Source organism: Haliotis asinina, chromosome 2, assembly GCF_037392515.1.
Source record: "Haliotis asinina isolate JCU_RB_2024 chromosome 2, JCU_Hal_asi_v2, whole genome shotgun sequence".
Taxonomy (NCBI): Eukaryota; Metazoa; Mollusca; class Gastropoda; order Lepetellida; family Haliotidae; genus Haliotis; species Haliotis asinina.
The window spans coordinates 96,534,058-96,807,874 of NC_090281.1; the positions used below are offsets into that span (position 1 = coordinate 96,534,058).

Sequence of the window (273,817 nt, forward strand, 5' to 3'; positions counted from 1 at the left end):
TTTCTTGAATACGAATGCAATTTTCACCTTATAACAACACTTTGTGACATTTTTCTGCATGTGTTAAACTCTATTGCATTAGTGACTGTGAGTTCTCCAATACGGTTACAGAGGTTAACGTCTGTGTGCACGTGCATCACGTGTTGGTAAATGCATCATGTGAAATTTCACTGTCATTGGATGTTGCGTTCGGGTGCAACATTCAATTTCTTAGTTCCCTTGTTTTTTGTCGATAGTTTATTCCTACAAAAATGTCTGTTTTGAACTGGTTTGAAGTGGTGGTTTGTAATATATTCTTCCAATATTTTTGGATGACTAGTGATGTCACTGTTATTATGTCAGGTATAGGTTACAGTGATCTACATTTAATAAGGAGCATGTGCAATTTGATTTATGACATTGATGTTTGGATACCACATCACGCAGTCCGTAATCTAGGACGCACTGATACTCTCTGCGACCGGTCAAAGACGATATACATTGTTTGTTTGGGATTCTTTTTTCTGCTTAACGCCGTACTCAACAATATTCAACAATATCGTGGTGACTTGTAAATAACCGAGTCTGGATCAGACAATCCAGTGGTCAACGTCATGAGCACAGATCTCAGATCATGAGAATTGGATAGGGTGACATATGATGCCAGATTAGTGTGTTACAAACCTTTTGTGCTTCATAGTAAGGTTGTGCTTCATAAACTGCATGCTCATGTATGGTGAGCAGTTTGATTGTATGTACGCCTGTTTGTTTGTTCAAACAAACTTGCTCTAACAATTGACTTTTTTATGTAAATATGCCATGACACAAATTCGCTTCACTTCCAGTCAGGTGAACTAAATGACAAGCATATTTTCGAAATATTCTTTGCTTTGACCTTGAATTTACCTAATCGGTGTCATCCTCATATCTCCAGGGTTAAAGTTCTGATAAGTCTCCACTATACCCTGGATGCATCAATGGCGCAGCCTGTTGATATTATTACCTCCCATTGTAGTGCTTGACCTGCACAACCATTTGTAGTGCTTGACCTGCACAACCATTTGTAGTGCTTGACCTGCACAACCATTTGTAGTGCTTGACTTGCACAGCAATTTGTAGTGCTTGAAATGCACAACCATTTGTAGCGCTAGACATGCACAAACATTTGTAGTGCCTGACATGCACAGCCAGTTGTATTGCTTGACCTGCACAACCATTTGTAGTGCTTGAACTGCACAACCATGTGTAGTGCTTGACCTCCACAACCAGTTGTTGGGCTTGACCTACACAGCCAGTTGAGGTACTGTGGGGCCAATGTCAACTGCTAGTTGAGGTGCTGTGGGGCCGATGTCACCTGCCAGTTGAGGCTTGGTGGATCTTGAACTGGTATATTAAAGATAACCATAAAGAACACAAATATACAGACATTTGAATTTTTAATACATCCAAACAAATAGTACAAAACATATTTTCAATATGCATGCTACTGTCAGCATAGTGCTTCCACGATGGCTTCCTCCACCAATTACTGACAGGATCTCAGCCTTTCCTTTCCCACAAGCATTACCTTTCCTTTTGGTAACAACGTGATATATTTCCCAAGGCACAACCACACTGAGCCATAGAGCTACTTTACTAGTGGCAAATGTTGTTGAGACTGTTTTATAATTTCTAAGATTTTGTTAGGACATTACTCTGCCTCTGTGTCAATACTTAAAAGAAGTGATATAAGCCTGTCATGGTGCTGACAGACTGAGGAGAGAGTGAATGAGTTTAGTTTTATGTCTATTTCCAGCAATATCATGGTGGGGGACACAAGAAAGGCCTTCATACATTGTACCCATGTGGGGAATGGAACCTGGGTGTTTGGTGCGACTAGCAAACTCTTTAACCACAAGGCTACCCCACCACCCCTACAGGCCGAGAACCAAAATGATGACTGCAGTTGCACATTTACTTGCACCACATGTTACAGATGAACATTTCCCAATGAATGGACATTTATGTTTCTATTACTTGGTTACAGATAAACTGAAAAATCAGATGTGTGGAAAATCATGTTCATACTTCTTGTCTTAAATCAATTGTCATATCTCGGCCACACATAATGAGGTGAGAAGCATGTGATATATGTTAGTTAGTTAGAAATATGTCACTACTCCATTTATATTCTGGTAAAATAAAAAATAGAAAAATAAACAAAAAAATCACATTATATGTTTTAATCCAATCCTACCAACTCAATTTTAAAATCTAAAATAGAGAAAAGTTAAAACTGAACTCTTTTGTTTTATTTCCAGTCTTATTTCCACATCAATGTATATTTTCCATGAACCGAGTGATACAAAAGAAGACCTAACATCGGATGCACACTTCATTATCTCTTTCCTCGTTTGGCTCCCTGAGGTGGTTTCTGAAGCTGGAAGGGCTTGTTGGTCCCTGCAGAGAGGGTGGATTGTCCAGGAGTGGCTCCCAGGATGGGGGTCACCCCTGCCGTCTGTGGGGTGGATGTACCGAGGGAGAAGGTGCTGTTGGTCACTGGAGCTGTGGGCATGCTGAAGATCGAGGAGTTGAGGCCTCCTGTAAAACAAGGGCATGAGTGGTGAATATTGATATTTGGAACAGCATTCATGCATGTGCAATATGACTGTTAGTAAATAATAGACTCTGGACCAAACAATCAATTAATAGATATCAACAGCATCAATCTACACAACTGGGACACAATGACATGCATCAGCGAAACTGTTCAAACCACGTCTGATAAGCCTTGGCTGATCCCCCAGATCCATCTTTGAAACAACTACCCAAACATTCTGTTGGAGAAAGGCTAATCAGAAAACATATCAGGGTACAGACAATATTAATACAGCACCTCTCAGCAATATTCTGCATCAAATGCCATGTTGGCAAAGCTCACTTATCTTATGCTATCACTGACCTGCTAATCCAAGCAATGACACTGGCTCATGTAGAAGAAAACATTGCATGTTTTCATTCATATATTATTGATATTTGACTACTAGACACACTCAGAAAACAATCTGAACCCTTACAGTCATCCCTATTTAACCTAATCGGACTCACTTGCCTTATTTGGCAATTGCTTCTATTCAATTACTGATGCACTAGGTCTCATGATGGGTGAGACATTTTTATGTTTGAATTTGGGAACTGAATTTGGATCAATTTTCTTTCAAACATGAATAATTTAAAAAGTAACATGAAAAGAGCTGCTGATTCCAGCTCCAGGTCTCCTTTCACGAAGCATTTTTCACTGAGGTTAACTAACTCCCATTACCTAAGTGATTTACGATCATCTTAAAGCTTCATGAAAGGAGGCCCTGGACCAGTTTATCCTGGGATAGTCAAAGAACAGAACTTTGTATTATTATTATAGGTTTCAATACCATTGTCGACAAATGTGTTTGGCTTGTGTGACATGCATGTGTACCATAACAAGAGAAATCTCCAATAATGTTCAAAAACTAGTTCATGAGATGCAGTAATACAACAAAGCTAGCATAATCATAGCGATTCTGAGTTGCAGACATGGTAAATGTTACTCTCCATGTTCAGTTTTCTTGAGTGAATCACCAGGTTTTGTGTGAAACAGAAAAGGTCAAATCTAAACCTACTGGTTTCTAGCTAGAAGAACCCTTCACATGTATTTAGTTGTTGGTACAGCAGCATTCTCAGTTTAATCATGACCATGATGACTGTGTCCCCAGTGATCCCTGCACCCTCTTTTTGATCTCCACCACCTCCATTTTGATGCCACCGTAACACACATACAGACACACGATTATTTGCTGAATTGTACAAAATCAACATGAGCACTTGACATGATCATAGTAAGTAGAAGACAAAATGTTCAGTGATGCATGTATTACACATGATACCAGGTCTGACTACCAGCAATTCATGCACAACACAGGCTAGAGAATCATACAAGGTGAGGGCAGGGGCAGCAATCGTGGAGGAGAGACATTGTTCTGGAAGGTACCCTGCTTTAGCAGTATTATGTCAAACAGGGACAAGGGAGTTTGTCACACAGGTTTGAAGGCAAGGCGTCTAGCACAACAAAGATGATGCTAGCCACAACCATGTGTCTTGCCCACCAGAAAATCTGACACAAGGAGGCAGTTCACTGTACAAACAGGTTCAAGGGAGTTAGTCTGGCATAACAGAGAGTCTGACACAAGGATGCAGCTCACCATACAAGTAGGCGTGAGAGAGTTAGTCTGGTACAACAGAGAGTCTGACACAAGGATGCAGCTCACCATACAAGTAGGCGTGAGAGAGTTAGTCTGGCACAACAGAGAGTCTGACACAAGGATGCAGCTCACCATACAAGTAGGCATGAGAGAGTTAGTCTGGCACAACAGAGAGTCTGACACAAGGATGCAGCTCACCATACAGATAGGTTTAAGGAAGTTAGTTTGGCACAACAGTGAGGACGCTTACCACACTAACCTAGAGGCTTGATTGTGGCTGGTGTAGCCACGGCAGAAGAAGACAGCAGAGAGGAGAGTCCGCTCAACTGTGGAGCCGACCCTGACAGGCCTATACGCAGAAGAAGGAAATAGCTAGCTACATAACAGGCCATAGGTAAACAAGTTTCAGGAAGAGATTCTATTTGAACCATCCACCACAAACACAGTGAATTCACCACTTCATAGAAAAAGGAGATATTTTTCAACTATACCCATCTCAGATCAGTCAATATTTCTTGAAAACTGACTGACTGCATTCCGAAAAACTTCCTTAAGATTCAAATTTGGTGATGATCTTTTAAAAGGTCAAAGGCTGCTGTTGTCTCTGCTAAAGGCACTTACTGATCTTGTTAGATAAATTGAAATTCTTGTACATGACAAGAGGATTCGAACAGAATTTCAAAATCAATATTTAAGGTTTTTACAAGGCTTTTCTGGGAAAATTAAGGCAAATAAGACAAGCAATTATATAAGTAAATCTAATGAAAATTATAAGAAATACAACTTCTGAGCACTGATAGTCTGTTTGACTAGAAAGTGTTCCCATGAGATGCTGAACATATCAGTTTAGAAAGGTAGTTTCAAAGCAAGAGGCAAGATGTTCATGAATAACCCATACTCAAACACAGCTCACAGCTAATGCTAGTCAGGTTTCAAAAATTGCACATAATTTTTATGTGACTTCTGCTTGCCCAGTTTACCAGCCTATGGTGTCTGGGGACTAGAGACTTGCTCGGAACACTGGCCTACAGAGTTGAATGGGTTAGCAGACACAATCTTCACTTCAAGCTTTAACCATGTTAACTGGAAATTTTTTCAAGGCTTTTAAGTCTTTTTCCAGGTTATTAAAGGCAAAAAAATATTTTCCAGGCTTTCTCAGGCTAAGTGCCCTAATTCCAGGCTTTTCAAGATTGTATGAACCCTGGACAAGGAAAAAAATAGAATCAAATACTCTGTTTAATAATTCAAGGGACCTTCAAGTGTAATGATGTAAGATTTGAGTGTCGATAAGTGATACCAAGTCAGATTTGATACGGTCTGCACAGTGGTGGACTGTTGAAGAGTTATCTATGAGACATATGTCCATGGTGTACGGACCCAACACAATTTCTTGTAAATACCATGTTCCATTCATCAAATGGTAATACTAATAGTAAAAACTCTAATCAAAATTAGTTTTACAAATCTTAATCAGTGAACATTGATTCAAACACTCTTTGCATAAATGCCACACTATACTCTATACATGCAATTAACAGAACAATCTTTTATCAACAAAATATGCCTTTAATTAACATGTACAGGACATACACAAAACTTACAAAATATAAACATACATACAATATTATCATGCATAAATCTGATTTAAATTAAATTTATCTAAATGTTCCTGTACTTCAAGATGTGTTTGGAATGCTTTGAAGATCATTCGTACAAACATGGCCATACGTCTGACGGGCAACTGACAGGAAAAGTTTGAGTTAAATTCGATATACAGCTTACAAAATAGAAGGAAAATATATATGAAGAATACAGGGATTAAAGGGTACACTTCAGATATTCAATATCGTCAACAGCTACCCCCCTCCTCACCAAAATACACCAAAATAGCTAACATTAAGCTATAATGTAAACCAAACCAAATTTTCAACAAATACAAAGCTTTATTGCTAAACATGCCTTCACCACTCACCACTGCTGACGTACATGACCACTCACCTACATGTGATGACATATATGACCACCCACCCATGTGTGATGACACATTTGACTGCCCACCCACGTGTTGATACATATGACCACCCACCCACATGTGATGACATATATGACCACCCACCCATGTGTGACGACACATTTGACCGCCCACCCACATGGTGATACATGACCACCCACATGTGTTGATACATATGACCACCCACCCACGTGTGATGACATATATGACCACCCGCTCACATGCGTTGACACACATGACCTACCCACATGTGTTGAAATACTTGACCACATACCCAACAGTGATGACATACTTGACCATCCACCCAGAACTATGGACATATGTGACCACCAACACACCATCCAGTGCTGACATACACAACCACCCCCCTCCCATCCCCAGAGTTGACACATTGTGTCCATCCACCCACAATTGCTGATGTTTAAAACCATCCACTCAGCCACCCACCAACCAGAGTTGACATACACAATCACTCATCATCTTTGATATACGTGACCACCCACCGCCGGTTTTAACGTACACAACCATCCACAATTGATGACATACACAGCCACCCATCTAGCAATGATGACAAAGTAATCCCCTACCCACCAATGATGACACACATCACTACCCACCAGAAGTCCAAAAACCAGTTTTGAAGATCTCCAGATATCATTCTGGCATTATCCACCATCCTGTGGTAGGGAAAGAATTTAATTAAATGAACATTTTCATCCCTGCATACAGAAGGTCGTACCCACCATCACCAGAGAGAGAAAGCACAGCATTTGTTACAGTAGTGAGAGAGTATACTGGAGCATACATTGGCCAACATACCTGTTGTAGAATTGAGACCTGTGCCTCCAAAAAGCCCTCCTGAAGCTCCCATTGTTGACGTTCCAAGTCCACTAGCAGTGCCACCTAGTGTACCAGTACTCAGTCCAACTACAGGGGGGGCACCTGTTGACAAAAAGGATAACATAGTAACAGCTGAAGTTTGAGTACATGATAAAGATAAGCATACTTAGCATTCTGCAGTAAAGTAGTAAAGCACATAAAAACTAAGCTAAGTTTATCTATTATGTTAGTGAATCAACTTTATCACTGCATATTCCAGATGGTCTAGTTTGCATTAAATCATTAATGTCAAAATGGCAACAGAGTAGAGAAAGGGTTCCAAAAAATCTACGGAAATTGGCTGACCTGCTGGCTGCTGTGATCTATTAAGGACAGAGGCCATGGCAGCTGCAGCAGCGTTGGTCATCCCTGTGAACGGTGTGGGTCCAGCTGGGTCCAGGGTACGGGCAGGGGGAACAGTAACGGCAGCCTTCTGTTGTTTCTCAAAAATGTTCTTGGTGTCTCCATGGAAGATCTTTCTATAGTTCAAGTAGTGCTCCTTTTGTGTCTGAAGAAACAAGCATCAGGAGATGAACTGAGATGCCAAGACCAAATACATGAGAAAAATGTTTGCACTGCATGCAAAGCAGATATGACAGTTCCCTTGAAGTCTGTAAAGGTCTGTAACCTTGACCTTGTATCAGGTCACCAAAAGATCAGTGTTCTAAAAGCCCCAGCCTAAGTATATGTGCAAAGTTTCTCTGATCTGTGAGTGAAGTTACTTTATTTGGTTGTTTATAACATTGATCCTCAAAGTAACCGGAAACAACCATAGATTGTCAAGGATGAATCCTAACCTTAACAGCTTCATTGACTTGATGAAGTTGAGCAGCGAGTGCGATGAAGGTTTCGTGCAGCTTCTTCATCAGAGCTATCAATTCTGCAGCAAAACAAAAACACACAACACATTATGACTGGAGTGACAAGGTGGATATCACTGAAGGAAGACATTCTAACAAATCTAATGACCATATTGTTATTAGTTAATCCTGGATGAAACGTAAAATATGACTGATGAAAATATGAAAATTACTGCTGGCAAAAACACATCGATAACATGCAGTTCAGGAAAACCAGAACTCAATAACACAAAGAATCTACATCAAGACATATCACATTAATCAACAAAGGATAACCACTCCATATTCTCTGATAAACCCCCGACAGCTGGCGAGATATTTTATCTAAGTCTTGACGTGACAGACAGCACCAGACGTAGCAACAACAGGTCTATAGAAATATAGAATATTGCCAAAATTATTAAAATCTAAATATTTTAGATATTTAAATACTTACCTTACCATAGGTCTTGTGCATATTACCTCAAGCTTCGCTAGTAGAGATCAGACAGACGTTGATTCGCCATTCCCTGAATGGCTACCTCGTATAATCTACGGATGTAGTCACGGAAGTGATGTGATCTCCCTACTCGCGGGAACGCGAGCCATCCCAAAATTCACTTTTACTGGCAGCAGGAAAGAAAGGTTCGAAGAGTCCAAAGTGGGGAGGAGCATCCAGCGTTGGGAGGGAGTCACCGCCCTATGGTAAGGTAAGTATTTAAATATCTAAAATATTTAGATTTTAATAAATTTTTAACTTACCTTACCATAGGTCTTATGCATATGGCTTCGACAGAGAGGACGGTGGTGTGGACTTCGGCGGACCTTCAACTCTTCAGCAGACCAAGCACATGCACAGGAGACCCGGGAGACCAATGCCAACATCACAGGGCAAACCTGGAAACAGGACAAAGGATAACCCAGGGGAACTCCAAAGAGAAACCGACGCACCCAGAGGGTGAGGTTAATCTTAAGACCAAAGGTAAGAACAACAAAATTACCTAATGGGCGGAAGGCCGGGTGAGTTGCTGTGCAACCACCAATGGGCCAAAAGACTGAAGCCCCTCCATGTCCTCGACAGCCAAGTCCCTCAGGTAGTGTGAGGCAAAAACAGTGGACGACTTCCAAAAACAACCCTCCATAATCTGTGGCACCGTACAGTTCCTGTGGAGGGCCATAGTGGACGCCAGAGCTCTAATTTCATGGGGGTTGTTCGCCGTCGGATGGGGGAGTTTCTTGGCATCGTACGCCGCCAGGATAGTCGCATGAAGCCACAGAGCAATAGTGTTTCTATTAACTTTCCCCTTGCACGATGAAGAAAAAGGGATAAACAGTCTTTTTCGGGAATGTGTCTTCAAGGCAGACCTCTGGATGTAATATCTAAGGGCCCTGACTGGACACAGGAACTCCTCCTCCGTATCATGTCGTCCGAGGATGGTCGATAAAGGCGGGATGGAGAACCATCTATCCGGTTGACCGGGAAGCTGATTCTTGCCAATGAAGTCCCACAGCAACCCCAAGTGGACTCGGCCATGCCTAGCTTGTTCAAAACGCACTTGTGTGACATCCAGGGCATGAATCTCACTAACTCTAGCTGCCGTAGCTAGGGCAAGTAAGAAGACCGTCTTCCTGGACAACAGCTCGAAAGAAGCATCCTCTAGGGGCTCATATGGGGGGCCTCTCAAGTGTTGCAAAACAACATTCAGATCCCAAGCTGGAGGGCGGAACTTGACCTTCTGGTCCTCCAACTTGAACGCCTTCAGCAGGGCAACCAGTTCTGGAACTTTAGAAATCTGACGATCCGTCTTGACCGCCAAGACGGAGTTCAACGCTGACAAGTAGGTACCCAACATACTCCCTTTGAGATGCTTGGAATTACGTAGAAACATCAAAAAATTCGCCACGAACTGTGGGGAAGCTGTCATGGGATCCTGTGATCTCTGAGCACAAAAGCTTTCAAATGAGCGCCACTTGTCATCATAGAGGGATCTGGTGGATGTCCGATGAGCTCGGGATATGGCATTCGCCACACGCGAGGAATAGCCTTTCGCCCTTAATGCCTTCTGTAAATGGTCCAGCCGTGCAGATGGAATCTCAGCGGATCTGGATGGAGTTGTTGGCTGTGCGGATGACGAAGGAGGTGTGGCCAATCTGGAAGCTGAACTGGATCTCGGTTGACGAGGCGTCGCAGATCGGGGAACCACGGTCTGGCTGGCCACCAGGGCGCGACCAAAAGCAGTCTCAGGTTCTGTGTCTGCTTGATCTTGCGAATCACTTCTGGGAGAAGAACGGGTGGTGGAAAAGCGTACGCGTCTAGACCCTCCCACGACAGAGATAGAGCGTCGACTGCCCAAGCCTGTGGAGCCGGTACGGGAGATACGTAAGTTGGTAGCTGATGGTTGAAGCTGGTGGCGAAGAGGTCCACCAGGGGTCTCCCGTGACGAAGGCAAATCTGACGAAACATGTCTGGATGAAGCATCCATTCCGTCGGTGAAGGTCTGCCTGGACACGACAACGCGTCTGCCAGAATGTTCTTGCAGCCGGGTATGTGCCGAACCCTGATTGTGATCCCGTTGCTATCTAGCAGATCTGCTAACACGAACATCTGTTCTAGGAGTTGCTTGGACCTGGTCGTGCCCTGATTCCGGACAACCCAGACGACTGTGGAGTTGTCCAACGCCACCAGGAGCTTGGTGTTGGACAAAATCGGTAGCCAGTGGCGAACTGCTAGAATGACGGCTTGCAATTCCAGGTTGTTGATGTGCCACAACCTTTCGGCGTCAGACCACACCCCTGAGGTCGTTCGGCCCGCCAGATGGGCGCCCCACCCTAGCAGGGACGCATCCACGAACAACTCGTGGTCGTGACTGGAGTCTTCCAAACAGATGCCGGCGCAGACATTCGATTCTACCATCCACCACCAGAGATACTGACTGCCACTCTCTGAGGGTCATGGGTTGAGAGAGACCTCGATCCGCAAACGCCAGAATCTTCAGCCACCAATCTGGAGGGACCCTGACAAGATTGTCCTTCGTTAAAAATAATCCCCCGATGAAGGTCAGTTCTTGAGTTGGTTCCAGATGTGACTTGTTGGTGTTGACCATCCAACCCAGTTGATGCAGCAGGCGGGTGGAGAAGTCCAACTGTTTGCGTAGCAGTAGAGGACTGCCGTGGTTGAGAAGGCAGTCGTCTATGTATGGATCGAAGTCCACTCCCCTTAGATGTAGAAACCTGGTAACTGGAAGCGTGATGCATGTGAAAAGCCACGGGGCCGTAGAAATACCAAACGGAAGCACCCTCTACTGGTAATGTATTCCGTTGAAGACGAACCTCAGGTACTTCCTGTGACGCGGATGTATGGGAACATGTAGGTACGCGTCCTGTAGGTCCAGACTGGTTAGCCAAGCCCCAGGAGACAATTTGGCTCGAATCTGCTCTAGGGACGTCATCCGGAAATGAGGAGGGTCGGCCAGATACTGTCTGTTGAAGACCGCCATGTTGTGAATCATGCGCATCTTGTCGGAATCTTTCTTTGGCACCAGGAAGATGTGTGAGTAGAACCCCAGGGAGCGGTGGGGATCCAGCACTGTCTCTATGGCTCTCGTGGATAACAGGATGTCGATATTGGACTCTAGGAGAGCTAGTTGGTGTTGAGGATATATCCGCGACTGGGGAGTAGATGTCAGCGGTGGAGTCTCGACCAATGGCAGTTTGTAGCCGGACTTCAGAATCTTGCTTACAAACGGATCCTCTAGGAATGACCAGTTGGGCCAGAAGATCCCTAGTCTCCCACCTACTGGAGTCGGATGGACAGGTACGACTGTAGGTGGGAGGTCCCAGTTGTAGACATCCATGGCTTCAGCGACCAGAGTAGGGGCGCTTGCCTCTGCCTCGCCCTGGCGTCGAGGGGGTGTCCCGGCTGCGCTCCTGGGGCTTCCGCTGAGCGTCATTACCCTTGGTGCGGCCACGTCCCCTCCCAAAGGAGGAGCGGATGGATTCCCTCCTGGGAATATAGCGCTTCTTTCCACTTCCTCTGGCTCTGCCACGAAAGGCAGAACCAAGCGCCTCAAAGGTAGACAGCGCGACTACAGTGTTCGTTAATCCCGCGTGCTACTTGTAAACATCTGGAATCTTGTCGGCGAACAGAAACTTGGAAGTGAAGGGAGCCCGAAGTAAGTGGCGCTTAAATTCCTCCTGCCAATTACATGCATCCAGGAAGCCGGAGTGGCGAACCGAAGTAGTCATAGCCAACGCCGCACGTAAGTGAAGAACTTTGCCCTGCCACTGGAAGATCGTCGTGAGATGATCCACCCTGGAGGCGTTGTCCTCTGATAGGTCTGCTGCAGCCGCTGAAGTAGCCGAGGCTAACGCCGAAATAGGTTTAAGCATGCGCTTGAGTTCCGTGTCAATAGCTGCTTATTTGGAGTCCTGCACTTTATAAGCTGAGAGTGAAGAACTTGACAAGCGCTTGAGTGAGTCGTCCTGAGCTGCACCATTATCTGTGAAGTCTAGGCTGTGGATCTTGTAATCAGACTTCCTTGACTTAGACGCCTTGATTGTAGGATTCAGAGACAGCTTGGCAAAATCCTCGTCCAGGAGAGACACTGCATCCGCCACCATAGGATGAGGTGGAATGAGTAGTTCCGGGGACAAACGGATGGACGCCGGATTGTTAGGATCGACTGACGGAGAAGGACGTCAGGTAGCCTGTCAGCAATCCACTCAAACACTGCCGATAGTGGTAGATAGGTGCCATCATCCTCGCCTACACCTGCCTCTTCTTCATAGTCAGGGCAGAAGTGTTGCTCCTCCAAATCTTCCCAAGAGACTGAAGTCGATTCCCGCCACTGGGTGGAAGAGGTAGATGGCGTCCGAGTAGAAGAATCCTTCAGTGAAACTCGCGGGGCCTCTGGTGAACGTGAACGCCGGGTTCTGGAAGAGCGCCGAGGAGATCTGGATCGCGAACGGAAGCGCCGTCTACTCCTGTTGGAATAAGAATCCTCCATGGATCGATAGGAGAGCGTGAGCATGAGCGCGAGCGCCGGCGCCGACTACGGTGGGGAGAACGGGAGCGCCGACTTCTCGGAGATCTGGACCGCGATCTGCGTCTCGAGCGCTCCGCTTCTAAGCGCCGAGCGTGCTCCTCGTCTAGCTGACGTTGTAGCACCTCTTCTCTAGATAGCGTGTGAGAAATCCTGGGGATCCGGTAAGGCGCTGGGGGAGGCACAGGAGCCGGCGTCTGAACAAGCGCTGGCGTAGGTATAGGTGCTGGTATTGGAACCAGTGAAGGTGTCCCCATCAAGGCTGTGGACGCTGACGTGGGCATAGGCGCTGGCGTAGGCGTCGGTGCTGGCATAGGCGTAGGCGTTGACGTTGAAACAAGTTCGGGAATCAAGGTAGGCGCTGACATTGGCGCTGGCACAGCAGCTGAGGTCTGCGCTGGCTCTCTAGTAGAAGTGCTGGGCGTCAGGAGAGACCGTAAAAGCCTCTGAACTTCTGGGTGCGCCAAGGCGTCCGGACGTGATAAGTCGACAAAGGCGTCCAAGCGAATTGGCTCCGGAGACGATCGAACCGGCGTCGTAGATGAGCGCTCCAAACCAGACGTCGGCATTGGTGCTGTAAAGGTAGGCAGCTCCGGGTCATCCTGTAAGGAACCTAATGAAGAAGCTGGGGAAGACATTCTCCTCTTCCGCTGAGTAAACCTCTTCCTACGGACAGCTAAAAAGGTCTTGAAATCCGCCACTGAAAGACTTGTACAATGCTGACAGCGGCTGTCAAGGGAACAGGTCTGTGATGCACAATCCGGACACCAGGGGTGGGGATCCTTGGCTGACTTCTGCCCCTTGCAGATAGTCATACACAGTTAACTGCAACAGATAAAAACATACCCGAAGCGTGAAATAAACAATAACGCTAGAGGTTGAAACGAAAAACACCCCTACAGAAAAAATGCAGCAAGAGCGCACCCCCAACCTAAAGTGGGTACGCCTGTAAGCTCGCGACAGCGACGGCTAGCAACCAACATGGCTACCTGCGAAACATGCCACGTGGGACAAAAAACACATGAAAAAAGGCAAAAACCGGGAGGAAATACCATACAAAATAGCAGAACAGATGGAGGAAGTATCCCTGACGGAATAAAGAACCTCCAAGCCCGCCATGACACCTCACAAACGACGCAGGAAAACCCACATCGAAGTGAGAAAAAAGGAAACATTTACAACACGAGGTAGCAAGGTAAGTGAAGTAAAATTCAATTTAACTAACCACACACCTAGGGAAACAACACACACCTACCTGTTGAACGACAACTTTATTCAACACAATAGAAAACTACGAGCGAAACAAACACGTCTGATCAGACGAACGCTAGAAGTAAAAGTGAATTTTGGGATGGCTCGCGTTCCCGCGAGTAGGGAGATCACGTCACCTCCGTGACTACATCCGTAGATTATACGAGGTAGCCATTCAGGGAATGGCGAATCAACGTCTGTCTGATCTCTACTAGCGAAGCTTGAGGTAATATGCATAAGACCTATGGTAAGGTAAGTTAAAAAATTCTAAATATTTTGGACATTTAACTGCTTTTCCTACTTCATGATAATGTGCATATTACCTTTGCTCATCCAATACAAAAACATGTCAGTCTCGTCCAGCAAGCAGAGGCACTGCCATCTGACACTTTACAGGTTTCATGGCAGTATACAAGGGCACTTATTGATCACGTTTTGCTATCTTTGTATCTGATAAGCAAAGTAATATAAACATTACCAGAGGTAAGGTGAGTTGAAAATGTAACTGAACAGGTTCAGTATAGAGAGTGTGAGTGTACCAGCTGGAGAGTGTCTGGTGGGCTGGTGTAGGGCTGCCAGATGGTTCTCCAATGTCTCGATCTGCTGGCGGTATGTGATCATTCTTCCTTCAAATTCTTCCACCAGCTGCTGGAAGTAGCTGTAACACGGGAAAGATGATGAATCTTATAGTTATACTGTAGTTCCATGTGACCCAGGGCTCTTTTCGCAAAGCACTAAGGTGATCATAAGTCACTTAAGTAACTTTAGTACAATGTTAAAGAATGCGACTAAAGTTAAAGTTAACCTAAGTAAAGTTTGCTTCATGAAAGGATCCTCAATAACTCTCTAAATAAGGCTCTGGCATCATAAAATTATGTAATCACAATCCATCACAGGGGATCTGTTGTGTTTTTCTGCAATTCCACAACTTGCTTACATGGCAGGTGCTCCTGTACAACACGCTTACATGGCAGGTGCTCCTGTACAACATGCTTACATGGCAGGTGCTCCTGTACAACACACTTACATGGTTGGTGCTGTGTTCTCATACTGTAGTCCTGGAGGTATGTCCTTGGTCCTCTGGGCCATTTCAGCATTCTTCAGCTCCTGGGTAACAAAGAGTGAGTGAGTGAGTGAGTTTAGTTTTACGCCGCACTCAGCAATATTACAGCTATATGGCGGTGGTCTGTAAATAATCGAGTCTGGACCAGACAATCCAGTGATCAACAATATGAGCATCGATCTGCGCAATTGGGAACCGATGACATGTGTCAACCAAGTCAGCGAGCCTGACCACCCGATCCCGTTAGTCGCCTCTTACGACAAGCTGAGTCACCTTTTATGGCAAGCACTGGGTTACAAAGAGGGCTGATTAGATATGTAATACAGTTTACTCTATCCCTTGTCAAGTTTTGCCATGAAACACTGTATTTGAAGCAACTGTAAACCAAAATACTTGCTGCTAGTTAGTTGCAATCTCAGACACTGTCCCAAGAAATGACAGCCCATGTCAACAGGTACAGTTACCAGTTATCAGTTTCATTAAGGAGCAGACCAGAATCTATTCCATCATATGTCACTAACAAAACACTGTTGGTTCTTTTGCTGAGAAGCATGTTGGAACTAGAAACATTTCTCAGATGGGAAATTGGCCAGGTACCAAGACTACAAGAACACTACATCAAGAACTGAACAAGGTTCTTGGGGTAACAAGTCTACTTCACTATCCATCTTATTCAGAGTGTCTCTTACATGAGCCATTTCTTTCTTGAGTTTGTCCACAGCACAGGCATTTCTCTGCAGCCCATTTGAGACGACAGAGAGCAACTGCTTGAGTGCTGCAACATCCTCCTGTACCTTCAGCATGGGCTTGGTGGACATACGTGCAATGTCCTCCCGGACTGTCTTCTCATCTTTCACATACTTCCTGAATCACAAGCACACTCACAATAGTTGGGTGGATTGCAGACAAAAATTGGCAAAATGGTTCACTTTGTGATACAAATACAACGTGTACCAAAATTGGCATTATTGCTCACCACTGGCTCCCTATTAAGAAAATAATGTTGGCCAATCAAAAATCCAAGATGGCTGCCATTTTTCATGATGGCTGCCACTGGTTATACAAACATATTATCATTTTTGGCAGATGTTTTTCAACCAGATGTGTAATTCCACTTTAGTTTACTTGCAGAAAAATGTTTCAATGAAAAATAACAGACAAATAATACATTACATGGGTAGATTTATATGAATATGGGAAGATTAAATTTCATATTTTGTTATTTTTTGTCGTAACTCAAGTCTACATTAAATGTTGGTGCTGCCTGAAGTTTTAGATGTTAAAAGACCAAAACTGGTAAGTTTACTCAACAAAGATGCATACTGAAGAAAACCGATTGGCCAATTCAAGATGACTGCTACTGATCACACAGACGTTTTGGTTTTCTCTAGATTTTCTTTACAGATTTTCATCACTACGATATTGATCAATAAATGTGTTTTAAAGAGACATCCTTTAAGGCAATGGGTGAAAATACTGCAGTAATAAAATGATTATATAACATGAAAATATTGCAGCAATATAATACATGTATAAATAACACAATGAATCTACGATCAGGATACATAATACAATATCGCTGTTTGTTTACCTCTTGTCTGTATTCCTGTAAACAATACTTACACATTTTTCTTACAAGAAATATTGTGGCACAGAACATTTGGCAGTTAACAGATTCACAAAGAATGTTTAATTAAATATTTACTACTCAAAAAAAGAAACACATGGCCAGAATTTTTCCACATAATGTTTTGAGAATGAGTCATAAGTGAGTGTCTAATTAACATTCTGTGAATTGGACTGCATGGTATTACCGGTATACTGGTCTATAGTAATATGATTTTCAAACAGTATGCATTGCAATGTGCTTTCTGAGAAGAGTTATATTGGAAAAAGACATAATTTTCTAATTAAAATTGATATTTTATACTAATCCTGACTCATGCTTAATATGGTTTTCTCCTTCTTCTATCCGAACATAGTGGAACACTATGAAGACGACATACTCAACACGAGTAGCCTTCCTTTAGCAAGTGCACTGCGCACAAATTGGTCACATGACTGGCCATGCTTGCCATCCTCTCCGAATCAAACAGCCCAACACCTGGATTTACAATGAGATCCAGAGTGTGATGAGAGGGGAGGATGGGAGGGCTGACCTCAGGAGTCAGAATAAGTAAAAATATCAATTTTAATTAGAATATTACATATTTTTCCTTATCCTGACTCATGTTTACTATGCTTGACGGAATCCGATGCTTATTATGCTTGACAGAATCCGATGGAATCGGTGGTGGGCCATGCCACTTCCTGGATTCTCTGGTTGTCTTCATTTTATGTCCTGTAACACCCCATGGGAACGTGAAAAATGGCACTGTAGACATGTATACTTTCAACTTTCATTCTGTATTTTGTCAATGAAGTGTCTTGTGACAACTTCGTGTGGTTTTAGATGTACTAGTGTCCTACTAGTTATCAAATAGCAAGTTCATCGTTTGACGCATCCGTAGTATTTCTACTCTACATGACTTGGCTATGCCTTCTATTATAATCCTTTGCATGCCTAAGAACAGCAAATATATAACTACTGAACAGTTGAATAGTTAAATTTGGACAAAGGATACAATGTGACTCTTTGTGAGCTGAAAGAGCAATCATCAGTCCAAGAAGGACAATATAAGGTGGGTCAACCACATAAACTGATATTAGCAACGCACACAAGTTTTCATCAAATGTTATGTTAAAAAGGTAAACAAATTAAGCACAATTTGGTAATAATTTTCTCAAAAACAGCTGTAATTTAGTTGATTATAAGGCCAAAACTAGTAAAGGATATGTGCCGTATTGGGACCCAAGTGCCCTCACATCTGCCTTCTAGGGCGAATAAGGAGAGAGTGAAGAGCATGGCATGTCATGTGACTGGTCTGCGTGCGAAATGCATGGGTTCAAAGGAGGTTATTGGTTGGGTGATCACTGATTTCACATACACTTTAAAGAAGGGTTTCAAGTATTCCACTATGTTCGGATAGGAGACAAGCACAATAAGCATGAGTCAGGATAAGGAAAATTAAACATATTTGCTACATAGCATAATCAATACCTTAATTAACACACTGAGACACAAATACACTGAAAATCACGCAGAGATTCTGCTTTCAGGAACCGAAACAAATATAGTGTAATATAAATGGAATCCTGGAATTTTGAGTGGCCAACTATATTTTTTCAGTAAGTATACCAAAGGGAACATATGTGCAAATTTTGTTTTGCTTGTATCACAAAGTGAATGATTTTTCCATTATCTGCCCTACTACAAAGCACTGTGACATGTGACCAACGAGTTGATTCCTACACACAATTCCTGAAACAGACACTGATAATGTTCGTTGATATATCTTGAGCATTGATCACATGACCATATGATCCCGTCAGTCAAACCTTTTGACAAATGGGCTTCATACATTGTACCCATTTGGGGCATCAAAGGAGGGTCGTCACCATGTCAAGCAAACACTTAAACCACTGCCCTACCCACCTGCCCCTGAACATCATGAAGTGCACTGTAATGAACATAGAAAGATCACTGTACTTACTGGAATGCAGTGACAGTTTCCACGAGCATTGCTGGCATTTGGGTCTCCTTCACTGCCTTGCCATCGCTGAAATAATAACATGGACGTGTTGTCAAGTGAGATGGATAGGCACAGCACTGTTGAATGATGTAGATCACTGCTCATTCATTTTATTTTTTATAGTTGCACTGAACAGGAATTAGATGACTGTAGGAAAATGGACCGAATAGAAGGCTGCAAGTCCAAGTCTAGACAGGTTGGAATCTACTCTGAAGAAAAAATCATCAGTAACGGCAGTATGTGCTTGTGTGTGAGTGTGTCCATGTCAAAAGGAGACATCTGTTGGATGAGCAATAATCCACACCGCTGACACAGTATGACCTACTATTGGCACACTAACAGTAGACCCACCACCGGCACACTATGACCCACTGCTGGCACACTATGACCCACCACTGGCACACTATGACCCACCGGTGGTACAATATGACCCACCACTGGCACACCATGACCCACCACTGGCAGACCATGACTCACACCTGGCACACTATGACCCACCGCTGGTACAATATGGTCCACCGCTGGCACACCATGACCCACCACTGGCACACTATGACCCACTGCAGGTACAATATGGCCCACCGCTGGCACACTATGACCCATAGCTGGCACACTATGGACCACCACTGGCACACTATGACCCACAGCTGGCACACTATGACCTACAACTGGTACGATATGGCCCACAACTGGCACACTATGACCCACTGCTGGCACAATATGGTCCACAACAGGCATGCCACGACCAACCACTAACACACATCAACAAGTCATTCACACTCACCATCTGCTGATTGTGCTTACCTGGTTTTCCCTGCTGTGCCACCCGTTCCTAAAACACATCATGAAACCATAGTAACACACAGCAACAAAGTTGATAAGATGATAGAATCTTATAGACATAGAAAAACAATAAGTAGAATAACCTTCGCAACAAATTGTCTGATATTGGAGAAAACATACACTTTGTTACTATCAACATAGTGACATGGCAATACTATAAACCATAAAATAAACTAATATTGGATATTTGGCATGTGAAGGCAACATTTTCATTCTTTGATAGAATTATGAGTAGCCAAACTGTAACTCAGTTGACAAACACGGGGGTTAGGGCATCTTGCATATACTAGCATGAAACAGTATCTAAAATCATGTTCACTATGTTCATAGCATTCTGTTGTATCAATAAATGATATATGAATACACTACTTACCATGACTGATGTGCCAATAGTTCGGTATCCATTACACCATCCGTGATTGCTACAAATTAAACCAATGGTATAGACACTACTGCAGCCTTCTACTTACCTCCAGATGCTGTTGATGTCTTGGGATCAACACCGCCAAGGCCAACTGTTGCTGTTGTTGTAGTTGTTGCAGAGAAGATGCTAGTGGGAGCTGCAGTGGCAGCTGCAGCAGTAGGCCCGAACAAGCTAAGACCAGAGCTGGCTGCTGTGGTTGTGGTCAGTCCCCCTTCAAACAGAGCATGGTTTTCAGTGTACTACATGCTGCAGAGACACTCCAATCCATGGGAGAGATGAGATGATGAGATACAGAACAGGTTAGTTGTAGGTGTGTTTGGTGATGAACACGGTATTCTTCAATACTCAAGCTGTGTGGCAGCAGCATGTAAATAATCAAATCTGGATCTGACTCTCTAGTGATTGACATCATATAAGGGGATCCTTACTTTTAGAAAATGTTACATGCATTCCATTCATCGCTAGTTACGTTTTATATCAAGCATGGGTTGCTGAAATTCTTACCCAGATCTTCACATCCGCAAGGTGACATCCTTGAATACTGCCCCAAACACTATTTTCACCGACTGTTTACTCACCGTTGTCATGGTTATAGCATGCACTGTGTGCATCAACCGGAAGTGATCACACGCTGAATAGCATTTGAAATCGTTCGCGTATGAACCTTTTCGAGATAATAAGTTCAAAAGGTATGTGTGAATGTCCACTTTCGCGATTTGGTAAGCTGTGTTCCCATTGGTCAATCTCAAGAGTTACCTGACGCGACCTCCCATAAGGTTTTGTTAGACTCAGTAGTGGAGTGTAAAAAAAGTACTGAGGCTAAGTTTACTTAGACTGCAGTTTCCTGTGTACAGGAATAGTATACAACAGTGTATTGCATATTCCATATGTGGTGACAACCGTGTGGTGCAGGTTAGAATACTGGCCTGGAGTAAGCAATGATTGTTGTAAGTCATGGGATCGGGTAGTCAGACCCGCTGACTTGGTTGACACTGGTCATCAGTTCCCAGTTATGCAGATTGATGCTAATGCTGTTGATTACTGGATTGTCTGGTCCAGACTTGATTATTTACAGATAGCTGTGATACAGCTGGAACATAGCTGGAACTCACTACCATGTGGTGACGACATCTAACACTTATACAGACTTTCTTCGCTGCAACAATAAAGCCAGTGTTGTAGAAATATAGAATCAAGAAGTCAGCCAGTAGATGTTTCGATTCAGGTCAAACTCACCACCACCAAACTTTTGACTTGTATTAAACGGAGCAGCATAAACAGCAAGGGTCACAGGTGGCTTTCCTTAACCAGAAACATGGGTTTATACTGTGCTTTTTGGAAACATTTACGTAACAGAAACACAGGTTTATACTGTGCCTTTCGGAATCATTTACGTAACAGACTCATGGGTTTATACTGTGCATTTTGGGATCACTTACATAACAGAAACACGGATTTATGTTGTGCCTTTTGGAATCATTTACGTAACAGAAACATGAGTTTACACTGAGCCTTTTGGAATCATTTACGTAACAGAAACATGAGTTTACACTGAGCCTTTCGGAAACATTTACGTAACAGAAACATGAGTTTACACTGAGCCTTTCGGAAACATTTACGTAACAGAAGCACGGGTTCACATTAGGCCTTTTGGACTCAATAATATAACAGAAACAGGTTTACAAAGTGTCTTTTGGAATACATGTATTTTGCTTAACCAGAATCAGGGTTTTATATTGTGCCTTTTGAAATGTTTTACTTTTCCAGAATCAGGGGTTTAAACGGCTCCTTTTGTAATCTTTCCTTAACCAGGGACACACCTCTATACAATAACTTCTCTACACTTTCCACTATGAGTTTGATAAATCATACTACCAGTGTAAGCTACAGTACTTCAGTTTGATACATGGCATTAATTACTGTGTCAAGAGTATGTAGACCAGTGTTTCAACCATCTCCATTTCAAGTCTGTGAGATATGTTTACAGAGATAACGACTACATCAAGCGAGAAATCTGCATACCTAGAGTTGGTGCCACACCGGTCGGCTTGCCGAAATTGAAGCCACCAGCTGAAGCTGCCCCAACACCAGTGCCTAGACCTAGGCCAGTAGTTGGAGCTGTTGCTGTAGATGTTGCTGTAGATGTTGTTGTTGCCCCAAGGCCAAAGCTGAATCCACCTGCAGCACTTGTGCCTGCTGAAATAATGGAGGAACATATGTTCACTCATTGTTGAATTTATTCAACCACATGCACTGATAAAACAACAAAAAAATGCACACTCTTCACTGAAACTGTTGAACCACATGTGCCCTCTGACAAAACAATACAACACATGTTCTCTGGTGACACAACTGCATCCACTCAGATGAAATAATTCAATCACAAGCACTGCAACAATTTCAAACATGCATGCACTTCACTGAAACACATGCTTTCTGATGACAAAGCACAATTACATGTTCACCCACTAAAGAGTGACACATACCACAAGCTGTCAGACTTGGCAAGTGGGAGGTAAGACATGTCATTGACAAGAATAATGATAGGCCTACCTGCTCCTAAAGCAGGAACAGTTGCTGTTGTTGTTGTTGTTGCCCCAGGAACAGTAAGGGAAAAGCCTCCGGATGCCCCTAGTGATGGGGCAGAGGTGGTAGCAGTTGCACCACCAAGTGTTCCTGGGAAACCCAGAGTCCCACCAAGTGAGAACCCACCTCCAGTGGCCTGAGTGGTAGTTCCGAGTGTGACTCCTGTTGCTGTGGTACGGGCAGCAGTGGCCCCGAAGCCAAAACCAGATGCTGTAGGTTGTCCAAATGATATTCCAGTTGCCGCTGCAAGTATATCAAATAGCATCAGACATACATTTTCAAATGGTGTACATTATATGGTATTATGTATCATTCCAAATATCAAACATTACAGACATTTTAATCAAGCCTTTTTCATTAAGTCTGGAGCACTAAAAAGGCATGAATTACTTACCGGTAGTTGTTGTTGCAGGATTGGCACCAAAGTTAAATCTGAAAAACAGCAAATCTCATAATTATTGTTTAACATACCTCTTCTTGTAGAGGTTTTCCTATTGGGAGACAAGGCCTCAATGATAACCAGAACACCACAGATACAGAGGCTTGCAAGAGACATGCAGTCTAAGGAGTGAGGATATGTCAAACTATTTATTCAGTCTAAAACACATGATATAGCATAATCAAAGTAAGTCTACTTTCTGTAATTTAATTGCCAATTTCTATTTCAATTTGCTAAGCTTAGTTTTGTCAAATGATTAGATGTTCATTCATAAGTCTTTGATACATGCCTTTTTCCCAACATTTGCTATCAGTGACAAAACTGAGGTTCAGCATCCTGTAAAAGGTCACATAGGCAACTGAGATGTGGGATGTGACATATATGGACGCATAAGTTATTTCATTATTGGTTGTTCTTGGTCACTTCGTAGTTTATTTCAATGCAAAATTATATTTCAATTATCTGTTATTCCAAATTTTGTCAGAAAATGTTAATTGTCCCTGTCCTTGCTCACAATGACCCTCTGAAGGCAGAGACTGAGAGAGGTTCTCAATGTGACTTATTACTCTGTATGTTCTTAATGGAGGACTAAGTACAGAGAGTACATGTTTTTTCACTGTGTCAGAAGGCTCAGCAATTGTGATGCAGTTGAGGCTCATTTAAAACATTATTTGAAGAATATGTATAGTATAAACGAAGACAAAAAATATGAGGGGGCAGAGATCTTTCCAGTTAAGACACAACTGAAGTTTTTGAAATGATTATTTTGAGTAAAGTTCTCACTGCCAAACTGTTGAAACAATACCTCTGCCTATTGGAAAACTGGTTCACATCACCAGTTTGAAAAATTAACCCCAAACATTTAAAGGGGCACTGATGTGGAGCGAAAAATGTTTCTCATCAACGGTCTAATTACGAAATCAAACTGCAAATTGGTCAGCGCCCGCTCCCTCGACTGTGACGGACAAAGGGACTGGGCTCCTGTCCATATTAGCAGAATATCTTCGCCTTAACAATCAGGAGGCCGGATGCCCATCATATGCCATTATTTAAAAATATCCACGGTATTCCTTGTCTGATCGTACCAAAATATCCCAGCAGTGTATTTTTTTCGGATGCTTGGATGGTATATACAGTGACTGATCTAATTTGATCCTATTTAATCATGTTATGTGAACATGTGATGCCTACAGGCACGTAGCAAGCCATTTCAGTCCGAAAGATTGCAAAGCTTTATATATTTACAGATTTGAGTGTTGGTTCAGCTGTGATGGCAAATATCACACGTAAATTTGGGTAGCTTTGGCAGCTACCCTGGTTTATTATTTATGATAATAAAAACACAGGGTTGATTTATTTGAATTCGTAAACTAAAAACGATGACTTTGCCTTTGGTAGAGAAATCTGAAAATCTTCTTACGTAAAAACCTCCAACTTAGTACACCTATTTACCAAAGTACACAGCAAATGCCTATATGTATTTCTTATATAACGAAGTTCCGTTGGTATCCTAAAAGGAGTTTTGGCCCTAAGTGTTTTCAGGCTGCATGCCACACAGAAATCACATCTTCATCCTTGCTGTAACTCGCGTTTGATGGCGTAAACCTACACGTGTTATTTGTCATCATTCTCTGGATGGTCAGTTAATGAATTTTTAACAGGTATAATTAGTAGTCACACCACCCAGGTTACTCAACAAAGGTTCCCATTTGGCATTTCTCCTGTCTGGAGTAAATACTCAACATTATAAATTAAGGTCTGTAGTGGCAAATGTATTGTATGTTATGTAATATGTGCATGTAAGTGATGCAAGAGGGTTTATCAGCTGAGTTACAAAAACAAACATCGATCAAAGGATTAACCGATAACACACTGATTGATTAATTACTTTTATCTTCTACAGCGGATTTGTCAAAAGACTGTACTGACTACATCCTGTCGTAAAGTGCGAGTGTAAAAACAACATCCTCCCTTCAAAGAATTAACCACCCTTGCGTTGATTGATTGATTGCTCATTATTGGTTAACTAAATTACTTAGAATGGCGGAATTCATACAATTAGTTGCCAGGTGTGCTATCTTGGGTGACCAATGACAGGTTTATCAGGTTTTCACCAATGTGAAAGACGTGAAACGATGTGTTACTTTTTCGCAAATTAGACTGTTGTAAGACACGACACAGAGCAGGGTTATTTACCAGCTGCAGATGAATGGAATATCGTTCCTTTATGTGGATATTGATGGATGCATTCCTGAACAAGGTAGTAACCTGACATTGTTGCTATGAAATTAGTCTGTTTTACATTCATTTGTTGCATTTTGTTTGAATTTATTTGTTGTAGCATTCAGCAGAATCTATATGACAGAAAACACACACTAGATCGCGTATGTGTGTGAAATAAGATCCACATTGGCAATCTATACAATGTATAAATGTTGCTGTCATGTTAGAAATTTACTATGAGTATAAGCAGACCGTTAATTTTCAAAATCATACAAATATGACAATAAACTAATTAGGGTTATGAGACAAAATACAGAGACGAACATTGGCTTCGTTATTTTTCAGTCCTAATAGTTTTTTTTTACCATTTCTACCATTGCCAGATGATTAACCTTCAGAGTGTTTCATTTGTTTTCATAATACATTTGTAATGAAGTAAAAATGACTTCACCTAAGTTGATCTGTCTATAATTAAACTATCAATTGTGCTAGAAGTCATGAACCAGTCACGAATCCTGGGATATCATCCGGGTACTCACAGGAGAAAAACAATAACAAAAGTTTACACCAGTCCACGGATATTGCTCCGCATCAGTGCCCGTTTAAGAACTTCTGAAAGATTTCCGCCCGTAACACCCATGTTTTATATGAATGGCTTCTTTGTACTTATACCTACATGTGAGCCCTAGTTTCGTTATCAAAATATTAAAAAATAAATATTTGCAAGCCATCAAACATCTCAGTCGATCGGTCGCATGAGCGGCACCATTTTGAATCACGTGACGCGAAGGGATTCCCTTCCCTAAAATAGTAACACCTGTTCCAGACCTCAGTACTTGTTTATAACAAATTTTCATACATTTTTAGATAATTAAAAGGATTTTGTGGAGACTTTCTTTCTCAGTCAAGACTGATTGACCACCCAGCCCTTTCAACAACTGTTTTGAAAGGAATTGCTTTGGAGTTTTCAATGCTTTCTACAATATTCATTATATTGGATCATTGCTGCCACCTTGACAGTGCACTGGTGTTTCTGTACTACTCCTAAAAACTACAAACATAGTTTACTAATAAGACATATTGAATGTAGGAACTAAATAATTAATGAACTATCGAGATAATTATCTCTAAATTCCATTTATGCTTAAAAAAATAACATTAACAAAAAACGTTAACATTCCTCAGTTCACATTTTCTACTGCCTTGAATATCACTTTTAATATTTCCATGTTGTGAGTAGTATAGGGAATGATAGTCCGAAAACACTTTTCAAAAACCCCTCTAAAAAGCCTCATTTAGTAAATGAGGCTTTGGTGGGACTATTAGCTCTTGCTATTATTGCCCCTACTACAAAGCCACGCCATCACGTTTACCGTGACTTGGCAGGCGGTAACACTGTGCCGTACGGCACGATCAATAATTCTTCTCTTACAAACCCCCTACCCGGCCCATCCCTCAAGTAGTACATATCCACTTTATCTATGTTGTAAGTTTTGACTGACCATATAGGATCGGTGGCTCGCTTACGGTTATGTTATGTTTATATCAATGAAACAGTTTAATGTGAACCGCCTACGATCTCTTTGGTGTTCATAATAAAGGCTTGCTGGGCTTTTTGTATTCCCTGTGCTATGTACTTTTTTTTCTCATCCTCGCTGATAGCAGACTTACGAGACTTGGACCGAATATCTTGTTTCATTCCGTTATATTTTTTGAGTTCAGATAGGATTGAACGAAACTCCTCTTCTGAGATCTTACTGTCAGAGAGTGCCGTGGAAATTCGCTCACTCACTGTGTTCAGCTTTGCTTCGGCTAGAACCCTGATCTCGTCGTGTTTCAATGCCTTACGATTAAGTCTGCGTGATACTAACTTAAGAGCCAACCCTACCAACCCTGTCACCCCAGCCGTTATTTCAATACCTAGCACTATAGGTGCAGCCACGATGGTGGTTAACAATCCAACGCCTGCCGCCCCTAGTCCCATACTGGTTGCCATAAGGGTAGTGTCAGCCCCATCCACGATATTGAAAGCTCTATTATATTTTTTACATAGTGCTTTCCGCGTGTCACGGTCTTGTTCTAGTTGACGTTTTACATCACATAACTGCCTCAAGCGGAACCCATCTACGGTTTCCAACGTCTTCGCTACTTCCTCTACGACTGGGTACAGACCCATCCTATAATATATATTTTGAAAGATATTTTAATTGGGTTTCAGTTAATACTCTATTAATGTATTTGAAGTCTACAAGATCTAGATTACCCAGGGTAATAGGTGAGAGGTAAATAAAATTTCCTGTTGTAATAGAAACCCCACGGAGGCTTATTAAGTGGTTTATAGTACCCCCGTGGGTATCCCACTGTATAACAATACGGCAATATTGGTCTAGGTGTTCGTCCAACCATTGTATTGACACCCCGGGTAAAATTTGGTGTACTAGTGGGGTGTTTTTATAAAAGAAGACTTCTATGATGAGTGTGCAAGGGGATGATATGCTAGGAAGATATTCGCTAAATGTTAATTTAGTGGGTGGATAAGCACCTAACCCTTTTTTTTTGTCACCAACATGTGGTAAGTGTACTAATTCCCTCTCCGGAATGAAATCCCCGACCCAGATGCCGTTGTTCCTAATCTTAGAGATTAATTTATCTTCATCTTCATCTCCTTCTATTGTGATATAAGGTGAGGTGAGTGTTAAGTTGATCAACCATTTAGGCTCTTTAAAATCTGATAACGGCACCCGTCTGTACACGTTGTCTTTGAAGTGTAGGATGTATAATTCATCTTCCTCACCAGGCTGATCGAATCCCTCCGTATCTCCCAGGTCATTAAGCGTAGTGTTGGGATGATGACTAGTCATTATTATACTATTATGATATAATTTCCAACTGGTTTTCTGATAATAATTCAGGGGTTAACTTAATACCCATGAAGTGTATGTTGTCAGGCAGGAAGATATTGATTAGTGATATCTTGTTTTCTACGATCACGTTGACCCCCTGCAGACTGGTCTTGGAGTCGACACCCACCCGCACGTAAACGTTGCAAACTTGAAACTGGTGTCGTTTCACCCACCCGAGTTTGATCCCCTTCACGATCTCGACATCATTCCCCGATGGTTCCCCTAGGTAGACTTTGATGAACAGTGTTGAGTTTGCCGGTAGACTCTCTAGTATCTTAACCACGCCTTCGAATTCAGACACCAACTGCAATTTCACGTTTTGCATGGCCGGTTTACTCGATAGCATGTGGGCTGCTATAGTGTTGACTGGGCTGACGACTATGCTACGTCTCTGAGTTGGGACGTAAGCCACGAGCAGGGTTCCATTGTTCACGACTTTGTTTAGGTGGTTGTCTTTGTTATCCGTGAACACGTAAGGGGAGACGAGTCTAATATTGAGAAACCATTTGTTATCGGGTAACAACACCCACTTGTCATCTTCGGTGAAGACGAGCATATATGGCTTGTTTTTGACGACGGTAGTGCTCTCAACATCGTCTAAATCGAACAGTTTACCTCCGAATGATGGGTATATCCTCCAGTTGTCATCACCGGTGTTGACGAGGGCGTACTTAGTGTTGGCTGTTGCTCCTGTGGTATCTATCATATCACTTAGGGCTCCACCGGAGGGGATTTCAACGCGTTTGTAAATGTTGTTTTTCAGTTGCAAGGCATACGATTTACCATCTACTCCGGGAGCGTCGAAACCGCGTGTGTCTCCGAGGTCGGAGATCCCGATATTGACGCATTTTTTCACTCCGGGCCCTTGTGCGCTGGTCATGTTACGTGAAGCGTTAAGCTGAGGTATCCTATATTTACAGGATTATGATTTATATCTAACACCGATATTGTCAGCTCAGGTATGTTGCCCTGGGTTAATCTCTTATACTGCCGTGGTGAAAACGACTCGGTTCTACCGTCGTTGAATTTCTCAGTTTTAACCGGCACTGCTCTCAGTATAGTGGAAGGGTGGCCTCCTTGAATGTTATACGTTGTGCTCACCTGACCGAGATGAATGTATAGCTCTCGGTACGGTACTAGTTCGGGTAACTTCGTGCCTGTGACGGTTGTTGTTGGTTTTATCTCGTCAGGAGACATACCGAGTATCCTCGCTAATGGTCGGCCGAGCCTCAAGGAGGTTCTTCCGTTGTTGATTAACACCACTGTACCGTTTGAGTCGTTCATCTTGAGTTCGGCTCCCAGGGGTTTGAAGACCTCGTCGTTTAGAGAGCACACGCTGTAGTAACCGTCAGTTATCTGGCTGCGAGTTCCACTGACGAACAGCTTATTGTTGCTGATATTAATGTTAGTCCATTGTGGTAGGTAGGTGATATCGCAGAGTGCGACTTCGAGTTGACCTGACGTGTTATCGATCGCGTGCGTCAGCTGAACGGCCTCACCGCTCGTTATTCCTGGAAGTGTTATGTACATATTATAATATATGAATTATAAATTATAATATGGATTTAGCACACTTGAAAATCGTGGTGAATGCAGATGGTACGGGGTTTAAAACAACCTTTATTGATATCTTTGAAAAGTATGTCGTGTCCGTTAATAACGCGCAGGCGGTGGTAAACTGGAATCAAAACCCAATGCAGTTTTGGCAGAACCAACTAAACTTTGCTGTGTGGTGTGCGACGACAGGGTCGGGTGTGACACCAGACTATGGTATAGACGAACTGAGTAAGGCGGTTGTTTTGTTTCATATTTATTATCAAACGAGACGAATATTGAAGGAAATAAGTGCTCCTCTTCCCCAAGATAAAGCGTGGAGTATGACGAATAACCCCTATGATAGACGCGCTTATGAACGTATTTGTGGGGAGTTTGAGATTCCAACGAATAAAGACTTTCGCCTTCCTGGTGTGAACCATGGTCTCGGTATAGTTCTCGTGTACTTCTACAGGTCCGGAAAATATTATGCCGGTTCTAAAGATGGTTCATACAACCCAAACCGGCATACATTTACAGGCCCCACAACGAATGAAAAGATCCATGTCAGCTGTATAAAACAAACCAGTCCTGATGCAGCCACAGCCTGGACTAAAATGATCTCAAAAACATCGAAAGGATTCACTCGTGCTGGTACAATACGCTTGAACGACTCGATTCGAACGTACGTGTGGGCGGTGTTGGGTGCGCAGTCGATGACGCGTTCTAACATCCTCGGTAAGGGAACTGCTTACGACGCTCAGACACAATTCGTTTCCAACGTTGAGGATGCTATCAATTCTCCAGTTGATCTCCCGAGGGCCATCGACCGTTACCAAAACGTGTTAGAATACGCCAGATCGAAAGTCAATTACGTGTTCGGCGTGGGGTTGTACATGGCTCCGAGTGATATGCAACTGAGAATAAAAAAAGTGGTGGGTTATAACAACAAAATAGTCATAGCCACGGCGGACCAAAAGTTGGGTATCAACCCCGATATTAACACCCCACATATCCCACACATCCAACCACGTGAAAAGGGTATAGTGGCGCCACCACCGGAGCCTAAAGTTCATGTGGGGGTACCCCCGGGGGGTGTGGGGGTTTCCACCACCTATCAGCAGCATATTGATAATAAAACAGCCTTAGTGGTTGGTGGGGTAACTTTGGGACTTATTTGGTTAAAGATTTCTTAGCCGCTACGTACACCAGACCCGCCACGGCGACGATGGCTGCCCACAGGTTTTGACTGAGCCACATAGCAGTTTTAGACAGAGCGCTCAACAACCACGAGACGATGCTACCCAGGATGCCGGGAAGGGCTTCGGCGGCTTTACCAGCCAGTTTAGCTAGGCCTTCTCCGAGTTTTTTGATCCAGTCTTTAACACCACCACCACCGCCTGGAGTTCCACCGCCGGCACTTGGGGGTGTGGGGGCACCCCCCACCAGTGACACCACCAGGGTTGATATGATTAAACCCAATGCAGTCAGAATGCTGGCGATGGTGATCCCTTGCTCCCGGAACAATATCCGAATCCTGTTGGCTAAAGTTGTATCTTCATTCAGTATTCTATCGATTGTTTCCCGAATGCGACTGATCTGGGATCGAAGATGTTCACGATTCGAGGAAGCGGCTTCCAATCGTGTACGTCTCTCGTCTTCTAAATCGCGTAGTCGTTCATTGATACGACTCTTCATATCATCGTCGTCAGTTTCGGTGAGTTTGGTTTTTTCCCTAGCGATGTGCTCGTCGATTTCGTTCAGTTTCCCCATGTTGTTCACGAGTTCTCCACGCACGCGTTTCACGGCTTCGTCTAAGCCGCGCAGTTCCCTTACCGGAAAATCAAATCCCGGTAACGGTTTGTCCCAGTAGGTGCTCAACAGTTTTTCTATGCTGTCCGAGGCTTCTGTAGCACGCTCTGGCGTCATTTCATCTATAGTGGTGAGGTGGGATCTGGTAGCTTGCAGATCTTCTTTAACGGCCTTAGGTATTGCACCACCGTAATCAGGCATGTTTAGATGTTCATGGATAAATTCAACACCACCATTGCGGCTGGCTAGAGTTGACAAGGCCAGTGGTTTTTTATTGATCTTGTTAAAGAGGTCAACCTTTGGGGCAGACTTAAGACGTAGAACACCCTTTTTATCAATAAAAAAATTCTTATGGTATATACCCTGTGGTTCAACGTAGTTTTTATCACTTTTTAATCCTTCGTAATAATCATTTACCGTTGTTTCTAAAAGTTGTTGGCTCAATGGTGAACTAGTAAATGAGGTCTCCTGCACATCGGATGCCTGGGCACTAGCGCCCGGCATCTCATCCATAGGTATGTCTTCATCCATTAGTATTTAAATATATTTTATTTATATATAACAATGTACGGTAGAAAATTAGATCCTTTCAGAAAATTGAGAGAGCCATTAGGGGCCAGAGCCGTGCGACAGTCGGTGACCATCACCAACAATCCCAGCAAGATAGACCAGAACCAAACTCTGCTGGTTAGATTTCCAAACCTTGGTGAGAATGACCTCATTGTACCAGGCACTGTTCGACTGGCGTTCAATATCACGTTGACCTCCGACAACGACAAACGCGAGCTAGTGCGGAACGTGGGTCGAGCTATCATCAAGAAAACTACCGTCAAGATCAGCGGTAACGAGGTACTGAGCATCGACGACAGCGACGTGTTTCACTGCTACAAGGATCTCTGGAAAAGCGAGAGAGAACGAGTCAATGATGTGTACCAGGGCATCAGCAAATCAACCCGGGCGCGCATAGGATATGTCTTCACGACAGACCAGCAAGACAAGCTATCGGACGGTGAAAAGGCCATCGCTCTAGCATACGGGAATCGATTCTGCGTGCCGCTCGACTTCGAGTTGCTCACGGGACACGCGCCGTTTTACCAGGCCGCGCTGGGTGATAGGCTAGAATACGAGCTCACGTTTAACGACTATAGCAAAGTAGTGCGTACGCCGAACGGTGATGAGGCCAGTTATGCCATAGACAACATCTCTCTGGAGTTCGACATGGTCACTAGCCCGGAGCTGGCCAGGCAGGTTCGAAGCCAGTACTCTGGGAAGATGGCTATCCTGTACGATCGCGTACTGAGGCATAGATCAGTCGTGCGAGACAAGAGCGACACTGTGTGGAATATCAACCTGAATGTGCCGGCGAGATCGATGACCATCACCAACAATCCCAGCAAGATAGACCAGAACCAAACTCTGCTGGTTAGATTTCCAAACCTTGGTGAGAATGACCTCATTGTACCAGGCACTGTTCGACTGGCGTTCAATATCACGTTGACCTCCGACAACGACAAACGCGAGCTAGTGCGGAACGTGGGTCGAGCTATCATCAAGAAAACTACCGTCAAGATCAGCGGTAACGAGGTACTGAGCATCGACGACAGCGACGTGTTTCACTGCTACAAGGATCTCTGGAAAAGCGAGAGAGAACGAGTCAATGATGTGTACCAGGGCATCAGCAAATCAACCCGGGCGCGCATAGGATATGTCTTCACGACAGACCAGCAAGACAAGCTATCGGACGGTGAAAAGGCCATCGCTCTAGCATACGGGAATCGATTCTGCGTGCCGCTCGACTTCGAGTTGCTCACGGGACACGCGCCGTTTTACCAGGCCGCGCTGGGTGATAGGCTAGAATACGAGCTCACGTTTAACGACTATAGCAAAGTAGTGCGTACGCCGAACGGTGATGAGGCCAGTTATGCCATAGACAACATCTCTCTGGAGTTCGACATGGTCACTAGCCCGGAGCTGGCCAGGCAGGTTCGAAGCCAGTACTCTGGGAAGATGGCTATCCTGTACGATCGCGTACTGAGGCATAGATCAGTCGTGCGAGACAAGAGCGACACTGTGTGGAATATCAACCTGAATGTGCCGGCGAGATCGATGAAAGGTATCTTGGTCGTCCCCGTGGAGGATTACGATCCATTCCGGAGGGACAGCGAGAAGTTTTTCAACCCCGAGATTGAAAAGGTGGAAGTTACCATCGAGGGCGTGCCCAACCAGCTGTTCAGTCATGGTATGAGACCACACCAGCAGTGGGATGAGATAAAAAAGCTACCAGTGGGGGATTACATAACAAAGGACCTGGACCTCGGCTCCGTGCAGATCGGTGAATACCTGACCACCAAGTACGCCCTATGGTTGGACATGCGATCCACGGATGATGATAAACTGCACGGTAGCGGGCGTCGTATAGATAACGGCAGCGAAGGGATAACCATCCAGATTAATAAGAAGGCTCAAACCGCTGGTAAGTTGAAATTATATCTGTACGTTATTATGGACGCGCAACTTAATATAGACAATGGGAGATTTGTGCAAGCCATCTACTAGTGGGGGAGACCCCCACACCCCCCAGGGGTACCCCCCACTACCCACTGACCCACACTGCGCTATCATATGCGGGCAGACTGGTTGTGGGAAGACAGTTTTCGTGTTGGATATGTTGGAGGGTTACTACAAGGATGTGTTCGATAACATCGTTATCATGTGCCCTACTCTGAGCATGAATAAAACGTACGCGCGACCTTGGGTGATGACGGACCCGGACGTACACAAAATCGACCCTGGAACACGCCTGCAGGACTGGTTGAAAGCTCTTCACGAGAAATTTAAAGGGGAACCGACGCTGTTTATACTGGACGACTGCAGCGCTAATCGCGAGATAACAAAAAAGAGAGACATGCTATCGTACCTGGCCTTCTCCGGCCGGCATGCAAATCACAGCGTCTGGGTGCTAACGCAGAAGTTCAACTCGGTGTTGAAAGACCTCAGGGAGCAGACGCGATGGGTGGCCTTATTTCACTGCAAGGATAGGGATTCGTTCGAGGAGTGTTTGAGAGAGAACGATGTGATGAGTAAATTAGAACGGGAACGGGTGAAGAAACAGCTCGCTGAAACTAAACACGCTAAGCTCGTGCTAAAGACCGACCAACCCGTGGCTTATATAGTATGCTAAGCAAAGCTAAGCAAAGCTAAGCAAAGCTAAGCTAAAGCTAAGCAAAGCTAAGCATATAGCTATGATATTCGAAGTATTTGTCGTGTGCAACTTAACCTTCATTTCTCTGTGTTTTGTCTGTATCGGGTATTATATAGTTAAAACTAAATCTTACTTGTTATATTATAAGATGGAGTGTGAGGAATTGCTCGAACAATTGTCTGTGGAGGGTTCCCCCACGCCGCCCGGAGGCCCCACTGATGACAAGCGAGAGAAACTGGTGGCGTTGGCTGTTGGAGGCAAAGCCAAACATTACTTTGGAGACTACACTCCAGATAAAATTAACAAAATGTCAGCCGAAGAAATCGATAAGCTGTACGCTAGATACGAGTCCCGGCTCGGAGCAGAAATGACAAAGACAATAGGATCGGCTATGACCCAGATGTACACCGGTATTGTGTCACATTTCCTTCCCATTCCACCAGAGCGCCGACTTTACCTGTGGGAAGACCTAGATAAAGACCCTTTTATCGAACACGCCGTGAGCTCTATCAGCTGCGGGTTGTACCACAAATATGGTATGTTGTTGGCTCCAGTGACGGCGGCGATTATCACGGCAAAACATTGCCAATTTGAGAGAAAGAATAATAATAATAGTATAGATGGATGCTGCACAGGAAACCCCAGTGGAGGTACCCCCAACAGTGATGGAGGAGACCCCACCCCCAACAGTGGAGACCACTTCAACAGTAACCAGACAGAAGAATCCTAAGAGAGTAGCTGCCGGTAAAAAACGGTGGTGTAACCAACATAAAGTGACCAATCCAACCCGACTGTTGTTGGCTGTAGGTGTAACTGCTGCCGTGGTTATAACATGGTTATACACCTCCCACAGTGAGCCACCACCCAACAGTGAGGTAACCCCCAACAGTGGGGGTATGGGGGTATCCCCCATGGTAGACCCGCATATCATGTTATAATTTAAAATATTTTATATCATATACATAATGTCTGAGGGGAAAACGTTCGTCAACGACGCATACCACGCCACAGTGGTAGCCAGTCTAGCAGTAGGGTACGCTCGGTTGACTAAAATGGTGCTTAAACAACCAACTATCAAGCTAGATTTCAACCTGCAGGATATGGGTATGCTCATAATGAACCTTGGTATGGCGATGGCCACAAAAGACATCCTAGTAAAACAAGGAATAATACCTGATAATATAATGAAATAAATATAGGGATGGCCACGATAGCTATGATGGTCGGTGGGGCGTTAGTGAATGCCCTGGCATTTTCCGGGAGTAATTTCCTCTTCTCGAAACTACGAGATGATCACGCGGCTGAAATACAGGAAGAAAGGAAGCGACACGATCTCGCTACTGAGAAATTACAAAGAGCACAGGCCGAGTACGCTAAAAAACGCCTCCAGAGGCTCGATTTCATTAACGAACAACTCCAGCGTGAAAACCATGCCGTTCAAACATTCAAAGATGTCGATGAAGGAATGAAAGAATACTATCTACTAACTGGTAAACGATTGGAAGCGCTCAATAAACCCACACTCGCTCAGTACTACACACCATCCAAGGGACAAATGAATCGTGAACTGGGCTTCATAGTGTTGGGTATAGCAGCTACTGCGTTGGTTGCAAAGCAATTAAACTAAAATACCTATATAAGTAAACATGAGACCCGCTCCATACCGATGCGAATATATACTTATGGGGAAGACCGAGGCCTGTGGTAGGAAATGCAGGAATCAGGGGTTCTGTTGTTTCCATATGGGAAGTCCTAACTACACGTGTTCTGTGTGTGGTATCGGGGTTAAAGGGCACTACTGTTTATGTAAAGCTCACGGAGCGAACGTAGTCAGACATCAACTCATATACGAGAATAAAAAAGGCTACATAAAAGAACGTAGGCGACTGCTCAAGATAGACTCCAATTAGAGATTATACACACCTACGTATAGCTATGTCTGTGGAAAACATATTCAAATATGAACTGGCCTTATGGGGCAGCTTCAGATTTAAGATAATAGTGGACGTGGTATGGATTAAAGAGGGTGTTAAGTATACTCGCCCCTTCGAATGGGAGCGGGATATCGCGTCTCAATACCATATAGAACGTTTTTCGAGTATAAGTGAATACAAGGAATACTATACCCAAGGCGAGTACTGGATTGAAACATCCACACTATATATTTTACCAGGTACGTGGGACGATTTGACAGAATGTCTAGAATTGTACCCGGCCACCAGAAAATATTTTTTAAGAGTTACTGCCGACCAATTAGACATTGATTCTCTTAGGTGTAAACACTATGGCTACTGTGCGCGAGCTCAAGCGGGCCGCAAAGCAGAGAGGTGTTATCGGGTATTCTAGAATGCGGAAGCCAGCATTGTTGAGATTACTAGGTTTAGAAGTCCCTCCTACGGTAAAACAGTTAAAAGCTCAAGCGAAACAGCTTGGATACACGGGTTATTCAAAACTGGGGAAAGCCGGGTTAACCACATTGTTATCACATACCCCTGTAGCAAAACCTCCCACTGTAAAACAACTGAAAGCCGAGGCACACGATTTGGGTTTAGGTGGGTATTCTCGTATGAGAAAACCACAGCTTGTAGAATTATTACGACAGAATAGAGCTATTGACCTACAGTTCGTGCGCACTGAGCACGCCGTAGGCAATTATTTGAGAGGTTGGCGCATGCACATTGATAGAAACATAGACATTACAGATATTAAGCCTCTGATAGCTGATAAGGTCAACCAGGAACTAAATAATCTAGGAAGTATCAAGTTTCAGATCACAGTGAAAATGTCGCTCGATAAGCAGGTTGGGAGTACCACTGAGTATGTTCAGCCTTACTTCCGAGGTAAACAAGAGGTCGTCACACATGCAGAGACCATTGACGCATCAATCGATAATAGTTTTCAGCAGATACGAGAATACCTAGAACGCTACACGCACATGGGGTCCGGGTGGGCTGTAGATAAAATCGATAACGTCTATCTAGATATAGCTAAATACGTGCCGTTCAGAGGTGGGTCATACCTAGCCTTGCCTCCCTACTATAAGAACAAACAAGCCATAGTAAACGTTAAGAATAGAGGAAACGATTGCTTGAGGTTATCTATCAGGTCAGCCTTATTTCCAGCTGCCACTAATCCGAACAGGCCTTCTAATTATCCACAGGACGATGGGCTCAACTGGGATGGTATAGATGAACCCACCCCAATATCCCAGATCACTAAAGTAGAAAAACAGAATAATCTGGCTATAAATGTCTTTGGACACGAAGGTAACACAACAATAATACACAGGGTCAGCCCGGTGAAGGATTGTCAAGTTATTAATTTATTCATGATTCAAAAAGGTGAAAAGTATCACTACACGTGGATAAAACATCTCAGCCGGTTGTTGCACGACCAGTCGAAACACGTTGGGGAAAAACACTTTTGTGTACGATGCCTACACTGTTTCAGTCGGGCTGATTTATTAGAATCCCACCTGGAGGATTGCAAAGGTGTTGGGCAGACGGCCATACGAGTCGACATGCCTAAGGAAGGTGAAAATATCCTAAAATTCGACAATCACAAGAACCAAATGTCTGTGCCTTATATAATATACGCCGACTTCGAAGCCTTAGTGGTTGGGGGATCATCCACTAGTGGGAGTTTCACACACAAAACACAAGAGCATAAAGCCTGTTCGTTTGGATACATTGTCGTCCGTTGTGACGGGGAAACGAAAGCTCCGGTAGTGTATAGGGGTCCTGACGCGGCTGAAAGGTTTCTAAAGTGCTTGCAGGAGGAAGAAAAAATTATTAGGAATGCATTGTATAAAATCGCTCCAATGCGTATGACCAGAGCCGACAAGCTAGCTCACGCCAGTAGCACTAACTGTCACGTGTGCGACTCGCCACTTAACGGTGATTCGGTGAGAGATCACTGCCACATAACTGGTAAGTATAGAGGCGCCGCTCACAACGCGTGCAACCTCAAGCTTAAAATCAATCCTAAGACAATAAACATCCCCGTTGTCTTTCACAACTTGAGAGGATACGACTCTCACTTGATCATGCAGGCCATCGCGAAAATCGATGGTAATATATCGTGCATCCCAAACAACATGGAGAGATACATCTCCTTCAGCTTAAACGGACTTAGGTTCATTGACTCGTTTCAATTCCTCCTGTCGTCACTCGACAGTCTGGTCAAGGCCAACAATACCTTCCCTATCACAGATCGATACACAGACGCCGAGACTAGACACCTGCTCATGAGGAAGGGTGTGTACCCATATGAGTACATGGATAGTTGGGCTAAGTTCACAGAGACCAGACTACCTCCTATCGACTGCTTTTATAGCAAGCTGAATGAAGCGTCCGTCTCACGAGACGATTACTCGCACGCGACTAACGTATGGAATAAACTGGGTTGTAAGAACCTGGGTGATTATCACGACCTGTACTTGAGGACAGATGTACTACTGTTAGCCGACGTGTTCGAGACGTTTCGGCGGACATGTTTCAAGCAGTATAAACTCGACCCCGCATGGTATTACACCAGCCCAGGTCTGTCGTGGGACGCCTTGCTTAAAAAGACAGGAGTTAATTTAGAATTGCTCACAGATTACGACATGCACCTATTCATTGAGAAAGGCTTGCGAGGTGGGATTTCCATGGCATCCAAACGATACGCGAAAGCAAATAATCAATACGTGAAAGGTTACGATCCTAACAAATCAACCAATCACATTCTCTACCTCGACGCAAATAACCTGTACGGCTGGGCCATGAGCCAGTATCTACCTACAGGAGGATTCGAATGGGTACCAAACGTTGATGTTATGAGCATTGCACCAGATTCGAACAAAGGGTATATCCTCGAAGTTGACTTAGAGTATCCCAAGGCATTACACGCATCGCACAACAGCTATCCCCTTGCACCCGAACGTATGAGGGTTAACCCAGACTGGATGTCTGAGTACCAACATAACTTGTCAGGTGGTCGTGTGACAGACGTTGAAAAACTCGTGCCTAACTTAATGAATAAGACCAAGTACATCGTTCACTATCGCAACCTACAGCTGTACCTGTCGTTGGGTATGAGGCTGACCAAAATACACAGGGTGCTCATGTTCGACCAGAGCCCATGGATGGAGCCCTACATCAGAATGAACACAGACCTACGAAAAAAAGCCACCAGTGATTTTGAAAAAAATCTCTACAAGCTCATGAACAACTCGGTGTTTGGTAAGACTATGGAAAACCTGAGGAAACGCGTAACCGTGAAACTGGTTAGATCTAGTGAGGAAGACAAGCTCAGGAAATTGATAGCCAGTCCGGCATTCAACCGTAATAAAATATTCACAGACGACCTAGTTGCCATACACATGAAGAAAAGCCACATAAAATTCAACCGACCTGTTTACGTTGGGATGAGTATCCTCGATTTATCCAAACACCTGATGTACGACTTTTACTACAACGAGCTCAAGAAACAGTACGGCGACAGGTGCGAAGTGCTGTACACTGACACGGATTCCCTGCTGATGGAGATTCGAACCGAGGACGTGTACGAGGACATGAAAAAACACATCGATTTATACGACACCAGCGACTATCCTAAGACCCATACTATACACAGCACGGTAAATAAAAAGGTCCTAGGTAAGATGAAGGACGAGTGTGCTGGCACGCCAATAGCTGAGTACATAGGTTTGAGGCCTAAGATGTACTCCATATTGAAAGCCGACAATAGTGAGATCCGAAAAGCTAAAGGGGTTAAGAAGTATGTGGTGAAACAACACATCAAACACGCCAGATTCAAGGAGGCCCTGTTCAAGACCCGTACCTTTAGGCATAAGATGAACACGCTTAGAAGTGATGGACATAAGATATACGGACTGACTATAAACAAGACGTCCCTATCGCCTATGGACACGAAACGTTGGATAGCTATTGATGGTATAAACACATACGCGTATGGACATGAAAAAATTTGAGGCTATTTATTACAGCCCGCGTGGATATTGGAAAGGAGCTAGCGCAGTAGATAAGCTATCTAAAATGGCACGAGTATCACCAGAGAAAGCCAAAGCGTGGCTTGAAAAACAAGCCCTGTGGCAGATCTATTTGCCGGCGCCACGCTACGTACCTAGAAGGAGTTTCGGAATTAACATACCTAATAGCATTCACCAGGCAGACCTACTGTTCCTACCTCATGATAAGAGGTACAAGTATGCCTTAACCTTAGTGGATGTAGCCAGTCGTTACAAGGAAGCCGAACCCTTGACCACGAAAGATTCGGTCAAAGTAGCCAAAGGATTAGAACGCATATACAAACGCAGCCCGCTGACTTGGCCAACAGAGCTGCAAGTTGATCCCGGACAGGAGTTCATGGGTGCCGTTTCACAACTGCTAGCCAAACACGATACAAAGGTCAGACGTGGCACGGCCGGAGCCCATCGCAGCCAAGCTATAGTTGAGAGATTTAATAGGACTTTGGCTGAGCGCTTGTTCGGCCATCAATATGCTAGGGAGATGACAACCACTGGAAAACGATCGACCGAATGGGTAGCGAGGTTACCCGAGGTGGTGTCGGCAATCAACCATGAAGTAACCCGGCTCACTGGTAAGAAACCGGCAGACGCTATCAAACTAAAATCAGTGTTAGCAGAGTCGTCTGCTCCATTACATGGAAAGGAGAAACAGATACCGGATAGGGCCCTAGTGAGGTATCTGTACCAGCCTGGGGAACACGAGGGTGATAGCCGTAAGCGAGCCACCGATCCTATATGGTCAGTCAAAACTTACAACATAGATAAAGTGGATATGAAAGCCGACGAACCTAACTTGTACTACTTGAGGGATGGGCCGGGTAGGGGGTTTGTAAGAGAAGAATTATTGATCGTGCCGTACGGCACAGTGTTACCGCCTGCCAAGTCACGGTAAACGTGATGGCGTGGCTTTGTAGTAGGGGCAATAATAGCAAGAGCTAATAGTCCCACCAAAGCCTCATTTACTAAATGAGGCTTTTTAGAGGGGTTTTTGAAAAGTGTTTTCGGACTATCATTCCCTATACTACTTTGTGTTAGGTTTCAAGCATCCTGCTTCAATCCTTGCTGCACATCTCTTCTTTTCCATATTAGCAAACAAGTAGCAAAGCAGTGTTTGTTATGTTTCAGTTATAAACAAATACCAAAATATGGGAATACATCTAAGAAGCTATTTTTAAATGGGCAAGGATCATTCAAATTACAGCACAAAGGCAAATATCATATTTAAACTCTTGTTCATATATCATTAATGAAAAAGGTTTTTATTTTTAAGTCACTTATATACTTCAATGAAGTAACAGTTGAAGAAACTCCATTTGCTATCTGACAGTACCCCTTCCTTTTGACAGCAAAAATAGCAGTATTTAATGAAGTATTAGTTCAGAAAAGAATGCTTTTCAAGATTCAAATATTATTGACTGATATTGAGAACTTTAACAATGATAAGTATATGAAATTGTACATAGCTCTAAAACCGGTTGTTACTTTTCAGCATAAATAGGAATAAATATGGATCAGAGTAAAGTGGTGCTTTTGCTATTTGCAGATTTTTTGCATTTTTATCTTTCTTGGTTCTTATGGAAACGATTGGCCTAATTGAAAAAAGAGCAGGGTCTGTCAGTGTGAACTGGAAACTAAAGTATCCACACAATCCTTTTAATTTTTTAAGAATGTATGAAAATTTGTTGTAAACAAACAGCGAGGTGTAAAACACGTGTGTTACTATTTTAGGGAGGGAATCCCTTCGCGTCACGTGATTCAAAATGGCGCCGCTCATATGCGAATGATCGACTGAGATGTTTGATGGCTTGCAAATATTTATTTTTTAATATTTTGATAACGAAACTAGGGCTCACATGTAGGTATAAGTTCAAAGACGCCATTCACATAAGTTTTTCGTGCGCAATAGTCGTAATGAGTGCGCGAAAGTGCGACAAAGGATTTCCACCATTGCGGCCTATGGAGGTGCGCCATAGCGTTCATGTAGTGAACGCTATGTATCTTAGCTAGATTATTATAATCATATTAAATAGGTACATTTTAAGGGAATTGCGGATAGACCTTCTACCCGTATGTAAGGCAATTCGCATTTAATCGACAAGATGTCAAATGCGCCATGGTGTTTTTAGACAGTGTACTACTTAGAAATAACGACTGAACAGGCGAAAAACATACGGTACCATATAGAGCACGTCCTCGTTGTGATCGAAAACTGAACGATTTATGATGTTGAAATAAAATCACATACAAACTGATATGTTTTTGAAACACGTATCAAAGTTTGGTTATCCAGTATGTGTTAAGTAACCGCATTCGCTTAAAGTCAAACATTTTATCTTTAATTACCCTCCTGTAGCCGCACCAGTTTGACCACCACCAAACGTGAATCCAGTCGCCATTTTGGCGCTTTAAAGGGTGAAGGACGTTCACGACAGCTGACCGATAATGAATTAATCAATGCAATATATTTTTGTTTTGATAGTAAATAATATCGCAATTCTAGTAAACATATTCAGAAATTCTACTAGTTTTAAAAAAGAATACGAAAAAAATAGCACTTGGGAGGTGTCATGGCGCTGTCTGCTACAGAGGAATAAGGAAGCAAGACATCGCCTGCCGTGATGGACTGTATAAGAACTCCAAAGGTACGATCATAAATGTAATGACAATATATTGAAAGGCGTCGGACCTTATTTTACCATTGTTTTAATTCATTTGAGACCTATTAAAGGCAATCTCAGAGGCGAGATGCGTCAGGTGATATCTTGTTTTGGTTGGATGGGCTGATCAACTAATCTATGCTGCCAATGACGGAATCCAAATATAAGGCTGTTCTTTTCGTATTTTATGATAATGATGTCCTAATGCCGTAGCAGTCCCGGCTACGTTGGTAGTGGTGATGCCACCGGAAATGAAGGTAAGGACGTAATAGAATGGGGTGACATGCCTTCCTCATCAATTTGGAACACGTTCTAAATTCCTGGCAATTCCAGCACCACCCACAACAGTCGGCTGTAGACGTTTTGTCGTCTGCAACCTCGATTTTCATCCAGGAGTCCGATAAAGTCCAGATGTCGGTTTTAATGAGGGTAAATGTGTGATTATATACTTAAACTATTGGTGTTATTGATATTTGAAACCCTACAAATAATCATGACAGTAAGTTCAAAAACAAATTATTATCTCTGTCAAATGCAACATATTTTATTCAGTTGTCTGCGGAACATAGCAGATAAGAATCACTTCCTCTTTTCTTTCAAGTGAAAATAATCAAAAGAATTTTACTAGTTAAAATAAATCAAGGTGTGTTGAAACTGCATGCATGTCTTGGAACTCCGTAATTACCACAACAATGCCACTTGTGTTATGTTATTGTGTTGTCGAAATTGTTATCTGATGTAAGCTGCATGTTATCAAGGTACAAAATAACATGTATAGTCATTTGTAGATATATTTGTGTGTGAAAGTAATATTAAACACAGTTAATTCAATAATTTTATCTTATGAAAGTATGTATTGATATGTAATAACATTTATTGACATCTGTTGTTGCCGTGAGAATAATTAGTGTTATGATATATATCCTCTGCCTTTTATCTGCTAGACCGTGACACCACAGAAATGATTCCTTTTCCCTTTGCTGTTGACACTTATGACAACAGATTTACCAATAGATGAAATTGCTGTACCTTTATTGACAAGATCTTGCCTTTAGAATATTTTAGTGGTTAGAAACTAATACCAAGCAATGCATAAATGAAGATATTCACTGTCAGGTCATGTCAGTATAGATCACATTGGGTCTAATGTTTTGTTCAAGATTATTGCACATTCAGAGCAAGTTATGCTAGTTTCATATAGTGCTTGCACATTGTGATACCACACTGAGCATCCACACTGTCCTGTGTTTTCTCTGAAGATATTATTAGGAAAAAGCTCAAATCCTTAAGACAGAACAAATCTCCAAGACTAGACAGGACCCCTTAGTGCTGAAAGAAACAGCATCAGTAATCTGCAAGTCACTACAGATACAGTTCACCAAGTCAATGGAGGAATGCAAGTTCTGCACGGCTAGAAAGATGCATACGTAAGTACTAACACACCTGTTCAAGAAGGGTCACAGAGACAAACCAGGCAACTACTGCTCTGTAAGTTTGACTAGTATTGTACATAAAATGATGGAGTCTATTGTTCAAGGAAGCTATTATGGAGCTGGACTGGACAGATCTGTTAGACGAAGGAAAAAATGTGGATGCAATTCATTTGGACTTTGCAATGGCATTCAGTGCTGTTCCCAAAGCAAGACTAATTAGGAAAATGGAAGGATACCTGGAAACCTGTTGAAATGGACAGCTTCTTTCCTGGACACAAGACATAAGTGTCATAAAGTAAACAGAAAAACCTCATCTTGGAATGCAGACTCCAGCGGAGCCCCCTCAGGGAAGCGTTCTCGGCCCAGTTTTCTTCATTATTTACATCAACAACCCTCCAGACAAAACTATTGACATGCCACATGTTTGCAGACGATACCAAAATTTAAAATGTGTCATTACCATAGGGAAGTACAATGTTTCAAGAGGACTTAGAAAGTCAGCTAGTCATCTGATTAGCACCTGGGCTTTAACACAGGCAAATGCAAATCACTTCACATGGGGAAAAGAAATTGCAAGCATGTATACTCCATGCGACATTGATCTAGAGGCCACAGAACTGGAGAAGGATCTCGGTGTTAACATGGACCCTGAACTGAAAATCTCAAAGCACAAGTAAACAAGGCAAACAGAATTCTAGAACTGATAAGGAGATTCTACGATTACCTTGAAGAGTCTTCACTACAAACACTGTATACATCACTTGTGCGTGCGCCTCTTAAATATCCATTTTCAGCATGGTTCTAATAAAGAGTGTATAAAGAAGAGCGTTGAGAATGCTGCCACATCTGAGAGACCTAACCTATGAGGAAAGACTGGCAAAACACAGAAGGCTAAGAGGTGACATGATGGAAATGTACAGATTCACCCATGGAAGGTACTCTGGATATGACAGCCTATTCCAATGCGAGTGAGTTTAGTTTTACGCCACACTCAGCAATATTCCAACCATACGGTGGTGGTCTGTAAATAACTGAGTCTGGACCAGACAACCCAGTGATCAACAGCATGAGCATTGATCTGCACAATTGGGAACGAATGACTTGTGTCAACCAAGTCAGCAAGCCTAACCACTCAATCCCGTCAGTCACCTCTTACGACAAGCATAGTTGCCTGTTATGGCAAGCATGGGTTGCTGACAGACACATTATGATGAATCTAAGCTGATCATTCCTTGCTTTCACTTTTATCTCATCTGTCCCTAGTTCTAGGCAGTCTAAGTAAACTTATTCTCAGTATTAATCGTTACACTCCACTACTGAGTCTAACAAACCCCAGTTAGTCGGGTTAGGTAATCTTTGAGATTGACGAATCAGAACACAGCTTTCTAAATCGCAAAAGTGGACATTCGCTCATACCTTTTGAACTTTTACCTTGAAAGGTTTGTACCCGAATGATTCCGAATACTATTTGAAATATGATTGCTTGCAGGTGATGCATATTGAGCGTGCTACGACATTGTTAATAAACAGTCACTGAAAATAGTGATTTTGTCAGTATTCATGGATGTTAGCTTATTGGGAAAATGGTAGCCATGTCATCGGAAAGCCGTAGGGGTATACAATGCAGGTCAAATATCTGTGTTTTATGCAGATTTTTGTTTGTTAGGTCATTAGTGTCAGTGACTGAGGAATTTTGTAAGTTCCGCCAAACTCAAAACAGTAGCCGTTGTCTATTGGGTTAAGTATGTTCAGCCATCTTGTGTTTGATTGGACAGTCATAAGTCACTCAGAGGTTACCTGACGTGACCTCCTGCTTGGGATTTTTGGATGTACTAGAGGAATGTAACGAATAATACTGAGACTAAGTTTACTTAGAATGTAGTTCTAGGAAGTATAACAAGTGCCATCTTTGAACTCGAGTTCTAACCACAAATCTTGTGGAAGTGGAGTTGATTTGTACTATTGTAGGGACTCTGTAATATTGAAAGCATTGGACCACATGCTGAAAATTTCAACTTATGCATCACTTATATTTTTATTCTGATCTTTTCTCTTTCAGGTTAAAAAAAATGATAGAGTTATCCTCCTGCTAATGATCAGCTGTCGCTATTTGGTAGGGTTGTGCATGAAACTGTACAAATGGTGACCTTTGGTACAAATTTCACAAAGATGTTTCAAACAGTATGAACAATACTAAGTTTTTGTTTATTCCCTGTTTTAAACATGTGTTAACCTACAGCCTGCTTTTGACTACTTCAGTGAGTTTATCAAATAACTGCAAAGAGGAGGTAGACCTAAATGGCTTTTCACACACAATTATTTTAAAAAGATCTGGAAATACATTTACTTTGATTATATTACTCTCATTTCTTTAGAATGCTGTTGCAAATATTAAAGAAAATGGAATTTTTAACAAACTTATCCATTGAGAACTTTTAATAACAAAAAAAGTTACTCAACATATTATGTCAGCACAGCAGAAAATATATTTTGGCTAAGATCAGCTGTTGCAGGCAAGGTACAGGACAGGGAGCAACCCACTTGTACAAGTTAGCAGTATCTGTCCTCTAATTATTTGTCAATGTTTTACTGCTTAATGGAGTTTATGGGCACTTACAAACATATTCTGTTATTTTGAGGGATTTGTTAAAAATATAACAGAACAGCTAACAATAAGATGGTACAATATACAACACACATTTTAAGACTGAATTTTCACAGAGAGTTGAACCCAAAATTTGAATTGCATGAATTTCCAGTACATTGACTCATAAAACCCCTATGTAGCCAAGAATTTTCACAGAACTATTACAAATACATATATGTTATGTGAAAAAAGTGTGCAAAAAAGTTTAATCTGCTTGTGTATTGGGAATTTGGAGAGGGATCCTGAAAAAGGCCTGAACATTTAGCGTTACAATTCTGACATACCTTGGAGCTCAGCCATTTAATTTTGTTATCAGCTGGTAAGTAGTGTCGTGAAGTCTAAGAAACTAATAATTCTTTTTGAGTTAGTTAGTGTGTCTCATCGCTGACCTAACAACCAGGATGTGATATGCATGTGTTTTTCCTGATAGTAGGATTCTGCTGCTATTGTTCACATTGCAGCCACCACATTGTGAGAATGTATAGTGTGGCCAGGATGAGTTATTAAAATTACCCATAGTTCTATTTAAATACTTCTTTGTGATTCAAACAAATGTTTCCATTTCATTTGAGAAATATCTTTGCATATAGACAGATAGTTTCACTCTATTTGAAGAAAATGTTTATTAACTGATTGGTGTAGAACGTACAGTTCTTCAGAATTTGCATTCAGAACCAATTTTATGAGCATAATGAGAATGATTGATTTTTTAATTCAGGATTTCAGTCTTCTTTTACAGGAATGAAATGTAAATATGATATAATATGTTTATGAAAGGAAAATCAAGGTTAGTTCCTTGAAACAATTCATATAAATAATTGTATGTAGCCTAAAGTATAGACTTTGCTTTGGGTCTGCTAAAGAAGGCCCATGAAAATGTCACGTTATTCAACTGGACAAGCAAGTAGCATGTTTCTCAGAATATAATGTTACACATTGCTGATGAATTATATAAAGATACTACATACAGGATTTTTAATCAATGGTATTCACGACAACTAGGGATGCCCGGTATCGAATTATTATCCCCCCGGCATGTAATGCTGGGGGATATAGTCGACACTTCGTCTGACCGTCCCCCATCCGTCCGTCCGTCCATCCATAATCATTTTGTTTCCAGAGCATAACTCAGAAACCGTTCAATATTTTTAGACCAAACTTGATAGATATAGTAATCTCAGCCTATGGTTGTGCCTTTTGCTATTTACAGATTTTTGGCATTTGTATTTTTATTGTTTTTCCATGGAACATTTTGGTGTTATGGTGGGGTGGGCTTCGTTTCCAGAGCAGAACTCAAAAACCGTTCAATATTTTTCTGCAAAACTTCGTAGATATGTCAATCAGAACCTAAAGTGGTGCCTTTTGCTATGTACAGGTTTTTGTGATTTATTATTTTCTTGGTTTCCCTGGAAACGTTTCGGACATAGTCTGAAAAGTGAGAAGTGTGTTTCGTTTCCAGAGCAGAACTAAAAAACCCTTCAATATTTTTCTGCAAAACTTGGTAGATATATCAGTCAGAACCTGAAGTGGAGCCTTTTGCTATGTGCAGGATCTTGTGATGTATTATTTTCTCGTTTTCCATGGAAACATGTCGGACATAGTCTCAAAATGGAGAGATGGGCCTCGTTTCCGGAGTAGAACTATTCAATATTTTTCTGTTATGTTTCTGGAGCAGAACTCAAAAACTTCTTAATATCTGTTAGTAAAACTTGGCAGATATGTGTTGCAGACCCCAAAGTGGTGCCTTTTGGTTTTTAAAGGTTTTTGTGATGTATTATGTTCTTGGTTTCCATGGAAACGTTTCGGACCTATTCTCAAAATGGAGGGGTGGGCTTTGTTCCCAGAGCACAACTCAAACACCATTTCATATCTTTGCAGATCTTGGCAAATATATGAGACAGATCTTGAAATTGTGACTTTGCTGATTACAGATATATGGCATTCATAATTTTCATGAATTCCATGGAAACAATTCAAACTTAATCTTAAAAAAACAATGAGTATCTCTCAGATTATTTGTCCTTTCAAACATGAGGGGGCTGAGGGGATATGTCATCTTCTGATGACTCTTGTTTTTCTAACTATACACTGTTAACAAAAGATCTTTTAAGTAAAACAACATTGGGTCAGATGTGTGTGTGTGACCCACTGAAATTTGACAGGACCCACAGATTAAAAATTAAACACATATTTCTTATTTGACATTTCTTGTATTTGGCATTGAAATTATTAACAAACATAAAATTCATAAACAGCAAACAAGTCTGACATGTCACATATGTCAACTTAGGCAAAGTGATTGGAAAATATACAGTGAGACACTGGGGCCGGCAGGTTGTAGATTTCCATCTGACTGTCTGTGAATCTGTTGGATTTGTCAAAGGGTCGGACGCTATTTGTGAACACTGATAATACACATGATACAAGTAACAACCAACCTGTCATAAGTCATGTAATACATTACTGATGGATACTAAGCTAACCTTCCTTGTATCACTTTTCACCTCAACAGAATTCCACATTTTAGAAATATTGCAGGATTGGTTCTGTGCTGCAATATTAACTTCGTTTTCTGGTTCCGATAAGCTCAAACCACAAATCAAGATTTCCCTTGAAGCATGTACCTGTTACATGCCTGTATGTCATTAATACAGTGAAGACATTGCCAACATGCCCCTGAGCCTGATAAATCATCACAGTATTAAGGTTTCTGGAGACCTATTTTTGGATCTCCCATGTCAAATCAGATTTACGATATCCGTACATCTGTGCTTATAAATAGATAAATAGTGTGTGCTGGCATATGTGTTTCAGGTGTTGAATATTGGAAGTAGACAGGAAATCAACTTTGCAAGGTTTACCCTGAGCATTATGAAGTCTGACAATTTCTAAGTGTGATTTTAGATTTATGACATATAGTTTTGTTTCTTTAGCTTATAGTGGACCTTCAACAAGCCGCTTTATTTAAAAAATGTCAATGTGTGAGAGGCTACATGGTATCATATTTGCTAAAATGTAAAACTGTGCTGTGGTTTTAATGCTACTTTTTAATTTAAACATTGTGATCAACATTGTCAGGTATGATGTTTTCACACAATTACCAGGAAATATTAACTATTCACCTTTGCTCCCATGTGCAATATTTGTGGTTCAGTAAACAAACATCAATGCTATGACTTGGTGATTTAATGGTCAAATGTGGGAGGACATGTCATCAGTAATAACATTTTTATTTGTTAACCGATTGAAAACCAGGGAAATGCTTTGAAGCAGATGGGTAAATAAATAATACCTGTATATGAGTTGATAAAGTTATATTTTTACATTACTTTGGTATATGTGGCGACTGGTCTCAATATTTTCTACTTGTTACGAATTTGCAAATTTGCAACTATGGGACAAGGATGGAATGTTGCATTAATGACATGCCTTTTATATCTAAAGTTGCAGCTGACCTGTGAAAGTCACGGGGTAGAATAGGCCTTCAGCAACCCATGCTTGCCATAAAAGGTGACTATGCTTGTCGTAAGGGGATCAGGTGGTCAGGCTCGCAGACTTGGTTGACACATGTCATCAGTTCCCAACTGCACAGATCGATGCTCATGTTGTTGGTCACTGGATTGTCTGGTCCAGACTCGATTATTTACAGACCACGGCCATATAGCTGGAATATTGCTGAGTGCGGCGTAAAACTAAACTCACTATCTCACTCACTAAAGTTGCCAGAACATAAATTATGCACAACAGTGTAAGCATGGCAATTTACTAAAATATTAGTAACTATTTGTTGCTGATCATTGGTTTGATGAGATCCTTCATGGCATTGATTAAAGCTGTTAGAAATAGCAAGTAAGTGAGTGAGTGAGTGTGACTTCACACCACCTTTTGCAATATTACAGCTATGTGTCATCGCTATTGGCTCCAGAAATGGTTTTCACACTTTGTACTGATCTGGGAATAAAACCCGAGACATTTGGGTGAGCTTTAGACTAAGATTTAGTGTCTGAATATATATGATTTTGATAGTAACAAACAAACCCATTTTAACTGAAAAGGAGCCCAAGGTAGACCAGAGATTCAGAGACAAAGAACACCTACATCAAGGCTGCACATGCTGGGGTCATTTCCAATTAGAAGTCACATCATACAACCATCAAATAACGGTAAAAGTGACAAGCATATTTATTGGCCCTTGTGTTTAAACGTTGTCCTTTTGCCAGACAGACTCGGTGAGCCCATCTGCCCTTAGAATCTAAAACTGAATAATAATGAAGAGTGTTTACATGTTTTTTGAGTTCCCACAACACAATTGCTATAAAAGACTGAGGATAAGCATGACCATTAGCAGATTGTTACTGGAAACAATAGGTACATTTGTAGGAGGCAAGGCAAGACTGGAGAACACTACCAGGAAATAATTGTACCACTCATTACGGAGATCAATAAATGGTCCCTGACATACTCCTGAAGTGTCTCTAGCCTTCAGCTGTGCTCTCAGTATGTTCTATGTCTTTGTAGTGTGTGCATGGCATGCATATTTATCATGTTTATGTGTCTGGTAAGATACTGCTGCTGTCGAGCCATCTCTTGGTTGGATTATTGATTATTCTCAGTCAGACTGTTCCTAAAACTGTGTTCCAGCTTGAATTTCAGACGAAACCTTTCTCAAATTACTTTAGTCTGAAGTGGAGGAATATTGTCACTCTTACAGTCAGCCACACTGCAGCTGCAGGTAACGCCAGGATAGCAGCATGAACAATGATCCAACATTTCTGTGCGATGTTTTCCAGTCATGGGTATTTGTCGTTTGTTTGTTATTTATGTACTTCACACACTCGTCAGTATTTCGTCTACATGGTGGTACTCTGTAAATAGTCCAGTCTGTACCAGACAATCCAGAGACTGACATCATGAGCATTATCTACACAGTTTTGTCACAATGACCTCAATCAAGCAAATCAGTGAGCTACACCACCTGATCTTGTTGCTTCTTATAGTAAGCATTGGTGACAGAGTACGTTTTCATCATCAGTTTTGTCTTTGACGAATCATTTTTACACATTATCTGCAGATGGAATGAATACTGCCTGAAACCATGGTAATACAGTTAACGTTGCATCAAATAGTGAAGGGGGATTGAATTTATTCAAATTTACCAGTTTAATGGCTGTAAAACTGACCCACCTGCTGTTGTCTCCATGACAGGGTACTTGTTTATGTTGTTATAATGTATGTGCTGAAAAGCATTGGTGAGAGATTGTTGTTGATGTGAAATCACAGGTGTTACCGGCCTGAGGGGTTTTGTTTACCATTGACAAAGGACAGTATGTTCATTTACTATCCTCATTTTTTTTGTACTAATAAAAATGTTTTGCTTAGTACCTGTGGATTTTTGCCATGGCAAAGTTGGTAAAAATTCTTCTTGGACAAAATTGGGAATTTAATTAGCAAGACAGAATCCGGGAATGATTAGAAAACTGTCAGAAACTGAACATATCACACTTGAAAATATTTTGATGACTGACCATCCATCTACCTGTTATTAGTGTTTAAGATACAGCCCACCTCCCTGTCCTTGACAGTCTGTTTTTGTGGTCAGGGAATTACTTGAAAAAATAAATTTAACATGGGCTGAATGAAGAGTTTTTAGAATTTTGGGGGGACTGGCTGTGTTTGTTCATGACTGGTCACTTTTTTTGACAGCTAGTCCTTGGGCAGGCCACATTTCAAAACTATTTCATACACTGCTCTTATGTTACCAGTGCCTGTTACTGGTGGCTAAGGCTTTGAGATTTCTGAAATTCAGCTTCTGCTAACTCATTTTGATGGCATAGCTCAGTCTCACCTTGTTGTTAATGTCTCCCCCAAATCTTATGATGGTAGGGCCTCAGTGTCATACATATGCTAATTACTGTTTCATGAAAGCTCATACAAAACGTTTAGTCTCAAGTGTGAAAATTTATATGATTCTTGACATAGAAATGGAAGCGCTGAAGTTAAATTGAACCAGTTAGATAAACTGATAAATACTCCAGGATATACCTGGCATTTATACCTCGTATGATCAATCTATGTGACGGGGAAACACAGTCTCTCATCCTGTCAACTGAAACTTATTTAGATTTGGCTACCTGCTTGTACTAATGTATTACTTATTCCAAACAATAGAAATGAAACTGGAACATCAAGCATGGTGAAAATATGGGCAAACATATCGTGAAATACTAACAGTTCAGGTGAAAGGGGGGACAACTCTTGCAAGTTTAAGAACTGGTATTGCTGCTCAACAATGAAATTAGTGAGGATTTACTTTCATGTGGGCAGATGGATGGTTCGTATCCATATATTTGTACAGGGGGCTGAGTTAGTATGTCTGACTTGCCTGACACCTGAAGTAAAGTGTTGGGCATGGTGAAAAAATGCAATTTAGTTGTCAATGACCATGTATGAAATTTTTTTCCATAAGAGTATGGGTGTCTCTTCTGATTCAAACCTACACTTCTTTCATTAGCTGGTGCTTCATTTCATAGTTATATTTTCAGTCTAGAATTTCATGTTTATTTAAATATTCAGTTATTTCATAATTATCAGATAAAACAGAAATAGAAATTTAAACTCACATTCCTAAAATGGAGAGACAGATGCTTCTTTGCATCAGTATTAATGTGCAAAGTTAACTGTTTTACATGAAGTTGCATGTTTGAAATATAAGTTCTCAAACCTACAGGAAACATAACTTTAACACTTTCACACAATGTAATCACAATAAATATGTCATCAAGGTAAATATTTCTTTAAGCATTAGCGCATTTTCTCTGTCTGTTCCACACACACATTGCAGAAGGAAGCACCTGTAAAATATCTCAACATGCAACTGCTTTTCACAATTTTCAGTAATTACACTGAAAACAAGTCAGTCAGTCAGTCACTCAAAGCTTCAGGGGTTTCCAAATAACTACTTGAAACAAATACCTTGTTTGAGCTGAGTTTTAATGCTCAGACACAGATATGAATACCTTGCCACGCTGTTTTGTTGAGTATCACATGTATCAGTTCTGATGACAGTGATAGCAGCATGACCACACTCAGTGTATCAGTGAAGGATCTGATGTCATGCCAGGAGGATAAGTTTTGGTGCATGCAGTGAACTTTTGAACTGCATAGACTATTTTACATTACAAAATCACATAAAAAATAATTGTATTACCAAATGTTGCGAGGTAAAATGATAGTTACAGTATGTTTGCAACTAATAATACCGTTAGTCATGACTTTTGAATGTATATAAATGATGATTGTTGAGAAATGAATACTAAACAATATGAGATTGTAATATAGCAAGACTAATGCAAGGCCTTGTTATCCTCAGTATGTAGTTTCCACCTGTTCTGCTAATCCATCCAGTGCTAGATGTGAATTCTGCAGCAAATCTTGGAAACTGGACAATCTGTCTCCATCTTACTTGGCATACTGACAGGTCTGGAGGTGAACTTGTACCTTTTGATAGTTTATGATATTTTATGCAATGTTTTTTCAGGTTTCTGGAACAGCAAGTGCTATGCATTATTTCACAACTAGTATTTACCAACCATGTCCTCTTCTGCATGTCATAATAGGAATTTGATAAAACTGAAAGTTGAGATGATGTTTTCGGACTAATGTGTTTTTCAGCTTAGAATACTGGCTTGATTTCTTGATTTTACTAGTGGCTACCTGGGAAAAAAATGTCCATTAGGCCACATTGTTACGAAGTGCACTAAGTGGGTCATGACTGTAGGTGTTGATGATTAAGAGGTGTCCTTGGGTGTTGCTGTGTTCCTGCTGTAAAGGGCTACACTGCAGTATACTACACTATAGTATCCTGTAGTGTAAAGACAGACCTCCTTGACTGTCAGGCTGTAGTGGGCTACAGTCTGCTATGCTGTCAAGACTGATTCTCCTTGACTGTCATGCTGTAGTTGGTTACAGTCTGCTATGGTGTAAAGACAGACCTCCTTGACTGTCAGGCTGTAGTGGGCTACAGTATGCTGTGCTATGGAGACCGATCCTCCTTGGCTGTCATGCTATAGACTGGGCTACAGTCTGCAATGGTGTCAAGACTGATTATCCTTGTGTCAAGACTGATCTCCTTGACTGTCAGGCTGTAGTGGGCTACAGACTGCTATTGTGTCAAGACTGATCTCATTGACTGTCATGCTGTAGACAGGGCTACAGTATGCTGTGCTATGGAGACCGATCCTCCTTGGCTGTCATGCTGTAGACTGGGCTACAGTCTGCAATGGTGTCGGTCTGCAATGGTGTCAAGACTGATTCTCCTTGACTGTCATGCTGTAGTTGGTTACAGTCTGCTATGGTGTAAAGATCGATTCTTCTTGACTGTCATCCCGGGGTAGAATAGGCCTTCAGCATCCCATGCCTGCCATAAAAGGTGACTATACTTGTCGTAAGAGGCGACTAACAGGATCAGGTGGTCAGGCTTGCTGACTTGGCCGGCACATGTCATCGGTTCCCAATTGCGCAGGTCGATGCTTATGTTGTTGATCACAGGATTGTCTGGTCCAAACTCGATTATTTATAGACCGCCGCCATATAGCTTTAATATTGGTGAATGCGGCATAAAACTCACTCACTCTTGACTGTCATGCTGTAGACTGGGCTACAGTGTGCAGTAGTGTCAAGACTGATTTTCCTTGACTGTCATGCTGTTGACTGGGGTACAGTCTGCTATGGTGTCAAGACTGATTCTCCTTGACTGTCATGCTGTAGTTGGTTACAGTCTGCTATGGTGTAAAGACTGATTCTCCTTGACTTTCATGCTGTAGACTGGGCTACAGTGTGCAGTGGTGTCAAGTCTTGACTGCCATGCTCAATATCAAACTGCAGTTGGTGATCACTGGTCCTTCCAATGGTCTTCTTGGTCTTTTAAAGGCTAAACAGCATCAGCATTACTTATGGGATTGCCTTGAGAAAGTAATGCGTGCTGAAACAGTTATGTGATGTAAAGCATGCTAACACTTTGAGAAAACAGTAAGATAGAGCTCTGGAGTTTTCTCAAGTCTTGGCCAATTAAGGTAGGCCATTCAGTAGTTTGGATAGGGGTTTGGGAATTGTATTGGAGACAGAATATGTTTTCAAGCAATGCATAAAGACAAGCCAGGGATTTCAAAGTTCAGGATTGCCTCTGAAGCTTTCTCAACATTTGAACTACCAGGGTTGGCAAGCAAATCACAAAACTGAATTTTTACCTTCACCAGACACAAGCAAGATTTCTTTTTTATCCCGTAACCATGGTAATATTGTTCTTAAATTCAATTCCAGCAGAAGCCTGTTGTCTTAGACAGCAGCATAATGGCTATGTAGGTGACACAGAAAATAGTACCTACATGTTGATGTACAGAAGATGGAAGGAAGCACAGAAAACAGTCTACTCTTTGATGATGATTCAATATCACATTGAAGATATGACTGCATTTGCCATAATATCAGCACAGGGTGTTTTGATATTGACAAAGTGGGGCTTTTACTGAAACGATATGAGTAGAAAATGTGTTTTTTATGTGGACTTCATCAGCTAATTTTATTAGTCAGTAAAGCTGCAACAAATCCACTATGGGACAAATATATATGCCATGAATATTACATAGTGAATATGAATATATGTAACCAATACAACAAGTCTGCAGTTGATCATGGATTATATTCAAGGAAGCTAACAATATATATATATATAAGTTTTGACTATGTTGACAGTATCACGGCAATGACCAATGATATATGCCATTTAGTTTATTTGGCTTTGATAAGTAACAGTCAGATTCATGTACACCCAGTCCTTCATGAGTATGAGATTACAATGATGACTGAATTCAGTTTGATGTACCAAATCTGTGAGTGAATTGTAACTGTCACTTCACAAAACTGAATTTTTCTGAACCTCAGTCCTTGGACTTACGTTTAAGTTGCAAGCTGCTTAGTACCAAATTTGTAGGCGCTGCTTATGAAGATTAAATACAGAAGGTATATATTTTGTATATACAACGGTAGTGGTGGGTTGGGGCAAAAAGAACTAACATGATGTGCCTTGTAGACCTTGTTATTAGGGCAGATTTTATTGGCTGAATAGACTTCATGGAGGGAACACATTGTGTCATCCATTCTTCGCATGGACAAACGATTGTGAGTTTCAGCTGCCTCTGTTTATAGCACATGATACAGTTATTTGTCTTGTTGATAACACTATGCTATACCTGTCTGATGTTGTCATGGTATTTGATATACTCCTAACTTTAGTAAGTGATAAAGCTTTACACCAAGCTTTTGATCACTACTCATACTGTCAGCTTTCCAAAATTATTAGCACAACCTGACCAAAGCTTGAACCCATCCCAACTACCAAGAATTCTTCAGTCTTACTGTTCCTCTAGATGTTTGTTAGACTTAATGTTGATGTTCATTTCCAAAGAAAACATTTCTTTGAAAGCGCTTCCCTATCTAAATTGGCAGTTTGAAAGATTTTACTCAAAAGACAATGCGAAATGCAGCTGTTTACTAACTGTATACACTGTCAAGCTTCAGAAGATCATCATGATCAGAGTGTTGACATGGGCAGACCTGTAATACATGGAATTGACCCATTCCGTGAATATATATTGACTGACGGAAGACATTGCATGTTCCATTACCAAGCAAATCAGCCATTGTGAACATAGCCAGTCAAGAGCCATGTAAATCTGGTTCTGTGTACACCATGACAGTTTACATGACCTAGGACTAGAACAATGGCTGGTTTCTGCTGGTAACTCAGCACTAAGTGATGACCATGCTTGGTTGATAAATAGCTTCTCTGTTCTTTGTCAGCTGATGAATGTCACCCCAATCACATAACTATTGAAAGCCATCCAGGACTTGTCTTGGAAGACAATATCGCAACTGAGAATAGGTTTAGAGCAAATTTGGTGTGGAGATAGTCCATTATGAAAGGGAGCTCAAGTCTTGTAACCAGTATTGTCAAGTTGAAAGGACTTATAATATCAACTATGCCTATTTCTTATGTAAACATTGTCAGGTCAGGGGAAGAGAATCTCTAACTAGCTACTAAACACCATTAGTCACCAGATCTTACTTAAAGGTCATTAGGTGACTGAAATATTGAGGTCATTAACCCACTATTTCACTATATCCTTATATCACTGGCTTAACATCCTCTTTATGTGATGAATAACGTAACATCTCAATTCATACACTGAGAGTTCTGTATTTTTTGTACTTTCTTTAAAATATTGGCCTTTTTAATTGTCATTGTTAATATTATATACGTTTGTGCCATTTTATTTATCATATACCGCTGGATCATGTGTATCGTCAAAGCAATCTTCGAGGTTGGCCAGTATGCAAAAACTTGTCCTTTTGATAGTTCTTTTCTTTTTCCCAGTTTTTTTACTTTGAAGGTTGACATATCCACTGTATAAACAAATAGCATGCAAAGCCTTGTACCTCTTCTTTACAAACTATGCAAATAATGAAACCTACGTTTGATAGCATCAGGAACTGCTGAAGATGTGACATCAGCTGCAGATGTTAGCAACTCTCTGACAGTGATAGCAATGATATGTACATAATGAACAAATGCCACTCCATTATTGATAGTACTCATTCTACATCTCGTGGAGGCAATAATCAGTGACAGCCATTGTTCTCAACAAGACGAGTCATCATGGGATTCAACAAATAATATATCTTCACACATGCATGCTGAGACAGACATGTGAATACCTTTGTAATAGATTGTCATCTATGAACCATGTCCTGGTAGATAACTGACTACCACTTGAACATTCAAGACACAAGTGCACTGTCTCAAAATTCTGCTTTGGTCACCATGACTTTCTTTCCTAAAGAAGGGGTCAGAATTATCTTTCAAGAATTATCTTTACATAGCTATGGATTGTAGTATAATCAGTCATCCAAAACCTGCAATAGTTCAAATTCATTTATATGCTGCTTGTACATATTTTCCTTGCTGTTCCCATGTGGAGTTTTGTCAAACTGCTTCTACTGCTTTGAGACTACTGGAGTCCAAGGCATGCAAGATAAACTGTTATTAATGAAAAGGTTCTCCTGCTGTAACTACATGGAACATACATGCCTTCAAAGAGATGCATATCTACCCTACTGCCTTGAGCTTCTCAAATGTATTTCGATCTATGTGGTTTACTTGTAGAGAATTACTTCAGAGAACATGCATTATTCACTCACCCATCTCCAAGCATTGATTGAAATTTACAGACGATACGACGAACTCCAAGGCATTTGGCTTAATCGTGGAATTTGCTGTCTCCAACAGGTGCAGCCATTTCATACTCACTAGTATGAAATACACATCTGTCAATTAAAAGTCAACGAGCAAGTTGCCAATAACAAATCAATATCCACCCCCTGAGGCGGTACCGACATAAGTGACATCATTGCTGTAGCCTTGCAACACACGAGTCTTTTAAACCAAACTGTTGTGCGGAGTGTGGTGTCCTTCGAATATCCTGGATAACACTGAAATTGATCTATGTTGCACATTTAGTTGGTTGGTCTGTGCAATCTAACGATGCTGTCAGTGGGCAAAGGGATAACGATTCGTGGCTTTCTGTGGGGAGATTAACACAAGACTAAGGATCAATACCTCCCGAGACAAAGCTGTCGGTGTTGGAAGGAGGGTCAGTTGTTTGTGTCTCCAGCCGATGGTAGTCCACTGCACCCTGGAGAGACTGGCCTGAATATATGGGTCTTCCTTGCCCCCAAGCTGCAGCCACTGGTGGCTAACACAAGCAGAATATTTAACATCGAAACTGAGTGAAAGACACTTCTCTTTGAGTTGTGGAGGTTTTAGTCAGTTCCTCAGCAATCACAGATGAGGAGGAAGATGGGAAACGTGTTGGATGTACAGTCTTTACCTGATGATGCTCTGGTCAAAAAGGTACTGCTCTTACTTATCTTTCTTACAATTGACTGTGAGGTGAAGGTAACATGGCTGGTTGTTCAGGGTGGTGGTGACAAAGGGTGGTTGATGTTGGTAATGAAAATGATTTTAGATGTTTACTATTCTCATGTTTCTTTATGAGATTATTGAAATATTTGTAGTATATTGTTGGTATCAATTTCCAGAAACCCTTGTTCTCAGAGAGCATTGTCTGGGGACTGGACTTGGATGTAGAGCCTAATGGATTATGTATAATGGTACTTGGTGCTGCATGCTCAAGGAGAATAAGTAGGATTGAATATTTACATGAATCAGGGCCCTTGCCAGAACACCACTGTTAAAACGTCTTAAAAGGGGGATGTATTAACTAAAACTCTTCCAAAATCCCAAGAACTCAAATTCCTTTTTTCATTCTAACACTCAAGATATATTTAATAGGAATTTTGCAATGTCAATACTTGACAAAATGTATTGCAGCAAACTTGATATTGAAATTCGTCAATACCACAATGCCTTGTTGCAGTTCTACTTGTATATTCATTAGGCTGTCTATGAGGTCACCTGATCTTTCAATATAGGAAGCAGTCCAAAGAACTTCACTTGGATGCATGCTGGATGACAATCTTGTTTTGTTTTTTAAATAACTTGTGAAGTTGATCAGGGACTTTATGCCAGGGACTACCTTCTTGGTCTAGTGCATATTTTTAAAGGTCATGGGTTGAATCCGAAGATATCAAGATAACTATAAATAGAACTTTTTACCTGAGTCTGATGGAGATAAGATAAGGTCATGTAGGCTTGAGTGTATACATATCCATGTTACACTGTGTGTATAACAGGGGAAATTCGTTGGTTGTGCTTTTGCAAGTACACACACGTGAGCGTGCACACAAACACACACACACACTCGCACACACGCACAGACAGGCAGAGAGAGAGACAGACAGGCACACACACACGCACACATGCACACACACACACATGTACACATCACAGAATTCTGTGTCCTGACTTAAACTCTGATTATTTTACAAGCTCAAAACCTGCCTACACATTTTTTGTTCTGGTAGCTCATTTGTTTCTATTTGTTCAGTAATTACTGGCTGAAAAAGAGAAGACACAAAGCAATAGTCAGCATTGAAATATTTCTTCACAGCACACGTCCGTTTGAACAATCTGAAACTTGGACAGTGCCTGTTTTCAGAGGAGACTAACGGAACTGAGTGCTGCATAGATTTTAACAGATTTGTCAAAACATTAAGGTGTAAGTCTCACACCGTGTTAAATATTTAAATGTCAAATGTTGGTATTAATAGGGACTCCACATATGAATCTAGATCCTTGTGCTGAGATTATTAGATGACCTAGCCTAACTAACATGCCATGATGGTCTCTGACAATGTTGTAATGTATTTTGACCATGCACTAAATATGTAGGAAGTTTTGCTTAGCTTCTTTAGTGATGAAAACATCAGAGCCAGTGGAGTAGCCTAGTGGTTAAGGCATTTGCTTGTCACATAGAAAACCCAGGTTCAATTGTCCACTTCAGTACAATGAGTGAAACCCATGTCTGATGTCCCGTCATGATATTACTTGACTTTTGGCAAACCTTACTGTTGCACTCACCAGGGCATTGAGGTAGCCTAGTGGTTAAAGTGTTCATTTGTGACACTGAAGACCTTGGGCTTGATTCCACACATGGGTTCAATGTGTAAATCCCATTTCTGGTATCCCCTGTCATGATATTTATTGAATATTGAATACAAGATTATGTTTGATGGTGAGACCAACAGTAATCTCTGGATGCAGCAGAGTACATTAGGCCTGAAACAACTCATTGTTGACAGCAACCATTACAAGTAGCTAATTTAGGGGATTAGCTTTAGCTGTTTTATCATTGATTTTCTGTATACCCAAATACTCCATGTGTAAAGTCCATTGTTGGATGGTCAAAGTATCAGTATTAGTACATCCAGTGAGACCTTTCTAGGTGACCCATTTGGTTCGGCAATCACATGGCTCTAATGAATAGCGAGGTTGGACTGGTGACGCTCTCAAGGGAAACAATGCACTGGGATTCGTGTTTCCATTTAGCCAGCGATTTTTTGTATGTAATATTTCATTTTGCTTAATGCTTGCAATTCATTTACTTCATTGCTTTGGGTGGGAAAGTTTCAGGATATATCTGTTTCACTGAATTAAATTTTACATATCAGTTAAAGAAAAGCACAGCTGTTCAGTGTTTCAATCAAGAGACGATAAGTGGCAGCACATTGGAGTGTTATTATATTGTAACAATTACAGGAACTAACTGCCCCCATCATTAGCAATGGTGCTGAAACCATTTGTGTCATCTTGCCTAGTTTGCAACAAAAAGTTGTCATCAGTGATCTGAAGTCCTCACTTGATGTTTAAAAATCAATAGACTGACATATGACTCATGATGATTCTCAACAGTATATCTTCGTCCTGTCAGTTTTGATGAAGCATTAAGCCTCAAGAGAGGTATTGCAAAGGTTCTGGCATGAAACTGGTGAGCCTTAGGGACAAGATTGGTCAGAGAAAGACTTTCGATCAAAAAGTCTTTACTAATGACCATGTTTCCTTCATTTGCCACAGGATATGAAGCTTATGTCCTTCTTGAGGAGGTTAGCAGTGTATGGGGAATCTCAGCGCTGAGTTTCTCAACACTCTTTGTGTGTCAATCTTACTGGTATTAAAATGGTTAATAGACCATCTCTTTCTCAACCACCTCTGAATTTTTGAGAGAGAAACTCCTGCCATTTGTTCATTGACAGGGATGATAATGATGCTCAAAGGTTGTTGTTAACATGAGAACTAGTTTAGATCATCCTCAGGTTTGGATATTTAATAGTGTGTTGCTGGCTGGCTGGAGAGAATTGCAGGAAGTGGAACTCAAATTTAACCAGTAACTGCTCCTATGATAATTAAAGACAAGTTTGCAAGCTCAATATCTGTAGTAAATGTACTACATAGTTAAAAGGTGTGGTAAATAAACAACAGTGATATGAAGCAGCAAGTTATTCTTTAACTTTTTTTCTCACCACATGCCACACAGATCATAACAACTTGAACAAAACACTTCCGATCCAGTTTACTGAAGCCTGTTCTCTAGCTTGATGTTCCACTCATCTCTCTTTCATGAGCAAAGCCTTGTGTTTCAAAGACATGGACAGTGGCCTGCAGGGGTTTGTTCAAAACACTCATATTCCTCCCCAGACTGGCAGCAATTATTTTACAGATCAAAATAGGGAACAAACAACAAAAACAGAAATCATGTGACTAAAGCATACAAGAGGGACCCAGTTCCATGGCCATGAGAAATTGCTCCTTCAGGGTGACGGAAAGTTCAAAACAAAACCAAATGACATGAAGGGGCAAAATTTTTAAGTTTTGTTTTAGTTTAATTTAGATTAAGTTTGTATTGATGCAGTGTTGAACTCCTCTGAAAATATGTGATCGCCTTCATGATGTAGGTTAGAGTATCTGCTGGAGAGCAGAAGGTTGTGTGTGTGATCCTGGCCACGTCATACTAAAAAAGGTGTTAAAATATTGACAGTTGATCGCCATTAATGGATACAACAAGAACTGGTCAGCTAGGTGTCAGAATAATGTGTCTAAGTGGAGTATTCATGCTTAACTGCTGCATGTTATCTCATTGAGGTAGCACTATGAAATCAGCTCAAGTCTGAGCTAGTTCAAGAAGCCACACATACACACGCATGCACATCATCATAGGAGCAAAATAGTCTCAAGTACAACATTCAACCCATTTTCACCTCACCTCCAAAAATAGGTTAAAGAAGTCACTGTCAAGTACTCTAATTTTGCTCACAATAACATGAATCAGCAAACAACTCTTTTTGGTCACCAATAAAGTTAAAATGATAGAGACAGGGGAAAGAAACTGATCGTGCCTGTTAAATGTGCCTGGATAGAAAACTGAAAATAGTAATCATCTGAACAAGCAAAGAATAATCAAACGCAAACAGTTTTACAAGAAACTGCGTGAAGGTCGGTATTAATCATGTTAGATTAAATTAGGTTACAATGTGGTAACTGAGATGAACAAAAACAGATTTTTCTGACATATGGGATTTCCAGTATTTAGGCCAAAATTTGGCCCATGGGCTTAAATATTGGTTTGTTTGATTTAATTCCTGGGTGTTCAGAGTGATGTCACTTACTAAATTCTCAGTAAGCCCAAAATACTCCCTGTAGAGACTAGTCACTGTCTTAGATATCAGTCAGTTCTCGCATTTAAATGCAGGACGTCAGTGTGAAAATTTGTGGAAGATATCAGTTCATATAAATAACATGTCAAAGTGCAATAAAATACCATCAAGCGTTCATGCTGACATGTGATATTTCATGATCACATATGAAATTAGCAATATAGCAAACAAGTATCCTCCTATAGACACAGCAGGACTTGACGACGTACCTTGTATCCATGGCAATAGCAGATAACCTTGAAATATTCATCAAATGCACAGCATTTGTTCTCTAGCACTGGGACTGTATATAAACAACTGGTTTCCATGACAACTGGAATGATACTTATTATGAAAGATCTGAAGTGGCATTTGAGACCCAGGTATCGGATGGATATCTCTTTTGCCACCACACAGGTGATTATTTAACAACAGGAGGGCCAGGCATGAATGCAATGGCCATCAGCACTGTAGTACATAACATCAGTCAAGAGACAGAAGACAAAGCCTGGTATCATTATATTTGGTCTATAAGACCAGTTAATACACAGTGATAACTGTAAGAATACATATGTGTACAGCAGAGACGTGCAGAATGAAAAGGGATAGGGTTTTCATTTGTGCCCAGGATACCTAGAAGTAACAACATGAGTGTGGATAGTTTTACACCTCCTTTTAGCAGTATTCCATCGATATCACGTAGTTGGACATCAGAAATGTGCTTCACACATTTTACCCATGTGGGGAATCAAATCTGGGTCTTTGGCATGTCAAGCAAACGCTTTAACCACTAGACTATACCACCACTGCCAGAAGTAAGAAAGACTGAGGCCCAGTCAAAGAATGTCAGTGGAAGATGTCAGGGGATGATGGGGAATAAAGGGGATTGTTGTTGCTTCAGGAACTAGAGTAGGAACAGTTGGTGCATGTTGCTGCCAGTGCACATGAGCAGGCAAATTAGATTTCATGAAGGATATTGTCGCAAGGGTCCAAGAAGGGCACCTGTTTTGGTTTGATGAGAACAAGATGTCAGTAGGTCAGATGTTGTGCGTACATGTTAAGTAGTTGCCCTGAGTGCGCGGAGTGCAGTGCTTTTTTATGAAGGTCACTTAGTTTAGTGAAAGGAGTTGGTGCAGATTGCATCATTGATCACTGGGGATGATATTTTCACTTCAGTTTGAGTGTGCAGTATTGATTATTTTTGTGTGTTTGATAATTTCTAAAGAAAAAATATAAATAAATGCTCTGGCACAGGACTAGGTGAAAACAGCTATTAATATCGCCTGCTAGGGATTTTTTGCAGTCACCAGAGATACAAGACACTATTCTTAATCTAGTTACAGTCAACCTAACTGCTCGTATTTTGCCCATCCCCTCAGAAATGATAGGGGGACTGCTGTTAAGCAGTGAAATGTTGTGACCAAAACTTCCATGCAGGAGATAGATGCGTTAAACTATTGAGATACTGCAGTTGTTTGCTCTATGTTTGTACTGAGTTGATAGGAGGTTTTAAATACAGATGGTATTGCAGTATTCTTGGATAATTGAAAAAATGCAAAAGTCACCCCTAATGCAACAGTTCTTTGTATTCAGTAACTTTCAGTGATCAGTTCTTACCGTGTTTTGTCATCATGTTACCTGTAATTGCCAACTGAATCGGTTTCTTCAGAATATGTAATGACTACATCTGGCATCGTTTATTGGAATTCTTTCAAAGAACTGAGGAAGTAAGTCATGTTTAAGCCACATTTTTGTACTTGTATGAAGGCATGTCAGCTAAGTCTCAGATGAAAGACAAAGACAGGTCAGAGATCTTATCACTTTGTTACTTCAAAGAGGACTGATGGTACTAACTATTGAAAGTAACTGAAGTAGACTTAACATGCTTGTAGCAGACATGTTGACTGGCAGTTCCTAGACTACAGACTGTTAAAACATCCTTTCATAATCACATGTGTGAAACAGAGCAGTTTACTCTATACATTTAGTACAAGAGACTTGTACCTGTTGAAAAACACTGTCAAACATGACGGCATGGTTGATTCAGTAGGTCTTTGACATATCCAAATTGTTACAATAAATATGCACAAATGCACGATACGATAACAAAAATAAATAGAAAACATAGCAGATACTCACCACAGCAGTGGTATACAGTCTTGATCATTTGCAGATGTATTTATTTGAAAAATGAATTTTATTGTTTATTGACCTGTTTAGACGAGAGTAGCAGTGTTGTGGTGCATACAAGAACCAAAACACAAGATTACTGATAGGCCCTTAAATTCCATTCAGTGCTCTAAGTGTACTGTAGTCTAAGTTTTTCTGTAATCCATTTTTGAAAAAAAAAAAATAAGGAGTATGTACTTCACCTGATGTTGAAAAATTATCTGGAGCTCTGTAGTACCTGTCTGGTTAGAGTTTGAAGTCAGCAGACCGAGAATACTTCAGAATATGCTGCCTACTGTGTTCTAAAGATTGTTTTTCAGTGAACTAATCTTATGTTGCATGTAGTTCTGTGTGCTAAATGTTTTGTAAATATTGCTATTGGTAGCGAGGGTTTGTAAACTGGTCCAAAGAAATAGTTCAGTCTGCAATTAGCTCATTGAAATCGTAAATTGCTCTGTTTGCGCTCTCCAACATCCAGTGTTTTCAAGGTCATAACTCTGATGTTCTATGAACCGAATGTGCTCAAGGGGTGAAGACTTTACTGCCTTGGCCCTGGAACAGTCTTTCTTAAAGCTCCTTTATAAGTTATTCAGTGGTCATGAGGGGGGCATGGGTTGATGTACAAACATCGAAGGTATATCAACCCAAGGTTCCCAAAAGGGAACAAGGAACTTCATACTTATCTTACCAAACACCTTGATGTTATTTTTGAATTCTTTGAAGCAGGGGTGCAAATCATTTTGTAGTCATTGCAAGATTTGGGTGACAAGAAAAACAGATTTAAAGTTATCTCCCTTCCATCGATTTGCAATCGTAAAACATTGGTAGTATCCGAACATCATATGTGAGTCAATGTTTGTCAAGATAAAGAATCAGCACCACGAAGTACCGAATGAATTGCCATTGGCAGCAGGGTACATTGAAACGTTACTCTCTTGTGAGAGGGGTACACTGAAAATAGTACAACTACAAGAGCACTCAGCCAAACAGAAAACAACATTATGTGTGTGGTAAGATAAAATCCCTTGAATGCATTACCTCTGTAACACTCTAGCCAATTTGCTCTTTGAAACGGGTGGAATGGTGAGTTAAGGAGTTCGGAGGTTGATTCCAGACTCGTCAAAGTAATAAGATATGTTAATCTTTGAGTCATCTGTCAACTGACAGATGACATACCTTAGATTAATTGCATTTAAAAGAAAGACAAAGTCATCAATATCCCCCACAATGGCAAAAAACTCTTCATGAATATGTCTACAAGTTATGATTATGTCAAATCTGTTGGTGTGTATATAGCAAAGTGGAAGGAGATACTGAAAGGTTTTTAAGTGCTGTTCCAGAAAGGAGCAGTACCTTCAGTTGAAGCCAGACTTGTGGCCATGGAAACACAAAAAGAATTTTAATCAGAATTCCAAATCTACCAAAAGGCACAAGTTCGCCACTAGATATGTGTATGTATTGAATTTGGTGAAGAAACAGTGAACTGTTTCAAAAGTTCTGCTCCGGAAAAGAGCACTACCATCAATTTCAATCAAAGTCAAATTTGTTGCCATGGAAATGCAAAACATGCTTAATTCAGAATTTCAAATCTACCAAAAGGCACCAGGAAACCACCAGGCCTATCTATGTGCCAAGTCTAGTGAAGAAATATTAAATGATTTTGAAGATTTGCTCTGGAAAAGACAAATGTGCACAGACAAATGCATGCATGGAGTCCATTTTCATATCCCCCAGAAAAAGGACGATGAAAAGGGATAGATGAGGAATGAAAATGGTGTTAGGTGATTTGGTTCTGAAAGGTTTAGAAATATTCAAACTGAAATAGTTTGTGTACAAGGAGTGTAAAATGTACCAAGATATTCCTATGATTTTCACTTAAGTGGAGCTTGTCATGCTGATGTCAAATTCACATCAGTTTAGGTGGACATTCAAAAGGTGTCAGTTGTAGGTACGTGTTACAGGCCTGCCATACATACAATGAACAAATCATCAAGACTGAACTCATATACACCAAAACAGAACAAAAATCACCAAAGTAGGAAAATAAACTTCCCAAAATGCAATGATAGCGTCTAAAACTGAAACTTGAAATGGAAACAAAATTGTGTATTAGCTACAACAGAGCCCGGGAACAGTCGCTGAGTGTACAACTCGGCAGTCACAGCATCCAAAAATGGCAGTGACAGCATCAAAAAATGGCATAAATGTCATCAAAGATGGCAGTAAAGGGAAACGAACAGGCTTTGTTCAGTTATGTTTTTCGTCACCAAGAGTCGAATTCTTGAAAATTTTATGTTGGGATGAAGTGCATCAACACCCTATTGTATTATGTTCAAACCTCTATGTTCATACTTCTCAGTGTAAGGCTTGTGATTCTGCACAGATTGGTCCCTCGTTCAACCAAATAGGGTTTGTTCTGAAAATTTCAAGGTTTGAGTGTATGCAGTGTAAAGAGACATGATAACTCAAAATGTGGAGGGGAACACAGCAGGAGATTAGTCAACGCCTCGTCTGTCTGTCCATCCGTTGATATTCATTTTTTTTCCTGAGCATAACTAAAAAAAAGAAGTGTTCAATATTTTGTAGCAGAAAGTGGTAGATATTTCAGACATAACCTGAAGTGGTGCCTTTTGCTATTTACAGACTTTTGTCATTAATATTTTTCTTTGTTTCCATGGAAACGATTTGAACATAGTCTAAAAAGGGATGGGAAGACCTTCGTTTCCAGAGCACAACAAAAAAATTCAGTATCTTTCTTTAAGACTTGGTAGATATATTGTAGAATTGTTGTATACTTGGTAAAACAAATAAGGGAACTGACAGTGCTCCTTTAATTAGTGTCAGATTTTTGCCCACAGTGTAATACAACACTAAGAAAGAATAAAGGAACATACATGTTTTCATGTGTTTAGTATAAGTCATTAGTGAAGAAAGAAGACAGTCAGTTGTGTGTGAGCAGTTCTCCCATTTCTTGACAAAATAAACAAGAATCGCAGGTCATTTATGCAGTAGTTCAAACAAGACATTGCCTTTAGACATGGATATCGTATTCCTTGTGTCATACAAGTACTATATATTCCTTGTGTCATAACAAGTACTATATATTCCTTGTGTCATACAAGTACTATATACTCACTTTTGCTTTGAAGCAGACCTCTCAAGATGTATCAGGCATTCCATATTGTTTGCTTGAGGGCTAAGTGGAAGAGTGATCAGCTTCCACCAGTGGTGGCTTGTATCTGTTATGAAAGGAAGCTCAATAAACACTGTAAAGCTGATTAAAATCATCCAATGCCAGACCAATAAGAAAATGAATAGTTTTGAATTCATCCATTGCTTTGAATCCCATTCCTGGATGTGTTGGGAAAGAAATCCTTCTAAAATGTCATACCTGCGAGAAAAATATCATAAATTATCTAACTCACAAAACTGGAACAAATCTAGCATTCCTTGAAAAAATGTCAAATGAAATAAATGTAATTATCCTTTACTGTCATTCTGTTAATCACCCTGTATTGCTTTATAAACCTATGGGTTTAAAGATTTCTATAATTAAGTAATTTGCAAGGGATTTCCAAGCATTTGTTTTGCTAACCAAACAAATATTATTTAGCTTTATGTCTCCATTCCAGCTGTGGAGTTATCCAGTGGTTTGGCACTTATCTTTTCATGAATGCATTGCAGTCAGTGTTAATTATTGAGTGAAATTGTGTGAAACGTAAGCTTGTCCTACTCCTAGCAACCTTGTAGGAGAAGTAGCACATTTGCACTGCCAGGTTTTGTTTATGTCCAGACATTAGCTTCAGTAGGAGTCTGATTAGAGCGTAAATACCAAAGACAATAAGACATTTGACAATACTTTTATCACAGATGTGGCATGAGCTGATGATTGACGAGCGTAGGCAGACCACTGCTTTACCTAAATCTTAATAAGATTTCCCTAGGAATCGATCTTTGTTTGATAACCCCAGTTCAGATCCATGCCGTGTCCGTGTTCCGAGGTTGACATGTAATTACCAACTTGACGGGCATTTAGCGTAATGGAGTGACGCCAAATATGGCCACTCTGAGAAGATTAATAAAGGCAGTGAAGCACGAGTGCTCCACATCGTCCAGTTTAGTTCATCACGGAATGATTGCACATTCCCATGAAAAAGTGATGCTAATGATTGTGGCACCAAGATGGTTTCAGGTCCCTCCTTCAAGTCTCTGTTCTAAGCCCCAACTTCATGCCAAGGCGGACGGTTTTCCATGCACATCCAGTGCGTACTGCTCTTTGATGCACGATGCATACATGCAGTTTTTTACATGCCTTTTACAACCATTTATGCTGGGTTACTATTGTCATTGTCTGAAATTAAGGATGAAATTAAGTCATGGGTTCTTGTTAAGATCTTCTTGTGGATCATTGTTAGATGTTTTTAGATTGAAACTGTAGAGACGAAATGTGAAAGGCTGAATTGTGCTTGTAATCTCAAAGCAAGGATGATGTCTGTGGGCATTTGAATTAAAGTAGTGTGTTCGTGAGCCATTAGAGGATTGGATGGCCACAGCCTCCATCATCTAATGATAGACTGCCCACAGTGGACAGACCACTGGGTTGTTCTGTACAGTCTTGATGGAAATTGAATATTGCTGCATGTGTTGTCAATGTCTTTCACTCTCAGGGTTTCTGGGTTCAGTTTCAGGTTTTCAGTTCATCTTGTAAGGACATCGATTGATTGCTATTTAAGACTTTTTTTTAATTTTGTCCATGGCATGGAAGTCTTATCAAAGTTTGCAATTTGTCACATGCCATTGACTGTCTCTGCTTAAATTTTGTGTATGTCAGTCATGTGCAAGTAGCAGAAGAAAGCATTTTACCCAGTGCTTTATACATGATGGACGTGTGTTGTTACAAGAAAACATATCCAGAATTGTGGAGTCATTCTGTATCCATCATTCTGTTTGTGAATTATTGGTCACTAAATGTGATGTCATTTTCACATATTTGACATTAGTAGTAGGATCGTAAATGCTGATTAATAATATCCACAGTGCTTTGTACTTATCCTGTTTGGCGTCAGGTTTGAATGATCATGTTTAGCATAATATCCAGAGGGACTATTTCTGTAAAGCACCTTCCTGCACTATTATGTATTGTGTTACCAGGTTGCATCATAAAACCGCAGTGAAGGTGTTGGGAATCAATCATACAACATTGGCAAACGTATTGGTATTCCACAAGGCAATCTAAATAACCATGTTTCATTACTATGCAGACTAAATATAGACTTCCTTCACCTGCTGCAAGTGTCGTCAATGAACAGAGTATGTTGGCCTGATTGGAGTGTCAGTCCTTTAGCTTTAGCCTCATGATCAACAAGCAATGAATGATATGAAAAGGTGAGAACTTGGACCAGAGGTGGTCCACAGATGAGGGATTTAATCAGACTGTTCTGTGGAACTATCAGTAGCATGCTCTGTATCATATAATTAGGCCTCTTGTTCTTACAGTGGCAACCGAAGATTTGCGCATGAGTTTCAACACAAGCAGTAGCAACCACTGAGTTTTACTAAGCATTGCATGTCGGACATAATGATATGTTAGCCAAGCATATGTCAGACATAATGATATGAAAGCCAAGCATATGTCAGACATAATGATATGAAAGCCAAGCATATGTCGGACATAATGGTATGTTAAGCAAGCATATGTCGGACATTATGGTATGTTAGCCATGCATATGTCAGACATAATGATATGATAGCCAAGCATATGTCAGACATAATGATATGTTAAGCAAGCATATGTCGGACATTATGGTATGTTAGCCAAGCATATGTCAGACATAATATGATAGCCAAGCATATGTCAGACATAATGATATGTTAAGCAAGCATATGTCGGACATTATGGTATGTTAGCCAAGCATATGTCAGACATAATGGTATGTTAAGCAAGCATATGTCAGACATAATGATATGTTAGCCAAGCATATGTCAGACATAATGATATGTTAGCCAAGCATATGTCAGACATAATGGTATGTTAAGCAAGCATATGTCGGACATTATGGTATGTTAGCTATGCATATGTCAGACATAATGATATGATAGCCAAGCATATGTCAGACATAATGATATGTTAAGCAAGCATATGTCGGACATTATGGTATGTTAGCCAAGCATATGTCAGACATAATATGATAGCCAAGCATATGTCAGACATAATGATATGTTAAGCAAGCATATGTCGGACATTATGGTATGTTAGCCAAGCATATGTCAGACATAATGATATGATAGCCAAGCATATGTCAGACATATTGATATGTTAGCCAAGCATATGTCAGACATATTGATATGTTAGCCAAGCATATGTCAGACATAATGGTATGTTAAGCAAGCATATGTCAGACATAATGATATGTTAGCCAAGCATATGTCAGACATAATGATATGTTAAGCAAGCATATGTCAGACATAATGATATGATAGCCAAGCATATGTCAGAAATAATGATATGTTAAGCAAGCATATGTCGGACATTATGGTATGTTACCAACAAATGTCAGTTACATCCAGTAAGGTTTCATCAGCAGTTTAAGCTATCACATGGTCTCTAATTTTCAGTCTGACTTGCCTAGAGTTTCAGTTAATAAGCTCTGGGATAACCTGGGGCTTTGGGGATCAAAATATCATTGGCATGTCAGAAAGAGGTCTTTTGTTTAGTTTTTGGTTTTGGCACCACTTCAGACAGACAGGTATCAGTTGCTCGTGTCATTGTGGATCCTCATCCTGGACACACAGTCTAGATCCTTGTTGGACTGATAGAAATGTTTTGGATCCTTTCACTTAACTGACTGAATCATTTCCTTGACTGACTGGTTCATTGCTTATACTGTCAACCACATATTTTTCACACAGGTTTATTTGGGCTCAGGCCTCTGTAACATAACTAAAATTATGCTGACAGTGGTGTTAATGATAAAATGCCTGCACCCACTCCCTCACTCATTACGAATCAGTCACTTGCTCCATCCCTGGGATTATTTATCCTTTATTTCATGTCCCTGCTGTACATGTCATGTAATGAAATGGCAATATGTTTGTGTATTGTAATTTAAAGGTCCAAGACCACTGTACCAGAAATGTGATTCACCAGTTTAAATAATGACTAGAAAACGATCGGCAGAGTGCACTGGCCACTCTACAAACAGTGGAAACATGAATTCACTGTGGACCACTTCATCCATCGGGAAAGGAGTTCTTATGGATTATACATGTACATGTAATCAAAATAATGACTTGTAGTTCCAACTTAGTTACAATGGTGAAAACATTGAGTACAATTTGTCATCATGGTCAAATGATGAAAGATTTGTTCCCTACCAACGAACTATTGTCCATCTTGTTTCTGTGGTGGAAATCAATGACCATATGAAGACTGACAGTGGCCCTGATATGAGTCAGCAGGTCAGTGATGGATGACCATCACTCGTCAGTCCTGGTTCAATAAGTAGATCTTTATTTTGGCTGCACATCAGTCCAATCAGCTTCTGTTCATGTCGTTGACACAAACAGCTTGTACGAGTTTATCAAAGTGGGATGATATATTCGTCCTGTTCAATGGGGAGGTTTGTGTTGTGATAGCCTGATCAAGTGTTGTTTGCACTGGGCTGTATTGATGAGGAGCAAAGCTGGGGAGAAATTAGTCAAGTGAGGGATACATGTCCTAATGGCAAGGGATGTTTGCCAGGGCTCCGTGTTCAGTGTAATTGCTTTGTGTCGACACACCTGACATTTCGTTCCTCATGTTCAGTTCATAGAATAAGTGGTATATCAATATTGTCAATACTGACTCTCACTTTGATTACAAATTCTAGGTGTTCAATACTGACTCTCACTTTGATTACAAATTCTAGATGTTCAATACTGACTCTCACTTTGATTACAAATTCTAGATGTTCAATACTGACTCTCACTTTGATTACAAATTCTAGATGTTCAATACTGACTCTCACTTTGATTACAAATTCTAGATGTTCATATACTGAAGGTTCATACAACAGCTGGCACTGCAGGTTCGTTCAACAGCTGGCACTGCAGGTTCAAACAACAGATACTGCAGATTCATACAACAGCTGACACTGTAGGTTCAAACAACATACACTACAGATTCATACAACAGCTGACGCTGCAGGTTCAAACAACAGCTGACACTGCAGGTTCATACAACAGACACTGCAGGTTCAAACAACAGACACTGCAGATTCATTACATAACAGCTTGCACTGCAAGTTTATACAATTGCCTACATTGCATGTTCATCTAGATCAGTTGGGAGAGCAAAGGTGTTTCAAGAATATTTCTTCAAATCATGAGGCATGCATTTGCCAGGTTAGATATAATTGGGCATACATGTGACTACTGGGAAAAGGCCAAATTGCAGCCCCAGGGTGGTGGAGGTTAAAGCGATGGTTATATTGATTGAAACTATTCAGATGTTAGTGCCAGGAATCTTGAGGTGTGGTTTTGTAGAATTATGCATGAAGGATAGAAATGACCTCAGAGCCCACAGACGCACATTTTCACTATTCTGTATAATTCTGGATCTTTTGCAGAGAGATGAGCAAAGTTCATCATCAGTGATAAGAAATACCAAGATTCTATTCAGTTGAGTAAAATGAGAAAATGAAAAAGTAAAAAGATATGAATCATCATGGATCAGCCCACAATAAATTCTAAATGAAATCTGAGAGAGCAGAAGTTGAATCCTCATTTTATTCAGCAGCTTCCGTGACAAGGCTTGTGTGTAGTTCCTGAGAATAGCAGACAATCATAAGAACTCCCTCCTTTAATAACTGCTGTCAAAAAGTGAAATGGAAGGAAAAGTATCCTTTTTTGACATTGTGTTACACTTGGAGAAATAAAGATGCCATGAATCGTGGTTTATGAAATGATGCCGTGAGAGGGGTTGATGTAGGAACTGCAGGGATTACAGTCTCTGATTAAGGTCCACTTACAGGCTAGAACTTCCTGACCCGAACCATGATGGATCTACATTCATAGATTTCTTTCCTCATTGTTCTTACACATAACCTCATATTGTGCCAACAATGCTTGAGCGTTTTATCTTGCTGGTGGTCAAGGCTTCCTCCTGCTGGTGTGATATACCTACAACAGCAGAAATACATCATCATCATTTCTAAAGTGCTTTCCAGATCATTGGTTGGTCTATGAATACACAATGCCATTTTGAAAGTGGTCAAATGTAACAAATACTTGGGATTACACTTACACTTGACTCTTGAGATTGTGGGCTTGAATCAGTTAGTTCTTTAATTTTTGGAGGATGTGGAAACCTGATGGTGTCAGATCTGATGAATATGCTACTTGAAGAAGATGAATGAGATCCAAACCACAGTCATGTATTCAAACTGTGATGACAGCATACTTCTGCTGTAGAACATTGTCCCTGTCGAAAAACACACTTTAGTAAGTTTCCACATCATTTTGCCTTGATATCCTCTCACAGTCATTCATGCAGATAAGAATATTATTGTCATTGTTGGTTTAACTGTAGGGGGGGGGGGGGGGGTTGTAGATCAGTAGCACACATTTGAAATCACACAAAATGGTTGTATCACATCTCCAGCTGATGGTGCCTTCTTCTTAGGTGTTGACATGGACATTGCGATGCTTTGGGTGTTGTTTGGTTTGGCAGTGGTGAACCAACAACTGGGTTTATTTTTTTTCTATTAATTCAGCAGGGTCTGATCACATAAATTCTCACAGAGTTGATGAACTGGAGATCCTCTGCTCGTAATTCAGAAACTTGGAACCCAGTGTACTGAAACCTTTGTCATGCCTAGTTTATTTGTCAGACAGGTCTCTACTTTCTCATGAGCAGTGGATGATATGTTTCATCTGAGGAAATGTTGATCATTTGGTTTTTGTCATCTATTTTATGAATGTCAGGCTAATGAATTTAGTTGAAGGTCTACATGGTCTTGGATCAGCCTCAAGGCTCTCTCCTCAGGAACTCTGTTGCCCAAATCTTGAGCATGAAGATGCATCCCATGAAAGATGATGTGAGCAGTGTGCATGTCACAACTGATGTATCTTCAGCTTGATTGAGAATGGAGTTATAGAGTGGATTGTTTAATTTTGATGTGGATCTCTGCAAGAGTAATCGAAAAAGATCATTGTTTGGCATCGACCTCTTGAGAGAAGTAGGGAATGCATTTGCTGTGGAATATGATGACACTGTCCTCAGGATTCCAAGATTCTTTAGTTTGAATACGTCCAAGTGAAGTATGTATTCATGTGTTCAACTTCACCACCATGATGGAAAGGAAATCTTTAAGTATTTTTTTGTACACTAATCAATGGGAAGGAAGCAATAGACCTAACACTGTGGCTGGCAATGTTTGGCAGTACACCTGAAATATTGATGTGTGTTGCATGACAAGCACCTGCCCATTGTAATAACACTCATCAGGTGAGGTCAGCAATGCCACAATCTATAGATAATTGGGCAAAATTAGAAATATGTTGTCGAGTAATTGATGTGCAGCTTCATACATGGTTAACTCACATTGTTTTGCTAACAGGGTTATTTATGTGATGTTTTCGTGGAATAACGGTAGTTTGGATTAGTATGGGTTTCAGGGTTATATCAAGATTATTGATATGTCTTATTGTGAAAGATTACCTGTTCTGACGAAAAGTGCCTTTACTTTGAAGTGCCCATGTGCTCTTCTACTTAGAAAGGGGTGTGGATGACTGTATAAAAGTCATCGTTTTGTAAGGGTGGTGTGTTACAAAACACTGCAGAACACAGCATGAAGTTTATGTACCTCTTCTGTGAATAGAATGTTAACCAATCATTTGTTATGGATTCGACTGTCACTAAAGACATCATCACACTGGGGATGTCATGGTCTCAACTATCAGAAGGTGATGTTCCAATCAAGGTATCATCACACTAAGTTTGTCATGGTTTTAAGTAAAGAGTGAGATGTTCCTGTAAAAACATCACAGATGAAGAGTGCCATCAACTGCCCGTGTTAACCTACAACTAATTACAGCTGATTTTCCCTGGTGTTTTTAAGTCTCAGTTAACCTAACATGACTTGTCCAGGCCAGCCAGCCTGACCTGTAGTCACGATAACCTACGCTTGTCTGCTCCTGCATTTGAGCTTAATAACACCTGTCAGGTCCTGTTTGGTTGTAATTTAGGAGTCAGCTAGTATGTCTTGTTCTGGCCACATCCTGGCCCATCCAGCAGGAACACTGCTGACAAGGACAGCACTGCACAGCACATGTCTTTGTGTCGTCAACAGTAGGTGGACAATAGTTAGTGGTCCTGTCTGTACTCTTCACTGGTCTAAAATAAAATCCGCAGATTTCCTTAACTGTCAACACTATTATGTTTGGATGCAGGAAAAAGTCAGTGGTCACTGGGATCTCTGCAAACTTACCATTTAGTGGTCCTGATTAATTTTTAGTAGCAAGGGACAAAGGACCAGCATAAATTTTACACACTGGTACTCAAGCCTACAATAAAAACGGTGAACAAATCATCAAAACTGAACTTATATACTCCAAAACAGAACAAAAATCACCAAAAACTGCTACAATATCCTCTAACACCAAAACAAACCCTCTATAATGGAAAACTGATCGTTTTAAATGGAAACAAAACTTGTGTATCAGCTAAAACAGCGCCCAAAAAGGTCGCCAAGCGCACAAAATGACAGTCACAGCATCCAAAGACGGCAGCTACAGCATCTTAAAACGGCATAAATATCATCAAAGATGGGGGCGTGGGGTGATGAACAGGTGTTTAGTCAAAAATGTTTTTCGTCACCATGAGTGTAATCTTGAAAATTTCAAATCGGGATGTAGCGTATCAACCCCATGTTGTATTAAGCTTCAAATAAGTGTTCATACTTCCCACTTTATTACTTGCGATTCTGCACAATTTGGTCCCTTGTTCGGCCAAAAAGGTTTTGTACTTTGTTGTCGACAATGTTGTGCTACTGTTATTCTTCTTGTTTTTCTTATAAAGTATTCATAGAGTCACATTCAACGTTCATATATTTTGATGATTTAAAACGTTATAAAAACATATCTGAGAGTCATTTTGACTTTCACAATAAAGTGAACGAATGCAAACTCATTCCACTGATTAGGGCATTTACACCTTGAGACTTACAAGAACTACGATGAACGAATGTTCATACCACAATATAAACGTTATTTTATCTTCTTTTTGGGGGGTAAATGATGTTAAAGTAGTTGGATGTATAGAATGTTTTGAAGAACATGGAAGTGATCACATTGCAGAATGATAAGTTCTTCCTGACACACACCTCACAGTTGAAATTCTAAGCTAGTTTGTTTCATTCTCTGATGAGAACGCAATGCTGTCCGAGTTTTAACTTCTTTTCACACTGAATACACTCAGACAAACCCTATTTGGTCGAACAAGGTCCCCAGTTGTGCAGAATCACAATCCTAAATCTGAGAAGTCTGAGCATAAGTTTGAAGCTTAATACAACATGTGTTGATGCGCTACATCCCGATATGAAAGATTACAGTCATGGTGACGAAAAACATTATTGACTAAAGCCTGCCGTCTTTGATGATAATTATGCCATTTCAGGATGCTATGGCTGCCGTTTTTGGATGCTGTGACTGCCGTTTGTGCACTTGCCAACTGTTCTCGGGTGCTGTTACACGAGTTTAAATGTTTCCATATCAAACGATTAGTTTTCTGTTACAGAGGGTTTGTTTTGGTGTTAGAGGATATTGTTGCAGTTTGGAAGTTTATTTTCCTATTCTGGTGAGTTTGGTTCTGTTTTGGTGTATATGACTTCAGTTTTGATGATTTGTTCACTGTTTTGGTGTATATGACTTCAGTTTTGATGATTTGTTCACTGTTTGTATGGTAGGCTTGATATTGGGTGGTGAAGTAGATTAGTTTTCTGTTACAGAGGGTTTGTTTTGGTGTTAGAGGATATCGTTGCAGTTTTGGACGTTTATTTTCCTATTCTGGTGAGTTTGGTTCTGTTTTGATGTATATGACTTCAGTTTTGATGATTTGTTCACTGTTTGTATGGTAGGCTTGATATTGGGTGGTGAAGTAGATTAGTTTTCTGTTACAGAGGGTTTGTTTTGGTGTTAGAGGATATTGTTGCAGTTTTGGACGTTTATTTTCCTATTCTGGTGAGTTTGGTTCTGTTTTGATGTATATGACTTCAGTTTTGATGATTTGTTCACTGTTTGTATGGTAGGCTTGATATTGGGTGGTGAAGTAGATTAGTTTTCTGTTACAGAGGGTTTGTTTTGGTGTTGGAGGATATCGTTGCAGTTTTGGACGTTTATTTTCCTATTCTGGTGAGTTTGGTTCTGTTTTGATGTATATGACTTCAGTTTTGATGATTTGTTCACTGTTTGTATGGTAGGCTTGATATTGGGTGGTGAGGTAGACAAGTGGTTAAAGTTGGTTGATAATCAAGGTTATTTCAGTCTATACTTTGTGTTGAGCGTTTGTAAGGATCATGACAAAGAGCATGCTGCGAGGCACCCAGGATCTCCTTAGTCTCAAGTAAGGCTGTTACAGTTTATTCACATATTCCATAAAGAAAAACATATCCCTTCATGGATTCAATACCTTATTTACAGGTCTGGAATGTTCATGAAATTTAAAAAAAAAAGAATGATTTTACTTTCATTTTGGTGTTCTTAAGCAAAGCAAAATGTGATATATCTGAGGCAGATGATAGTCAAAACTCATTGGTCTACATGAAAGCTAAATTATACTGTCAGCATAGTCAAAACATGTCATATGTTTTGTTACTGTGTCACTGAACATGATGAGTAATACATATGAACAGCTGGCTTGTTTTTGTATTCATGGTGCAGTATTTGTATTGTTACCCAGTATTTGTAATAGGTATCATAATCACCTCAAAGTGAGTTTGCTGCAGCATCCAATGCTGAGGTCCTGTGTAATCTACTGCGTAACAGTAGGTACTTGTTGGAAGTGCTTGGATGTTCTGCTTGAAGTGCTTGGATGGTCTACTGGAAGTGCTTGGATGGTGTGTCGGAAGTGCTTGGATGGTGGAAGTCCATGAATGAAATTCATGGAGTTATGGAAAGGGTGTGTTGATTTACACAAACATGTAAAAGTAGTCACCTGAGAACATTGATCTTTTAGTTATAGTGGCGACAATCCTGTAGTGTAAGGTGTCATATAAGCGCTGCTTTTCTAGCCTATCTCTTTTCCAGTGGTTACACAGACGTCTGCTAGGCTGCTTGAGGTTTGTTGATACAAGATTCCTAATGTGTTGATTGAAGGACCCAAATATGTTGATACAAGAACCCAAATATGTTTACATAAAGAACCAAAAAATACTGATAGAACGACCCAGTTATGAGGATATAACGAACCAAGTATTTGGTGATAGGTAAGCTCAGTAAAATGTCACACCTATATAGGCAACACTATGATATTCCTCAATTTTTTTCCTATTTCACCTTTCCTAGAAATGTGTATATGGAGATGTTCTGTTTTTAAGTCACCTACTGGTGTCGCATGTTGCAAGACTTGGACTGTCAGCCCAAACATAGAAGTTGAGGGAGGGAGTGTTTCAGTCTGGTCGGGAAATAAGGTGATCTTTCCCTGGATATGTGGATTGGTTCAGGTTTATTAGCCAGATCTATACTAATCTATGGCCACTGCCTTGGGAACGAGCAATCAATTATTTCCAATTTTGTGTCTGAGGACATAGTGTTTGTTAAATGGCTGGTTTAGGGAAGAATGGGAAGGGGATGTAATGTGGTGCCAAATTAAGTGCAATAAATGTAGGGTAAAATTAATGTAAAAACAGCATTGTGGATCTAAGTCTTATGTACACTCATTGCTGGCAGAGGAACAATAGCATTTGCCTGCCTGACTTCAACTGATGTATACACAATGCCAGTGGATATTATCAGTGACAGTTTAGGTGGGTCTTTCAGACACTCTCTCGGGGCTTACTGGCCTGATCAGGTCACAAGTATTCATGTTTGTTGTTCAAGTGATTACTGGAGAGATAGGTAATGATCATTCCATTCTCAAATGCATGAACAAGACTAATCTGTTGTCCCCACTGTCATGATCAGATATGCCAGAGACAGTTTGGCTAAAGTAGGTGCTAATTCGGGGATGCATCATTGTGAGTGCCACCAAATGATCCATAGGGGGCTTCAGATTTACACTGCATGGCACAGGTGGTCGTTTCTTCCCTCTTTTATTCTTTATGCAAATGTTTGTAACTCTTCCCACTCTGACCAGACTACATGGATCATTTCAAGCATATTTTACACCCTAATGTGTTCCACACTGTGTGTGAAGTGTATGGACAGACAAGGAGGCACTCATGCAGTTGTTCAAGCACCTGCTGCTTCTCCTTGGTAACAAACAAGGTCAGATCAGAAGAGAATGTGTTGCTTTCTACTTCAAGTAAAAAGCTGTCATATCTATAATGTCAGATATACTGTTATGTTTACTGTTGTATTCCTTATTCTGACAAAACTCTTTTTTTCCCAGCATGACAAGTTCATGTTGTAGTTCAGAAAACTCAATTGATGATGTAGTTGTCCCAGGGATGAAGCTACTGGACTACCTATTCAGTTGCTTTCTCTTCTGCATTGTGATGTACTCCTGTATCATTTGATGTACTCCTGTATCATATGATGGTACCCAGCACATGACAAACAGCATAGTATGGTGTGACTGAGTATCCTTCCCAAAGTGTGAGACACTGACATTCTCCTGTGACATACTAGTATATATGTGTGCTTCTGTTTCAGGTGGAGAATGTCAAGCTCATGGATCGCTTCAATGCAAGGAAGCCTGTGGTTGGCACCCTCTACCTAACTACAACACATCTCATCTTTGTTGACAATGCTGGCAAGCGAGAAACATGGGTAGGTCTCATACACCTTTTACTGGTTTATACTTTGTCCAGACCAGTGTGAATCAAGTTTTTTTTTGTCTTGCTGACATGTTTAACCTCCACCCTATCAGAAGTCTTATTAAAATACAAGTTTAGGATACAAGCCATCAGTATAGGATGATGTATTTCTTTGATGTCCAACCTTTGCTGTAGGCACATCTGATGATCTGGCAGGTATCCTTTTTGAAGGTTTAGTTAATTAAACATTTTTTCTAAAATAAAATTCTTGATAATAGTCTTCATTATTACCAAATAGGTATGTCACACAAAATTTGTTATGAATTACCGACTTCTGAATGCCCCTCAAGAAGCTCATTGTTCCTTATGTAAAGCAGCAGTGTATCATCTCATAATATTTTCATCTGTTGTTATCTCTTAGTAATAGTAACAGGTCATCTTCTCCAAACACCAAGTGATTGCTTGTGGCGCTTAATCAGAATCTGATTCTTGTTACCCTGGATAAAAGGTTGTAGTCACATGACTTTATCCAACTGGGCACCCATCATCTGCTCGGTGTACAGAGACCATTTTGAACAAACTCACTTGCCTAAGGTGAGACCACATGTATCACATGAGCTTCATTGTGGCGCAGGACTAACGTCCTGGAAACTTTCAGGAATCAAGCTGCCAAACACAGTCACCCATCCAAGGACTGTTCAAGCTCGACACTACTTCTCAGTCCATAGTAATGTACTAGCCCATTAATGTAGGCTGGAAACCTTTCAAGCAGACTGGCAATTTATCGGAATGATAAAAACACTGATACTAGAGTCAGATCACCCTACATGATCAGAAGTTTTAGACTTTGCATTGTATAAATTACATGGCTCATATATGCAGATGCCATTTTATAGAGCTTCTGACTGCATCTTGTTTTCAGTTTCAGATAATTTGGTTCCTATAAAATAAATCTATTACATCATAATGGATTGTATTTATTGATGTGTTGATGGATAATTTCAAAAGTTTTTATGCTAAATTTATGTCTGTGCAAACATTATAAATGAAAGTTGGAATGTAACACTCTTCAAATAGCTGAGAGTTATGAACACAGCCTGAGTTTTGACAGCTTCTATCTGACTTCCCTGTGTTGCAGTCTCAAGATTAAACTTAATTTCCTCTTAGGTATTAATCATGTTGTGCTCTCTGTCTTGAAAATGATTGAAAGTAAAGAAATGCCTCATCGCAGAGCAAGACTTATTACATGAAGTTCTCGAGTGGAAGCAGTCTCTTGATCAAAGCCTTGTCAGAAGCCCTGGTTTGATTCGGACATGGTGTGTCAGCTAGGAACACTTTGACTATCATGTTGGTCCCTAAATGAAATATGTCTTGATTCAGTCATGATGGAAATTCAGAGCTTAAAGATGAAATCAATGACATTGATTCAGTCTGGTTGAATTATTCAGGAAATCAATACTGAATCTTCTTCAAAGGAGTGTGTGTTGTCCAATTTTCTGTGGGACAATCTTGATTATTTTTTTACCCAATAGGTTATCATTCAAAGTCTCTCACATTTTCGTAGTTCCTTGACTGTTGACAATGCCATGGCTGAATAGTCAACACTAAATGACTGTAAATGGTTTCCCATCCAGATCACCCTCGGTAATGATGTTTATGAATTGTGAATGTGGCTGACGCTTGAAGAGTGTCATCTCTCTCTGCGAGTTACTGTCCAGTGTGCCATGATGGAACAGCCTTAATTAAGACCTAATGATGTAGTTAGTACTTTCATGGAGTTGAATGAGATCATTGATCATTTTCTCTGATGCTCTTAGAATTAGGAATGGATGTTAAAGATAGGAAATGAAATCAGAGGGAAGTTCATTTTTCCTGTTTTGGAAATAGTCACTAAGAATACACACAGTATAAAGCCACACTGAATAGTTTGAAGAATGTAATCTGTAACAGTGAAACATGTGGTATAGTTAGGGAATTGAAGATGCTGCCTTCTAGATTTCATCAACATAGACCCACTTGTCTGTTCAATGAATATATTTGTTCACTGCATTTCTAAAACCATCATCAAACTTCATCTGAAAAGTTGATGAGCTGAGAGACACATGCAAGTTTTCTAGAGTTTTTGGAGGAATTTTCTCATGGTCGGCACAATGCATTCTCAGTTCTATGGAAGGTCATCATCTGTGCTGGGATTGAAGCTGACTTTACACTTGTGTTATGGAGCTTCACCCTCAAGTCAGCAATTACCAAAGAACATTCATGCCCTGCTTTGAATAAAGCTAAGGACTTGGCTCGATTCCAGGTCGGGCTTAAGCTATTATTCCTCTATACCTGACAGAACATCTTCAAACTTTGGTAGAGTCTCAGAGAATTAAACTGTCATCAACATAAGCACAAAATATGCTGCCAAAATTCTTTCATGGTTTGTAATCATACGTAATAACAAGCATTTGTCTAGGATTCTATGATAAGGACCTTCAATATTTTCTTCAAACTTCTTTCTATTTTTCGTAGTTTTGAATTATTTTAACTTAATAAACATCAAGGCACCAAACCCTTTCTTTGTAGGCCTTGTTACCAGTGATATACAGGTTGCCAATATAGATGAAGCTATGGTAATGAACATTTTGTAAGGTGGGAGTTTCAGCTAATAATTGCTGCTGTAAGCTTGGGTATGGTATTGGCCTAGGTCTAGATACATCCTGGTAGTCACAGGTCCTTTTGGACACCACATACAAACACAGTGTCAGTCCTTGTGGAAAGAAAGATGAAATGATAAAATCACTCTGTATACTTTAAGATATGACCTCCAGCCAAGCTTGCACTGTTTTGTCAAAGGAAGAGTTCCCAGGTGAACAATCAAATCGCTCGGTTATCTGACATCTGACTCAAAAGGACCAAACAATGTATGGTTCCATCGTGGACATAAGTGTAATGCTGATATATAATGTGAAATAATCCTTCAGATGCCAGTTGTCTGTCTTTCAAATGACATACTCATGAACTGAAGACATAAGTTGTATTCTGTTTCCTAACCTGACCAGTTCATGACTCACTAGTGGTACTTACGTGTGACAATCATGGTGGCAGCCTGCAGACTTGGAAGTGATACCAAATTGGTAGAAGAATGTCATTGGAAAGCCTTGTGGATAAGGTCAATCGGGTAAGCTGGTTAATGTCATGACAAGCCTCTTGCGTAAGATTGCCATGAGAGACTAGCAGAGCTCTGGATATTTTGTGTAGAGAAGGAGTAAATTCCATCTCTGCTTGGTGACAGGGCTTTGTCAGTCAAGCAGAATTTGTGGGCTGAAGTCTGGTGTACATGCACAGTGACGGCACTGAGCTTCAACATTTCAGAATAATGATTTCAAAATGACTCTTACAGGGGAGTGGCTGTGAAGAGTTTGACATATTTAAACAGCACTTACCATGATATTATACAGATTTTAAGTGTGGTGGTTGCTACCTGCAGGTCATGACAAGCTGGACTCATGTGGTGTCCTTTTTTCTTGAATTAGTAGCACGCAGTGAAATCAATATTGGTAGATAACTACGGCTGACATTTTACTGGCATTACTATATAGAGAATATTTTATAAGTGCCTATGTTATACTATGTTTTATGACATGAGTGCCTAAATATTGGTGTTTCCTGAACGAGAGAGGGGGGATATACCGATATTTAGACATTGAGTCACTGTCATAAACATAGTTAGATATGGGCACAAATATGATATTCTGATTATTACCAAAGTCCATGACATCCCAAACCAGGTTATGTGGAGATAATATATGTTTTAGTCATCACATCAATTGTAAGAGTGAATTTGATAAGAAGTCATAATTATGGCACAAGGAAATGTTCACATTTGTTTCAACTTATTTTACCGAACTCTCTCAATATTAACTCAGCAGCATTAGCTGACTGGAATGGTATAATTTTGCTGGAACATTCTCCTTTATCATGACCACATTTAAATAAAACTGTAGGACATTTCTGATGCCAAGCAGTCACTGCCGATGGAAATGAAGAGACCTGAAACTCAATATCTCTGTCTGGAAACTTGACTTATCTTAACATCAGGAACATGACCCGTCTGGAACCCTCAATTGATAACTTTGGAACGAGATCAGTGACTTTTCTAGAATAACATGCAATTTCTATCCATTGTTATATACCCAAATTGCTTTCTTGATCAGGGAATACATTCATGCTTTGTTCCCATGAGTTGGAATAATGAAGAGTGTAACAGAACAGTTATGCAATAGCTGCTGCATGGTCATTTTGCTCATGTCACAAGTATGGAATATAGCATTTAAAGTCACATTAAATGTCAGGTACCAGTAGCTACTTAATGCCAGCCTGCCTGGTTGGGAAATAAGACTTATATCATCCAACCATTTGGAAACACAGATAGCCATTAAAGTTGTAGGACTTATAGTACCAGGAAAAGTTGTTCCAAACAGGTAGCCAAGGTTGTACATCCCAGTGTGCTTACATCAGTACTTCAAGTAGTTCATGCCCAGAATTTGAAATTTAGAATCATGGTCATTTGTTCTTGAAGGGAATTGCATGTGATGCTAATTGTTTGAAACTGTGTTTGTGTAAAAACCAAGAAGTTTTCGTGTTGGTAATATGTTGCATTGATTTGTTCACATACACAGAGATAATGTTAAAAGAGTCTGGACTTGAACAACTGCTGGCTGCGTGATACTGCTACAACATTTCTATCTTTGCTCCAAATCAATTTCTTCCTAACCCCCAGAATTGTCTGTGTCTGATCTCCTCATGGCCTTGCAGCCAACATCAATCATCTTTCCTCCCCTGTGAAGAACATCTACTGTAACCTTAATGACTTACAATGTCTCTACACCACCTAAAGGATTCATCTAGGATTTTTCTACTAGGACAAAAATTTATATATATGGCCATATAAAAGAGACGTTAGTAATTGAAGTAATGTTGATTGTTTTTTTAAGACAGAGTTCATATAGTTCTTGTTATGCTAAGTGGCAACAAAGTAGTCAAAATCCTGACACTGAGCGGAACAGTCATTGCCACTTTGGATGTGTGCTGTGTGCAGTCGTGTAAGATATTTCTTGTTATTGGTCCTCATGGATTGTTCCTGCAGCAGGCTTGTGACTGTTATTTGTGCATCCAGTACTCACAAATATGTAGAATGAAAGCACATATATGAAATGAAAGTATGAAATATGTATATCATACTGGTGGATACGCAGTAATAACCACCATACATAATTCTCACTACATATATCACTACATGATATTAGTGTTTTAGAGGAAGCGCATATTTCTTGTGAGGACTCTTCAAGTTAGTGGAAGAGGATTCTGTGGACCCCTCGTTTAGTAGAGAAGGTGAAAACATGATACTGCTTCAGTATTTGAATGTAGATATCTAAATCTTGTACATTTTACACTCATTACAAGGACACAATTTCTATTGTGCATGTGTCTTGATCCACATCAACCACACTTGCTCATGGCTTTAAGTGACAGTGCTAACTGTATTATTGTGCAGACTATGATGAAACAAGGAGTGGGAATGAATACACAGTGCCATTAATACAGTGGTCAGATGAGACATGTTATATTTGGGTTTTGAATCCTGGAGGGACTCAACCCAACAAAAGTACTAGAATATGCACTTTACTATGAAAGTGTAATAGCAAATTTTAAAAGGGAAAGGTGTTATTATAGCTCAAATATAACAGTTTGACTAAAAAATATATAGGGAAATATTGTGGTTGACATTCCAAAATATTTTAGGGGAGCAAGAAGTCTCAACTATCATCCCCAAATACTGAAGGAACAACATTTAGTTGCAAACCACAACCAACTGACGAAAAGACATTGTTATTTATAGAAATCAGTCATGTCAGAAACTTATCCCCTAAAGGTCATATTATCCTTGAGGATTTTGGTGCTTTCTCAAAAAAATAGAAAACAAACATTAGCTGATTAACTCCAGAACCCCAAATCAATTACTTCTCTATTGATGTCCTGCTGGATATCTCACCCAAAAACCTCTATGAGGGAACCACACAGGTGTCAGTCAGCCTGATCAAAAGGTGGAATTCAATCCACACAGAATCTGCTAAGAAAAAACAAACTTAATTGTGCTCTCATTTTCCTTCTCTGAATGCCTAGTAATAGAACTAATACAGGATGTCATGGTGCTCACCTGTTTGATCTTTATTTTGATCGTCCTGTAGTAAAGCCCTCTAAGCCAAGGTGAGGTTGGTGAAGAAGTGGAATCTGGCTCTATAGTGGGAATAATTCTTCCGTTTTCCGTGTAAGTGCTGGAGTATTTCTCTATGTGTCACAAGAAAAGGTCAGCATCAGTGGGAATGTGTCAAATTTACCTTTATTGTGGACTTACTTAGCTCTGTGTGTGATCATCACGATCCTGAAGACCAAATCCTTTAGCACCATTGACATCTACAGCCGGACACACAGCCCTTAGGTAATGCTCAGTGGGGGCTGATGGAAATGTGATTTATTCCTGAATTAGGATTTTCATCCGATCTGGGTGCAGCTGTAGCACAATATCTCGGTTCATGGCCTGAGAAGTGTTCATAAAACCTGGTAAGTAGACTGGTCGGAGCTTAAATCTACATAATCTGTTTTATTGGACAGGACAGGGGAGAGGAGACACAAAATTTGTTCAATATTGGAGTGACAGATTCAGTTTGGGACCCTATTTGTACGTCCATTACAGGAAGTGTGACACACAGGCTCGGCACTCATTGTCACAAACAATCCATAGGGTTTTCATGCAGTTTTGTTGTCTTCTTTCCCGGTCACACTTACTGTATTTTGTACTGAACCCTGGATTGTCTCCATGTCTTCTGAATGAAGATGTCATTTACTAAAACATCCAGAATGTTATTTCTAGGTTTATAATCCTCACAGTGCCCATTTTGTAATTGGTATGGAAATCTTAGTGTGTCTTGGCGTGATGTGCTTCAGTATTGGTGATAATCCTCCATTCACTCTCTGTAAGTGAACTGATACATTCACCATCAGGATATTGGTTTGAGCTTAAGTTTGGTGTCTCAAAAGCTTGTATTACCCAATGATGTTTGGTGATATATATAACTCTGGGACCACCACTGTGGTGAAGTGGTTAGAACATCTGCCTGGAGAGCGGAAGTTTGCGCTTTGATCCCTGACTGTGTCATACCAAAACACTTTTAAATAAGGTACTTGTTGGTCCCTGCCTGGTGCTTGGCATATATGGGTATTACAAGGACTGGTGGACTCAGTGTCAGTATAATGTGTCTACGTGGGGTATTCATGGTTAACTACGGCATGGTATCTCAGTGAGCTGGCACTACGAAACCAGCTTGCACACCAAGCATATCTCCAAGCCTGACCCGCTGATCTATTGAATCATCTCTTAAAACCAGTTGGGTAACGAGGGACAATTCTAACAGAATCGGGAGGGGGTGTTGTTTATCACTGTTACTTTGAGATGTGGACGGAGATTTCTGTTCCATGAATAAAGGACATCGCAGCTACATCTCTAATAGCAGCATGTGAACTTTTTCTCTTGTGCATTCTGTGACAAGTTTTCCTCTAACTAATCATGTAGGAGAGGCTAGTGCGTGCATGAAGCAATCAAATTAGTCAGCATTTCCAGGTGGATGCTTATGAACAGGATGGCTTTTTTATTAATGTTTCACAGATTTCCTAAATCTAAAACGCTGAGGTAGCATTTGGATTTGGGGATGGATGTGAGGTGGTCTGACAGCCATCAGTTCTTGAAGCAGCCCTGACATGACATTACCACTATCCCAACAGAAATTCTGATTGAAATGGAAGCCAATTCTGAAGAATGTTTCCCAGAATGTAGACTTCATATTTGCATTTCCACTTTGCTTCCTAAGGTTTCCATTTCTTGAAATGGATCAATATTGTGCAATTCTGCAACTATGAAATGGCAGCGTTCATCGATTTAGGTTGTGGATAAGCAATGAAGGTTGGAAGAATCCAGCCCAAGGAAATTCATTCTGAAACATGTTCCACTTGGTAAACATTAAAATGATTCAGGTGTAGACAATGGTTGATTGTGTATGTTGATATAAGCACTGTAAGCTTCAATAGATGTATTGTTGCCAGAAAAGAGATCATGCTTACGTAAACATGAGTTTTCACCTCTTTGGCAGAAGCTGGAACTCTCATAATGGCGTTTTGTTTTTTGTTCTGGTTACAGGTATGTGTCAGTGTATTGATCTATGAGATGGTTAATCACTTGAAACAGTGCGAGTGTTTTTAAACAATGACTGGATGCAAATGACTAGATAAACGATGAGCTTGTTTCAGATAGCATATTTTGACTATGATGTTAGCAACATTGCCAAGGAATATTATTTTTGTTTTTAGACAAATATCATCAGTACACCCAAAGTTATGTGACGAAAACATGCATTACATAAATATTTATGTATATTGCCCAACATTAACAATGGCAGTACAACATACTTGTAATATGAATACCTTAAACTCTTTCACTGACATGGCCCATGGCCTGATAAAGTTTGCAGTTGAACCAGCTTAAACATGTAGGTAGTTTTCATGCAGGAGTATTATTTGGTTAGATGTATATACAGAGCATGCAGAAATGGCCAAAATGCTGAAGATTGGCCAAAACTCTGGGGTAAATGGTGACCCATAGCCCCCTGCACAACTGCTTCATGGGACGGGTATTGATTGGAGCTGGAGGATTGTATGCTTGTTCCAACTGCATACAGACCACTGCTCCGTGCTTAGATTGGTCATATAGAATATTTATTGATCTCAGTGCGGCTAATAAGTAGTTGGAATCGGTAGGAACCCGACCAGTTATCTAAAGCTTGATCACACAATAACCGTGTTGAAAGGGTAGGTGTAATATCTGTAATGAATCCTTCAGACTGCATCCTCAAGAACAGTCAGTGTCACGCTGTCCTCGACAATTTACAGAGGAGGGGTTACTGGGGATTGCTGGGATTAGGATTCATTAGGGAGGGATCTGCATTAATTGGATTGGTTGAGATGAGGTTAGGGATACTCCAAAAGCTCATGTGAGACCACTTCCATCAAAAGTAGTTGAAGAGAGAGCGTTACATGCCACAAATCCTACCTTATGGTGCATGGTCTTTTCTGGTGTTCTTCTCAATAATGATTTAGATATTGAAACAATTGTCAGAATTGCAAGCAGTGTTGTACAATATAATTGAAAATGCATAGTTTGTAGTGTTTTCTGCTACTATTTTTGTCTTAAGAAACAATGGCTACAACATGACTGAGACATTAAAAGTTTTGATGCTATTCCAATCAAACAGTGAAATATAAAGAAATGATATGTCCCATGAGCATGGGGTGATGAATGGTAAATGAATTATAAAATTAGAATGTTTCGCATTTATAGATTTTGATTCCAGTTTAATCAAAATGCCCCCTTATGGAAAATCTGGAAGCAAGTTGTGTAATTTCATTTGTAACTGTGGATATGAAAAGGAAATCACATATATTGTGACCTCCCGCTTTTATTAGTTAATGGCAATTGTCATTGAAAGAACTCTTTAATCATTTTGAGGTCTTGTTTTGCTAGAAAGCCTACATCTCAGCACATTTTCAATTTAGTGTTTTTGCATCCATCAAGTCATTAATCACACTGACTGATGTATTATGGGAAATTTGTTCCCAGCTTGCGAGAAGCCATTAGGGTGTTTATTGAGGAAATGTTCAACTAGAGGCATGACCTGGAGTGTGGTAGCGAGGAGTCCTGCTGTTGGCTGAATGTATCTGGGATTTGGGTCCAGTTTGTCTGGATGAAATGTTCCAGCATCCAGCATGCAATGCCTACACTTTCATTTTGACTCCAGAAGGTTGTTCAGTGTGCTACTTGTATTAATTTGCATGTTTTATGTCATAGCAAATCCAAATTTACATTCTGAAGCATGCTGAGAGCTCTACATATTACGTATCCAGCGGATCAGTGTCCATTTTGTTCTTTGAGAGGCATTTAGAAGTTGGAGCAGTAAAAAAGTCAGCAATATGGAAGAAAAATGTCTTTATTGCTATGATAAAAAAGTGGTTCATCCATATATTGTTATACTTCCTTAGTGTCCATTCCCTTTCCATTGACACCTCATAGTGGGATATGCAACTCAATGTCAGTGAGAGACTAGAAGCTTGACAGTCATTACCATCTCATCCTATCTGGTACCCAGTGAATGCCATGTGAACAGATTCACTTCAAATCAAATTCACGTTGCCTATGGAAACATCAGATATGCTACGTGAGCCTCAGACCAAATGCTTATTAACGTTCAGGTATCAAGCTGCAATAATCTCTACACTCTCCCTATTACCCTAGATCCAGTAGGCTTACTCCCACTTAGATTCTTAACATCATTTGTATATTGTGAAGCCTATGTTCCACTGTTGTTCCAATCAATAAAATGCATCAGTGACTGATTGGTCCCGTTTGCTGTCTAAGAATCTAATTCGTAAATCTGTGATTTGAAATACTTTGTAATTTGATATATTAAAGGTTTAATAATGACAAATGGTAAAATGTTCTATGACAATATTTCTTGGTTTGGCCTTTTCATGTTGTACATGAAGAACATGAACAGAATGTTTGTGGTGCAAGATGTTCCTCATTAATGTTTTATTAAATACAAATGCTAGTCTGCCTGAATAGCTGATGCTGATATAGGCTTATGAACAGTCATACATTAGTAACAACTTTCTGGATCCAGATCGATGTTAGCATGATACCTTATATCTAACCTCCTTGAGGACATGTCCTGGGTAGGCAACTGAATGCCACTACAAGGCGATGATTGTCTCTCGTGTTGGTGATTCTGATCTGCGATACCTCCATGAGAATCCCCTGCCATTGGGGCCCAGTTGGTTGATGGAGGCAGTAATCTGTGCGGTAATCAAGTGCCTATGATAAATGATCATTGACCTAAATACAAAATTGATCAGTGAGTTTGATGTCAACAGGAAGCTATTGTTTTACTGCTTGAGTGTTGCAAGATTGATTTGTCATCAATAAGGATAGAGATCACTCTGATTGGCTGTGTACCAATTTTAGCAGGATTGGTCTCTAATGGGAATTTAAGGTAGACATGCCTGTGTTTGATGAGATCAGACACAAATGGAAAATAGAACGGTTGTAGTTAACCACACAGGCATATGTAATGTCTGTTTAATGAAGGCTGTGGATGTTGCTTACACTTATCTTTACAAACAAAGTGTTTAGTTAGATTAGATTGGATGGATGTCCTGCATGAGATATGACTCTTGCAACGATGAATAACTGATGTGATAGCTGTGTCCAGACCCATTGGAATTTGATTGTGGCTTTACAAGACATGAAATCATGCTTTGTACATGAAACATAGATTGAGGGATTGCTGGCCATCTTCTGTGTTCTTCTTCATCTTGTAGAGGCTTCATTGCCTAATTCACTGTTGTCATTGAACACTGATGCTTCTAGAACCCACTGTTTGGGTAGAAGGTCCAGCTCTTGATGTGGGGATGAGACTTGAAGCCCATCTATGTTGCGCCCTTGATATGATATGGCAGGAATATTGCCGGTCGTTCACTAGCTTGCTCACTAGCTTGCTTGCTCACTCACTCACTCACTCACTCACTCACTCACTCACTCACTCACTCACTCACTCACTCACTCACTCACTTGCACATGATCAATTATTCACGCTCTTAATGTCTCATACACTCACTCAGTCTTAATCACATCCCTACTGACTCATTGTTTTGTGGTGTGATTGGAAATAGCTTTAAGGTTGTGACACACACAAAAGTGTGAATGGCATCTGTAGATGGCTCAAGTTGACAGCATTGTTCACTTTTGTAAAGATGAATCTGCTTAACTACAACATATCAACACTGAATCCAACCAACATGCAAGTCATTAAGCAGTGTGTGTTGTGTCAATTTACTGGCAAATGGAACTCAGGCTTTCAGTGCCATTATGCTCCACATCTTCAAAGTATATCCATAGTGCTCGCTCTTGTGTATCTGACAAATGCATCAAGAACAATGAAGCTACTTTGGACTTACTGCATTCCTAGACTTTATATGTGATAATTTCAACCAAGTGCGTTACTCTGCCGATAAGATAATAAACAACTTTGGAAAATGTTTTCTGGATCTCTGTGCAGTAATTAACATACACATAATGAACGGGCGATGTGGGTCTGACACTAAAGTTGGAGATTTCACTTTCATTGGCAATAACGGCGCAAGCGTCGTCGATTATATTATATCATCTGCACCGTTGTTTGAATATGTATCTGATTTTGAGATAACGTCTCGACCCGAGTCAACGCATCTTCCGCTCACTATGAAGTTACGTACGCTTCATGTGAAATCGTCGCGTATGAAATCTGGTTGTAAGAATACTTATAGATTTGTTTGGGATCATAACAAGCTTGACTCCTTCAGAGAGAACATTCTCTCGGACCCTGTGCAAGATATTTTAGATAAATCTGTGGACAGTGCATTCACATGTATAGACACTAGCGTTAATCTTATAGTAGATGCCCTTTGCCTGGCAGCGTCAGATATGAAAAGAAAGTGTAGAAGTACGAGAAATGATCTGAACGAATGGTATGACGATGAATGCAGAAAACTCAAATCTGAACGCTGTAAATCTTTGAATAGGTTCAGGAAAGATAAAGATAAATGCTCATTGATACAGTATAACCTGTTAAGAAATAAATATAATGCCCTCTGCAAATATAAACGTACTTCATTTTATAACAATAAGCAAAAAATAATAGAAGAAAATATAAATGACTCAAAACGATTTTGGCAGGAACTTAAATCCCTAAATAAGAAAAAGGATTCTTATAATGATATCCAAACCCAGGAATGGTTCCACCACTTTAGAGACTTATTTGCATGTCAAAATACGGGTAGCGAGGAAGACACAAAAAGTAATGAAGGTGGGCCAGAAGACTCTAACCCAACCAGTGACGTTTCAAAAGATATACTTGACTCTCCTATATCGAGACAAGAGATTCTAGAAAGTATCAATAACCTTAAAGTTAACAAATCCCCGGGAATAGATGATGTAATTCCAGAATTCTTTAAACACTCTGCTGATCTTCTTCTACCGTATTTAGAATTGATTTTTAATCTGATATTAGAAAAAGGGACCTTTCCTACAGCCTGGTCGGTTGGGATAATAGTGCCTATACATAAGCAAGGAAATTTAAATAAAGTAGATAACTACAGAGGAATCACATTGCTGAGCATATTCAGTAAAGTGTTCACATCGATTGTTAACCAAAGACTAATTTTTTGGGGTGAATCAATGGACAAAATAAATGAAGCCCAGGCAGGATTTAGAAAGGGTTACACAACAACCGATAACATGTTTATACTACAGAGTGTGATCCAGAGATATTTGAATACACAGAGTGGTAAGCTATATGCAATGTTTGTTGATTTTTCTAAGGCATTTGATTCTGTCCAAAGACATAAACTTTGGTCATTATTTAACATGAATGGACTTAGCCCCAAAATGAGTAAGTTATTAAGTGATATATATCAAAATGTGAAAGCCTGTGTTAGAAACAACACCGAGGTGTCTGCAACATTCGATGTAAACATTGGAATTAGGCAAGGCTGCGTACTCAGCCCGTTCCTGTTCTCTTTTTTCATAAACGAGCTAGCGGTACAGATTGAGCGAAATTGCTCACATGGTATCCAGTTGCATCCCGATATGTTCTATCTTTTCCTCTTATTATTTGCAGATGACATTGTTCTCATTTCTAGCACTATAAACGGCCTACAGAAGCAGATAAACGAATTAGAAACCTATTGCCAAAATTATTGTCTAAGTGTAAACATGAATAAAACAAAAATAATTGCATTCAAGAAAGGAGGTAAACTATCGAAAAAGGAAATATGGTATTATAAGGGTAATGCCGTAGAAAGAACTACATCATACAAATACCTTGGAGTATATTTTACAAACATTCTGTCATGGTCGACACACACAAAATACGCATCTGTGCAAGCACGTAAGGCTCTAATCGGTATATTAAGAAACCTGAGAGTATTAGGAGATATAAATCTAGCATCCTTTTTTAGAATATTTGACACCAAAATCAGTCCGATTTTACTTTATGGTGCCGAAATTTGGGGCTTGAAATACTTTGATTGTATAGAAAAAGTTCACCTATTTGCTTGTAAAACATTTCTCGGAGTAAAGATGAGCACACCAGACGTTATGGTATATGGAGAATGTGGCAGGTTTCCCCTCCACATATTCCAGCAAACTAGAGTGATCAAATATTGGATAAAGTTATTAAACATGTCATCACACCGTTTACCCAAAAAATGTTATGAAATGATGTTATTGTTGCATGAAAACGGTAAGCAGAACTGGGTATCAGAAGTAAAAAACCTACTCTTCTCAACTGGATTCCATAACCTATGGTATGATCAAAAAGTGTTCGCCCCATCACTGTTTTTAAATACATTCACACAAAGATTAAAAGACATATATCAACAAAAGTGGTTGGGAATTGTTTCATTATCAACAAAGTGTAAGTATTACTCAACACTAAAAACCCACATTTATACTGAAGGTTATCTATCATGTGTAAATGTTAAGAAATTCAGAACAGCATTATCACGTTTTCGTTGCTCATCCCATGATTTATTGATTGAAAAGGGGAGATTTATGAATATAAAAAGAGAAGATAGACTATGTAAATGTTGCACTAACAATGCAATAGAAGACGAATATCATTTCCTTCTTGTCTGTCCAGCATTTGATACACTACGCAGAAAATATATGAAAGAATACTATTTTGTACATCCATCGATTGCTAAATTCTCTTCACTGCTGACGTGTTCAAATGAAAAGGTAATCCAAAATATTGCAATTTTTATTCACAAAGCTATGCTATCCAGACAATTCTTCTATAAATGATATGTATATGGAGTGCGCCCTACAAATGATATAAAGATATGTGTGATATCGAGAAGTGAGTGATTTAGCATGATACTATATTACATTTGCTAAAATGTCATGTATATGATTTGATATGCCATTATATATGATGTACAAGCTGATCTCTGACATATGATATATAGGATATGACGTGAGACGATGATATGATGTATTATGATATGGTATGATACTATTTCCGATGTGAGAACATATATGATACGACATGACATGACATGGTACCATCTGATATCATATGATCTAATATGACGTGATACAGCATTATATGGTATGATATGACTCCATGATATTATACTACTTTATATCATGAGTAGTATGATGTGTGTTTTATACTATAGGCCTGAGGCCTTTCAGTATTGAAATAAATAAATAAACTATTGAACTATTGAATTTCTGCGACTATTTATTGTTTTTGTTGTGCGCATGAAATGAGATATTTTGCACTACGTGATATGTGTTTTGATATGGTTGATTATTTGAGTGAAAGGCAGAGCAGCATGTGTTGATGAATTTTGGAAGGGATGTCAATCTTTACATGGAACATATCACTAGGAATCAGCCTTCCTTTGATACATACCAACTTTTGTCAGCTTACAGACATTTATTCACAGTCGTGGAAGTCAGCAGTGTTGAAGTCAAATAGAAAGACCTTTCACCCAGACCTCAGTCTGATTTTCAACTGACTTGCCTTTGCATTTTGTGAACAGTACCACCAGTTTTTGACAATCATGATACAATTATTATTTGACTGTCATAATATTTTCAGAATTGTAGTAAACATGGACTTTGCTTTGGCATAGATTTCAGTGTTTGTGGAATGGGTTTGTCACTTTTGTTTCATTGAATTTGCAAATTCCTGTACACCTCATTCTCAGCATGACTGTGACTTTACTTGATTTTTGTTGAAGTTTGGCAAACAAAACTGAAGCAAATGTAAATTTAAGTTAAAAGTATATTCTTTTTGCTACTTTCCAAAATATTCAACTAAATTTCTTAGTCTAGAATACACTAGAATACTTATTTCTCATAAATTCAACCCGCAAGGGCAGACAGATAAGTAGATGGTTTGATCAATTTTTCAGCTAGAGAATTCAATTAGAGAAGATTGTTTCCTTCTTGTTACTCAATAAAAAATGTTTATCTTTATTGATTTGGAAAATTTACAGCAACTTTCTAAGCTGGATTCTTGCTTGTTGCAACCAAGTTTCTGATGATGTGCACTGTCTTGCTCAACTGTCTTTGTTACCATATTCACGGACATTACATTGATTTGCATTTCTGTGCAGCATTGACATCTGGAGATGATGATATCAGATACCAGAATCAACAAATATACAAAAACTATTTGTGAAGGAGGTATCAGACCACACTTCAACCAACAATTTGTTCTTTTTTTTATGTCCGTTTTTGTGTATTGTTTACTTTTACTTTGTAGTTGCTGTCTGATGTTTGGAATATAGTGTTTGGAAAATACACATCGATGGTGTGTATCCATATTGACTGCGTGTCAGTGCGGACGGTCACGTTATGGGAGTTTCTGGGATGACTGCTTTATTAAAAAATCTTTGATGTCTGTTCTACCTTTCACCACATCCCTTTGTGCTGCATGCATTAATGATGGTGGAATGGTTTTACTGTTGTTCAAATATTTGACTTTGCGTGGTGACAAGGTATGTGTTGTAGGTAGTCATAAGTAAAGAAATGACATGGTAAACTTTCATGAAGCAGTAGCCTGCAGCAAGTGAAACAGTGTTCTTTGTTTATAAGCTGTAGAGATCTCCCAGGTCTATGTTGGTGAGGAGTGTAGCAGCAGAGCACAGCAGCAGATGATTTTATAACAAGCATTTCCTCAAGTTTTCAATGGTGATCACTACATAGTTCAACTTCGATATCTAACAGATTATCCAGTTTAGAAAAGACTGATGACTTGTTTTCAGATAAAGGGTTATCATGATAGTCCATTAAGATTGGGTTGTCAGACTTTGTGACTTGGTGAATAACATGTCATCAGGCATTGATGGTGAAGACAGCCTGTGACCACTCACATGTTTGCCTGTTGCTGTCTCTGTTGTGTCTGCCTTGAGATTACTGGAATGTTGGGGACTCTGGCGATAAACACAAACAAATGATATACCTGCAATGTTTCCACAAACAGTTGCCAAAGACCACTAAATCATGTTTGCATTTGTCTACAGGTCTTGTTTTCTATCCAAACAAATTATGTGATCGTCAGTTGTGATTTTGTGAAGGAGAAAATGATGGATGGCATAGAAAGAAATGGTCCATAATAATTCTGTCTGAGTGCTCTGTTCAAATGTTTGTGTGGAGCGTCTTGGGGAGATGTTTCCAATAGTTTTCATTGATTGGTCTGGCTGAGAGCTAGGTAGATAATACAATGCAGCCAAATGATCAGTTACTGTTGCAGCAGCCATTTCATAATGTCAACACACATAATCTCCAGGAATTCTGGATAGAGAGCCAGAAAAATGTCGTACACACCCAAAGGTCTCATCTACTGTACTCTCTTCCCCAAAGGCATTTTGTAAGGAGATTGAGTTACCTACCTAAATATCTAGTCAGGAGACTTTGGTACCCACCAAGATATCTTGTCAGGAGACTGTGTTACCTACCTACGTAAAAATCCTATTAGGAAGTGAGTAATGTGCAGTATGTTACCCAATTTGTGATCACTCATGTTCAAGGACAATTATTATTAGACATTTTGCAAGCGTGTCAGTTCGGTCATGCAGATGATCAGCAGTGTCTTGTGGAAAGCAGTGTCAATACTTTGCCTTGGAAGACTGAAGTTGAACTCATTTTGTTAGAGAGATCCACTTTGGATTGAATCAAATTTATGTTCCCTCCAGAGGCAAAGAGAAGGGGTTTGAATATGAATTTTTAGCAAGGGAACATGAAGTTCAGGAAATCAGATTTGATGCAGGAACATTATTTATCCCCTTTGAGACTTCTTTGGTATTCATCTTGCATATAATGGTAATTGTACATTGGTTCAGATGATTCGATCAACGGTTGACCTGAAATTAGAGAGACAGGAGACTTGATGGGGAATCTTTGTTTATATGTTTCTTTAAACTTGCAGTATAATAATGAACATTCAAGAAAAGAGAGGCCCAGTAATCTGTGGTGTGGAGTTGCATCATATGGTTGTGACAGGATCTATTTAGTGTGGGTTTGAATGTTTCATTCACTCAGTCACTCACTCGCCCACTCTCACACTCACAATTACTCACTCCTTCACTCACTCCTTCACTCCCTCCCTCACTCCTTCATTTGCTCCTTCTGGTTACTAATAATGTACTCACCCTCCACTATGGAAATTTACCCAGCAGTTTCAAGGAACATGGATAGAAAATACTTTTTATACTGAATGTCTTTTTATGGACACATCATGGTGTCATAGTGGTATGTCCCAAGCACTTGCTCAACTGAATTAATGGTTTCAGTGGGGAAGGTCAGAAAACAGCAGGTCTGTGACCTTTTGAAAATGTGAGACTGAGAACAGTCAACCCTAACACAATTTTCTGGGAACTGTTCTTCAAATGACTGTTTCACAGTGATCAATCTGTGACAACAACACATCTGCTGACTGATTTGTATGCAAATTTCTGAACTGTCAGGAATAATTGGCTCCATTCAGTCAATTGTTAGCAATGATTGATATTGAAACATCATCCAGGTCTCACCGCTGTCATCCACATGGCATTGTATGTACAGACTAATGTATTTTAAGCAAATATTCAGATCCATCTATTTTCAGACCTTCCACTGCTTTTTGATCTGCTCAGGTTGTAGCTGTATTGCATTGCTGAGATAGATTTCTGCACTGGACATGCAAGGATTTTATGCCTGTACTTCAAAGGTGAATATTAGTAAAACCACAGAATATTGATTGAAGAGTCTCTTGAGGACTCTTTTTATCCCACTTGAAGTGTGACACCTCTCCATGGGGTAAGTCACATTCACAGAAACACACACCTTTGTTCTTGCATCTTACAAGCTTAGGAAAAAATGCTGTGAAATTACTGCCATTTGGATAATTAGAAATCATTATGTGTGTATTTTTTGTTAGTTTTTGTTTTCTTGTCTGTTTTCTGTCATCGGTTACGTCTGCAAAGAAAAAAACATTTGGATCAAATGGCATCAGAAAATTTGTTGCCATTATGATAGTAAAAACAGTACAGACATAGTTTCAATTAGCATAGTGATTTGAACACAGGCTAATCATTAAACAGCATGATATCACAGTAAGCTACAGTATGCCGGATAGTCAGAATGTCTGACATATCACTGCTGGATGCATTCTGGTGTGACCTTGAACATGTCACCTCTCAGAAAAATGGTATGAAATTACCATACTAAGACACAGGAGACCTTCATCTTGTGGTATTTAAGCGTAAGAGGAAGCCTGAAATGTTCTTGTGTTTCAGGCTTGCAACAACTCATCATTTCACTTGCACCTGTGAGATTTCCATCACAGGTGGTAACATAGCATGAAGGCTGTAGCCAAATGGACTGTGAAAGTGGAATATCAACATCATATCTAAACAAACCATCTGAGTTAAACATTTAACAATGAATGAATGAATGAATGAATGAGTGAGTGAAAAAGTTCATAAATAAATTAAGAAATGGTACTGACATTTCACATTGAAAAAATTAAGCAAATGTTTGAGATATACCTCTATGACATCATGATATAACCACGAAAATGAAAAGTTAAGGATAAAACCCCACTTACTCATATCTGTAGCTGTTGGTAATACTTAAGTTTTTTTTATGTTATATCTATTTCACCTTTGTTGATGAAGGAAATAAGAGTTGCCAAGAAAAATGAATGCAACACCTACTGGACATTGAAATTGGCAAGAAGGTTGTCAAGGACCCTATGTGGTACCTATTAAAGACACCTACCTCAGGAGTAAAGGTATTGAAGGTTTTCCCAAGCCAATAGCAGAAAGGTTGTGATAGGTTCTTTTAATTGGATTTGAAGAGTATTTTGAGACATCAGGATGAAATGTGAACAGTCCCTTTATTTCAAGTAACAAGAATTTGGTACAAGTCAGAGGATGTAGCTTGGAAGCTTTACTTGCTCCTTAAGCACATTCGTGATTTCATGACCGCGCTGCAGCAAATTGACTTGCTTTCATCAGGCTGTGGGTGCTTCCTGGAGGAGATTGCAGTCTGCCACTGCCTGGTGTGCCTGTGGCAAGGGTTTTGTTGCCAATTGCTTGTCTACTTTGACCAGGGCCTTTCAATTCATTAACCATTTCTTTCTGTTGATTCCTACTAAACTGACAGTCCTGTGCTATAGCTGAAATTAAGATCTGATTTAACCTTTACAGGAATAGAAGAATAAGGAAGGTTTTGTCGATAACATTAATATTGCATTTAATATTATGTGGAAGTGGCTGAAATTAGAAATTGTATTAATTGATACAAACATCTATAACAGACTGAAACAGTTTTGTAAATCGTGTATGATGACCATCTCAATCTGAAAGAATCCCAGAAATGTTTTGAAAATAGTTTTTGGCTTCAGTACCAATATGATAAAAACTGACACAAGATAAAAGCACATATATGATACATGTATAATCTGATGAAAAAATGCACTTAAGGGGTGACTTTATAGGAGGAAATTTTGATGTTTTTACAACATAGGCAAATAAATAAATTTCACCTGTTGTAATTCTGCTTGAGTCCTCGACTGGCAGTGATTTAGTTTTTGAGATGGTCCCTTCCATGCACTGCCCGCGCGTCATGTGAGCACTCAGTTGAGTGTAGCAAATAATACTGAGGTTAAGTTTACTTAAACTGACCAGTACGGCACTGTGCTCAATCCTATTGAGGGAACTTATGTGGGGTAACTGCAATAATGCAACATTTAAAGCTTTCAGACTATAATAGAGAGCTTGTGTATGCTTCTTTTGTGAGAATTACCCCAGAAGTGTGGCAAGAATTATGGCATGGAACACCAGAAATGGGCTTTACACATTGTACCCATGGTGACGGAGTGAGTGAATATGCTTTCAGCTGCTTTCGTCAGTAATTTCATGCAATCTTTTGCTCTCAGTCTGAAAGATATGGGAAAAAAATGCTTGAAAAACCAGTCATTCATACCAACCTGAGCATATGTATGTGCCCAGTGTTAAGTCCTGATCATCTAATGTGCCAAGTGTCAAATCCTAAAGATCCCATGTGTCCAGTATAAAGTCCTGAGCATCCAGTGTGTCCTGTGTAGTTTCATGAGCATCCAATGTGTCCTGTGTAGTTTCATGAGCATCCAATGTGTCCTGTGTAGTTTCATGAGCATCCAATGTGTCCTGTGTAGTTTCATGAGCATCCAATGTGTCCTGTGTAGTTTCATGAGCATCCAATGTGTCCTGTGTAGTTTCATGAGCATCCAATGTGTCCTGTGTAGTTTCATGAGCATCCAGTGTGTCCTGTGTAGTTTCATGAGCATCCAGTGTGTCCTGTGTAGTTTCATGAGCATCCAATGTGTCCTGTGTAGTTTCATGAGCATCCAGTGTGTCCTGTGTAGTTTCATGAGCATCCAGTGTGTCCTGTGTAGTTTCATGAGCATCCAATGTGTCCTGTGTAGTTTCATGAGCGTTTCATGAGCATCCAATGTGTCCTGTGTAGTTTCATGAGCATCCAATGTGTCCTGTGTAGTTTCATGAGCATCCAATGTGTCCTGTGTAGTTTCATGAGCATCCAGTGTGTCCTGTGTAGTTTCATGAGCATCCAGTGTGTCCTGTGTAGTTTCATGAGCATCCAATGTGTCCTGTGTAGTTTCATGAGCATCCAATGTGTCCTGTGTAGTTTCATGAGCATCCAGTGTGTCCTGTGTAGTTTCATGAGCATCCAGTGTGTCCTGTGTAGTTTCATGAGCATCCAGTGTGTCTTGTGTAGTTTCATGAGCATCCAATGTGTCCTGTGTAGTTTCATGAGCGTTTCATGAGCATCCAATGTGTCCTGTGTAGTTTCATGAGCATCCAATGTGTCCTGTGTAGTTTCATGAGCATCCAATGTGTCCTGTGTAGTTTCATGAGCATCCAATGTGTCCTGTGTAGTTTCATGAGCATCCAGTGTGTCCTGTGTAGTTTCATGAGCATCCAATGTGTCCTGTGTCAGGTCCTTCAATAACCTCCTTCCCTTTCACTACCAAGGTGCTAAATCAATCATAGAAAATAGATTCAAGTCCTTGAATAGCTGTAATACCATGGCATTAGGATACATGTCCCAAGACTCATGCATGTATAAACTGGCCTTTCTCAGAACAGGAGATTATGATTCATACCAGTGTATGTTTGTGGTGAAGGTCAGTCGAGCTAACATTGACTCACATCTCATGGTAACTCAGATACTTGCTTAACTGTATTTACAAGTCCCACAGCTCGAGAAGGGAGGACACCAATAGGTATGATGTCGGCCAAACACAGTGGTGGTGAGTGCTTGCCAAAATTGTCTCTTTCAAAGAAACATTGAATTACAGTTTTGACATTGGGGACATATAGCTTTCATGAAGTTTTGGGGAACAGTTTGGTTATGCATATTCAAGTAAGGAGCACAAGTCTCTGAAAGTTTAATAACTTCCTGTTGGGCTTTCATTTGCTTATCATCGTTATAGAGGTTCTTATCTTCTGTGTGTTTCAAACTTCCATTGCCTGTGTACAGTGATGTTCACAAATGTGTCCAGTCGTCATTGGAACCTTTATTTCCTTATCAGTGCATGGTTGTGTTGCATGATGACTGTGTCTACACCATCAACTGCTTTTGTGACCATGCTTAGAGGTTTCCATGTGGACCTGGTTCTAATAACTGTTGAGTTTAGGCAATTGTGTCTCACTGAGGCACAGAGGCATAGATTATTGGTCACACATCAACCTCATGGCTAGACTCTACCAGTGGGGATTCTAGCTCACAGTAGGTCATCAGAAACAGGTGCCTGTCAAGACAGGGTTATCTGGGATGAAAGGGAGTTGTGCATTTTTCAATTTGTTTTTTTTTGTTTTTTTCAGTAGACATAATAATAGTTGGTACAGCTTAACTTTTTAAAATAGATCATCATAATTTTATGAAGTACTGCTTAACAATATGAAGGAGCACGTTGAGATAAAAGAAAAAATTGGAATGTATTCATGAATATATTGAGAGTGATATGATGTGAGTTGCCAAGATGATTGGCCCTGGAGTACTGCCACAGATGGTTTGTGTCACTGGGTTGATTGACCTTGCTGACTAAACAAGGCTTCAGTGAGACCTGATCAGGTGGTGTAAGAGTCTCCATCTGATTGCTTCTTTTCTGCTGGCTCATCTCCTTTGCACTAATTAACTGGAATTTGGAACATTGTGCACAGGATGAAGACAGTGCCACAGTTTATGTTACGAAACATCAGTGATGAATCCCCTGTATAACACCTGTTGTGACAGTAGGTCTGCAGAGTGGCATATTTGCATGTTATTAATATCCCATCAATAGAGCCTGGAAACTGACATACTTAGTTCAATCTGAAATCCATGCCAGACAGGCTGTCAGATTGCAAGAGGAAGTATTTGTTCATAACTTCTCTCAGGTTTCCTGCTGCTAACAGACAGGTTGTATAGTAAACCTTGTCTGGTTTTGAAAAGATGACTTTTCTTGAAGACGAGTCCAGCACTGAAGGAGAGTTGGCCATAAATAAATGTGAAGAAGGTCACCAGGCACTGTAATGTGTGCAGGCAATACGTGACAGAACCTGGCCTTTACAGAAATTTCTGGGTAGTGTCGTATGGTTGAAAAAAAACCCCAAAAGATAAAGCAAGGAGTTATCTACTGACCCAATATATTGTGTCTGAGAGGGGAGTCCATGTTACTTTGTACAGTGGAACCTTACTGGGCTAGCATTATTAAACCAGCACTGGTCACATGCTTTTCTCATTCTGAAACTTAACAATACCACAGATTCTTTACTCACCTTGAGAAAAGTAAAAGTAGAAGAGTATCTTGTTTGCATACTGACCAGGAATTGCCAGAAGAAAAGGCAGTGTTATTAGTGATACCAGTTTGTGAGAGATACCAGGATAACTGCTGATTGAAGATGTTGTCATATGAAGTAAACTATCTGGCTTACACGTTACAGAGCTCTGCTTCACAACAGCACATGTGATTGTATTGTTATTCATTATTTATTGTAGGGTGGTGGGGTAGCTCTGTGGTTAAGCATTCACTTGTCACACTGAAGACCAGGGTTTGATTTCAAATTGAGTTCAAGATGTTAAGCCCATTCTGGTGTACCCCTCTGTGATATTGGTAGAATATGCTAAAAACTTTAGTCGCAACTTCGTAAAACCGAACTCACTATATTTATGGCAAGGACAGCAGTGTGTGAAATGAGGCCTTATTACCAAGAACCAGATTCACCTGTATGTTATTTGCTTAGAATGTTCCATTCGGACCAGACACAAAGTGTATGGTATTTATCTGAAATATATGCTTGATGTCATGGAAGGCTTGATGTTTCTCAGGAACCTACGCCATGCTGAATAGTAACTGGAGAGCGTCTCTCTTGGACATGCGTAGAATTGTAGCTTGTGGCCAAGCCAATGTGTTGTATGGAATCCTCTAGTGACCAGAATTGATAGTTTGGGCATGTTTCACTGTATTGATTTGGGTGAAGTCAGGATGAAATTCTGAGCTTTCATAAAAGGATTTTGATTGTTAAACATGAAATAAAACCTTACTTTAGGAATGACAAGGAAGTCAGAATTGATTATGTGGCTCTGGACATTCTGTAGTTCCCTGATTTTTATGAGTGCAAGAGTGTTAAAGAATCTTCCTCAGTGGCTGTGATCCCCACCAAAGTTGCATCATTCTGTTTACTGCCTCAGTAAAACTTTATTTGGTGAGACCTGTCACCTTTATGGTTTAGTGGACAAAGATAAAGTGGGCTATCGATACTGATATGTGGCATGGTATCTAAGGAGTTTAGAATGTGTGATAGCACATGTCTTCAGTGGTTACGTCATGGCAAATGTCATCAGTTGTCAAAAACAAATGAACCTTCCCAAATTGTGTTGGGTGCAACTGACACTACTTATATCCTTGTAATTGGACCAAGTGAATTACAACAGTTACAGAGACAAAGTGTCTGCCTACATTGGAAGGTTTGGTATTAGCTGATAATGTATGTCCTTTGTAAATGTTGCAATTATTCATGAAGATATCCATATATGATGGTCTGGAGACATGTCTTACTTGCCATAAGTTTTTAAGCTGAAATTTCTGCATGGGAGAGAATAATTCAGAAGAAAGTGTTCTTTGGCACAGAGTTATTTGCAAGTCACCGGTAATATAGGGGATGGGGTTTGTCCACAGGGATGCTGGCTTTAGAAACCTTTAAACCACAGGCTCATCGTAAGTGAGAAGGTCTTCACTTTCTGTTTGTAAAAATATGATGATTGAAAATACCTTTAAAAGGTTGTGGCAATGCCAACAGAAGCGCTTGAATGTTAATGTTGAAGTTGCATGTACCATCATAGCTTCGTGTGTGGTGTTTGTGAGGTTTGAGATGACTGATGGAGTATTGATGATGATGAAGGTGATGGAGATCAAAGAGCATCCATACACGACACAGACAACCTTTGATCTGGCCAGCACCTCTACAGTCACTATGTGGAAGCTTTGGCTAGCAGTTGTCTGTGGCTTAGTCTACAGATTTGAAGACTTGATAAATCTATGACCACTGGGGAGACTTCAAGAAGCTGCTGCAATGTTTAAACATGAGATGCCAGGCAATTCAAACATACTAGGTGCAACTGTTCAGGATATTTTAACTATTCCAATAGTATTGGCATAGTTGTCAGCTGTTGCAGTAGTATTGCAATAGAACAGAATACTTGATACCTACCATCCACACTGTTTAGTGCCACATCACCCTAACTCTAACCCTAAACCTTACACTAACACTAACCCTAACCCTAACCCTAAGCCTTACCCAAAACCTAAACTTAACCCTAACCCTAAGCCTTACCCAAAACCTAAACTTAACCCTAACCCTAACCCTTACCCTAAGCCCAAACCATACCCTAACCCCAACCCTAAACCAAACACCAACACTAACCTTAAGCCTTATCCTAACCCAAAACCTTACCCTAAGCTTTCAAGGATGGAGGAAGGTGTCCTGTATACTGTAGTCTTACCAAAGAAAACCAGTTTAGTATCCCTATTTAAACATTTTCTTATTTTGAAGATACTCTTCACTTTTTATGAGTCTGATTATTATTATACAAACACACACACATCTGTTGTTCAGAAAATTGTTTCACTCCTGTAGTTACATATGGTACACATTACTGAAACATTTCTGTTGTAACCTCTCATGTATACCAAATTCACAATGTCTTGCATTTTAAATGTGTCAGAAATTACTCCAGAATAACTGTTATGTCATGAAAATCTCATTGAATTATATCATTCTTTTTCCAAGTCAAACTTTGAAATCCTACTGAAGGATTTTACCAAGGTCGTGATGACCTGTAAGCTGTATCACGTCAAGCTTTCCTCCATCAGTGATATGATTAAGATGAACAAGTGAAAAGTCTTCCCCAATCTCAGACCTTAGCAAATTGTGTGAAGTATTTTTAGAGTGTTGCATCAAACCGAGCTCACTGTCTTTCCTCAGTGTAAGTACAGGAGAACCACTTTCCCTCTTTATTTCCTGACGTGGTGCAGTTGAAAGATGCAGTTTTTAAAATTGTCAAAGGTACATTGTGAAAAAAATAGTTATAGAAAGTCTTGAATAATTCTTAGATCTTTTTCGGAAAACTTTTTGCAAACTCAAAGAATTGTGAAGGTGTTCGACCTTCCTTCGCCTCTAAGAGAAAAACAGTTAATTGTAAAGTTAGACCAGTTTAGTCGCGAGCTTGGTGTATCTTTGATGACGATCAAACCATTATTAGTTGTTGGGAAATCAATGTTCGAATTACTGATCAGGTCTGCCAGTTCATACTGGTGGTCTTGTTAATATGGACTGTGATCACAGTGTCTGCTGCCTACGTAATCTACATGCTACTGCAACAGGAGTCATGTCTTCTCCACTGAAAGCTGATAGGTCAACAGAGCCAACAGCTTTTTTTCAAAATCATGAATTCCCCAAAATTGGAATAAAACTGTTCTATTTGATCCCTGTTGATCTTATTACCAGATATTTTTTGTAACTAAAGTTTGAAAATAAACTGTTAAGTATGTGTATGGTAGTTGTGGCTTGATGAGTGAGTGAGTATGGGTTTGTGCAGCTTTTAGCAACATAAGGGCTGAAATGGGGAAGCACATGGTGTCTGAGTAGGGGAATGGAATCTGGTTCTTCTGTGTGGCAATAGAAATTTTGAAAGCATGTTGTTACCACCCAAAAAAAAAATAAATGAATGAATGAAAACTGAGTATTAAGGGAAAGTTAAGTGGAGGTCAAATTAAAAAAGTAAAAAATATTAAATAAGTAAAGGGTAATAGAGTAGTTTTAGTGATAAATTCAATAATCTTAAGTAAGTTTTGCCTGACCTCACCTAAACTCACCTCATCTACCCTGTCTTGCCTCACCTCACCTCACCTCACCTCACCTCACCTCACCTCACCTCACTTTACCTTGTCTTGCCTCGCCTTACATCATATCACCCTGCCTTGCCATAAATTACCTTGTCTTCTTTTGCCCTACCTCATATCATCTCACCTTGTCTTGTCTCCCCTCACCTTGTCTTGTCTCACCTCATATCACCTCACCTTGTCTTCACTCATCTCACCTCATCTTGCCCTGTCTTGACTCACCTCACCTTGTCTTATCTCACCTCACCTTGTTTTGCCTCACCTAACCTCACATTGTCTCACCTTGTCTTGCCTTACCTCATTTCACCTTGTTTTACGCTGGTGCTAGTGACCATTGCTTATGTACAAAGTAGCTGCAACTGATCGGTTATAAACAACTGTTACATTGAATTCATGACACGCTGCCATTGTGCTGCATAGTAAATTCTATGGGAAACCTTTGAGTTGAGATTAGCTAATTAAGATAGGATCACAGTAGCATGGGGCCTGACGGACTGTTATCTTTAAGGAAGTGATTATGCTTTTGTGTAGTTTCATATGTCAAAATAAGTGCTTTCATCATGTGTGACAATTTGAGCTACTATGTTTAAAACTCAGATAAAGGATGTATCGGCATGTTTACTTTCTATATAGATTTGTCTGTGTAATCAGATCTGTTTATTCATCATGTTTGTTGTTAATCACTCTCAACAATATTCCAGCTATATGACAACAGTTTCTTGATATTCAATTCAGTGACATCATGAGCTCTGATCAAAGCAACTCGACTAAATGCCATGTTTACATGGCAGTCATCATGAGTGAAGGAAACAGCATTTGATAGGAGACTGAGGCTGAGGCTGAGGCTGAACACATTTATATTTACATTATCATCACCATACCAACACTTAAGAGACTGTCAGACAGCATCTACAGTAGAAATGATGTATCTACTGTTGCATACCTTCTCAGTCAGCATCTACAGTAGAAATGATGTATCTACTGTTGCGCACTTTCTCAGATAACATCTACAGTAGAAATGATGTATCTACTATTGCACACCTTCTCAGACAGCATCTACAGTAGAAATGATGTATCTACTATTGCGCACTTTCTCAGATAGCATCTACAGTAGAAATCATGTATCTACTATTGCGCACTTTCTCAGATAGCATTTACAGTAGAAATTATGTATCTACTGTCGCGTACCTTCTCAGCAGCATCCACAGTCGAAATGATGTATCTACTATTGCGCACTTTCTCAGATAGCATCTACAGTGGAAATGATGTATCTACTATTGCACACCTTCTCAGACAGCATCTACAGTAGAAATGATGTATCTACTCTTGCGTACCTTCTCAGCAGCATCCACAGTCGAAATGATGTATCTTATTGCACACCTTCTCAACAGCATCCACAGTAGAAATGATGTATCTACTATTGCACACCTTCTCAGACAGCATCTACAGTAGAAATGATGTATCTACTATTGCACACCTTCTCAGACAGCATCTACAGTGGAAATGATGTATCTACTATTGCACACCTTCTCAGACAGCATCTACAGTAGAAATGATGTATCTACTCTTGTGTACCTTCTCAACAGCATCCACAGTAGAAATGATGTATCTACTATTGCACACCTTCTCAGCAGCATCCACAGTAGAAATGATGTATCTACTATTGCACACCTTCTCAGACAGCATCTACAGTAGAAATGATGTATCTACTGTTGCGCACTTTCTCAGATAACATCTACAGTAGAAATGATGTGTCTACTATTGCACACCTTCTCAGACAGCATCTACAGTAGAAATGATGTATCTACTATTGCGCACTTTCTCAGATAGCATCTACAGTAGAAATGATGTATCTACTATTGCGCACTTTCTCAGATAGCATTTACAGTAGAAATTATGTATCTACTGTTGCACACCTTCTCAGACAGCATCTACAGTAGAAATGATGTATCTACTCTTGCGTACCTTCTCAGCAGCATCCACAGTCAAAATGATGTATCTTATTGCACACCTTCTCAACAGCATCCACAGTAGAAATGATGTATCTACTATTGCACACCTTCTCAGACAGCATCTACAGTAGAAATGATGTATCTACTATTGCACACCTTCTCAGACAGCATCTACAGTAGAAATGATGTATCTACTCTTGCGTACCTTCTCAGCAGCATCCACAGTCGAAATGATGTATCTTATTGCACACCTTCTCAACAGCATCCACAGTAGAAATGATGTATCTACTATTGCACACCTTCTCAGACAGCATCTACAGTAGAAATGATGTATCTACTATTGCACACCTTCTCAGACAGCATCTACAGTAGAAATGATGTATCTACTCTTGCGTACCTTCTCAGCAGCATCCACAGTCGAAATGATGTATCTTATTGCACACCTTCTCAACAGCATCCACAGTAGAAATGATGTATCTACTATTGCACACCTTCTCAGACAGCATCTACAGTAGAAATGATGTATCTACTATTGCACACCTTCTCAGACAGCATCTACAGTAGAAATGATGTATCTACTCTTGCGTACCTTCTCAGCAGCATCCACAGTCGAAATGATGTATCTTATTGCACACCTTCTCAACAGCATCCACAGTAGAAATGATGTATCTACTATTGCACACCTTCTCAGACAGCATCTACAGTAGAAATGATGTATCTACTATTGCACACCTTCTCAGACAGCATCTACAGTAGAAATGATGTATCTACTCTTGTGTACCTTCTCAGCAGCATCCACAGTCGAAATGATGTATCTTATTGCACACCTTCTCAACAGCATCCACAGTAGAAATGATGTATCTACTATTGCACACCTTCTCAGACAGCATCTACAGTAGAAATGATGTATCTACTATTGCACACCTTCTCAGACAGCATCTACAGTAGAAATGATGTATCTACTCTTGCGTACCTTCTCAACAGCATCCACAGTAGAAATGATGTATCTACTCTTGCGTACCTTCTCAGCAGCATCCACAGTAGAAATGATGTATCTACTATTGCACACCTTCTCAGACAGCATCTACAGTAGAAATGATGTATCTACTGTTGCGCACTTTCTCAGATAACATCTACAGTAGAAATGATGTATCTACTGTTGCACACCTTCTCAGACAGCATCCACAGTAGAAATGATGTATCTACTATTGCGCACTTTCTCAGATAGCATCTACAGTAGAAATGATGTATCTACTATTGCGCACTTTCTCAGATAGCATTTACAGTAGAAATTATGTATCTACTGTTGCACACCTTCTCAGACAGCATCTACAGTAGAAATGATGTATCTACTCTTGCGTACCTTCTCAGCAGCATCCACAGTCGAAATGATGTATCTTATTGCACACCTTCTCAACAGCATCCACAGTAGAAATGATGTATCTACTATTGCGCACTTTCTCAGATAGCATTTACAGTAGAAATGATGTATCTACTATTGCACACCTTCTCAGACAGCATCTACAGTGGAAATGATGTATCTACTATTGCACACCTTCTCAGACAGCATCTACAGTAGAAATGATGTATCTACTCTTGCGTACCTTCTCAGCAGCATCCACAGTCGAAATGATGTATCTTATTGCACACCTTCTCAACAGCATCCACAGTAGAAATGATGTATCTACTATTGCACACCTTCTCAGACAGCATCCACAGTAGAAATGATGTATCTACTATTGCACACCTTCTCAGACAGCATCTACAGTAGAAATGATGTATCTACTATTGCACACCTTCTCAGACAGCATCTACAGTAGAAATGATGTATCTACTATTGCACACCTTCTCAGACAGCATCTACAGTAGAAATGATGTATCTACTATTGCGCACTTTCTCAGATAGCATTTACAGTAGAAATGATGTATCTACTGTTGCACACCTTCTCAGACAGCATCTACAGTAGAAATGATGTATCTACTATTGCACACCTTCTCAGACAGCATCCACAGTAGAAATGATGTATCTACTATTGCACACCTTCTCAGACAGCATCTACAGTAGAAATGATGTATCTACTATTGCACACCTTCTCAGACAGCATCTACAGTAGAAATGATGTATCTACTCTTGTGTACCTTCTCAGCAGCATCCACAGTCGAAATGATGTATCTTATTGCACACCTTCTCAACAGCATCCACAGTAGAAATGATGTATCTACTATTGCACACCTTCTCAGACAGCATCTACAGTAGAAATGATGTATCTACTATTGCACACCTTCTCAGACAGCATCTACAGTAGAAATGATGTATCTACTCTTGCGTACCTTCTCAACAGCATCCACAGTAGAAATGATGTATCTACTCTTGCGTACCTTCTCAGCAGCATCCACAGTAGAAATGATGTATCTACTATTGCACACCTTCTCAGACAGCATCTACAGTAGAAATGATGTATCTACTGTTGCGCACTTTCTCAGATAACATCTACAGTAGAAATGATGTATCTACTGTTGCACACCTTCTCAGACAGCATCCACAGTAGAAATGATGTATCTACTATTGCGCACTTTCTCAGATAGCATCTACAGTAGAAATGATGTATCTACTATTGCGCACTTTCTCAGATAGCATTTACAGTAGAAATGATGTATCTACTGTTGCACACCTTCTCAGACAGCATCTACAGTAGAAATGATGTATCTACTCTTGCGTACCTTCTCAGCAGCATCCACAGTCAAAATGATGTATCTTATTGCACACCTTCTCAACAGCATCCACAGTAGAAATGATGTATCTACTATTGCACACCTTCTCAGACAGCATCTACAGTAGAAATGATGTATCTACTATTGCACACCTTCTCAGACAGCATCTACAGTAGAAATGATGTATCTACTATTGCACACCTCAGACAGCATCTACAGTGGAAATGATGTATCTACTGTTGCACACCATCTCTTACATGAATGTAAACACCATGAGTTGTATCAGTCTATATAATTCATGTACGTGTTGTTTGTGTTAAGAAGTGTCCGATGATGTTACATTGATATGAAAATTTGGCATCATCATTATCTGAGGGCCTATAATGAGTGCTGATGAGCAAATATGACAATATACAACTGACCACTGCTAGTCATCTACAAACAGAAAGCATAGGTAAGCTGTACATGAAATGCATGATCTTTAAAAGTTACAACTGTATCAGCTTATATCACTGCACCACCAATAATTGCGTTAATGTGGATGTGGAATAGGCTCAACTTGATCACACGTAATGGCTGTCATTTATCTATTCCCGATACCTGCGTACGTCAGTCTTGACATTCACACTCATTAAGATCACCCGAAATTGCATCTGCACTTGTGTAGAAGTGCGCAAGTCCCATGCAGAACTGGAGCCTCTGACAGTGCCTAAACACTTCCATGCCACACCAGAATGGATCAATACTTGGCCACATCGCTCAGATATGTCTGTGTTACAGAGCATCACAACTTTATGCAGCTTCCTAATGTCTTTGCTGGAAATAAAGTCAAGGACGTTGACAAGGAGCCAACTTCATTTTCAGAAGCACTGCAGAACATTTCAAGCTTTTTTACACTGAAACTAAACGAAAGTAAACACACAAGCACATCAATCAAATTTCTTTACTTAATGCAACAACTGAAGGCCGTAATCCTCCTGATCGCAGCAGGTTTGCAGACTTTGTTTGACATAACAATTGTCACGTGCAAAGATTGCTCAGTCAATGGATTGTCAGGCCCAGATTTGGTTTAAACATATTTAATTCATCAAAAGTACATCAACTAGATTGATAGTAAAGCCCAAAAGAATATGAAGACCATTCCACTATGCATAGACATATGAAATCATGACAAGGAAAACAAACAATCAAAATTATATTAAATGGAATCAGACATTATGACATCCAGTCAAATCATTGGCTTAGACTTGATTATAACAAACCAACATGATATGGCTGGACTATTCAGCAGTGTAAAACAAACTAAAATAAAATCACATTGCATTAGGAGAATCCCAAATGAAGTATTCCAGAGTACATGCCATATGCTCAAAAATGTCATTTTCTTATAATGATAGGGAGTCTTATGAAAGCATTCTCTTTGTATATCCTGCAAATGTCCACATCTTCATCACATCAGCCTTCTACCATCTGACGTGATGGAGGACATAAGGTGGAACAAGTGTTTGGTTTGCTTCAACTCATCAGAGGGCTATCCCATTCCAACAAAGACAGAAAAGGAAGCCAATCTTCCTCGGCAAAAGCCCAAAATGGCATAATTACATTCCATCAATACAGCACACGCTGACCACTGATGTTCCTGATAACCAAAGGGAATATTGCGGCCAATTTCCCAATTACTACACAACGGTAATTGGGAATGATAATACACTCTCTTTCGGTCTTTTTACGATAAAGCTTGTCGTCCATGGGTTTCTTTGAAAGTTTGATTGGCATAAGTGGTACCCAACTGGAAGTGATTTCTTTTTCAGGTTGTGTTTCACATTGATGAAGATGCCTGCCTTGCAATGCAGATTATCAATCAGCGTTAAATTCAAAAGGAAGGCACACAGTGTGATCAGTAGATTTCTGCCAGAATTAAGCATGTTGCCGTTTTCTTTGGTGTTCTAAACATGGAATGAAGAGAAAATTCACTTTCCATGTGTTAAGTTTTATGACTTCACATTAACATTACCTAATTGTCATCATAATTTGATCAGTTTAATTTCCAACATAGTTTGAATTTGAATGACCTTGACCTTGATTTATATCAGCAAGGCCTTCTTGAGTATAATAATTGTTTCAGATTTGCCCAATACCAATCAAATTAAGATGTGGGGGATATTGTGCTTTTAAGATGGGTAATTTGTTGTATGTTTTTGGTGAAATATATTTCCACTCATTATGAAGATATAATAAAGAAAATGAGCAATTATTTATGTGTGTGAACAACTGATTTTCCAAGCATTGAAACTGTATCATAGCAAAAGTCTGTGGAATCAAGGTCAGGGTTATGTAAGAGGCACCTTAAAATTTTAATATCTTTATGTTTTTACTCAAATTACAAATGAGTAGAATCAATTCCAACATTGTGAGGCAAATCTAAATGCCAGATTCTAGCATTCCTACTTCTCCCATCATGCTGTGCTTCCATTCGTAACTACTCGCCTCTTTCCGTAACCTGCTTGCCGTAACTACTCGCCTCTTTCCGTAACCGGCTTGCCGGAATGACCCGAGTAGTTACGAATGGCTATGCTTCAACCCTACTTCTCCCATCATGCTGTGCTTCATCCCTACTTCTCCCATCATGCTGTGCTTCATCCCTACTTCTTCCATCATGCTCTGCTTCATGTTCTGCTTCATCCCTACTTCTCCCATCATGCTCTGCTTCATCCCTACTTCTTCCATCATGCTCTGCTTCATGTTCTGTTTCATCCCTACTTCTTCCATCATGCTCTGCTTCATGTTCTGCTTCATCCCTACTTCTCCCATCATGCTCTGCTTCATCCCTACTTCTTCCATCATGCTCTGCTTCATGTTCTGCTTCATCCCTACTTCTTCCATCATGCTCTGCTTCATGTTCTGCTTCATCCCTACTTCTCCCATCATGCTCTGCTTCATCCCTACTTCTTCCATCATGCTCTGCTTCATGTTCTGCTTCATCCCTACTTCTCCCATCATGTTCTGCTTCATCCCTACTTCTCCCATCATGCTCTGCTTCATCCCTACTTCTTCCATCATGCTCTGCTTCATGTTCTGCTTCATCCCTACTTCTTCCATCATGCTCTGCTTCATGTTCTGCTTCATCCCGACTTCTTCCATCATGCTCTGCTTCATGTTCTGCTTCATCCCTACTTCTTCCATCATGCTCTGCTTCATCCCTACTTCTCCCATCATGTTCTGCTTCATCCCTACTTCTCCCATCATGCTCTGCTTCATCCCTACTTCTTCCATCATGCTCTGCTTCATGTTCTGTTTCATCCCAACTTCTTCCATCATGCTCTGCTTCATCCCTACTTCTCCCATCATGTTCTGCTTCATCCCTACTTCTCCCATCATGCTCTGCTTCATCCCTACTTCTTCCATCATGCTCTGCTTCATGTTCTGCTTCATCCCTACTTCTTCCATCATGCTCTGCTTCATGTTCTGCTTCATCCCAACTTCTTCCATCATGCTCTGCTTCATCCCTACTTCTCCCATCATGTTCTGCTTCATCCCTACTTCTCCCATCATGCTCTGCTTCATCCCTACTTCTTCCATCATGCTCTGCTTCATGTTCTGCTTCATCCCTACTTCTTCCATCATGCTCTGCTTCATGTTCTGCTTCATCCCTACTTCTTCCATCATGCTCTGCTTCATCCCAACTTCTTCCATCATGTTCTGCTTCATCCCAACTTCTTCCATCATGTTCTGCTTCATCCCTACTTCTCCCATCATGCTCTGCTTCATCCCTACTTCTTCCATCATGTTCTGCTTCATCCCTACTTCTTCCATCATGTTGTGCTTCATCCCAACTTCTTCCATCATGTTCTGCTTCATCCCAACTTCTTCCACCATGCTCTGCTTCATCCTAACTTCTTCCATCATGCTCTGCTTCATCCCAACTTCTTCCATCATGTTCTGCTTCATCCCTACTTCTCCCATCATGCTCTGCTTCATCCCTACTTCTTCCATCATGCTCTGCTTCATGTTCTGCTTCATCCCTACTTCTTCCATCATGCTCTGCTTCATGTTCTGCTTCATCCCTACTTCTTCCATCATGCTCTGCTTCATGTTCTGCTTCATCCCTACTTCTTCCATCATGCTCTGCTTCATGTTCTGCTTCATCCCTACTTCTTCCATCATGCTCTGCTTCATGTTCTGCTTCATCCCTACTTCTCCCATCATGCTCTGCTTCATGTTCTGCTTCATCCCTACTTCTCCCATCATGTTCTGCTTCATCCCTACTTCTCCCATCATGCTCTGCTTCATCCCTACTTCTCCCATCATGCTCTGCTTCATCCCTACTTGTGTGTCCTTCCCAACCTGGAGTCTGCAGTGCATCTCAGCCAGTGATGATATTGACAGTTTTGAATCTTCCCAATTCCTCCATGTATTGATGGGAAATAAATTTACAGTATTAATTGATTTGTCCTTACTGGAGCTCTACAAATGACCATTGATTTTAGATTTGTGGCTGGAAACGTGTTTGAGATAGATTTGATGTACACGCTTTAAAGACTAGTCCAATCCTTAAAAAATTTACTCAAAGTTAGAATAAGGATGCTTAAGATTGACATTAATCTGTAGATTAGTTAAATTTCTTCTCGTCTAGTGCTTCTGTGGATGTTGCTGTCATTGTGTTGATCTTTATGCTGCTGTCTATATGAATTAGGGTGCTCTGCCTTATTAGATAAACAACTTCAAGTCACTACACGATTTTTACACCAAGTGCATTTTCGTGTGTTATGTAGAGGATCAGCTTTTAATGCTCGTTGTGCTTTCTCACATCAACAACATTATAGCAGTCCCAAGTCATTGCCTTTCTCATCACTGTTGTAATCCTTACCGGGACGTACAACACTGCTTCAGAAGCGGTGCCCTGGGTTTTAAATTCTTCCTGTAGACATTTGTATTTGTTCGCCAGACAAAGTCACATGACATCAATGACGCTGTGTCTTTACATGTTTTGTCCCACCAATAACAACCCCAGAATTTATCCATGAGGTTCAAATTCATATTGAAGGAAAAACAACAGTGGCCTTTACATGGTCCAATTTTCAATATGACTACCATTACATTGTGCTGTTTTGGGGGTTTTTTTCTACTACTTTTAAATTTTTATTTCATTCTCAAATTCTCTCAAAGGCTTGCTTGACCTTAAAAATTCTTTCTTGCACATTTGTGTTTTATGCAAATAGTATTGAAATGTCAGTGCTGGCAGCTTATGTTCTGTTTGAGATACTTCACTTGGGAACTTCATTGTACAGGATTGTGTTCTATTTCAGATACTTCACTTGGGAACTTCATTGTACAGTATTGTGTTCTGTTTCAGATACTTCACTTGGGAACTTCGTTGTACAGTATTGTGTTCTGTTTCAGATACTTCTCTTGGGAACTTCGTTGTACAGTATTGTGTTCTGTTTCAGATACTTCACTTGGGAACTTCATTGTACAGTATTGTGTTCTGTTTCAGATACTTCACTTGGGAACTTCATTGTACAGTATTGTGTTCTGTTTCAGGTATTTCACTTGGGAACTTCATTGTACAGCATTGTGTTCTGTTTCAGGTATTTCACTTGGGAACTTCATTGTACAGTATTGTGTTCTGTTTCAGGTATTTCACTTGGGAACTTCATTGTACAGCATTGTGTTCTGTTTCAGGTATTTCACTTGGGAACTTCATTGTACAGTATTGTGTTCTGTTTCAGGTATTTCACTTGGGAACTTCATTGTACAGCATTGTGTTCTGTTTCAGGTATTTCACTTGGGAACTTCATTGTACAGTATTGTGTTCTGTTTCAGGTATTTCACTTGGGAACTTCATTGTACAGTATTGTGTTCTGTTTCAGGTATTTCACTTGGGAACTTCGTTGTACAGTATTGTGTTCTGTTTCAGATACTTCTCTTGGGAACTTTGTTGTACAGTATTGTGTTCTGTTTCAGATACTTCACTTGGGAACTTCCTTGTACAGTATTGTGTTTTGTTTCAGATACTTCACTTGGGAACTTCGTTGTACAGTATTGTGTTCTGTTTCAGATACTTCTCTTGGGAACTTCATTGTACAGTATTGTGTTCTGTTTCAGGTATTTCACTTGGGAACTTCGTTGTACAGCATTGTGTTCTGTTTCAGGTATTTCACTTGGGAACTTCATTGTACAGCATTGTGTTCTGTTTCAGGTATTTCACTTTGGAACTTCGTTGTACAGCATTGTGTTCTGTTTCAGGTATTTCACTTGGGAACTTCATTGTACAGCATTATGTTCTGTTTCAGGTATTTCACTTGGGAACTTCATTGTACAGTATTGTGTTCTGTTTCAGGTATTTCACTTGGGAACTTCGTTGTACAGTATTGTGTTCTGTTTCAGATACTTCACTTGGGAACTTCGTTGTACAGTATTGTGTTCTGTTTCAGGTATTTCACTTGGGAACTTCGTTGTACAGCATTGTGTTCTGTTTCAGGTATTTCACTTGGGAACTTCGTTGTACAGCATTGTGTTCTGTTTCAGGTATTTCACTTGGGAACTTCGTTGTACAGCATTGTGTTCTGTTTCAGATCCTCCACATGCACATGGGAAATGTGGAAAAGATGCCAATCACCACTGGAGGCTCACCCATCCAGATACGCTGCAAGAACTTCATGAGCATCATCTTTGTCATCCCTCGTGAGCGTGACTGTCATGATATCTTCACCTCCCTTCAGGAGCTGTCCAGGCCATGTGAGTCAGACGATGGTTTACTTAATAAAGCTGGACATCACAGCTTTGTTCAGTCTGTCAGGTTTCTGCAGGAGACTGACAGTCACAGGTCTGTCCAGTCTGTCAGGTTTCTGCAGGAGATTGACACAGCTTTGTTCAGTCTGTCAGGTTTCTGCAGGAGATTGACACTCACAACTTTGTCCAGTCTGTCAGGTTTCTGCAGGAGACAGACAGATACTGCTGTGATTGTTCTGTCACACATATATGTCACTTCACAAGATTTTTTACACAAACGGAAGTTCTACAGAGATAAATCAGATCAGTAAATAAAGTGGACATTGTTTGGTTTAGTGGATTTCAGTTTGATTTCCCAGTTAAACATATTTGTGAATCTAATCTATCATGATCACTTCGACAGTCACATCACCTGTTTTTTAACATTTTCTAACGGGAGCTGTAGTGTTACAATTGCTTTGTTCAGTGGACCCAAGAGACAAGAGCAGGTGCGAAGCAGGTCCTGCTCTTTTTAAGATCTATTAGTAATTGTTGCCCCTTCGGTAATCCATAGTATTTGCAGTTGGATGTTCATTTAGCCATTTGCTATCTGCTGTTGTTATCCTTGCAATACACTGAGCAGCTGGCAAAGCATCTCTGGAGTGTGCTCCACCCTCCTCCTTCGTCTCTACTGACAGCCGTGCCTTCCCTGACACTGTCCAGAACTGTCACGTGTGACTGCCCAAGTCAGTAACACTGATTGATAGACTCAGATGGAATTGCTTGTCAGATTATTCTAGTAAAAAGTTCATATGAATTGGGGTCATGCCGTGCCAGGGGCGCTTTCCTTGTTGTGTGTCCTTGTTCTGGAGAGAGGATGCCTGTGACAAGGGATCTTTTCAGACGACTGTCATAAAGAGCTTGTATGTTTTTGATCAGGGAATTAGTTTTGCTTTGGTAATTTTAGAGTTTATGTAGTATCTTTAACTCTGTTTGAGGGTGGGTGTTGAGAGATAAAACTGTTGAAGTCAGTCCTGCAACTAATACACTGTGTGGTGAATATGATATGTGTCATGAATATTGAGTAACCAAAACACATGATTATTCATGAATACAGTATTGCAGTTAAGTTATTGATGCTCTATATGGAACCCCCATGTTGACTTCTATTTGACATGGTAATAACTAGTGATCTGACATGACACTTAAAGGTCACATGCAACCAAAAAATCAAACATAATTAAAACACAATTCAGTTATTCATGACATCTAATATAAATTGCTGCTTGTTAAAAAACAAATAAACAAAATTAAGCGTACAAGACCGAAACCAGTCATAGCAGGTGGCTATGCACTCAAGGGTAACGACAACTTCCGATTGGCTGGTTCATTTGCTGATACGCTGAGGGCTCATTGTGTGTACAGAAAGATGATCTGTTTGATGGGCCTTTTATAAGTATGGCGAGTCACAAGAAAGTAAGATTCTTTATGGATAACAACTTCTTTTATTGTACTTGATGCATCGTTTCAGTATGGATTCATATACCGTTGTCAAACAAAATCATTTACACTAGAATAAGTTGTTATCCCTAGAGAATGTATATAGAGATGATGGGGTTTGTAAATACACGTTCTCTGAATTTGAGTTCAATCAAATCAAAAATCATCTCAGCAGAGATGGTGAACTACTGCGTGACTGGAAAGTGTCATTCGTCCAAGTACAAAGCAGGACTTGAAAGAGTTTGCACCAGTTTCTCTCAAATCTAGTCATCCGAAAAAATGGATGTAATTTGTTTGCAACCCACAGACATAAAAACTTGTCATGTGTACAAGTATCACACCTGCCTAATTACATAATTTGGCAGAGACTGGACTCAGGTGCACGAGTCATAAATCAATTTATTTTGTTTATGGCGTATAGCCTGATAGGTGTTAAGTTCAAATTGCATGTGGTCAATGATGGAAGCTGTCTATTGTATATTGTCTTTCGCAGGCAGACATACAGGTGTCAATAAACCAGACATTGAGCTTTCTCTGTGACAGAGGCTGCTTACTACAATCAACAAGCTTGTTTATGTAACGAGTAGGTTATTTACTTGTTTGTGTACACAACCATGATTAGACTACTACTCACGACCTCATACTCCGAGCATGCATACTGTTTCAAGCTCCACGAACCTATTCACTGCACATGAGTTTTGGGCGCAGCGCAGCATAGCAGTTGAAACCAGTTTTCCCCCCAGCGCTGGGGGGAATTTAGTGAATCGTTTGAACTCCGATTTCGTGGGGTTTTTTCATCACGTTTTTTTTCTTTATAGACTGAATTTCATGATTTGTTTCGGTAAGTGCATACCTAAAGGTATCAGAATCTGCAAAGTTGTGTTTTACGTTGCATGTGATCTTTAAATTTGGTATGTAATAGACTAATAGTTACAGTCTACAGTACCATGCAGCCTTTGCAAACTAACATGACGTGCACTACTACAAGGCTAGTACATATTCCATACCTGAGTATCTTGCTTTAATAAGGGCTCAAGTGAAACATGCTAGGATAAAAAATTGTAAATATTCATTTATGTTCAGTTCTGGTGACCACAAATAATGAACTGAATTCATGAAGGGCTACGGTTCGCGAACAGCCGTAGTTCTTAAGTCATACAAACCTTTGAAATATTCCTGATCACATAGTCTGAACAGTTTGCCCTCACGTCAGGTTGTATAGTACTCATCCCTTCCCAAATAAAGTGTTACTTTTTTTCTGGAGCTTAACTAATAAACCACTTCATATTTCTAGCTGTAGTTTAGTATTGCTATTCAGGAATTTCAAAATTTTGAATAATTTGCAGTCTTTTCAAAGAGAAAAAAAACCAAATTCATGGTTAACCAAGAACAGGGTTAAATTCTGCCAAAGAAACAAAACATCTGATAATTCACAAGATCAAGGATGTCGTAACCATTATTGGTTACGATTGTTTTGCTGGGTTTTCCAAAGCAACAGGTTCAACCAAGGGTATGTTTAGGATGCTCTGTGTGTCGTACCACTATCTGATCTTAACCTTAGTGTGACGTTACATGGCATACCGTTCCACTAAGTAATCTATAGCTTACCAAGTCAACTGTAAAGTTAAGATACGAAGTCTCTAAGTTACTCATAACCAACTACAAATCACTAAAATCAATTGCAGAGAAACCAAAATGGTGGCTTTCATATACTGTGTGAAGAAGCGCAAAAATTTCACTGTGAGCATTCCATGAACCCCACATGAAATGAATTTGTTTATTTCTGTGATGTAAACAAATTCTGCACTGAAGTTGTAGAAGTGTGAGGCCAATCTGCCCACTGTCATCATGGAAACACAGCAGAGGGGGTTGGTGTGTTACATTTGCACAACAATATTGCAATGTCATGTTTAAGAATAGGGATGGGCCACATGTTTTTGAATACCACATATTATGCTTGATACCCAGCGTTCACACGCACTTGCCACAGAAACGAAGGTGCTCGCTGCCCTAATATTTTGTTTTTTTCCCCACAATTACAGCTGATTCCAAAAATACTTCCATCATCTGCTAAACTATGCAGGAGATAAATTACGCCTCGCATTTTTCTATCTCTTGCATGAAAGAGTCTCAATCTAAGCTTGAATTGGATTGTAAGATCGGGACTGACTACAGTTGGCCAAAGATCGGTTAGTGGAACAGGTGTAACTATTAGCTAAGATGATTGTAAATAATTCATAACTTGCTAAAATTGATGTTATATTATTACTGGTAAGTGCAATGGCACCCTGATCCTTAGGCATTTTGGAGTCATGGGTAGGCTAGTGGTTAAAAGCGCTCCCTAGTCACACAACCTGGGTTGATTCCTCACATGGGTACAATGTATGAAGCCCATTTCTTGTGTCCTCTGCCATGATATTACTGGAATATTGCTGAAAGCAGTGTAAAACCAAACTCATTCACCCATATAGACTTTTCTATGTCATTTCAAGGATCAGCAAATAACAGCCATATGTTTTTGGGGGGTGCAATATGTGTCCTATACACAGATACTGTGGATTGGTACTGACTCTATCAATGCTACCTATACATGCATCACAGATGCTTGATCATGCAGTGAGCGTTTGTCTGACCCAGATTCCACACTGACCAGTTATTGGAGTTAACTCTTAATTCCTATCCCATTGGATACACAGCATATTTTTTGTTGCAGCCAACATAGAGAAACTGTATGCATTCCACTTCCTAGTGTCGGACAATACCACCAAGTCTTATGGCTGGGACCTGTATGATATACAGACAGAGTACCTACGAATGGGGGTACCCAATGAGAACTGGTCCCTCACCAGCCTCAACAAGGAGTATGAAGTAAGTGGTGGGGTTCGCATAATTTGACATTGTCTGAATGATGTACCCTTGTCTATACAGTGTAATATAGGGTATTGAAATATTTTGTCTATGACGGAACCTTCTAAATTACAATCATGACTTTTATGCATATATTATCTCTTTAATGCATCCTTTCCATTTCAAGATTATCTTGTACTAGTTTGTCTCATTTTCTCTCGTATATTCCCTCTCTGTTATACATGGTCATAAGCTAGAGCCATATGATGCAATGTTTTATTTTCTGTGTTATACTAGACCTTTTTGTCCATGTGTGATACATGGTCTTATACTACAGCTGTGTTATGCATGACCTTTTGTTCTAGTTATGTGATACATATCCCAGTCTACTGTATGTTCCTGCCTGTGCTGCCACACCAGTGTTGGTCGGCAGTTCCAAGTTCCGGAGTCGTGGACGCCTCCCAGTACTCTCATACTTACACAGGGAAAACCAGGTGAGTCAGCGCCACATCACATGGAGTCCATTTCAGCTGAACACACACTGATATCAGATGAAGCTGATGTGTGGCCATCATGGTGTTCTTGCATTCATAAGTAATATTTCCTAATATGGCTGCCAAAGTAGCCATATTGAAAATTATTATTTGAAGGACCATGTGTGCCTGTACGATCATAATGAACCTTGAATAGGTCTGACATTGTAGATAGTGATAAGGTGCTTAGCCACTTCTTCAGGAGCTTCAGGCTGAACTTCATATACTTCCACCTTTTTATTGCAGTCTGACCCATGTCAGAAAATGTAATTGTGCCCCAAACACCTTGGTGAAATTACTTGGAGAGGATTCTGTTCAGTAGTCTCTCATGATCAATTATAGATTGATTGTTGTTAGTTCATGGATTCCAACATCTCCAACTTGGCAGTAATCACTTGCAATGTACACACAGCTGCAACTGTCCACACTATCAGTTATATACCAGTTACGTCTTCTGGTGATTAAACAAAGATGTACAACAGAATCAATACTATTTCTGTACATGGAACAGCAGCATTGGCTTGTGCCAGTAGGAAGTGTCCTGCAGAGCAGGGACACGTTATCTATGTGTCTTTATTTGGGAAGGGTTCCAGAGATGTTTCAAGAGACTATGCACTTTAAGAGTAGTATTTACGATACACTATAGGATGCTTTGTCTATTGTATGGATGGAAGGGTAGCTGATCAGGCATGTGCTTGGGTTTGATTCCCAACATCTTGGCATTATGTGAAATCACTGTGTTCCTGGTATTACTTACCCATACTGTCAGTAGGGTTCATAACAGGTCATCAAGACATTAATGGTATGGTTCTATGAATGCATGTCATCTTATAAACTGAGGTTTCATTCACTGTCAATAACTGGACTGTCTGGTTCAGACTCAAGCACTTACAATCCACCATCATATTGGCAGAATATTGTAACAACATGGCGGAAATATTAGTAACATAGCTCAGGTGACCTGGAATGAGAAATCTGGCAGTACAGGGTAGGTTAGTCTGTTAAAGAAGAAACACAAGAACTTTTATAGATTATGGGAAAAAAATAATTTGAAATAGAGTTAGAAATTTTTCAGATTTTAATTTTTGATAAGAACACATTTGGAAAAAAACAACAGAGACTAATATCGAGCCTTATTTGACAAAGTACATATGTAATACACATGTTATAACCTGACATTGGTGTTGATAGGTATCACAAAATGATCAGTGATCAGATCAGGAATACTTTGTCTGATTATGATTAAAAATCATATGTGGAACAATTTCAAATATTTCATCCGTTTGTAGTCATCACTTGTGCATTGTTCATACTATGTCTTGCAGGAATGAACATATATGGCTGTAAAGTTTGAATAAAATACTCAAGTTTTAACTCCCTTACTCTAGTGGGAATGTTATGTACTAAGCGATCTGGCAGATATTAGATCACTGTCATACACTTATGAGCACCTATTTCCAAGCAGAAGAAGCAGATAATGACACATTGTTGTATCAGTGTTAACATCAGCCACTCGGGAATAATGGTGTGATGATCAAAGCAGAATGTCCGTGCTATCTTGGTGTATAGGGCAGGAAACAGGAGCCCCATGAGATAGTTGGATGGTATTTAAAAGCCTTGTACACACTAAGATTATCAGTGAATCTGACTGTAAACACTACAATGCCAAGTAAAATAGAATCAATATTGGAATTACTGCAGGATAGGATATCGCTGGTAGAGAATGTCAGGAACAAGATGACTTTGCTACACTACCTGGCCTTGATGCAAACACACAGACCTCATTTGTGATGTATTACTGTAGGTCATCAGGCTATGTATAGACATTACTGATATAGAACAAAAGTAAGTATTCAGAATGGGCTTAGCATCTGTTACACAGTGGGAGATGTAGAGCCAATCATGTCTGCCTTTGCAAGTCATTTGCTGAGCATCTGTCGAGACAGAAAGTTAACAATTACTGATCAGTTACTTCATGTTCCTTGATGTGGGTAATAACAGTCTGTATTATATACTTCGTGGCTAAAGCTTGGCTGTCCAATCGAAGCAGTGCTTGTATAACAGACATGGATGGCAGATGCATCCATGTGTGAGTCCATGTGTCTGTCACGCATTGTCCGAAGCATATCTCCTAAACAATTCATGATAGGTTAAGCAAACTTGTCAATCATGATCTCTAGATGTGCCTTTTGTGGTTAGATCTAGATGTGAATCTTATTTCTTTGCTGTTTCCATGGAAACATGACTCAGGCTGTGACCATGAGGATGTCCAGGACAGATCTTCCAACCTATACATGCTAGCTTCATCAAACTTATTGCATAAGTCAAGCATGATCCATAGATGTGCCATTTGATGGTTAGACCCAGATACAAATTTTCCTTTTTTGTGGTTTACAAGGCAATAGAGCTGTGACGATACATCGTAGTATCGATAATCGTGATACTTTATCCAACGATAAATATATCGATACTTTGACCTCAAAATTGTTAATTGTCACTAGAAATTGATGCTTATGTCGATATCCACACTGTTAATTGATGTAAAAATACATGTTTCTGAAGAAAATAACTGAAGAAAGCATATTGTAATGTGTATCGAATCATATCGTATCGTTCCAAGATATCGTGATGCGTATTGTATCATGAATTTTTTGTATCGTCACACCTCAACAAGGCAACAACTTCGACTTTGCTTAAATGTGGTCGGACTGCTCTTTCCCGGAGCACAACCAGTCTTTATTTCTTCACCAAACTCGGCACATGGATAGGTCTGGTGGTATACTGTTGCTTTTTGGTAGTTTTGGAATGCTGAAGAAAATATATTTTGTGTTTCCATGGCAGCATGTTGAAATTTTGTCTGAATTTAGTGGTGGTTCTCTTTTCCAGAGCAGACCTTAAAAACTGTTCACTATTTCTTCACCAAACTTGGCACATGTATGGGTATAGTAACAGTTGTGTACTGGTGCCTTTTGGTACTTTGGGAATTTTGAATAAAAAGTGGTTTGTGTTTCCTGGGCAGCAAGTTGAATTTTTGGCTGAATTTAGTGGTGACTCTTTTTTCCAGAGCAGAACTGCTCACTATTTCTTCACAAAACCTTTGGTAGTATTTGAATTCTGAATCAAATATGTTTTGTGTTTCCAGGGCAACAAGTTTGGCTTTGACTGAATTTGATGCCTTGAGACTACTGATAAAAAGCTTTCCATGTTCTCCTTCCACTTAGCCATACACACACCAAAACATATGCCATAATCATAGCTAGTAGACAGACCTATATATGAAGAATAGTTGCTTATTATGGGGGATACTGATGAGTTTGTCTTCTTGCTGGTAACAAAATACTGCTGAAGAAGTTAGAATTGGACTTCAGCAACAATACCTGTCTCCCAAGTGAAGAAGTGGGTTAGAATTGGACTTCAGCAACAATACTTGCCTCCCAAGTGAAGAAGTGGATTAGAATTGGACTTCAGCAACAATACTTGTCTCCCAAGTGATGAAGTGGGTTAGAATTGGACATCAGCAACAATACTTGCCTCCCAATTGAAGAAGTGGGTTAGAATTGGACATCAGCAACAATACTTGCCTCCCAAGTGAAGAAGTGAGTTAGAATTGGACTTCAGCAACAATACTTGTCTGCCAAGTGAAGACGTGGGTTAGAATTGGACGTCAGCAACAATGCTTGTCTCCCAAGTGAAGACGTGGGTTAGAATTGGACGTCGGCAGCAATACTTGCCTCCCAAGTGAAGAAGTGGATTAGAATTGGACTTCAGCAACAATATTTGTCACACAAGTGAAGAAGTGGGTTAGAATTGGACTACAGCAACAATACTTGTCAACAATACTTGCCTCCCAAGTGAAGAAGTGGGTTAGAATTGGACTTCAGCAACAATATGTCTCCCAAGTGAAGAAGTGGGTTAGAATTGGACTTCAGCAACAATACTTGCCTCCCAAGTGAAGAAGTGGATTAGAAATGGACTTCAGCAACAATATTTGTCACACAAGTGAAGAAGTGGGTTAGAATTGGACTACAGCAACAATACTTGTCAACAATACTTGCCTCCCAAGTGAAGAAGTGGGTTAGAATTGGACGTCGGCAACAATATGTGTCTCCCAAGTGAAGAAGTGGGTTAGAATTGGACTTCAGCAACAATACTTGCCTCCCAAGTGAAGAAGTGGATTAGAAATGGACTTCAGCAACAATACTTGCCTCCCAAGTGAAGAAGTGGGTTAGAATTGGACTTCAGCAACAATACTTGTCTCCCAAGTGAAGAAGTGGGTTAGAATTGGACTTCAGCAACAATACTTGTCAACAATACTTGCCTCCCAAGTGAAGAAGTGGGTTAGAATTGGACTTCAGCAACAATACTTGCCTCTTAAGTGAAGAAGTGGGTTAGAATTGGACGTCAGCAACGATACTTCTCTCCCAAGTGAAGAAGTGGGTTAGAATTGGACGTCGGCAACAATATGTGTCTCCCAAGTGAAGAAGTGGGTTAGAATTGGACTTCAGCAACAATACTTGTCAACAATACTTGCCTCTTAAGTGAAGAAGTGGGTTAGAATTGGACTTCAGCAACAATACTTGTCTTCCAAGTGAAGACGTGGATTAGAATTGGACTTCAGCAACAATACTTGCCTCCCAAGTGAAGAAGGGGGTTAGAATTGGACATCAGCAACAATATGTGTCTCCCAAGAGAAGAAAAGGGTTAGAATTGGACTTCAGCAACAATATGTGTCTCCCAAGTGAAGAAGTGGGTTAGAATTGGACGTCGGCAACAATACTTGCCTCCCAAGTGAAGACGTGGATTAGAATTGGACGTCAGCAACAATACTTGCCTCCCAAGTGAAGACGTGGGTTAGAATTGGACTTCAGCAACAATACTTGCCTCCCAAGTGAAGAAGGGGGTTAGAATTGGACATCAGCAACAATATGTGTCTCCCAAGTGAAGAAAAGGGTTAGAACTGGACTTCAGCAACAATACTTGCCTCCCAAGTGAAGAAGTGGGTTAGAATTGGACATCAGCAACAATATGTGTCTCCCAAGAGAAGAAAAGGGTTAGAATTGGACTTCAGCAACAATACTTGCCTCCCAAGTGAAGAAGTGGGTTAGAATTGGACGTCGGCAACAATACTTGCCTCCCAAGTGAAGAAGTGGGTTAGAATTGGACGTCGGCAACAATACTTGCCTCCCAAGTGAAGAAGTGGATTAGAATTGGACTTCAGCAACAATACTTGTCTTCCAAGTGAATAAGTGGGTTAGAATTGGACTTCAGCAACAATACTTGTTTCCCAACTTTATATAGAGTTAATATAAAGGCAACATTCAAACCATGCATGCCTTCTGTAGGATGAACCTCACGGCACAGTACAGCTAGGTCATATATGTACCACAATGAAACCTTATCCTCATAGCTCACTATTGATCCATGGAAAGGTCTTGACAGCTCATTGGATGGTGTCTTTGATTCGGGAGTCTGTAAGGCAGATATTCTCTGAGGGCAATATTCAGCATGAAATCCAGACTAAAGTTGATTAAAACTGGCCAGACTGCATATCTAATAGCATCTAAGTGTTCAGCTGGAAGTGTCCCTATTCCAGTGTATGATGGAAGTTGTGTGTAGCAACAGAGCTGTTGAATATGAACACATGACAAGTCATGGCAGGATGCACTAATGATTCCTCTGTGTCATATACCAGTATACCCAGAACAAAAGGTTCAGCACCAGCCTACTTCAAAACTAAGATGTGATGCTGTGGAAATGATAGGCTGAAATAATTGGGAAGACCAATCCTTATTTAGAGAAGTAAGTAATTGATTTAGGGATATCATGATCACTTGTATTTAAAATTTAAGGAAATATTGTGAAAGAAATCATAGTACTGTTTTTTAAAGCTTAATAGCTATTCCCATCCTGCTTATGCAACACTATTAGACTTGGGTTTCACCTGTCAGAAAATGACAATTATGTTACCATATAACAGTCATTTCAGATTTTCACTTTTCAAATGAAGGTTACTTGTTTGAGAAAAACACAATGCCTAATTTCCAAAAGAGCATACATCCTGTTTTAAGTAAAAGATAATTTAAATAACGGCTAAATCTATTATGATAATTGTTATTTTTCTTAAAGATTTCCAATCAGACAACCAATAGTGTCAAAAGATGCTAGGTGGCGCTTTTTATTCTAAGTACAGTAAGCTTCATCATACACCTCTATCAACCAGTAAGTACCATGCTCACAAGGTACAAATAGTTTACTGCTAATCCAGGTTTGAATTAATGCCACTTTAGGTTGATACGAGATATATTTTAGTCCTCGTGATTCAGAGTGGATGATCTTGTCAGCTGGATATGATTTCATGATTTGCTCTCAGCATCTGTGTTAGTACATTTTTGATGACCCATAGGAAGGCACAGAAAACAAGCTAGTTTAGTATTCTGAATGTGAGACACAATTTCTTCAGTTCTCAGTCAATGTGTATTTATGAGATTTACACATGATTGTCAGGCAGTAATAAGATAGAGTGTTATCTTTTTCTCAAATAGTTATTGCTCAAGACGAAATCTTGGCCATTCTATAAGAGCATAAACATGCCATTTATTTCTGAAATAACACTGACTGTGTGCCTTAATGTATTAGCGAGCAGAATTATCAGACGTGCAGTTCGGTGATAACGCAATATGAGCTTTAATCTGTGTTGTTTCAGGCAGGGATTACGCGCTGCAGTCAGCCACTGGCTGGATTCAGCGCTCGGTGTGTGGAGGATGAGCAGATGCTCCAAGCCATACTTAAAGCCAACCCAAAATCTAAATACATGTACGTGGTGGATACAAGGCCCAAGGTGAGTGTAGGAGGACTGTACTGTCATCATGATGCTGACAGAGATATGTTTAATGTTGGGCTGTGGGGTTTATTATTGCTTGAAGTATTGCCACACCGGGGACACAGGTTTCAGTCCCAGCATGAATATCATCTGTGAAAGCACCATCTGTCCACAACATTACTTAATACAGCATTTACAGAAGTTTACTTATCCCCTCCCCTCTCCGAGCCACCCACACATCCATTATTCTGATTGTGGTACTGACTTCTCACACCCAGGGTTTCTCTGTACCAGACCTAAACAAGATCAGTTATCAGCAGCCCAATAGGCTTAAGCATTACTGCTGATTAGTAACACAACTCACCCTCCAGACTTAAGGCCATCGTGTCTTCTGAGCCAGTACCTCAGGAGAGATTTTACTCCACTTCAGTTATTGTCACACTTTTTTCACTATTTCCAGATCAATGCCATGGCCAACAAAGCAGCAGGGAAGGGATACGAAAACGAAAACTTTTATTCAAATATCAAATTTCAGTTTTTAGGAATAGAAAATATCCATGTAATGAGAAGTAGTCTACAGAAGTTATTAGATGGTGAGTAGACAAGACTTTTGTTCCACCATAACTGGCTCATCTTTAGATGGTAGCGCAAAGTTAGTATTGTTGATAAGGTTGTCATACTTCAGATTTTCTCTGTCTGTTTCAAATGTGATGCAAATCTCCTCTGAATAAAGTATGCTTAATATGGTGATACCTGAGTGATGACTGAATGGAAGCTTCCATAGGGCCCTGTTGGACCAATTATGTCAGTAAACAGTCAAGTTATTTGATTAACAGAATAACTTGTTCTGCTGAATAAAGTTGAATGGAGAGTGATGTTTCAGTTTGTCACATGTGATGTTTCAGTCTGTGAACTGAAGAACCCATCAATGAATTCCTTTCTGTCTGGTCTGGAGAGCTGTAACTGGCTGAAACATATCAAGGCAATGATGGAGACGTCGGCTTTCATAGCTCATGTAAGTAGTGTTCCATACCAACAGGTGCTTGTTGGTCTGATATCCACCCTGTAGTTCCCTCTTGTATTGTAGTCAGACATAGCATGTTCTTCTTGTTGAAGTGGTCGAATATAGGGATTGTTGTTCTAAAGAAGCATATATTCAGGACAGACTTGGAACCTGTATTTGACCTGTTAAGTTTGTTTCTGCTTCAGGCCATTACTGAGGGCACAAGTGTATTAATCCATTGCTCTGATGGCTGGGACCGCACAGCACAGACCTCAAGTCTAGCCAGCCTGATGCTGGACCCTTACTACAGGACCATTCAAGGATTTCAGGTAAGCATACCACACACCCAGTATTTTTTGTTTCAAGTGTGATTATAAAATATTTATGGCCTTATTTGTCATGTTATTTCGCCCAGATACTCATTATTTTCATAAATCTTTGATTTTCTCTGTTGTAGGCTCTGATTGAAAAGGAGTGGCTTTCCTTCGGCCACAAGTTCACTGACCGGTGTGGCTTCCTTGACACAGTGGATGCAAAGGAAGTGTCACCTATCTTCACCCAGTTCCTTGAAGGGACATGGCAGATGACCCAACAGTTCCCCTGTGCTTTCCAGTTCAACGAGAGATTCTTGCTCACGATCCATGACCACGCCTACTCCTGTCAGTTTGGGACTTTCATCGGCAACTGTGAGAAAGACAGGCTGGATTTGAGGTAGACAAAGAGAAGCATCCTGCCTCAGTACTGTGAGCCCATCACCACATGCTGATGTTAGACAAGATCATATAATATCTGAATCCTAATCCTGTCTCAATACTCTGAGCCCATCACCACATGCTGATGTTAGACAGGATCATATAATATCTGAATGCTAATCCTGTCTGAATACTGTGAGCCCATCACTACATGCTGATGTTAGACAGGATCATATAATATCTGAATGCTAATCCTGTCTGAATACTGTGAACAATCACTACATGCTGAGGTTAGACAGGATCATATAATATCTGAATGCTAATCCTGTCTGAATACTGTGAACCATCAGTACATGCTGATGTTAGACAGGATCATATAATATCTGAATGCTAATCCTGTCTGAATACTGTGAACCATCAGTACATGCTGATGTTAGACAGGATCATATAATATCTGAATGCTAATCCTGTCTGAATACTGTGAACAATCACTACATGCTGAGGTTAGACAGGATCATATAATATCTGAATGCTAATCCTGTCTGAATACTGTGAACCATCAGTACATGCTGATGTTAGACAGGATCATATAATATCTGAATGCTAATCCTGTCTGAATACTGTGAACCATCAGTACATGCTGATGTTAGACAGGATCATATAATATCTGAATGCTAATCCTGTCTGAATACTGTGAACAATCACTACATGCTGAGGTTAGACAGGATCATATAATATCTGAATGCTAATCCTGTCTGAATACTGTGAACCATCAGTACATGCTGATGTTAGACAGGATCATATAATATCTGAATGCTAATCCTGTCTGAATACTGTGAACCATCAGTACATGCTGATGTTAGACAGGATCATATAATATCTGAATGCTAATCCTGTCTGAATACTGTGAACCATCAGTACATGCTGATGTTAGACAGGATCATATAATGTCTGAATGCTTATTTTGTCGCAATACTGTCATTTCATCACCACAAGCTGATACTAGACATCTCTAGTTGTGCTGAATAATGGTCCATATGTACAGACTTCTTTTTGTTAACATATTACTTGAAAACATTCCGTTACATATTTTTCTGTTTGTTTCTGTCCAGGCTAAATGAGAGGACCTACTCACTATGGGGCTACCTTGCTAAACACATGAATGAATACATCAACCCTTTGTTCAAGAAGGAGTACGAGATTTCACACCCGGTGCTTATCCCCAACACTCGACCACAGTGCATAAAGTAAGGAACAGGAACATGTGGGAAGCTGGCTGTGTAATGTGGGCATTCTGATCCTGAGATAAACTGCTCTTATCAATGTCTTCATGTTTGTTTCTGAACATCTTGAATTCCTATATGACATATCTCATTTGCATAACCTACCAGGAATATTGCAGACAGCAGCAAGCACTGTTTGTTCACACATACATGCATCACACCTGATTTGTGGACTTTGTATGACAATGAAACAGACATTGGCCTCAAACAAATCATGAAACCTATTGGGTTTCTGGTTGTTGATATAGATGTGCAGCAACCCATTGTTGTAAGAGGCCACTTCATGAAGTAGATGTTGACTTCAGCATATGTCAGTGGTTATGATGTCAGTCACTGGAATGTGTGGTCCAGATTTATTTAACTTTATAGTGAGGCATATGGCATTACAATTTGTGAAAAGACAGTGTAGATAAATCAAGAGATGCCCCTCAAGGGTTGCCCTGTTGGGATGACAAAGTGATGTGCATGTGACAAAGCACTTCTCCTGTTGCAGGTTCTGGAAGGGCATGTACAACCGGTTCGAGAACGGCATCCACCCTCGGGAGCATGTGCAGGACATCCTGAGTGCAGCCAAAGATCACAGCTCTTCTCTAGAAGATCATGTCAGACTGCTGGAGAAGGTGAATATTTATATCTGTAATTCAAAATGTTTCTCAGTTCAGCAGACTGAATGTCAAATTTCCTGTGTCATTTTCAGCTTGTCTGGCTTTGGCATTGTAGATATTGTCTCTGAAAAAAAAACACAGGTAAAACTTGAGATGTTCCCACTGGTGATGACACTGAATTCCTGCACATTATGTTTGGAATTGTGTTTGTAATTCCTGTGAATCTGTTTATTAATGTCAAGTGGCGTGGTGGGTCAGCTGTCTATGGCACCAGGCTACTAATCCAGCGAGCATGGAGGTGCTGGGATCGAGCCCACCTCTGACCGGGTGTGAAAAACCTTGGAGTCAAGTTTGTGTGCAGACTCTTTCAGTGTTGTCACAACCCTGTAGTGTGCAGTTCACAACCCTGTGCACTTGAAAGAACCCATGAATCCATTGGTAGATGACCAGATGAGGGCCACATGTATACGTGCAAACACCTAGATACAGCAACGTGCAATAAACATGGACAAAGCACTGTGACTATCTGTCCCAGTCCACCCAGCTGTGAATGGGTACCTGTAAGGATGGAAAAGCCACCTTAACTCGGTGTGCCTCGTAAGCTGCAAGAGTTCTATGATCCACGGGGAGTTGAGATTGAAAATGCTATGTGCCATTGTGATGGACATCCAATGATCGAGGGGAAAAAACAAACTGCCCTCGAGCAGTTGAACTAACTGGATATCGTTGCTATACAAATATCTAGTCGTATCATGGCAACAATACTGAATACATAGTTATGATCATAATTCAGTCATGATTATTGTTTGTTCGTGGTGTAGAGTAGGCAACAGGACTCAAAACATCACACTGAAGATCCGAGTTTGATCCCCTGCTTGGGTACAATGTGTGAAGCCCATTTCTGTTGTCCCTCCTGTGATAATGCTGGAATATTGCTTAAACACAGCATAAAACACACTTACTCACTCACTGATATTTTCTATTTGACCTTAAAAAGAGGTTTGTCCCATGGCACTATTTATCAGTTGTTGTACAGTAAAACTTTCATATATTTGCCCATAGCATTTTGTCATTTGTAGGAATTATCATCATTTAATGTGGAGAGCATATACCCATATCTAGTGGTCATATCAGTCTTAGCAAAGCCAGAATCTTTTCTCAGGAGGACAACTAGATTATTGGTAATCGTATGGATTTTTTCTTTTCAAAATAGGGATATGTTTTTACAAGAGAGCACCTAATTTGTCATAGAATGTAACAAATTTTCCCTGTTTTTCCTCAGCCAGTGAAATCCTATATTGAACTATTATAAGCATCAAGTTTTGTAAAGCACACTGAATGATTTGTGTGATATGACATGATTCCCTTTGAATTCCATATGTAAAGTTCTAATATATACACTAAATGATCCTGTTCTTGAAAGTTCATGTTCTTAAATGTCTGATATTCCTTGGAGGAAAATGATCAGTGTACTGATAGCTCAGACCATACGTTTTCTGCAGTGCTCACTCCAGCTGCAAGGAGAGATATTACATCACACAGATAGTTTGTGATTAGGATAACATTATTATCTTTTTAAAAGTCAGTGACATTTTGTACAATTGTTCATATGAAAATTGATACAACAGATGTTCTGAAAGAGCCCAAAAACCCATAACTCAGAAAATCCCAGATTGGCTGCTCTCCGTCAAGAAGAGTCCAGTGTTTTGAAATCACAAAGATGATTGCATCCCACTAAGTTTTAACCATAGTGATGAGTCTAGGATCCGGTTTGCCAACAACCTTTTCTTTTCCAGAGAGTGACGCAAATCTGCAAGCTGCTGGGCAAGTCAGATGAGACCATTCAGCGCAAACTTCAAGGTTTCCTATCCATGGAGTCGTTGGATGGGTTTCTTGCTGGTCACATCGATGAGTTGACACTGAAAATAGCAGAAGCCAACCACAATGACATCGAATCAAAAGACGCTGACCTGTCCGGCAACCACATAAAGAGTGACTCAGAGTCAGGCTTTGATGAATCAAGTTCCCAAATGTCCAGATCGGGTTTTGACGATGGTTATGCTATGGACAGCAGTCTGCTCCACCGATCCCCAAGCTCCGAGACTCTCTCGCTAGATCAACTCCTCATGGAGTTGAAAACAGTGGCAGTAGAGTGGAGGTCATTCCGCAATGTGCACAACTGTAGCTGTGCAACCCCTTTTGACCACTACGTCAAGAAGGCAAGATTCATTTACTTTCGTTTCAGTTTGAGGCTAAATTAATTGACATATCAAACTTGGTGGAATTAACGTACTGTAAGTTAGCAGTTAATTGTTCACTCATCTGATGTTTATTGCATTATTTACAGGTGATATTATACCTTAAATATAAGCACTTCTTGTACATAATAACATGGAATGATATCTATGGATTTTCATCAGTTTTTGTTGCTAACATATGTATTAATAACGTATATTACCATATCTATCAAATAACACTTAATATCATCCACTCTGTCTATTTATCAGGGATGGTAATACATATATGTGTAGCACAGCAATAATCTTTGTAGCTCCGGAAGAGAATCTTCTTAAGCTTTTGGTCAACTAAAGTCTGAATTTGATTTAATCTGGGCAGGAATTTTCACTTAAGGTATGTCATCATTTTCATTGAAACTTTATTTTTGAGCATTTTGCATCTTTAATTGACCCGTGGCACGTGTGTGCATTAAAAGTTTATTTTACGATCTTCTTTCCTTTCTGACATGTTTAAAATCTTGGGCAGGCATGCATTTGTGAATCTGATTACAGTGGTTTCTTGATTGAAACTAATGAAATATTCTTCTCTTATTCAAAAGAAAATATTGTAATCACATGTAGCATGTAAATGCATGCCTTTAAGATTTCTCAAGTTGGGAACTTGAAACAACTGTAGTGGAACATATAATTGGATGAAAATGGATGCATGTTACTATGCCAACCGTGCAGAAGAGTGGGGTTTCAGTTTACGGCCAGATTACTGTTATGTTAATCCTACCTGCTGATGTAGTTTAGACTCTAGTACCTGGTGTAGTTCACAGAGGTCGCCCATTACTTTCCTTCATTTTCACTCTGATTCTGTACATTTTTCTGGCTTGTGAAAAGGACAGTGTCATCTCTGCCCTGTTTATTTGTGAAAAATGAAAACAGAATTATTCATTGGGCATTGTGGTTGTTTCAGGTGGTGGGCAAGTCGTCACAATGAAAGCTTTCTTTTTTTATTTTTTTCTATGAGTGATGAAAATTTTTGTTCAAGTGTGACAGATTGACATGCTTTTAAAGAACATTCAAATTTGTTAATTGGTTTAGTAGTCGTTTGAACATTTCACATCTTCAGTCAGGAGTGAATGATTCCTCAAGCTTCCACATATGTCTTTCATCACCATTCAAGACTAACTCACATGCTTCAGATACCAATACTAACTCCTACGAGTCCTGCAGAGCGACTGTGTTATTTTGATTAAAACATGTTGCATCCCATACATGACAAGTGAGACACTGTGTCTTTTACATGGCCAAGTCAGACAATGTGTCCAGTACATGCCAAGTAAGACACTGTGTCCAGTACATGCCAAGTAAGACACTGTGTCCAGTACATGCCAAGTAAGACACTGTGTCCTGTACATGCCAAGTAGCGCAATGTGTCCTGTACATAGCAAGTAAGACACTGTGTCCTGTACATGCCAAGTAGCGCAATGTGTCCTGTACATAGCAAGTAAGACACTGTGTCCAGTACATGCCAAGTAGCGCAATGTGTCCTGTACATAGCAAGTAAGACACTGTGTCCTGTACATGCCAAGTAGCGCAATGTGTCCTGTACATAGCAAGTAAGACACTGTGTCCAGTACATGCCAAGTAGCGCAATGTGTCCTGTACATGCCAAGTAAGACACTGTGTCCTGTACATGCCAAGTAGCGCAATGTGTCCTTTACATGCCGAGTAAGACACTGTGTCGTGTACATGCCAAGTAAGATACTGTGTCCTGTACATGCCAAGTAAGACACTGTGTCGTGTACATGCCAAGTAAGACACTGTGTCCTGTACATGCCAAGTAAGACACTGTGTCGTGTACATGCCAAGTAAGACACTGTGTCCTGTACATGCCAAGTAGCGCAATGTGTGCTGTACATAGCAAGTAAGACAGTGTCCTGTACATGCCAAGTAATGCAATGTGTCCTGTACATGCCAAGTAAGACACTGTGTCCTGTACATGCCAAGTAAGACACTGTGTCCTGTACATGCCGAGTAAGACACTGTGTCCTGTACATGCCAAGTAATGCAATGTGTCCTGTACATGCCGAGTAAGACACTGTGTCCTGTACATGCCAAGTAATGCAATGTGTCCTTTACATGCCGAGTAAGAAACTGTATCCTGTACATGCCAAGTAAGACACTGTGTCCTGTACATGCCAAGTAAGACACTGTGTCCTGTACATGCCAAGTAAGACACTGTGTCCTGTACATGCCAAGTAATGCAATTTGTCCTGTACATGCCAAGTAAGACACTGTGTCCTGTACATGCCAAGTAATGCAATGTGTCCTTTACATGCCGAGTAAGACACTGTGTCCTGTACATGCTGAGTAAGACACTGTGTCCTGTACATGCCAAGTAAGACACTGTGTCCTGTACATGCCAAGTAAGACACTGTGTCCTGTACATGCCAAGTAATGCAATGTGTCCTGTACATGCCAAGTAAGACACTGTGTCCTGTACATGCCAAGTAGCGCAATGTGTCCTTTACATGCCGAGTAAGACACTGTGTCGTGTACATGCCAAGTAAGACACTGTGTCCTGTACATGCCAAGTAAGACACTGTGTCGTGTACATGCCAAGTAAGACACTGTGTCCTGTACATGCCAAGTAAGACACTGTGTCCTGTACATGCCAAGGAATGCAATTTGTCCTGTACATGCCAAGTAAGACACTGTGTCCTGTACATGCCAAGTAATGCAATGTGTCCTGTACATGCCGAGTAAGACACTGTGTCCTGTACATGCCAAGTAATGCAATGTGTCCTGTACATGCCGAGTAAGACACTGTGTCCTGTACATGCCGAGTAAGACACTGTGTCCTGTACATGCTAAGTAAGACACTGTGTCCTGTACATGCCAAGTAAGACACTGTGTCCTGTACATGCCAAGTAATGCAATGTGTCCTGTACATGCCAAGTAAGACACTGTGTCCTGTACATGCCAAGTAATGCAATGTGTCCTTTACATGCCGAGTAAGACACTGTGTCGTGTACATGCCAAGTAAGACACTGTGTCCTGTACATGCCAAGTAGCACAATGTGTCCTGTACATGCTAAGTATGACAATGTGTGCTGTACATGCCAAGTAAGACACTGTGTCCTGTACATGCCAAGTAGCACAATGTGTCCTGTACATGCCAAGTAAGACACTGTATCCTGTACATGCCAAGTAGCACAATGTGTCTTCTACATGCTAAGTATGACAATGTGTCCTGTACATGCCAAGTAACGCGATGTTTCCTGTACAAGCCAAGTATGACATTGTGTCATTTACTGTACATGCCAAGAATGACAGTGTGTCCTGTACTGTACATGCCACGTTATGCAATGTGTCCTGTACATTCAAAGTAACACAATGTTTTCTGCACATTATGAGGACATCTTATACTTTGTAGCAGAACCTTTGAAACTGAAACTTGTCTGTTTCCTAGTGTCATGTGTAAGGGAGACAACTGCTGTTTGTGCTGGACTATACTATACAGTCAACACAAATCTGATGGTGATAAGCACACCATAACCTAGTTCTAACTTTCAAATGAAATTCCTGTCTTATTGTTAGTGATACAACATGTCATTTGTTTCATTAAAACGCATGAAATATCGGATCCAATTTGAAGCCAGCCAACTTGAACGGCTGATTAAGGATTAACGTATTTACCATAACTCATGTGCTGACCAGATGTAAGAGAGTTTTTCTACAGTGCAGGACTCTAGCACGCAATTGTGAATGTGTGGCAGGGCTGCTTGTGTTATCATCCTCTGATGTTCTGGCCCATATTGGGTTCTTTTCAAGCCACTCGATAGTTACCTAACAACTCTTTGCTTTGTGTTTATTTTGACCTGGTACTTGGGAAACGTTACTTAGATTTTTTAAAAAGATTTTTCTTGGTGACATTTGTGAAGTCTTCATGTAGTAGTTTGCAAGAGGTTAAATCATTTGTGCTCATACATGTATATTTTGCAGATACAACATGGATATTAGTGAATGTTAATTAAGTCAACTGAACGAGAGAAAACAATAATCTTGTAGTGTAGCACAGGCAGGCAGTATTTCTTTCATTGTCAGTCCACTATCTCCCTTGTCTTATGGTGGCTTGTGAAGATATATATGTGTATATTGTTCTGGTTTCAGTTCCACTGCTGGAAGTGCGGTGAGGTGTTCTGCACTCGCTGCATTGCCCGCTACATCCCACTGCCTGGACACTACTCACGCCGGCCCGTCCCAGTCTGTAAGCCATGCTATCGACAAGTCCGACACTCGCCGTCAATGGAGTTCCCCACTAGTTGATGTCACCACCACTAGACCGACCCCAACAGCCACGCCCCTAGACCTGTGTATCGTCTGTCACACCGCACACTTTCCTAGAACCCTATAGGCTTCAGTGTGCCACAACTGTGTACAGTATTTATTGAAGCAAATGCTCGATGTCAATAGATTATCAATGTTCTCTCAGTTACAGTATGTATATGATGTGAGATTTAATAGAATTGAAGATTGATTTCAGGTTCTAAATATCATATTTGAGTTATTGTTTTGTTCGGTTGTGATCATGAATGTACATAAGGTATATAGATTTTCCTCTCAATTATGTCAGGTACAGATTAGGTTGTTTTGAGTCAGTCAGTGACTTCTGGGCACTGGTTGTGCACTCCCTAGGGAGCTGATAATGAATATTGAGCACACAGTCAACTGCTGGGCTAACGATGTCTACGCACTTAGAGCATGCTCGGCATACAGTGTTCTATAAAAGGGGACTGTTATTATTATTATTGATATCTCCACGGCTCATCTGACTTCTGGGTTGTTACTGTTGTCCTGAGACAAGACACAGATGTTTCGTGTCTAGATCAGCTCATTATCATTTATTTCTCATTTTCTGTCTATCGCCACAATGAATGTAGCAGGGTCCTTCCTTATCACACAGTCCAGATCTTATAGCAGTTAGTCAGTTGATTCATTTACTACAACTCAAATCCTCGCTGGCCAACTAACCCTTTCATATCTTGCACTGCAGAGTTGCATAGCTCGGAACGAGCATTAGATACAGTTTAAGCATGTCCACTCTGGATGTTGATGTATAAAATGGTGTAATGAGAAAGTCCACCTCATGAGAGACAACAGATAATTGTGCTGAATCCCACATTAGAAACTGATAATTGGGCTGAATACCATTGGGAAACAACCGAACATTTTGAAGAATGCCTCACTAGAAACAACAGATCAATGTGGAGAATCCCTTTGAGAAACAACAGATAAATGTGCTGAATCCCACATTAGAAACAGATAGTTGTGCTAAATCCCATTAGGAAACAACAGATGATTGTGAAGAATTCCCCATTAGACACAGATCATTATGCTAAATCCTCCCTTCGAAACAGATCATTGTATTGAATTCCCCCATTAGAAACAATGGATCATTGTGGTGAATCCCCTTGAGAAACAACAAACAACTGTGTTGAATCCCATGAAAAAGAAACTAGGAACTCTGCCCAGTCAGACCGGTGTTTCAAGCTAAAAGCAAGGTCACCTGTAAGTCAGAGTCTACGCATGATCTTCATCCGTTGATAGTGATGTATTGTCAGTTCTGGGATTGTTTGTTGCCACAATAATATCTTTTATTGTTTTCTGTACTTTTCATATTTCTTTGATGTTTTTCTACCTGACCACATTAATTGTCTGTGTTTTTATATGAATATTGTATTTGAACAAATCATATAGGATGTTGACTCAGCTGAATTTTGACTTGTTTAATTCATCATTAAACTCATCATGCTTACAATCAAGATTTGACATTAAGAATACTATCAAGATGATTTTCCTGACAGTCACCCTAGTCTTTGATTGTAACCCTTATGAAATGGCCTCTTCTAGGAATGAAGAGGTGATGATGTCAGGGACATGTGAGGGTTGAATGGCTTTAACTATTTTGAAATCTACTGTTTTCGCTGTAACAATCCCTAACTTAGTAAGCGCCCTCTCACGAACTTCAAAATCATTTAGAAGCAATTGTTTTAAGAGCCCTCTAATAAGACTGGCATCTACATGCCAGCTTGTACCTGCATATATAATGCCTAGTATCTATGGTGATAAATATTTTTGTTACTTTTAGACTAATTGTACTCAACCTCCAGATGTGTGACAACAACTTCTGTCTCCTTTATAGATTTCTGCTATAAATATTGTAGTCAGGGTGTATAGGTTTGTAGAGGATACATATTTGTATCAACAATACTAATCTTGTAATTACGAAATAAACTTTCACTCACTCACCTATACAGGGCTATCCTGCCAAAGAAAGCAATCAAACTGTGTGACCAGATCATTGACTGGTATCCTGACCTGGATCTTACCAAGGCAAGGGAGTTAACTCATCTGAAATGTCTAGTTTCCTTGTCTGGAATTGCATAGCTCTCGTGTAGCACCACCAGTAGCCATGAAGAGTAACATCCATTGCACTAAACAATCAGATTCTATCTATCATTTACTTCAACCAGTAACAGGCTTGATCAAGATGATCTTATTGATCTTTGAAACGTACATTGTTATAATATAAGTCTTGTCTTCTGAAGTTCATGAAGTTACTTGAGCTCCTTCATCAAAAACATGAAGAGCCGCCCAAATGAAATAATACAAATAACACAAATCCTGCTAGTCAGTTTCATTATGTGATTTTGATTGGACCATGCATATGCCTTAATCCCACCAGAACATTTCTATGAAATTCTAGCCTAATTCAGCAACATTTGAACTTTTACAGTCCATTTTGTCACTTGCCTTGGGAAGGTCATGACTAGCATCACAGTTAAAGGTCACAACTCCGCCGTTTCTAGTTCCCAATCTGTTCAGTATTGGCATGCATGCATCTTCCCATCACTGTGTATATGTACAAAACTGTGTATAACCATACATTTGTATATACAGCAATGTGATTATTTTGGAGGAAGTGACAAGTGCAATATTTTGCAAAAGTATATTTGTTTGTCCTAATTTATTTTCATCCATGTGTGTCATTTCAATAACATCACATCTGTATTTAGAGATTACGATTTAATTTGAAGACAGACATATGTATGTAATTATTTTATCAAAGACTTGCGTGTTCAGTGAAGTACTTTCAGAGAGAGAGAGAGAGAGCAAGCTGTGTAGTATTCTTCTTGCATGTGTTTCCAATAGTAGTGGACAATCTTAGTGATGCTGCCTGAGCAACTCTTTCAGTACTTAGTACCAATCTACAGAAACATGTGTTACATATGATAATCATTGATACCAGTGATTATCAGGTGATATTGGTTTCTTATCAGTGATTGCCATCTGAGTTTGTTATCAGTACCAGGTGATGTCAGTCTGCTATCAGATATTAACGAGTTATATCAGTCTGTTATTAGTGATTACCAGGTGATATCAGTCCATTAGCACTGTGTCATGAGTGAAGATCATCTGATATCAGCCGGTTATTGTAGTGGTGGTGTTCTGAGTGATAATCATGTGATTATCACATAGGTGATCTTATAGCCGTCACTTACCACAGTGTTATCAGATGTGTCCATGTAGTACCATCCAGTTATCAGGTATGACCAAGTGGTATTCCCATGATATCACAGTGCAGGTCATGTGATATTTCAGTTATCACATTGGCAACCATATTCACCAACTATGATTTGAATAAATGAGGAGCATTGTGTTTGAGAATGAAATGTTAATTTCAGTGTAAAGTGCATTCTGATTAACTGCACTCTTCTACTGATCAATGTATGTTGAATTCATATCATGTATTACTAGTTGGTAGTTGCTAAATTTGGCTGTCAACCTTTACAGCATAATTATGTTCTTGACCACAGCAGATGCAACAAGTGATCCTGCTAAATTGATGTTACTTGTCAGACAGTTTTCTTTATACAAAAATTGAGGAAAGAATTGACTTTATTGTCTGGATTCTTTTCTATGATGAGACTTTGCAACAAGGCAAACATTCCGTACTTAAGCGAGTCTGTGGTTTGTGTATTAGTGTGATATGAGAGTGTGTTTAATTCTATGGTACCAACATGCTTTGACATGCCTCCATTGTTGGCAGTCTGACCAGAATTTGATCCATAGCAGGCACTCTGCATCAAGGTTCCCTCTGCTAGCACCAGTGGCTGAATAGGCCATGACATTATCTATGAGCAGTGAAGTTCTTCTTGCTGTACAGCTTTGTAGTACAGCTGTGTCCAGGTCACTCACCTACAGTGTGTGGAAACACCTGCATTGGCTGTAACATTTAATATTATGTCTTTTATTGACTATTTTACCAAGCGGATTTAGGACAACAACGTATTACTCGCAATATTATTATTTAAAATTAATTTAACAATCAGATGATAGATAACTTGTTTCTTAACATTATTATGCTACAAGTGAGATGTCTTGAATGACTAGATGTCCATACATATGAGTTGCTTGGATTAGCAGTTTCATTTTCACCAGGTCATTTAAAGTCTGGATTAGCATAGTGTCATATTTCTGAGGTGTTAAGTTAACAAGGTGTCCAGATCTGGTGTGGATTAATAAGGTGTATGTGTCTGTGAAGTGTCTGGATTAACAAGGTGTCCACATCTGTGAAGTATCTGGATTAACCAGGTGCCCAGATCAGTGAAGTATCTGGCTTAACAAGACTTTCACATATGTAAGTGAAGTCTTTAAGACAAAACAGTTAAATTCTCAAGACATCCTGAAAGGTTTCCAATAGACAATAATTTAGTAGCTGGTGTTATTTTCTCCCTGTGTCACTATGGCTTCACCATTGTCAGTATCCAAACTGCACAGCATTGCCAGCCTGGTGAGTGTATTCTACACTGATATGTGCCAAGGGAGGTGATACCATGATATATATATATATATATACAGCTGTAGTCCTGTACCAGTACGCTAGATTGTTTATTCTAGTACTACAGTGCAGATAAATGCCGTGAGGTTTGTACAGGCTATACTGTCTCATGTATCTCCTCATAATACTGATGTACATATTGTTGATTATAGCTCAAATAGTAAATAAATCAAATCAACTTACACTGATATAGTTTGGGTTTGTTTAAGAGATTAAATTATGAAACATTCTTACCAGGGATGCATGCAGCATCAGACACATATACAAATTACAACAGCTGTATCCTGAAGACCACTCACAGAATACAAGCTTATGGTGGCTGGATCTCAAGGACCACTCTGAGAAACTTAAGATGGCCGTATCATGAGGACCACTCACAAAAAACAAAAACACATATACAACAAATATATCCCTGAGGATCACACTCAATAACCATACTCACTCACTCACTGTTCTGTGCTCATGTCCTGGGCCTCCTTTCATGAAGCAACCTTTGCTAAAGTCAACCTCAACTCCCAGTCTTTAACATTGCACTAAGGTTACCTTAGTGACTAAGTGACCTTAGTGCTTCACAAAAGGAGGCCCCGGGCTGGAAGTGGTATCTGAATTGAATATGTGCATGTGCACAGACATGTTTGAGCGTGTACATTTCAGATAGGTAAAAACTGCTGTGGATTGATAGCACTGTGTCATGAGGCTATTATTATGGACCCTTGACTTGGGAAATGTCTAAATGCATGTGACTACTTTTATTGTCACAGAGAAAACATTTCTGCACTGTCAAGAGTTTATCAGAACAAAAATAAAGTTTGCCTTGTATAGTATGTCCACATGTGACATCACCAAGTAGACAGAACACAAGTGACCCATAGACTGCAATGACCACTGCTCTGACTATATCTGGACGTCGACATATCTACCCTAACTGCAAACATCATTAAGCGGGTAAGCTGTCATCCGCAACATGACTTATCCTCTCACAACTACATTGAAAACATCATTCAGCAAGATTCTTAAATAAGATCCATCCACCTAGGTTGTGGTGGAGGACTATTGTCTCTACAGACAAGCTCAGATTTCAGTCGTCACAGACACGAACTTGTCTACAGACATCTTGTCTTGGCGAGCGTCAAGCTCAAGTCATGCAGTTAAAGACTCGGTTACAATATGTGATAACCATTTCTGACATGATATTGCTGGAATATTGCTAAAAGCAGTGTAAAACCACTCACTCAAGTCTGTGTGAGTAGAGGAATCACTTCAGGGACTGAATACATGATCTATGTGAACCCCTGAACATCCTATACTATCCCTTGGGTCAGTTGGTTAACCACTAAGCCATATGTCAGTGATACCACAAGGACACATAACCAAGTCATGTTTGTAAGACAAATAAGTTTAATCATAGTGAAGCAACTGAATATGTTCAAACAATACTTCCTCTCACTCACGACTGCCAGTGTCATGTGAAGCAATTAAATATCAACATGATTATAAAAATACATGCACATATCCAATCCATTTAAAACTGTGGTAGAGAGCAAACAAAAACAAACCTTTAACAACTTACCATTGTTCGACATTTTTATTCAGTTTTTGACATCCTAAGAGTCATCTTGTCTCCATCTCAAACCATACTTTGCTGGCATTGGAAATGAAAAGCAATGTCATTTTGTCATAAAAACATTAATAAAAAGAGAATTAATTTGAGATGCTAAGAAGACATGTAACAACTTTAAATCGCCACTTCCAAGACATCCAAGCACCTGTCATATAAGACATAAAATTATTGCTGGTCCATTTCATCAGTATTCCAAATTAATACTTCAGTAATATTTCCATGTCTGCAAGTTCTCAGGTCTCAGATACAACTGACAAACTACTACCACTACATCCTGTTAGCTCCCTACAGCTCATCATGCTACACTGATAACAATGTGGATGTTCTCAGCTCTCTGGGTAGTATACAACTTCGATCCTACTCAAAAACATGACATGGGACTGTTGACCAAGTTAATGAAAAACTGTTAAAAAACAAAACTGCTGCAGCCAAGGAAACACAAGTCCTGGGTTACGTATGTTTATTGTGTTATGTGGCAAGAAAACTGTGCTGAAACTTCTTAACTTGTGACATAGCACACAGATACTAATTCTCACAATGTGGTCTACTACCTTTCAAAAAGCACATTCATGATATACATTGTACTTTAGCCCATTCCTGAAGTGAGATGCATGTCTGTGGTCATATATCAATCTAATACTGAAGATATTAAGTAGCAATAAATAAAATAAAACTTTCTGATGGAAATAACTGACTCAAGACTGCTACACACAATAAGGAATATCAATGTGATACCATTTTCTTATATGCTTCATGTGAGTGTCAGCAAGGATGATCGTCTTTATTATGCGAGTTTATCGTAGTTGTGTCATCACCATTCGATGTTTGTAAAACAAGCAGTCACTTTATAATGAAATAATTACATGTCAACAGACACTGACAGAATAGGAGATGTAATTACAATAGCAGTATGAATACTCAAATAACTATTAAAACAAATATACATATAGAACAATAAAATCAACTAAGCAGTAATTAAAAACCTATAAAAGCACCGTAGTGGGTACCTGACACCAGGTAACTGCCGCAACAATTGTGACCTGAGACAACCCACTGAGAACAGCGGGGCAGCACTTCAGATTCTAGATAATGTTGATTTTGTGTACAGTACAATCGGAACAAGCATGCTGCTACACTGAGGCTGCCATTTTGTCTTGCAATTTACAAATGATGCACTTAAAAAGAATTCTAATACTCCAGAAAAAACTCTAATAGTTTAAGAACCATATACCTATAACACAAAATGGAACATCTAACATGGGCACATATTGTAACAATTGTGAATATAAATGATCAAAATGGCTTTGATTTTAAGAAGCTATAGATAAACACTGTGGTAAAAGATTTGTTGACCTGTACCTGTGGGGATAATACTTAGTGATCGGTGAAAAGGTTATAATCACTTGAACCTAAATCAGATGAGGTCAATGTTGGGATATTCTGCAATGTCTGATTTGGTCTTGATTTGGTCTTTGTGACCCAGGCTACTGGCAATGTGTAGTTTGGTGTAAGACTTGCTACAATGGTGTTGTAGTGATACATGTGTAAAGATAATGGTGGAAGCCCAAAGTGAACTGTCTCACATCATTCAGCCATAACCTTGAGCTGCATCCAACTGTGTGAAATCCCATTTTTGTAAACACATTCATTTTTTTTCTTGAATACAGTGTCATTTAAAACAGTCCAAAATACAACATGTTATGTTCTTCTTTTTCATGTCTCATGCACTGAAACCTGGGTAACATGACAACTGATACCAAAGTATTGACACTGAATGCTCTTCCTTGTAAACTGCACACACAGGAAGTACTATGAAATAGCCATCAAAAGTAACTGGTCCTGTCATAACGCTGTTTCTTTAAGGTGAAGGACACAAACAACATTGCCTCTATGACGACGTACAGTGGAATGGTTGCGGACCGAATTTCCTTTCTAGAGTGTTTTTTTTTTTGGTTGTTTTTTTTTCACCAGGAATCCATGTACTAACATGACATAAGAGTTTTCTGGCCTGTGTTGACGTGATGAGATCCCAGTTAAATGACTGATCAATCTGCATAATCCACAACAAACCAAGCTAAAGCACCAGAATCATCAGTTACGTTCAGTGTACAGATTTTTAGGACTTGTTACTGTATAACAGGAACAGTATTATTGCTGGTCTGAACACGAAAGCTTTGCTTGACGTCTTGCATATGCAGTACGAAAGTCAGGCTTTACATGAAAATACACACCAAACATTTCATGTTAGTATCATTTCAATAAAACAACATGAAACTAGTGATATCAGTTGTGTAAATATTGTAAAATAGAATAGTTACACTGAGTTTACAATATTCCCTGCAGATTGAGAGTTAAAAATAACACATACAAATCTTTCATCCCAACATTTGAGTGAACATTGGTTTGAACCAATCACTATACTCAGTCTGACAGTAAAATACGAAACACTACAACAGCGTCATTGAGAAATCTTTCTTCAAACAAAAGTTCTGTTGAGCTCCATTACCCAAGTTTGAGGATTTCATGACGCAGATAAATAATATCTATGGAATCATTCTAACAACTCTTATGTCTCTGCAGCAGGAATAGCAGCTCAAAGTCAGGAAAAAGACTGTGTCACTTCTCAGGAGCACCCAATTTGATTATTTATGCTGCTATTGCTATGTCTTGGAATATAATTCACCACCCAAGTGTTCCAACTGGCCAAGTTGAGGTGTAGGTGTTCATATGCAGTGTGTCAGACAAGTGGCATGTGCTGTACAACTGGAGAGACAGTATCAGCAGTTATTGTGACTTTGTCTGTCCCATGTGTTCACGCTCTGTATATGATTAATGATTAAGTGTATTTACGACTCTGTAACTAATAGCAATATTTCAGTGGGGACATAACAAACCAGCTTCAAAAATCCTGGTATATGTTAATAAGAGAAACTGTATCAACATGGCTACAACACTGCTGGCAGTCAACAGACCAATCTCTACAAGAAACAGTTATAAGTTTGCAGTTGCCATTTGTGAAATGATGCAGTTTTGATTAAATATGGGAGTATACAATTGCTATCATTGACTGAAAAAATCTTTTCATTACAAAATAGTACAAAAGTAGCTGACTTTACTAAAATGTAAAATATTATTGATCTCACCATACACTGATCACCAATTTTATCATCTTCTTCATACAAAAGTATATACAAGCAATATGAAACTTTTGCTGACTCATCGATTCAGTCTTACAGCCAGTTTAAGGCAAAATACATCATGCATCAGTCAACATATGAGAAATTATTCTATTGTTTCAAACTGTCACATTGACATATATTATTACAATGCTGAGTGAATATGGCCTGAAATTAGAAAGTTGAAAATTAAACTGAGTCATGTTATCTTCAAAGTTTTACAATATTGTCCACATAAAGACTCCCATAAAAGTTTAAAATTGTGGCCATATCACAAGATCTTCTCAAACAAACCAGACTGTCAGCTCCCTATACTAAAAGAAAGGGACAATCTGCAAGTGTCCATAACCTAAGGACTAGCTCTAAGTTCAAGTCTACTTGGACTACAGTCATCAATTTTTGTCAAAAAAAAAAAAAAAATAATAAAGAGAGATCGTATCTGAGAAAAAAGTACTGGTCTTTCTCAATATGATGAAGAAGCAAAAGTACTATCAAAACATTGGGAAAGTAAAGTATAAAAAGTTGCTACAAAGGTGATTGAAGTTAGCCAGCCATTATAGTGATATCACAGTAAACATGTACAGCTGATGATCATCTGGTTCCAACATGTACCAGCATGTCATGGGTGATTGGTATCAACACTTTACTACAGTAATCACACATTGAGCACATTTCTGTAAATGTAAGTACAATCTCTAAAACCATGAAGCACTTTTTGATTTTGACAGAGTGATGCAGGACAACAGTCTGTTCCTATGCACAGCCCAAAACAAGCTGCTATCAACATAACAAGTGCAAGATATCATATATTAATATTATGTACGAAAACTATGAACAAATGTGCAGTACTAAGAGTAACAAGTGAGACGTTCTATACAGTACGTACTGAACTAACATGGCCAATGCATACTTTGACTTCGACAGTTTCATTTCAATTGTACGCAACATGAAGACAGATATTTACAATTTGCTGGGGTGTATAATGTACAACTGAACATAATGACTGTAAGTAAATGAAAATTATAATGCCTCAAATTTGTTTAAATTGAGTCTCATTGATTTCATCCTGACTGGCAAGACAATTTAATTACAGATTTGGGATGTTGGCATGAATAATTCCTCTTAGCAGCCTTATGTTCACAAGTTGATGCTGTGGACTTCAGGTTTCAAGCTCTATGTATGTTGCTGGTATATGGAAGCTGACAATATGACGATCAGATCGGTACATTTCATCACATTCACATCCCACTTGTGTGTGTGAAGGACCAGTCACCTGCCAGCTACTAGTGGTGCATGTGAAGGACCAGTCACCTGCCAGGTACTAGTGGTGCATGTGAAGGACCAGTCACCTGCCAGGTACTAGTGGTGCATGTGTTCATCCTTCCATTTCTTAGTGTTGCTGAGGGCTTGTGTCTTGACAAAGTCGATTTCACGGTACTCGGTTGGAGTGGAGTGTGGGAGGTGGACGGAGGATGGGGACCGGGTGTTGGTCTCCTGGGTATATTCGTCCAGCTCCAGATCCAGGTACTTCAACTCCTTGTCCTCCTGTACCTGTGGTGGGGGTGGCACGGCACGCATACCCCTCGGGAGCTGCACAAAACAATATAACAGTGTATAAATGGCTCTGGGCTTTTTGCATCTCCCACATATATTTCGTAAACTTTCCTCAACATGACCTAACTAGGACAAATGAAGTGAAACCAACAGGTAATTCTCGTAACAGTAATCCTGTGGTACACACTGTAAAGAGTGAGTGAGTGAGTGCACACAGCAATATTCCTGGTATAAGGCCATGGTCTGTAAATAACTGCGTCTGGACAGACAAACCAGTGATGAACAGGATGATCATTGATCTACGTAACTGGGCTTGACTGACATATGTCAACCAGGTCAGTGAGTCCTTGGCACCTCTTCCAACAACTATGGGTGACAAAAGATCAATCCTAATTCGAATCTTCACTTGCACCATGCAAAGATATAACTCCAGTTATAGCACTAAGATGGTGAGTGTAACTAAGCAACTGCATGGCAACTGGGACTCATACTCTAAATTATCTGGGGTCCTTGATTACAAGATGAGGGACCCAGACACTTAAATATTATTATTAATACCACATTGTCTTACTGATGTAATTCACTATTACATATGATCTTCATGTTGTTGCAGTAATTAATTTGAAAAGATGCCACAACCTGGCTATTAGCAGACTAACTAAGGGGTTACTTGATCAAAATGTTTGGAAAAACTAACTGGATTTTTTTCTGCGTCCCTGAGGACTAGATAATACATTTCATTGTGTCTGTTGTCAATTTTTTGTGTGTATAGGCTGCAGGAATTCCCATCCTGTACACAAGTTTGGTCACATGGACAGCGAATGTCTGCGGTATTCCAACTCCATCACAACCAGCTGACCAGCTGACCAGCTGACTGTGGACAAGAATCAAGCTAACTTACATGAATCCCTCCATCAGCATCCTCCTCTTCATCGGAGCTGGAGACAGTGTCATACTTCGACGGCAGCTGCAGAATGGGCTTTGACACTGATGCAGACTTCCTGGCATTACTGTAGATATGGCAGAAACAACAATTACTTGAATACAGTGTTAATATAAGGAAAAAAAATTTCGTGAGTGAGTGAGTTTAGATTTAGGTCATTTTTAGCAATATTGCAGCAATATCACAGTGGGGGACATCAGATATAGGGCTTCACACATTGTACCCATTGAAACCTAGGTGTTCCACGTGACGGGCAACATCTTAGCCGCTATGCAAACTACCCCACCACCCAGATACATGTCACAAACACTTGGAATTGGCCTCAAGAATGATGTTGTCTGGGAGTGTATGACATACATACATACCTGGGACTGCTATGGTTGTTGATTCGGTTCTGTTCATTACGTTTGAAGCTCTTGGTTCGAGTAGAGCTCCAGATTTGATTCTCGTACGTCTCTGAATCTGAAACCAGATACACAGCAAATGTCAAGACAATTTGGCCACCCAAGGGCAACTGATTTAAAACTCGCATGTGTGAGTCAGTGAAAGCTCATTCTGTAGTACACTTGATAAATCTAGAAAATCTGAATCCACAAGACTGAGGGATCAAAAGACAATATTAGTCTGCTCAGTCAGCTGTAGAACTTGTACTGTCTTTGTCAGATCCCTGAAAGACTCAGATGATAAAATACTTGTAAATAACACAAATACTAGACATACAGCTCTGTAACTTATGTACTCATCATGCACAGAAATTCAAGTACTTGTCAAGCACAGTAACTCAAGTACTTGTCAAGCACAGTATCTCTTACTTATTCCTAAATAAGAGAGAGTGAGTTTTTATTAACGCTGAACTCAGCAATATTCCAGCTATATGGCGGCAGTCTGTAAATAATCAAGTCTGGACCATACAATCCAACGATCAACAGCATGAGCTTTGATCTGCACAATGGGGAATGACAATGTTAATATGTCCACCAAGTCAGCGAGTCTGATCACTTGACCCCATTAGTCACCTCTCACTACAAACATAGTGACCTGTTAAGGCAGGCATGGTTTGCTGAAGGGTTATTCTACCCTAGATCTTCTGATGATGCACCTACCTGAAGGATTCAAGAAAGTCACAAACTAGTTGTAAAACATAATAATCATTCAGTTAACATGAATAAATATCTGTTGTCAACAAACTATATCAATGACTTTCACTGTACTTAGAAACATTGACAGAGCAGGGAGAACTGCATGCAGAGTTACCTCCCTTTGTCCATACATGCAGGGCTGGTAGTCTATTTTACAACAATCCAAGTTTGAAACAGAAGCAAATCATACACAGGGACCAAAATCTACTTCCTAGAAAAGACAATACCTGTGTGTACAGACAACATGCTTTAAACATTAACATGCAGGGTACAAAGTGAACAACACACATATTCACTTACCACCCACTCTTGTTCAACACTGTGACTCAATCTACAACCATGTACAACAACATGCTTTGAACAACAACATGCCTTTTACAATAAGCACAACAACAACATGCACTGACATCAAATGGAGCAATCCTCTTGGAGCAACAACAAAAACATGCTATAACAACAAGCCTGGAACCACATGCCCCAAACATGGCCTACATGCCCTGAACGACACCATGGTAGAAAGCACCTGCAGACTGTACCAACCTGCACAGAGATGCTGTGGGAGGTGATGGTGGTGGGGCATATGATGAGGATGACGATGCTGATGCTTGTGGTTATGACCTGTTGACAAACACAAATTCTCCACTACATGTCCATGACAAAAGGGAGTCAGTTTCACAAGATAGACAACCATCCACACCTGGCTGACCATTCAGCCAATTACTGAAATACTGTCCACACATCCATTTTCATGAACCTTCTTGTCCCTCTATCATCCATAATATTCATGTACACTTAGAAACCTCTAACACTGAAATCCTCTGACAAACCCTTAATATTTAAAAATCCAATTTGCAACAACTGGGGCACTAATGACAAACTGTTTCCTAATATGTTGACATGACAAGCGCACTTCAACGTGAGGCCACACACTGATCAGTCAAGTGCAGATAATGCAGGCATGAAATACTGTGAATATGAAGTATACTGACAACAATTTGAATACAGATGCCCATATCATGTCAGACTCAACAGTAAACAGTGAAACAAAGATTCAATGTTTCAAATGTCTCCATTCCTGACCTTATCAACTCATATCCTCCTATCACTATAGTACTGCAACAACACTATTTCTGAACAAATCTCAAAACTCTCAAAAAACAAAAACTCTGGTGATGTGAGTTGCTTTTCAGTTGCTTTATGCCCCCTCAGTCATGATGTAGCTATATGACAAAGGACAATAAATAACTAAGTCTGTACCAGACCATCCTGTGACTGAAATAATGAGCCACATTATCTAAGGTCCGATGACATGCTATCAACCTAGGCAAAAAGCATGACTTCATGAACATGTTTGTCTTACTGCACTGGTTGGTGAGGTCCAATTTGACCTAGGGTCTTGTGCACAGGATGTTGCCATGGAGATGGGTTGACACTTGAAGTCAGTGGGAAACTCACCTGGGTTGGGACAGGGAGGGGCACGGACAACAGAGCTGCTATTTGTCCTGGGGGGTATCCGACATGGGGGTGGAGACTGGTACAAACTGGACATCCTCTCAGACATCCTCATGTCTGACATCTTCATGTCTGTGTACACCACGTCCATGTCTGTGTACACAGTCTCCACAGTGGAGTCTGATTTGTCCATTGGCACATACGCACTGTCAGTCTTCGGAGCCTGCATTACACCCTCTGCAGCATTCATGTACTTGTGAACATTCCGGGTACTGCAGCTCTTGGGAGGTGGGGGTGCCACATTCAAAGAGGTGACACGAGACCCTATAGAACCTGAGCGGGGGATGTCATAACTGTCTAATGGAGCAGGCCTCTCAGGAGGTTTGGGGGCACTAGGCACAGCTGAAAGATCTAAATTATTGAATGACTTGCTATTCTTGGGCACATTCATATATACAGTCTGATTCATTGTTGCTGGTCTTGGGGGTCTAGGGGGAGTCTGGTCTGGCTGTGACCCTGAACCCGACCCCGATCCACTGGACGTGGGCCTGGGTGGAGGTGTATCATATGTAGGTTGTAAGTCTTGGGGTGTCACTGGGCGTCCCATTGAGGCTTTATCACTACCGCTGGACCTTGGGGTGCTTGGGCTTCCGCGTCTCGGAGGTACATCATATGCAAGGCCATGGCTGAAGTCCTCCATCTGTCCACTGCCATATGGACGACGAGGTGGAACCTGGTACAGCTCATCAGCGTTGTGATTTGGTGGTACATCGTACACCTCTGAGAATACACTGTCTTCCTGACTCTCCCGAACACCCAGAGATTTACCTCCCTTATCTGGAGGAGGTGGTGCTACCTCCTCAGGCACACTGTCCACGCTTTCTCGACGTTCATATTTGGGGAGCGTCTGACGCTGTTTTTGAGAGCCACTTCTGCAGGTATTGAGGGGGATGTAGGAAGGGGAGGTTGAGACGTTGGTGGGGGCAGGGGGAGTCTTCAGGGAGGCACTGATTGACACAGGCTGACTGGTTGCTATGTGGTGAGCATTGGGTGCTATGTGGTGAGCATTGCCATTAGCTGACACTGTAGGTGGGGATGTTCCCGACAAGTTGGATGTCTGCTGTTGTGTTTGCTGCTGCTCCGGAGGTATATCGGTGGCTGAAAGATACAAAATTCAATCAAACAGGTGCTTAATTACTTTGCACATTACTGTTTCACACAGCCAATACAGATCCTACACAATCTCCCCAATAATGTGAACATTGAACACTCATGAGATCAATGCGCCTAACATCGACAAACATATTTATGTTATCATGAACATCAACATTCAGTTAAATAACCTGAACCAATGTTTCTATGAACATTCATTGAAGACAGTGATGCGAAAAGGGAGGCAAGTAAGGGAGACAACTCACGACTTTCTTCCTGCTTGAGGTCGCAGGCTCCACACAGATTGCGGACCCAGGCTGTCATGTCTTCCTCCGAGTCTGCAGCTAGAAAGTAGGTGCGTTCCTTGCCACGACAGAATGTCTTGATTGCCAGCAGGTAGTTGAACTGGTCCGAGTCCAGCGACTCAATGATCTGTTCACATTGGTCCAAGTCGATGGAACCCTTCTTCTTGCTGCAGTGCTCATCGTTGAAGTAACTCAACTCATACTGGCCTGGCAAGCTACCTGATGGCTTGAACAGAACAAAGAACCGACGTTTCCATTTCTGAAAGAGACAACAAGGAACTTAGTGTCAAGCCCCTGGCAAATATGGAATAGCTTAACTCATCGCAACCACAATTTCCTCAGTACACAAACTGTGATTGACTGAAGTTTTGTGAAATTGTACATCACACAGCAAAAATAATGCATCTTCCAAACTCAACCTACATTTTCACCTCACAACCATACACCTTCCATTCTCGGACAATATCTTCCCATCTCAATGCATGATTGCATCTTCATATATGAAATCGAACAAACATGTTTAATCATGTTCAAAATTTCCAACAAAGTGAATGTTGTTATAGTATAACTTACAGGTTTACTTCAATCATCAATGTCTATTGCTCATTTCCACACAGAAGGCATGTTGGTCTAATTTTGTTGGAACATTCATACAGTGTTTCAAACATATGTACACACACAGCAGACCAACAATACCAGTAAACATGAAAAGTCCAAGTTAACAACATCTCCAAACAAAGCATGTTGAGTCTTAGTCTGATGAGACTATGCTACCGTTGAGACAACTCAAGTCACATAATCTATGGCACCATAGCCATCACACAGAATCATCAAATGTAACTAATTAAAAAAAAAATGTTCATGTTCAAATCCTTAAAGAGACTGCCATTAGCCTGACAAAGTCTCACTAAATATAACACATTCCTTGGTTGAAATACCTCCCAGAATGCCACACTCATTATTTGAGAGTCATAAACACTACACATCTCATGAGTGCAACCTGTGGCAGCATTCACTGTCCCCAGCCTGTGGCAAAGTTACCACATAGTTGACCAGCAGCTTTTTAACAAAGTGTTTTTCGCAGCAAACATTGTATTTGCTTTTGTGTATGTGGTGTGCTTGCCGAGATTTAACGCAAGGTCAGGGCGATAGCGTATCAGAGCCTTCACTCCTATCCTTGAGAGTGGACATGACTTTACACCCAACTTCACGGATCTTTATGTGAGCAACGTCATGCACCAACAACAGCCACTGCACTCACACGCTCTTTGCTCTTCAAAACGTTTGACTTTGTGACTTCTGTAGGAAGAGGAACATTTTGAGGGGGAGAAAAAGTGTTTACACAACATGGTTATTCCCCAGGCAGAGAATAACCTTATCACATGTAGCTTCCATTACAGAGGTCACAGTGGACTGCTACAAACCTACATGTTGATTGACAACCATTACATCAGATTCTCTTTCACTTAACATTGTTTCAATAAACACAAACCCACAAAATGTCTTGAATTATGTCAGTCCAGGAGACTACCTTAACATCTGAATCAGACAATACCTAAACCTTTAACTGTCAACATTCATGCTTAGTTTCAAACACTGAGGCAAAGTTAGTCTGTTGTTTATCACACAGTATTCGGCAATAGTCCGACTTTATTACAACAAATAATCATGTGTCTAGTATAGTGACATGGAAATAGATGTGTTATACATATGTCTAACCTGGAGTGGTAACGAGGTACATAAATCACTAATTCACTGATTGTTTGAAAACAAACATATTGCCATTTAGCACCAGATCAGGTAACTTGTTGATAATCTAAACTTGTTAAACTGGTGGTTGATAGTGTAAACACTAATCAGCACAACCAGATATTCCAATAATATATAACCAACAATCCAGTTCTTGTCAGCTCTTACAAGCAGGTGGTACTGGGGTGTAGTCTGCTTTGGAACAAAGATAACTCCAAGAGAATGGGGTCAGGTGTAAAGGGAGGTAATGCTGTCATTAACAGAAACAGCATTACATTCCTCATTGTCAATAAACATTAGAAATCCTAACATTAATCATATTTCAACAGCAATCTGAAAGAAATATGAAATCATAAAGTTGGCCATGAGCCTCATAAATCTACAGTCAAGTATATAATGGTTTTATGTGTAGATAAACACGCATTAACAACTGGTGGGTAGGTCGGCACGTTCACAACATAACAGGAAATACCCAGGAAAACCCTCCCTTGCCGGAGGTACCACCCAGCATTCAAGGCATATCATACCTTGCCTACCTGAGATAGCTTGTGTGGCATAACACAGTCTTCTGATAGTCAACCAGGTCCTTCAGGGGTTTCAAACTGGATACTGACTCCCTAAATATTTTCATTTTAAGATGAATGAAACTTATTTTTAAACCCCATCCCCACCCCTCCTTGATAGTGAGTACTGTTAGACGCCTTAGAGCGGGTTAGAAACGTTCTTTTCAATAACACTACACTGTTATTCTTGTCCACATTCTGTAACGCTGTTGTTACCATTAGCAACACACAGCCACTCCCTTCACCAGGAAACAAAAGCTCTAGAGTGTGGGTAATCCTCAGATGACTGCAATCTTTCAAGCACATATGCACCAGATTCAGGAATTACATGTTCCTTCACTCAAACAATTTTAGTTACGTCAAACAGAACTTGCCCTGTTCTTGAAAATTGCTAACATCTGTTCAAATCTAAACAAAACATCCTCTTAGATGGCAAAACAATACAGGTGTTATGTTGCACAGTGTATCTGGTCACATGCAGTCATCAGTCTATGAACCAGACAAAGAATATCTTCGGCCTTATGTAACAGTTTCCAGGCTGATGTTGTAGGTAACATTGCCTCAGGATTAAGAAATATTACTACTACACTCAACCAAATAACCACTTCACATTTCCACAGCAACTGAAATGCTACAACAAGCACCCATCACCATGTGGTCACACACACACATAAAAGACAGTGGTTTACACAGAAACTGTCCCAAGTACAATCCACCCTCACAAATGCTACAACAAGCACCCATCACCATGTGGTCACACACACACATAAAAGACTGTGGTTTACACAGAAACTGTCCCAAGTACAATCCACCCTCACACACCTGTTTGTGAACAGCTCTCACCTCAATATTGATGAAAACATCCAAAACTGATGAAATCTACAATATACAATCAGCATGCAAGTCACAATAATCGCTTCACATTTCTACATAATTTTCATTCCTAACCAGCTATGACCTATTCATTTCTTCTCAAGTATCTGAGGTATTTTGCCAACCACTTCCTTGTACCTGTGCCCGTGATCACCGCGAGATGGGTGGAAATGGCATCAGTCATAAGTAATACAACCCACCTTGCACTGGTGGCTATACCTACCATGCCACATGTTTCGAAATGAGATGCCATTTTCTTGCCTGGCTATAAATATGAGGAGCTGTGCATGTGAGTGCCATCAGTCTGACAGGCTTTCATGGCAGGAATTGAGACAGATGGAAGTCATGGAGGTCTTAGCAAACAGGTGCTTGTCATCAGGTCTCCTATAGTTCCTCTCATACCACGGTCTACTGTCCTTCACATACCAGTCTCTCATACTTCACAAAGCAGTCTCTATACTTTACTAACTACAGTCTCCTATTGTTACATACCAAGTCTCCTATACCACACATAACAAAGTCTTTTATACTTTACTAACTACTGTCTCCTATTGTTATATACCAAGTCTCCTACACCACACATAACAGTCTTTTATACTTTACTAACTACAGTCTCCTACTGTTATATACCAAGTCTCCTACACCACACATAACACAGTCTTTTATACTTTACTAACTACTGTCTCCTATTGTTACATACCAAGTCTCCTATACTACACATAACACAGTCTTTTATACTTTACTAACTACTGTCTCCTATTGTTATATACCAAGTCTCCTATACTACACATAACACAGTCTTTTATACTTTACTAACCACAGTCTCCTATTGTTACATACCAAACTCTTCTGTACTTCACATACCAGTCTCTCATACTCCACAAAGCAGTCTATACTTCACATACCACAGTCCACGATACTTCACATACAACAGTCTTTAATACTTTACAAACCACAGTCCAAGATACATCACATACCACAGCCTCCTATTGTTACATAACAAAGTCTTCTATACTTCACATACCACAGTCTTCTGTACTTCACATACCACAGTCTTCTGTACTTCATGTACCACAGTCTCCTACAGTTACATACCACTCTCTTTTCTACTTTATATGGCACAGTCTTCTATACTTCACACACCACTGTTTCTCATGCTTCACATATCCCAGTCTTCTATAATTCATGTACCAGAGTCTTCTATACTTCACATACCAGTCTCCAGTCGTTCACAGACACTGTCTCCTGTACAGCACACCACCAGAATTATCTCCATCTACACCAGAATCCCCCACATCAGGGAGTAGGTGGCCAGGCATTTCCTCCACTTACAAATCACACATATTCCTTTCAGTCTGATGAATGACTCACTTCCATGTTGTTGCTCTCCAAAAAGATGTCATATGAAGTGAGTGTAGACAACCTGTGGCTATTATCAAATTTCCATTCACTCATAAGATTCCCTTCATAACCTAGTTCAGTGACATAAGATTGGGAACAGGGTTGGTATTGACTGATCACAGATTGTTTATGACGATTCATTCAGCTCATTTAAAAAATGACCTCTGTCAAGGGATTTATTGGACCCAATAATCGACTGTTTGTTGGACTCCAGCCTGTACTGGATGTTTATAATGGTTCATATTTGTATCTACAAATTGCTGACATGGCCAAATGTAGATTGTGCCTAAATGGGTTACTGTTTCCTTCAGGTGCTGACCAAGCAAGATAACTTGCAAATCTTACATGAACAACATTGGAAAATGATCCTTTTCCATACATTAACTAAACTCCAGCTGATAGCAGAGTCATGATCATGTCAGTCAGAAAACAAGATTAGGGTACAATATAATTCTATTTCATGTTAGGAGCCACAATATTATGAAAAGAACCCAAGAGGCATAACAAAAGACATTCATAATTTCAGACTTTGTATTTTCTATTTCCTTTCTTCTTTGTGAGTCTTTGTTGCATGATTCATGAAACAAAAGAAAAGAATTTATACAAGGCTTGTGTGAGATCATGTTTTTACACTGCCCAAATGGTTGTTTAATTTTTCTATACTGTTAACATATAGTACCAACACAAAAGGTAATAAAACATAGTGCCTGAGTGGTTGTTTAATTTTTCTATTCTGTTAACATATAGTTCCCACAAAAAAGTAACAACAAAATATAGTGCTTGATTGTAAACAGACATATATTTACAACAACTATTTTCCATTGTAAAATTAGTTTGTTTCCATCATTTATTTTCCTTTTTGCTCTTGTTGCCTTTCACTTGCTATGAATGTTAAGTGCAGTAGTGGTCCACTTGAGGGCATGGCCTATTTATTTGGGTTCATGGGAACATAACTACACACAAACTAGCTGGGTCAGTCGATCAAATACCATGAAATCACATGTAATTTGTATATTCTTCACATTTACCACAAAAATTGACAAGAAGTCCTTATTAAGGCTGTTGGTAGAGATTCCTCCAATTCAATATTTAATATTGCATCTGGTTCAAGATATCCAGCTTGCAGCTTACATAACAGGGTAGTCGTAACTGTGCATACCATGTAACCTGCAGCTGCCAGAGTCGAGGTGAATGTACACAAAACTGACAAACCAAATTGTAGCTGTCGCCTATGTTGACATTTATTACAGTTGGTATTTTGATGACTGTGGGAAGGTATACATAAATGCTACCAATAAACTAGGTTTTTTATGGACAACATGGAGGACAACTCTGATGGTTTATAAACTGACAATTTTAGATTTCACTAAATTTTTCTCAGAAGATATTTCATTGTATTTGTTGAACAAGATGAAAAAAGAGATTCATACAGAAACAAGTTGCCTCTGTTTATCAACAGTGTAACATCATATTCCTGATTCTGGAGGAGAATACAATACAATATTTCTGGCATTTCTTGACCTACAAATATTTACATGATAGTGATCATGCTTGTTGATGATGATGTACGAGTGTAAAATAAACTTCTATCACGACTTAAAAGACAAATAAAGGTGGATTCCTGCTGAAATAACAAATGAGCTAAGGAGGTAAACAAGTCAACTCTCATCATTCAGTCCACAGTGAAAACAGTTTTACAAACCAAGGTAGTTGTATCCAAAGGCTATCCAACAGGAGTTACACTGAAGTGACAGCTTCCCTTTAAGACTGCAGTCCCTCACTCCCAGTCTGTCTAAAGCTCTTCAAATATCAATTCGCTTGTCCTGTCTCTCACACTATGAATGAACTCAGTACTCCAACAACCTTGCCTTCACAACAAACACGTGTAACCATTTTGATCATAATGTCCTTGACCACTGGTCAGGTGTAGCAAGAAGACCAGTAATCACGGCACTGATCCGCACAATGGCTGTGAGTATATGTACAAAGGTTGTAATTGCCTTTGTAATGAGGCGTACTTCTCAGTTGTCAGCTCCGCTCCACCCCTGTCCAAACAGTGACAAGCAGGTAGGCAAGTACATGCTATATATACATACATGCGTGGAGAACACTTTCTCTTGCTGTGACATGATGGAGGATGGGTCAAATGATAGTCTAATTGTTCATTCTTAAAGGGACATTCAGAGATGAGTGAGTAGTGTGAGCACACAGATTACAGTAACACTTCAGATTCATCACTGAGAGAGTAGGAATGAGCATTTTCTTTTGCTCTGAAATACTCAACTGAACAGGGGCTAAAATGTTTTTCAAATGATGATTCTCACTGGGAAGAAGTTCCTGATACAACACTTCAGCTTTCATGGAGAACATGAAAAATGAGATTTTTAGGGGAATGGTGACAAGAGGTGAGGCTCCTCAACCTGGGCCTTTTGAAGGGTCAGCTATGACCAAATCCTCATCCAACTATTTCTTTTAATTCTGTGGTATGCTGTAGAATTTCTGTAATCGTCATTAATATAACTCTCAAATGACTTTTCCAAACTCTACTTACTTAGTGATAATTACTGGGATAGAGCTTATTTTCCAGTTAAAACATGAAGGGATTAATCTTCTCGGACACTGTCAAGGTCCATGGAAATGGCTGAAGGTCAAATGAAGAGCCTCCAATGCAGCCGAACCACCATGACAAGCATCACATTTGCACAACCACTACAGCATAGTACCAAAAGAAAATCTTTTTAACTATTAAGCAAGTTTCTTCAAACCAGTTCTATGGGGTTTTTTTTCTGTCTTTAACTGACATTCTGTGAATAATGACAACATACAATTTACACCAAAATAGAATAAACTATATTTTATTATGTCATGAACATTATCTGACAGATTTGGAAGACAGTTTATACAAATAGATAATAATGTCAAACTTCAAACACTGCAGAAGACTTAAATGTTCTACTACAGTCACAAGTGTTGAATTTTGTGGCTAAAAGGCTTACTCAACAAAATGTACATCCTTTCTTGTGTTGTTAGTGCAATGAGCATACTTGGTGTGGTGCTATATACATGGAAACACTGTTAACCCTACTACAACCATACCTCTACTGAGGAAGCGATATTTTATACTATTAATTGAAAATACTAGTAAATGTAGGACCCCCCAAAAAGAAAAAATGGTTGAAATAGAGATATCTGTCAATTAAGTATCCCCCCATCAAACCTTAAGGAATAAAAAATGCAGCTAAAATCCGCAAAAGGAAGGTGACAGGTATTTACCCTGTCGTTCTCCTGTTCCGTATCAGTTGTTTATGCAACATTCCTTGAGAGCTATCAGACACTTCCCTACCACACCTGCACATACAACAGCATATCCAGCACTGCCAAATGTTTCTAATTGACTATTTAGTCACGTAGGTATGCATGAATTTCAAGCATGCAACCCCTGGGTCCTGCTAACATATGTAACAAGTCAGCTCAAGGGCAGCGTGACTGTTGTTGTTTGTGTCGCTAGTATAAACAAAACAAAACAAAGACACATCATCAAATGGTGTCAGCAGAGTGTAAAGGCCTTAGAACAAACACACATCACTTTGATAACAGTGCTGACAAAGTCACACAGCCCCGACAGCAATCACTCCACCCTGGCTCATGATGCAAGTTGTTACATCTTACAGGGCACCTAGATATCATGAACACAACAAATGGAAAAACAATGTCTTGATAAGACTACAGATGAATCTGCTGGTAGGTTTGAATTATCAGTCTGGATTCAAACTAAATGATTGACTGGTTGATTGACCAATTGACTGACTGACTGATTGTTTGATTGAAAGATTGATGAGTTCGTTCCTTCTTGGTTTTCTACATCGCTTTTAGTAATATATTCCAGCAATATCATGGTTGGGGACACCAGAAATGGGTTTCACACATTATACCAATGGAGGGAATCAAACCGGAGTCTTCAGTGTGACGAACAAATGCTTTAACCACTAGGCTAGTCCACAGCCCCATTAGAGTGAAGCAGGATAGTGGTGCCTTATTTTAGGACGTGTTTCAAATGGTAATTTAAGTGTCAAAGGATCACCTAACCTTTCCCTCTCCTCAGTAATAGGGTATCAACTGAGGCTCATTTTCCAATAATTCTGCTTGACCCATGGCGCTGTGATAATGAACAATAATGGCCAACTTGTCATTGTCCAATCCAATCCAGCCGAAAGTAACATCCTTGAACTTACTTTGTTTGGGTTTGTTTTGGAAAACTAAGGGTATTTAACTTGTCAAAAGGTTATGTATCTGTTTTTTTTCATGAATGTACTTTTCTATCTCTGCTATTAAGCTTCAAATGCTGTAAATATTTCAAATACTTTTCACAGTTTAACCTTTATAGTCAGTTTATAGCAGTTTCAAGGTATGTCTGACCTCAGGAAGTCAAGTGATTTAAGCCTGTTTAACCGAAACAGTTTTGACAATTTTCCTATTTTTATTGCTATTTTTTCTGAATGGTAACTTATAACAAAATGGTCAACTGAATAAAACATTGATATATTTCACACAATTGAAAACAGAGCTCCCTTAGCCACGTCTCACACATGCACTCCTAAACTTTTCAAGCCCATATTTCAGTTGACAGTGACATTAGACAGCAAACAAAACCAAGAAATACACGGATATGAAACACCAGAGCAGTAGACCAACCTTAAAGTGAGAGAAGAGAGCACACTCCTCGCATGCCCTACAAATCTGTATGAAGTGTACCCACATGATTAAACACTGACATGGTGGCTATTGAAGTTGCCAGCCGTATATCCTGACTGTGTGTGGGTGAGGGAGGGGCTCAGTGAACATGCACTCGAGTGGTGGCCATTGTAGTCGTTATCACACACACTGGCCAACAGGTTGTCCAACACACCATGACAAGCACAATCAGTTGACTTGTCAACAGAAGCAAAAAATGTTTTCAAGAAGATGGCTGGCTAAAAGGTGCTGTTAAATCATAATATGTTTCAGGCTCAAATTGTCAATACATTATCAATTTTCAGAAACAGCTAGTTTAAACCATTGCTATTCAAAGGATGATTTGAGAGTTTGAGATAAAAATGGATCAATAATGCTATATTGAAGAAGTGTGTTGGTTTACACTAGCTAGATGGATTGATAACTTCAGAATCAAAAGGAGAAATCATAAAATGTATGACTGGGTCATAATTGTGACAAGGACCCTAGTACAAAACAGTTATCTCAAAATCTGAACTAACTGACTTAATCAAGATCTGCTTGACAGAATTATTGCCATTTTGCCCTAAGCAGAGACAATGGTCATTCTGTCAATCACTGGTTTGTCTGGTTCAGCCATTTCTTGATGAATACAAGACAGACAAGTGATTAATTTGTTCAGACCTGATAGATGACATTGCCAAAACAAATATTCCCCAAAATATGAAGAAAACCACAAAAACCTTTCTTTCCTATTCAACTGTCACAAGTTGTTTCCAATATCTATGGAGACTATTATGTCAGTGAGTATTATAACCAGGACATTTAGAGTTGAACATTTTAAAATACATTTGACAAATATTCAACTCTAAATGACTCAGGTTACCCTCAGATAACAGTACACTGCTCAAGGTGAAACAGTGTGACAAGTAAACAACCATATCTAACTGAATATCATGCTTTCTCAACAACAAAAAAAGAGACAATCATGAAAAATTGGGCAAAAAGTTCAACAACAGGATAAGTCTCTCCAACTGAAAAGCCATGTTTGTGAAAGGTGTGACCATGCCTTTACCATGTGAAGGTTTAACTCCTCAAATCCTGCTCTGCGTTCTGTTGACATGTTATACTTGACAAGGTCTTGACAACTCCAAAGGGAAAAGGATTTTCAGTTTTAACAACTCAAGCATTTCCTTAATTAAGCAATAGAAACATGTCCATTTAGTAACCCTTGTCATTGTTCTACTCTGTTTCTCCATACATCAGTGCTTAAACTTTACATAATTAGTACAGCAAGGTCACTGCAATCTGTTCCATTACTCCTGATGGATTTACCATGGGCTCTGTTTCTCTGTATTAAACAAGAGATGACTAGGAATATTGTTTTTCAAATCTCAACTGAGATTTCTAGCATTCCACATCTTTTTTTCAGATCTATTTCAAGATGAGCTGCATAAGATGTGCAGTGAGGTATTTGTGAGAAACCAAGCTATTTCACACTGGCACAATATTTCTAAAATTATCTCACAATATAGTTAATACAAATTAAACATTCTTTTCAGCATTAAATTCATTAAAAAGGTGCAACAAGGTACTCAGAAAATTCATTATAACACAAGTGTATGTCAAAACAGCAACATGTGATTACTGTAAACATTAAAATCATATTAAACATTTTTATCTCAAAGCATGAATGTTACAGAATTACCATATTTGTGAAATACATTCAATAAGCTCATATATGATGAAATGCTGTACTCCTGTAAGGAGTAACTAAACTGTGAAGTAAAATACATCAACAAAGCTTGGGAGCAAAGGCAGTGAGAGTCCAGTAGGGGGTCTCAGAGTAAGTAAACATTAATCTCACCTTATACCACTTGGAACGTGTGATTCTCGACCCAAAACACATTCAACTTATATGGAAGAGCTTGAAGGGAAGAGGTGCTTGACAAACACCCAAACAGCACTGTAAAATTCCTCAACTTCTGATTAGGCTGTCATTCCAAGGTATGACTTGCAATCTCTAGTAGTCTGTTCCACTGAATACAACTGAAACTAGTTCCTCAGGTGTAATCTTGTTTTACACATGGCAGGGAAAGGGCTAAATCCTCGTGTCATTTAGGTCTTCTGTACAACTTCTATAAAATTAACAATGTGTATATGGGTGTGAACATGAGCCGTACCCGAAGCTGTTAACTGGCTTGTTTCTCTGCTTGAACAAATGCATGGTCTACACAAAAATATCACAGTATTTATACTCCCAACATGACATCACAGGTCAGCCAATCAGCTGCCTTTCACACAGGGCTCATGAGGAGTGGGTCTGAACCTTTATACTCTGGCCTATTGTACTGCACTGCGTGTTACTGCGTAAACTATTAGTGTTGAGCCTCACAACAGAAATATTAAGGGAAGGGTTTAAATCAGGTTAAATGCTCAAGCTGTTTGTTGATTTGCTAACACTCTTCATGATGTTTTAGTTCAGGCTCATTTCAATTAGATTTCTTTACGTCATAATGGACAGAAATTGGAAAAAAAATAAATTATTACATGTTTGTTTTCAGGCATTCAAATAAACTGGAAAATATAAAGAGCTTGAATTCTGCTCTAGTACATGGTTGTTGTAAGAATGATTTTAGTAATATTCTAGCAATATTGTGGCAGGGGACACCAGAACCATCCTTAACAGATAAACAGGGAATGAAACCTAGGCCTATGGTGGGATGAGGGGAGGTGGAAGCCTAGAAGGAACATTTACTTGTCATGATGAAGGTCTGGGTTTGATTCCCACATGGATACAATGTGTGAAGCACATTTCTGGTGTCCACCACCATGATACTGTTGGAATATCGCTGAGCCCGGAATAAAATTAATTTCACTCACTCACTATTTCTTGGTGGGAGGAGCTTACACTTAAACCAGCACATTAGCCCCCTGGCCTGCTTGTCACAAGAGACAGGATTGGGTGCTTAGGCATGCTGACTTAGCAGATACATGTCGTCAGATCCCACCTGTACAGACTCAGGCTCATTGCATCAGTTAGAACTTCGCAGATGTCATGACAGAGCACCAGCATTACTGAACATGGTGAAAAATAATAGAAATAACCAACCAGCTAGTGGAAGCTTAGCATTTCAGTAACAGAAATCAGAATTAGCGTCCCTGAGCAAGTTTGAACATTTTTTGATGAACTCCTACTAGTATTTTGGAAGTGATCTTTGCTGTCGACAATCCCCGTCATGATATTGCTGGAATGTTGCTACAAGGGGGTTTGACCAAGTATTCAGCCTCACCTGGACAATGATATGAATGCAACTGTTTTTATGTTTTATTTTTCTACATAATATGTCAACCTAAAGCAAATTGGTTTGCTACGTTCCAGCCTCACGATCCCCATTTTGTTTGACTTTTAATCTTATATGCAAGAAAAATGAGTGAGTGAGTGAGTGAGTTTAGTTTGATGCCGCACTCAGCAATATTCCAGCTATATGGCCGCGGTCTGTAAATAATCGAGTCTGGACCAGACAATCCAGTGATCAACAACATGAGAATCGATCTGCGCAACTGGGAACTGATGACATGTATCAACCAAGCCTGCGAGCCTGACCACTCTATCCCGTTAGTCGCCTCTTACGACAAGCATAGTCGCCTTCTATGGCAAGCATGGGTTGCTGGAGGCCTATTCTACCCCGGGACCTTCCTGGGTCGTAAGAAATATGAAGAAACATTTTGTGTGTTTGAGATAGGTAGAAGTCCCTTCGAATCAAACTGAGATATTCAAAAAGCAATTTGAAATTACAATCACTTGTTAAAGTGACTCATCCCTTTCATGTTTACTGAAAGAGCTTGTTTTGGAGACACTACACACCCTCTTCCAGATGACTTCATCATAAGGATGTAACTGATTCTACTATTCATATGTTTTCACTATTCATACATAATGCCAAGTGTTCAAACTAAATACTGAATGATCACACAAGTTTCAGCTGACAATATATTGCAAAGTCCAAATCTGAAAATCTGGACACAATGTTTTTGAAAGATCAAAATGGGGACGTCCTTGAAAAACAGCCTCAGTCTAAATATAAATCAATCAGTCCAACTCTCTGGCTGTTGATTATGAAGGGAATTCATCCAGTACCATTCTGAACATATGTTATATGATATTATCTGAAGCCATAACATTATCCAAGAGGTACCAAATGACATATTTTCTTTTTTTGCAATTATTTTACAAATAATTATACCCTAATGTGTTGTGATGACTCATATCTCATGAACCACAATACCCACATGTGGGAAACTTTGGAAAGGGTTTTGCTAAAGATCCCTTCAAAATAATATGGGAACTGTACAAACATTGGACATCAAGAATATAGTTAGACTCACTACTTTTTGATATCCCTTGTAAAAGAGGCGAGTCTCATTGCTGACAAATCTAGTGCAATGAAGTAACTATGACTGTATGAGCCCAACATGACCCTACCTTCACTGTACAGTAACCTTAAGAACCCACCGCCCAACCTCCACCTAATCCCCACCTTCACTGTATGCTACCTTAAGAACCCACCGCACCACCTCCACCTAATCCCCACCCTCACTGTACGCTACCTTATGAACCCACTGTCACGCCTCCACCTAATCCCCACCCTCACTGTATGCTACCTTAAGAACCCACTGTCCCGCCTCCACCTAATCCCCACCCTCACTTCATGTCACCTTAACTCTTGCAATCAACCTGACCATTCGATATCAAACCTGGCCCCACCCTCACCCTACAAGCCCACAGTCCATCCAATCTCCACCCTCACTACATGCCACCTGAACTCTTGTAGTCAACCTCACCATACCAAGTCCATCCCATTTCCATCCTCACTACATGCCACCTGAACTCTTGTAGTCAACCTCACAGTACCAAGTCCATCCCATTTCCATCCTCACTACATGCCACCTTAACTCTTGCAGTCAACCCCACCTACCCAGGTTTATCCCATACCCACCATCACGTCATCCCACACTTGTGATCACGTCTTAATCCCATGTCCAGCACACGCCACTTCCTTTTGCCTCAGTCACCTCAGACAGCGTCACCAGCAGGTGCTATAGTTCACACATCAGTAACCATAACGATGTCATCATTGTCCTGCTCTCTCTACCATTCAGATTTCACTTGAAAATCATCTTTGCATGGAACTGCATTGAAAACAAGCCGCTCGTGCCTCCCGCCATTCTACTTCTCATTAAACACTGCTTTATCAGAATCTGAATGATCATCTCTTTAATGACCCAGGATATAAAGATAAATATCAAAAGAGAAAATTGAAGTGATTTTATTTCACTCTTAATGTTGCCCCAAGCCAGTGCAGAGCCACGGTTACACAGAGATACTCCTTTATATCAGTAACGCACCGTGAACATAACCTAAACAATACTTCACAGATGAAAGAATCATAATTTACCTTCACTGTCAGGAACACATCGACTGACTGCTCTGTCAATAAAAGTATAAAAATCATCATCTCATAATTAAATATATCAGAGTAGTGGACACCTGTAGATGCCAGTGACTGATCCTCTGTCTTACAAATAACATGGTATTTCATGTTGCCTTGCCTGATGTTTAACTGGAGAGGTCAGTGACAGATTCTTTGTCCTACAAATAATGTCAATCATGGTATTAGATGTTACCATGCCTGATTTTCAAACTTAAGGGGATAAGAAAATAACTGGCCAGCATGAAGTCAACATCTTATATCTAAACGTGGCAGCATGGTATCTTAGAGAAATTAGTAGTGACTAATAAATTCCCATGCACAGAATACAATTTGACTGCAGTAATCTGAAACATCACCCCATAAATAGGACAAACATGCATCAAAAAACACAAGTAAAATAATATTTAGATGGTGCAAGATATAAAATGGAATCCTGATGAGTACACCCCACAAAATGTTGTAATGTTATTGGATTGCTTCAATCAAAATCAAGAACATTTTCATCTCTCTGGCAACCATAAAAGGTCAGGCAAATTGAAGGCAACAGTTTTCTTGTGACTGTACCCAAATTAAGCGCTTTACCATACAGATTGGTTTTATTCCTCTTATCTATTCTGAAAATATTCCAAGTGTACTTTGAAATACTTGCAGCTCAATAGTCAGCTCTGGTCCCATTTGATTGCCTACAGTGCTTGTTTTATCCCAATGCCTCCTGCATGGAAGGTCACGATGTGTCATTGCATTAAGTAGAGTTGTCTCGTGATGCTTGTCTCATTACAGAGTCTGAGCACACACAATTGTCCTTATTGCTCAATTCTTATGGTGACCTTAAACCTGTACTGTTTTCAAGAAGGCAAATTTCAGTCAGTGGAAATATAACATTGATTGGAGGTGCATGTTATGTTGATGGGAACACGGGTATCATTTTCATGGGGGACAGGTATCATGGTGATGTGAAACTGTCATACTGATGGGAGGTGGTAGTCAGGTTTAAGGAATATGGGCGTCATGTTCATTGAAAGTGAGCACCATGTTCGAAAGATGTGATGCTGGTGGAAGATGAGGATCATATAGTTGGGAAAATGCCATACTGATCAGATGGATGTCATGTTGATGGATGGCACATTGATGGGTAGAGGGTTGATGTCACACTGATGGGTGGAAGGTGGATGTGACATTGATGGGTAGAGGGTATATGACAAATTGATGGGAGGAAAGTGAATGTGACATTGATGGGTAGACCATGGATGTCACATTAATGGGTAGAAGGTGAATGTGACATTGATGGGTGGTGATGTCACATTGATAGGTGGAAGTCATATTGATTGGTAGAGGTTGGACGTCACATTGATGGGCAGAAGGTGGGTGTCACATTGATGGGTAGAAGGTGGATGTCACATTGATGGGTGGAAGGTGGATGTCACATTGATAGGTGGAAGGTGGATGTCACATTGATGGGTGAAGGGTGGATGTCACATTGATGGGTGGAATGTGGATGTCACATTGATGGGTGGAAGGTGATGTCACATTGATGGGTGGAAGGTGGATGTCACATTGATGGGTGGAGGGTGGATGTCACGTAGATGGGTGGAAGGTGGATGTCACATTGATGGGTGGAAGGTGATGTCACATTGATGGGTGGAAGGTGATGTCACGTAGATGGGTGGAGGGTGGATGTCACGTAGATGGGTGGAAGGTGGATGTCACATTGATGGGTGGAAGGTGATGTCACATTGATGGGTGGAAGGTGGATGTCACATTGATGGGTGGAAGATGGATGTCACATTGATGGGTGGAAGGTGGATGTCACATTGATGGGTGGAGGGTGGATGTCACATTGATGGGTGGAGGGTGGATGTCACATTGATGGCTGGAAGGTGGATGTCACGTAGATGGGTGGAAGGTGGATGTCACGTAGATGGGTGGAAGGTGGATGTCACATTGATGGGTGGAAGATGGATGTCACATTGATGGCTGGAAGGTGGATGTCACGTAGATGGGTGGAGGGTGGATGTCACGTAGATGGGTGGAAGGTGGATGTCACATTGATGGGTGGAAGATGGATGTCACATTGATGGCTGGAAGGTGGATGTCACGTAGATGGGTGGAGGGTGGATGTCACGTAGATGGGTGGAAGGTGGATGTCACGTAGATGGGTGGAGGGTGGATGTCACATTGATGGGTGGAAGGTGGATGTCACATTGATGGGTGGAAGGTGGATGTCACATTGATGGGTGGAGGGTGGATGTCACATTTATGGGTGGAAGGTGGATGTCACATTTATGGGTGGAAGGTGATGTCACATTGATGGGTGGAAGGTGGATGTCACATTGATGGGTGGAAGATGGATGTCACATTGATGGGTGGAGAGTGGATGTCACATTGATGGGTGGAAGGTGGATGTCACATTGATGGGTGGAAGGTGATGTCACATTGATGGGTGGAGGGTGGATGTCACATTGATGGGTGGAAGGTGGATGTCACATTGATGGGTGGAAGGTGATGTCACATTGATGGGTGGAAGGTGATGTCACATTGATGGGTGGAAGGTGATGTCACATTGATGGGTGGAAGGCATCCTAGTCATGTTGATGGGAGGAAGGTAACTACATTTCACAACATATACATATTTCCTTCATCTAAAGACTTTAAACGACTTAATCCCAACTCACTTAATCAACGAAAAAATAAATATTTTCCCTGAGTACCTAAAATACATTGAACATTTACACATAACACAATCAAAATTTAATGAAGACTACCTGCATCATTAATTCAAATTTGTCCAAGCCAAGTAGGTGCCAAGCCTTCAGGACATCAATTACCAACACCTTGCAGAATATTTCTAACTAGTACAACTACCATCAACACCAGGACCACAATATCTGATCAAAGCAACACCAATCCAAACACACAATAGTCCACACACAAGCAGTCCTCCATAGAGGGCCAAGACAGACAGACACCAGATTGCAGGCGAGCCAGGAATACAATAGACCTACGAAGCTTCCCCAAAATCAGGTATCGCAAGCGCGTCTCAAACATCTCCCGTGCTTCAGTTGTAAGCGTATTCATATTTCTTGAAATTTAATCAGTTTAATATGATGAATACATACTGCTTAAAAAAACAAACGTAAGAAGTTTGGGGTAATGATCCAGGGCACCTGCTCAGTATTGTGTACAGGGCTGTGAAGAAATGTGGGTTTAGGGTCAGTGAAGCGCAGCGTCACCTCGCCTACCATATGGTGTATGAGTCACGTGCAAGGTATCCTTGCATACAACTAGGCACTGATTGTCTATATAGAATCCAATATTATTACCTCTTCTATCCATAATATCCACACCTGATGATTTTTTTTCTTCATGGAGGTCACTCTAGATCTTCAAACAAATTATGCAAATTGCTACTTTCATGTTTTGTATTTATCAGGTTTGGTGCTATCCACAATCTGTTGCTAACTTGTAACGTTTTTTCAGGTTTGTCTACTGCACTTTCCATAAACCTCATAATACAGTTCTGTCAAAAAACTACAAAATCATTTACATGAAAACTAGACTTTACTTGAAATGTTTATGAAAGAAAATATTTCGAAGGGTGTTTTCTTCACCTCCTCTCTCAGGTTTGCCTGCTGGATCTAATTGCTGGGGTGCTTTAACTGTTCTGTTGAGGAAATAATTGGCCATAATCTATAGACAAGTGAACAGGTGATTCAACGGTAAGGCTCCCGCCATTTCATATTGGGGAAAAAGGAGAGGGATGAGGTAGTTAGGGGTTAGTTAGTTAGTTAGTAGTTAGTGAAGGGTAGTAAGGGAGGGGGAAGTGAAGGGTAGCTAGGGGAGGGGGTAGTGAAGGGTAGTAGGGGAGGGGTAGTGAAGGGTAGTAGGGGAGGGGGTAGTGAAGGGTAGTAGGGGAGGGGGTAGTGAAGGGTAGTAGGGGAGGTGGTAGAGAAGGGTAGTAGGGGAGGGGGTAGTGAAGGGGAGCGGACTGTTTTGAACAGATTCAGCAGAATGAGTCAAACAGTCAGAACTGAGGAACAGTATCAAAGCCTCATAAACAACATAAACATATTAATTTCCCATTGAAAATCCAAGAACTCAAGATGTCAGAAAATGTAAAAAAGACATGATTATAGGTAAAAACTATAGTACTGTTTATCTTACTATGTAATAAAAAAGTATTTGGATAGAACTTCATTTACTCCACAGTGTACCTACATCATAGTGGTATGGCCATAAGCAAAAGTGGGGACAAGCTTACTGTAGCAAAGCATGAAAGGTGAACTGTAAGATCAGTGTATGCCAAAGTCACTGTCAAGGCACTTTTAAGGGAGTGATAGAACTCTGTGGGCACAGTCAAGGTACATTCAGAGAAAGGCGAAGGTACTTTCAGGGTACTTCTACTGGGGAGTGAGGGAACTCTGTGGGCACAGTCAAGGTACATTCAGAGAAAGACAAAGGTACTTTCAGGGTACTTCTACTGGGGAGTGAGGGAACTCTGTGGGCACAGTGAAGGTACATTCAGAGAAAGACAAACGTACTTTCAGGGTACTTCGAGGGGAGGGAGGGAACTCTGTCAGCACAGTAAAGGTACATTTAGAGAATGGCGACAGTACTTTCAGGGTACTTCTAGGGGAGGGAGGGATCTCTGTGGGCACAGTCAAGGTACATTCAGAGGAAGACGAAGGTACTTTCAGGGTACTTCTACTGGGGAGTGAGGGAACTCTGTGGGTAAAGTCAAGGTACATTCAGAGAAAGGCGAAGGTACTTTCAGGGTACTTCTACTGGGGAGGGAGGGAACTCTGTGGGCACAGTCAAGGTACATTCAGAGAAAGGCGAAGGTACTTTCAGGATACTTCTACTGGGGAGTGAGGGAACTATGTGGGCACAGTCAAGGTACATTCAGAGAAAGACAAAGGTACTTTCAGGGTACTTCTAGGGGAGGGAGGGAACTATGTGGGCACAGTGAAGGTACATTCAGAGAAAGGCGAAGGAACTTTCAGGATACTTCTACTGGGGAGTGAGGGAACTATGTGGGCACAGTGAAGGTACATTCAGAGAAAGACAAAGGTACTTTCAGGGTACTTCTAGGGGAGGGAGGGAACTCTGTCAGCACAGTAAAGGTACATTTAGAGAATGGCGACAGTACTTTCAGGGTACTTCTAGGGGAGGGAGGGATCTCTGTGGGCACAGTGAAGGTACATTCAGAGAAAGGCGAAGGTACTTTCAGGGTACTTCTAGGGGAGGGAGGGAACTCTGTGCAGAGTGAAGGTACATTCAGAGAAAATACTTTCATGGCACTTTCAGGGGAGTGAGGGACCTCTGTGGGCACAGTGAAGGTACATTCAGGGCTGGGTCTCATTAGTAGGACCGCATAAGTAATGACTGGAATGAATTCATGACAGCAAGTGTCACCATGGTCAAACTGAACAAAATCAATAACATACCTTACCTGACAAAATACTGTTCACATCAATTGAAAGAAGCAAATAATATTCAGGTAGGTACACGAGTGACATGGAGAATGCTTGATTCAGCATCAAAGTAGGCCACATCACATGCAGGTGTGTCTGGTAAGGACTCGTCCAGACACACCTGACATGTATTACTAAGGCTTCACAACCCCGTGAAGGTCCGGGTTATAATGTATCTTCAGCAACTCATGCTTGTAATAAGAGGCGACTAATGGGATCAGGTTGTCAGGTTTGTCGTCTTGGTTGACACGTCATCTGTTTCCAATCATGCCGGTCGATGCTCATGATAGTGATCACTGGCTTGAATGTCCAGTTTTAACTATTTACGGATTGCCGCCATATACCTGGAATGTTACTGAATGTGGCGTATAACAACACAGTCATGACAGCAAGATAATTTCTCAGCTCAAGACAGTGTGTTACATGTTATCACTGCCTACAACAGACGTGTCAGCATAGCAAGGTCTCACATGTGGAATACTGCTCAGAATATCAGTTACTAGATTGTCTTGCTTAAACATCAAGCCTCCCCCAACCCCAGTATGATGACAGCATCTTGATCATTTAGAAAGATAGACCTCAATCTCTATTTTATGTCAGATAACCATTTCCTCCTCTGGCTATTACCACTTTTTTATGGAAACTTGTGACAGAGTAGGAGAAAAAAACAACCATAAGACATGAGTGAACATCTGCCTTAATGAAGTTCCTTCGAGTCTAATATAGTCTAAGTATGTCATAGTTTTTATTGAATTTTTCTGTAAAACCTTGTTGCAAATAAATCCACCATTTAAAGAAATATACCCTTTGAAGTTTTCCATCCTGGCATTTAAATGTAAATGTTCATGTACTGACACCTCACAATGCATTATATACATGATATCCTTCAGCAATCTGTATGTATAATTACTTCCTGTATCTTGCCACCTTTAGACAGAAATCATATAATGCTTTGTGAAGAAATTAATTGTTCATTTCTGTTCATAGATTAAAAATGAGAATTAAATATACATGAAAATGACACACGAGTCATCACCAATTCATTACACATATCAATACTCCTCAAAGGAAGTTAAAGAACTCCACTTGTACAATGGTTTATTTATACTACTCAAAGTAAGCTAAAGAAACCAAATTGCCCTTGTTGCCACAGTTACCATGGCTACTATAGACTATAGGCATCACAGAAAAAAACACAGTTACAAGAAAGAATGAGGTGTTCTTCAACTTATTTTGAGTAGCATAACCAAAATCTGGAATGAAATCTAAACTCTGACATGACACAGTATATAGCAGGCTGGGGAAACAGTATACAGCAGGCTCAGGAACACAGCATATTGCAGGCTTAGGGAAACATCATATAGCAGGCTTAGGAACACAGTATATAGCAGGCTGGGGAAAACAGTATATAGCAGGCTTGGGATAACAGTATATAGCGGGCTTGAGAAAACAGTATATAGCAGGCTTGGGAAAACAGTATATAGCAGGCTGGGGATAACAGTATATAGCGGACTTGAGAAAACAGTATATAGCAGGCTTAGGAAAACAGTATATAGCAGGCTTGGGATAACAGTATATAGTGGGCTTGAGAAAACAGTATATAGCAGGCTTAGGGAAACATCATATAGCAGGCTTAGGAAAACAGTATATAGTGGGGTTGAGAAAACAGTATATAGCAGGCTTGGGAAAACAGTATATAGCAGGCTTGGGATAACAGTATATAGCAGGCTTGGGAAAATAGTCAACAGTATATAGCAGGCTTGTGAAAACAGTAAACAGTATATAGCAGGCTTTGGAAAACAGTATACAGTATGTAGCAGGCTTAGGAACAAAGCATATTGCAGGCTTAGGCAAACATCATATAGCAGGCTTAGGAACACAGTACATAGCAGGCTTGGGAAAACAGCATATAGCAGGCTTGGGAAAACAGTATATAGCAGGCTTAGGAAAACAGTATATAGCAGGCTTGGGATAACAGTATATAGTGGGCTTGAGAAAACAGTATATAGCAGGCTTAGGGAAACATCATATAGCAGGCTTAGGAAAACAGTATATAGTGGGGTTGAGAAAACAGTATATAGCAGGCTTGGGAAAACAGTATATAGCAGGCTTGGGATAACAGTATATAGCAGGCTTGGGAAAATAGTCAACAGTATATAGCAAGCTTGTGAAAACAGTAAACAGTATATAGCAGGCTTTGGAAAACAGTATACAGTATGTAGCAGGCTTAGGAACAAAGCATATTGCAGGCTTAGGCAAACATCATATAGCAGGCTTAGGAACACAGTACATAGCAGGCTTGGGAAAACAGCATATTGCAGGCTTAGGAACACAGTACATAGCAGGCTTGGGAAAACAGTATATAGCAGGCAGGGGAAAACAGTATAATATGCTGTGTTCCTAAGCCTGCAATATGTGGTGCTCTTAAGCCTGCTATATACTGTTTTCCCAAGTCCGCTATATACTGTTTTCCCAAGCCTGCTATATGCTGTTTTCCCAAGCCTGCTATATGCTGTTTTCCCAAGCCTGATATATGCTGTTTTCCCCAGCCTGCTATATACTGTTTTCCTCAGCCTGCTATCTGATGTTTGCCTAAGCCTGCTATATGCTTTGTTCCTAAGCCAGCTGTATACTGTTTTCCCCAGGTTTGCAGGCTTGGGAAAACAGCATATTGCAGGCTTGGGCAAAACAGCCAACCGGCACGACCGGTTAACACCCTAACACTGTTATTGTATAGTTTTAACTTTCGTAATAGTTAAAGAAAATCTGTTCCAGTGACTGGAAGATGTTAGCCTCACTGTCATCAATATTCTAGCTGTATCACAGTGATCTGTAATTAACAACGTATGGATCACGAATACTGGTGACTGACAGAATGAATAAAATTTCCAATTTAGTCGGGTCTAAAACCATGATGGGACAATTTTCACCCCAAATCTCCAAAGAGAGACAAGCATGAAGGAGCTAGGACAATTCTGATATCAAATCCCAACAGAGAGACAAGGATGAAGGAGTTGAGACAATTCTAATACCAAATCCCCACAGAGAGACATGGATAAAGGAGCAAGGACAATTCTGATATCAAATCAATGTGGAAAAACATGAACATAGGGTCTAGGACAATTCTGATACCAATTCCCAAAGAAACACAAGAATGAAGGGTAGGACAACTCTAACAACAAACACCCACACCCCACTGAATATATAATTTTTACCAAAACTTGGCCTTCTCAGAATACATGTGAAAATGTACATAAATTGTGTTCAAATTTGAATTTGATATCCGTGCATCTGATAATGAGCTGAATGTAACTGTTCCATGTTCTAAAATTTCTGTTCTTGGTCTATTAACTTTGATGACATTAATAGAATGATTCATTTATGTATTGGAATAATAAAATCTGTCAAACAAAACACAGAAGTAAAATTTCACTTAGACACACCGTCTACTGGCAGAGATGATCATTGCATGTTTCTGGCTGCCTGTTTATAGTTGATTTACTGCATTGGCAAGTAAGTGAAGTTTCATAAAATCTCTTTAAAGTGAAAAACTGATAACTCAGGTGAATTAGAAACACATTCATTCAAAGTGTTCAAAGGAGATATGAAGTATCAAAATATATTTCCACCATTCAAAAACATTTTTAAAAATACCAGGTATGAATTGTGCTGCATGAGTCTGACTAGAGTTACTTCCCTTGTATCAGAACACCAGAAACATGAAAGGGAACACAGTAGGTAGTGACCTAAGAAGTCATGACTTTCATAAGCCCTACCAGATGAAGTTCACCAACGAAGAAGGTATCACAATGTCTTTAGCAAGAGTCCAATGTCAGGATGGATAAAATAAAGTATTGGGTTGCTGGGTTGTACTCTGTCAATACCCTCTTGAGCGAATAGTGTCCTACAGTTTCACAATTAGTCTGTCATACAGACCCTGAAGTATATATATCCAAGAAAGCCCACGCAAGTCTAGAAAATGTGGCAAGGGTAGATTTCCTTACCTTCAGGAAATGAAGAAAGTCTCAGGGCTTCATTTCATTATATTATTTTTTTTCACTATGAACGTTTTTTCAGTAAAATATGTTCATTTCAGAGACTAGCTGTTAGTCTGTTTCACAATCACACAGCTCAAAAGAAGTTAAAGCACCCTCTTTTCTTCATCGTATCAGTTACCTTTGTTAATATGTTATTTTATAAATGCTTCTGGGTTGGATATAACACATCTTCAAATGTTTTGAGTCTAACACCTTACACTGGATCATTCACATATAATGATGTTGACTTTGTATCCAAAGATCAATATGTTGAACTTTGTCAGCCATTTAAACTTACAACTAGAGTTGTCTGACCATGCCGACAGACTGACAGTTGCAAATATCACTGATGGAAACAAATAATGATGTCAATATGAAAATTCTGCCTTTGATAATATCTGATATATGTGTGTGGCTATGGTTATGGATATTGCAGCAGGGAGCATTATAAATGGGCTTCACACATTGTACCCATGTGGGGAATTGAACCAGTGCCTTCAGCCAGACGAACAAAAACTTCAACCACAGCCACCATATCTGTTATATACTACAGTGGTAAAAATACTTATATTTAAAAGTCTATGAAAAACTTCTGGGTTTAGCAATGGGAATGACAATGCATGGGAAGTAACTCTTGAAGGCATCATTCCAAGCAGCACTTTAAGCCGTGATGCGTGACATGCCTGAAAATACATCAAAGCACACACTTACTGCCATAATTACATGTAATCTGTATGTGATCATGCAGTATTTGTTACTTTGATGGTGTATTTAAAGACGCATAATGACACTTGTTATTATGCGTAATGAGTGAGTGTGGTTTTTCCCCTGCTTTTAGAAATTTCCACCAATATCTTCTTGGTGGGGGACTTGAAATAGTGTAAACACATTGTACCCATCTGGGGAATGGATCTTTGGCCTGACAAGTGATCACTTTAACCAATGGCCTTCCCAACCACAAGTTTTACAAGTACTGACACTTGCCAGTTTTCTGGTGCATACTTTGTTACTATGTGCAGTTACTTGTGCCTCATCCTTAATATAAAACTTAAACATGTGATTCAGATCATGCCTTCTATCATGGCTTCACAATACAGGTTTCAAATTCCCATGTTTTCATGACAATGATGTGGCTAAACTTAAACTGGTACAAACAACACGTGCTTGTGGTGACTCTAAATTTGACAACAATACTTTGTAATCATGTCTATTAGCAGAAACCAAGATGAAACCTGAAACATGATGTATGATTCATAACACACAATCACAACTGCCTTTGATCGTTTTAAAAATGTTTTGGTAAACTGGCATTTCCTGATTGCAATGATTGAAGTTAATAATGTCAATCACTGGATTGTCTTGTTCTGGAACAAATGAGTTCCTTGGAACACTGTTACTTATATACTAGACCTTCTGCATGTCAGCTGCAACATGAGAAACTGCCTTGATCAAACATCAATGCTGAAACAAAAGCTGAGGACAGGAAACTGCAACAGTCCTGAAATATGTCCTGCTTGTTACATGTATTAACCATGATAACACAAGGCAATTCAAGACCTAGAAAAGACCCTAAACAACAAACAAAAACATATACTGTTGTTGTTGACAGCTGGACAGAGGTGGACTTTGTTCAGTCTGATATTGAAATCACCATCAACAACAACCCAAGGGTTTCTGAACTTGCCAGTAGACTTATTTATGAAGTTGGTAATATCGTCAGCCTGGGACCGTTGGTTCATTCACAGGCCTCAAGATTACAATAAATAGACCAAAACAAATAAACCCCTGATCCTGTACATTTCTTTTGGTGAACCATGCATAGATAGTTATAGCTTTTATCCTCTGAAACTAGCGAAAGCCAAAAACTACACACCTTTCAGTGTTTTTCCAGTTATGTGCGTCCAGTCTATTTCTTAATCCTCCAATTGTCATTGTATTAAAGTACAGGTCAGCACATACATGTAATCCTTAGGTGAAACATTCTTGAAAGTGACTGGACTATTTATACTGGTGTCATTACTCTCTCCATGACCAGACAGAACTTCTGCTCTCCTGCATTGTTGTGTCATATCCCCAGTTTCTAACTTGAGACATCTATAAAAGGGTTTGTAAAACACAAACTTGACCATGTTCAGATATGAACATTTTAAGCTTCAAACTAAAGAAACAGTTTTTTTTCAATGTATTTGTTTAAAGCCCAGTGTCAGTTATACTGAGACATAATAAACACTGGGATGCTGTGTTGAAGACATTTACTACTTTGTAGTGTAACCATGGTAAACGAATACTAAGCAACAGTCCACGAATATGAATCTGAACAATTATTAACACGTTGATATGAACGTCAGTAAAACTCACGTAAATGTAATATTTCCATGATTTTATGAAGTATTACATTACAGAAAATATGATATCCAATGATCCCAAATAAAAGTGAAATATTCATTAAAAAATATACAAGCATGTTAAAGTATGGAAAGCATTTGTCTGAATCAGTCGACATTCCCTGTTACCTATCTTTAATTCCTTAGCATCTTCAGTGTCAGGACTAAGATTTATCAAACATTGTGTTCCAGCAACCACATGGATTACTTGAATGTAATAAGCTGTGTCAAATACATATGCCCTGGAAACTAATCATGCTTGAATCATACTTCAAAGGCCTCAGTCTTCTTTCAGCGGAAGTTGGAACGGATTCATTCAAAACATCTGTTAAGGAAGCGACTTGTCGCTCAACATAAACCACACGGTCCATTGAAATTTGGCGACTTTTATGGATTAACTGGTGAGATGTTTTTCAGATTTTTTTACTGACATATGTTCATGTCTTGAAAAAAGGAGACATATAAACAAGCTTTAGCGTTATCTGAAAGGGCATCTCAACAAGGTTGACTGGGATCAAAGTGGCAGACATTAATAGGATAAGAATACAAGCTTATATATATATATATATATATGTTGTTTTCATGCTCTTATCAAATTGCCAACACCGCAATCTTGAAGGAACAGACTTTAATTGTGGATGGAAAAGTTTGATTGAGATAAAAATCTTGGCTAAGAATTTGAGAACACTTTTCAACTTGGCCTTATAGATGAGAAAACTTCTGGAAGAGTAAGTCTGTAGTGTTTTGTATGAGGTAAAGACTTCACGTGCAGAGAAGCCTGGAGACTTTACTCTGAAAAAAGATATAAATACCTTATATCACCCAAAAACCTTCATATCCCAGTCATGTATAGTTGTCTGCAAGTTTCTACACCCTTTCTACACATGCTGAATGTGACTGACTCATCACAGAGCTTGACCAATCATCCACAATGAGACAGGGATACTGGGACACACCAGGGATCCTCATGAATAAGGAGACAGAGACACTGGGGATCCGACCCTCATGAACGAGGAGACAGATACTGGGGATCTGACCCTCATGAATGAGGAGACAGAGACACTGGGGATCTGACCTTCATGAATGAGGAGACAGACATTGGGGATCTGAACCTCATGAATGAGGAGACAGAGACACTGGGGATCCGACCCTCATGAACGAGGAGACAGACACTGGAGATCTGACCCTCATGAATGAGGAGACAGAGACACTTGGGATCCCACCACATCACAAATATTGACCAGAGTGAATGACCAGACCTAACAAGCCACACATGCTTAGGGTTTATAGCAAGTGGAAAACAGAAAACCCCCCAAAACAGAATTTTCTTCTCATGCTAAGTACCATCAAACTGGCCTGATAGTTAAATCTCACCTGGGAACATATTAAAATAAACAAAAACAAAATCAGAAAATTTTCCAAGCTTCCGTCATAAAATTTTCTGAATAATATCAGTAAACTTGTGATAAAAGATGTGGTGAGATATGGTTTAATCATGTTTTTCTTTGTATTTCACAGTAACATGATGACATCACTATTTCATTCCTGTGGATGGTACCACACACTTCTCACCTTCTTAGTTGTCACTGTGAATCTCCCCTCGCAGGTCATAACAAACGTGATTTGCAAAAATCAGTTGATAATAGCATCATTTTTTCAGCTTTTGCATGAAACATCTACAAAAAAAGTTCTTGTAGCTTCCAAGGTAGAATAGCCGAGAACGAATTCATTTCTCAGTATGCCTACGAAATTCATTGCTTAAAAATATTGATTAGTTGTCATCCATGACAGATAATAATTACATCCTGATAAATCAATTAACCCTAATTACATGATTAATCACTTGCACAGAGTTATGAGGACTTCAACATGGTGTCTTACATATTTCTGATATCATATCATATAAACACCTTCAAGTTCAGTCCTCTTACAAATACAAGATGTTATAAACCCCCCTCTCCATGTGCACTGACTATCCCATATCCAAAAGGCAGAGTGTTTGTAACGGGATTAAATGGCTACCAGTGATGCCAGATGAAAGTAAAATCCTGGAACTATATTTTCTAATTACATGTAACTATGGTAACCAAGCATAAAAGACTTGCAAAAACAAGGAAGTGCAATCTGCCACCATTCTGTTCTCTGGGAACAGTGGTGCAGTGTTAACAGAGTCTGATAAGATGGAGAAGGCATCAGAGGGTGCAGACACGTGCTTCAGCCTCATCACTAACCGTGCAGCACCAGTCAAAACAGCCACCGCAGATAAGGTTGAAGGTTAAGAATGTGATTCTTTTATTGGTTCTCTCTTGATTTCCTGCCAGGTTAAAGATTCAAGGAGCTGAACATATGGAGTTGGAAGCTGAACATGATGGTAAAATGTATTTGTCATATTAAAACTCACACACCTGAAAACTATGATCATGGGTACAAGTTTGTCAGCATTTGAGATCAACTTTACTTCAGGTTTTCTTTCTCACATTAAGCTGACACAATACAACTGGAACCCTATTCACCACAGTCACTCATCACCCTTACAGAGGGTGCTTAAAACCTTCAAAGACCAAAGATCAACTTGAGTGGCTAGAGGCAGTAGTTAGCCACATAATGGAGGCCTTGGCTCAACCAGTGGCTCATAGTATGAGCATTACAGAAAGAGTTTAGATCTGAAATAAACATTATTGCAGCTAATGTTCATCTTGAAATTAAAGTCAGAGGGAACTTAAGTCATTATTATACTTGGTCGCATTAATTAAACTTCACAATTATATTTAAAAAATGACTGTTAATGTGATGGTGACACTTTGGAAATACTCCACCTCCTCCACACCACCCATTATTGTACAGCAGTTGTAACCTGTATACAGCATAGCATTAACAATATGTCCTTCAAGGACTGGAAACTGCATAATGGACATCCGGCAAGTTGCTGTGGTCAAGAGCTCTACTTGTGTTAAACTAGGCATCACTAAGTACACCAGCCAGTCAAGACAGCCGCCTCTCACAAAACAGTTTCTTTGTTCTTGGTGACTCCATCGAACACCAGCATACACCAGCAGACATGGTTCACCCAAACACTCAGATCTACAGTCTTTGTGTATTTGTAAGCCTACAAATTTGATGACAATTTTCCACATACCAATCAGTGAACTGTTATTTGATCATGGTTTTAAACAGTTCTGTGCAACAGAAGCTCCCTCCATGTTTACTACTGGTGCTTGTTGCTTGTTTGATTGGGTCTGTGTGAGCTTGGAGTAAAGTAAGGCTCAACACATCTTCAGTATATATCAGAGAAGCCATCTTGTAATACATATCCAACTAGGAATGGAGAGAAGTCACATTAATACTGAGTCAGTCTTTGATGTCAGCAGGTGCATTCACTTCAAGGTGCTTTTGATTTCAATATTTAGAGCAATTGACATTTGTTTGTAAATAACACTAAAACATTTGTCAGCATGAGCATGGATCTACAATGCTGGCCATCAAACAGGAATGAGTGAGCGTTGACCTAAATCAGAATCGTAACAGGCATGTTCTTATAAAACTACACCAAAACAAACTCCCACTCTGACTTTAGACAAGTGGTTCAGTCAAAGTCAGCATCAAATTTCTAATGGCTTGTCTTCAACATTATCATGATAATATCAACATGTTTCAAATACCCTAGGAAATAATCATTACTAGTGATCCTAGGTGTGAATCAGGTGGAGACTGAATTTGGTCTTGACAAGTCAGTATCAAATGTTTATACATTCCACTTACAACAGTTGTCATGTCAAGAAAACACTCAACATCCTGACTTCTCGCCATAACTTACACCAAGCTGCACTGCAGAGGCTGGAGTGTCATTACCACTCAACCCTTCCATCAGTGGAAGTGGTATGAACCAAACTGAGCCTGATGACCTGTGTCCCTTCCACCAGTGGAAGTGGTATGAACCAAACTGAGCCTGATGACTTGTGTCCCTTCCACCAGTGGAAGTGGTATGAACCAAACTGAGCCTGATGACTTGTGTCCCTTCCATCAGTGGTGGTGGTATGAACCAAACTGAGCCTGATGACTTGTGTCCCTTCCACCAATGGAAGTGGTATGAACCAAACTGAGCCTGATGACTTGTGTCCCTTCCACCAATGGAAGTGGTATGAACCAAACTGAGCCTGATGACTTGTGTCCCTTCCAGTGGACACACAGAAAGTAGTATGATCAAACTGAACCTGATGGCCTGTGTCACAGTAAAATTTACACACATTGTGCTACCCCATACATTAGAGCAAATGACAAAAATTTAACCGACAGTATTACACAACAAGACATGAGAGAGAAAGAGAGAGAGAGAGGGAGGTTGTTTTTCACCTATGATTTGGTATTGCCATATTGTTACATGACTGGGTGCCACCAGTGGGACCAATCCTTACAGTGAAGTATAACAAGTTTACCTTGATAAAAACTTCTGTGATACCTCTCTCATTTTGACATGAAAAATTAAGTAACTTTACACCCATATCTCAGCTTACAGTCACATCAAATTATGGCACTGTGACATCAATGATCAAAAGGTGAGATATGTATTAAAAGATTTATCTATCAACGTGCCCACAGCAATACAATAATGTCCACCAAATCACATATACAATGTCGGGAAATCTTTAACAGGCTTCACAGTAGATTGGGAAGCTTTATCATCAGTAACTGGAGAACTGGGTCCAAACATGGGCTTCAGGACATGTCCAGTGGATCAATGCTAAGGTAGACAAGCATGTCAGTTTTGTGTTACTTATTCAAAATTCCAATCACATTAAGGAAGGGCATGTTATTATTAAAGATTGGCTCCACACTTCCAACTGGACCTAAGGTTACAATTCAATACTAGTCTTCATAAATAAATTAATTAAATTAAAAATCTTCGCATCATCAGTTTCTTGGTAATGACACCAAAGTATGTTTTATGAGCATCTGAAAGATCCCCACTAGTGCTTGAGAGATGAGATTACCTCTGATCTGACGCTTTCTAAACCTTTCTTTGAGGCCCTCACCATGTTTGTAAGTTCAATAGATGAGGGACAGTAGATTTCTCTTCTTGACAAATGAAAGACCTTTTGATATTTGGGGATGGAGAGGGCCGGATACTGGGCGGGGATGACATATTGTTTCAATTAAAGCTGCAAAACCAAATAGTTTTTATATTATACAGTGTAAGCCTAAATATCTGTTCTAAATATCTACAATCTATGTAGCAACACTACAATCTATGTGAAGGAAATGTCTTCTTTCAGCATTGTGAAGCATGACTATTTTTTGCACCACCTCCTGGGACAAAGCCTCCTCCACCCCAGAATATCAAATGGTTGTTCCATAATCAGTGTATGGGAGATGAGCTCAAGTACTAGTGCACTGAACTGTGCTGGTCAAACCATTCCTTATCAGACTGTTTACTAATGTAACACTGTAACATAGCACCTCAAATGAGAACACTGTGTAGATTGTGTAGATTACTTCAATAAACCCCCTTAGGCACAAAATCTTGTGATAAACTAAATTCTTACCATATTTAAAGTTCATGATGTTCAATATTTGTGTAGTATTTTGACAAAATATTAATAATGAATTACAGATAGCAAAATGGGTCATGTGTTTTGACTGGTCCAAGTTACAAGTTATATAAGTACCCTTTCAAAAACTTCCTTTCTTTTTCTGTATTACAACAATCTTTGTATTACATGTATAATGGATGTCTTACATGGATAACGTCTGTACTACATGAATAATCGCTGTATTACATGGATGTCTGTATTTCATGGATAATCTCAGTATTAAATGGTTGTCTGTATTACATGGATAATGTTTGTACTACATGGATAATGTCTGTATTACATGGATAAGGTGTACAACATGGATAATGTCTGTATTACATGGATAATGTGTCCAATATGGATGTGTGTATTACATGGATAATGTGCACGACATGGATAATGTCTGTATTACATGGATAATGTCTGTATTACAAGGATAATGTGTGCTACTACATGGATGTTGTCTGTATTACATGGATAATATCTGTATAACATGGATAATGTGTACAACATGGATAATGGCTGTATTACATGGATAATGTGTCCAATATGGATGTGTGTATTACATGGATAATGTGCACAACATGGATAATGTCTGTATTACATGGATAATGTGTACAACATGGATAATGTCTGTATTACAGGGATAATGTGTACAACATGGATAATGTCTGTACTACATGGATAATGTCTGCATTACATGGATAATGTCTGTATTACAAGGATAATGTGTGCTACTACATGGACGTTGTCTGTATTACATGGATAATATCTGTATAACATGGATAATGTGTACAACATGGATAATGTCTGTATTACACGGATAATGTGTCCAATATGGATGTGTGTATTACATGGATAATGTGCACAACATGGATAATGTCTGTATTACATGGATAATGTCTGTATTACATGGATAATGTGTACTAAATGGATAATGTTTGTATTACATGGATAATGTGTACTAAATGGATAATGTCTGTATTAAATGGATTACATTAGGTAGTTGTATCATTCATAAAACAGACGGAAAAGGAGCTGGACACAGACAAAACATCATCAACTAATTTTATCTATTTCGTGATCTGGGTTAAGCATATTTTGGTTGTGTAAATATGTACAAGAGAAAAATACAAAATAAGGACACCAAAAACCCTGTGTGGAGATCTGCTATGTTTCAACATAGCATGCCATTACTGTATTTACAAAATGACCTTCAGATATATTTTGAAGGGGATATTAGTGAAGAATATCATTTGCTGCTAAATACAGATGAGGAAATGGATAAGGCCATTTGTAGCAAGCCAAGCAATGTCAAAAGTTAGCCTGAGTGTCATAGTACATGACCACCATCATACTTACAGCAGTCATGAGAGAACATGCAAACTGCCACCTTGAGAAACCCCAATGAGAATGTCCCTTACTCTGTCATACAGACCCTGAACCAAATATATCCACAAAAGCCATTGCAAGAAAAATATGTGACAAGTTGAGATTACCACAAAATTTTCAAAGTCTCTCTGCTCCTTTTCATTTCACATTAGGGCGGTGGGGTAGCCTAGTGGTTAAAGCGTTCGCTCGTCACGCTGAAGACCCGGGTTCGATTCCCCACATGGGTACAATGAGTGAAGTCCATTTTCTGGTGTCCCCTGCCGTGATGTTGCTGGAATATTGCTAAAAACGGGATAAAACTAAACTCACTCACTCACTCATTTAACATTATGATACGTACAATATGTTCAAATAAGAAAGTAAATGTTAGTCTACATTTCTCTCAGTCATGTGGAATATTGTGTTATGGAAAGAGCAATATTATTGCTAAAACAATTGTGGTTGCTAATATGATAATAAATGGTATTTTGTTTTCAGACTGGTAATTGTTTCTGTAACATTACCAAATGTCCAACAAGTCTATTAACCAGCAGAAACACAAACAGGACAAAATAATTCTTTTCAAGAGAAGAGAGTTCGACCATGCCTTTAAAACAAGTTAAGTTCTAAGATACAAGCAAATTATCATTGGTTAAAGTTAACTCTGGCTCTGCAGGACTGTAGTGTGAAATGTTAACCTCGTTTTCTTGGACAGCCTCCCTAAGCTGGGAGGTGCTGGCACCACTCGTAACTGTGATCCACAGGGCCTGCAGACATAGCTAAAGTTAACAGATGCTGAATTCTTATGAGAAAGCCGAACTATTTATGCTGCATGCAGCTCTGCTCTCTCATACAGCAAATGACAAAGGTTAGCAACCTGCAAATTTGGAATTTTTATGTTGCAGAATAATTGGATGGTTTTATCCCCTAAACACGTATTCTAGTTGAAGGTCAAAGCAATGAAGCCCTCTTTGGAACTGTGGAATTCCCTCCCGCTATCAAATGATCCGACTTTCTTGCTCAGCAGTGTAAACATGGTATATAAAAGACAGACTGATTCTCACACAGGTGGTAGGCTTCTACCTCAGAAATGTGGGGAGCCAACTTCTATAAACAGACGGCCATGGAAATGTTCGTAGGTGCACTGCCCTAGCTAAAAGATAAGTCCAAGAATTGTCAGTATTCAAGTTTTGTATTAGAATCTTATTCTATTTTAATGCAAAGATACACAAATTTGGGTTTCTTAACCAACTAATCCTGTTAATCCCTGAACCCTGTTTCATCTCACCCAGGCTGTACTGTAACACAAAAACACCAAAAGAAGCCAGTAACGATTTTCTGCAGGATGAAGATGTTCTACTACCTCACTGAGGCACCTTTCCAGTTTAAATGGGAATACCTGTTTCTAACAAAAATAAAAACATGTTTTCAGAGATGAAACTGTCAGCCATACCTGCAGGTTAAATGAAACCTGGTCTTCTTGGATGTGATCCAACACTTTACCTACTGGGCTACCCACCCAACAACTCAGAGTTACAAGTGCATGAAGCTGTGCATATACAGCAATAAACTCTATGAAATATGTTTATTACTTTTCTACAGTCAATGACTATACTTTGCTGGTTGAGAGTTAACCCTGCTGCCAGATACCTGTACACAAGCTGGGAACACCAGCCTGTAACAATAAACATAACCACACAGTTGTGCACCAGGCCTCACAACTAATGGTGGAAACAGGCTCAATCAATAGACTAAAACTTTCCTTTATTCCGTAACTCTGACATGGTGACACTGACAAACTACAGTCTGATACAATGGCCTTGTAAAGGTTGTGAGGTCAAGGTTGTTACAGCTGCCTGTCAGGTCAGGCTATCTGGTATACAGGGATTTATATGTCCATACATTACAAGGCTTGGTACAGGGACGTTTAAATGTTGCTTTTGGAGTCCAAGAAAATGCTGGTTCTACAGTGACCACTGACCCTACAGAATATAGTTTATTGATGAGACTTATGTCTATTATAGAAAGAGACAATTTCCTTTAATCAAAATATCCAGCCCTCATTTGATCGTATTTATCAGTTAACAATGATCAATTAACTATAGCATGCACTGTAAACTGGAACTTAAACATTCACAGTGCTGCTTTTCATAGGAAAGCCTTGAATACTGTTTCAACAAGATCCAACAGTTTGTGTCAGTAACAATTAGGATGAAGCAAATCAATGAAGTCAATTCAATATCCAATGGGTGATTGAATTTATTTCTACACTGCATTAATCAACATTCCATTCATATGACGTTATATGATACTACTTGATTTCATCAGTCACGTCCTACGACCAGCATAAGCGGGATCTTTATCAGTTCAATATCCAATGGGGTCAAATATAGAATGGTTGCAAGCGTTGGTAAGATTTCTTAAACCATCAATTTTCTGCTAGGTTTTTGGTTAATAAAATGAAAATATGAAGGAATAACCTATGTCCTTTTGCCCATGTCACGCTGGATCAAGTGACATCAGCTCAATAAACCTTTGAATAATATTTCAGAAGTATCCCAGTTTGTTTCAGTAATTCAATGTAATGCACAAAATGTGATTGGTGTTGGGTGTTTAAGGATTGGCATGTTGGATTCAAAATAATCAGTGGATCATGGAACAGCAAAGGGAGGTAAATCTAAACAGCATATCATCACATTATTCAGTTTGCAGTCAACAACTTCAAGGTATCATTGTACCAAATTCAACTTTAGTGTTTTTTAATCCACAGATTGATAACAAACAGGAAGTTAAATGTCACAATCCAGCCTCTCCCAGCAGTATATACCTGCAAAAGCTGTTGTTCATTAGACATGAAGGTACGAGATAACAAAAAAGCATCAGGCCTGCATATAGACACATACATATGTCCCATAATAACACTGCAATGTGGGAGATGTGAAGCGTCCATTACTGTCCATGGCTAATATAGACATGACAGCTCCAGCTGCTTACACAAATACTGATAGCAAACACTGTGACCTACAGCCTGCAGCAATGTATCAAGGAAGATGATAACGTCATGTTGAGTGCAGGAAAATTCCCCATCAGGACAATTCCCCACGAGGACATTTAACAATTGCTGTTTTGTGACCAATAGGACAATTCCCCCACCCCATCACAACTTTGTAGTACTATAGATGCGATGGGATCAACTAATCTGGACACTTGGGGTATGCTGGTCAGTAAGGCCATTACAATGCTTTACCAGAATATTTATACATTTCTGTAATCTCATTTTATCTTGGAGAGTGTTAATCTTGCAGAAGGTTATACAGCTATATGCATCATACACAGAATAGTTAATCCTATCGCATCTGTAGTACTGCAAACTTGTGATTGGTGTTGGGAATTTTCCCACTTGTTACAAAACAGGTGTGGTGAAATGTTAAGATGGGGAAGTGTCCTCGTGGGGAATTGTCCGCACACTGTCAGTCTATTGCAGCTTTGTATCGAGCTGATCCAGGCCGTTTGTAATGCTCCTCTGTGACAGGTCCCATCCGACCTGCATATACTGCAAGACATGCAGCAAGGCTCACAATCAAACAGGACGAAGGTTTCAAGTTTCACCAGGCCACACATAATACTCAATACTCCTACTTACAAAGTCCCTGAAACAAAAATACATTCACTTTGTTACCGACAAAAGAGTCGGCTAAACAGAAGTCGGATTAATGGGACTTAACTGTATATGGAAATTTCCTCATGGTCCATCATACTGGGGCCAGAAGATAAGTTAACAATTCAGGAAATATGTCTTTTCAGTGACTAAATCTCAATCAGAGGAAATGTATACAAGTTATAGTGAAGATGCATTAATTTCACCTGGCCAAAGATTCTCCACTTTCCAAAGGGATTCCTGATGACAGTGACTGGGAAAGTGGTGGTTAGATTAATTGAAATAATCGAACATTGGTCTAAACAACCAAGCAATCAACTGATCAATCAATCACGTTTCCTCATAATCAAACACACATTTTTCAATACTTGTTTGCATGAACAATATTTGTCACAAGTTGGTTTTGTCTGCTACATATCATACGCACTACAAGCTTGAACTTATCTTAGAGACTCCAGGAAGTTCATGTTCCGAACACACTACTACTAGTCATCCTTCAAAGATGTGAAATTTGCAAATGCATATTGTGCGATTTGCAAAAAAATTAAAGATCTACATATTTTCTCTTTTTTGTGTGTGTATTAACAAACATTACCAAGAAAATTTGATAAATTACACTAACCAATTATTTTTCAATGACTAATCAGTAGTAATGAACCAGTCATCAATTATAAGATCATAACCAATTGCCAGCACTACTGAGGTACATGGATTGCTCTGGAATGTCTAGCCAAGGGGACAAAGATTTGGACTTTCCACGAACTGTAATTCACATAATCCACTACTACTAGCAAAACACATACTTTATGAAATGTTTTAATTCAAAATGTTTTCCTGTCTTCCTGAATCTATGGAACAGAATGGCATGACATGCATCAGACTATCATACCATCAGCCACAACTAGACTATGTCCAACAAGTCCTATATTTGTATACAAGACTAACATATTTAATCCAATCACCATGGGTTGGCTGAAATCACGATTAACTTGTGCAACTAACCATATGTTTGAACTTACTAGTCAGAAATTTGACTTGTGACTAGGTGTTCAGCAAAAGGTAAGTAGAATATTAGCATTTTCTACATATTTTGTCAAACTATCATTATCTATTAATGTGAATCTCTCTTGTTTTATGCCCGCACTGGAATGTCGTACCTTTCATTTAAACAAATTGCTGTAAAATGCTGTAGAATAGATTTGTGGAAAAAAAGTTGGTTTGGTGGGGAACTAAATGCTTATTCTGTGTAAAAAGCAGAATGTTTACTATTTCAAGGGTTGAAATTGTCTTTAGTCAGACAAGGCTGTGCAAGAGTTTGATAGCAGCTATAAATATGAGAATTATTGCCTTGTCATTCCAGGTTCTTAATCCGTCAAGGATACAGCTGTAAATAATGTTATTAACTTATAGTTACACTACGTTTATTTCAACTCAAGTACAACCCTTTGCCCTTTGGCTCCAGGAGGTCAAATTTGTGATGGACACAAAAACAAAATTGTCTGAGGCTCATTAATGCATATTCCCCATTCACTTGCATCTCGAGATATCACATGAATGTTTCGAAACCATCTCAAACATTCAGTAAATCTATTACAATTTACACCATTTGTTGTACACCACGGTACACCATCATATACAGTTTTCTGACATAGTATTGAGGAAATCTTTGGTTCCTAATACTGATATTAGAATTTCAAAATAGGTGTCACATTAAGTAGTAAGGTACTCAAAATTGGATGCAATTTTTATACAGTTAGTTCATATATCAGGAATAGACTACCAGTCTAGTCTAAAACTGTATCATTCAGTGTATGACAAACAGGTCCGGGCAAAGTAATATAGTAAGAGGATATCAAAACCTTCTGTATTAATTGCCTTGTTTATCATTGTTAAAGTATCATGTAACCATTAATATACTTCTGGTCCTTGGAAAAAGGTTTAGTCTAGCTAACAGGAGAAATAGTTACAGTCGTCATAAACAATATCTCTACAAGATAATAATTTTGCATTCAAGAAAGATAAGTGTTTAGGAATGGCATGCCCCTGTCTGTCAAATCAAGTCAATCTAGGAATGTAGGATTGCATCATACACCTCTGCCACATCAGACTAATCAGATCCTTGTATCACAATGAAACTGGAACCAAAACAATTATTTCATGTGTAAGTTTTAAACGCAATCAAAATATTACAGGCAGTCGAAGTTAGGGGATGTCAGGTCATGAGAAAAATATCTAAAATTATCTGTACTTTGTCAGTTATTCCAGGGAGAGATAAGTCCATTAAAACTGTAATAACTTCAAGGTATTTCTGAAGAAACTAGATCTGTGTCTTAATAGTCCAAGAAGGCTTAAATTTCATTTGAATAGACAAATACAATTTCGTATGTCTGATAATTAACTCGAATACATTCTGTCTATCAGTGTGGAAGTTATACCATAATTACACAGATAAGATATCTTAATCTGACCCCTGAAGCGTCTAGACCCAGCCTGGCAACAGTGAAGACACTTCCTATACATATAAAGCATAGAGACTTGCTCAAACAAGCAGAAGTAGGCAAAAGTCAAGAACATCAAATATTTATGTCTTAAACTGACTGGAACCAGAGTCCTGGTCGATTCATAGAAAAGAAAGAATCATTTTGGATGTAAGCTTAGCAAGAAATAGTTTGTTTAAATCAACAGAAACTAAATACTTGTAGTCTGGAAGAATGCATCAACTAATACTGCATACATGATCTTGATACATTCTAAGACAGTTTTGGTCAATGGACATAATAAAATATATCAGCTCTTTTCCATTCTATTTTGAATGGAGGCCACATGAAAATATTCCACAAACAATAGGAATAAGTTAATATGTTTACCTATGAGAAGCTGTCACAATTAGAAGTTATTCCGGTTGATCACCAAGTGATAAGATATTGCATTTACCGCATAGAGTTGTATATATAAACAGCAAACATGGTGCCTGAATAAGAAAAATTCAAAATACCATGACAATACATACCTATGATAATATCATCACATTATCTGTTTTCATACAATGATACATGTCACGTGTTTGTGGACAGTAGTGCCTATTCATACTATAACAAGGTGTGTTGCTTCACACAGACATTGTAGAAACTTGCAAGATGGCTTGTGTTTCAGACAAAGTTAGTGACATGTTGTTCAGGTGTACAGGGATCAGTCAGAAAATAATTTTTCATCAACTAAAATCAGACAACATGAAGACATACAGTCAGATAATATGAATGTATGTACATGTTTACATAAAATTCAATGTGCGCACAAAAACACAAGAAGACAGAGCAAAGGTGATGTCTTCAAAGACAGCATTGTTAGTAACTGGAAGCTGGCTTAATGTGCCGTTCTAAATGTGTACTTGTAATAAGTTAATATGTGGTGTGTTATTGTCAATGCTGAAAGGGTGCATGATGAAAAATAACTAGTCAAACACGCACGTGATAAGAGAATAATTTCAAAATCCTCTATCTTAATAAAGATCAGTTAAAAATGAATAAATCAACAACAAAATATACTGCAGTATGAAAGAATGGTGAGAATGATGCCTTCACAACTTCTGCTGTTGGACTTTCACCTTGTAATGTTAAGGACCAACTAGATCTATAACATTCGGCCGATTGGTGAACTGAGATAGGCCCTCAGTGCACATGAGAACAATTATTCAGGGCGGTATGCAAGTAAGATTATGAATTCTACAAGCCATTCTTTATGTCTGTGCATGACTTGGTGAATGGAATGTAGGTCAAGTTTATAAACGATTACGGGGTTATGAGTGTGCTCAATAAAATGGGTCATTGTGGAAAATCCGGGAAAACCGTCCATGCACGATTTACCAAACGGACAAATGAAAGATGTTCCATTTCTACTCGTAAAGTTCCGACATAAAGTATGTGAGTTTGACGCTGGTTGATAACTTGCTATGTTAAATTGTTTCACAACAACTTACCGCTCGAAAGATTTTCCAAGTTGTTTTTCTCTCCGGGGGCGATTTGATCAGCCACCCCGAGTAAACTACATTTCCTATTTTGTTCATTTTAGCTTGCCCCATAATATCCGAGGCACTGTAAAATCCGTTCAGAAAGTCATGTCGACGAAGTCTCCAGAATAATGTTACCAAAGTTTGACACTGTCAACATGTTCGGTTCTTTTCACATCGATGCAGGAAGTTTCTGACAACTCGGGAAACGTAAACGAGACCTTTTCCGATTGACCGTACTACTCCCCTAACAACTAGTCAGAGCACGCTAAGCCGATGCCCGATTTCAGATGAACTGATTTGCACTTCTCTTAATCCATGTTCACGTACCGAAATCCATATATTTTAGGATTACAGTTATGAGAACAATTCAATAGTATCCCGAAAGATTCTACATGCATTCTCAATGCATCGAGTGACTCAGTGATCACCAATTTAGGAATTATAATTCCACCTATCAACAATCGGAAGTGTCAACGCCCACTTTTGTCGGTGCATATCAAGTAACCACACCATGACTTTATTGTTTGACATCTTGTCGCCGCTGCATGGCCAGGATATATGCATAGTTAATAGACAATTAGTACAATGTTTTGCTGATTACAATGTTCATGCTGATTAACCGACGGCTGATTAACAGCGACAACTGCACAAATACGCAATTTATCAATTTCCCTCGATTCATTCTGATGAGGACCAAGATCAAACTCCATCTTCAAGTGGATTGATATACTATTTGTTGCAAATTCTACATCATTTGACCGGTTTTGATCAGGGGAACATGCGTGATACGCGTGACTTCCACGTCCATTTATATACCCGTGACTAACACGGTGTATTTATATGCTACCCACCCGGAAGTAAACAGTGGTCCTAGAGAATGTATATGTAGCAGGGCAGTGAATGTACAGACGACAAACACACGCTACGGGTGTGAGCTATTGCCAGAGCAATCTTTATTTTCGTGGTCGATAAGTCACCCCTGTGGGTGAGACTGGGGTGACAACCGAGCTAAGCAACAGTCTGTATCCCGAATATATCTGATTTGTCAAGTGTCTGTCAACTTGTCTGTGTGGTGACTTTGTGCAGAGTGCAGGCTATTAGACAAAGATTTTAATTTGGAGGTTTAGCTTGGCCAATCAGTTGATCACGTCATGGCTTGGGTTCGTTAAGGGCTTGAGGGACACATGACCTATTAAGCAGCCTACAGATATACATATACAGAACAGAAAACATTAAAATAATAAAATCCCTATGTACATAGTTGTGTCTGCCACATATATCCGCTACAACTAGTCGATGAGTAACATGTGACTAACTACAGAGGATGCGTTATCTGCTTTTCAAAGCAATCAGGTGTTTTAAAAAGAGAAACACAAAGATTTAAATATTGATTGATCATATATTAATTTCAGAACGTTTTGCTTTTACTGTGAGTTGTGCACTGGTCATGAGGGGTGCATGGGTTGATGCACCCTCGATGTTTGTTTATGTTCCCTTAGCCCGAACACCTCAAAGTAATGGACTATGATGAATGCATAGTGACATTTAGAAAGTTGAGTAGTATAGGGAATGATAGTTCTGGCTCACTTTCAAGAAATGTCTCTACAAAGCCTTATTTACTAAATAAGGCTTTGGTTGGGCCATTAGCTCTTGCTACTATTACCCCTACTACAAAAAAGTTGGCGGTAATTACTGTGCCTTGGTAGGAGGTAACACTGTGCCGTACGGTACGATCAATAATTCTTCTCTTACAAACCCCCTACCCGGCCCATCCCTCAAGTAGTATAAGTTAGGTTCGTCGGCTTTCATATCCACTTTATCTATGTTGTAAGTTTTGACTGACCATATAGGATCGGTGGCTCGCTTACGGTTATCACCCTCGTGTTCCCCTATGTTATGTTTATATCGATGAAACAGTTTAACGTGAACCGCCTACGATCTCTTTGGTGTTCATAATAAAGGCTTGCTGGGCTTTTTGTATCCCCTGTTCTATGTACTTTTTTTTCTCGTCCTCGCTGATAGCAGACTTACGAGATTTGGACCGAATATCTTGTTTCATTCCGTTATTTTTTTTGAGTTCAGATAGGATTGAACGAAACTCCTCTTCTGAGATCTTACTGTCAGAGAGTGCCGTGGAAATTCGCTCACTCACTGTGTTCAGCTTTGCTTCGGCCAGAACCCTGATCTCGTCGTGTTTCAATGCCTTACGATTAAGTCTGCGTGATACTAACTTAAGCGCCAACCCTACCAACCCTGTCACCCCAGCCGTTATTTCAATACCTAGCACTATAGGTGCAGCCACGATGGTAGCTAACAACCCAACACCTGCCGCCCCTAGTCCCATGCTGGTTGCCATAAGGGTAGTGTCAGCCCCGTCCACGATATTGAAAGCTCTATTGTACTTCTTACATAGTGCTTTCCGCGTGTCACGGTCTTGTTCTAGTTGGCGTTTCACATCACATAACTGCCTCAAGCGGAACCCATCTACGGTTTCCAGCGTCTTCGCTACTTCCTCTACGACTGGGTACAGACCCATCCTATAATATATATTTTGAAAGATATTTTAATTGGGTTTCAGTTAATACTCTATCAATGTATTTGAAACCTATAAGGGATAGATTATAACTAATGTTAAGAGGTGAGAGGCTAATAGACTTTTCTGTTGTAATAAAAACCCCACGGAGGCTTATTAAACGGTTTATAGGACCCGTGGGGGTATCCCGTTGTATAACAATACGGCAATATTGACCTACGTGTTCGGTATACCAGTGTATTACCAACCCGGGTAAAATTTGTTGTCCTTTCGAGGAGTTTTCATTGTCAAAATACATAAAGAAGACTTCTATGATGATTGTGTAGGAGTAGGATGTTCTATCAAGAACCCTCTGGGGATAAAGATTACTGTTAAATGTTAATTTATGATCTACTGTTCCAGTACTTAACAAAATTTTTTCTTCCCTAAAATCTATCGTAGCTACTTTATTCACGTTATGCTCCAGAATGAAATCCCCGGGCCAGATACCGTTATTCCTAATCTTAGAGACAAACCCCAATCCTCCACCCCCCTCTTTTAATGTGATATAAGGTGAGGCGAGTGTTAAGTTGATCAGCCATTTGGGCTCTTTTAAATCTGGTAACGGCACCCGTCTGTACACGTTGTCTTTGAAGTGCAGGATGTATAATTCATCTTCCTCACCAGGCTGATCGAATCCCTCCGTATCTCCCAGGTCGTTAAGCGTAGTGTTGGGATGATGACTGGTCATTATTATACTATTACGATATAATTTCCAACTGGTTTTCTGATAATAATTCAGGGGTTAACTTCATACCCATGAAGTGTATGTTGTCAGGCAGGAAGATATTGATTAGTGATATCTTGTTTTCCACGATAACGTTGACCCCCTGCAGACTGGTGTTGGAGCCGACACCCACCCGCACGTAAACGTTGCAAACTTGATACTGGTGTCGTTTCACCCACCCGAGTTTGATCCCCTTCACGATCTCGACCTCATTCACCGATGGTTCCCCTAGGTAGACTTTGATGATTAATGTTGAGTTTGCCGGTAGACTCTCTAGTATCTTGACCACGCCTTCGAATTCAGACACCAACTGCAATTTCACGTTTTGCATGGCCGGTTTACTCGATAGCATGTGGGCTGCCATAGTGTTGACTGGGCTGACGACTATGCTACGTCTCTGAGTTGGGACGTAAGCCACGAGCAGGGTTCCATTGTTCACGACTTTGTTTAGGTGGTTGTCTTTGTTATCAGTGAACACGTAGGGGGAGACGAGTCTAATATTGATAAACCAGTTGTTATCGGGTAACAACACCCACTTGTCATCTTCGGTGAAGACGAGCATATATGGTTTGTTTTGGACGACGGTAGTGCTCTCAACATCGTCTAAGTCGAATAGTTTACCCCCGAACGATGGGTATATTACCCAATTATTATCACCGGTGTTGACAAGGACGTACTTAGTGTTGACTGTTGCTCTTGTGGTATCTATCATATCACTTAGGGTTCCACCGGAGGGGATTTCAACGCGTTTGTAAATGTTGTTTTTCAGTTGCAAGGCATACGATTTACCATCTACTCCGGGAGCGTCGAAACCGCGTGTGTCTCCGAGGTCGGAGATCCCGATATTGACGCATTTTTTCACTCCGGGCCCTTGTGCGCTGGTCATGTTACATGAAGTGTTAAGCTGAGGTATCCTATATTTACAGGATTATGATTTATATCTAACACCGATATTGTCAGCTCAGGTATGTTGCCCTGGGTTAATCTCTTATACTGCAGTGGTGAAAACGACTCGGTTCTACCGTCGTTGAATTTCTCAGTTTTCACCGGCACTGCTCTCAGTATAGTGGAAGGGTGACCTCCTTGAATGTTGTACGTTGTGCTCACCTGATCGAGATGAATGTACAGCTCTCGGTACGGTACTAGATCGGGTAACTTCGTGCCTGTGACGGTTGTTGTTGGTTTTATCTCGTCAGGAGACATACCGAGTATCCTCGCTAATGGTCGGCCTAGCCTCAATGAGGTTCTTCCGTTGTTGATTAACACCACTGTGCCGTTTGAGTCGTTCATCTTGAGTTCGGCTCCCAGGGGTTTGAAGACCTCGTCGTTTAGAGAGCACACACTGTAGTAGCCGTCAGTTATCTGACTGCGAGTTCCACTGACGAACAGCTTATTGTTGCTGATATTAATGTTAGTCCATTGCGGTAGGTAGGTGATATCGCAGAGTGCGACTTCGAGTTGACCTGACGTGTTATCGATCGCGTGCGTCAGCTGAACGGCCTCACCGCTCGTTATTCCTGGAAGTGTTATGTACATGTTAGAGTATATATGTTCATTATATAATAGTTTTAAAATGTATTCCCCTGGTGTGTTTTACCCTAAACTGGATGTAGATTTCTCCCCCATGAAGATCGTGGTTGCTCCTGAGTTGTATTTCAATGCCCAGCTTTTAGATGTGTTCGATAAGTATAAGCTTTCGGTGACTAACATCAAGGCAGTCCACGCTTGGTTCAACAACCCTATGCAGTTCTGGCAGAATCAATTCAACTTTGCTGTGTGGTGCGCTACAACGGGATGTGGTGTGACATTGGCCGACACTCGGCGTGGACCGCTGAGTCAGTCTGTGTTCAAGTTCCACGTGTACTACCAGGTCAGACGTATCCTTAAAGAGATCAGCGCCCCCCTCCCACAGGACAAAGCGTGGGACGCAACAAACAACCCGTACGATAGACGGGCCTACGAACGTATTTGCAATGAATTCGAAATAAACCCGAAGACGGATTGGCGTTTGCAGGGGCCGAACCACGGGTTGGGTATTCCTTATGATGGCGCGCGACCAGTGAAAGAAGTCAGTGATGATTTACTGAAACGAGATATACTACGCCAGGACTTTGCTTTGTCGAGTAATGAATGGAGGGATGATCGTATGAATTTTAAAGGTGGTGTTGCTTTCACAGTCCAGAAAGTGGAGCAGTCAACCTCAGACGGGTGGAAAATATTCATGCTGGACACGTCGAAAGGATTCACTCGTGCCGGGGTAGTCAGGTTGAACGACTCGATTCGAACGTACGTGTGGGCGCTGTTGGGTGCGCAGTCGATGACGCGTTCCAACATCCTCGGTAAGGGAACTGCTTACGACGCTCAGAAACAGTTCGTTGCCAACGTTGAGGATGCTATTAATTCTCCAGTTGATCTCCCGCGGGCCATCGAACGCTACCAAAACGTGTTAGAATACGCCAGATCGAAAGTCAATTACGTGTTCGGCGTGGGGTTGTACATGGCTCCGAGTGATATGCAACTGAGAATAAAAAAAGTGGTGGGTTATAACAACAAAATAGTCATAGCCACAGCGGACCAAAAGTTGGGTATCAACCCCGATATTAACACCACCTATATCCCACACATCCCACCACGTGAAAAGGGTATAGTGGCGCCACCCCCGGAGCCTAAAGTTCATGTGGGGGTACCCCCCACACACCCCCATATTCAGGCCTCCAATCACATCGATAATAAAACAGCCCTAGTGGTTGGTGGGGTAACTTTGGGACTTATTTGGTTAAAGATTTCTTAGCCGCTACGTACACCAGACCCGCCACGGCGACGATGGCTGCCCACAGGTTTTGACTGAGCCACATGGCAGTTTTAGACAGAGCGCTCAACAACCACGAGACGATGCTACCCAGGATGCCGGGAAGGGCTTCGGCGGCTTTACCAGCCAGTTTAGCTAGGCCTTCCCCGAGTTTTTTTATCCAGTCTTTAACACCGCCTGGGGGTGTGGGGGTAACTCCCCCCACAGGGGTTCCCCCTGTCAGTGACACCACCAGGGTTGATGTGATGAAACCCAATGCAGTCAGAATACTGGCGATGGTGATCCCTTGCTCCCGGAACAATATCCGAATCCTGTTGGCTAAAGTTGTATCCTCATTCAGTATTCTATCGATTGTTTCCCGAATACGACTGATCTGGGATCGAAGCTGTTCACGATTTGAGGAAGCGGATTCCAATCGTGTACGTCTCTCGTCTTCTAAATCGCGTAGTCGTTCATTGATACGACGCTTCATATCATCGTTTTCAGTTTCGTTGAGTTTGGTTTTTTCCCTAGCGATGTGCTCGTCGATTTCGTTCAGTTTCCCCATGTTGTTCACGAGTTCTCCACGCACGCGTTTCACGGCTTCGTCTAAGCCGCGCAGTTCCCTTACCGGAAAGTCAAACCCCGGTAACGGTTTGTCCCAGTAGGTGCTCAACAGTTTTTCTATGCTGTCCGAGGCTTCTGTAGCACGCTGTGGTGTCATTTCATCTCTAGTGGTGAGGTGGGATCTGGTAGCTTGCAGATCTTCTTTAACGGCCTTAGGTATTGCACCACCGTAATCATTCATGTTTAGATTTTTACGGATAAATTCGACACCATGGCGGCTGGCTAGAGTTGACAAGGCCAGTGGTTTTTTATTGCTCTTGTTAAAGAGGTCAACCCCTGGGTCAGACTTAAGGCGTAGAACACCCTTTGTATCAATAAAAAAATTCTTATGGTATCGACCCTGTGGTTCAACGTAGTTTTTATCTCTTCTTAAACTTTCGAAATAATCATTTACCGTTGTTTCCAAGAGTTCTTGGTTCAATGGTGAACTAGTAAATGAGGTCTCCTGCTCATCATCGAATGCCTGGGCACTAGCGCCCGGCATCTCCGTCATATCTATGTCTTCATCCATTAGTATTAAAAATATATTTCTTTTATATAACAATGTACGGCAGAAAATTAGATCCTTTCAGAAGATTGAGAGAGCCATTAGGAGCCAGAGCCGTGCGCCAGTCGGTGACCATCACCAACAATCCCAGCAAGATAGACCAGAATCAAACTCTGCTGGTTAGATTTCCAAACCTTGGTGAGAATGACCTCATTGTACCAGGCACTGTTCGACTGGCGTTCAATATCACGTTGACCTCCGACAACGACAAACGCGAGCTAGTGCGGAACGTGGGTCGAGCTATCATCAAGAAAACGACCGTCAAGATCAGCGGTAACGAGGTGCTGAGCATCGACGACAGCGACGTGTTTCATTGCTACAAGGATCTCTGGAAAAGCGAGAGAGAACGAGTCAATGATGTGTACCAGGGCATCAGCAAATCAACCCGGGCGCGCATAGGGTATGTCTTCACGCAAGACCAGCAAGACAAGCTATCGGACGGTGAAAAGGCCATCGCTCTAGCATACGGGAATCGATTCTGCGTGCCGCTCGACTTCGAGTTGCTCACGGGACACGCGCCGTTTTACCAGGCCGCGCTGGGTGATAGGCTCGAATACGAGCTCACGTTTAACGACTATAGCAAAGTAGTGCGTACGCCGAACGGTGATGAGGCCAGTTATGCCATAGACAACATCTCTCTGGAGTTCGACATGGTCACTAGCCCGGAGCTGGCCAGGCAGGTTCGAAGCCAGTACTCTGGGAAGATGGCTATCCTGTACGATCGCGTACTGAGGCATAGATCAGTCGTGCGAGATAAGAGCGACACTGTGTGGAATATCAACCTGAACGTGCCGGCGCGATCGATGAAAGGTATCCTGGTCGTCCCCGTGGAGGATTACGATCCATTCCGGAGGGACAGCGAGAAGTTTTTCAACCCCGAGATTGAAAAGGTGGAAGTGACCATCGAGGGCGTGCCCAACCAGCTGTTCAGTCATGGTATGAGACCACACCAGCAGTGGGATGAGATAAAAAAGCTACCAGTGGGGGAATACATAACAAAGGACCTGGACCTCGGCTCCGTGCAGATCGGTGAATACCTGACCACCAAGTACGCCCTATGGTTGGACATGCGATCCACGGATGATGATAAACTGCACGGTAGCGGGTGCCGTATAGATAACGGCAGCGAAGGGATAACCATCCAGATTACTAAGAAGGCTCAAACCGCTGGTAAGTTGAAATTATATCTGTACGTTATTATGGACGCGCAACTTAATATAGACAATGGGAGATTCGTGCAAGCCATCTACTAGTGGGGGAGACCCCCACACCCCCCAGGGGTACCCACAACTACCCACTGACCCACACTGCGCCATAGTGTGCGGGCAGACTGGCTGTGGGAAGACCGTTTTCGTGTTGGATATGTTGGAGGGTTACTACAAGGATGTGTTCGATAACATCGTTATCATGTGCCCTACTCTGAGCATGAATAAAACGTACGCGCGACCTTGGGTGATGACGGACCCGGACGTACACAAAATCGACCCTGGAACACGTCTGCAGGACTGGTTGAAAGCTCTTCACGAGAAATTTAAAGGGGAACCGACGCTGTTCATACTGGACGACTGCAGCGCTAATCGCGAGATAACAAAAAAGAGAGACATGCTATCGTACCTGGCCTTCTCCGGCCGTCATGCAAATCACAGCGTCTGGGTGCTAACGCAGAAGTTCAACTCGGTGTTGAAAGACCTCAGGGAGCAGACGCGATGGGTGGCCTTATTTCACTGCAAGGACAGGGATTCGTTCGAGGAGTGTTTGAGAGAGAACGATGTGATGAGCAAATTAGAACGGGAACGGGTAAAGAAACAGCTCGCTGAAACTAAACACGCTAAGCTCGTGCTAAAGACCGACCAACCAGTAGCATATATAGTATGCTAAGCAAAGCTAAGCAAAGCTAAGCAAAGCTATGATATTTGAAGTATTTGTCGTGTGCAACTTAACCTTCATTTCTCTGTGTTTTGTCTGTATCGGGTATTATATAGTTAAAACTAAATCTTACTTGTTATATTATAAGATGGAGTGTGAGGAATTGCTCGAACAGTTGGGGGTCTCCACCACGCCGCCGGCAGGCCCCACTGTGGGGGATTCCCCCAAACGAGAGAAACTGGTGGCGTTGGCTGTTGGTGGCAAAGCCAAACATTACTTTGGAGACTACACTCCGGATAAAATTCACAAAATGTCAGCCGAAGAAATCGATAAGCTGTACGCTAGATACGAGTCCCGGCTCGGAGCAGAAATGACAAAGACAATAGGATCGGCTATGACCCAGATATACACCGGTATTGTGTCACACTTCCTTCCCATTCCACCAGAGCGCCGACTTTACCTGTGGGAGGACCTCGAGAAAGACCCTTTTATCGAACACGCCGTGAGCTCTATCAGCTGCGGGCTGTACCACAAATATGGTATGTTGTTGGCTCCAGTGACGGCGGCGATTATCACAGCAAAACATTGTCAATTTGAGAGAAAGAATAATAATAATAGTATAGATGGATGCTGCACAGGAAACCCCAGTGGAAACAGTGGGTTCACAGGAACCAGTGACACCAGTGGGGGTACCCCCAACAGTAACCAGGCAGAAGAATCCTAAGAGAGTAGCTGCCGGTAAAAAACGGTGGTGTAACCAACATAAAGTGACCAACCCAACCCGACTGTTGTTGGCTGTAGGCGTAACTGCTGCCGTGGTTATAACATGGTTATACGTGGGGGTACCCTCCCACAGTGAGCCCCACAACAGTGAGGTAACCCCCAACAGTGGGGGTGTGGGGGTATCCCCCACGCCGCCGGCAGGCCCCACTGTCGACCCGCATATCATGTTATAATTTTAATATTTTATATCATATACATAATGTCTGAGGGGAAAACGTTCGTCAACGACGCATACCACGCCACAGTGGTAGCCAGTCTAGCTGTAGGGTACGCTCGGTTGACTAAAATGGTGCTTAAACAACCAACTATCAAGCTAGATTTCAACCTGCAGGATATGGGTATGCTCATAATGAACCTTGGTATGGCGATGGCCACAAAAGACATCCTAGTAAAACAAGGAATAATACCTGATAATATAATGAAATAAATATAGGGATGGCCACGATAGCTATGATGGTCGGTGGGGCGTTAGTGAATGCCCTGGCATTTTCCGGGAGTAATTTCCTCTTCTCGAAACTACGAGATGATCACGCGGCTGAAATACAGGAAGAAAGGAAGCGGCACGATCTCGCTACTGAGAAATTACAAAGGGCACAGGCCGAGTACGCTAAAAAACGTCTCCAGAGGATCGATTTTATTAACGAACAACTCACGCGTGAAAACCATGCCGTTCAAACATTCAACGATGTCGATGAAGCAATGAAAGAATACTACCTACTAACTGGTAAACAATTGGAACCGCTCAATAAACCCACACTCGCTCAGTACTACACACCATCCAAGGGACAAATGAATCGTGAACTGGGCTTCATAGTGTTGGGTATAGCAGCTACTGCGTTGGTTGCGAAGCAATTAAATTAAAATACCTATATAAGTAAACATGAGACCCGCTCCATACCGATGCGAATATATACTTATGGGGAAGACCGAGGCCTGTGGTAGGAAATGCAGGAATAAGGGGTTCTGTTGTTTCCATATGGGAAGTCCTAACTACACGTGTTCTGTGTGTGGTATCGGGGTTAAAGGACACTACTGTCTATGTAAAGCTCACGGAGCGAACGTAGTCAGACATCAACTCATCTACGAGAATAAAAAAGGCTACATAAAAGAACGTAGGCGACTGCTCAAGATAGCCACTTAAGGGTTACCTCCCCTTACTGTGAACCAATTAGACATTGGTTCTCTTAGGTGTAAACACGATGTCTACTGTAAGCGAGCTCAAGCGGGTCGCAAAACAGAGAGGTGTCATCGGGTATTCTCGAATGCGGAAGTCAGCATTGTTGAGATTACTAGGTTTAGAAGCCCCTCCTACGGTAAAACAATTAAAAGCTCAAGCAAAACAGCTTGGACACACGGGTTATTCAAACCTGGGGAGAGCCGGGTTAACCGCATTGTTATCACATGCCCCCGTAGCAAAACCTCCCACTGTAAAACAACTGAAAGCCGAGGCACACGATTTGGGTTTAGGCGGGTATTCCCGTATGAGAAAACCACAGCTTGTAGAATTATTACGACAGAATAGAGCTATTGACCTACAGTTCGTGCGCACTGAGCACGCCGTAGGCAATTATTTGAGAGGTTGGCGCATGCACGTTGATAGAAACATAGACATTACAGATATCAAGCCTCTGATAGCTGATAAGATCAACCAGGAACTAAATAACCTAGGAAGTATCAAGTTTCAGATCACAGTGAAAATGTCGCTCGATAAGCAGGTTGGGAGTACCACTGAGTATGTTCAGCCTTACTTCCGAGGTAAACAAGAGGTCGTCACACATGCAGAGACCATTGACGCATCAATCGATACCAGTTTTCAGCAGATACGAGAATACCTAGAACGCTACACACACTTGGGGTCCGGGTGGGTTGTAGATAAAATCGATAATGTCTATCTAGACATAGCTAACTACGTGCCGTTCAGAGGCGGGTCATACCTAGCCTTGCCTCCCTACTATAGGAACAAACATGCCATAGTAAACGTTAAGAATAGAGGAAACGATTGCCTGAGGTTAGCTATCAGGTCAGCCTTATTTCCAGCTGGCAAGAATTCAGATAGGCTTTCTAGCTATCCCCAAGATGATGGGCTTAATTGGGATGGTATAGATGAACCCACCCCAATATCCCAGATCACTAAAGTAGAAAAACAGAATAATCTGGCTATAAATGTCTTTGGGCACGAAGGTAACACAACAATAGTACACAGGGTCAGCCCGGTGAAGGATCGCCAAGTTATCAATATATTCATGATCCAGCGAGGTGAAAAGTATCACTACACGTGGATAAAACATCTCAGCCGGTTGTTGCACGACCAGTCGAAACACGTTGGGGAAAAACACTTTTGTGTACGATGCCTACACGGTTTCAGTCGAGCTGATTTATTAGAATCCCACCGGGATGATTGCCAAGGTGTGGGGCAGACGGCCATACGAGTCGACATGCCTAAGGAAGGTGAAAATATCCTAAAATTCAGTAACCACAAGAACCAAATGTCTGTACCTTATATTATATACGCCGACTTCGAAGCCTTAGTTGTGGGGGAATCCCCCACACACCCCAGTGCTGCCGCCGGCGAGGCTCCCAGTGGTACCTTTACCCACAAGACACAAGAGCATAAAGCCTGTTCGTTTGGATACATTGTCGTCCGTTGTGACGGGGAAACGAAAGCTCCGGTAGTGTATAGGGGGCCTGACGCGGCTGAAAGGTTTCTAAAGTGTTTGCAGGAGGAAGAAAAAATTATTAGGAATGCATTGTATAGAATCGCTCCCATGCGTATGACCCGAGTCGACAGGCTAGCTCACGGTAGTAGCACTAACTGTCACGTGTGCGACTCACCACTTAACGGTGATTCGGTGAGAGATCACTGCCACATAACTGGTAAGTATAGAGGCGCCGCTCACAGCGCGTGCAACCTCAAGCTTAAAATCAACCCTAAGACAATAAACATCCCCGTTGTCTTTCACAACTTGAGAGGGTACGACTCACACTTGATCATGCAGGCCATCGCGAAAATCGATGGTAATATAACGTGCATCCCCAACAACATGGAGAGATACATCTCCTTCAGCTTAAACGGACTTAGGTTCATTGACTCGTTTCAGTTCCTCCTGTCGTCACTCGACAGTCTGGTCAAGGCCAACAATACCTTCCCTATCACCGATCGATACACAGACGCCGAGACTAGACCCCTGCTTATGAGGAAGGGTGTGTACCCCTATGAGTACATGGATAGTTGGGCCAAGTTCACCGAGACCAGACTACCCCCTATTGACTGCTTTTATAGCAAGCTGAATGAGGCGTCCATCTCACGAGATGATTACTCGCACGCGACTAACGTATGGAATAAACTGGGTTGTAAGAACCTGGGCGATTATCACGACCTGTACTTGAGGACAGATGTACTGCTGTTAGCCGACGTGTTTGAAACGTTTAGGCAGACATGTTTCAAGCAGTATAAACTCGACCCCGCATGGTATTACACCAGCCCAGGTCTGTCGTGGGACGCCTTGCTTAAAAAGACCGGAGTTAATTTGGAATTGCTCACAGATTACGACATGCACCTATTCATTGAGAAAGGCTTGCGAGGTGGGATTTCCATGGCATCCAAACGATACGCGAAAGCAAATAATCAATACGTGAAAGGTTACGATCCTAACAAACCAACCAATCACATTCTATACCTCGACGCAAACAACCTGTACGGCTGGGCCATGAGCCAGTATCTACCTACAGGGGGATTCGAATGGGTACCCCACGTTGATGTTATGGGGGTCGCACCAGATTCGAACAAAGGGTATATCCTCGAAGTTGACTTAGAGTATCCCAAGGAATTACACACATCGCACAACAGCTACCCCCTGGCCCCCGAACGTATGAGGGTTAACCCAGACTGGATGTCTGAGTACCAACATAACTTGTCAGGTGGTCGTGTGACAGACGTTGAAAAACTCGTGCCTAACTTAATGAATAAGACCAAGTACATCGTTCACTATCGCAACCTACAGCTGTACCTGTCGTTGGGTATGAGGCTGACCAAAATACACAGGGTGCTCATGTTCGACCAGAGCCCATGGATGGAGCCCTACATCAGAATGAACACAGACCTACGAAAAAAAGCCACCAGTGATTTTGAGAAAAATCTCTACAAGCTCATGAATAACTCGGTGTTTGGTAAGACTATGGAAAACCTGAGGAAACGCGTGACCGTGAAGCTGGTTAGATCTAGTGAGGAAGACAAGCTCAGGAAATTGATAGCCAGTCCGGCATTCAACCGTAATAAAATATTTACAGACAACCTGGTTGCCATACACATGAAGAAAAGCCACATAAAATTCAACCGGCCTGTTTACGTGGGGATGAGCATCCTCGATTTATCCAAACACCTGATGTACGACTTTTACTACAACGAGCTCAAGAAACAGTACGGCGACAGGTGTGAAGTGCTGTACACTGACACGGATTCCCTGCTGATGGAGATTCGAACCGAGGACGTGTACGAGGACATGAAAAAACACCTCGATTTATACGACACCAGCGACTACCCTAAGACCCATACCCTACACAGCACGGTAAATAAAAAGGTCCTAGGTAAGATGAAGGACGAGTGTGCTGGCACGCCCATAGCCGAGTACATAGGTTTGAGACCTAAGATGTACTCCATACTGAAAGCCGACAATAGTGAGATCCGGAAGGCTAGGGGGGTTAAGAAGTATGTGGTGAAACAACACATCAAACACGCCAGATTCAAGGAAGCCCTGTTCAAGACCCGTACCTTTAGACATAAAATGAACACACTTAGAAGTGATGGGCATAAGATATACGGACTGTCGATAAACAAGACGTCCCTGTCGCCTATGGACACGAAACGTTGGATAGCTATTGATGGTATAAACACATACGCGTATGGACATGAAAAAATTTGAGGCTATTTACTACAGCCCGCGTGGGTACTGGAAAGGAGCTAGCGCAGTAGATAAGCTAGCTAAACTAGCGCGAGTACCCCCGGAGGAAGCCAAAGCGTGGCTTGAAAAACAAGCCCTGTGGCAGATCTATTTACCGGCACCACGCTACGTGCCTAGAAGGAGGTTCGGTATTAACATACCTAATAGCATTCACCAGGCAGACCTACTGTTCCTACCCCACGACAAGAGGTACAAGTATGCCTTAACCGTAGTGGATGTAGCCAGTCGTTACAAGGAAGCCGAACCCTTGACCACGAAAGATGCGGCCCAGGTAGCCAGAGGATTTGAACGCATATACAAACGCAGCCCATTGACGTGGCCAACAGAGCTGCAAGTTGACCCCGGACGGGAGTTCATGGGTGCCGTGTCACAACTGCTAGTCAAACACGATACAAAGGTCAGGCGTGGCACGGCCGGAGCCCATCGCAGCCAAGCCATAGTTGAGAGATTTAATAGGACTTTGGCTGAGCGCTTGTTCGGTTATCAGTATGCTAGGGAGATGACCACCCCTGGAAAACGATCGACTGAATGGGTCACGAGGTTACCCAAGGTGGTGTCGGCAATCAACCATGAAGTCACCCGTCTCACCGGTAAGAAACCGGCAGACGCTATCAAACTAAAATCAATAGTTGCAGAGTCGGCCGCTCCATTACGTGGGAAGGAGAAACAGATACCAGATAGGGCCCTAGTGAGGTATCTATACCAGCCGGGGGAACACGAGGGCGATAGCCGTAAGCGAGCCACCGATCCTATATGGTCAGTCAAAACTTACAACATAGATAAAGTGGATATAAAAGCCGACGAACCTAACTTATACTACTTGAGGGATGGGCCGGGTAGGGGGTTTGTAAGAGAAGAATTATTGATCGTACCGTACGGCACAGTGTTACCTCCTACCAAGGCACAGTAATTACCGCCAACTTTTTTGTAGTAGGGGTAATAGTAGCAAGAGCTAATGGCCCAACCAAAGCCTTATTTAGTAAATAAGGCTTTGTAGAGACATTTCTTGAAAGTGAGCCAGAACTATCATTCCCTATACTACTAGTTGTCAAATGTAACATGTTATCTTTAGATTACACTTTCTGTTCTCCACTATGGTATAATATGTGAAGCCCATTTCTGGTGTCCCCACCATAATATTGCTGGAGTATTGCTACAAGCGGCGTTAAACTGAACTCTCTCAGAAAAGAACATATTCAAGTACGTCTTATTGTTTTTACGCACGTACGCACGTACGCACGCACACACACCACACCACATACACGCGCGAGCGCGCGCACACACACACTCACACACACACAAGAAAAAACAGTGACTGATCCAGTGTGCGCGTGCGTGTCTGAAACACATACCAAAACCTGCACGTGCCTCACACACCCATGTACGTTGGGTGTCACGATTTTCGAAGCTCTCTAAGCACTAAGATAGTGGTAAGTTGATATTAACGAAAATAGATGCCTAGAACTTAAACAAAAAACGTTCAATACTTCATTGCCAAAGCTTGCACATAGAAAATGTGGCGTGGACTGGTGCCTTTTAATAGATTTGGATTTCTGAATAAAATATTTTTTGCGTTTCCATGGCAACAAGTTTGCCTTCAACTGAATTTGGTGGTAGTGCTCCTTGAATACTAGCTTAAGTCGGGAATGCCATCATTCAGTGTCCGATGCATCGTGCGAAATGTGTCAGTGATTAACAAATTACGTAAAAAGTACCAACAAACCCAAACGATCGAACCCATTCAGATTCAGGATTCGATGGCTCCGAAACCAGGTTCTACGAATTCAAACGCCCATCTGTCTGTTAGAGTATACAGGGTCTGTATACAGCTTATCTCCATGTTCCACGACCCGTAGTGCGCCTCTCTTTAGAAACTGTCATGTTGCCAACATACGTTAATGGTGTTTTCAGCGCAGAAAGTGGGTTAATCGTATGAGATATTCAGACGAGTCAGAATTCAATTTGCACTTCCATGGCTGGAGACAGTGATCAATTTTGTCGAAATGAACTTCAAGCCAATGTCAACCTGAGAACTCATGCTAGATTGGGTGGTGAATCGGGTACTTGTTATTAAACAAACCTCGCTACTTATTGTGCTAGGAAGGGTTTCTGGGCAGACATGTTGGTACCTTTTGTTGTCCCGACTGCAAGGAGAGTGACGGACGTTTTGTCCTCAGGATGGCCACGAACTGTGAGTGCGGAACTCTGGCAGCACAACGTTCACACAGTAAAATGCCAAGTAATGTGGTCAGAGCCTTCTCTGCAAGACGCATAAGGAACTTGATAAACAGACCTGTGCGTCAACAATACAGACTTCCAACGACGTTGACTGAACTTGGTCATGCGCTGCAAGATGAGTGAGACCAAATGTCTCAAATCGACAGGCGCTGTATCACTCGTCGGGTGAATGGATATATCACAAATTGTAACGTACATATCACGCCATCTCAGCTGTCCAGTCTTATATCTATTGCCCGTCAGGATCCCTTTCGACACCACAACACCCACTGTCATACTTCGCTACCAGTTGTAATACTTGCGACTATTACTAGAAAATGAGAAGATAAACGCTACGTTATTTCCGACTTGCTTAGATTTATATATCATCCATGGAAGATCCCGGAACATAAAACAGAGCCCGGCATCCTGTCGCAACAGTTAATGAGGATGATCACGAACTAAATTGTCCGATGAGGGCTCAGTAACACGCGCAATGGACTATGGTCGACTCTGAAGTAAACCATCAATTCACCCACTCATGAGGTTATTGGAGAGCAACATTCATCTCTATATAACACCAAGTTGAGTTTAAAAGAAGACAAACATCTGTGACTGGTTGGAATGAGGAATTCAGTGGGACATGTGGTGCATGGTCTCTGTTCTAAACAACAAAGCAATGAAAAAATGAAATTATGCAAAGACGGAAATTACTGAATTGGCACACTGCTCATACCGAAAGCACAGAGACATGATCTCATATAAGGTCGTATTGTGATCAAGTACTAACCTGGAAATTACATCTTGTGTGTTTTGACTTCCGGTGTGTAATGTGTCGTCACAGGAACTGAGATATTTGTCTCTACGCGTGATCTCGTTGTTTTGTTTATTCAGGGGTACTCTACAACAGGGATAGTCACTCGCTTGCTTTCTTTACCATTGTACTAACTAACGTGTGCCTGGTCATGCTACAACGCACACACTTGGCTCGTTCCAAGTGAAACTTCAGTTGTGTTTAACAGAACATCAGCCAGTTTATTGTATCAGTCGGAATTTTACAACGAATGAATGAATGAATTACAGTAAGAATTAAGAGCAAAAATTATATGAACGAATGAATGAAAGAAAGAAAGAAAAGGAATAAAAGAAAGAAGTACATATGTGAATGAATGAAAGAATAAATGATACACCGCGGCCTTCCCTCCAAAAACATGTTAAAGAACGCAAAAGTATCGCGAGAACACGTGTTAACATCAGCTGTCCTTTTAAAAAATCTACTTTGAGACATTTTTGTTTACATTAATAATTAATTCAGATATCTTATTGCACGTGGGGAATGGAATGGACATTAACAAAATGTTAACTGACAGTGTCACACTGCCCTCAAAAATAAAGTGTAGAACTGTCACAAAGCGTGCTAAAACACCTTTCCAGTTTTGTCAAATAATAAGATCAACAAGAAAGAAAGAAGTTATTGAACTATAACCCTCAATCAGATCAGATCGGCAATATGTCATATTTTCACACACCTCAAATACACCTAACATACTTTCTTAGATTACGAAACTATCACTATTACTTGCAAACACATTTCATCTGGTAGGATATTCCCGTCACATGAATTACAGGTGTATGTGAAAGATGTTTGTGAAGAAATAACTAGAAACACTCAAACATTGGCGTGTAGCAATTTAATGGCGGATCAGAACATATCGGCGAAATGTCATAATTTTCACATACCTCAATTACACCCTAACAGTTTATTAAAGTCATAACTGTCACTATTACCTGCAAATACCTTTCAACTAAAGCTATGTTTTTCTTCTAAATATTAAACGAATGTGTGATAGAAGTCTTTATCGCGCACAATTTAGTCTATCTTCGCGGTGAATCGAGAATAGAAGCCAGTATGCTATGACATACCGACTTGAAACTTTACTACAAATCTACTGTCTTAATACGACACTAATACCAATTATTTGACTTAAGCTGAAGTGACAAAATAGTTAACCTACATGTAGGATTTCATGTGTTACAACACTCAGCGAACTTAGTCAGCTGTAGAAAATAAACCGGGCTCAATCTTCAATAGAACGCTGCCACCATATTGGCTACACTGGTTACGTAACAACCCAAGACATACCTTCAGCGGCTTTTCGAGGAGTTTCTTCTCCCCCTCTATATAGGCTCCCTGGTTTATTGTTTTACATCACGCTTGGCAACACACACCATGTCGTCAATATCATTTGGGTGTACAGAAAATTCCCTCCGAATATATTCTTGTGGAAGTATGTTGTGCAACATCGGTCTGTCTTCTTTTCCTCTGAGTACAGCCGAACTAGTTGTGATGAGTGATTGATGTCATAACAAACGCTACACATCCACTACGTTGACACTGGGTTCCATCTCTTCATCATTAACACACACAAAATATTTTAAAAATTAAAAAAAATGATAAAGCGCAGTCGAGGCCATGAACTTCATTAGATCCTTAAATGGACGGTTAGTGGTGTAATTACTTTCAATATCACTAATCGTGACTGTTTTTCCTTCAAGCTGATTGTCCTGTTATGCCAATTATCTCATTGTTTCATTGCTTGAGAAGGGCACAATATAGCAATGTGCCATATCAAAGCACATTCTCTGAATGTCGTCAATTTTCATGACGTCAGTGGCGGTTCTGCGTCAGTTCGATCACACAGTTAAAATGGGCTCGGCTCGATGTGTTGGCTTTTTTTTTCCAATCAGGTGTCTACGCTAGGAACCTGAGCGTACCAAATCAGAACTCACTTTCGCCTCTTAAATTATCTAACCGATGAAACTTGGCAACACAAACCGCGCAGAGGTACATGACAGAGGTAGAATGAGTTATTGCATGTAGTGTCTAGCTTTGGGAGCTGTCAATTTGTCTGTATGATGTCACAACACCTACTGACCCAATTACCGGAACAGCGACCCGGTCATGCAAATAGGCAGGTTATAAGTCACATTCTTACATTACGCTCGGCAGATCATGTCACATGACTTAAAGCACGTGCATTTTGCATTAGTTAACGGCGTCAATCCCGGTGTAGGGCAGAAGGGGTCATCTCATAATCAAATATGTCACATAATTTATATGATGTTTTCAAATTGCTATTGCGATGTCTTTTCATGCACATGTACATAAAGGACAATTTTGATTGTTTAGTTTCCATGAAAATATGTTGAGGTTGGAAGTAGTTGTGAAACTATGCATGTACACATTACTGAAGTGGGTGTTTGATTTGTAGTTTGGGGTGGGTGGGTGGTGGGTGATCACTTACTTGTTTTTCTCGAATTGTTCAAGATTTTTCAATCACAAAGCATCTCTTCTTCGGACAGGTCAGTATCTGATTCATCTCCAAGATGTATTAAGACTGGTGGGATGATCTCCTCTCTAATACCATCTAGTTTCCTGTACTCATTTTCAACTGCCAATACATGTTTGAGACAGGCTTCCGACTGATATCAATCTCCCCTATTGCAATGTGAACAATTTTTTTCAAAATCAGATAACTTGAATGTCGTGTTGTAGCGTGATACCTTCCCCTTGATATCCCCCATATCAGTTCAATTGGATTCAACTCGCAATGGTATGGCGGTAGTCGTAGAACCTCGTCACCAGCGCTCTTCAACATATTGTCGATGGCATAGGAAGGTGATGGTTTGTGCTTTTACACAAGCTCATACAACACTGGTTCTGTTGCTGTGTCAGGTCTTACGATGTTGTTTCTGTCAAGCCATTCAATGGTCTCTGCTTTACGACAATTGGATGTTAGACACCGATTGTCGGACTCACGGCAACTGTGACATGGAGCATTGTCCATTACTACCAAGGACTTTTCTGGAAGGGTTGTGATCAGTTGTTCTTCTACATACTGTGTAAAGACAGTACCGTTCATTTCCGTATGGTAGTCTCTCCCGTCTGTGGATTTAGATATAAATACCAAATCACACCCAGGCAGAAACCCTTTGTGTGAGCCAGCCTGCAGAATTATAAGTCTCTGTCCTCTACCAGCTGGTACCTTCAGCGTCGGCTCCTGTCTGTGAGGATGCTGCCATTGGTAAGATGCTGTATGGGAGGCATTTACCCATGTCTCGTCCAGATACACCGGTTCGTAACCATCAGCGCGTTTTCTCTAATTGTTCTCAAGTATTTTATTCTTGATTTTGCGATGTCATGCCGTTCCATGGCAAGTTTTATCTCCTGAACACTTTTATATTTGTAACCAGATAGTATAACGAGAGACATCAAGCTGGTGGTCTTGAGCAAGGATTTGTTTCAATCGGCGTACCGACACATGCTCACTTTGACGTGTTATTTTTCTAATTGTGTCCCTGACAAGCCTATGATAAAAACTATCCAGTTTTAAATTCCTACCAACTTTTGAGATGGTCCCTGGAATGTCCGTAGACGAGGCATGGATAATTCCATTCAGCACGCCCTTTGAGAGATCCAAGGCATGTTGGATCCATGTTGGATGAAATACTTTTCAGGAGCTACATATGGACGGCCCCTTTCACTTTCTCGTTTGAAATAATTATAGATGTTTCTAATAATGTCTTTCGCGTCAGCCGACAAATTGGATGTGGACATTTCACCATGTGTAGATGTGTGTGCACTTCGTGCAATGCACGTGCTTGAAGTCACGTGACATGATCTGTCGAGCATAATCAAAGTATTTTACATGTGACCTGCCTATTTGCATGACCGGGTCGCTGTTCCGGTAAGTAGCTCGACACCCTTATAGACAACTTTCTTATTAGCGAGTGCTAAATTATGACAATTAAAATCCTCAATGGTAGAAGAATTATAAAGCCTCATACCAAATTGGAAACGGATAGCACTTACTATTTTAAAGTAAAGTCCTGAAACATTTTCTGCCAGACTATACTGTGCGAATGCTGTGAGAAAACGGCGACAGCAAGGGGGTTAATAAAACTATCGGGCTACAGATGCATCCAGGGCATAGTGGAGAGTTATCGGACCTCTTAGGTCTGACCTCTCGAGTTCGTCTCGTCTCGTCTCGTCTCGTCTCAATCTTCTGGACAAACATGACCCGGAAAGGACAAACGCATTCCTCACAGAACTGAAAAACACTGGATATTCACATCAGAAATAAGCGAGAGTATGACTGAAAGAAGAGCAGCAGAGAGACGGTGGCGCAAGTCATGTTTGAGGTCGACAGACAAATCAACTGCAATGCTAGGATTCACGTTTCAGTACAGATGTAATATGGTCAAGAAAGAATTCTTGTACACTGGAATAACTGAGAGCATGAAAGATTCTAATGCACTTTTCAAGCTCATGTTTTCTCTCATGGACAACGGTCAGTCATGCTCTTCCTGATACAGGCTTTGAAGGTAACGAACACCTTTCCCAAGTATTTCATGGACAAGACAGAGGCAATCAGATCCACATTCCCAGATCACCATCAGTCAACTAACCAGTATGATGGCCCAGATCCACCGGAGAATTTGCTGTGTGAATTTTACCCTTTGAGCCACTGTCCGGAAGTCCGGAAACTCATAACGAAATCTACGACGGCATCATACTTGATTCCAACAAAACTCCTCCTGCAAAACTTGGGTATTCTTCTTCCGGTGATTTCCTCCCTCATCAACGCTTGTCTCCAATCAGGACGGATGCCGTCAGTTCTAACACAAGCAACTGTAAAGCATCTTTTGAAGAAAAAAACATCCTTAGACTCTGACAAATTAGACCCTGTTTCAAATATATCACTCCTAGCAAAACTTGTGGAAAGAGCTACCTCTCCTCGCACCTCGATCAGCAATGACTGTTTGATGAGTTTCAGCTGCGTGTAGAAAGCACCAAAGTGGCTTGACCTATGGTCTGGACATAGGTCAGCCTTCCACACTCGTTTTGCTGGATCTGAGTTCAGATCGTGGTTTCACTCATGCCTCTCGCTGAGACAGCAACCTGGCCTCATTGGTGGGAGCTTTTTTTATATCCAGGAACTGACATGTGAAGTACCTCGAGCCCTAGGCTTCTGACCATGTACAGGAAAGCCTTGACAACGTTGTTCGACATCAGGACATTCTTTGCCATCAATGATGAAGATGTTCCAGCATAAGTATCAACAATGCTGCAACAATGTAACCGGGACCAACGGAAACATACAGACTTTAACTCTGTCGCATGTGGGCAGTGAATCATTCCCTTGTCAGAGATCTTGGGGTCAGCGTCGACCCAAGAGCTTTGTCTCGAAGGACACGTCAACCACCTTGCCAAAACGTCCTATTTTCTGCTCAGGAACATCCGGAACATCACAAAATATCTGACCGCAGACTCCACCAAAATTTTAGTTCTTTTCCTTGTAGTCTCGAGACTGGACTTCTGTAACAGTGTCCTCTTTGGTGTTCTGTCCCTTACAGAAAGAACACCGCCATCAGAATCATCTCCCTGAATCTTCTCTCAGCTTTGAGCGGCTCATGACCGGGAAGGTTAACATCGTGACGCTTCTCGGTTCAATGAGCGTAGCCCTCGCGGTACTTCCAATGCAATGTTATGGCTGAATGAACACAGTACGCCCTACTCGGAGCCTCTGACAAATTACAAAGGAAACAGAATTAACGTGGACGTTCTTTAATTTGGGCACATATGAAAATGGCATGTAAAGAGATTATATGTACTTATTTGTTTCTAAAATATCCGATTTTATGTATACAGATGAGACATAAATAAACATTTCATTGATTCATATATCAATATCAAAAATATCAATAAAGATATTTACACGGTTATTATCCGTGGTATCACATTCACTGTCTTTGAGTTTAAGACAGTTTAAGAAGTTCGGACACGTGGTCTGTGTAGACGATGTCCCCAATGATGTTTACAATATTGTCCATCAGTGTTTGGAGTCGGGAATCAATGTTCATGTAACGCCTTTTCCTGAGGAATCTCGCGTCAGTTGCCTGGCAACTGCTGTAACTTCTTCCTCAACCTTCCTCCTCGAACTGAAGTGAATTCTAACTGTTTGCAGAGGAATTACAAAATAAAGCAAAAATTCTAATTATTAACCCCAAATTTTGTTTCCCCACAATCGTTAGTTTATAATACACTAACGAATGTAAGACACTGCTCAAAGTCTGCAATATCTTATTGAAGTCCGATTATAACCAAATCATCTAATATATGTCAACTATCAAACATCCAACACACAGATGTCAGATACTAATCTCTCAACTCTCCTCTTAACACTCCCGTGCAGAATCACTCTGTCTCCTCTCTCTCTCTCTCTCTCATCTCTCTCTCCCCCCTCTCTCTCCTCTATCTCTCTCCTCTCTCTCTCTCACACACACACATATATATGCATTGGCGAACAGATATTTCTGAGTTTTATATGTATATATATCAGAAACATATGTTTGCCAATACAGTTCAGAAATCTTTAGATTTGTTCGCGAGCCCTAATGCACATTATGTACCTGATTCGTGTCAAATCAATCACTCATTTACCAAACCAATAAACACATCATCGATTGGCATGACACTGGTCGACATTCGTGTAATTTACATGCAACACACATGAGTTGTTACCGGTCTGGCGACGAGTGGTGTGGTCTCGCCGGCGCTAATTGATGTCATTGACATGGGTATTTCCTTCTGCGTGCACCTGCTCGCGACGACGAATTACCGTTCGGTGTGAATTCCCAGTTAGGGGTCAGTGGACATGGGGAGTAAATTGTTAGTAATAAACTTCGTTTATGTTTAAGTATGGTTCCTGCACAAATAGGTGTTTTTGACATAATGTACAGTGGTAAATCTTTCGAGAACCGATGTCCCACTCTTGCTTGACAAGGGCATAAGAATCTATACCGAAACGACGCATTATATATAATAAAGAAGGTGTTATCTAAAACGTACCTTCCTTCTTTAGCCTGAATTGATCAGTGCATGAAGGAACAGACCTTTGCAAAAAGTATTTGGACACTTGGCGCAATTTCCTTAGATTTACCTGTTGTTTCAGTGTAGCATAAATATTTTTCATGAAGTGAGTTTAGAATGGATCTTGGTTAAATTTGACAGGCAAATTTGAAATTATCTCTGCTCTGAGCACATACTTTCATATAGGTGGTACTTCCACATCCCTACAATGAAAGTGGGAACAGTCCTAATGCTAACGAGTACCCACAGGAGGAATGGTTCATTGATGAGTTTATTAACGCAGAAGGCATTGTTCGCTGAAGAGCATTTTTTGTTTCCAGTAGAGAAAATCAATAGATAGAGAAATAATATAACAGATTATCAAGAATAAGGAGCGACCAAGTCGACATCGGGACTTTAGCTGTCATATAATGGTGATCGAAAAGAGCAGTCAAAGGTTGATAGAGACATTTACATAAATTATGGTTAAACAGTTATTGCAGTCAGATTTTATCATTTACAATGAATTAGTTAGATAACCTATCAGTATATCCGTAAAAGTAAAAGTTATATCAAACTGGACTAAAATGTTATGTTGTGATTGGGAGATAAACATACTGTGTTGGAAAATCAGAGGTATATAACGAACTTCTATTAGCTCTAAATTTGATTTAAAACCGAACGAGTAGCGTGAGGTTATAAATATAAAATATAGAGCTATTATAAATCCGTTATATACCTATGATTTTCTAACACAATACGTTTATCTCCATTCTGCCATAACCGTGTTTTTCAGATTTTAAACAAATACGTAATGTGTTGGAAAATCAGAGGTATATAACGTGACTATATACCTCTAAAAGACTTTGATTAAACAATCACAATCCAGTATTTACCGAAGTCATAGTAGAATCACAAATTATAATACCATGTTACATAATGTTATGTACAATTTGTATTCTCCAAATGCTGATTTTAATGTTCCATTGTTATCAAGTGTCAAGTGTATCGTATTATTTGCTTTTTCAGAACCTTATTTGTTACAATTACCTTATTACTATTAACTCTGGTTAATCAAATTTAGAACTTCAAACCACAGGTTGCCCTTTGAAACAGACAATTGTTACAGAATGGTAACGATATAACAGATATACATCATCTGTCTGTGACGTACTCTACGTTACATTATACTGCCCAGAACCAAATGCCCACCAGTTTCTCTCCCAATAAATGTTACAATTAAGTTTACCAAAACTGAACTTTGTTCCATGTTTGAATATGATTTTATAGAATAAAATATCTGTTATATACAAGATTCAGTTACATAAATAAACCCTAATTAGCTTGCTAAAACCTAAATAGCTAGGGGTCTTACAAATGGGAGTACACCGCTGTACCGTATTCTATCAGATAGGGGAGTAAGGTGTGATTTCTTTGCTAATTACCTTCTCCACTGTCTCACAACTGCGAGTCTCACAAATGGGAGTAGACTCAGTAGTTTAGGCCGCTCTCTCCGTGACAGTGGCAAAGATTACGTAAAATTGTGCTCACTCACTCAGTCAACAGGAGAAATACCATGTGCTATAGTTGTTTTGTCATTGAGTGCAAACTTCTGTTTCATCCAAGGACCAGGCTTGTCTTGTTTTTATTTAGTCTCGCGATAATTTACATAGATTTTACTGCTTTACACTGTTGTCGTGTGCAAAGGAAACAATCAACTGTGATGTCTCAGCGGTGTACTCCCATTTGTAAGAACTCCCAACTGTAAGACAATAGAGAAACAATAGAGCTGGTAATTAGCAAAGAAAATCCACCTTACTCCCCGATCTGTAACTGGAACTTGCGAGCAAAAGAGACATTTTATTCTAAAAAAGCACTGTAGTGACACATAGAACACACAACATATTGATACACATTACAACACTGTACAAAGTCCAGTTTTGAGTGAGTGGGTTGAGTTTTACGCCGCACTCTGCAAGATTCCAGCTATATGGCGTCGGTCTGTAAATAATCGAGTCTGAACCAGACAATCCAGTGATCAACAGCATAAGCATCGATCGGCGCAACTGAGAACCATGTGTCAACCAAGTCAGTGAGCCAGACCACCCAATCCCGTTAGTCGCCTCTTATGACAAGCATATGGCCTTTTGTGGACTGATGAAGGCTTATACTACCCCGGACCTTCACGGGTTAGTCCAGTTTTGATAATATTTAACTTTAAGTGAAGTCGTGAACAATCACATTTCATTAGTTACTCATAGTTTTCAGTAATAGGAAAATTAATATAGTGGGGAGGAAATTGATGTCTATGGGTATTTAGTGCTGGACGGTATAATATAATGTGTAAGGTTCTAAAAAGCGAATGCTTATACTTTATATAGTAATATTACATTTAACTCCTTACCTGTTCTGTGAGTTTGAATTGTACATTAGATGTATTTTGCAACCAAGTACATATTGAATGAGTGAAATATAATACAATCCAGTCTACTCTATGATACGATACGCTTGACACCTGATAACAATTATGAAAGATGGTATTTAATTTATCATCACAACATAACATTTGACTGCAAGAAACTGTTAAACTATAACGTAATATAAAGTATCCACTGACCTTTGGGTGCTCTTTTCGAGCACCACTATATGAAAGGTCTTCAATGAACAATGTCCTCTGCGTTAATTAGCTCATGCCTCCTGTGAGTGCTCATCTTCGGCTGTTCCCCCTTTCACTGTAGGGTTGGGAAAGCATTAGCTATGTGCATGAACCATTAATTAATGCGTCTCACAAATGGGAGGACACCGTCTGAGCTCACTAGGTACTTCCGGTTTTCCAGCCTACCGTTATCGTCCGATGACTACTCCTGTTGAGACTGCTCTTGATATTATGAATATAGATATGTATCATACTAATATAAACCAGGTGACAAAGCGGACGGTGAGAAGTGGATTGCGGCATGTTCTTTAACAAATTCTGGATATGGCGGTTACTGAAGCCAGTCCATGACATATGAAGTTGCCCGTCGTGCCTGAAGCGTGGATCGTAGGTTGTCATGTTCAAATGTCAGTCTAGGACCATGCCTAGCGTGCGAAATTATTTCAAATCTTTGGTTGGCAGTCGGGCTAGCTAAGCCCACAAAATAATTCACTAGCCCGAATTTGAATGCAGATAATAAGAAAAGGTGACAAAATCGATGAGAACAAGATAGTGTCGGCATGACTCGTGTTTCATCAAGCTGCTAATATAGCGAACATTTTAACACACTGCAATCTTGCATGATTTATGTAGACTAACAGCTAGTCTCTGAAATGAACATATTTTACTGAAAAAACGTTCACAGTGAAAAAAAATAATATCATGAAATGGAGCCCTGAGACTTTCTTCATTTTCAGAAATCTAGACTTGCCACATTTTCTAGACTTGCGTGGGCTTTCTTGGATATATATACTTCAGGGTCTGTACGACAGACTATGATTTATGTTATTGCTTAACAAGTCGGAGAGGGTGATGAATTTACAAAACGACCCCGTAAAAAATTCACGCGCCAGTCAGGCCAATGAATGTGACCATTTACTGGCCCGACTGGATTTTTACTACCCACGGCTTAGCAGGCCAGTGTTCCAGTGGCTACTTCTCACACTGACAGCTGCACAAATAGCAGAGGGACTGGGAGCAAACGCCTGTCCCGAAACTAGATGAACGTAACACATGCCTGGGCGAACATTGGCACAAAATGTCCCCTCAACCATTTGCGCGACCCTTCCAAATCGTCCAATTTCGTGAAAGCACTGCGTTTTGGAAATGATTCTGGTCTGGTTCCTGATTCAATGTACGTTGCGACAACTTATGAGGTGTGCGGACACAGTAAAGTTCACTACAGTCTTTAGGCATCATTTGCTGTCGTTTTGGGACAGAAAAACATCATGGATTTGTTGATGGAAATATAGAATATGTCTGTTACTCATTTTCAGCCCTATTTGGGACCGGAATAGCCTGCTTGCCTTTCCTTCCTGTTACCTGTTTTGTAGTAGTCAACAACTGATATAAACATTTATCATACAATGGAGAGTGTTATCGATGCAGTAATAAGATATTATTATCTTATAGAAGGATCATCGCCGAAGGCTCGTATAATACAATTTTTATCCTTAATAATATGATATTAATGATACGGAAACACACTCGGTCAATAATCTCTGTGTACTGATTTTGTTTTATGATATCGTTCGTTTGATTTTCAGAATTGGAAAAATATTGAGTGTAATTAAAGACATAATCTCAACAAAGTGATAATATGTATAATTATATGTACAATATGATGGTAATTTGTGATATTATATATAAAAACACAGTTATCAAGGCATGTTTTTGATTGCCTTGGGAACTTTTTAAGATATCAGTAATTATGCTTGGAATTACTCTCTAGTTGGCTACTAATATCTCATAAACATTATTTATGCCTCTAAATATTACATAGATATGTTTACAATTGAGGATATCAGTACCGCTGTCAAGCTCGTCAGTGATAATTCTGTTTACATAGTGCCAAGCCCTTGTCATTGTTCTTTGTTATTCTACAAGGTCATTACCAATAATGTAGTTGTTACGTTTCTATTTCTACAGAATATATTTACCACGTATACGTATACACGCTGTTTACCTAATGCTGTCCGTGTATGCATATATGCTAGTTAACCAATACTGTCAGTATCTGTGTGTGTATGTCATTTACCCAGTACTGTCAGTATCTGTTTGTACATGTCATTTACCCAGTACTGCCAGTATCTATATGTACTTGCTGTCATTTACCCAGTACTGTCAGTATCTGTAGGTACATGTCATTTACCCAGTGCTGTCAGTATTTGTATGTACATGTCATTTACTCAATACTGTCAGTATCTATATGTACATGTCATTTACCCAGTACTGTCAGTATTTGTATGTACATGCCATTTACCCAGTACTGTCAGTATCTATATGTACCTGTTGTCATTTACCCAGTACTGTCAGTATTTGGATGTACATGCCATTTACCCAGTACTATCAGTATTTGTATGTACATGTCATTTACCCAGTACTGTCAGTATCTATATGTACATGTCATTTACCCAGTACTGTCAGTATTTGTATGTACATGCCATTTACCCGGTACCGTCAGTATCTATATGTACCTGTTGTCATTTACCCAGTACTATCAGTATTTGTATGTACATGTCATTTACCCAGTACTGTCAGTATCTATATGTACATGCCATTTACCCGGTACTGTCAGTATCTATATGTACCTGTTGTCATTTACCCAGTACTGTCAGTATTTGTATGTACATGCCATTTACCCAGTACTATCAGTATTTGTATGTACATGTCATTTACCCAGTACTGTCAGTATCTATATGTGCATGTCATTTGCCCAGTACTGTCAGTATCTGTAGGTACATGTCATTTACCCAGTGCTGTCAGTATTTGTATGTACATGTCATTTACTCAATACTGTCAGTATCTATATGTACATGTCATTTACCCAGTACTGTCAGTATCTATAGGTACATGTCATTTACCCAGTACTGTCAGTATTTGTATGTACATGTCATTTATCCAGTACTGTCAGTATCTTTTTGTACATGCCGTTTACACAGTACTGCCAGTGTCTACATGTACATGTCATTTACCCAGTGCTGTCCGTTTCTATATGTACATGTCATGTATATTTCTGTATACAAGCTATTGACCCAGCACTGCATCATTGTCACAAATAATTGATACACGAGCTCAATTCTCCGTGTGCCTCGAGTTACAAGATTCCAGCCCTGATCCAAGGGATACATCCAGGTGTGGTTGTGAAAGTGGACCTCTTCAGTAATTCCCGCTAGTGGCAATACATTGTACCCTTACTGACAGTGAACAGAACAGCTGATGTATAATCGGGTTAAAACATTCCACATTATACGTAACTTTTATTTTTGTTATGTAGGTGCGAGCATAGATTCCCTGAGTGTACGTGTGTGTCTGCTTCATTCACGTTTGTTTCATCAAATGAAATTGTGATTTATATCCCTCAGGTTGATTGTCTGGTCCAGACTCGATTATTTACAGACCGCCGTCATATAACTGGAATATTGCTGAGTGCGGGGTAAAACTCAACTCACTCACTCACTACATCCCTCAGGGCCCACCTTCCTATGCGGGTTACCTGTTATATGTGTCTTCTTTAACCTTACAACCAAACTGCAACTCAATAACGTGTGCAGCTGACAATCAAATAACAAAGTGCTCTTACCAGAAGTTCGGACTATGACTTTATTAAACGCTACACATGTCGAAGGACAAAATCGGGTTTGGTGGTTTGTGTTCGATGCTGGGATCGCTCGTAAAATATCCGTATGTCTCTGTGTCTCAGTGGTTCCCATGTGTCGGTAACTGTTGGGACTACGTTCTCCTAATTCATTTCTCGGTATTACTTAGCATCTACGTCACCGGTTATATAAACCGGATCGACTAGGTAAGTGTTCCCGTCAATGTTACATGTCTTCCTCATTGTATAGTATCCTCCTGTAGTAGCGCTCCCTGTCCTTCACAGTACATATCTCATGATGTGTGGAGTGACGTAATGTCATTTTACGCAGCAGCCAGTTCCTCGGTAACAATGAAATACAACCCCCACCCCCCCCCCCCAAAAAAAAAAAAAAACCAAAACAAAACAAAAAACAAAAAAACAAAAAAAAAACAGTCTCTGCCAAAGAGTGAGTTAGTGAGTGAGTTTTGTTTTACGCCGCTTTCAGCAATACTTCAGGAATTTCACGTGGGGAATTGAACTCGGGTTTTCTGCGTGAAGGGCGAATTCTTTCCCCACTTGGCTGCTCCACCGTTCCTTGTGTCATAGAGATCTGATTTTACAGTAAGATCGTAATTATTATTAATGCTTTGTATTTGTAATTATATTTGTTTTACAACGCTGCCCTAAGCAATGTTCCAGCTATAATACTGTGGTCAGTAAATAATCGTGCCTACCACTGTCCAAACAATCCAGTCATTCACATCGTTCTACTCTATCAAGACACGATGGCATACTTCAGTCACAACGAGGCTGAACTTGACCCCGTAGGCAAGTGGCCATTGGTAGCATGGGTTGATGGAATTATTTCTGAATAATATGTCCTTGGATGTAGCGGGTTGCTGTTTTTTGTAGTGTGTTGTTAGTAAGACATGTCTCAGACATAACCAGACTTTAACGCTATGTACCAATAGATAAACAGGTTTAAGTTTGAAAGATAAAAAAAAGTAAATAAATAAACAATAAAGATTAAAAGATATACATGTATATGCTACATATACACTAAATAATATACATTTCAGTATGAATATTTCATATTACATTTTTTTAACTTACCCACAAAATGCAAAATTGTGTAGGATATGATACAGTATTAAAATATTTGAAATAAAGATACATAGTAGTGGCATCAGCATTAAGAGAAATTTCTTTATCCTTTAAGTTGGGATTTACTTTCGTTTAGATCATTAACGGGAAAGTTTTATTTATGAGCAACAAAGTAAATGGAGATTAGTTAAATTCTTTCCCAGGCAGATTTGGAAGATGTCAGAATATTTCCAGCACACGGATTCCGGTCATACTTATTATGTTTAGAGGGATGGCTGCAAACAAGACCGAAAATTATGAGTTGAATTGAAGGCGTCTCTTCAAATACAAATGATGCTAAATTATGTTTTAGGCAAACAGTATACATATCTGGCTGACATGTTATGTGTCATTTGATTGGCTGTTAAGTAGGCAGTAAACCAATGACAACCGATATTACAATTTCGTATATGTTTTGGGTAGGTAAGTGCAATCGCAACATAAATTCGTGAAGGATACCGTCTCTATCTGTAAGTTTTTCTGTTCTAAGTGGTTGTTTGTCGCCGTTTGTGCCATTTCTCTCATTTTCCTTTTGACGTTGGCACGATAGTTATTGTAATCGACAGAATGATATATCCAGTAATATATCCAGCTTGTCAAGAATGCTGCCAGCGACGGCAAACGAAGGAGAAAGTGAAATCTTATATTTGTCTACTGTTTGTTTTGTCAGATGTCTCTGATTTCCGGTGAGTTGTGAAGATTATGAACATAAACAAACGCTGGTTAATAATTTTTGACGGTACACAACGATTGTTCCCCGTATTCGGTTGCCTATCGTTATGAGATCAGGAAATTTCATTAAGATTTTGAACTAAAGACACAACAATATGATCTCTAAGTCTAACCGAAACGTTAAAATCCCCTCGGTATATGGTCTCTGTTTTCAGTAACAGATGTCCATAAATTATACAGGATGTGTGTCCATTAGTCAATCGAGGCTATGTGTATATACTGAGGATCCATGTTTTAGGTCTGCCGTTGGCACCCATGTCATGATATTCTCCCGAATTGATACTTTTCACATACTGAACAACAACTATCCTCGTATAATCGGTTTTGTGTCACATAAGAAATCATGCTACGTATTTCAGACTATGCATTATAAATCTTAATATTGTTTAAGTTACACTTGAACGTGGTTATTTCTTGACAATATGAACAAATGAGATAAGATTACCTAGTTTCAACACTTTTGTTGTCTGCAAACTTTGCTGTCCAAAACATCAGATTTCGGTCAAATGATTGGTAAACTGTTTTACAGTTTACAGTAGGCAGTATGGTGGTGTAGCATGGACATGATTATATAGGATGCTGGTGTCAATCAAAAAGTCTCAGAAATATTTCTACAAGTCAGCATATGTTGCACACAGTAACAATGACAGCATAATTCCAAAATATTTCACTAGAAAAATCCTATGTACAACACTGGCATGATAAATAATATATCACAGGTTATTCCTTCTTCTCATCATGGCTTGTATACCAGAATTTTGAGGTGGCACAGACCTGTGAGAGTCCTGGGGTAGAATAAGCCTTCAGCAACCCATGCTTGCCATAAAAGGCAACTATGCTTGCCGTAAGAGGCGACTATGGTGGTCGTAAAAGGCAATAAAAGGATTGGGTGGTCATGCTCGCTAACTTGGTTGTCACATCATTGGTTCCCAATAGCACAGATCGATGCTGATGTTGTTGATCACTGGATTGTCTGGCCCAGACTTGATTATTTACAGACCGCCACCATATAGCTGGAATATTGCTGAGTGCGGTGTATAAACTAAACTCACTCACTCACTGAGGTTTCACAAACAACTCTTAAGGGTGGGCATACCCAGTGTTGGCATACTGGGTGTGTGCATTCTGCTCATGAGACAAACAAGATGCTCTGCCGTCCTATGAGTTCCTGTGGTGTAAATCTGTGACAGTAACAGCAAACTTCATCATGTGCGATCTCAGTTTCTTCACTGGAAGAATCAATGACGATCCTTCTACAGAAGGAAATGTGTGATGTTCCTGTCTGAAGAGACAATGGTTTATCTGTCATGAGGTTTTGTCTCGAGTTTGGTGTTTTATGTGCAGATTTTCTTTTTTTCACAGGGGGATGGCTAACTTGTAGTTCTCTAGTTTTTTAATCCACTGTAATGGCTTTGCCACCGATGACTGCACAAAGAACTTTCTTCTTCTTTGTAGACTGTGGATAATCAGTCAAAATGCTTTGTTTTGAGTAAAGAAAGTTCTTGAAAGATGATGTTATGTTTTCTTTCGTCAGAATTGTGGACACGTTTTGATCTATCAGCATCTTTGCATGGGGTGTGAAAAACAATTCAAGGCACAAAGTTAATGTGACTTACAGCACTGATATGAAATGGATAAATCCCACACGTCTTCAGCGATTATTGTAGATATGATGGAGTTAGTGCCAAGGAGTACGTTTTACATGCCAGTTCACAAGTGGAATGTTTTGCAACAGCAAAGATGGAATTGTTCCGCATGAATTTATGTTGGAGATTGTTGCAAATCAGCGAAAATGGTCCAAAACAGCCAGTGTCCATTGGCTGTAAACAAGATAATGTTGTGTTCACAAGCCGAGGTTATCAGTGATAATGAAACTGAGATCTATGTCCATGACAGAGAATAAGCAAGGGATGATTAACAATTTGTCCCTTCAGGAAGTGGTGTTCAAGGTAATATCAGAATACTTTGGAATTCGACCATCCAGCGGTTCCCGCTGCACCAGGTGTCAATCCTGTCATATTTTCTTTTCTTTTCTTTTCCCATCAAATACAAAATATGGCGGTATTTTGGTGAGTGAAGCACTACCACACAAGAATCTGTCCAAGTTCCTGGAAGTAGTGTCGGACCGTTTCCTTAGGTGTAGTCTTCACATGCTGTAACTCTAGTGATCTTGCTTTTTGGACTTATAGATCAGGCCCATGCGACAGGTAGTTATAAAACCATTGCATAGACAGTGGTTTGTCGTTTTTCTTCCCCCGATAAACTGCTAAGTCAGTACCAAGGGCGACAACTTCTGAATGTGTACATCCAAAGCCAAAGTTGGCCATTGCTTGAATTTGGACAAGAATATTTCTTTCCTTTTCAGTAGACAACAAAGGCCCAGGTCCAGACTTTAAACACTCCATCCCAATAATCCCACTAGTACGGTCACAGAGAGCAGCAGATGGAACTGAATAGTTTTTACCAGCTTTTCTGACAGACATTCCATCAATAACAGCTTCATATGCGTTTTCCAGGGCGTCAGATGAATATTGGTGGTATTTCCCCCTTTCCCTTCCAGTAGACTGCCCATTCATCAAAGCCTTGATAATAAATGTGTTATTATTTTCTGTTCAAAAACAACAATTTGATTTTTTTTCAAAAAACATGATGAGATGACCCTTCCCATCTTCCAAAGACTTTTTTACAACACTGTCACGTGATCTATCACGTGACAAGATGATGACAAGACGTAAACAAGCAGATGACAAGTTACTGTGTATTTTTGAAGCTATGATTTATCTAGATGTAGCATTCTTTACAAGTAAATCTTTTACATTAGTAGTCTCAGTTGTAAAATTGGAGCTTCAACCATATGTACTGATATTTACCTTGTGCAACTTGACACAAAGCATTTTCATAGTCTGATCGATAGAAATCTGACTATCAGCTGCATGCATCCACCTGATGTTGCAAAATATTGTAGCATATTGGCGAGAAAATGTATGCAAAATGGCTGACCGAAAACCAATGTTGAACGAAAACAGATGATGGTATGACACATCATCTAAATATACTGAATATATATTTCAAATTTGGTAAGATTTCAGAATGTCTTGCTGAAGATAAAAAAAATGTTATGAAAATGTCAGTATGCTTATAGCATACCTCATACATATTAACCATATTCTGATGCTGGACATTGTTAGATGTGCAAACAGACACATGCATGGGAAAAAAATCAAGTTGGCATCATCATGGTAAAAAAATCATCCGTAATCATGTTAATGCTCATTCATCACATTTACAGGCAAACTTGAATTTAGCTCAGATTTCAGTCTGCATTTTGGGCCAAGAGCTGGCTAATTATGAGATATTTGAAATCATAGTTCATCTGAAAAGAAATGTTAAGTTATTTTCTGTAATACTGCTGAAAAGGAGGCGTGTAACATCACACCTGCCCTGTAAATACTTAGTTGATGGCTAGTGTTGTACATAAGTTGTCCTTTTAAGTAAGTGACATGTTTTATGCTTACTCATGTGATCAGAGAGAAAAATATTTTACATTTTTCTCCATGCTGACATCGGTGTAGTCAAACTTTCTTCATCTTTAAATTGGTCTTTGCATTTTGAAGTCTAGAAAGATAGCACTTAGGCTTTTGTTTGATGACTTAGTATGATTCCCACAACACAATACCACATTTAGCATCTTGTATATACTTGAGAAAAGTAGAATATCACTTCATTGTCATGTAGATAAATGTGCAGTAAACAAAACAAAATGGTGTACATGTATATCGCTTCACTGATGTCAAAGTGTTCATCTAAAGCTCGGATTTCTAAATGTATATAAGCACTACTTTAGGATCAGGGAAACTGTTTGTTGCTTTTTAGATGACGGTGAAATCAGATATGAATTTTTTGGATCTGTGTTAATGTGTACTTTTTGTGACATGTTTCAAAAGGTTTTTATTCAGTATATTGCTTTCAGTGTGCAATGCATTGCCACCATTTGATATGGTATAATGTGTACTGACTGACATTGCACAATGTTATTTACTCACCCACTGCTCACTCAGGACGAATGTATGACAGCACTTTCTCGTGCTTTGGTTTACCTGTAGCTCTGTTCAGGTCTTTTGAGGTAAATGCTTTCATTTCAATAACGTTTTTGATTTCTCACTGTATGTTTTTCGGCAAAAATCCAAACATGTTAAGCAGTTTCATAAAAGTGTTTTCACCTTAAGATTTAGAGATATTCAGACTTGACTGTCTGAAACACTTTCAAGGCAACTCACTGAGTGACTCAAACACCACATTGTGCAGATTGTGTTGTGTGAATGTCTGTTCCATATTTGTGGTTCAGAGTAGACTCACACACTCACTCTTGTGTATTTTTCTTCCTATATTAGCTGACACATGAAAAAGTCCTGCAGTGTTGCTCAGAATGTTTATTTGTTCGTTACCTTGTCCTTTCTTAATTTATCTTAACCTGTCAAGATCTGGCTGAGAACTGATCTTCAGTAACCCAAGCTTGTCATAAGAAGCGACTACTTGAATCTTCTTGTCAGGCTCGCTGACTTGGTCGACTCGTAATCATATCCCACTTGAGTAGATCAGTGCTCGTGCTGTTGATCGCTGGATTGTCTGGTCCAGACTTGAATATTTACAGTTGTTGCTGTATAGCTGGAATATTGCGTAAAACTAAACTCACTCACTCATTTAGTTAATCTGAGGCATGATCTCCTGAGCAATCTCACTCATTAAATACATGATTATTGCTTTTTCAGAATGGATGTTCCTTCTCTCAAGAAGGTTAGAATGAGTCTTTATTATAACTGAAGGAGGACTGCTGTTAGAGTCATTCAAGCATGGGAGAACCTATGGACTATGAGACTCTCCAAGACTGGAAGTGTGACACTTGTACTCTCATCAATGATATCAACACTATTGAGTGTTCAGCTTGTGGGACATCATTTTCAAACTCAACCAATGGGGAAGAACAGCCGACAGAAAAGTCAAAGTTAAATGGAGTGGCCACATCTATTAAGAAAAACACAAGAATATCCTCAACTTCAGATGATGTCTTTGAAGATGGGGAACAAACTGCCAAAGAGAAAAAAACTTGGAAAGAGAAAAACTCAAAGGATGGAAAAAAGTCTACAAGCTCATCAACAGGGTCTGTTTCCTCTCCAGTTACAAGACCCAAAATGAAGCTTGACATACAAAATCATGAGAGAGAAAGCATTTTGGTTGGTGAAGAAAACCAGTCTCAGTTAAATGGAGCGTCTGGTGGCAAACAAAATGGTGACAAGGAATGGAGTTGTAGTAAGTGCACATTGTTAAACAGTGCCCCTGATAAAAGATGTAGCATGTGTGGAGCTCCACGAGTGTCTAGAGTCCCAACCTCAGTCCCAGATGTCATTGACTTGGCAGACTTTGTGCCGTCTGCTCCTCGAGGCGAGCCAGATGGTGAGGAGGTAATGAAGGCAATTAAGACTGCAGCAGGAACAATTACCCCCAAGCCAAGTGGATCTAAACAGGTCCTGAAACCCTCTACAAGTGGACAGCTTAATACTGATAGTGAATGGACTTGCAGACGATGCAGCTTTTCGTGCAACCCTTCCTGGGCCAAGCAGTGTGATCATTGCAGTTGCCCAAGAGATCAAACTGACACAGCTCCAAAGACTCCTATAGAATTTAAACAAGATTCAGTGAGATATTTTCACCGGTCCCCTCGTGGACCTCTCTCACCAGAGCCAGGACCATTTCCAAGTTTAGGCACAGAGGTGTGGTCCTGTATAAGGTGTACATATGACAATACAGACCAGCATCATGTGTGTTTTATGTGTGGTTGTGCCAAGACCGCTGCACAGAGCAGTAAGTCTAAATGGCAGTGTCGGCAGTGTACTCTACTGAACAGCAATGAGCTGGCTGAGTGTGGGGCTTGTGGACATGCTCGGCATGAGTCTGAGTCAAGCAGACGGGAAGTTGGGGTAGGGTCAGGATCAACTCCCACAAACTGGCAATGTTCCATGTGCACGTATCGAAACAATGCTTCAGCTGTGAAGTGCAATATGTGTAAGTCGGCTAGAAATAAACGTTCTAAGGCTCTTGTTCCTGCTGGTCCAGGAACACTAACAAGACAGGAGAGCTCCTTGATGGAAGAAATGAGGAAATCAGAAGAAAATGAGGCTCTGGAATTATGGGAAACTATAGTTCTATTCTGCAAGCAGGTGGGTTTCTCTTTATTACTGAATCTGTATACATTTGTACATACCTACCTACTTACATAAAATTAATATGCATGTTGTAGGTACATACATATGTTTTTGGTATTTAATTGTGCTATACTTATTGCATCACACACACTTGCATTTTAGGTAAACACATCTATTATAAGTGAGGGAGTTGGTTCACAGCTGTTTCCGTGATAAGCAATATAACAACAAATATTTCTCAAGTTTTTGAAAACCCATAATATGAAGTAAATAAATCAGCGATAAATTTGATAGCTGCTCTCAGGGAAGTGGACCGATGAAACGCAAATTTTATCATTGTACAAAATTGCCTCATAAATATAAATAGTACACATGTTTATTAGTTACTAATACCCATCAACTTGCTTGTATTTGGACATTTTCTGGACTCCAACAAAAAGTTCTTTAAGAAACTATCATCATTGAAAACACAAAAGTTGTTATCTGGCGGCGGGGTGAAACCCCAGAAAGGGAACAGCCACTGTCTCATCGTGCACAGGATACACATGCCTGATGAAAAACGAAGTTGAATGCTGATGTGAAACAGTTGATCATTAAACTTAAAGTGTACGATTTTTTCCATGCTGAAGCCAAAAGGGGCAAACAATTTTGTGCTGGTAATAAATTCTGTAAGCGGTCATCAAAAGCTTTACGAGTATCATAAAGGATAATGACAAATGTTCTGGAACACAAACATTGTTAGGGTGATGCGCAGCAGGTAGGGGTTGTGTCAAAGTCACACAAATTAAAACATTTGGACAACTTTCAAAAGAATCTTGTAAGGCTGTTAAAAACACTTTTGAATCAAGAACACAACCTCAGAGTATCAAAGTGGCAACTGTTACACTTTTTTAGGTATCATTATAAGAAAAGTTCGGGGGAGAATAGGTCAGTGCTCTGTGAACGCATTGATATCATTTTCTTTAGAAAGAATTTTCTCAGTGTAATAAAGAAGAAGCACAGGGAAGTTTTTTGAGCCAGTGTACTTGTACAATGCCTCGCACACTGCCAGCAGTCAGTGGGTACCCGATGGGGTGATGAGGGATCACATAGAAAGCTGCCTCTAAAGGTGAGAGACGAATCATTCTTAATGCTGGTTGCTCCAGCGAAGGCTTTCTCCCAGGCTGCGACTTGATATTCAGGGCAAAGTCCACATATAACAGAGACTACCATTCCGAGATGAGGGGTGCGGTTTTCCTTGATTGGGTTAAAAACGAGTTGATACCAGCTGTACCAGAGAAGTCTTTTATTGTAATCATGGTAATGGACAGTGCCCCATACCAAAGTGTGCAGGACCCCGACAATAAAGCCTCGACATTGAACAGTGGAAAAGGTGATATGATGGCTTGACAAATTTAGCCTTCAAAGGCAACGAAGTCACAGCTATCTGAGATCTTAAAAACCCACGAAGGTGAACCTTTCAACAAAGCTGACAATTACATAAAAAGTAAGGGTCACGATATCTTCCACCCTATCACTGTGACCTTAACCCCATTGAAATGATATGGGGTATTGTCGAAGGAGATGTTGCCAGATCAAACACAACTTTAAGATTACCTGACATAGAGATTTCAGTTAAGGAAACCCTTAACAAAGTCACAACTGAAACTTGGCAAAATTGTGTCAGCAAGGTAGTTAACGTCAGTGAGCATGGTTACTGGTCTCGGGATGGCTTACAACAGGCAACTGTGGCACCACTTGTCATCCCTTTAAAGATAACTGGTCTTGGGATGGCTTACAACAGGCAACTGTGGCACCACTTGTCATCCCTTTAAAGATAACTGGTCTCGGGATGGCTTACAACAGGCAACTGTGGCACCACTTGTCATCCCTTTAAAGATAACATATACTCTAGGATGTGAAAATGCATAAATCACTCAATGACATCTTTATAAATGAAACCCCGTCATTAAAACTGCTCATTTCGATCTTTAATTACCTTAAATCGACCTCTTTGACATTAATGACAACAGTGCACAATTCTCATCCGCAAACGAAATTTCAAGCAATCAGAGCGGTGCGTGACGTAATGGTAGGTATAGATATGAGGGTCTATACAGAATTTGTCTACATTTCAGGGAGTAAACTATATTGTTGACAGGTTTTTACAAAGCTGAAATCGTGACAGCTGTTGTGAAAAATGAAAGCTCACAATCTACTATCATTCAGTTTTGTCTCCTGATCTGCTTAGTTTCCAAGTTACAACCCCTGGTTTCATAGACGATTCTGTCAAAATCACTTGGTGTCGCTAAGTTGTAGTCCGTGTTAGGTGGTATAAACCTACATGTTACTTGTCATCATTCACTTGATGCTCAATTAATGAATTTATAACAGGTATAATTAGTGGTAACGCCACTTAGATTACCCAACAAAGTTCCCCATTTGGCATTTCTTGTGTCTGGATCGATCAAAGGATAACATGCTGATTGATTAATTACTTTTATGCAGATTTATATGGGGATTTGTCAAAAGGTAGTGTTTATGTATGTACATTTACTATTATCTTACCTCACACATGAATGTCGCTTTCTGATTGGCCAAGCACTATTCTATTATTTTCAATGTACCCCGCTTACAGGCGACAGTACATGAGACCATGCCCCCGGTGACCATTGAACAACATATAATCTATGCTGAATACACTCTGTCGTTTCTGTGTCTATGTAAAAGCAACACCCTTCTTTCAAAGGATTAACCGCCAATACATTGATTGATTGTTCATTACTGGCTAACTAAATTACCTATTTAAAAAAAAGATGCACATAATGCAGGTAGTTGCCAGGTGTGCTATCTTGGGTAACCATTGAGACTATACAGCAATGTGAAAAACCTGAAATGATACATCCCATTTTCGTATATTTGACTGTTAAAAGGCACATTACTTGGGAAGTCTGCAGGTGAATTATATATCACTTGTTTTTGTGGGTATTGATGGATACATTCCATGAACAAAGTAATAGCCTGACAAGTAGTTTTGATTTTCTAACTTGATGAAAACAAATCATAATCCGGGCCGGGAAGGAGACAAACAGAATTTCCTTCTTTGAAAATAGTGTCTATTTAGTGAGAGAGACCGAAAATACTGGCATCTACTTAGTGAGACGTGACATAGCTGAGTGATCTTAAAGTGTCGTGGGACGCAAGAAAAAGGCTAAGGCTACCATAAAGCGGACACTCTTTAATGTGGACATATTATTCAACATAGGACATAGTACGACAAATACAGATAACAATAACAAAACGTGATTTACAAGCGCTATTAATCTGTCATTTTAAAAGTTTTTTTCTATTTAGACTTAATCAATCAAGCACTAAAATTTGAACTGTGATATTACTCAGAGATGTCACTGAAACTATAATTGAAAGGTCACTGGCGGGACCAAAGTCACATTGGAATTGCTGTCAGAGTCAGAGTCACTAAATATACACACATTTAGCCAAGCTTTAAAAGTTCAGACACGTGATCCGTGCAGTCAATCTCACTCAATGTTTGGCCGATGAGGTCTTGCTTGAGGGATCGTAGTCGTGCGTTGATTGTGCGATATTTCTTCTTGCGTAGTGGTTCATGCCAGTGACCTTGGAGTTGCTGCATCTTGACCTCGGTGACTTGACTACTCTCATTTCAGAAGACCAACAACCTCGTAGATGTTTGGGTGTTTCTTTGCTGCGACTCTGTTAATCTTGTGGTGAAATCCTTCGAGGTTGTTATTCGTCTGATGACCGTCGTTTCCAAAGTGATTCCACATGGTAGGACTTCATGGTCCTTCGATCCAAGTGGTTGTAACATAGTCCATAAGGCGCTTGACCTTTCTCCACCTGGGCTATCACAAAACATTCTCAGCCCACACATCTTCAACCTTGTCAAGGGGAACAAGAGGCAATGCAGCAGCTCTGCAGACCAGCTTCTTCACTTCAGGAACTTCCGAATATTCCACAGATAATCCAACCTTCTGGGTGTAATGCCAGATGTACTGAGTGAAGTGAAAGAAGCATCCTCGGATCTTGGTGTTGGGAAAATCATGCTTGACGGTGTTATGGGTCGCTCTTTCAAAGTCTGGCTGTATAGTCGGAGGAGAAAGATGATGACCAAGGCTCTGTGCGACTTCCTCAATTACTCAAACATACGTATGTATGTTTGTTCAGTCCTATTTGGCAACAAGCAAAACACCAGTGGAAACATGTGTCCTTGAACTGTTGCATGCAAAGTATATATTTGGTCAAATATCCTGGGTGCTGAGGAAAATGTACCATCTCCAAAGACTGTGTCAACATCACACAAAAGTTCAAGGTTCTTGTCAGTTGTGATGATAACTATTTGGTGTCCGTCAACGGTAGTGTGTAGGAACTGGTCACCAGCATCAGACAAAGCCCACTGTCCTTCGAGTCTGATGTCTTGTCATGTCTTGGGAAGACCAGGCAGGGTTTTCTGGCGTTGATGGTAGAGCACTGTCTTCAGTGATGTAAACGCTGGAATCCCTCGAAGAAGACCCTCAGGCACTGTATCATGGTGCTTTCGTAAGTTGGCTATCTCGTCGTCGTAAATCTTAGGGATCAGCGTTGTCTCAGTCTTCGCTGTGTTATTCAGCTTGGATTTGAATGCATCAACTTCAAAGATGAATACAGGATCCGCATGGTTGTGGGCGTTTTCTGCTGTCTGGAGTCGATCTTGACATGTCATGATGTAAGATGAACAGGTTGATTCTACACACTTCCGGTAGGTCTTCTCTCCCCTCTGACGATTAAGGCGAAACTTGTTCTTGTTGAATTGTAGATGTCTTCCCTTATGGACGCTCTCTGTAAACTTTAATGACACCATACTTATATGCCCAATGCACAAAAACAACGAATAGTTCTGCTCCCACAGTGTTTTCATAGTAAAAGAGTAGATAATAATATGATAACAATACCATTCTCAGCGTACCTAGCGGTAATTTCTTTCTGTATACATGTGTTTTTATAATGTAAGTAAGTTCAAATTAAATTGAGCAGTGATAAGTAAATCTTATCAATTCATGACTTGTCTCATCCGAGTGTTGAGATTAAGATCTCCTTTTATTGTAAAATGTCGTTAATTGTTAGGAGTTTTTTTTTCTCGGTGTTTGATTTAATGAATGTGTCTACTTTGCGGCATATACTCCATTTTAGAAGCGTCTACATAGCAGCACCCTATTCATTTCAGCGTTATCTACTTCACGGTACTTGGGAAATTTGATCTCATTAATTCAAATGGACTTTGGTTCTTGACTTCATGATTTTCAAAAATGATGGTGCCCTGTCTGAGAATGAATGTTATTTAAGTTTGTTTTCACTGACTTACAAAATCAAAATTACTATCTACTGGTAGTAAAATATGTATTTTATTGATGGACAATAGGATTTTGCATGGCATTGCTTATAATATAACAATTTCACTCTTAGAAGTGAGACGGAGGTGAATATAATATTGCTTCCGTGGAAGAAGTTTTGTTACAAGTTGTGTCATGCCAAATCCTTTCGGCCATGATTCAAATGCATGTTTAACTTCTAGAAAAAGTAGTTTTGATTTTCTAACTTGGTGAAAACAAACCATAATCTCAATAATTCTAACAGACTTTAGCCTGTGACTTCATTATTTTAAAAAATGTGGTGCCCTGTCTGAGGATAAATGCTATTTAAGTTTGTTTTCACTGACTTACAATTACTGAATTACTTTTCACTGGTAGTCAAATATGTATGTTATTGATGGACATAACATGACAATTTAACTCTTGGATTATGATAATATTGTCACTTTGACCACAACCTCGCTTCTGAGGAAGAAAGCGTTGTATTCATGCACCTTCCTTTTGGTCAGCAATGTGTAGATGTGCAGTCTTGGTTTTATAAACTTGATGAAACTTGAACCCCATTTTCTATCCTGGAAGCATGGTGGGGGTGAACCATCCGATTTAGTATATACCACAGGCTTCCAGGCTTCGCACACACAAAGCACAAATTACGGGGTCTGGTGGAAATCTGTGCATAGTGACACCATCACCTGACCCCAAGGAGCAATCGACGCCAACACAACAGTTCGGCATATCTTTGGTGATGTCGAGAAATCAGCAAAATGACGAGCTTCCTACACATTTTGTATACATTTAACTGAAAATCGTTCCTTCTGTGACATCACTGCAGGGCTTTGGCGACAGAATTACGTAACCTGTCTGTGGTTTCGTTTGTGGACGAGAGAGAAGCAGTCGTCTTTTTAGCAAAAACAAAATGGTGTTCCGTTTATGACTAACCATATGCAGTGATAAAAAGAGTACCAAAAATTTGAGTTTATTCGCTCTTTAAGTCGTGACTATGACACTACGACAGAAGAAGAACCGACAGAACCGATTTTGAGATGTCCCCTGCCATGACTAGCTGTTCCATTTCTGCGGTTTCACCCAGCAGCGACAGATAACAACTTTTGCGTTTTCAATGATGATAGTTTCTTAAACAAATTTTTGAATATAAAAAAGCTGTTGGGTATTAGTAAATGATAAACATGTGTACTATTTATATTTAAGTGGCAATTTTGTGAAATTTGCAATTCATTGGTCTGTTTCTGACTCAAACGGACCGTAGTCCTTAAAGGCCACATGCAACCAAAAATCAAACATAATTAAAATATGATTATCAATTATTCATGACATATAATATACATTGCTGCATGTAAAAAAAACAAATAAACAAAATTATAAGCGTACAATCGCGATATTTTGTACTTGGGCTTACTTCCCTTGAAACGAAGCCCTTGGGAGACCGAACCCAGTCATAGCTGGTGGGGGTGCACTCAAGTGTAATGACGGCTTCGGATTGGCCAGTTCATTTGCTGATATGCTGATGGCTCATCGTGTGTTCAGAAAGATGATCTGTTTGATGAGCATTTTACAAGTATGGCGAGTCACAAGAAAGTAAGATTCTTTGTTGATAACAACTTCTTTTATTGTACTTGATGCATTGTTTCAGTATGGGTTCATATACTCATATATAAATCGTATGCACTAGAAGAGTTGTTATCCATAAAGAATGTATATAGGGATGTTGGATTTTGTAAATACACGTTCTCTGAAGTTTGCGTTTGATCCAGTCAAATATCATCTCAGTAGAGATGGTGAACTACTGCGTGGCTGGAAACTGTCATTCGTCCAAGTACAAAGCAGGACTTGAAACTGAGTTTGCACCAGTTTTAGTCAGGTCCAGTCATCCAAGAAAAGTGGATGTAGTTTGTTTGCAACCCACAGACATAAAAACATGTCATGTGTACAAGTATCACACCTTCCTAATTACATAATGTGGCAGAGACAGGACTTGGACGCACAAGTCATAAATCAATTTATTTTGTTTATGGCATATAGCCTGATAGGTGTTAAGTTCAAATTGCGTGTCAAGTTCAAACTACATATGGTCAGTGATGGAAGCTGTCTATTGCATATTGTCGTTAGCAGAAAGGCAGGCAGACATATAGCTGTCAATAAACCAGACATTGAGCTTTCTCTGTGACAGAGGCTGCTTACCACAATATATCAACAAGTTTTTTTTATGTAATGAGTACATTATTTACTTCTTTGTGTACACAACCGAGATTAGACTACTGCTCATGACCTCATACTCTGCTATGGCATTCTGTTTCAAGCTCCATGAACCTGTTCACTTCGCATGCGTCATGGACACAGCGCAGCACAGCTGTTGAAACCAGTTTTTCCCTCAATGCTGAAGGAAATTTAGTGAATTGTGAACTCCGATTTCGTGGGCTATTTTTTCATCGCGTTTTTTTCAACTTGAATTGGCATTTTTGGTGAATTGTTTCAGTAAGTGCATACCGAAAAATATCAGAATCTGCAAAGTTGTCCTTTACCTTTAACAGTAGCTGATCTGTGTTGCTTAGCTGCACTCACACATATCATTAGCTGAACTATTTGATGTTTTCCGTGTTTCATTATTGTAAGCCTCATGAAAAACTCTTTACCATGACAGAGTCCAAACTAGCTCCAGGCTTCAAGCCTTTACTATTGTAGTCAAACACACCATGAGAACATGTTCAGGTCTGGATTGTCAGTTTAGTGTTACTTGATCACTGTCCTCCTTTATGTGAAGAATATTGCTGATTTTTTTTGTCCTTGTTACAGAACAAAACGCCATTTGTTGATGACTCCTTTCTGCCAGCCCCAAAGTCTCTGTATATTGAACCTCCCAAACCCTTTGCTAATATGGAGATTCAGTGGCTACGGCCAGACAAGATTGCACCGTCTAGCCGAGCTGAGATGAAACAGCCCTGGGTGGTTTATAGGACTCCAATGCCTGAGGACATCTCCCAAGGAATTCTTGGAAATTGCTGGTGAGTAGAGGTCATGTGTCTGTTTCCATGTCAGGAAAGCGTCCATGAGGTTATAAATGTAGAGAGAATTGAATCACAGCACATGCAAATCTGTTCCTGCCTTTGTTGATTCTTGTGCTGTCATGATGTAACTGGAATACTGAAACAACACTGACCGATTGGGGTGTTGTGATGAGCATCAGTGCCTACTGTCTGGAGCCAGTCCACACGTGAACATTTGAGATTTGGCTGAGATTTATAAGATAATGCAAATATTTTCAGGTTTTTAAGTTCCCTGGCTGTGCTGGCGGAAAGACCTGAGCTCGTGGAGAAGATAATTCTGACAAAGAAATACTGTGAGGAGGGAGCGTATCAAGTGCGCCTGTGTAAAGATGGGACTTGGCAGATTGTCCTCATTGACGATTTACTACCCTGCAATATGCACGGAATGCTGATATTCTCTCAGGTAAGCCTCCCATGTCCAACAGTTACTTCTGTTCCAGTTGCACACATTGGAATGGTACAAAAAAGCTCCAGATCATAAGCCCTTCTTAGCTGTCTGCTATATATTTTACAGAATTGCTGTGGATTTTTATAAACTTAAGCTGACATGCAGTAATGTTACTGACATACTTTTTCTGAAATAATACCTCTATCCTTTATTTAGGAATAACAGAAAGACATTTTTATTTGTCATAATCTCTGATTTTTTGTGAAAATTTTACCCTGACCTTCAATTTGTGATTTTCAGGCCAAGAGAAGACAACTCTGGGTTCCTTTAATAGAGAAGGCAATGGCAAAGTTGCATGGCAGCTATGAGGCTATGGTGGCAGGGAAATGCATCGAGGGACTGGCCACACTCACAGGGGCACCTTGCGAAAGTATATGTCTGCAGCGTGAGTGGCAATTGCTTAATGTCTTCAGTGGGCACCCAGTGAGAGAATATATCTGCTGCATGTGGAACAGTGCTCTGTTTCTTAGCTGCTTATTTCTGCTACTCTTGGTAGGGGTAGACGTCTGGCTTCACAACTTCTCCCGAAGTTTGTCATAATGCTGCCTGCTGTCGCTATGGAAGGAGGCTGATAATAAAATGTTGTATATTTCAGCAAACCCAATACGGAACAAGCTGGTTGAACCGGACCTCATCTGGGCTAAACTGCTGAGCTGTCGAGATCTAGGGTAGCTGGTTTTGTCATGGGTTTTGTTTTGAGTTAAGAAATCAAACTGATACATTTGCATATTGTATTATGATCTACAAATTATGAAAGATGAGGTTTTCTACTACTACTTTGATGCTGCTGTAAACACTGTCATGATGTATAAGTGCCTGTGATAAACTACTGCATTGTATATGAAGTAAGTTTGACTACTTCACTAACAAACATGTGGACCTGTATGATAAGTTGAGCTATTGCTGCAGGGACACTTGTATTTATAACATCTGAACCGGACTGAGTTAAGAATGACATTGTATGACAATAGGATAAATCAGCCTTGTGTTTTCCTGTGGCTTGAAGCTCATTACATTTCATTCAGAAAAAATACTTTCTTTTCTGTTCCCTTTTAGTTTGATAAAATTCAGTGAAGTCTTATGTAGGCTTTCTTAAGGTCTGAAGCTCCAAACTGAAGAATCAGGTGTTGTAGTTGTGCATCTGTCTCAGTATGAGAATTCATGATTCATGACTTAAAAACGTCGGAATAGTGTAAAGCTTCTCTCCAGGACAGGTGTTTATCAACATCATTGTTCAGATTTCTAGAGTCAGCAGAGATTGTGTAATGAGTTTCTCCAGTGTGGCTGTGTTAGTCTTGTCACCTTCACCTTCACGTACATTTCAGATTCTTGATGGGGGCATCATGTGGGGGAGGGAACATGAAAATAGATCATGCGGAATACGAGAACAACGGCCTCCGACCCAGACATGCTTATTCCATACTTGACGTGAAGGTAGTCAAGGAAAATAAGTGAGTTCGTTACTTTGGCCATTCTTGAGCAAAATAACTCAAGTAGTGTTTGCTGCTTTGTTGGTGTGCATGCAAGAGTTTACAAACCTGAACCTATGGGTAGGAAATGGGTCATTTTTGGGTCCCAAGTGAAATCAGATCTTCAAACAGCAACTTGTCTTCTAACAGGTAGTTCTTGAAAATAATGTGTACCTCTTTAATTTCATTGAAGACAAATTCTATTGCTTACTGCAAATATTGTCCTGCCCCTGAGAATGAAATGGTGTGTCAATTGTCTGTTTTATGTCTTCCATGCCTGATACTTTATCAACTTTCGCATCTTGTGTCCATGCAATCAGCCATAGTAAACTGGTTTGCTGACAGGTTGATCCGACTGCGGAATCCCTGGGGTCGGTTCTCATGGAAGGGGGACTGGTCAGACAGCTCACCCAAATGGAACACAATTGGTAGCTCTGTGCGGCAGGAGCTGATGGTCCATGGTGAAACAGAGGGTGTCTTCTGGATGTCATTTGAAGATCTACTCAGGTATGGACGTTTTTTTAAAATGGGAAAAGAATTATGTGCGTTAATGATTCGTAAAAATATATAGGTCTCAGCAAATCCTTATCAATTAGTTGTTGTTGGTTATTTCCCAAATCAAAATACTGTTGTGGCGAATCGTGTGTATTGCCTCACTTGTTTTTTTTTAAGGGTCCTGTGAAGATCCTGGTTAGAACTGATCTTCATTAACCTTTGCTTGTCGTAAGAGGTGACTGTCATTATCTGGTGGTTAGACTCGGTGACTTGACTGACTCTTGTCATAGTATCCCAGTTGCATATATCAATGTTCATACTATTGATTGTCTGGCCCAGACTCAAATATTTACAGCCTGCTGCCGTATAGCTGAAATATCAGATATGCTTGATGTATTTAGAAGAAACCTTGTTTTCAGTTAAGGAATTGAGATGTTTTGTACAATTACATCATTGCTTATGTATCAGTCATGTTGTTTCCAGGTACTTTGACAGTGTCGATGTGTGCAAGATCCGTCCCAACTGGCGTGAGTCTCGCCTGGCAGCAGAGTTTCCAAGTGATGCATCACAGCCTATGAGTGTTGTAAAGTTGACTGTATTCCACACGACGGAGGTGGAGCTTGGGCTGTTCCAGGAGGGAGTCAGGTCAGACAGCGGTTACAATATTTATATATAACAGTAATCGTTTTCATAGAGATTGTCCTTGGAATACATATGCACATTTTCTGCTGCCGGAAAATGTCATGTGACAGTTGTATCAATGTTTTAATGAAATATTGTACAATAAACAAAAGTTTTTTGTTCAGTATATGGCCCCTCGCCACGTGGAGTCCCCCCTCTGCCATGCATCTGCAGGCATCTTTATCATCATTGCTTGTGCTGTCATCGTTCTGTCAAGACGTGTGTGCTGGAAAAAATGCTGAGAGTTTACTCTTGCATGAATAGAGGATGTCTGAGTCTTCCTCTGCTGTATGTATGGTTTATTTGTTCATTTAATAGGGAACCAAACGTTTTATTAAACCTGACAGTTGAGTTGTATTGTCTGTGACAATTGTATTTTGCGCTGGCTTTCTCATGGGTTACGCATGTGTTGCTTTCCCATGGCTGGAAGTGAGCGTCCCGCGTGCTGAATTATTGTGTTTTATTATCAATTAGTTCATGTCGCGGGTGTCCATGTAATTTTTAATGTTTTGTACATGCTAGATATGTGCCGCTGTGTAAGCTTATGCTTGCATATTGGCTTGCAGGCTTTTACGGCATGTTCGGCTTGTTGGACGAACATTCCTTCTCAAGATAAGCATGACAAGTGTTTGTGCTGTTTAGAAAAGGAGGGTCATGTGCCCAATGTGTGTGAGCTATGTTTGGGCTTCTTCCCCCGGGCCCGAAAGAGAAGAGCAGCGGACTTTCTCTTTCATAAAGGGTTGCGTGAGGTGGGTGGGGAGCTGATAGGAGTTTCCCCCGTCTAAGGCTAAAAAGACTATGCGTGATAAGTCTAAGGATAAGGCTAAGTCTAGCAGGAAACCTAAGTCTTCTGCCCCTAAGTCGCAGCCCTCTTCATCTCAGTCTTGTCATGGTTTTGACATGTCTTTAATTGCACAGTCGTTTCAGCAGCACATGACACAGCTTACGTCCGAGTCCGAGGGTTGGCTTCAGATGCTTGCCCTGACCCCCACTGTTGGACGCGCCGGATGTTCCCACAGTCCCAGTCACTTCAGCTGCAAGGGACTACTTACGCCCTCCTGCCTCATGTCCCAGTGGGTGGTTGCCTCTCCATCTCCCTCTCCTCTTTCTACAGGAATAGGAGAAGACAATGAGAAATCCTTGGGTGCTGTCCGCCATTTGTGTTGACCATATACCACTGTGGAAGCAAGGCCAGCCTGAGTTGTTGGCGTAAGGCACACTTCGGTGCTATCCTGTCCGATCCAGGCGGGTATTCTGCGAGACGAGTTTCAGGCTTTGCTGGCGTGTACTAATGGGTGAGGAACAGGCGGGAATTTACTCCATGTACTTCCTTGTTCCGAAGAAGGAAGGCGGGTTCTGTCTCATTCTCAACCTTTAGGGGTTGAACTGCATGATAAAAGTTCCATCCTTCAAGATGGAGACACTTTGCTCGGTGATCTCCACTGTTCAGCCTGGCGGTTGGCTTACATCGATCGACCTGAAGGATGTGTATCTGTATGTGTATGTGTATCGTGTCAATACACTCGTCGTTCAAGCAGTTCCTTTGGTTCTCTTATGACGGGGTGTGTTACCAGTTCACGGTGCTCCCCTTCGGCATCTCTACAGCCACAACTCATGTTAGAGCGGGCTACTCTAGCCAGTTCGCAAGGAAGGTGTTGTCACCCTTACCTGGACGACTGGTTGCTCAATGTGCTTTCTCAACCAGTGAGTCAAGATTCTACTCTCACAGTGATAGACATACTACTTCGACTGGGATGGATCATCAACCTCATGTAACCACCCATGACTTGGTCTTTCTCAGGACGAGGTTCACAACACATCAGGGTCTAGTGTCTTTATCACCCGACCAGGTCAGCAGAGTACGGGAGGTGGTGTCTTCATTCCATCGATTCAACAAACGTTCAATATGAGGATAGGTGGACCCACTATGCGCGCTGGTGTTCAGATAGGGGGATTGGAGATCCCTTTTCTGCGGATTTAGTCTGAGTATTTGCAAGCTCGTTTGGCTGCTTCGACCATTCGTGGCTACTCAGCCGCTATTTTCTCTTTTCACACCCTATCAATGGTGCTCTTCTGGGGCAGCACCCTCTTGTGCAGTGCTTTTTAGATGGCGTGGATTGGGTTTGACCTGCTGTGAGATGTACCAGCCCACCTTGGGATTTGTCAATCGTGCTTGATTGGCTGTCCGATTCTACTTTCTCACGTCTATCAGCAATTTCCATTCAGCTGTTAACATGGAAGGCCGTATTTCTGGTGGCGGTAACATCTGAGAAGGGTTGGTGATTTACATGCCATGTCTGCAGACCCGTAGCTGACTGTCTATCATCCTGACTGTGTCAGTATTTGCCTCCTGGATTCTTACTGTCGGAAGATCGATCATGCTTTCCATGTTACAGCTCCTATCGAACTTCCCACACTCATCCAGCCTTCTACATCGGGGACCTCTGCAACGAGCACTTACCCGTTGGATATCCGTAAGACCCCCAAGGTCTATATCAAACGAACACAAGGGATCCATACGGGTACCCATCTGTTCTGCATTTATGGTGGTGGGAACATTGGGTTGCCAGCTAGTAAACAGACCCTTTCCTGCTGGCTAATTTTGGTCATCTGTGCTGCTTACCAGGCTGAGGGCAAGCCTCAGCCTAAGGGGTTGAAGGCTCACTCAGTCAGGGCAGTCACCGCTTCCAAAGCATTCGCATCGTCCCTACCCATTGAAGAGATTTACTGTGCTGGCCGAGTGAGTCTTGGTTAATTGACAGTTGACGCTGCTGTTACTGCGTATTATTGCTATGTCTCCACTGTTGACGTGCCCCATGACTGATGATCTAGCTTTTTCCCCTTATGGTGCTCTCTATAGAAACCACAATGTGGGCGGGGTTATGTTCGCACTTTTTACAGTGCTATACATCATGCTTAGCTCTCCGGTCGGTTATCAGTGCAGTTGCTCCCTGTCACTTCCCTCCCATAATGCCTTTATTGGAAGCTTCGGGAGATCACAGGTGAGCGTTTCTGCGTAAGTTAATTTTCATAATTACAATCACTATTATTACGTACTATCACTATTATTACGTACTGTGCCAGAATTCCCTCCTCCCTAGCCTCCAGTCTTTGGGAGTCTGAGTTTATGCATATATATACCCCAAGGACAATCGCTATGAAAAAGAATTAGACAAACTGCAGAGGTTTCCAATTCTTTGAAGAGAATCGTCCTTGGGGTAGGGCCACCCGCTTCCCCGCACTTCTGTTCCCTGCTTTATTCAGCAGAAGAAATGATGATATGGGCTTGGATGCTTACCTGGTTGCCTGCGCATACGCGGCAGAGGGGTCACTGCACGTGGTCGGTGGGGCTGTATAATGAACGAAAAAGACTTTTGTTTATTGTACAATATTTTATTAAAACATTGATACTGTCACATGACATTTTCCGGCAGCAGAAAATTCATATATGTATCGCAAGGACGATTCTCTTCAAAGAATTGGAATCCACTACAAGTTCGTCTAAATTTATGACAGTATCTGTATTGGTATATTCACCTATTGAATTATCATATAAAAAAATTTGAAACATCTATTAGATGAGATTTTACAGTATATTTAGAATTAATGGTATGATATGATCTCTGTTTGTCTAATTAATACTTTATTACTCATAAACATGTGCATGCACTTTTTCAGAGGAAATGACAACTCTGGGAAATCTCCTCTTGACCTGTTCATCCTGGTCCTCCAAGAGTCCAAACATCCTAACTTTTCCGTGGGCAAGCTGATTGGCCATAGCCAGAGACAGCTGCGATGTTTCATTGGATGTAACCTGATGTTGGAACCAGGAGAGTATGTGGTCCTCTGTCTGGCCTTCAGTCACTGGACGACAGGTGAGGACTTTGAGAGTAGTTGTTGCATTGAGAGTGTTTGGTCCTCTGCCTGGCCTTCAGTCACTGGACGACAGGTGAGGACTTTGAGTTCTTTTTCAGAAGAAGTCCTCCTTGGGGTACATATATAGCATTAAAATGTCCATTTAAAAATGCCTACGACAGTTGTAACAATATTGAATAAATATTTTACAAAACAAAAAACTCGTTTTTGTCTTGTGAGACCACCCCTACAGGGCCCCCACTCGGGCCCCTTAACAGCCAAGAGCAGGTAACTCTCGCTGCGTACCTCATACCTCACTTTTCATGCTGTCGTCATTGAGGACAGTCGTCCATCAGCAAGCTCTCATACTTAGAGAAACCTACGAATTGAAGAGAATGAGTGAGAAAGCTACGAAAACCGTATGTATGGTTCCTTTTTAACGCACGGGCGGTATTAGGAATGCATATTTCACTCTTTTTCATTCATGAAATGTTGTAACTTTCCGTGGCTACCGTGGTCTTCAGCCATGTGGCTGACAAGATGGCGGGCGGCACGTACCTGGTGGTTATTTCTTCTGCCTATTCTTTTAGGTGGTTTTAAATACAAACCGGATATTTGTATGGTTTTTTACCTTTCTTTTCCATGGTAAAAAAAAAAAAAAAAAAAAAAATCCTTATATGCTATTGTATGTTTTCATAAATAGCTTTCTTATTATTTAACGGTTAAATATCGCCAGTGCGTATTATTGTTTCTGTTAAATACTCATGTGTTTGTTGGATTAACGGGCCTTGCTATTAATCATAGCACGGTTCGGTTTTTTCCAGTTCAAGGGGTGTGCTACTTGTAACGCAAGACTCCCCCCGAGGGATAAGCATATTCTGTGCCTGCGTTGCTTGGCGGAGGAAGCTCACGACGAGCAAGGATGCGCCGTATGTCAGGACTTTTCCCCCAGGGCTCAAAAATCCCGTCATGCAGACTTGATCTTTTATAGATCTTTGATCCAGGCGGGGGGGGATATTTGGGCTCAGGAGCCGCCTTCAAAAAAAGCTAAAAAAGATATTAAGAAGGCGTCTTCGGCTTCAGTCTCGGGGGGGGATACGGCAAAACCAGCGAAGGGTACTTCGGTTCCACCTCCAGCGGTGGCTTCTACCTCCGCAGCACCTCCCACTGAACCCTCGCAACCGTTAACATTTGATTTACTGTCGTCTTTGTTGCAGCAGCAAATGGCGTCGGTGCATACCCTGATTTCGGATGCGATGTCCGGTCTCCGTCAGGAGATCGGCGTTCGTCCGGAGTCGGGTGTGTATCCGGCTTCGGCTTCCGTGGGACTCCCCAGCCACGCCTCTGGCGCCGGTGTGGGGACTTCCATTAGGGGTGCGCAGGAACCGACTTTAGAGTCGGTTGCCAGCCACTCCGAGGTTGCCAGTGTTGGTCATGGGACCATGCCTATGTTGGGAGCGTTGCCGGCGATCCGCCACCCAGACTCAGTCTCGGGCGTCGGGTCTATGGCGTCGGGCCGCTCGGCTCTGCTCGGGCCTTTCTCTCTTTCGGATGTTCCCTCGACCGATCCCCCGGAGCTATCCTTAGATGACAGATCTGAGGTGTCACTCATGGGGGATCGCGCCGAGGAGATAATGGAGGAGGGGGAGGACCGGGGTGGGCCGAGTGAGTTTTCGTTTTCGCTCGGCGCCTCGCTGAGGCAGGTACGGGAGCGTATTGCTTCTGTCCTGCCGCAGGTCGTGGTTGCTTCGGCGACACCTGACCCCGAGGAATTCCGACTGCCGGGTGAGGCTTTTGCCCCAGCCAAGGTGGTGGATTCTCGGTTGCGCATCCTCCCTTCTATATTGTCAGAAGTGATTAACCCTCTTTTAACGGGAGCGCGGTCACGCTTCGATTTGCCGGAGCTAGACCGACGTTACCTTATGGGTGATCTTGACTTGTATAACCCTCCAGTGGTCGACGACTGTATCTATGCGTCGGTCGCCCTGGGGGGTTCCTCTGGCAGCTCCTTAGCTTCGGCTAAGCAAGGACGCCGCCTGCCTCCGTTCACCTCTAACGTTACTGCCCTCAAATCGGCTTATAGGTCGTTTGAGGAGCAGTACCGAAATGCAGCTCAGTGCCTGAAAGTCACAATACACGCCGCATATACTTCGGTATTGCAGCGTCGGCTTGTTGACGGCGGCGGTGTTGAGGAAGAGTGTGTTTCCCCTACGCTCGCTCAACAGCTTACGGAGGTGCAGTCACATCTGGCGCGGGACTCGATCAGGTCCTCGGCGTGTCAGATGATGTCTGCAGTTATGGGCCTCCGTAGACTGTGGCTGTCCGTGGCACGGTATTCGCCGGCCACTCAGCAAGCGCTACTTTCACTGCCATTCCGGATGGGATCTACTCTCTTCCCGGGAGCGGCATCAGTAGTCCGGGAGGCCGCGGAGGCTGTGTCTACATTCAAGGAGTCTAAACCCTTGTTAGAACAGCCTCACACTTCTCGTGCGCGTCCCCCGGTGCTTTCCTCCGCTTATCCTTCGGCTCCGGCCAAGGACTCTGCTAAGTGGGCACAGCCCTTGCAGGCGCGGAAGGGTAAGGGTAAGGGTAGGGGCAAGGGCAAGGCTGCGGCGCCCCAGCATCCTTTTCCGAGGAAAGGGAAGTCGGCCCCGGCTTCCCAGTAAGTCATCCTCCGGAGCCCTTGCAAGTGAACCCGAATCAAGCAGTCGGAGCACTGCCGACGTCGGGCATTCATTGCCTTCTGCCAAACCTTCCTGTGGGTGGCCGCCTTTCCCACTTCCTGTCGGATTGGGAAAAGGTAACCTCCAACCCCTGGGTCCTATCCACACTCAGGGACGGCCACTTACCACTATGGAAGAGAGACCCGCCTCCCTTTTCCGGAATTCGGCGCACTCCTGTGCCGGTAGTTCCGGAGAAAGCCGAGGTTCTCCGCGCCGAGGTTCAGTCTTTACTGGACAAGGCGGCCATCGAGGTGGTTCCAGGGGGCCAGGAACAAGAGGGATTTTACTCCACTTATTTCCTGGTCACCAAAAAGGACGGAGGGTTCAGACCGATTCTCAATCTCAAACGGCTGAACACTATGCTGCAGGTACCGTCATTCAAGATGGAGACACTACGGTCAGTGATCTCATCTGTAGAAAGAGGCGACTGGCTTACGTCCATCGACCTCAAGGATGCGTACCTGCATGTTCCGATGCATCCCGAGTTCAGGAAGTACCTGCGGTTCTCCTTCGACGGGGTATGCTATCAGTTTCGGGTGCTTCCCTTCGGCATCGCTACGGCTCCGAGGGTATTCACCAAGCTTATGTTAATCCCAGCGCAAGTGGCCAGGTCACAGGGCAGGTGTTGTCACCCGTACCTGGACGATTGGCTTATACGAGCACTTGCCGCTCACTTGAGTCGAGACGCAACATTCGCCATAATGTGTATTCTCACCAGGTTGGGCTGGATTATCAATCTCAAGAAGTCAGACCTAGTTCCTACACAGGATCTGATCTTCTTAGGCGCTCGGTTCGACACAGCGAGAGGCGTAGTCTCCCTCTCGCCGGATCGGATCTCCAAAGTTCAGAGAGTTGTTATGCAATTCCTCGAGTCCCCCTCGGCTTCGGCTCGGGTTTGGCTCCAGTTGCTAGGCAACATGGCAGCGACGGTGGACGTTGTTTGGAGGGCGCGGTTGAGGATGCGACCTATTCAGTACGCCTTGGCGCGAATGTGGTCCCACGGCAGGAGTTACGAGATGATTCTCCTCACTCCGGAGTGGCTCCTTCCTCATTTACGGTGGTGGACAGTGGTAGGGAATCTATCCAGGGGGTTACACCTGGACGCTCCCTCACCAACCCTTTCAATTCAGACGGACGCTTCCCTCACAGGGTGGGGTGGCGTGCTGGGCGCCCATTCAGTTTCGGGCCTATGGTTACGGCACGAAACGCGCCTGCACATCAATGTGCTCGAATTGAGAGCTGTCCGGCTAGTGTTCCAACACTTTCGGGAGACGGTTCGAGGCTGTGTGGTACGTCTAGAGATGGACAACCAGACGGCAATGACCTATATCCTGAAACAGGGCGGTACGGTTTCTCCGTCCCTCCTAGAGGAGGCGTGGCACTTTCTACAGTGGTGCGACCGGTTCAATGTTCGGGTGTGTCCCGTGTATCTCCCCGGGGTGGACAATGTTCGAGCAGACGCGCTCTCTCGACGTGTCCTAGCTCCTCACGAGTGGATGTTGCATCGGGAGATATTCGGGATTATCTCCCGGTTGTTCGGATCGTTCCAGGTGGATCTGTTTGCCTCTGGGGGGACGAACCAGATTCCGGTGTTTTGTTCTCGGATACCGGATCCGAGAGCCATCGCTCAGGACGCTTTCCAGCTCGATTGGACGGACAGGGTATTGTGGGCGTTCCCACCTCTGCCGCTGATTCCCAGGGTCCTCTCGCAGCTTGCCACCCAACCAGCTCGACTGTTAGTGCTTCTTGCTCCTCTTTGGTCGTCTCAAAGCTGGTTTCCGGTAATGATGAGGTTTCTGGCATTGCCTCCTGTCCTTTTACCCTTTCGACCGGACTTACTATCCCAGAACGGAGCGCCGCACCCGAATCCCAGGATTCAGTGGGTGGCCTGGCCACTGTCAGGAATCGCCTCCAAGCGAGCGGAATTTCTGCACCAGTTGCAGACACAATTCTGGCTTCGCGGAGGGATTCGACAAACGTTCAATATGAGGATAGATGGGCCTGTTATGCGCGCTGGTGTGTCAACAGGGGGATTCTTGATCCCTTTTCTTCAACTCTAGTTGAAGTACTGGAATTTTTGCAGTCCCGGTTAGAGTCAGGCCTAGCCGCCTCTACTATTCGGGGCTATTCCACGGCCATTTCGGCATTCCATATTCCTGTTGACGGTGCTCTCTTGGGGCAGCACCCTCTTGTTCAGCGTTTTTTAGCGGGTGTGGATAGGATCCGTCCGACTGTCCGGCGGATTAGTCCCCCGTGGGACTTGTCAGTCGTTCTTGACTGGTTGTCCGGTCCTCTTTTTCACGAGCTATCGTCTCTTTCTCTCCAGCTGTTAACGTGGAGGGCTGCCTTTCTTGTGGCGGTAACGTCTGGCAGGCGGGTAGGTGACATTCATGCAATGTCAGCGGATCCTGCTTTGACCGTCTTTCACAAAGACAGGGTCAGTATTAGACTGCCGGATTCTTACCGTCCTAAGATCGCAGGCGCTTTTCATGTTACAGCGCCTATCGAGCTCCCTAAGCTCATGCAGCCTCCCTCGCCCGGTACCTCTCTTCGACGTGCTCACGTCTTAGATGTCCGTAAGACCCTTAGGGCTTATATCAAACGAACTGCTGATATCCGAAAAGATAACCAGTTGTTTTGTTGTTATGGCGGGGGAAGAGCTGGTCTGCCGGCGAACAAGCAAACCATATCTAGGTGGCTTGTCTCTGCCATTTGTATGGCATATACTCATAAAGGGTTACCTATCCCTAATGGGTTAAAGGCTCATTCTGTTAGGGCAGTGGCTACGTCACAGGCTTATGCCGCGGCTCTGCCCATTGAGGAGATCTGCTCTGCGGCTATTTGGAGCCGACCGAGCACGTTTATCCGTCACTACCAACTGGACAAACATTCACGGGAACGTGCTCGGTTTGGCCATACAGTTCTCACCAGTGGGCAGAGTCGTGATTCCCCTAGCTGAATGAGCGTCGGAGATCTCGACTTTGTTTATCATGAGGTGGTGGGGTTTTCACGAAACATTTCTTGTTATATTGGTGACGGATATCCCCTGGTGGTGGTGTTTTTATATATATATATATAAAAAAAAAAAAAAAAAAAAAAACACACAAAGAGAAACTACCTATAGACGGTTTTTTCACTATTAGCGTCGACATACGCTCATATTTACTCTTGCACTGTTATTCCCGGCACTACTTCGCTGGTTTGGGGGAATATTTACAGTGAATGGCATGAGGTGTGGTCATATGTCAATCACCTTTGCTGGGTTATTATCGATTGGCTCTTTCGGCCTTATGTTGCCCCGCCCCCGCCTGATTGACATCAGCGGCTTGGTGATTGGGTAAGTGTATTTCTCTATCTCTCGCAGCTTCGGCAGTGTATGAGAGTGTGTGTAGGGTACACATCAGCAGACAGAATGCCGCTCCCGACTCACGTTCGTTGGGAGTCTGTCTTATGCTATATATGTACCCCAAGGAGGACTTCTTCTGAAAAAGAATTATACAAACCTGTAGAGGTTATGAATTCTTTGAAGAATGTCCTCCTTGGGGTACGGCCACCCGCCTCCCCACATTCTGTCTGACAATCTCAGCATGAAAAGTGAGGTATGAGGTACGCAGCGAGAGTTACCTGCTCTTGGCTGTTAAGGGGCCCGAGTGGGGGCCCTGTAGGGGTGGTCTCACAAGACAAAAACGAGTTTTTTGTTTTGTAAAATATTTATTCAATATTGTTACAACTGTCGTAGGCATTTTTAAATGGACATTTTAATGCTATATATGTACCCCAAGGAGGACATTCTTCAAAGAATTCATAACCTCTACAGGTTTGTATAAATTAGTTGTAGCAGCGAGAGTGTGTGGTCCTCTGTCTGGCCTTCAGTCACTGGATGACAGGTGAGGACTTTGAGATTAGTTGTAGCAGCGAGAGTATGTGGTCCTCTGTCTGGCCTTCAGTCACTGGACGACAGGTGAGGACATTGAGATTAGTTGTAGCAGTGAGAGTGTTTGGTCCTCTGTCTGGCCTTCAGTCACTGGACGACAGGTGAGGACTTTGAGATTAGTTGTAGCAGTGAGAGTGTTTGGTACTCTGTCTGTCCTCTGTCAGATCATTTCACACTGGAAAAGTATGTTAACAAATCCAAACTGATGTATACTAATTGATCCTATTTTTGTTCACTTTGTTTTCTGTGCCCTGGTTCCAGTTCCGGGCACTAAGATGAGCCATCGCTATGTGTTGTCGGTGCACAGTTCCAAGGCCCTGATGGTCGACCAGATCAACACATTCCGCAACAGGCAGTATGAGAATGTCCTTGCCGATGCCCTTATCCAACTAGCTGTTGCTAAGGGAACAAAGGAGGAGGTGGGTGCTATCTTGTGGTGATGCAGTTTTAGTAGGCTCCCAGCAACCAACACTGCCATGTGATGTGACTAGCAAAACTGTGTTTCCACGGTCACACAAGGCCCACTGATGAGGGACTTGCCCAGTACAGTTTTACATGGTGCTGATTCTTTTTGTGAATTAGTAAGACGTTTAACTAGAAAAGGAAGAATGTATTGATTCACTCTTGTAACCATTTATGACTATATATTTTTCCTTATCCTGACTCATGCTTAATTGCTTATCTCCTTTTCCTGGCGAGGGTAGTGGAACACTTGAAATCCCTTGAAGCTCCCTTCTGAAAGAAGCAGATGTAAAATACACTCACCCACGAGTAGCAGATCTGCATAGATCTGCAAGATGCGTACCTATGTATCCCGAATCATCGAGAATCCAGGAAATATCTGCGTTTCCTTTTCAACAGTCAGCACTTCCAGTGGATGGTCCTACCATTTGGAAAATCTTCGGCCCCATGGCTATTTACTTGGGTAACCAAACCCATCGTCAGTTATCTACAACTCAGGGGGCTATGCAGCGCTTTCTACGTGGACGATGGCATACAAGCGCATTAAGAGAAAAGTCAACTCAGACTACATTTTGACTTCACAATCAGGCTACTAACACAACTGGGATGGTTAGTAATTCACCTAAAGTCTGAATTGGAACCTCAACAAGATCTGAAATTCCTCAGGATTCGTTTCATCACTACATTGAATAAGATTGTAGTCCTGGAGAACTGGTGGGTCAAGATTCAAGAAATGATAAAGCAATCTCTACTCTCTGTTGACACTTCGACAATGGCAGTGTCTACTGGGTCTCCTCATGTCTGTGCAAGATATGACCAGAAGAGGAAGACTGCAGCTGCGTCCGTTACGTTTCTTGAATCTTCATCTTCAACAACAGAGGCCAGATTCTGCTCCCAGACACTGTGAAGCCCTTTCTGCTTTGAAGAACTCGCCGATCGAATGTCAGCCCAGGAACTTATATGTTAGAGCTGGTATTCAACAGCCATCTCTATGTAGACGCACCTCTACAAGGATGGGGAGCTCATCTAGAGAGTGAGGTAGCAGCAGGAATGTGGAACAAAGAGGAACAGGCTCTTCCCATCAACCAGTCGGAAATGAAAGCGGTCGTTTATGCCATCCACCACTGGTTGATATCACTGACGACCCATGAAGGTCCCGGGGTAGAATAGGCCTTCAACAACCCATGTTTACCATAAGAGGAGGAGGGGAGGCTACTCATGGGTGAGTGTATTTTTTCGTCCACTTCTTTTAGAAGGGAACTTCAAGGGATTTCAGGTGTTTCACTACCTTCGCCAGGAAGAGGAGATAAGCAATTAAGCATGAGTCAGGATAAGTATAAAATGTCAATTTTATTCAGAAAATTACATTTATCAATTTTTATGAATTTCATTTGCCATGTTTTGGTTCAGCTTTTGTACAACTTAACATATTGAGAAAAATAATGTGACAGTTTCACTTGGTTGTAATAGTGTCAGATTCCATATTCTGTCAGCATACCTGCACACGTGTATGTATACATACCTCTCTCTCATCAAAATGTAAAGGCAGTAATCTTAATGCTGTTGTCACTCGTGAAGGTCTGGGATAGAATTGATCTTCTCTATAAGAGGCAACTGATGGGATCAGGTGGCCAGGCTCTCAGACTTGGTTGACATGTCATCATAGCCCATTTCCGTATATTGATGCTTATGATGTTGATCACTGGATTGACTCGGGCCCGATTTCTCGAAACAAACTTAAGTTTTAACTCAAATCTCGAACTGAATTTTTATCTCAACTGCATTTTTAGGCTAAAAAAGTCCAAACAACTAAAGAAATCTGTCCACCAAATTCAGATTGTCTACTATGTTTGAGCTGGATACCGATTTCCTTTCATTCTGGAAAATGCATGTTCCTGCATTTTCTCATATTTGAGCAAAAACTTGAACTTAAGTCAAAACTCTGACTTAAGTTTGTTTCGAGAAATCGGGGCTCGATTATTTACAGACCATGTAGCTGAAATATAGCTCTCTCTCTCCCTCTCTCTCTCCCTCTCTCTCTCACACACTCATGGCTCATGTCACCTGCCACATCTGTTCTTTCATCCATTGAAGTTGTTGGTGTTTCAGGTTCGGAAAGGCATCACGGTATACAGTCTCCTCAATGGATGGGCAGGGGGAATATTTGTAGCTGAGAATCGCTTGCCCAGCAACAATGTTGTGATGTGGTGTGACTGCACTGAGAGTTCTAACGTTGTCAGCACCAGAGGCTCGTTGATCAGCAAGGATGTGATCCCACCACTTCACAGGTCAGTACATCTTCTGTCTGGATTCCAATGGCTTCTGTGTGAGTATGTGAAAGGTTGCCATGTGTGGGTTCTGCAAGTTGCTAGCAACCTGTATTTGTCACAAGTGGGGTCTAAATGGATCAAATTGTCAAACCTGATGATTGGATGACTGTGTCTCATAGTACCCTATGGTAATCATCTCTGGGTCAGATTTAGGAGAGTGCATGCATGTGTGTGTGTTTCAGGGTAGAAGGCAGCACCCCAACCTGGATCCACCTCAGTATCTTTGTCTACAGGAGCCTTGAAATTTTCCTACTGTGAGCCAGTTCTGGTTCTGCATTAATGACCACATATTACACACTCAATTGAGATTCTTGACTTGTTAATGATACAGTTTTTACAGATTATTTACAGAAAATCTCTGTTTTGAATGTAAATGACAGAATTTTGTTTTATCATTTGACTATGAGTCATAGGGAAATGTTGAATTCTGATGTGAGTTTCACATCTGTTGAGTGTGTTCTGTTGCCTCTGTTACAGACAAGTGTTGATGGTGTTATCCCACCTGGAGAGGTCTCAGATGTATCACCTGTCCAGATGTCTCAAGCATCGCATGACAATCCCCAGTTTTGGACTGGGAGACTGGGGGCCCACCCCTCACAGCCAACATGAACCAAGCCTCATTCCTCCGGTGGAGGCACTCCACATTCCTCGACCTCTCTGATCGTGGGGTCACTGCTCTTACAGGAGGAGGACATTCTTGTGATAAACTTTCCAAGCTTGATGGTAGACATCGGTAACTGTCCATTGTGGAACATTCTACTCCTCAGTGTTCACCATAGCTGTACTGTTGTATGTGGGTGAGCAGAGGTTCAGATGTGAAAGGGTTGTAATGTGAACACATGTCAAGTATCAGGCTTGTACGTCCTCCTTCTTCCCTGCTGCAGCACCTCTCAACAGGATCCTGATATGTAGATGATTGGGCATTGCATGTGTGCTGAAACACTAGCAATGCCATGGACACGTAAGAAAGAGCTTTACAATTCACCGTACATATAGAAGTAAAGAACAGTGAGTATACAACTCTGTTTTATGTCAGGTGTTCCATTTTTTGTAGGATTATCATCTTAAGTGTCCAAAAGATACATCATTTGTAATAATCATTGACTATTGAACTGCTGGATTTATCTTTAAGAAACATGTTGTTCTTTCAGTGTTTGTCAGCTGCAGGTTTAATGAAAATAGTCCTCAGGTTGGAAAATTTCAGGAGAAAACGTGAATTTTTATTCCATTTGTAAAGGGCAGTTATTGTTCTGTTGTTTTTGTTTGACCTGTGGACTGAGTCTCTTTATAGATGTTGTTGGTTGTATGAAATCACAATCCTTAGTCGTTTGTCCAATTGAACCAGTTGAAATACATTATATGTATGTTTGGTTTCTGTGAAGCTGTAACAAGATGTACGTCCTGGTACAGTAAACCTGTACAATGTGGATCTCACACTCTCTGTATTGGCAAACTCTACTCAGTATATATACTACACCATTCTTAAGGGAATAGATATTTGATGCTGTACACATGTGTTTGTTTCTGTATACCTCTGTTAGAAGTTTTGGCAATGGTTGTTTGTGACTCTAAAGACTGTGTTGTCGATCTCATACTTCATTTCCCTTGTGATGATACTGCTTAAAGCTACAACCAGATTTGCATGAACTGAATTGATCATAAACCCATGTTTGTCGTAGGAGGCGACTAACTGGATTGGGTGGTCGAACTCACTGACTTGGTTGACACATGTCATTGTATCCCAACTGAATAGCTTGATGACCCTGCTGTTGATCAATGGATTGTCTTGTCCAGACTTGGTTTTTTACAGACTGTTGCCATATAGCTGGAATATTGCTGAGTGCGGCGTGAAACTAACCTCACATAAGTAATGTTTGATTCCCAGTTTCAGCATCACCACTGTGGATGACATGGAACAGTCTTTTCAAACCTTTTACACATGTGGGGATTTGAGCCTCACCCTATAGCAGAGTGGATCCTTAACCACTTGACTACCACAATTCCCAAGTCAAACGTTGGGTGTTATTGACAAAAGGAATCTAACTTCTGGTTACCACACCTTTGACAGTAGTTTTCTTTCAAAAATCATTTTCCTAGCCCACACTGTTCTCTGCTTTAGAAAGAAATGGTAATTCCAAGTATAACAGATTTTACACACTAGTCTTATCAAGTCAATATCGGAAATCCTTTGTTAGGAAAATAGACACGCAGTTTGGGGAACTAGATGGAAGAGGGGAATTCTTAGAGGTGCCTAGTAAGCAGTTTTCCATATATGTGTCCCTGTCTCTCAGTATTGTGTAGCTTTCCTGTCTCAAGTCCTAACCACATGTACACATATGTACCCTGTGCTGTTGAGATGTCATGTTGAATCCTCTGTGAGGGGCGATACTGCTGTTGATGTTAGTTATCTTTCAGACAGCAGGAATTCATAGCCAGATAGGAAATATGGCTTCAAGACATCGGTGATGAAAACTCGATGATTCTGGGTCTTGTAACATTAAGAGATCTGTGAAACTTGTAAAACACTGTGAACGAATGTTACAATCATCTTAGCACTATAATTAATCACTTCCAGGATGGCTGTGGATTCCTTTTGTGTGGGATGTTATTGTGTGTTTAAATGATTTATAGACATTGTTATAAAATATACATTTTTAATAATCTATCATCATAATTCTTTTTCCATTGTTAAAGATGCACTTTTTGTTATACGGTAAGATTGCTTGCATTATTTTTTGTTTGTTAACTCTTCTCATTTCATTACTCATTAGTCACAAACATATAACTTCTGGTAACACATTTCAGCCAAATTTCTTGTGGTGCATGGTAGTGAACCAATCAATAAATCATGAGTTATTTTCTCAAGCTTGGTGCAGTACACTGGGGACTAGCTGCCTTATAGGTTGTTGTCATCAGTACCATTTCTGAAGAAACGCACAGCACACAGATAATGAAAACTAAAAGAAATAGTACCAAAATATAACTTTTGTTGGAAGATGTATCCTTTTGGAATAATTTGTGGGTTAGACCATAATCAGAGTTGCCCCCCTTAACTCTCCAACCACCTAAGAAGCCATATGCTGAGTCCCCATGTCATAAGGGGTCCTATGTTTGACTGGTGTTTCATTGTATGAACAGATGGCACATTGCTCATGTTGTCTTGCATATCTGCCTTAGTGTAATTAGATGTTGTAGACGCTTTGAAAATTTGTCGAAATATACTTCGCAAAAGAAGTTAAGGAAACCTGATTCTTTCATATTACTGCAGTTACTGTCTTTTTGTGTTTTTTCTATCTCTTCAGTAGTATAATTAAATGACACACAACTGTGACAAATGGTTGTGTGGGATTTTGGTTGTTTTAGTGGAAATAAGTGGAATAAAGCAAATAAGATTGTAGAAAAGCGTTAAACAAACTCTTAACATGAGTGATAATCACCAGTTTTGGCTTCGTATAGCTTTCCAAGGTCACATTATGATTGTTGCCAAATTTAATGGTACTCCCGCTTGAGCTACTGATTGGAGAGATGTCAGGTGTTGTGTCTCACTACTTGTGTTATGCTCAACATGGAGACTTTGTTTCTATAGTTTGTTGTCTTGGGCCATGTCCTTCATATGTACATATCTGTGTGAACCACAATCTAATCAGTACTTAACACTTCAATAATGAATACTTTGGAATACATTCCCATGGGTGAATATTGCATTGTGTGTGTATGATCAGACTGGAACTTACAAAATGTGAGGAGTAAGTTTTGTCGTCTTAGAAGTTAGTTCTAAGATGTCTGAGTATGAATTTCTTTGAGAATGAACACTGCATAATCCAAATTTTTGCAGTCAGGGAATTCTAGTTATGTCATGATTAATAACCTCATTAACCTTGTCATGTTGACAGATTATTTGACTGAGTCATTACATTGTGACAGTGTTGGATTCTCATCTTGTTATCAATCACTGGATTGTCTAGTCCAGACTTAATTCTTCAAAGGCTTCCATTACTTGGCTAAAATAATTCTGACTGGCGTTTAAAAGAACGAACAACATTTCAGCTGGGTTCTTTCTGTTGAAGGTCAGGGTCATGTTGACCAAGTTAGCTTAGCATATCATTTGTTGTCTCCATTTGTTATGACATGATCATCTGATCTTTGACTGGTTGGTGCTCTAGATGTACTTCTCTCCTCTCAAAAGTGTACTATGACTGAAAAACCTTTTTCAGTGATGGTGAAAATGGCTTTGTTTAGCTATCATGGCATTAAACAGAATCACTTTACACTGATTTGTTTGTTAGAAGACAAATAGATTGTGCCAAGCAGTGTAACTTATCATCTCCAATGGCTAAATATTAGTTGTGAGAGGAAGAGTGTCAGGGTGATTTTAGGTCATTAATTAACGCTTATTAAAGTGAAACACATTAGACTGATTTACACAGACCATGGACAGCTTCGTCGACAAAGGCAACAGGTGGTGCAGTTGTGTGTGGAGTGAACAGTTGCAGACTGAGTGTTCAAGCCCTAGATAATGTTTGTAGGTTTGTGCCTGTTGGTGTCACTGAAGTTGTAAGTGTGTGTCTGTGACTTGCATCACTTCGGGGTGATGAGAGGTGAATATGAGTGGCATTTGGTGAACTCTTGTGCAGGATGGCTGCTGAGAACCTGAAGGTTTGGTAGCTCTGTCCCACCCCTTGAACTGTTAATTCAGACTCCAGTTCCTTATGAGTATTTTTAGGAATTACCAAAGTATAGAACTTGCTGTCCATAGCTTTGTCCAGGTGTTGCAGTGATTGTTTGGAAGGCAAGGTGCCCATTTTACAAAGGATTGAAAGGGTCTCAGTGTATGCCAAAGAAGTTGTGAACAAAGCATTTGATTCAATCAGTATTTCACCATCATGTTTTCCTTGACCATAATAAAGTGTCAGTCAACTCATTCACAACCAACAATGTGTGCTAGATGCTTCAGATAGAAACACAGCAGGAATGTGACTTGCCGTACACTTGCCATTCCATACATTCCAGTTGGTACTGTCAGTACTTTCACTGCACACTCAAGGAGAAGAATGTATGAAGACCTTTGTCCTTCTAACTGACCTATACATTAGATACAGCTTGGGTGAAGCACTTTTAGAAAACAGCACCACACCTTGTGAGGATTTTAGGGTTAGCCAAGCCCAGTCCAGCTGAGCTGAGCTCCAGCCCCCAGCCCCCAGCCCCCAGCCCCAGCCCCAGCCCCAGCCCCAGCCCCCAAGCCCCAGCCCCAAGCCCCAGCCCAGTCCAGCTCAGCCCAGCCCAGCCCAGCCCAGCCCAGCCCAGCCCAGCCCAGTCCAGCCCAACCCAACCCAACCCAACCCAGCCCCCAACAATTACATAAAAGAGTATTATGTTGTGATGCTGTATTCTAAAGGTAGGCCTTGTGATATCAAATGATATCACCTTGAAGATATTGCTGTAATGAAACGAATATATTGCTTGGCAGACCGCTGTGATATCATTGGTTACTGTGATGTCACAATCAATCATCTCAAAGCCACAGATGCTTTGGCTGTTGGTTGAAACAGTTGGTTTGTGTGTCCTGGTCTGATATATGCCTATTACTGTATTGTTTGACTGTAAGGTTAACTGCAGACTGACAAGCATTTCCAGAATGTGCTGCCATAGGTAGGAATCCAGCTAAATATGGCCGAATGTCTCATAGTGACCAAAGTGTTAAACATTTCCTGCTTCAGACTTCCTCCCTTATGAAGCTGACAGACCTTGCTGTCCATTTCAAATTAGTGTTGAACCACATTCACGCTGAAAGTGGAACTTGGTAGAGTGATACCAGAATGTCCCTGGTTGTAGTCGGTTACCTTTGAACACAAGTGTTTTCTGGCATCTTTTGTGAAACTGACGTCTCAGGCTGGCTACTGGTAATGGAGGATCAAAATGTGTTAAACAGGTTGAATTTCTGAACTAAAGAATAAATTATTTTTTTATATTATTTATTATTTTCTTTTTTTTCTTTTGCTGATAAGGCATAACAAATGAAAGCAATTGCTGAATGATGACAAGTATAGCTTCCAAAGAGATACTTTTTTCAAGAAATTGGCAACCTCATAGAAATCTAGGAAAAAATGTGATGTAGAATTTCTCTGTTTTTAGGATGAGGGATACTGTCCCTAATGATCTTCTCAACTTGTGTTAATTTGCAGCACATCAGTAGTCTTAGTTTAAGGTTACATCAGCCTGACTTACAGATCACATTTTGTTTTTATTCATTTCTACCTTATGAAGTTCACCAGGTTTAATTATCCATAGGTTCATGCTAAATATTTCAAATAGTTGTTTACCAGTTTCTGTTAGAAGGTTTAGACACCTTGTTAGGCACTGTTGAACTTAAATGGATATTGTGAGGTGAGTGCTATCTGTTGCATCTGTCAGACATTTCTGTTATGTTTTTCAGTGGCAAGTTTTCTGGTGTCCCCGCTGTGATATTGCTGGAATATTGCAGAAGCGGTGTAAAAACCCAGCTTACTCACTCACTCACTCAGTGCCATGCTGCCATCTGTGAAGATGCTGTTCGCGTTGTTGTAGGAGCATCTCAGTTTCTTCATCTCAGAGTCTACATGTCAGTATTAACAACACAAACATGCTATGCACAAATGTGCCTGTTGATAAAATCTTTTTTCCTGTAGTCTCCAGAAGTTCTATGTCATGCTTTAATGTCTGTCTGTTAAGCCTGTGCAACATTTGTTATTTCAGTTTATTAGTTGAAATCAAGAAGGCTGTCAGTTAAATCCAAGATGGCTGAATTACCAACTACTTTTCTCACTTCCTTTCATTTCTCTTTTCAGTTTTTTCAGTTTTTGAACTGTTAGTGGAGTTAAACAGTTCCCAGTTAGTAATGGTTTTCTTGATTGCACCAGATATAGACTGGGATGAACTGAGATTGGTCATGTAGTCTCATAGTGCTGATGGTTGTTGTGAATGGTGACATTTGTAGATAACATAATTTTGTATGATTACATTAATGATGTTAATGTATGCAGTTGCATGAACCAGTACAAATACTTTCATCTCAGGAGTTTTGAAAAAACTTTACTAAGTATTCCACTTAATTAGTTGGGGTAAGATGTTCATTCAGTAAATTACGGGTTCAACTCATGATTGTTCTGAGTTCTTTGAAAGTAATACCTCTAGAAATCGATTCTGTGGCGAAAAAACATGACAACCAGGTTGAAATATATTTCGTTGAAGTTTTGTGAAATGAAAAGTGAGAATGCTGAAGTACCATGTACAGTTTTCTATCATAATTCTGTTGCCATAGATTAAGGAGTGAGTCAACCATCAATAGACATTTGGAAGTATGGCAGTTTTCCTTTTTCAACAATGTGATTTACACCATTTGGCAATTTTGTAATGTAACAGACTGGCATTTTAAGATTCAGTTGATATAATCTCTCTCAAAAATAAAAAGGACAGAAATATGAATTAATGGCATTTGAGAAGTGATTATGATTTTGTTGAACATGTTTCTGTAGCTATTGATCATGTTATTCAGGTGTGGATTATCTGTAGAGGTGCCATGTGTACTCTCCAAACAATAGGGTACATACACCCCCTAGTCCCATGTATTATTTCATGTACCTGTATTGATGCTGGATGTATTCTGTACAGTGTGTTTCAACATGTCGGAATGCAAACAACTGCTTGTCCTGTTCAATGTGTTTGTTCAAAATGGAGAGAGTTGTGTCCCTTAGTTGTCAGGATTTGGTGAGGTGAGATTCATTCCTCGATTTGCTCAAGCTATCAGTTGATGCCATACAATACTTGTGTGGCAATGTCTACATGAAGAAATACATTTCAAAGCATCATTAACCAAATTTATTCATGCTACGTCAGAAAAAGGTGAACTCTCTTTCAAGCAATGAAGGACATTATGTCTTGTGTATGTGTGGATGTACAAATGAGACATGTGCTATGGATGCAGATTCTGGATTGTGTGAGAGAATTACATAATATACCTGCCATGGTGACGCACTCCAGTTCACTGTAACATGCTGTTGAGATTCTGCCAAATGGGTGGAGGTGGATGGCTGCCATTGTTTACATTCTTCTCACGGAAAGTAGATTCTATTGACAATGATGAGGGTCACTATTGATGTTTGTATGAGTGAAGCAGAGAAAGTACGATACATGTGTTGCTATTGTAGACTGACAATAACACCTTTATAATGCTCTTGTATCCTGCAGATTTATGCTCTGGTTGTGGATTATTACCGTAGTTTTCTTTTATTAAGATCATATGTTTTTTCATGCATGTAATTGTTTAGATAATTTCTGGGGAAGTTAAGAAATTCTTTTTCTTACTATATACTCTGAAAGTTTGTTTAAAGAAAAAATGCCCAACTACTTATCTCCTAGCTGTAGACATTTATACCTATACATTTGAACTGACTGAAACAGTTTGAGTTTCTGGAATAATTAGAGTTATTCCCTCTTATTGTTTTTATTGATATGTCATTTTGTAATTACTTGATTCTGAAATAATTGGCATTTATTAGTGCTGTTTAGTTAGAAAGTGTTAAAAGGTAAAACTTTAACAACAGCAACAACTATCATTATATATGTACATATTCAGGTCATGCTTTT

The 273,817-nt window shown here is 40.6% G+C and overlaps 4 protein-coding genes across 11 annotated transcripts; 2 read left to right on the forward strand and 2 right to left on the reverse strand.

The window, feature by feature from the left end:
* Positions 1–1,402: 1,402 nt before the first annotated feature.
* On the reverse strand, positions 1,403–43,333 carry LOC137274655 (nucleoporin p58/p45-like). 6 transcript variants are annotated; one of them, XM_067807966.1, is made up of 16 exons: positions 43,253–43,333; positions 23,161–23,198; positions 22,734–23,009; positions 22,203–22,376; positions 21,417–21,482; positions 20,227–20,391; positions 19,718–19,745; positions 18,875–18,940; positions 15,971–16,145; positions 15,246–15,325; positions 14,758–14,876; positions 7,884–7,966; positions 7,393–7,594; positions 7,027–7,149; positions 4,456–4,545; positions 1,403–2,559 (listed from the first exon to the last, which is right to left on the reverse strand). In XM_067807966.1, exons 1-16 carry the CDS (start codon positions 43,303–43,305, stop codon positions 2,357–2,359), a joined length of 1,941 nt encoding a protein of 646 aa, XP_067664067.1. In that variant the 5' UTR covers positions 43,306–43,333; the 3' UTR covers positions 1,403–2,356. The 6 variants fall into 6 exon arrangements, with proteins under 6 accessions (XP_067664067.1, XP_067664072.1, XP_067664068.1 ...); XM_067807971.1 differs by having other exon boundaries at positions 4,447–4,545; XM_067807967.1 differs by lacking the exon at positions 21,417–21,482.
* A 138-nt stretch (positions 43,334–43,471) lies between these two features.
* On the forward strand, positions 43,472–148,580 carry LOC137274650 (myotubularin-related protein 6-like). 2 transcript variants are annotated; one of them, XM_067807960.1, is made up of 15 exons: positions 43,472–43,551; positions 82,870–82,986; positions 121,845–122,007; positions 126,194–126,348; positions 126,693–126,821; positions 133,564–133,698; positions 134,141–134,273; positions 134,586–134,695; positions 134,890–135,012; positions 135,141–135,394; positions 136,488–136,622; positions 137,152–137,278; positions 139,060–139,482; positions 139,880–139,894; positions 143,665–148,580. In XM_067807960.1, the coding sequence occupies exons 1-15, from the start codon at positions 43,528–43,530 to the stop codon at positions 143,818–143,820; spliced, it is 2,199 nt and encodes a 732-aa protein (XP_067664061.1). In that variant the 5' UTR covers positions 43,472–43,527; the 3' UTR covers positions 143,821–148,580. The 2 variants fall into 2 exon arrangements, with proteins under 2 accessions (XP_067664061.1, XP_067664062.1); XM_067807961.1 differs by lacking the exon at positions 139,880–139,894.
* Positions 148,581–149,776: 1,196 nt separating this feature from the next.
* LOC137274653 (GRB2-associated-binding protein 1-like) lies at positions 149,777–201,275 on the reverse strand. Of its 2 annotated transcripts, none has more exons than XM_067807964.1 (7): positions 200,994–201,275; positions 159,700–159,997; positions 158,285–159,439; positions 157,370–157,447; positions 156,056–156,152; positions 155,649–155,757; positions 149,777–154,783 (listed from the first exon to the last, which is right to left on the reverse strand). In XM_067807964.1, the coding sequence occupies exons 1-7, from the start codon at positions 201,093–201,095 to the stop codon at positions 154,553–154,555; spliced, it is 2,070 nt and encodes a 689-aa protein (XP_067664065.1). In that variant the 5' UTR covers positions 201,096–201,275; the 3' UTR covers positions 149,777–154,552. The 2 variants fall into 2 exon arrangements, with proteins under 2 accessions (XP_067664065.1, XP_067664066.1); XM_067807965.1 differs by lacking the exon at positions 200,994–201,275 and adding an exon at positions 170,902–171,177.
* Positions 201,276–233,853: 32,578 nt separating this feature from the next.
* On the forward strand, positions 233,854–267,864 carry LOC137274657 (calpain-15-like). Its single transcript, XM_067807974.1, has 13 exons — positions 233,854–233,911; positions 238,943–240,388; positions 248,548–248,756; positions 249,018–249,201; positions 249,487–249,631; positions 249,842–249,914; positions 250,572–250,697; positions 251,061–251,222; positions 251,694–251,855; positions 255,570–255,766; positions 262,665–262,822; positions 264,975–265,153; positions 265,673–267,864. The coding sequence occupies exons 2-13, from the start codon at positions 239,024–239,026 to the stop codon at positions 265,854–265,856; spliced, it is 3,144 nt and encodes a 1,047-aa protein (XP_067664075.1). The 5' UTR covers positions 233,854–233,911; positions 238,943–239,023; the 3' UTR covers positions 265,857–267,864.
* The last annotated feature ends 5,953 nt before the right edge of the window (positions 267,865–273,817 follow it).

Excerpts from the sequence above, each read along its gene's own strand:
- LOC137274655 (XM_067807966.1), bottom strand. The coding sequence starts at position 43,305 with ATGGCGACTGGATTCACGTTTGGTGGTGGTCAAACTGGTGCGGCTACA. Across the intron at positions 7,967-14,757 it reads CACCAGACACTCTCCAGCTG|AATTGATAGCTCTGATGAAG; the intron begins GTACACTCACAC and ends GTTTTGCTGCAG. Across the intron at positions 2,560-4,455 it reads AGCCACAATCAAGCCTCTAG|GAGGCCTCAACTCCTCGATC; the intron begins GTTAGTGTGGTA and ends CTTGTTTTACAG.
- LOC137274650 (XM_067807960.1), top strand. The coding sequence starts at position 43,528 with ATGGACTGTATAAGAACTCCAAAG. Across the intron at positions 134,696-134,889 it reads CGTCGGCTTTCATAGCTCAT|GCCATTACTGAGGGCACAAG; the intron begins GTAAGTAGTGTT and ends TTTCTGCTTCAG. Across the intron at positions 135,395-136,487 it reads AAAGACAGGCTGGATTTGAG|GCTAAATGAGAGGACCTACT; the intron begins GTAGACAAAGAG and ends GTTTCTGTCCAG.
- LOC137274653 (XM_067807964.1), bottom strand. The coding sequence starts at position 201,095 with ATGGGGCAAGCTAAAATGAACAAAATAGGAAATGTAGTTTACTCGGGG. Across the intron at positions 159,998-200,993 it reads CTTGGAAAATCTTTCGAGCG|AAATGGAAACGTCGGTTCTT; the intron begins GTAAGTTGTTGT and ends TGTCTCTTTCAG. Across the intron at positions 155,758-156,055 it reads AACAACCATAGCAGTCCCAG|TAATGCCAGGAAGTCTGCAT; the intron begins GTATGTATGTAT and ends CCATATCTACAG.
- LOC137274657 (XM_067807974.1), top strand. The coding sequence starts at position 239,024 with ATGGGAGAACCTATGGACTATGAGACTCTCCAAGACTGGAAGTGTGAC. Across the intron at positions 240,389-248,547 it reads TAGTTCTATTCTGCAAGCAG|AACAAAACGCCATTTGTTGA; the intron begins GTGGGTTTCTCT and ends TCCTTGTTACAG. Across the intron at positions 265,154-265,672 it reads GTGATCCCACCACTTCACAG|ACAAGTGTTGATGGTGTTAT; the intron begins GTCAGTACATCT and ends CCTCTGTTACAG.